We start from the raw sequence: 217,517 nt of genomic DNA, 5'->3' as shown, positions 1-217,517 counted from the left end.
GCTGAGATAAACGAGGAGTTATCTCATAAAGAGGAACAAACAGTACTCCAAGAACAGACAAAGCCCAGCAGAAACCTTGAGGAGGAGCTCCATTTGCCCCCACCCGGGAAGAGCCTCAGAAAGGAGAGACATCCATGGCATCTGAGGAAGAGCCTCAGAAAGGAGAGACATCTAAGGCAAGAAGAGGGGTCCCTATTTGCCTCCAACTCTCTCAACAACACCAACGACCAGGACAAGGGACCACGACCTTCCCCAGTCCCCCAAACCCCTGACAGGCCATCACCCTCCTCCCCCTCCCTTTCTCCCTCCTCCCCACACCTGAAATTCACTGAGGAGATGATGGAGCGGGTCAATGCTGGGCTCAGATCTACCCCCCGTCCCAATCCCTTTTTGTCCCCCATAAACCCCCCACCAGAGCGGCCAAAGGTTCGCCATCGAGCCCCACCCTCAACAGAGCAATCGAAGTCACATTGCCCAGCCTCGCCCCCCTTAGTTCCTCTTCATGCCCTGTCTCCGCAGTCTGATGCGTGATGTGTGAAGGGTCCGGGCTGTGAGGATTATGGCAGTGATGACTTTTCCCAGGAGAAGCTGGGACCCTGTTTACTAGAAGGTTTTAAAATTTCTGTACTTTTAGGTGACAGGAGACATGTGGCCTGGTCAAAACACAGAGAGCTGCACTCTAAAAGATCTTTAAACATAGTAAACATACCTTGTGTGCCACAGACTGCTCCCAAACACGAGGGGACAAGTAATACCTCTAAAACACTTAAGTTGGCTTTATTAAACATTAGATCTCTAGCTGGGAAAACATTTTTAATTAATGATTTAATCACTGAGCACAGCCTTGATTTTATGTTTTTAACTGAAACTTGGTTGGACCAAAGTAACAGTGGAGCTGTTCTCATCGAGACGACCCCTCCTAACTACAGTTTTATCAGTGAGGTCAGGGCGAGCAGGAGAGGAGGAGGGGTTGCTGTCTTATTTAATGAATCATTTCAATGTAAGCAGCTATCTCCTGGAAGTTTTCAGTCTTTTGAATATGTGGCTTTACAGCTGAAGGCCCCATCCAAAGTTGTGTTTCTTAATGTTTACAGGCCTCCCAAATACTGCACAGACTTTTTTAATGACCTCAGTGAACTGCTGTCTGTGATCTGTGTTGATTTTGACTGTGTAATTATTGCTGGGGATTTTAACATTCATGTGGACAACCCTCAGGACAAAGGGACTAAAGACCTGAGTAACACTCTGGGCAACTTTGGGCTGACTCAGCATGTAACAGAGGCCACACATAATAGAGGACACACTCTTGACCTACTGATCTCCAAAGGCCTGAGCATTTCAAAGGTTACTGTGTCTGATGTGGGCCTGTCTGATCATTACTGTGTTTTCTTTGAAAGTAAAATCTCAGCCCACACAAATATATCAACAACAGTGATCACAAAACGGTGTATAACTGAACACAGTAGTGCAATTTTTAACCAGGTCTTCCCATTAACACCTGACCTGCCCAGAGGGTCAGTCAATGAGCTCGTCAATAGCTTCAATGCTAACATGTTAAATGTAATGGACACTATTGCTCCCATTAAGGTGAAGGTTATCTCTGGAAGGAAAAAGTCTCCATGGAGAAACTCCACACTGGTGAAAAAAGAAAAAAGAGAGTGTAGGAAAGCTGAGCGCAGATGGAGAAAAACAAACCTCCAGGTTCATTATGACATTTATAAAGAGAAACTTCACAATTATAATTTACAACTGAGGAGTGCAAGGAGGTCCTACTTCTCTGACATCATCACTAAAAACAGCCATAATGCTCGGGTCTTATTTTCTACAGTTGACAGGCTAACAAACCCTCCTGTGTCAGTGGCAGCTGAACTTCATTCGACCATGGCCTGCAATGACTTTGCCAAATTCTTCACTGAAAAAATCCAAAAAATTAGACAAGCAATTGGTACATCAACAGCAGATCCAGGATATGTACTGTGTCCACCAAAAAACTGTTTAAACACCATGAAACAGTTTCAACCTATTAACAGCAAAGACCTGGAGGACATCTTAGGTAAACTGAACTCCTCCTCCTGCTGTTTAGATGTCCTGCCAACAAGTTTTTTCAAAAAGGTCTCAAAGACTTTAGAGTCAGACCTGTTACAGATCGTCAACTTTTCTTTATTATCAGGTGTGTTTCCAGAATCACTAAAAACTGCTGTAATCAAACCTATACTGAAAAAGGACAATCTTGACAAGACACAAATGAACAACTACAGGCCGATCTCAAATCTCCCGTTTTTAAGTAAGATCATTGAAAAAGCAGTTTCTCAACAGCTCAGTTACTTCTTAAAACAGAATAATTGCTACGATGCCTTCCAGTCAGGTTTTAGACAGAACCACAGCACTGAAACCGCTCTGACCAAAGTGTTTAATGACATATGTCTGAATACAGACAGTGGAAAAATGTCAGTCCTAGTTTTACTGGATCTCAGTGCAGCATTTGATACAGTTGACCACAACATATTACTCAAACGACTGGAGAACTGGACAGGTCTTTCAGGAACTGTACTAAACTGGTTCAAAACATACGTAGAAAACAGGAAATACTTTGTATCAATAGGTAACTTCACATCTGAGCAGACAAGTATCACATGTGGAGTTCCCCAAGGTTCCATCTTGGGACCCCTTCTGTTTAACATCTACATGCTCCCACTGGCACAGATTATAAACAACAACAAAATAAACTATCACAGCTATGCAGATGACACACAAATATATATCACAATGTCACCAGGAGACCGAGGCCCTGTACAGGCTTTTGGTAAATGCATTGAGGAAATCAATGACTGGTTGTGCCACAATTTTCTCCAGCTAAACAAAAACAAAACTGAGGTAATAGTCTTTGGCGCCAAAGAAAAACGATTACAGGTCACCAGAGAACTTCAATCTATACATCTAAAAACCACAAACCAGGCGAGAAATTTGGGTGTAGTGATGGATGCAGACCTAAACTTAGAAAAACACATTAAGACAATAACAAAGTCAGCTTACTATCACCTCAAGAATATATCAAGGATAAAAGATCTGATGTCTCAACAGGACCTGGAAAAACTAGTCCATGCATTCATCTTTAGTAGGCTTGATTACTGTAACAGCATCTTTACAGGTCTACCTAAAAAATCAGTCAGACAACTACAGCTCATTCAGAACTCTGCTGCTCGAGTCCTCACTAAGACCAAAAAAGTGGACCACATCAGTCCAGCTCTGAGGTCCTTACACTGGCTGCCTGTCCGTCAGAGGATAGACTTTAAAGTTCTGATGCTGGCCTATAAAGCTCTGAATGGTTTAGGACCAAAATACATCAATGACCTCCTGACCCAGTATGAACCATCCAGATCCCTCAGGTCATCTGGATCCGGTCTTTTATCAGTTCCCAGAGTCAGAACCAGACACGGAGAAGCTGCATTCAGCTTTTATGCTCCTTATATCTGGAACAAACTCCCAGAAAGCCTCAGATCAGCTGAAACACTCAGTTTATTTAAATCCAGGTTGAAGACTCACCTGTTCTCAGCTGCATTTGAATAAAGCACCAAATCCACACTTTAAGCTTAAATTTCAAAACTTACATTTAACTACTGATTTTATCTACTGTTCTGATTTTATCTGTTTTGATTTTATATACTGTTTTGTTTGTTTGTTTGTTTGTTTGTTTGTTTGTTTGTTTGTTTGTTTGTTAATTAGTTAGTTAGTTTATTTGCTTGTTTTAATCAATTTTAAATCATGCTTTTTATTTGTTCTTGTTTCTAATGTCTCTGTAAAGCACTTTGAATCACCTTGTTGTTGAATTGTGCTATACAAATAAACTTGCCTTGCCTTGCCTTGCCTTGCCTTTTTTTAAAAATGTGTTGGAACAATATCATTTGGACAAGATGATGTCTTGTCATTACAAAGTTCTTCCACCTGATCAAAACACACAGGCTCAAACCGATCAAAAACAGAGCAGGTGAATTTTGCAAAAATGTCATGTGAAGGCAGGGTTATAAGGTCATAAATTGAAGATGTTTTATCTTTTTGATAAAAAACTGCAAAAATCTTTTACAAAGTCCTGGTATCTATACAGTGTCGTGGTCTGGGTGAGTGCTGGGGTTTTTCCACTGAGTCACAGTTCCACCCCTGGGCGGAGTCACTGCTTTCCTACATGTCTCCACACCTGCTGGCAATTGAGCTGCCAGTATTTAAGACCAGCGCTCACCACTCCTCTTCGCCGTCTTCAGCTAACCACAGTTAGTGCTGGTCACCATAGTGGTTCACTGAAAGAGATTCTCTCTCTCTCTCTCTCTCTCTCTCTCCCACCCCCACCCCACCCCACAAGTGGATTCTATTCAACCTGTGTTTTTTCTAACTTCAGCTATCCTGTTGTCTGCCACATCCATCTCCTGGCAATACACGCTTTCATCCTGGAGCTGGTTTGTGCTTGGCAGCTCTTTGCGTCACAACACCTCTCAGATTCACTCACCTGCCTGCCCTCCTGTCACAGTACTCAATCAGACCATCATCTCCTGGAGACCAAAGACTGCTCACTCGGACCACTTATTGGAGGTGCCATTCCTCCACCTGCCAAAGTAAGAATGTTTCTTTATGGTTCATACTCACCAGGATTTACAGACTCGATCACTAAAACTTGTCTCCTCTCATTCTAGTGTTCAGAGCCTCCAGGTCAGGTTTCCTGTCCCGTGCCCCTGTACATATCCCCTCGTCACAATTCTCTGGTGCTTTTGTAAAATCTAGTATTTCTCATAGTTTAGCGTCACTCCTGTTGACCACCGTAATTGAAGTCCCATGTTATTCCTCATAGCTCACAGTATTTGTCAGGCCCTAGGAAATAAAGTTCTGTTTATCACACTCGTCCGTTCCTCTGTGTATGATCTGCATTTGAGTCTGGTTGTCGGGTTCAGCCACGGCCGTGACAGTAAGACTTGGCCACACATGGACTCAGCAGATCCCTCTCGGACAGCCATTTCTCAGCTAGACACCATTTTAGGAAATCATGAGCGAGTTCAACTATCGTCCACCTGTCAAAATGTTCAGCACAATATGGGTTCCGATTCTGAAACAGGCCCTAGCTCTTCCACACAGGCGTCTGCTATTTCTCAGCAAACCGCAATCATAGAGCGTCTACCCTCACCAACTTTTCGTGCCGGAGCTCCTCCAGAACCAGAGCCATATTCTGGCGATCTGGGGAGCTGCAGTGGTCTTGTCTTACAGTGCAAGATAGCATTTGGCTGCTCGCCTCACTCATTTCTTAATGACGTCACCCGCATATCGTTTTTGGTTGGGAGGCTGCGTGAGCGTGCGTTAAAGTGGGCTGAGGCATTTTTGTCCAGAAATCCCTTGCTGCATTGCCGCTTTGATCTGTTTCTGGGTGAGTTCAAGAAAACTTTCGCTCACCCAGTCTCTAAGGGCACCTCGGCTCAGAGATTACTTAACCTTCGACAGGGTCAGCGTAGTATAGCTGATTACCTTATTGATTTTCAGACCGCCGCTCTGAGGCCGGTTGGTCAGGGCGAGTACTGCAAGGAGTATTCCTGCAGTCATTAAATGACACTATGAAGGATCAGCTTGTTACCCTTGATGAGCCTGCTTCCTTTGAGGAGCTGGCCTCTCTCACTCTCCGCATTGACAACCGGTTGCGGGAAAGAGAGAGGGAGAGAAGCCGTAAATCACAGTACTCGCTTCCCCGCACCCCAGGGCGTTCGCTGGCGCCCATGCTTATGGTCTCTCAGCCTCTGGATGCCAGAGCGCCCACCTCCGTCGTGGACAGTAAGCCAGAACCCATTCAGAGTTACCACTCTCTGTTATCTCCAGAGGAAAGAGAGAGGAGATTGCGCTCTTGTGCCTATTTTTATTGTTGCTCGCAGGAGCATTTAGTCGCATCCTGCCTCAGGAAGAGAGGCAGTTTCGGGGGTACGGGTGGGCGGTTCACACTTCACCAGGAAGCCCAGACTGATGCTGACAGTCACTTTAGAAAATAATCAAGCTCCCCATTCCTTGCAGGCATTAGCAGATTCCGGTTCTGAGCAGAATTTAATCGACACAGGTCTTGCCACACAGTTAGGAATTCCACTGACTCGACTAGAGCAGGCCATTCCAGCGCGTGCATTAAATAATCAGATTTTCGCCCAGATTTCTCACATCACCAAACCCGTCACTTTAATCACCTCAGGTAATCACAGAGAGAGCGCCACCTTTTATGTTCTCCCTTCAGCAGACTCGCCCCTCACGCTAGGCTGACCTCCGCACGTGTGCCCAGGCCCAATAAGGCCACTCCCTTGAGTGAGAGGTCACCCGACCTCACAGGCGTCCCCACCATTTACCATGACTTACGTGAAGTGTTTAATAACAGTAAAGCTTAGTCACTGCCCCCTCACAGGCCATATGATTGTGCAATAGATTTGCTCCCGGCGCACCCTTGCCAACTAGCTGACTTTATAATATATCCAAGCCTGAACGCTCCGCTATGGAGAGATACAACAAGGGCTGCCTTGCTACTGGTATCATCAGACCCTCATCATCTCCAGTTGCGGCAGGCTTCTTTTTTGTGGGAAAGAAAGAACTTCTGACCGCACTTCTGCCAGTCCCTTTATTGTGGCGGGAATGAACCCTGCATAAGTTCCGGGTCAATCAGCTGCATGTTCCCTGCTCCTCTGGCTGCTGTTGTCCCTGTGGTTGGCGTACTTGTCAGATATCGACAAATTTTACACTACAGACCAGTTGACAGCGTGCAATAACCCGGCCGATTCATTCATCTTTACACCACCTCACAATCGACTCAACGGTGAGTTATTTGTTTGTTTTGTTTTGTCACAATTAATGAAAATGCGGAGCCGCGATCGCACTTCCTAAAACGCCGGTAAGCTAATGCTAGGCTAGCGACAGTAAGTGCAATTACTAGTTTTATTTATTGAATATTGTTGTTTTTGTTTATTCCATTATGGCCGAATGTTGACTTAACGTATCTAGAGTTGAACGAGTGATTTGATTTTTGTAGTTTTGTCCGTTTTGGATGTTTTTGTTACGTTTCATCACCTTTTCTGAGTTTTCGATGGCCAGCTTGTAACTTTCTTCTAGGTGGGACTTTAGTTTTTCCACATATTGTGTGTGGGATGTTGATCCTTCTTTGGCAAGGGGTAGTCCAAAGGCCAAGTCCACCGGTAAGCGAGGTTGGCAGCCAAACATAAGCTCATATGGTGAGAAACCTGTAACATCATTTCTTGTGCAATTGTATGCATGCACCAGGGGTTTTACGAAATCTTTCCAATGAGATTTCTGTTGAGCTGTGAGTGTTCCTAGCATATCCAGTAATGTTCGGTTAAACCGTTCAACAGGATTGCTTCTTGGATGGTATGGAGTGGTTCTTATTTTGTGGATCCCAGCCATTTCACAAAGCTCTCGGATGATTCTGGATTCAAAGTCAGGGCCTTGGTCATTGTGCAAGCATTCTGGGATACCATAATGCACAAGAAAGTTGTCCCATAAACATTTGGCTTTCTGGTTTGGTGTTGGCACAGCAATGGCATATTTTGTGAAATGGTCAGTTATGACAAGTATGTCTTTGACTCCACGATCTGGTTCCACAGAGAGAAAATCCATACACACCAGTTCCGTGGGATGAGAGGTTTTGATATTGACCAGAGGTGCGGCTCGTTCAGATGGAGATTTGCGCCTCACGCATCTTTCGCAGTGTCTTATTTTATTGACCACATCACTAGTCATCTTAGGCCAATAAAACCGGGAACGGACCAAGTCCAGCGTTCTGTCAATTCCCATGTGACCCATTTGATCATGTAGGTGTTGTAGTACAACTGGTCGATATTCCTCGGGTAGCACTAGCTCTTATGTGAAGTCACTTCCAATTGTCTCTTCCTGACGAGAAGGGTGTTATGGAGCTCCAGTTTATTTACTTCTCGCAGTAATAGAGGTAGATCGGGAAGTTCTTCCCTCAGGAATGGCGGTGGTGACTCTCCTCGCTCAACCTGAGCTATGACCTGCCAAATGACAGGGTCAAGGCGTTGTTTGGCTGCAAGGTCAGCTGTTGAGATTTGGGGGAGTACCATGGAGGTGAACTGGATGTCGTCCGTGAAACTGTCAGGCAGACTGTTGACATTGACAGACATGGATAACACCAGAGCAAGATCAGGATCAGTGCTTGAACTGTACACCAGATGACGGTCACAAACTGCTTTGATGGTATGCTGGTCAATAGAGACATGATCTGGTTCATTGAGATGTTGCCATGCAAATCTCTAGATTCGCTCACGTTCTTTCTGTGACAGAGGATCATCAGACAGTTCACCATGAGGTCGGCGAGACAAACCATCAGCATCCGAGTTCTGCTTTCCTGCTCTGTAGATTAATTTGAAGGTGAAAGTGGACAAAGCTGAAAGCCATCTGTTACACATGCATAGATTTCCGCGGTCTAAATGACATCACAGTAAAGAACAAATTTCCACTGCCACTCATTACCTCTGCTTTTGACATACTACAGGAAGCAACAGTTTTCACTAAATTGGACCTTCGAAACGCATATTATCTAGTTCACATTAGAGAGGGGGATGAGTGGAAGACGGCATTTAACACACATCTTGGACACTTCGAATATCTAGTTATGCCTTTTGGCCTTACAAATGCACCTGCAGTGTTTCAGGCTCTGGTAAACGACGTCCTCAGGGACTTCATAGACAGATTTGTGTTTGTTTACCTTGATGATATCCTAATCTTTTCCAAGAATCTTGAGGAGCACCATGCCCATGTTCGTGCCGTACTTCAGCGGCTTCTGGAAAACAAACTATTTGTCAAAGCTGAGAAGTGTGAATTCCATTCACAAACGGTCACATTCCTGGGATATGTGTTGGCAGGAGGGCAGGTGAAGACTGACCCCGCTAAGGTCAAAGCAGCAACAGAATGGCCAGAACCCACTACGCGCAAACAACTGCAGAGCTTCTTGGGGTTCGAACTTTTACAGACGCTTTGTTTGGAATTACAGTCAGGTTGCTTTTCCCCTAACACGGCTTACCTCCACAAAGTGCCCTTTTACGTGGTCACCTGAAGCAGACGCCGCCTTCAAAAAACTCAAACACCTTTTCGCTACAGCACCTATCCTAATCCAGATTGATCCAAACAAACAATTCATTGTTGCAGTAGATGCCTCAGATATCGGGGTAGGGGAGGTTTTGTCACAGACAGCAGGCCCCTCCTTAAAACTACAACCTTGTGCATACTTCTCGCGCCGACTTACCCCGGCCAAAAGAAATTATGATGTGGGAGACAGAGAGCTGCTAGCAGTGAAACTCGCCTTGGAGGAGTGGCGACATCTGTTGGAGGGCACTGAGCAGCCTTTTGTTGTTTGGACTGACCACAAAAATTTAACTTATCTACGTAACGCAAAGACATAGATAACGTAAATTAAAACAATAAATAGAATAAAATAAGGTCCCTCTCCCTCTCACCAGCCAGGTGAAAGGGGCTCTTCCAACACCAGCAAAAAGACCTGATGTAAAGAAATAGCAGCTCTATTCCTCACTCTGTCATAAACACACACTTACAGGTACACTGTTATGGCTTTGGCATAAATGCAGTCAGGCTTAGGTTCATATGGGACATGTTTACTAGAAGTCTTTCTGTATCAAGAGCTTAAACTCAAACTATAAATTCTCTCGAGCTGTGACCATCTTACTCCAGCATCACTGCGCAGTGCAGTGCAGTGTAACTCCAATCAGCACTCCTTATAACCAGGATATCAAGTAGTAGTGGGAATTAAAGATCTCACCTCTGCCTGTAGGTGGCTTGGCACACCATTTGGTGTGGCTTGTTGTACTTCTGTTGGAGTAGAATGCTTAACTTTGTCTTCTAATCTTTCTGGCTCTCATATTGGGCTTGTTTGTCAGGTCAGCAGCTGTCTGTGGATCTTGCAATTTGTCTGTAATATTGCCATTGATCCAAGTGGATCCAACAGTTCTTCACAACTGTTTGCAGTGCACTGCACTTAGAAGGGACCTGCCCACTGTTTAGACTCCCACGTCTTTCTTCTCAAGTCTCTTGTTACAATGTAGTCAACAGTTGCGAGATCTTTTTGCTGGTTTTGGAAGAACACTTTTCACCTCTGTGTAGATATCAGACAAAATAGAGGACAAAATTCCACAATACCAAAACATTTGATCTTCACGGGGTTTTCTGAGAATTTTTCAGAAACATTGACAAAATTGCCAAGTACATTACTTTCTCCACCACTGGGGCCTGACCCTTCCACGATAAAAATGGTGAAATCAGTCTGTGGAAGTATGAAATCTGACCATCAGTATGCTGTTTTACTACATGTGTGGGGTGGGGATAAGACGTCGCTGTTTGAAGAGTTAATGATACAGAAGTGACGCAAGGGATGGAGCCCTAAAATATTACCCAGAGTGAAGGATGATGCCAGTGGACATGGGTAGAGGATGTTGTTGGCCCTTCAGTGCTGCCCTCTGCACTGCCACCTGAGGAATGTTGTGCTTGCCAGTGTCACTTGCAGCGCATTTGATATAGATCTACAGCCTTGAAGCACAAGTAAACAATCTTTCCCTGTCTGTGTTTCAGGCCACATAGGCTGATAAATGATGGTAGACTCAAATGCAGGAGTCAAGTGGATTCAATTATAATTTTTAATAGTCTTTATTTTACACAAGGAAGAAAAGTAGCAGTTAAAGATGATTCTAAGGAGATCTGGGTTACTCTAACTAAACTAACTAGCTAGAGTATAGTTAGTTAGTCCAAACAGAAAGATAACACATGGAAAGTCCCGTTGGTGAGTGGTGATGCGATTACTTACTTAGGGGCACTAAGAGTACTTTCTGAGGGAGAAGCCACTGGCTTGCGTTTTCACAGGAGAAAAGGAAGGTGAGCAGGCAGGTGGGTAAATGAGTTGAGTGCTCCAGAGAGGACCTACAGGCAAGGTGGACCATCTTAAGTGAGACAGGTAGGTATTTCATACTTCAACTCCAAGGGTTGTGTAGCCAACTGAAATGAGTTTGACATATTCCTATACACATAAATTAAACAAAAACACTCATAGTTAAAGGATAACTTATATAATGGTCATAACTCAAAATAATTTGGCACTGTTGTTAACACATAAGAAAAAACAAAACAACATCTCAAAGTCATCACAAAAATGACAGAACAGTTGTTATCTAACTTACATTACTTTAGTGATATAAATGTAAGTTTTTCAGTACCTGTAGATAAATAGAGAGGACACCAAAGTTAGCATCTTTCCCAGGTCAGAGCTCATGTATTTCTGAGCTGTGCATGTCTCTAGTGGTTCCCCAGTAGTACAACACCACCATCCACTGACAAAATGGGTTACAACCTCGGTACATAAACATATAACTGTGTTAGTGTTCACCTCCTTGACATCTGGAGATGTTAATCTATCTCTGCTGCTCTCTCACCTCACCTGTGAGCAATCAGCTTTTCTGGCTCATTGGCTCCTGCCATTCATTTGTGATCAAACTGACTTTTTAATACTGGGACAAACATTCAGTCACTCCCCTCTATGACAGAGACACAGGAGTTGGTGCGTGGATGTTCACTGGTGGTTCACCAGCACTGATCTGGAGGCAGTTTCACTCCAGTCCAAACTCCTGGATCAACCCTCTGTACTGTGTCCAGATGCTGCAGGAAAGGGGAGCTAGAGTAGTTCTGTCAGATGCACAGCACTGAATTCTCACATAGATTGTTATTTTGCATAACATAGCAAAATTCTGTCTCTGGAATGCAGTGAAATGACAATTTTTCTTAATTTTTTAGAAAAACAAAACACTGATATATAAGATTTTTTTTTCTGTCCAAAAAATCTTATCTTGTGAAACTGAAGAGTCGCTCCCATCAGTTCTTTGAAGGAGTTTTGGTTCACATTCTCTTTCATCACTTTGTCTTTATCACACTTCAGTCTAGTGTAGCAGTCGGACTGTTTTCAGAGACAATGGTGTCTATCTTTTCTAACAAAGCTATTGTCTCTCTTCATACATCATACTAATTGTTTACGTGTGTTGTTGTTTTCAGCAAAACATTTCTTAACTTTCAAATCTGTCATTGCACTTTCACATTTTCACCTGGCTCATGAGTCACAACTGTCATTACATAAAGAAAAGATCCTTTCCCAAAAGTTTTATTTTACAGAGATTTATTTTTTATTTGTCCGTGGCATGAATCGTGAAACTCCAAGTCTCAAACTGTACAATGGCTCCATTCCCATGGATCACTCCATTCCCAAATCCTGGCAGGACAAGATGCATAGATTAGTCTGGCAAGCAACACACACACAAAGTCTAAACTCAACGATCCAGCGTTGACGGAAACTCAGAACAGCAGCAAACTGCCCGTGATGATGATCAGCTGCAGCTGGTGATGGTTGAAGAGCAGCAGGTGTGGCTGACTTCAGCGCGGGAACTCTTCCCAGCCTGATGGCACTTGGAAACCAGCCTTCTGGATACACACACATCCAAACACATAGACGAAACAGGCAAGCTGACCAGCGAGGGCTGTCAGACCATGACAGTCATTGACAGACAGATAGAAACACACTGTAAAGCTGAAAAAGTTTAAAAGCTTAATTTATATTATTAATTTATGCTATTATTATACTATTTATAATAAATAGATTTCTTGTAGCAGGCTCTGAATTGCTAAATTCTAGGTTTTATCTCACACATGTGAGAAGGTGTGCCATTAAATAAATGCAGCTTAACAATAATAACTTGGTGAAAATACTCATTTAAAACTGGAAGCCCTGTAACATGAACTCACTTTTTGTTGTTTTTTTTCATCTGTCTAACCCAAGAGCTGACGTCCTTTTTAACTCTCAGCACCAACAAATTCCTCCCATGTCTTTAATAGATCTGATGGGATGTGAAGAGTCCAATATGTGAAACTCTGCATGCATATTACATATTGCTACTTAATAAAATTCATTGTACTCAAAATGTTTATATTAATTGTAGTTTGGGAACGTGATCTGTAGCACTCATCAAACTTCATGATTTTGTTCCCGACCATCATACAGTGTGAATAAACAGGCCGAGGACTGCCAGCAACAGGATGACATGAAAATAAGAGCGTCTCTCTCACAAGAAATCATCTGCTAAGGTTTATAGGAGATAATTTAATAAAATTTAAAGTTTCATGTTCTGATTGCCTTGGGGTAGATTTAGGGTTGGGCACCCTGGGACAATTACCAGATTTCAAGTGTTAGCCATAATTTTTCAGCAACTGAGTGATGCTCTCAGTATGTACCCAAACTGGAAAAGCTATTTGCTGAATCCCTGCTATACATAACTAAGGCAGTTATGAAGGCTAAAAGCAGGTAGCTGTGAGGTAGCATAACATAAGCACCAAGGAAGGTTATAAGTAAACAGCACCAGCAGACTATTTAAGTTTCTTTTAAGTATACTTTATTTTTGGCATCGCCATTCTACCATAAAACAATCAACCTGGTAGCCAAAAATCCCACTTGCTTTATACAGGACTTTACCCACACCTGAACCTCGTTAGTCGCTACCATTGAAACAAATAGGTCAGACCAAACAATACAATTCTAAACAAAGCTAAATGGTTTGAAAAGTAAAACATTGCATACAATATAACTAAAAAGGCAACTTTAAAGAAAATAAACAATACTATACAAAATGAAAACCCTTCATTTGGTTACACCCAGTGATGCAATCAATGACCTCATGACTCTATATAAACAGGAAGTACTGGGGCGGCCCTTCCCATATACCTGTCTTAAATATAGGACCTGAATAAATGGACAAACATGGTAAGTATAACCAAAGTAACATAAAGAAACATAATTTACCAGACATTTGCCTGTGAACAGGAGAAAATTCAAATGACAGTTACACCAGCAATGTCTAAATTAAAGCATTATGGCTGAAGGTAAAATAACAAGGAAATAAATGATCAATATGGTTAAGGGACAAGTAGTAAATGAGTTCATGCCTAACCACTTTGTCACATTAGCTTACACCATCAGGTTAAAACGAATAAAGAAGTCACTGTTTCCTGTTGGCTCTCTGCCAAAACTCATGGAGGCTTAAAGCCACTCCTCTATAAGAGGAAATACGTGTCAAGACACCATTTACCATTTGTTCACTTTCAATACAATTTCACACCCATTACAAAGTCATATGCTTATTTATAAAATAAAGGACTGCAATGTTATGATGTAGTTTTTGCAGTTACTGTGGTTTTGGCAACTTGAAGTTAGTCTTTAATTTAGTTAGTTGCACCGGAGGAATACTCTAAAATAATGGAAATTTACTTTTTCCTTAATTCAAAAAATTCTGTTGGACAGTAAATTAAAATACAGTTATTGTAGCTTTAAATTTACATGAAGTCTTATTTTTGAAGATATTTATGTTAAAAAAAAAAGTATTTACATGTGTAAAACCAACAACAAACAGGGTGATTGCTGCATATTTGAGGTCTGAAAACTTTCAACTGGTGACATTTAAACATTAAATCTTAGTGTTGAACAGCCAAATAAATTAGATGTGGAAGTCTCTTTCATTTGCTGGCAGTTCAATGTCAAATTAATTTGAATGATTAAACATTCTTGGTGTGTGTTTGGTGTTCTAATAGCTGCAGTTCCAGCAGAATAAAAGAGATTTGGCAGCAGATTAGACTCAAGTATAGAACGTGTAGTCTAAGGAGCTCGGAAAGAAAAGCATCTAGACTTCTTTTAGGTCCAGACACTTTTCTTTCTGAACCTTCACAGACATATAGAAAGTGAACTTTTCTGCATGAACTTTGTGGCTTTTGAGTTTAGTTGCATTACACTTGAACTGCTGCCTACTGCCTAACAAAAATATTTTCTTTTTTCTTTATCTCATCTGCCTTTGCGTTTTGCATTTGGGCCATGTTTCTTGCTGCAAACTGTGACAGCACCTTTGTACTTGCCCTGCCCCCAGAGATAACTGGGTAACAGTTGAGATTCTTCTTGTGCAACAGATCCAGACTTGCTTGTTTTCTGCAGAGTCACCGCGCAAAGTAAGTAAACCTGATAAACTACCTAAAACTCCAAAGTAAACTGTATAAAAATTATTTTGTCATTGTCAAATAGTTCATTATTTGACAATGACAAATTTCTATGAGTGCTGTGTTAACATGTGTGCTTTGAATCAACAAACAGTGTCAAGCTGAAACTGGTTTTGGTGCGTTTGCTCTGCTGCTGTGCTACTACTCATCCTTTCATATTTGCCACTTCAGTTGGTCCTTGTGCATTTTAGTAAGTTTGTAGTCTTACTGATAGCACTGTCTTATATGCTTTATATTATGGTTATGAGTGCAGTCGGTCCTATTTGATGCTTAAATGGTGTATGAATAGTTTAGCATTAAATATTTTACTATTTTGGATTGAGTTATTTTCACAGTGGTACTTTGTGTTGGGTATACACCCTCTAAAAAACACAGAAACTACAAATAGATTTAAATTTGAAGTAAACTTGCTTTAATAGGAAGGTAAACAAACTTCCTTCTTTTCTTCATTCTTCAGCTGTAAATAAGCAGAGATGGCAGAGCTGATGGAAAATGAGGTAGTGAGGGCTTTCAGTACATATGCAGTTATTGTTGTTGTGAAGATGCTACTGATGGGGCCAATGACTGGATACTACCGCTTCACCAGAGGGGTGAGTTCAAATGCCAGCATGTTCTACATTTTGGGTATTTCTCTGTAACATTAGCTTAGTTGCTTTTTTGTCCTGGTTTTATAAAACTGCAAGTTCAAAATTTACAAGACTCATGTTGGTTTAAGAAAAATAAAGAATTACATAACTAAAGAATAAAGAAATGCATAACTGCTCCCGAACCATCCTCACTTCTCAGTGTTGATCCTTTCAACCTGATATATTATTGTGATAAGTCCTGGTAGAAACAAACACTTGTATTCTCTATTTTTTAAAGTCTTTCTCTAATGAAGAGGATGTAGCCAGAAAGTCTGCAGAGGAAAAGAAGAAGCTGCTGAAAACTCACCCAGATGTAGAACGAGTTCGAAGGTGAGATAATCTGGCCCTAAAATTCAAATACTACAGAATCCTGATGTGTCTTTAGAACACAGGTGTCGAACTCCAGGACTCGAGGGCCAGTATCCTGCAGGTTTTAGATGTGTCCTTGATCCATCACAGCTGATTTACATGGCTAAATGACCTCCTCAACATGTCTTGAAGTTCTCCAGAGGTAATGAACTAATCAGGACACCAGCCCTCGAGGCCTGGAGTTCGACGCCCCTGCTTTAGAACAACGGTTGATCTAAAGAAGTTAAGAAAATATCATGTTTGTTTGTTTGGGGTTTTTTTTTTTGGGGGGGGTTGTTTTAGGGTTTTAGGGCGTGTTTGATATTCTTTGGACAGACACTACCAAAAAACATAAATGTGTATAATAAATTGTGTAAATTAGTCGTGCCTACTGTTACTAATAATGTGGCCATCGCAGTTTCTAAACCTCTGTTTGTTTTGTCCTCTAGGTGTCACCAGAATGACCTGGAGAACATTATTCCCTTCGTGATTGTCGGCCTCCTTTATGCTCTGACTGGACCCGAGCTTTCTGTCGCTCTTCTTCACTTTCGCATTTTCGCTGGCGCTCGGATCTTCCACACCATTGCCTACATTGGCGCTCTGCCTCAGCCGAGCAGGGCTCTGTCCTGGGTCGTGGGCATGCTGGTCACCTTCTCAATGGCTTACAGAGTGCTCAACACAGTTCTTTTCCTGTAGAAAACATGCTTGCCCATAGAGCTGACTTTCTTAAAGACATATGCATGTGTTTACTTTTCTCTTGCTGCATCAATCTGTGAGCTTGACAAATAAACATTCTTTGCATAACCTTTTGTTTGTTGGAAATGAACAAAATGTGTGTGGGTTTTCTTAAGGTACTGAAGAATAGGGCTGGGTATCATCACTGATTCCTATAACTGATTTACAAGGTCCCGATTTGATTCGATTTCTGATTCAATTTAATTCACTTTTGACTCAGTCAGAAATATTATAATTATGATCATTTATCTGCACATATCCATATTTTTATATCTATGTATAAAAACAAAGCTTGACTGCGTTCGAGCTGTCTTGGGGGGGGGGGGGGGGGGTTACAGTACTTGTGTTTACATGTTTATGTGGAATCTTTTTACATACTATCATTTACTGTTTTAGCTGTTTGGCGGTTGTTGATATAGTTTTGTGTGGCAGACATGTGGTCTCCGGCCTGCTGCAGAGGCGGGGTGAACAGGTGTGCCTGGCGAGGTGATTAACTTTTGCAGTGACATTCGACGAGGCAGTGGTGTGTGCGTGATGGCTGAACGGGAGTGTCTGTGTCCCATGCCAGTGTGCTGAAACCACAGTTGGATTATTGTAACAATAAAAGCGCTGTCACCACATGGACCGTGTTGTGCGTCCTTGGGAGGGTCCGAGATCACATTGGTTCCAAAATCCAACATTCCCGCCTCCCTCCATTGTGGATGTTGCTGCATTGCAACAGCGCTTTGCTGATGTGTTCTACCCCCTACCCGGCCGTACGTCTCTCATGGAGCACCATTTTGATATGCAGCCTGGTGTGATGGTGCATTCATGGCCCTACAGGCTGCCTGAACATAAAAGACAAGTAGTTCAGTGGGAATAGAGCGAAATGCTGAAGTTGTGAGTAATAGACGAGTTGCACAGTGCGTGGTGTAGGCCCATTGTTCTGGTCGTGAAGGAGGATGGTTCTATACTGTTCTGTGTCGATTATCACAAGGTGAACGAGGTGTCACGTTTTGATGCGTACCCAATGCCCAGGGTCGATGAGCCGCTGGACGAGTTGGGCACTGCTCGCTTTTTCACGACACTAGATTTGATCAGTGGCTACTGGCAGATTCCCTTGTCTGCAGTCCAAGGAAAAAACGGCCTTCTCCACTCTTTACAGTTTGTACCAATTCGTTACACTTTCGTTCGGCTTGTTCGGGGCCCCTGCCACCTTCTAGCGTTTCATGGACCGGGTGCTGCGGCCATATGCTGCCGCCTACCTAGATGATGTAATCATCTACAGTGACATGTGGGCGGAGCATGTGTGGTGGGTGGCTGCGATCCTGGAGTCTCTGAGGCAGGCAGGGCTCACGGCCAACCTCAAGAAGTGTGCAGTTGGACGTATAGTATTTGGGGTACCACTTGGGGTGCCCAAGCTGGCCGGCTACTGTTGCCGGTTTGTGTTGAGGACCTCACCAACCCCTTAACTGATTTCACCCGGAAAGGTGCCCCGGACCTGGTCCAGTGGACGAAGCAGTGCCAATGCGGCGTTTGTGCAGGTAAAATGGACTCTCTGTGGGGAGCCGCTGCTGTTCACGCCTAACTTCTCCCTTCCTTTTCTCCTGCAGACAGTTGCCTCGAACAGAGGACCGGGGGCGGGGGGTCTCTGGCCTGCTGCTGAGGATGGGTGGCACAGTGAGCTCCCAGGGTGGCGTGGAGGCCGGGTGAACAGGTGTGCCTGGCGAGTGTTGTGCGTTCTTGGGAGGGGTCCGACGTCACATTTCGTGAGCTTTAACCTGAAATTTTGGCATTCCTGGCAATATACATTTATATTTTAAGAAACTGATTTGAATAGGGAAATCAATTTTTTAAACCCACCCCTACTGAAGAAGTGTTAAGACAGAAGTGCAACTTTTTAAGTGTGCCACACTGTCTTTGAATCATATCAAAGTGAATATGTTAAAAGTGTTGACAGGTAATTCATGTGTTTTAAAATAACACAGCTTTCTAATTCTCTGTGTGATGTATGAGCTGTACTGTGCTACAATAGCAGGGTGAAAGTAGATTACAAAACAATAGAATGCATTCCAAAGATTTGTATCAAATTGACCTTTGGACTGGCTTGTGCTGGTAAATTCAAAGAGAACTTGCTATTATGCTGCACTGAGCTATGAACTAAGTACTTTCTACTGTTTGTACTTTTAACTCTCAGTAAAGTAGAAGTAAATATACTGACCATGCTTTCGTTTTACTACAATTTTAATATAAAGAAAAATACTGTGGGAGTAAGTACAAATTACTAATGCTTCAGATACCTTTTGCATCATGAAAAACACAGAAACTAAACAAAATGACCTAGTAAGCGTCTAAAAGTTTCCTCCAGACTAAGTTGGTGGTGGTCTGAATTGATGGAGGTATCATGTGACGCAGAACGGGAATTTTTCCTTCTCCTGTCCTTAAGATGTGAGTACTCTCAGACTAAGTACTCTCTTCCTTTCAAAAAGAGTCAGTGCAAAGCTTACTATCCTCCTACTCCACTTTAGTGACTGTCAAGAGGCTGCCAGAGAACAGTGGTTAGAGTTAAACATGATGGATGAGTGGAAAGGACTGCTACACTGTCTGCTGTTCTGTGAGAAAATAGCTAAATTAAATTTAGATTAAATGAACATGTCATATGCTGGCCATGTGAAGCAGGCAAGAGAGGACCCAAACGCAGACTCAAGGAGGCAAAACATAAACTCAAAAGGCAGCTTTATTGCTGAACATCAGGAAATAGAAAACTAATTAAATTTGGAATGTACATGAAAAACAGGCAGGAAGGCAGAACACAGGGCAGGGAATGACGGGCCTGAGACATGAGCACCGAGAGGGGGAGACGCAGGATGAGAAATAGACAAACCAGCAATGAACAAGGAAGACGCAGGGCTTAAATACACAAGTAGAAAAAAAAGAGGATGGGGAACAGGTGAGAATACAGCCGGGACGAATCTGACATGACGAGACACGAGGACGCAAAACTCAATACACTGGCTGTCAAAGTAAAATAAAAAATGCGCGACAGAGACGCAGACTAAAAATAACATGGAACTGAGGAAAGGTACATTAACAATACATAAAGACTAGAAATCAGAAGGTGGTAAACAACGTAGGGAGCTGGAAATACAGACACCCCCCCCAAACTGAACAAATAAATAAAATAAAAAAAATTCATGTATTAAGCAGTTAGATTATTAAACCTCTTTACTATCATTAATAACACAAGAATAAAATTTCGTGTTGTCACTGATTGACAATTCAATAAATGTGAATGTAAAGAAAAACAATGCAATCATTTGCAGAACTACTAAACTGACAAAATGTTGCATTTTAAGAAAACGATTGGCTTTTTTTTACCTTTTATGGCAATAACATGTCTCACAAAATTTGGGAATGGGGCAACAAAGGGTTTAAAATTAATTGGTAGTCAAAATAAACATTTTGCAACGAATTAGGTTAACTGACAACAGGTCAGTAGCATGAATAAGACAAGATCATCTAAGAGAGATTCAGACTATAGGCAGACATTCACCAGTTCATCAAAATGTCAATTTTGACAAGATACATCACATAGCAGCTCTTTTCTATATTATCTATGCTTCATATCATAAAATATAAAATCATTCAAACACATAATTGTCACTTTTCTTTAAAAATAATAAATAAACTAAATTCTCCTTTATTAAAACTGTTTCCTCTTCCAGAAATCCTTTGGTAGTGATATCGTTTTAGTAACCTTGATATATTTACCTTTATTTCTCTTCTACTGTAAATTCTCAAAACGACCGTTTTTGTCTGTATAAGCATTCCTTTCAGTAAAGCAGGTTTCTGTGTATTGGTCTAATCACCTATTCACTGCCCACATTATAAATTTAAATCACTAAGATTATGTAACTGTCATTTTACACAGTTTAATTTGTAAAAATGCCGCATGAACATAGCTGCTGTGATTTTCAGCAGAGTTGGAACTGTGCTGATTTATTCATAGTGTGTACTGAACATTTCATCCAGACTTTGAATAGCATCTTCTTTAGTGTGTGTGTTCCACTCGCTGGGAATCTCACCATGTCCTGTAAATTTTAAAGCATAGTAGTCTTCAAGTTCCTCCTGAAATTGCCACACAAACCATTTCCAGTACTTCAGCTTAGACTCATCTGAGGTTATGCTCCAGTTTGCATATGGTGGTCCAGCACTCCGATACTGTTTAAAAGGAATTAGTTTTGTTGTATTTTTTCCAGCATAAAAATTTCCATCACTTGCAACCTTTGTCGTGCAGAACTCAATACACATTTCCTCACTGTTATGATACTGTGCGCCCTTAACTGCTAAAGATCGATGAAAGGGGACACTGTGGTCTTCAGGACTGTGATCTTTAACAGTGTTGGTACAAACAGCTGCACAGAACGGGCAGGTTTCCCAGCAGCAGTTACACAGCTGATCAATGAGGATTTCATCAGGTCTCAGTCTGAATTCCTTCATCTTATCCAAGGAAAGCTGATTCAGCTCCTCTTTGATGGATATAAGACCTTTCTCAATCTCTTCTTTAAGAAATTCGAAATTGTTTATGTCCATGAAGTTTTGACAAGAGATAGATTCAAGAGTCAGTTTATCTTTAAGGAAACTGGAAAATTCCTTTGCCCACATGTCGATGTCTCCTCTTTGTGTTTTGACGTTATTTGTTGCATCAAATAAAGCTTGATAGGCAAACTCATGCATGTTACCTGCATTTTTCCTGAGTATTTTGAGTGCTTTACTTTTGTGTTCTCCTGACATATGTTCATTTACTTTCTCTTCAATAAAAGCCTCGACTTGCTTCCTCGGATTTTGGATGTAGTTGATGAAAGCATCAAAGTCCTCGTTCTCTGCAAGTGACTTCAACAAATGTTTCTCTAAGTTCAGTCTGTTCCCATTGAATGCTGGGAAAGTGCACCTCATCTCTCCAGCGAGATCAATGGCAGTCTTGTTACAAACAGCCTCAACAATAGAAACCTTCAGTTTTTCACAGATCATTTCTCCAAACACAACAGCAGATGAGTTTCCTTTGCAGAAGCTGCTGAAAATGTTGTAGTATTGTGGTTTTTTACTCTCCAAGTAAGTGTGTGCATCATTGCTTGTTTTGAATTTTTTGTGAGACTGTGAAAGCCAAATGGCTGCCCTGTCAAACACATACAGTAAGAGATCAACGGTGAACTCCTTTTTGAAATCATATTTCTTGTTTGATTTGAACTCTGTCACTTTCTCCAGAACATTTTTGGCCGCTTCTTGTAAGTAAGTTGGACTGTAGCCTCTTGTTGTTACAGGTTTGCTCTTGATTATATCAAGTGATTGTTTTTCAACATTTCTTATGAGGGCTCTGATTAATTGTTTATCTTCAAATCTAAAAGATTCTTTTGTAGCACAATCTTCAAAAAATTGAAGTAGTTTTTTGACTTTCATTTTCTCTTTTGTGTCTTGCTGCTTGCTGAACAAAATATATTCAGAATAATCACCAACGTTGGATATGGTTTTGTATTTTCCGTTGCTTTTGCAGCTAATTATAAGATCCCATTCAAAACCAAGGTTATTAAGAATGTTTGCTTCATCGTCTTCCAGATTAATGTCCTCAATGGGTTGTGTATCTGCAGTTAATTTTTTAACCCAATCACTCCAAAAACTGTTAAACTGTTTTTGAAGTTCCTCTTCATCTTTTGCGTTGTGTGTTAACTGATGAGCGAGCTCTTTGCTCTTTAGCAGCAGTTTGCTCTCAAAGTCTTTTTTCTTATCATCCAGCTTTTTACACGCTTTCTTCTGCTGAATAATTTCATCCAGTTGTTTTATCGCTCCTCTCACCAGATCCTCTTGGAACTCCTTTATTTTGTTTTCAAATTGGCCTCTCCACTGAACCAGTATTTCTTTGTCTCCATCATCCTCAAAGTATGTCACCAAGTCATTTTTAATTGCTTCATATGATTTGCTCATCTCTTTAAAAAGATCACTGCGTTCAACTTTCTCAAGTTCTCCATTTTCAATTTTGTTGTGAAGCTGGTTTTCAATAGTCAGCATGTTGCTCCTCAGGGCCCAGGTCCAGTTCCCATATTCGACCTCAAGTTTTCTGTAAATTGCAATTTCTAATGTGTTTTTGAAGCTGAAAACAAAGTGTTCGTTCATCAGGGCTTTCCACAAGTCATGAATTTTGATTTTGAAATGTGAGAGAGTGATCCCAGCAGACTGTTTAGCCTTAGACAGGATGATGTTCTTCAGCTCTTGGATGCTCTCGCTGTAGCCTGGATTTGGAGGAGCCATCGGTGGACTTCCCTCCCATAACTGAGCAAAGTATTTCACATCTGTTTGCACATCAAAGGCAATGACGTCACTGAAGCACTCAGCATCACATGATTCCTCTTTAGCAGCTAGCTGAGCCATCTGGTCCAGTTTTTCTTGCAGGCGTCTTTTCCCATCCATGTTTTTCTCAGCAGCTGCGATATCTGTCACATTCTGGTGAACAAACACACAACTCGGAGAAAGTTTAACTTTCTTCATCCTCATGAAAGCCTGAACAACAATCTGCAGGACATCCTGCATGTCAGCTGGATTCTCACCAAAGATGTTGATCAGTGTCATGTTTCCCAGACCAACAGTAAATGTTGCTAATTCATTGTCGTGATGAAGAGTATCATTACTTTCCAGCTCAAGAGCTCGCAGTCCTTCAGTGTCCACCACTAGAAAATAGTCAAACTGGAAGTCTTTCTTGATTTCCTCTGACACTTTGACCAGCTGCATGAAGGCACCTTTGGTGCACCTGCCTGCACTCACTGCAAACTGCAATCCAAACATGGCATTCAGCATTGTTGACTTTCCACTGCTTTGTACGCCCAAAACTGACAACACAAAAACTCTCTGGTCGCCTAGTTTCTTGATAACTTCATCTAAAAGACTGGAGATCCATGTTAGAGGCACATGACCTGCATCACCATCCATCAGCTCCACTGGGTGTCCTGAAATCATCAGATCTGCAGCCAGTTCAGGGTATTTAGACCAGTCAGTGTGTTTACTCTCTGCTTGTACTGCTCTGTGGGCTTCATAGATCTGTCCCATTTCTCTGAAGATGTGTTCCAGGCCAAAGGTTGCAGACTGCAGTGTTTTGGAGATTTCTTCAAGCTCTGTTTGTTTGCTTGTTAACAGATCAGATTTGTCGTGTTTCTTTTTCAGAGTCAAGACCTCAGTCCACTTTTCATCATAGCTTTGAAGAATCAAAGAAAGATCATCTGTGGATAGGGCATCTGTTAAGATCTGAGTCCATTTCAGGAAGTACTCCTTCTGTTTTGATGTCTCTTTTGATGACAAGAGGCTTTCTGTGAATGACTTCATCAGTTCACTACATGAAGCTTGGCACTGATTTTGTCTTATTTGCATCAGCTGCTGCTGTTTCTGACTTTTTTCCTGCTCGGTGTTTCCTTTAAGTTTATACAGCTCTTTGTTTATTCTGCACCACTCATGCCACAGATCACCTTGACAAGGTAGAAATGTAACTTTGATCTTTGAAATTTCCATCCCTTGAAGTATATTAACTGTTTTCATTGCAGCTGATTTCCCTTTTTGACAGACTTCATCATCTTCATCCACTGTGACTCCAAAGACCTCAGCCAAGGATTCAAGCTGGAAGAATGTGTGAGGTTCATGTAAAATCTTTATGATAATTCCTTTCAGTTCTTCAGAAACATCTGACTGGCTTCTGTCTTTCAGACCCATTTTGTATCTTCTCTTTTTCACTTGAACTGCACCACAATCATTATCAGCAATGAGAATAATCAAAGGATTTGGTGACTTGAAAAGGTCTTGGATTACTGTGGTACTTTTCTGGCCTTTTTCCAGAGTTGGCACAAGAACAACAGTGACTGATGATTTTTCTGTCAGTATCTCACGCTGTTTTTGAAATGACAGAGCATCACCATGAAGATTACAAAAGGCAATGCAGTCAGTGAAGGAGTCATTGGGTTTTCCAGCAGGGCAGTACCAGGCAATCTCTGCCACACCATCCATCAGCAGGCGACATTTGGTGCTACCTGGACAATTTCTATGGAAGAAGGTGCTGTGACGGTCATTGATCAAAGTGTTCATGAGCTGAGATTTTGACACTGGAAGTGAACCCAGGCGGAAGAAAAACACCATGGGTGTCTCGGCTTTGCAGATGGGCATTGTCTTCATGGTCATGGCATGTGAATTATCCTTGATTTGAGTTTTCTTCCATGTTTTTTGTATCTGCCTGAATGTCCACAAAGGACATTCAATATCCTTTGTGACTGGGTCAGCAACAAGCAAAGGTAAGGCGTACTGACACTGGGATAGCTTTGTAACCAGGTTCTGCTTCAGAAAACTGTCTGAGCAGTGAAATACTGCCATCTGAACATCCATTGGATGCAAATGAAACTGTTTTGATTCATCAGAGTCTACACTTTCACTAAATAGTGCATCAAAGTCATCATCATCTGTGTCTTCACTGTCAGACATTTGCACAGACTGTGAATGGCCCACAGCAGGATTGTCTTGTCTTACAGGAATGTATCTGGCTCTATAGTCTAACATCAACAACCTGTGAAGAAAAGCAAGAGCTAAATCTTTCTCAGATGTGTCATGGCCCTGTTTCACAGGAGGGCCTATTTTAAGAAAGTCTGCTGTTGACATCTTCTGCTGATGTTTGTCTTGAAGGTTGAGTCTTCTGAGTAGTATTTCATCTTCTCGTTGACTGTGTTTCATTGTGTAGTTTTCTTCAGAAACATCTAATAAATCCTGTAGATAAATCAGTGTTTGTATTTACTGTTTGTAAAGAACAATAAATAGCTTCTTGAAGACTTTGTACAATGAATGTGAGTTTCTGACCTTATTCTTGTTTCCACTCTTATTCATTCTGAGGGTACCTGCAGAATAGCAACGATTTAACAGATTAGCAGAGATACACCTTTCTATTCAATTCCGTTTTATTCATACAGCACCAACAAATGACTCAAGGTTGTTTATATTGTAAGGTAAGAGCCCTACAATCATACAAAGAAAACATAGAACACCGTAACAATCATATGACCCCTATAAGCAAGCACTCTGGCAACAGTGAGAAGGACAAACTCATTTTAACAGGAAGAAACCTCCAGCAAAACCAGGCTCAGTGAGGGCAGACATCTGCAGCGACCAAGTAAGGGGAGAAAAACAGGACAAAAGACCCACTGTGGAAGACAGCCAGAGATTAATAATAAATAACAATTTAATGCAGAGAGGTGTATGAACACATAATGGGTGAAAAAGGTGACTGAAGAAAAAAAAAAGTCAGTACATCATGGGAATCCCCCAGCAGCCTAAGGGGCTAATGGAGCATTCAGGGTCACCTGATCCAGCCCTAACGGTATCTTTTATCAAAAAGGAAAGTTTTGAGTCTAGTCTGAAAAGTAGAAATAGTGTCTGTCTCACAAATCTAAACTGGAAGCTGTTCCACAGAAGGCTGTGTCTTCAGCCTGAGAGCTGAAGACACAGCCTTTTTTTTCTTTTCTTTTTTTAGTACTGCTTGGACGTTTGTATATACTGTACTGTGCAAAGATCTTGAGCCACATTAATTTCTTTCCATTTTGCTAGGAAAATGGAAAATAGTTGCAACAATTTAGTGAAACAAGGATGAAAATGCCAGAGAATTTATAAGGACACACAGCACACCATTGGAAGATAAGTTTAGACTCACTTTGTTGGTGGAAAAATATTATTATTTGCCTCTTAAACTGTGTTATCTTTGGCATTTTTTGAATGAAAATAAAACAAATATGAACAATTGATGAGTTTTTGCAAAAAGCTGCTAGTAACATTTACAAAAAATTATTTTCTATATTGTCTGTTATGTGCAGATACCGCTCTGGTTCATCCTGTGAGTTAGGTGGGTTTTTATGCTTTGAGTATTCATAGGTCAGTGTTAAATGCCTTAAAATAATCACAAAGAAAAAAAAGTTTCTTTGCAATGGTTAGGTACAAGGACAAGATTAAAAATGAGTGACGAAGCAGCCAGTGTGCACAGAAAACTTTGAAAGACCATCAGAAATCTCAGAAAAGTCTGACTCCTTGGAAGCAAAATAGAAGGAAGTGATAGTAGTTTCAATAGTGCTGTGCCTGCTCATTGAAGGTTTTGTTTTTAATATTTTACTTTAAACCATTAAATATATGGAACAAAGTATAGTACAACACAATAACTCCTAATAAGTAGGACTAAAAGTTTACTGTAATACAGAAGAGCAGTTCATTAGTTACCAGCCTTGCAAATAAACCAAAACCTCAAATGTCAGCCCAGATCAATGCTTCTCAGTTTTTTGGTACAAATGGTTTGGCCCAAACTGCCTAAAGTAGTTTGGGCCACCATTTGTTTACACATTTCAGCAGCACTCTATAATAGTCCTTAGAATAAGGCAAAAGTAGCCTGTAATTAGATGCAATTTGCAGGCAACAAGTCAGATATTTGTAGGAAACAATGAAACAATTACACTGTAAGACCTGCGACTAAGGTGTAAGTATCCTGTAATTACAGTTTGTGCGTAACAAGGCGCATGTACCCTGTATTTACATGCAGTTTGCCGATAACAAGGTGCAAGTACCTGTAATTATGTGCAATGTGCAGGCAACAAGTCAGGTTGTTGCAGGAAACAACTACACTGTAAGTACCCTGTCCTTTATGGGGTGCAGGCCATATTATGGGGTCACCTGTGACACCTGCGACAGGGTACCCTGTAATTACAATGGGGGCAACGATACACAAAATTCACAGGACGGTTCAGTTCGATACTTTGGTGTCACGGTTCAATATTTTTTGATACAAAAAATATTCATGCCTTTTTAATTTGTCATTTATTAAAATTACAAATATATATTTTAACTCAAAATGACTCTGGTAAATTTTGTAGCATGCATGCTTGTTGTTTTTTGTCTGCTTCCACTTGTCTTTTGAAGGATATAAAAAAAACAACAACAGCAATAGAATAATATTAAACACAAAGTGAACCCGTCTTCCTTCATTAAATAGGTTCTTTTAGATGTTAAGGAGGAATTGACTTAACCAGGCTGGCGGAGAATGAAGACAACCGGACACCTGCAGCAGATGGGGAATCAGTGAACTTTTATTGAGACAGAGACAATCTCTCAACACAGCTCACATCAGGAGATTCCTCATATTTGCTGTGAGGATGGGTATATATTCTCTAAAACTTACAGGAGGGGGTTGTGAGGAAAGTGCTGCATTAGCAGAAAAACAACTCCATAAAAGGAAAGCGGCCTTGGGTGTTCTAGTCTCTTCGCTTGCAGATATCTTGCACCTGCAGGATGAGGCGATCGCTTCTTATCGCTCTCAAGGCCAAAGTCGTGAGCACACATTTTTATTACACAGTTGCACAGTAACTTTAAAGCTGAACAATATTTAAAGCTGAATAATGTTTGATCAGATTATATTTTCTTCAAATCCCCCTTTTGACCCATCTTAAATGGGTCAACACACAAAAATAAGTAACATTCAAAGGAACACAGAGACGTGTCGAAGCCTGGCTCGAAAAACTCCTCGGGTCTTATCATTTGTCTTTATCTGTCATTGCAGATGAGGAGAAAAGAGTCCAGGCACCACCCTGCCCAGGGGTCGGCTGCAAGCAGTCTCGGTTCCCGATGAAAGCAGTAACAGCTGTCCTGCACAAAAGGATACAACGAGTCAGTGCAACCAGGGTAGTGACACAAAATTAACAGTTCCTGTAACTCAGCAACCAAAAAGCATAAGTAATGATAAAAATGTGGAGAGTACAGAGTATACTATAATAATGAGAGATATAAACGTGAAAATGTGAAAGAATAAATCAACCATAAAATAAACCCAGAACGGTAACTGCTAAGGACATTCAAAAGTGAATATGGTAAAACGTGAGGAAGGGGTGTGGAAAAAAAAAACAATTTATATCCAGTGGTGGGAGTACACATTCGCTCAGGCTTAAGTCCGGAGACCCTGAGAACATCGCTTAACCCTCACAACCCGACCAGACACAGTTCAACCAGATATATCCTTCAAGAGGAAGTGGGTGAGGGAAACAATTAATAACAAGCCTAATACAAAACACCACAGAGGAACAACCATTCTAGAAGCATTTAAACAAGAGAAAGACGATAATGTTCGTCACCCTCACGATCAGAGTTTTCATCATCCGTTGGCGAGGAGGTCAAGGCCAGATCCTTTAGGGTAAAAATTAAGCCTGAAAGATCCGGTTTTTTGCTATTCTGAGCATATTTTGGTTTCTCCAGTGCAAAGCCTGACCCCTAGAGTGCTTGGACCAATCGAGGTCCGTTTCTGACACTAAACTGGACCACTTCCACTGATGCCAACCTCCCAGGGTTATATACCACACTGAGGAGGAGAGATGTACTGCAAGGTTAAAAAGATCCCCCCCTTGGTCTTTGGTGACGGGAGTGACTGGGAAGCTAGCGAAATCTATTTCGACTACCCAACTTTTATTGTTGGGGACACAGAGAGTAATCATTCTAGTCGTACTTGGGGTGCAGGAGGTAACCGTGTCTCGTTTCTTTCTAAGTGGATCGGGCGTGGGCAAAACTGGAGAGGAAGTGGTGGGCAAGACCCTAGGGGCTACATTTGTCAGATTGGGACTGTCAGAAAGGGGCGAAGCTTTTGAACTTGAAGGTGTCAGAAGTGTCGGGGGCCCTTCACAGATCAGGAGTATGCCAATGGGAATGAGACCCAGGGCCAGGAAGCAAACAAAGACGCAACATCTTTGCCTGCCTGTCATTTCAGGGGGAAAGGGCCAAGACATGTTTACTTAGCTTGGATGTCGTCTAATAGAGGATGATGGGGCACAGAAAGGTGGTCCAGTTCCCCCCACCTCGCCAAGGGCGTGTTCTAGGAGTTAAAGAGCAACAAAAAGTATCAGTGACACAACTTTAAATGAGCTTTCAGCGGTTAAAACTATTGCAATGTAAAATGTAAATCTTAAAAACTCAAGCCAATATAAAAGCAAAGTCATAAAAGATGTTAAAAATAGAAAAATAAAAATGTTTAGTTCAGTATGAAGAACACCCCCTTTTGTAACCAGCCGGCTTGTAGGTTGAGTTTAGGGCTCCCTCAAGTGGTTGGTGATGCTGTTGCAGCTCCTTCTGACAGGTCCTTCTGCACCTCTCTCAAGGTTCTTCCTGGTTCGGTGGCAGCAGCGCACTGTGTGTAATGAAACCAGGTGTCACCTTTCCCTTCGAGCCTGACAGCGTGGGAGGTCCGCTCTGTTATGCGGTAAGGGCCTGTCCAGCGAGGCTCAGCCCACTTTCTCTTTGTGACTTTCAGGAGGACGTAGTCCATTCCAGGTGTAGCCGCCTCTTTCAGCTCTTGCTGGTTTCTTTCAGCGACCTGTGAGGAATACTGGGCAACAAAACTGCGGAGCATGTTATAATATGTCCTCGGATCGAGGTCTGAATCAGCTTCATCCGACATTAACAGGCGAGAGGAGGGGCCAGGAAAAGGCCTGCCATGCTCCAACTCAAATGGAGTGTAACCAGAGGTTTGATTTACTGAGCATCTTATGGACATTAATGCAAGAGGCAATGCCTTAACCCAATCTAATTTGGTCTGTGCACAGATTTTAGCCAATTTAGTTTTTAGAGTTTGATTCATCCTTTCCACTTTCCCCTGGGATTGGGGGTGGTAAACTGAGCCAAACTTATGTTTCAAACCTAATGCGGCTTCAACCCTCTGCAGATCGTGGTTCCTGAAATGTGAACCATTGTCCGACCTTATGACCTCGGGAAACCCATGCTGTGGTATATAATGATTAATCAGACACTTCACCACAGTTCTACTGTTTTCACTTGCTGTCGGCCAGGCTTCTGGCCAACCTGAAAATGCATCCACAGCCACCAGCAGGTACCTGTAACTACCCACTCTGTCCACCATGTCTGTGTAATCAATGATTATTTCTTTCCCTGGGCAAAGTGGGATGGGGAAGTACCCTGCTATTGGCTTGAAGGCGGGCTTGATTCCAAATTGGTTGCACTCCTTACAGGTTTTAACCATGTATTTTGTCATGTCTTTTAGATAAGGGTGCCACCAGGCGGCTAAGTTCCTCATCATTTGTGCAGGTCCCACATGCCCCACTCCATGTGCCTCTTCCATTGCTGTCTGTCTGACCCCTGGCGGTAGAATGGGCCTTCCATCTGGGCCACGCCAAACATCTGTGTTTGTGGCCCCTCTTGTTACCCATAATGATTTTTCCTGGGGGCTGGCTTTGTCCTGTAACTCTCTGATTGTGGCTAGGCCTAGTTGTATGGGTGGTCTTTCTGGAGGGGGTGTGGCTTCTGGGTCCATTACCATAATCAGGGAGGGTAAGTAACCAGCTGTCTGCTTAGCTACTAAGTCGGCCTGTTTGTTACCTAATGCCACTAAGTCTAGTCCGGCACTGTGTCCTTTGCATTTTACCACTGCCACCTTAACAGGTAACAACAGTGCTTCCGCTAATTCCCTCATTTCTATCTCATGTTTAATAGGCTTTCCGCTGGCTGTCAAAAAACCAGCTCTTAGCCACTGCTTGAGCTCCACATGCACTGCTCCCACAGCATAAGCTGAATCACTGTATATATTCACTTTCTGTCCCTTTCCCATCCTTAAGGCTTCAATCACCGCTCTCAGTTCAGCTCTCTGTGCAGACTGTTGTCCTGTCAACTGCTCTGCTTTCACTGTTTTCCATCTCATGTCTGTCTGTTCCACTATTGCCCATGCAGCCTTCAACATTCCACTTTCAGTTCTGAAACAACATCCATCTGTGAACCAATCTTTTTCTGCATCCATTAGAGGTTCTGCCTGCAAATCTGGCCTGATTTTCTCCTGTACCTGCACAACCTCTTCACACATATGTGGTTCCCCCGATCCCATGTGATCAGCCATGTTTATGCCTTCATGTGAGTAGGTGATGTGTGGTGCTTCCAAAATGGTACTGAGGCGTCTCTGCCTGAGTGAAGTGAGTGTGAAGGCCTGTGAGGAGACGTAGGCCACCACACTGTGTGATGTCAAAATTTTTAGTGGGTGGTTCATCACTATGTGTGCTGTTTTCTGAATGATTTTTGCAAGTCCAGAAACGTGTTGTGTGCACGGTGGGTGGCGTTTTTCAGTGTTGTCAAGCATTACGCTTACATATGTCAACACTTTTCTCTCTCCCCCTTTTTTCTGGAACAGGATACCATTGATATGGGTTCCAGTTCCAGAAACATCAAGATGAAAAGGCAAAGCATAATCTGGCACAGCAAGGTCAGAGGCGACAGAAAGCTGTTGTTTTAACTTTATAAACGCCTGTTCTGTTTCTGTAGTCCATGAGAGGGGAGCAGAGAGGTTTCTCATGCCTTGTTCATTTACCAAAGCGCGCAAAGGGGAAGTAAGGCCAACATAGTCTGGGACATAGGTCCTGCTGTAACCAGTCAGGCCCAAAAATGACAACATGTCTTTTACAGTTAGAGGTTTTGGATGGTGCAAAATGGAGTTCCTGTGTTCTGGGGACAAGGAAATACCGGACTGTGAGACCATGCGGCCTAGAAAAGAAACCTGTTTTCTTGCAATCTGTAGTTTGTTTTTGCTCACTTTAAAACCTGTGTTGGCCAGGTGGTGAAGTACCACTCTGGTGGCCTCCAAACAGATGTCAGCCGTGGGGGCAGACAGCAAAAGGTCATCCACATATTGTATTAACATACAGTCAGATGGTAGTGGGCTGGTTTGTAAAAGTTCTTTCAAACACTGATTAAACAGTCCTGGGGAGAGGGCAAATCCCTGTGGTAAGCGAGTGTAACGCCATTGTCGGCCTCTAAATGTAAATGAGAAAATGTCACGCAGTGACTCACGAAGTGGGAGGCAGAAAAAGGCATTAGCCAAGTCAATGCAGGTGAACCAGGCATGAGATGGTGGGAGGTTGGTCAAGGCAACATAAGGATTAGGCACAGGCAAAGTAGGAGTGCCAAGTAAGGCATTAATCCTTCTCAAATCATGTGCCATTCTGAACTTCCCCGTGCCTTTTTTCTCAACGGGTAGGATGGGCGTGTTCCACTTAGAGCAGGAGGGCTCCAAGACACCGGCAGTGACCAAACCAGAAATTGTTTCTGCAATCCCAGCCTCAGCCTCCGGTCTGTGTGGGTACTGAGGCTGCCACAAAGGGGTAGCAGATGACAGTTGAAAAGAGACTGGCTCCACATCAACTAAACCTACATCTGTGGGTCCATGGGACCACAAACAATCTGGAAGAGAGTCGAGTAAAGGCGCAGCATCACAGTGGTCTGTGTGTTCTCTGCCATGTGACCCGCTGACCACTCTATGTTGCAGTGTTGAGGAATTAAAGCAATCATTTAAAATTTGGTATGTGTTGGTAGATGGAGAAAACAAAACCTGTGGGAGTTTTGTAGGTGTCCAGTCAGTGGCCGCAAGGGAACGTTTAACCATTCCACCCAGCTCCCTAGCCTGGTGTCCAGGATGTAAGGCCAGTGACACATGGGGAGCTGCCTCATCAGACATCATGTACCACTGTAATTGATCTGTTGTAAAAGTAACCGCTGCTGCCACTCCCTCCGGTGCCGCAAAAATGCACGACATGTTCAGAGACCAAGCCCGCCCCTCACACTGCTCTTGGAACATGTGCTGGTACCAGGTGGTGTCATGCCTGTCATAAAACAGTGTAACATGAGGTGGGTCAGGGGGAGGGACATAAGGATGTAGGAGTGAGAGCCACGGCCGCCATTGCTGAAAAGCAGTCCAAACTCCTGGTTCAGCAGGTGTTTCAACTTCCAATAATGCCCAGTAGATGTCAGCAGAGTCCGCCAAACAGGAGGAGGGTTGCAGCAGAAACTGACCACCTCCCTCTGGCCCATCAGAACAGGGAAGCACAACCCCAGTAGGGAGAGTCACAGTTAGGCCTTGTGAAGAGCAGAGTATTGTGGCTCCTAATTTAATCAACAAGTCTCTTCCCAGTAAATTCACAGGCGCCTGTTTTGAACAAACATAGCTGTGTAACAAGGTCTGATCTCCAACCGTTGTGGGGAGGGGCACGGTGTAAGGCAGAGTTTTAGGTTCCCCAGATATGCCCACCACTGTAATCACTGTGTCAGTAAGTCTTTCACGAGCAACATCCTTAATGGTGGAGTACGTAGCTCCAGTGTCCACTAAAAAGCTGCTTCTTCTTTTATCTACAGTTATGGACAGCATAGGGTCCGCCGTTGTCCCTTCACCGTCCTGGGCAGTCTGTGGGGTGTCCTATAGCTGGGGACCACCCTCGTAGTACTCCCACCCCATCACAGGCATCTGTGGGGCCGGGGGCACTTCAACTAAAGCACCACGAGGTCCACCTCTGTGGCCAGGATGCTGATAGGGCCCACCACGGGCTCCCCTGCCTCTTCCAGCAGCCGGGTTCAAAGGGCACGCTTTAGCCCAGTGTCCAGGTTGTCCACACCGGAAACAAACATACATCTGGCCTCCCCTACCACCTCCCATCTGACCCCTTCCCCTGAAACCACCTCTGTTTCCTCCAAATGGGGAACCTCTCTGCCCATAAGGGGCCGGGGAGTGATAAGCACCATACTGGGGGGGCTGTGGATCAGTTGGCCATGGGTTCGGATACAAATCAGGGGCAACTGGACCAGGAGGGGGAGCCGCAGCGGCCACAAGCTGCTTTTTAGGCTTGTCACCTTTTCCACCCAGGTCGTTTTTAGCTTTCTGCAGCTGAACCTTCAACAGTTGCAACTGTAAATCTTCGACGCTCTCCGCTTTATCATCAGACTTAATCTGCACTTTGTTAAGATTAAAAATCAAATGTTTCTTCCAGATTGCAAAGTCACAGTCCTGCAAATCAGGATTATCCTCCATTTTCTGGCTTACTGACTCCGGAATGCCCCTCAGCACCGCCCTTCTAAACCACATGCTCTGTGAACAAGTCCTACTGGGGTGATGACCTGTATGGTTCACCCAGTCTTCAACAGCCTGATTTAGATAATGGGTGGGATTTTGCTTTCCCTCCCATTTAAATTTCTGTAAGGTGCCTTGATTTTTGGGTGGGAATTGTTTGCGCAGGGCCGGTCCGATAAACCTCAAGGCCTGCATTAGTGGCACCTCGTTCTCATGCATGGTAGTACCCGCATTTTGTTCCAGGTCCGCTGCCTGAGATCGGGATGTGCACCTAGTTATAATAGCTCTAAAATCTCCCAGTGCGAGGTCCTGTCCAGCTGTGTATTTATCCAAACCAGCCAACCAGGCATTCCCTCCCTCCATTATGTCAGGGAGTTTGTCCACTAGGGCCTGGACATCTCCGAATGAATAAGGTTGATACACTGGTGTACGTTGCGCTTTAGTCTGGACCAGGGGAAACATGCCTGGAGGCTGAGGCACAGGGCCCTTAGATCTAGTCTGATATCCTAAACTGGGAGAGGTAGAGAGGGGTGTATTGTTAAGGTCACTGAGTTCATCATCAGTATCCTCAGTTTCTCCCCCGCCTGGTGGGGTAGCAGTGTCAGCAAAAACGTGGGCTAAACTCATCTGTGTTTCCGGATCCTGACGGCCCACCAAAGACATGGTAACTGTGACATTTGGTGAAGTGCCAGGCTCAGTTTTTGCAGTAGCGGTCAGATCTCCCTTAACAGCGACAGGAGTGCTGGCAAAGGGGTTGGACCGGGAAAGGGGGGCTGACGCAACACGATTATTCACCTGGACCACTGACCTATGTTCATTTAAGCAGCTGCGTAATGCTGCTTCTAGATCAGTTAATTGTTGTTCAGTGGGTTCCTGTCTGTTCATTCGAACCGCAAATGGTGCGCTCGCAAATGGGTCAGTTAGGCCCTCAGATCCGGTTCCAAAACAATGGGACATAGAGGAGGGGGCTCTACTACTAGCTGAGGATGTCGCCGACAGAGAGGAGCTTCCTGGGCAAAAATGCTTAGTATCTATGGGAGTTGGAGCTACGGGCGGTTCTTCTCCAATAGTCATTATTCCACCAGAGATATTAAGTACCGGATATATGCCTGCTGAGGGAGGAGTTGAGGCAGAATAGGGAGGTGGCTGAGACCTATTTTTCTTCATGTGTGGTTTTGCAGTTTCCCATAAACACACCCAGTGATTAAATTTAACTTTGCGGCCTGCGTGCTTATCTGCTTCCTTTCTGTGTCTCACCCCGCTCATCACACCTGCACCTGCTGCTGCTGAGTTGGCTTCTTCCTCTTTCTCTTTTGCCTGCATAGCCTTATTCTGCCAAATTATTCCCCAATTACCACTACTCCCCTCGTCCTTTCCCTTTTCTTTCATTAACCTTTCAGCTGTTTTCCTCAATGACTCTTTCTGCTTTTTTGCTTCTTTAGGCTGGTGTGTGGAGTTGATGACTGTCTCAACACATGTTAATTGTTCTCCCAATGTGCTAAGAATAACACCGGGACCCCAACCATCATCATTAGTTTCTCGATCTAATTCTCCATCCATTTTACTGTCAATGGAGGAGTGTTCTTTTATTGATTTTAAAGGAGAATTTGGGCCAGCTGGGTTTCTGCCTCTGTTAGGCACTAACAGCTGGGGCGCTGCTTTAAAGGTGAGTCAGCACTGAAATATCCCTTCAGGTGTTACCAAGCTTCTACCAAACCGGAGTCTGGCGGGTAACCTTGCCTAGAGCTTCCTGATAGGGGTGCTAGTTGGTTGTCACCTTGTTCACACGTCTCATTCACACTTCATACATTACCTGCAGTCACTCATTACCCTCCTTATGTATGTAATAAATGTGTAAAAAAAAAAAAAATTCTATGTGTGGTGTATTATTTTAACCAAAAGAGGAACCTAGTTCCTTTAATTGTGTAATCTGTGAACAACGGAGAACCAACTGTCCTGCCCAGTGTTCCACAGCAAGCATTCAGCGTGTATTTATGTGTGTCCAATATCAAACAGAACATCAAAACATTTAAAACACTAAAATCATCGGGGTTTTAAGAAGAGATCCGTTTTCTCCTATTGATCAAAGGGACCCCTCCTTTGGACTCCAACCAGTACTTCTCCTTTTTAAGTTTTAGAGGATCTTTTCTAATAAAGTCCTCTGGGCCTTCCTAACCCTTCTGTAGTTTAGAGAATATTACTAAAAAATATTCTCAAGGCCTTTAACCTTTTAATTTGTTTAGAAAGGCGTTACTAATAAACCCTTTCAAGGTCCCAGACCTGCACTGAGGTATTTATCCGACACCGGAGAGCAACCCGTCGGCTGCAACCGTGGTCAGACCTCAGTTCACTCTTATCTTTATTCACTTATTCACTTATTTCTTATTCACTTATCTCTTATTCACTTGTCTGATTCTCAACAAGCCTTAAGTAAGCCAGACAATTTTTGGTTATGAATTACTAGGAGTTTGGACACTAAGTATTTTTATAATGTTCAATATAGCAGAAATAAAAGGTCTGCTTACCTTGTTTTTGTGTGCACACAGCTTTTGTCCAAACTCCGTTCACTCAGACCACGGCCGATGTCCTCCCATCCGTTCCAGTTGACCTGGAGCGGATCCTGTTCCGTGACGCCAATTGAAGGATATAAAAAAAACAACAACAGCAATAGAATAATATTAAACACAAAGTGAACCCGTCTTCCTTCATTAAATAGGTTCTTTTAGATGTTAAGGAGGAATTGACTTAACCAGGCTGGCGGAGAATGAAGACAACCGGACACCTGCAGCAGATGGGGAATCAGTGAACTTTTATTGAGACAGAGACAATCTCTCAACACAGCTCACATCAGGAGATTCCTCATATTTGCTGTGAGGATGGGTATATATTCTCTAAAACTTACAGGAGGGGGTTGTGAGGAAAGTGCTGCATTAGCAGAAAAACAACTCCATAAAAGGAAAGCGGCCTTGGGTGTTCTAGTCTCTTCGCTTGCAGATATCTTGCACCTGCAGGATGAGGCGATCGCTTCTTATCGCTCTCAAGGCCAAAGTCGTGAGCACACATTTTTATTACACAGTTGCACAGTAACTTTAAAGCTGAACAATATTTAAAGCTGAATAATGTTTGATCAGATTATATTTTCTTCACTTTGCACTAGGATGGTGTCGGCATAAATGTGCAGTCATAATCACTGTGTTCCCACTAGTGCTGTCAGCGTTAATCTCGTTTAAATGACATTAACGCCATAACGCTGCAAATCTCCGTTAACGAGTTACCGCGAATCGCCCCGTGCTTGGTGCTGGACGGCGTCAACACGTTAACAAGCTAACTGCGCTAACGCACTAGTTCCCATCCAATGTAATTGAGCATTGCGTGGCACATCCGACATACTGTTTTGCTTTTGTCCATGATGCGCTTACCTTCAGGGTCATACTTCACATGAAAACCAAAATAGTTCCAAACGCCAGATCTGAATGAGGGGGGGGAGGTTCAATTTGCCATGTTGCAACGAGCTTAGCTTCTGTCTCGCTAGCTTGCGCTGCGCTCAGTGGATCTGCGCTCGACAGTGCAACCTAGGCAGAGTAGTCGAACGCAGATCCACTGAGCTCTCAACACAGACAGCATCGTCAGAAGAAAAGTTGATAAAATAAATTAAAAATGTTGTATTGTTCGATACTTATGCATACCAAACCGAAAGCACTGTATCGAACGGTTCAATATCGATACGAGTATTGCTGCACCCCTAGTAATTACATATAATTTTGTGTAACAAATCCAGCCTACATTATAACTGCCTGCACTGTATTTAGGCAATTGACATTCAGTGTAGGCAATTGGCTAGAAGGAGAGCTGTAGCTGGAAAGGAATTACAGCAGTTTAGTATGATGAAAGATAGCAATGTTAAAGTGCTGACAAGTAAAGTGTGTGTTGAGAAGGTCAGAAGCAGTTGCACTATTTCTTTGTGAATGTAAACAATGGCTGCTGCAGTACATCTATGAGGACAGGGAGACAGTGGTAAAGTTTGCAGCAGGAGTGAAATTCACTGTTCACAGTGGGGATGGACAGCCTGACAGATGAGGTCAGAGCGAGGTCAGAGCTTTACTTGCAAAAGAAAAGTTACCTCGATAACCTATTAATAACTGTGTGTTAATGGCAAATACATAAGTTGTTGTACATGAATTACAATTCAAACTTAATTCTGTGAGAAGTCTGTGGCTGAGGTGTGGTCTTTGGCTCCACTGCAGGGAAGCAGCAGGCAGCAGGCTTGAGGGGAACGGTCAGGGAGGATGGCAGGGCAGGTGCAGCTCATCAGGCAACTACGCCCTTCCCTTTTCAGTCCAGCTGGTTCCAGGTAGAAGGGGTGTGGTGTGGTGACAACTGGAAAGCTGTCTGGTCATCACAGGAATAATTAAAGTTCTTTACAAGCGTACTGAGTGACTGCAAGTGACTGGGGTTTACAAGTGGTGCCAAAACCCAGCTTGCAATGTTGGATGTGCTGACCACGCAGAGATGGCCGCAGTGCACAGGGAGCATGCAGCAGCGAAAGAAGTGCAGATGCCAGGCTTTAGGACCAGGCCAAATGCCAAACCTGGGTGCTGGAGAGGCTGGTCAGGGCTACTGCTGTCAGGAGAGGCGCAGACAGCAGCTCTGAGCCTGCTGCCAGCCTTACAAGGGAGCTTGACTGACATCAGCTGAGCCATCCTAGACTGATTGGGCCTCTCCGGTTCTGGGGCAGCCGGCACAGTGATTTAGTGATCATTAAAATTGATTCAGAATTTGAAAACGTGTAATTATTCGTGTCATAAATCATGACACACTGCTCTCTTCTACATAAGCTGCCTTTATAGGTTGAAAGTAACAGTATCTGTATTGTTATCTGCAATACTGGCCCTGGCCCTCAAAGCAGCCATGCTCTGTTGGCTGCCTTGATTGACAGCTGTGGTAAAGTTTGCTGTAAAGTCAAACTTTTGAACTTTACAACATCCAAATGTTCAGATAATTAAAAACAAAAATACAACCCTTTGAACCTAAACTTTCATAAAGTGTCAAAATCAATCCGCCACATATTAAAATCTCACCTCTCTTGACCATTTCTTCTTTTTGGTCCAGCTCTTCATGTTCCTCGTGCTTGAGTCTACTGTAGCAGTGGTAATCATTTTCAGAGACCATGACATCTATTTTCTCTAAGAGATCTATTATCTCGTTGGCATCCATCATGCCTCTTGTGCACGTGTGGCATCTTTTTTCATTAAATCTACTGTTAGCTTTCAGGTCTGCCAGTGCACTTTCATATTTTTCACCCGGCCACCGAGTCACAACAGTCATTACATAAGGAAGAGATCCTTTCCCAAAAGCTTTTTCAAGCCACTGAACCCCTGAGGTGTAATGGCTGCTATGCCGACCATATGGTACCAGTAAGAGAAAGGCATGAATTCCCTGGTTTAAAGGAATTTTGTCAATATTTTGCAGACCAAGAATGTTGATGACCGAGATGTGCCGGCCACACAAATCATATAGTTTGGATGAAAATTGTTCAGCATTTCTTTCTTCATCATGGTCAAATAAAATGTTTCTCGGTCCAAAGTCAATGGCATTTCGCTCACCGGTTAGCACAAACGTGAGGTCAGGCAGCACTGAAACAAACAGAAACAAACAAAAGAATTAAAATGACACTATCAGAGAAAAACAATTGTTATATTATTACAAATATTACCTTTGTCACTAACTGCAGTTGATGCAGACATAGTTTCTCTCTGTCTTCTTGTAGTTTTATTGCTCACTGAGTAGCAAACTTCATTACTGGGATTCCAACTAAAAGAGTGGTCATACCTGAAACCACGTAAAGAGCAACCATGCACCAATACGCCATGTCAGAATACACTTGCACTACTGCAGTATTACATATAGAGCTAGATAAAACAAGCATATGGTACCAAAAGGAAGGAGGCAGAAAAAAAATATACAACAAGGCAGAAAAAAAATATACAACAAATTCTCACTTGGATGAAAAACATAAAATCTGTTTGGCAAACCTTTCATATTATGTTAAAATGCTAGACTACCTTTGTTATCTTTCACAGATGTAGTTCAATTGGTTTTGGATTATTTTCCACCTCCAGGTGCTGCATTATCTTTATTCTCTTCCATCCAGCGGCTTTATTACCATTACAGTCACAGGACAAAGTAATTTAAAAAGAAAGAAAGAAAAAAAGATGAAATCACATAGAAAGATTTTTTTGTAAAATGATTAAAATGCAAACATATTTTTGTTTGTTTGTTTTACAAATTAAGAACTTTATTAAAAGTGAACTCTTGCAAGTATAGTAGTTTGCAAACATGCCAACTTTTCTCACTTCTTAGGATGACCCAATTGTGCAACAGACATTTACTGGTAAATTTTAAAGATTCACTGTCTCTTATCGTGGCTATAAAAGATGAATAAAGGTGATAAGAATAAAGTTTTTTAATCTTTATACCATAATAACAAACTGATGGGGGAAGTATCTGTGTGTCAGTAGAAAAAATTCTCTATTCTTCCTGTTGCTATGCAATAACAAATTAAATGGACTGAACAAAGTCCATTTTTAGTGCCTCTCTCTTATGACATGTCTGCAATGAAACGCAGAGACAGTTTCTCAGCAAGCCTAACTACCAGTCAAGAAGTTCTTGAAGCCTTGATGACTTAAAAATGCACAGAGCAAAATTATTTGTTTTGATTAGTTTGTTTGTTGCACATTCTCTGATTTTCCAGCTGACTAAGTTTTCAGTCTCTCATAAAGCTTTAATAAAAATGATCATGTTCTTGTCAGCATGACACTCTTCTACGGCTACCATTACAATGACAGAAATTTGTTGCTTGATCAACTCACCATTTCTGTTTAGATACGGCTGCCCTGTCAGAAATCCTCCTAGTACCCCTGAGATATTTAGAGTAAGATCAGAGGATGATTATATGTCGCACTATATTTCTGCTTCTGACCAATCCCTCCCACAAAGGTAAAAAGAGAAAAAAATGTGGCGCTTTGAAACCTTATCACTTACGGGAAAATTTTGGGTTGGGCTTACTGGTAATGATACTGGTAATGAAACTGTTAGCACTGCCCTGTCATGGAGTGAAGTGTACCCAGATGTAGACTCAGATAAGAACTAACACAAAATAAAACACACCTTTATTTCAATTGTGTTAGCAAATATAAATTACAGTAAACGACAGAAGCTGAACAAGTCAAAATGTAGTATGGGAAACCACAAGGGCTGAGAACCAGTACAAACAGTACAACACAGAAAGAAAAACAAGGTTAGAATATGAAAATCTAAAGTACAAGAATAAAGAACAGATTATGCAAAAAATATAATAATGAGCAAAATTCAACTACTGAACTCAAAGCTTGGAGTCAAAGCAGATTAATACATGGCAACTTAAAAAAACAAAATAAATGCAGTGAGGTCATAAAATTTCTTCATTCATTTGATAAATTTTTTGGATTTTATGCCAAGTAAAAGCTTTTCTACACCCACGTACTAATAAATTTGTTTTACCCTGATCAAAGTATTATGTTGTAAAGATTACAAATAACTGTATTCTTATCAGCATGCTTTTATACAGCCAACATATTATACAGAATAAAATTACTAAATTAACTTTGACACACCATGTGTTGAGCAGTCAGATCATGTTACATGAATGATGATTTAAGATTATGATGTTATTATGATGTCCATGTAGTGCAGACAGACAGTACAAATGGTATGTTTTATTCAGATTCAGTTTATCTTGTTTAATAGGTAAATAGTGAAGGAAGGCATTTTTGTTTGTTTGTGCATTTTGGGGGGATGAGGGTGAGAATCATCTCTGCTTCCCTTCTGTAAAAGTGGCTACACTCCACTGATACAATATATATAATGAATGGGTCAAAACATAAATGAATGCTGTTACCTTGTCAGCTGTTCTCTCCCACAAGTGGACTGCAGAGTCATGTCATGTAAGAAAGGATCATATAGGATCATTTTTATTTTTGATTGAAAATTATTAGGAAGATTTTATTTTAGCAGTTGATTACCTTTGTTATTTGTCATCAGTGAAACAGACTTGGCTTTATACTTTACATCTTTTCAAGATGCTATGCTATTACTATCATTGTTCTCTTCCATTGTTCACTTTTCTGCATTTCATTCTTACAGTAATGATGAAAAATAATTCCCTAAATGAAATATGCCACAAAGAATGTAACTGTAAAATGTAACCTAAAGGCCTAGTGACATTCACCATCTCTCGTAAAACTCAAGAGGTAAAAAGATTATTTTAGACATTTTTTCTGTGTGAATTTCAGGTGCCAGAAACTTAGTGACATAATGACAAAAATAAAAAGGAAAGAAAGAAGACCTTTTTTTTTTACTCAAACTCCTTTCTTTTAAAGCAAATGTAAGTATATCATGAGTATTCAGTGAATACCCTTTATGATTGTCTTCAGTCAGAGTAGGGTTTTTAGTTTGTTTTGTTTGTTTGTTTTTAATTCAGTTCATTTTGATCCTAAGAAATCCAGTGACAAACTGAAAGGGTGTAGCATGAAACCTTAATGACACATACAAATAATACAACAGTCAACACATAAGGAAAATTTAATCATCAATATTTTTAACCTCTGATTAAAATACAAAAAGAAAAGAAAAGAAGAAAAAAAGAAAGAAGTCATAAATAGTTACAGCACTATAATTTTAGATGATCTTGGATTTTGGTTTGCTTGTGTTTAGAAATGGACTGCAGAGATCTTTATAGCTATTTGGTGCCCTCTAGTGAATGAAAACACTTGCCGATTCCTAGGATGATGATGATTAATGTTTTTAAGTGCTTTCGTGTTTTTCCTTTAACATAAAAACAAACATAAGCACTTGAAAGCTGTTTTAAGTTCGATGAGTTATATGGGGGGCGCAAAAAGGTGATATTTATCAGACGCTCATGTGTCCCACCCTGGGCAGGCCTAGGACACGCTGGAGAGATATCTCTCACCTGGCCTGGGATCGCCTTGGTGTTCCCTCAGACAAGCTTGGTGTTCCAAGCTGGAGGAGGTGGCTGGGGAGAGGGAAGTCTGGATTCCTCTGCTTAGGCTACCACCCCCATGATCCATCCCCGGACAACCGGAAGAAAATGGATGAATGCACAGGTAAATACACAGCCATTGTTCACAGCCATTGACATGTTGAAGAGGTTAACACGTGAGGAGCGGATCGAAATTGTGTTGATATCTGGTGAACGCAGTAACTGGGTCATTGCAGCAGATATCAATGCAAGACACCCTACGAGACCACCCATCTCCCATGCTACAGTTAGCAAACTGCTTGCTAAGTTTGATGAAACCAGTTCAGTGTTGGATTTGCCAAAATGTGGACGCAAGAAAACTGTCACTAATGAAGAAACATCAGTGGCTGTCCTAGCTTCATTCAGCAAGAGCCCACAGCGTAGCACTCGCCGCATGTCACTGGAGAGTGGCATTAGTCGAAGATCCCTTCGGCGGATATTAGCTACTCAGAAATGGCACCCTTACAAACTCCAGCTACTGCAGCATCTCAACGAGGATGACCCAGATCGGCGCGCAGAATTTGCAGAATGGGAAAAACAAAAATTGGAACAGGACCCTCAGTTCACGCAGAAGATTTTGTTGTTGGAACAACAAAAGTGATGGTTTGGTGTGGTATATGGGGTACAACGATAGTGGGTCTATTCTTCATCAATGGAAACCTCAAGGCCACTGGATATTTGAAATTGCTACATGATGATGTGTTTCCCTCTTTATGCACTGAAGCTGGCACGTTCCCTGAGTTTTTCCAGCAAGATGGTGGACCACCACATTATGGGTGCCAGGTCCGAGCATTCCTAGATGAACAGTTTCCTGGAAAGTGGATTGGTCGTCGTGGGCCAGTTGAATGGCGCCCAAGGTCTCCCGATCTGACCCCCTTAGACTTTTATCTTTGGGGTCATCTGAAGGCAATTGTCTATGGTGTGAAGATACGAGATGTGCAGCACCTGAAACTACAGATACTGGATGCCTGTGCTGGCATTTCTCCTGCGGTGTTTCTATCAGTGTGTGAAGAGTGGGAGAAGAGGGTTGCATTGACAATCCAACACAATGGGCAACACATTGAACACATTTTATAAGTGGTCAGAAACTTGTAAATAACTCATGAACGAATAAAGTTACGTTGAAACCAAGCACACCATTGTTTTTCTTGTGACATTACCAATACGTTTGATGTGTCACATGGCCCTCTTCCTATTGAAAAAACAAAAGTTGTATCCAAGATGGCCGACTTCTAAATGGCCACCATGGTCACCACCCATCTTGAGGAGTTTGCCCCCTCACATACATTAATGTGCCACAAACAGGACTTTAATATCACCAACCATTCCCATGTTATTACGGTGTATCCATATAAATGGGCCACCCTGTATGGGGCAAGAGGGAAGGCAGTCACAACTGCACTACCAGAAGACAATCTTGCAGACACTGAGGACAGCTAAAATTACCTGGGAATCCCACAGGGTCAGCGTTCACCCCAAATCCAGCACTTTGAGATTGCACACTAAGCAAAAGGAAGGAGGCCTGAGGACTGGTGAGAGTTAGAACCACAGGCCAGGAGGAGACAACAAACATCCATGATGTTTGTTGAAGTATTAATGAATGGTCTAAAATGATAGTTTGGAGGAAGTTACCTCAGAAAGAAGAAAAAGTGTCCAAAAAAATCAGTGGTATTGATATTTATCTTAAGATTACCCTATAAAATAAGAAGTCATCTGTAAGTTTTTAATTAAATTGACTAAACAGATAGGCTACATAAAAACACCGTTGGGAGTTCGCCTTGTAATCGGAAGGTTGCCGGTTCGAGCTTGGACAGTCTTGGTCGTTGTGTCCTTGGGCAAGACACTTCACCCGTTGCCTACTGGTGGTGGTCAGAGGGCCCGTGGCGCCAGTGTCCAGCAGCCTCGCTCTGTCAGTGCGCCCCAGGGCAGCTGTGGCTACAATGTAGCTTGCCATCACCAGTGTGTGAATGTGTATGTGAATGGGTGGATGACTGGATGTGTAAAGCGTTTTGGGGTCCTTAGGGACTAGTAAAGCGCTATACAAATACAGGCCATTTGCCATTTACCATTAATAACATGAGGTCAAATTCCACTTTTTTATTGTCATTGATTAACAATTCCACAAATAATCGAAACAACATTGTTTAAAAATATTCAATAGTTAAAATAAACTGAGATTTGAGTAAAAGGTAAAACATGCTGTGATGATTTAAATGAAGTTAAAGTTCGTATGTCAAATCAGGAACATAAAGAAACATAAACATCAGAAAGATAAAATATTCATTTGTTACACCTTACATCTAAATAAAATTAGAATAGAACACACACATAAACACATTATCGAAAGAAATGTTTCATGAAGCTACAAAAAAGAAAAATATTGTAATTTCTCATTAAAAATAAAACAATAAACTATTCGTTAATGTTCACAACAATATATTTGGTTTTAATTCTCATTATATTCTCAAAATGATTGTTTCTCTCATGTGTGAGCATTTATGTGACCAAAGCAGAAATATATATACCATTCTGTCACCCACATGTAATGTTTAAATCACTAACATTATGTTTTAAAGTTTATTTGTGAGTAATCAAGGTAAAACAGGTCTTGTGATTTTCAGCAAACTAAAAATGTGTAAAACTGAAACTGTTCAATTTGTACTGTACATTTCATCCAGACTTTGAATAGCCTCTTTTTTATCGTGCATTCACTGGGAATCTCACCACGCTGTGTGAATTTTAAACCATGGTGGTTTTCGAGTTTCTCCTGAAACTGACACACAAACCATGTCCAATACTTGAGCTTAGACTCATCAGGGGTAATGCTCCAATTTTCATATGGTGGTCCAGCAGTTCTGTATTTTTTAAAAGGAATGGTATGATTTGAGTCATGGCAAGGGTAAAAACTTCCTTCACTTGCAACTTGGGTTGTACAAAAGTCGACACACAATATCTCAGTGTTTCTGTAGTGCCAACCATTGATTGCTTGAGATCGATGAAAGGGGACACTGTGATCTTCAGGACTGTGATCTTTAATTGTGTTGGTACAAACAGCTGCACAGAACGGGCAGGTTTCCCAGCAGCAGTTACACAGCTGATCGATGAGGATTTGATCAGGTCTCAGTCTGAATTCCTTCATCTTATCCAGCGAAGTCTGGCTTATCGTCTTTGTGATGGACACAAAGCCTTTCTCAATCGTTTCTTGAAGGAAGTCAAAATTTTTTATGTCCTTGAAGTTTTGACAAGACATGGCATCAAGGGTCAGTTTATCACTGAGGAGACTAGAAAACTCCTTTGCCCACATGTCTGTGTCTCCTCTCTGGGTTTTGACTTTTTTTGTTGTGTCAAATAAAGCATGAATGACAAGTTTGTTGATGTCCTCCACATTTTTCCTGAGTATACTTAGTGCTTTATCTTTGTGCTCTCCAAGCATGTGTGCGTTTACTTTCTCTTTGATAAAAGCTTCTACTTGCTTCCTCGGATTTCGGATGTAGGTGATGAAAGCATCAAAGTCCTCTTTCTCTGCAAGTGACTTCAACAAATGTTTCTCTAAGTTCAGTCTGTTTCCATTGAATGCTGGGAAAGTGCACCTCATCTCTCCAGCGAGATCAATGGCAGTCTTGTTACAGACTGCTTCAACAATGGAAACCCTCAGTTTTTCACAGATCATTTCTCCAAACACAACAGCAGATGAGTTTCCTTTGCAGAAGCTGCTGAAAATGTTGTAGTATTGTGTTTTCTTGCTTTCCAAGTAAGTGAGTGCATCATTGCTCGTTTTGTATTGTTTGTGAGACTGTGAAAGCCAACTGCAAGCAGTGTCAAATACATACAGTAACAGGTCAACTCTGAACTCCTTCTTGAAAGCACATTTCTTATTTGATTCAAACTCTGTCACTGTGTCCTGAACTGTTTTAGCCACTTCTTGTAAGTAAGTTGAACTGTAGCCTCTTGTTGCTACAGGCTTGCTCATAATGGCATCAAGAGACTGTTTTTCAACACTGTTTATGAGGGATCTTATCATTTCCTGGTCTTCATGCTCAAAAGGTCTCTTTAAGTAATGTATTATTGTTTTAGCACCAACTTCAAAAAATGTAGCCACTTGGCTGGCAAGCCCTTTTCTTGTTGTATCTTCGTGCTTGCCAAGGACAATATAATCAGAATAATTGCCAACCTCAGATATTTTTTTGTATCTGCCATTCTTTTTGCATTCAAATATGAGATTCCATTCAAAACCAAGGTCATTAAAGATAGTTGCCTGATCGTCATCCAGCTTGATGTCCTGAATGGGTTGTGCATCTGCAGTTAACTCTTTTACCCAGTAATCCTAAACTGAGTTGAAATGTTTTTTAAGTTCCTCTTCATTTTTTGCTTTGTCTTTTAACTTATGAGCAAGCTTTTTACTCTTTTGCAGCAGCTTGTTCTCAAATTCGGTCTTCTTATCATCCAGCTTTTTACAAGCTTTCTTCTGCTGAATAACTTCATCCAGTTTTCGTTCCACTCCTGTCACCAGCTCCTCTTGGAACTCCTTTATTTTGTTTTCAAATCGGCCTCTCCACTGAACCAACATTTCTTTGTCTCTGTCATCCTCAAAGTACTTTGACATATCTTTTTCTACTTCTTTATATTTTTCACTCATCACTACGCTCAACCTTGTCAAGTTCTCCATTTTCAATTCTGGTATGAAGCTGGTTTTCAATCACCAGCATGTTGCTCCTCAGGGCCCAGGTCCAGTTTCCATACTCAACCTCAAGTTTTCTGTAAACTGCAATTTCTAATGTGTTTTTTGAATCTGAAAACAAATTGTTCATTCATCAGAGCTTTACACAGGTCTTGTATCTTTCTGTTAAAATGTGAGAGAGTGATCCCAGGAGAGCATTTAGCCTTAGACATTATGATGTTTGACATTTTGACTAGAGACCGGCCCACCAGGATAAAGATTGAAAATGTGACGTCATTCAGGGGTAAAACCGCAAAGGATTCTGGGAACTTGTGGCAAGAGGTACTAGCGCACGCAGGCTTTCAATTGAACTCAGTTACACAGCGATAAAAAGAAACCCAAAAAATGGCAAGAAGCTGTTGTATTATTAACTGCAATAGTCGGTCGCATGACAGCCACGGGAAGCCGACGGGTAAAGAGATCGTTTCTTTTTATCGGATTACGTCGTTGAAGAGAAATTTTTTAAGCCATGTTTCCGAAGTAAGAGCCGACGGATGGTCTGGATATATCAAATATAACGTCTCAGAACACTCAGCTCACATGTTAGTCTGCTCCAAGCATTCCCACAAAGGTCAGAGTTTTGTAGTAGTTAATACGTCATTTTTCTTAACATAATTGGTGATATAGGTTACAAGCAAGTCTGGCGCTGAACAGAAATTGTCGCGCTATGCTCCTTTATTTATTGTGCATAAATAGTGAATTGTCCTGACATAATATTGCGTTTCGCTTCTGTTATTACCATGGTACATTGACAAAAACATATACTTTTATTCACAGGATAAAACAGTTGTTTTGTATCACTAATTGTCCAGTGCGATTACAACATACAATATTATTGTCACTGCTACATTTCTGTAATGCTACCAGAAATTATTTCCACTACTAATTAATTACCGTTGAGCTCAAAGGTCCTATTAACTCATTCACTGCCAGCCATTGGCAGTGAATGAGTTAAACCCATTGACTCATTCACTGCAATTGACGGCTATAGACGTCAATGGCAGTGAAAGAGTTAATAAACGGTTAACGAATGTGTATTTATGACGACGATTTGTGAGACTGGTAAACTTACCTTTGTTCGTACGATGGTCTTTCACGGTGCATTTCAAGGTCCTGTACCCATCGTCGGTAAACTGTACCTGGGCTTGTTGCAGTGACCTGAAGTTACTAAACTTCATGAGTGTATGCACTCACTCCAAGAACCGTATAATTATAAATCTGAGCGTGGTGAAAGTTGGGCAGCACGCTAACGTCTTTTGTCCACTCTGTGCGCTCGTAAGGGTCTGACCCTTTCACTCCTTTGATTTTTTCCTCGTATCTTTTCTTTGTCTTTTCGTCGAGTCTGTCTTTGTACGGACCGGCATTGTTCTCCTTTTGTTTTGTACATTCCTCTTTTGTGCGGCAAAGAAAAAACAAGAAGGTATTGGAACCGGAGAATGAACGTTTTGCGGTGCTGCAAATGCTTGCATTTGATGCGGTGCTTGGATTGTTTTGCCACGAGTTCCCGGCATGCAATGCGCGAAAATCACGAGATTGCTAAACAAGGGGGAGGGTGCATCCGGCCTGTAATTGGTCCAGCCCAGAGTCGATCATGACCAATTGGCCAATCCAACACCTTTCATTATATATACCCTTCCTAAAAAAAAAAATTAAAAAAAATCCATCGGCCCATAAAAACAAAAAATCGCCAGCGGCCCACCGGCTATGTCTGTGGATAGGGCATCTATTAAGATCTGAGTCCATTTCAGGAAGTACTCCTTCTGTTTTGATGGCAAAGACAAGAGGCTTTCTGTGAATGACTTCATCAGTTCACTACATGAAGCTTTGCATTGATTTTGTCTTATTTTAGTCAGTTGCTGTTGCTTATGACTTTTTTCCTTCTCAATGTTTCCTTTAAGGTGATACAGCTCTTTATTTATTTTACACCGCTCATGCCACAGATCGCCTTGACAAGGTAGAAATGTATCTTTGTTCTTTGAAATTCCCATCCCTTGAAGCATTTTAACTGTTTTCAGTGCAGCAGACTTCCCTTTTTGACAGACTTCATCATCTTCATCCACTGTGACTCCAGGGACTTTGGCCATGAATTCAAGCTGGAAGGATCTATGAGGTTCATATAAAATCTTTCTGATAATTCCTTTCATGTCATGATCTGGCTGTGTGCCGGCAGGAATTGGAACCAAACGCAAACTCACTGGAGACAGGACTGAACTCAAAATGGCAGCTTTTATTGCTGAACACAAAAACTCTACAAAATCTAAACTGGGAAGACTCTAACAAAACACACAGGGAGCTACAGGTAGAAACACACAGCATGAGGGAGAACGCGACACAGAACTGAGGGAGACGCAGACATAAATACACAGAGGGTTAACGAGGGAAGTGGGAGCACACGGGGAACACAGGTGACACTAATAATCATAACAAGACACGGCAGGAGTGAACGCAACACTGACGGGAGACGGGCAAAGTAAAACAGGAAGTACAGAGGTTCAGACAGGAGGAGAGAGAGCACGGAGAGAACACAGGCATAACGGGCTGGGGAAAACATGGAATAAAACACAAGGAGAGACGAGGGCTCACAGATACACAGAGGGGCACACAAGGGGTAAGAGTCACAAGGGGAAAACACTTAGGGAACAGCGTAACAGGGCAGCCCAGGAAGCATGGCCTAAATAAGGAACAAAATACAAAAATACATGAAACTAAGAATACTGGGCCAACATGGCCCAGGATCATGACATAACCCCCCCCCTCAAGGGCTGGCTCCCGACAGCCCAAACCCAAGAACCAAAACACAAGAAAAACAGAAAACAACCCACCCAGGGCGGGAGGCGGGGGACCAGGATGGAGAGAACGAAACCAAACAAAAGACAAGGAGCATGAGACCAAAACGGAGTCCACAAATACACAAAAACAGGTCAAAACATGGAAGCAATGTTCAAAGAGGTCGGAAGGTTAACCTTGGGGCGACAGCACAAAAGTTCAGTCCAGCTGTTCCGGGGGCCGGCCACGCGAAAAGCGGCAGTGGCAGCAGAGCGGGTCCGGAGGCCGGCCGCGAGGAAGACGGCGGCGGCAGCAGAGCGTCGGGCGTACTGGTTGAGGCTTGGTGGGCACAGGACCAGACGAGGCAGGACTAGACGAGGCAGGACCAGACGGCGTCGTGGCAGCCACAGGCGACGGAGCTGGAACGGATGCGGGGGCCGGACCAGGCGAAGCTGAAGCGGGGGCCAGACCAGGCGAAGCTGAAGCCGAAGCGGTGGCCGGACCAGGCGAAGCTGAAGGCGAAGCTGAGGCCGAGGCCGACGCTGAACCAGGCAACGTTGAAGGCGACGTTGAAGGCAATGCAGAGGCCGGACCGGGCGTGGGTGCAGCTGATGCAGAGGCCGGACCAGGCAACGGCTGAACGGGCCCCTCGGACCCTCCAGCGGAGACGAGGAGGTGCTGGCCGGGCTGACCAGAGCCGCCAGCGGAGACGAGGAGAGGCTGGCCGGGCTGACCAGAGCCGCCAGCGGAGACGAGGAGAGGCTGGAGAGGTTCCCCTGAACCCCCAGCGGAGACGAGGAGAGGCTGGAGAGGTTCCCCTGAACCCCCAGCGGAGACGAGGAGAGGCTGGAGAGGTTCCCCTGAACCCCCAGCGAGAACAGATGCAGAGCCAGTAGGTGCAGAGACTTCTGGCTGAGGGGACGCTAACTGTAGCTGCACAGGGCACGCAGTCGGCTTGGGATGCAACGGCTGGGGCTGTGCAGGGCAAACAGTCTGTCCAAAGTTTGTCAGCACCACGCAGTCCTCAGCTGGTGGAGAAAGCTCACAAAGGCTTCCAGCTGAGGTTGGCAGTGTCTGAACGGGTTGCTGAGGTATTAACTCGGCTGGTGACTGAGCTAACTGAACTAGAGACTGAGCTGGTGACCAAACAGGGAACTGGGCTGATAACTGAGCTAATGACTGTGCTATGGACAGAAATGCAAGTTGTAGTGGTGGTTGCAGTGATGGCGGGTCAGCAGGTAGTTGAACTTGTGATTGAGCAGGTGACTGACTCTTGGCTGCTCTCCTCCTGGGAACAGGAACAGGTGCTAGGCCTGGCCGAACACCAGCCATCCCCACCCGAGAAACAGATATGGGTGTAGGGACGAGCTGGGCTCTGGCTGCCTTTACCCTGGGGGCCGGTGTAGGTGCAGGAGCTAGCGGGACCTCTGCCGCTCCCACCCGAGGAACTGAGATGGGTGCAGGAGTCGGCAGGGTCACGGCTGACCTCACCCGGGGAACCGGAACAGGTGCAGGCAATGGCTGGGTGTCCATCAACCCCACCCGAGGAGCAGGTACGGGTGCCGGGATGAACGGAGCCTCTGCCAGGCTGGGGACAGAAGCAGGGACCAGCTGGACCTCAGCCACCCTCACCCGAGGAGCTGATACGGGTGCAAGGGAAAGCTGGGCCCGTGCTGCCCTGAGTAGAGGAATTGGAGGTGGAGAGCGAAGCACAGGAACAGTAACAGTCACTGGGTGAACTAAGTTATTGGTGCCAAACTCAGTTTTAGGAGACCTAGGCTTAAAGCAAGCAGGTCCTAGGAAATCCACTGCTATTAAACTCTCCAGGTTAGCGCTAGCGGTCCTGGAGGAGGTTAGCTCAGGGACAGTCACCGAAGCAGTTTCAAAACAGACATCAGCAACTGTCTCTTGAGGAACGGTGTGCTGTCTAACACAGGTCAGAGAAGGAAGAACGCCAGAAACAGGTCTTTTCAGAATCGAGGCTGGAAGGACAATCACAGGTTGGGAAACAAAGTCAATTTTCATACAGTCCATAGGTGAACCGACTCGGCAGGCTGACTCAGATCTAACTGGATGGGGAGCCACACAGTCCAGGGACGAAGTAACACCCACAACAGTTTTCACAGCAACAGGTTCAGAGGAGTAGCGAACAGCTTTGGCTAGCTTAACAAAGGAAGCGACCATCTTGTTACCGCTCACTCGAGAAACTGAATGATTAATCACTGGTTGTGGAGCTGACTGGGCCCCACTGGACATGTCAAAAGACAGAACGGGTTGGCACATGAAACAGTCACTAGAAGGAGCATCAGTTACAGAACACTCACCCAGATGGTTTGTGCCCCTCAGCACGCACTGTTATATCTAGGGCTGATGATGGTGGTGGTGTGTGGCTGAGCTCAGACTGGAAAACCTCAGAGTGTACAAGCTGATTACAACAGTTCTGCGGGGCTGCAATTCTGGTAGCAGTATGTGGGTGAGTCTGGTGTAGGATAGCAGTCTTAGAAGGAGTGAGTTTAGGAGCAGTCACAGGTACTGGAGAACTCACACAAGCAGCGTCTGTATAACCTGGATGTGAAACAACACTACACACAGTCGTACAGGATGTAGCCCGAGACGTAGTACACACAGAGTCCATGAAACTTGGCCAAAAAGCATGGCGCACAGAGTTAAACTGACATGACCGGGGAACAGAAAAGTAAACCTGTGCAACCAGCTCTGCTGTGCTCAAACTAAAATCCTTTGCCAGTCTATGTATAGCAGATGAAACCTTGCGGCTCTTAACCTTAGCAGGCATTGAATACACAGTTTCAAAGAGTCCATGAGGAAAAACAGAAACAGTCTCCTGCTTAGCAGGCACGAGAGAAGGTGGCGCTCCATTGCCATCTACATTTACCAGCTGAGGTGCAGCACCGTCCCAGGTTTGAGTGGCAGTCCCATAGGAAACAACACAAAAAGTCGTTTCGTGAGGCGCTTCCTGAACATTCTTTGCAGAGACTGAGCTAAATGCCTGGTGCACAGAGTTCAAATGCTCAGACCGTGGAACACAACACTTAACAGAGCCCATTTGGTTACTGTCATGGATTTCTGGTGACAGAGCAGGTGAGCAGGTAAGACAGTCACTCTGAGTAGCTACATGGCTAATTGTCTCTATATTACCAGGTTTAGGCAGAACAGAAGAATCACTTGCTCGCTCATTGGCACTGGATTCACTCAGAGGAACAACAGGCACGGAAACAGATGCTACTGAGTTAACTGCCTCAAAACCCTGACACTTTAATTCTGCTGAGTCACAATCTACAGATTCAGGCTTAACAAAGTCCACGGAGGGAAGCACAGTCTTACTCAAAGAGGGTGCAATGTCCGGAAGCCTGGGAGCCGAATGCTTGAGCGGAATGTGAGAAACACGATCACTCTCACCAAAGGAAGAAAGCTACTCTGCTGCTCGGGAACGCCGGCGGCGTGCACGCCGTTTTCGCTGAGAAGGGGGAGGAGACAAGCCAGGCCGCGAATCCTCCAGCGGACCGGGCTGAACATCCTCCGACTCTTCATACTGGAGCGGCTGCTCCGGGTGGATGCGCACGGTGGAGAAAAGGAAGTCCTGGATGTGGGGGTGTAGTGCGCAGAATAGCCATGGGAGTCCGGACACCATCCTCTGTAAACGGATGGCTACGGTTTCCCGATATTCTTCCCCTGGCAGCGCTGCCCACTCCTGACAGTGATACTCCACTGTGTAGATTAAATCCTCACGGAGCTCAGCAGAGGGGTTGTGAGTTGCTGGGTCCATGTCGAGGTCGCGTTCTTCTGTCATGATCTGGCTGTGTGCCGGCAGGAATTGGACCCAAACGCAAACTCACTGGAGACAGGACTGAACTCAAAATGGCAGCTTTTATTGCTGAACATAAAAACTCTACAAAATCTAAACTGGGAAGACTCTAACAAAACACAGGGAGCTACAGGTAGAAACACACAGCATGAGGGAGAACGCGACACAGAACTGAGGGAGACGCAGACATAAATACACAGAGGGTTAACGAGGGAAGTGGGAGCACACGGGGAACACAGGTGACACTAATAATCATAACAAGACACGGCAGGAGTGAACGCAACACTGACGGGAGACGGGCAAAGTAAAACAGGAAGTACAGAGGTTCAGACAGGAGGAGAGAGAGCACGGGGAGAACACAGACATAACGGGCTGGGGAAAACATGGAATAAAACACAAGGAGAGACGAGGGCTCACAGATACACAGAGGGGCACACAAGGGGTAAGAGTCACAAGGGGAAAACACTTAGGGAACAACATAACAGGGCAGCCCAGGAAGCATGGCCTAAATAAGGAACAAAATACAAAAATACATGAAACTAAGAATACTGGGCCAACATGGCCCAGGATCATGACATTTCAGTTCTTCAGAAACATCTGACTGGCTTCTGTCTTTCAGACCCACTTTGTATTTTCCATCTTTGACTTGAACTGCACTACCATCAGTATCAGCAATGAGAATAATGAGAGGCTTTGGTGACCTGTAAAGGTCTGAGATGACTGTAGTACCTTTCTGGCCTTTTTCCAGAGTTCTCACAAGAACAACAGTGACTGAAGCTTTTTCAATCAGTATCTCACGCTGTTTTTCAAATGACAGAGCATCACCATGAAGATTACAAAAGGCAGTGCAGTCTGTGAAGGAGTCATTGGGTTTTCCAGCAGGGCAGTACCAGGCAATCTCTGCCACACCATCCATCAGCAGGCGAGATTTGGTGCTACCTGGACAATTTCTATGGAAGAAGGTGCTGTGACGGTCATTGATCACAGTGTTCATGAGCTGAGATTTTGACACTGGAAGTGAACCCAGGCGGAAGAAAAACACCATGGGTGTCTCGGCTTTGCAGATGGGCATTGTCTTCATGGTGATGGCATTTGAATCACCCTTGATTTTAGTTTTCTTCCATGTTTTTGTTATCTGCCTGAATGTCCACAGAGGACATTCAACATCCATAGTGACTGAGTCAGGGACAAGCAAAGGTAAGGCGTACTGACACTGGGATAGCTTTGTAATTATGTTCTACTTCAGAAAACTGTCTGAGCAGTGAAATACTGCCATCTGAACATCCATTGGGATACGAACAGGACGGAGTCATGTGAGCTCTATCAATATTGCACCACTTATGTCTCAGACCTGCATTTATGTATTTATGCACTGAAATCGCGCTGTAATATCCAGTTAACTGTCCACATTTGTACTCTGTTTTTCCATTTATTATATTTTTTTCATTAATTTGTCTGAAAAAAGATCCACGTAGTAACCAAAGAGAGCCTAAATCAATGGTCTCTAATAGCAGCCAAATTATAAGAGCTTTCATTAGTGATGGTGAGATGAAGCCTTGTGATGAACTGAAGCTTTCCATCCAACTGGTCGACTCATGGTTCGAAGCATTGTGACGATTCATTGGCTCTACTGCGCCATCAAGTGGACGATTAAAGTCAGATAGGCTCAATGATTATAATGATGTGATGTGTAAACCTCTAAACTTAATAAATAAATTGTTTTCATGGTTATTTATCCCGAATATTGTCTCAGTATGTCTGATACAAAAGAGAAAGTGGAAACTATCAGGACAGAGTTTTGGTATGATTGTGTAACTGTGTAATCATGCTTATGTACATCTGGACAATGACACAAACTAGTGTGTGGTGCTTCACTTTTTAATAAACTAAAATCAGATTATAAGATCTGTGGTGTTGTTGATTTATATTATGGTACTTATCATTTGTGATATTTATTACTGTGTGCATACTTTATTAGGAGAGATGAGATTAAATGTTGTCAGACAAATATTCTCTTCCTTGCTGGTTCCATCGAAGGAGAAATGTTCAAGTAAGTATGTAACTGGGACGTAATCCAATTCCACAACACAATGTGACGGGGAATCAGCTGTGTTTTGCTGCCCAATTTATTTAGAATCTGGTGCAAACCGGCGAGCCAGTTCCTGAATCAGTCACGTGGTACGGACTGCCCGCGAGGCCTCGAACATCACTGCATACGTAATCAAAGCAAGCCTCGATACGCGCTTTACAAAACTACCACGAGATTACCCGACACACGCTTCAAAGCTTCGACACACAGGAGACATCACTACTGCACACAGCCTTCACACGACAACAGGTGCACCACACTGCTAAGTGTGTTTTGTGTTTAGAGTTTTGCTAAATGGGAGACTGAGCTTTGAATAGTGTTTAAGATTTTGGCAACAGTGGGACTGATTTGATGAAAGAGTTTTCATAGTTGACAGTTTAGTTTTTACAATGGGGTTTAGTGTTTTAGCAATTCAGAAAAACTCTAATACACCTGTGCTTTTCCCAGCAACTGAGGCTTTTACCCTGCACAGTTTAAGGTATGATAAAGCACTGACCTTATAAATGGCACAAAATACACATTTTAGCTGGGAGCTGGTCATTCACAGGGGAAAGGCTCCATTGTACAACAACAACAACAGTAGTAATAGTAATAATAAATTATTATTAGTCAGGCAAGTATATCATATACCAAACATGCTTCCAAACTAATGACATTTTTTGCATTCTTCACATCAGGTCAAAATGTACTTTTTTTTAAAAAGTGACTGGCACTGCGGAAATGGATCTACAGCACCACTTAAGAAATTTTAAAGAACTTCTAACAACTTATTTACAGCTTGAAATACGTGTATGACATTTATTACACACAGATTCAGTGAACCCAATCCAAAGAGGAAGTCTGGAAGTCCGCCATTTTGAATGTAAAATGACATTTTGGCACAGTTTTAGTGTTTTCCAGGCATCGCTGGTTTACACATTCGCCTGCAAAGTGAGAGGTCACTGGTTAAATTCCATTTGGTTACTTCAGGAACTTTTTGGGGTTACTTCAGAAAGGGACATCTTCGTCAAAGCCATGTTTGTGGTGGAATTTTGATCATTTATCACTGGACATAAGATTTTCATCTCTAAAAATGTATTTTGTCCAGTCTGTCCCAAACTTCACACTTTTGATGACAGTCTGGCGACGACTACATGCCAATATCTGGTCACACATGGTGCCACAGTTCTCATATAACATTTTAATCAAGACTACCCCACTGTGATTGAAGCATTTCTTGCAAAACAATCATAACCAAACAAAACCTTTCCTGTTCTGTAAATGAACAGTAGGACAAAATGATTACTAGTCATTGCGGAAAGCACAATTAATGTTTTTGTTTACATCGTTGGAACGAGGAAAAATTCCCCCACCACAAAAACAGAAATACTCATGAAAGCAACCTGTAGTGCAAACACGAGGGCTGAATTTATTACTTCCTGCACTAGAAACCTGCCGATGTTGCTGATATGGATAGATCACCAGTCTTCCTTGTCTTTATCTTATTACCTCCTGTTGAGATGTTGCAGCAGAAAATGCAGCCTGGCCTGTTGAAACATTGTTTTTTTTTAGTGTTTCAACTGAAAAAATAGAATGCCTTTGATCCAAATGGAATGCATCTTGTGAAAAAAGGTGACATCTTGTGACATCACAAGATGATGACATAGATCCTTTGTTATGTCATCATCTTGCTGAGAGAAAAACCCTTAAGTAGGAGCTTTGCTCTGTTAAACTTTAATGCTCAACGGACCTTGACCTGACAGCAAGCAAACCCTTTTTGGAGAGTTTTGAGAGAATTTTACTTAGCAATTCACCGACCAAGCCGACACATTTCACCATGTCAGCTCACCCATCCTTCAGCTCAAATGAGCTTGGATTAGTTAAAGGGAGCATTTTGGGAAAGCACTACAAGGTAGAGGCTTTCCTCGGAGAAGGGGGCTTTGGTATTGTAGCCAAATGTCGTGATACCATGACTAACCGAGCTGTGGCTATTAAAGTGAACAAGAGCCGCCCTGATATTCTGCAACAGGCGAAATTGGAAATTTTCATCCTGGAGCAGCTGCGAAGGTTGGATTCAGATGCCGCCAACATTGTTCAATGGAACGGCTTTTTTCACGACGGAGAGCGGGTTTGCCTGAAATTTGAACTCCTTGATCAATGCCTGAGGGACTACATATGGGACCGGAAAAACCACTGTCTCCCCATAAGCGAAGTCAGGCCAATTTTAGGTCAACTGACAAATGCTCTGTCCCACCTGGGTTCTGTGGGAATGGTGCACGCTGACCTCAAACCTGGAAACATCATGGTTGTAAACCGCCACGAGTCTCCCATCAAAGTCAAACTTATAGACTTTGGCCTCGCATGTCCTGCGTCTGCAGTGATGCCTGGTGACCGTGTGGGGACGGTTGGTTATTGTGCACCTGAGGTTATGCTTGGCCTTCCTTACAATGAAGCAATTGACATGTGGTCTCTGGGGCTGGTAGCTGTGGAGCTTGCTACAGGGCTGCCACTCTACCCTGGAAATGAAGACTATGATGTTTTGAAATTCATCATAGAGACTCAGGGTCAGCCACCAGATCATGTTCTAGACTCTGGCGTCTACACTGAAGACTATTTCATTGAAGACAAAGACAAGCAACAGCGCTGGACATTTAAGACTGACCAACAATTTCAGTATGAGACAGGATATGAGTCCCTGGAGACAAGATGCATAAAACTGACGCGTCTGGATGACCTTGAACAAATAATAATGTTTAGACGAGGACCAGAAGCTGGCCAACGCTTATTTGTCAGCTTAATTAAACAGATGTTGGCCTTGGATGCACACCAACGGATAACACCCTCGGAGGTTCTCCGGCATCCCTTTTTCAGCCCTAAGAGTTCCCTGTGCATTGACATGAGTGCTGAAAGATCACAAAACCCTGTGGTCTTTCAGCACCCTTCAAACTTGGAAAGCAAGAGATCACAGAAAATCAACTGCAGTTTTCAAAACTCGGTTGAATTTTCTCAGCAAGTATTCGTCCACACATCAGCCAGTCCATCATTCAGCTCAGATGAGCTTGAATTAGTTAAAGGGAGCATTTTGGGAAAGCACTACAAGGTAGAGGCTTTCCTCGGAGAAGGGGGCTTTGGTATTGTAGCCAAATGTCGCGACACAACAACCAACCAAGCTGTTGCCATTAAAGTCAACAAGAGCGACCCTGATATTCTGCAACAGGCACATGTGGAAATTTTCATCTTGGAGCAGCTGCGAAGGTTGGATCCAGATGCCGCCAACATTGTTCAATGGAACGGCTTTTTCCACGACGGACAGCGGGTTTGCCTGAAATTTGAACTCCTTGATCAATGCCTGTGGGACTACATAGGGGACCGGAATAAACAGGGTCTCCCCATAAGCGAAGTCAGGCCAATTTTAGGTCAAATCACAAATGCTCTGTCCCACCTGAGTTCTGTGGGAATGGTGCACGCTGACCTCAAACCTGGAAACATCATGGTTGTAAACCGCCATGAGTCTCCCATCAAAGTCAAACTTATAGACTTTGGCCTCGCATGTCCTGCGTCTGCAGTGATACCTGGTGACTTTGTGGGGACGGTTGGTTACTGTGCACCTGAGGTTATGCTTGGCCTTCCTTACAATGAAGCAAGTGACATGTGGTCTCTGGGGCTGGTGGCTGTGGAGCTTGCTACAGGGGTGCCACTCTACCCTTCGGAGAATGACTATGATTATCTGAAATTCATCATAGAGACTCAGGGTCAGCCACCAGATCATGTGCTAGACTCTGGCGTGTACACTGAAAACTATTTCATTGGAGACAAATACAAGCAACAGCGCTGGACATTTAAGACGGAAGAACAATATAAAGACTCTGTTCCAGGGACAGGACATGAATCCCTGGAGACAAGATACATAATACTTACACGTCTGGATGACCTCGAACAGCTAATGATGTTTAGACGAGGACCAGAAGCTGGCCAACGCTTATTTGTCAGCCTAATTAAAGAGATGTTGGCCTTGGATGCACACCAGCGGATAACACCCTCTCAGGTTCTCCGGCATCCCTTTTTCAGCCCTGGCCTCTCTAAAAGGTTCCCATGTATCAACACTGAAAGACCATACTGAATCAGTCTCCAGCATGGCATCTTCCACCCTGGACAAAAGTGATAAAAACACAAACTGGGGTTGGAAAATGACATTAACAGCAAATTACAATGCAAAAATTAATTAAGCTGCTTCAATAATGATCACTTTGGCTTCTTTTTTTTTATTTTCACTCCCCCCACCCCAACCAGTCATGGCAGAGGGCTGTCCCTTCCTGAGCCTGGCTCTGTTGAAGGTTTCTTCCTTTTTAAAAGGGAGTTTTTCCTTCCCACTGTCGCTAAATGCTTGCTCATAGGGAAATCTTCTGATTGTTGGAGTGGCCAAAACTCTAGGGGAAGTAGCAATTCTTGTGAAAATTTAAAAAAAAAAAGCCTACCAATCTTCAAAGTGCAGCAGCGGACACCTTACCATCACATCAGTCCTTCAATCAGACCTAAAACACCACCTTTACAGAAATAAATTCCATACAAATTGGAAATAAATTGCGTAATAATTGTTGTTTTTGATTGTTTATAAATATATAGTGCTACCCTTCAGCCTCCTAGTAGACATACCTGTGTTATGAATGTGAAACTCCTCTGATTTTCAGAAAAGTTGACCTCTGACCTTGAAGTCAAGGTCATTGAGATTTAAGCTTCACAGAGATTTTCAGTAGATGCAACCATGGTATTGACTTGAAAATTCTACACTATCAAAGACTTAGGTGCCCACAGCACCTCGCCATATACAAAAGATTTTTCTATTCATTTATGTATTATTAGTTTATTTATTTCTTCATCCCGCTCTCTCTCTCTTTTTTTAATTCACCTTTCTGTTGCGATGCTCTGGACATTTCTAAACCCCACAAGTTCAGCCTCAATTTTCAAATCAATTTTCCTATACTTTCACTTGAACACGTCCAGCCTTCACCTCTCACCGGTCCTCGTCCCCTCTTCTCACAGCTTCCTGTGTGGCCTCCCAAATCAAACACAGGCCCAAATCAGCCGTTTCTTCTTCTCTGTTCATTCACTCTTCATCTTTTCAGTCTTTTCTTGGCGGTTAACTCCCAGCATGGCAAATATGAACTCAGACAGTCCAATGCAGTGCTTTCACACAGTCATGTCACTGGTACACTTTCCAGCTTGTAATTCAGAGCACATGTTCCATTAACATACATGCTGCTGGACCCTTCAGTGTTTTAGGTCAGTTGTACTGTCTTCTGCCTGCTGTTAATTCTTCAAATCTACGGTGTTGTTCTGTCTGTCTTCTGTCTTCATCAGGAGATTGACTGTCCTTTAAGCTTCTTCTCAGGATAAGGGCAGGATGAGAGGTGAAGCTGTAAAGTTTCAGCCAAAGCCTGGCCTGTTTGTCGTTCCAATTATGTTAATCTATCATTTTGCCGCTGTACTCATCTGAGGTTGAGCCAAGTCCATGGGCACCTGTATTAACACACTAAGACATTTATTTAATATCATTTTCATTACTATTTCTTAGCACTTTCATTCTCTAATTCCTCTGTTTTCCTTTTGAAAAGTCTCTCACAAGCTCACAAGCTATATTCAGACTTCCTGCCAGACACACACACACACACACACACTCTTCACTTTACTGGATTTTCATCCGTTTCTACAGCCTAATCAAGCTCTTATTTTATGTTCACACTCTATATACCCTCTGTAACTCTACTAATTCTAATATAAAAAGAATGCACCCTCAGCACAGAAAAACAGAAAAGTCAGTGATGTACTAATGTAGCAAAAATAGGAAACATTAGAACTGTAAATGTTTTCTTCCTTGTCTGCAGATTAACAGTCCACAGGTTGGGTGCTCGCACTCTGATTCGTTCCCTGGAGATGAAGGAGAGAGAGCTCAGAGGACAGCAAGATGGAGGAGTGAAGGAGAAGGTGGTGCAGCTCAGTGTCCAATCAGGAGTGAGCAGTTCTTTTGTTTTTGTTTTGTTTTTTTTTTTTTTGTTTTTTTTGGCCTGTCCCGTTTGGCTCTTTTGCCATCAGAATTGTTGTCTAAAGGCAAAGAAAGATGCCCAACGGATTTACTTTACCAAACTGACCATCCCAGCCTTGCCGTAATGGTCCATTTGATTCACCTTTTATTGTTTATTTTATTTTCACTTACTGAATACGGGACAGACTTGACTGGGGGAAAGAAGGGGAGAAAGAAAGAGGGAAAGAGAAACAGCTGAGAAGAGGGACAGGGGAGAAGGGCAAAAGACAAAAACCAACAGAACGGGCAGAGAAAAAAAAAATGCATATATCAATCACCTGGATCACCTGCTGAGAAAGAAAAAAGAAAGCAAGCAGAAGAGAACAAGAGTAATAGAATAAACAACATCACAATGATATATGGGAATATGACAGTAAATACTAAATGTTAAACATTATTGTGCAGCACATAAGATCAACAGAACACAGTGTGCTTTGAGGTAGGAGCCAAAAAGGGTGTAGTTTGTGGGTGTGATCACCCGTGTGTACACCTGTGAGCATGGACGCGCTTGTTTTTTGTTTTTTAAAAGGTTCCTTCATGTAATAATCTGCTAGAGGGTGTGGGGGGGCCACAGCCCCATCCTCCAGGGCGTGAAGCAGGTGTGGAGGAGATCAAAACTCCAGACATCCAGAGGCCCCCAGAACACAAGAGACCAAGGAAGACCAACAGAGGGGCAGCCGCGCCACTGTCCCGGAAAGAGCTGAGGACAGTCCCAGATGAGGGCTCACTCAGCAGCCGCTGAGCAGAAGCCAGGGGGAGTTGCAGTGACGCGCCCGTGAGCTCCGCCGGCAGCCAGCTGCACCTGAGTGACCGAGCCCCAGGCCGAGAGGCCGGGGGCACCCCACCTCCGAAGTGGCCCGAGCGAGCCCCAGGCTCCAGGCCCCGATAAGCGGCCGCCAAGGAGTGAGCCGGTGTGTACCTGGACGCCCATCCCCGGACACAAAGAACCACCAACGCACCGATGTCTGAGGGGGTCCGCCACTGGCAGGGGAAGTGGTGGTAGGGGGAGATAGGCCTCCAAACCTTGGAGGGCCTGAGATGTCCCCAGAGAGGTGGCGCCTGACACCCAACCTGACATATAGACACAGACATACAGGCACACACAGATACAAACATCCATTCCCACCTTCATGCTCTCATATGCACTCACTCCACACTCAACCAACGTGGAGACAGACATAAAGAGACGCTGTACACACGATCACACTCCCCAAGCGTACTCTACAAACCGGGTCTAGGTGCCCCCGCCCCTGGAGGGGGGAACTGCACCCAGACCCAGGTGGTGTTTCCCTTTTCCCTGCGGTGGGGGGAGGCAGACCGCCCCGACTCCGCAGCAGCAGGAAGGCTCCACACTCCAGACCGCAGTCGGACGGCCAACTCCTCCTCCTAGTCCTAGCCCCCCTGCTCCAGCAGGTCGCAGAGAATGGGGGTGAGAGAAGACTCCAAACCTCCCTCCACCCGCTCATTGTAATGTTGATGCATGTGTGTTCTAAGGTGCATTTAAAACCCAGGAGGGCTTGGAGCTACCTGCCAGAGAGCAGCAGGTAAGCGCATGGTCCCTCCTGCTAGCCCTCAATGTCTACGTGTATTTAAAATTGAGAGGTGGGCAACGATGCCAGGGGTGGGGTGTACACCCTGATGGTACTTTGGACTCCGTGTATCGTGCCCACCCCCAAGATCCTATATGTATGTGTAATGAGAGTGTGAGTAATGTGAATGTCTAAGTTGTGGGATAAAATTGAGGCAGAGGCAGCCAGAAGGGGACAGAGGGGGGGGTAGCCTCCTCTGCACCCTGGTGACATACCCCTACTCCAAGGCCCTGCATGTGTGGGTGGTTGTGGTGGAGCGGGAAGAGGGAGGCAGCTGGAGATGGGGAGGGAAGGAAGGGAGGGGCAAGTGACCCCTCCCTGGGGCCAGCTCCCCCGCTGACCCCAGTAGGCACCCCCATACTCCGCGACCCGCCAGGGAAAGGGGGCCCAGGCCCATCCAGACCGGGCCCAGTGCAGCAGCGCCGCCCGGCCCCACAGAGCCCGGGACAGTCCACCCAACCCCACCACAGAGAAAACTGCACCCACCCCACCATCCACTCATCTTCCAGACTACATAAGACAATAAACACCCAGGCTGAGATCTTCCTCCACCTCTCCTGTATCTCCCCCTCCTGCAGAGGGAGCTCCTGAGGAGAGGAAAGCTCCTGCAAGATGTGACAATCTCCCCCACCAGTTGAAGAGCCCCCCAGGTGGCTCGACGCACCGGCGGCACCCTGCTCCAGGGCTGGGCCCCCATGCACCCACCCGCCCACAACCCCGGCAACACACCAACCAGGACCCAAGCCCCCGAGGCCCGGTCCGGGTCCCAGCCCAGAGACGGAGCGCCCCCAGAACCTCACGCCCATCCCGGACCCACCCAGGGGCAGCCAGGCTACCAGGTCAGTAACCCACGTCCGTCAGCACAGACCCTCCCCTAGCCCCGCTGCACGCAGCCGCGAGGAAACAGTCACCTGAGAGCCAACAGAGCCCCTAACCGGACATGACCGCTACCCCGGGTTGAGCCCCCCAAGGAAGATGTCTCCGGGGAACCCCCCGACGCCCTAAGCCTGTCCCTACCCCCACACCAATCACAACAGTGAAGGCGGGACCAAACTATGACCCCCCACCCCCACTAGGTGATGGAGCTGATCAAAGGAGCCCAGAGCAATTGATCTGATGTGGTGGCAGAGGCTGTATCAAGACTAATGTAATCTAATAGATAATTTCTATATTGGTTAGGATTAAGATAATTTTTATTTTTCCAGTTCATGAGGACTGTTTTCTTGGCTATGCATAGGGCAGTGAAAACCATATGGGCGATATTCTTTTCTGTAGTGACATTATCTAAGCTGCCCAACAAACACACTAAGGGGGAAGTTGGAATGTTACATTTCAGACACTTCGATAAGTCTTCACATATCTCGCGCCAAAACTTCTGAACTGGTGGACAGAACCAAAGAGCGTGGATATAATTGTCCGGTGAATTGGTTTGGCAGTGTGAGCAGTTGTTGGTAGACGTAAAGCCCATCTTGAACATCCGATGACCTGTATAGTGCACTCTATGTAATATTTTGTATTGAATTAATTGAAGACTGGGATTTCTAATTAGATGAAAGGTTTTTAAGCAAATCTGAGACCAGAAGTTTAGGTCTAAGTTAACTGATAAATCCGCTTCCCATTTTGCAATAGGAAGTGATATTGATTCATCTGTTTTAGAAAGCATTCTGTATATTTTGGATAGTAATTTGGGGGGTTTAAGAGTAAGAAATTGAACCACACTTGGTGGTGTTTGTAGTTCAACTTGACCCGGTTTAAATTTCTTTTTTACTATGGATTTAATTTGTTGATATTCTAAAAATCTTTTCTTGTTGATCCCATATTGTGTAACTAGTCCGTCAAATGAAATAAATTCTGTTCCTTCTAGTATATGTTCTAAATATTTGATTCCTTTATCACTCCAATCTGAAAAGTTTATCATATTATTGTTTTGTAATATGTCAGGGTTGTTCCAGATAGGTGTACGTTTGCATGGGATTAATGAAGACGCCGTCAATTTTAGAAACTCCCACCATGCTGTCAGAGAAGAGCTGATGTTGATGCTTTTAAAGCATTCATGTCGTTGGATGTTTGAGCTGATAAATGGTAGGTCTGAGATCTCTAGATTATTGCAGAGTGCTTGTTCTACATCTAGCCAAGGTTCATCTAAGAGGGTGTGTTTTAGCCATCCTGAGATAAACTGAAGCCTGTTGGCTAAGAAGTAGTGCTGAAAGTTAGGCAGTTCTAGTCCTCCTTTATCCTTGGTCTTTTGTAGTGTTTTTAAGCTTATACGTGGGGGTTTATTTTTCCAAAGGAATTTGGACATACATGAATCTAGAGATCTGAACCAATCTTGTGGCGGTTTAGTTGGGATCATTGAGGATAAATAATTTATTTTTGGTAAGACCATCATTTTTATAGCGGCAACCCTTCCCATGAGTGATATGGGTAGACATTTCCATCTAGCCAGATCATCTTCTACCTTCTTTAAAAGTGGGATATGGTTTAATTTAGTTAGATCTGCAAGCTTGGGAGAAACATTAATACCTAAATATTTTATATTTCCCGATTGCAGTGGTGTAGAAGAGGAATTATGGAAGGAGCAATTAATCGGTAGGACTGTAGATTTTGACCAGTTAATTGAGTAATCTGATATTCTTGCAAAAGAGTTTATCAATTCAATCACCCCAGAGATATTGGTTTGTGAATTTTGGAGAAAGAGTAACACATCATCCGCATAAAGGCTGATTTTATGTTCCACGTTCTTGCATTTTATGCCCTTAATTACTGAATTCTGTCTAATTGCTGCTGCTAGTGGTTCAATAAAAAATGCAAATAGTGAAGGGGAGAGTGGGCATCCCTGCCTGGTGCCCCTCAAGAGACAGAAGCTGGAGGATGTCTGGTCATTTGTTCTAACACAAGCTGTTGGGGAATTATATAATATTTTTAACCAGTTTATGAAAGAGGATCCAAAACCAAATTTGTGTAAAGTTGCAAATAGAAATTTCCAGTTAACTCTGTCAAATGCTTTTTCTGCGTCTAAAGAGAATATTGTAGTTTCTAGGTTTTTACTGTATGAGTAGTCTATCAAATTAAGTAATCTACGTGTATTTGTTGATGAGTGCCTACCTTTTATGAAACCAGTTTGGTCAGGATGAATTAAGAGGGGGGTTATTTTCTCCAGTCTCTTTGAGTGAGCAGTTCTTTCACCACCTTCATTGCTGTCAACAAAGACAACAGAGAGGCGATCCAAGGACCTCTGCACCGCAGATATATTCTACCACCCTGTGAGGTTTGTTTAAAGCAAACAAAGCAATACCATGAAACTGTTAACAGCAGGATGTCAGAGTCAATAGAGAGGACTCAAAAGAGCAACTTCAAATCAAACTATTTATGTAGTAGGTGTTTCTTTGCCAATGTCTTTCCCCTGCATTAGAAAGTAATAAGCCAGATGGAAGTACAACACACATCTATGCATTTCTATAAAAACTGACCTGCCCTGAACTTATAATCTCTCTCTCTCTCTCTCTTTGTTTTTCCTTAAAGTGATGGCTGTCCATTCTTCCTGTAAAAGGTGTAAATATAAACCTGAATGAATGGGAGTAGAAACTGTGTGTGCGCATGAAGACATGCTTGTGTCGCTGAGATTTAACAGATTTATGTATGTTCACGTAGCCAAGTGATAATCATATATAATAATCACTGAATAGTAATAATGTTATTGAACAGGTTAAACATTTAGATATCACAAAAAGTTGCAAAAAAGCAATAAAAAAAAACAACACACACAGCTGTGAAGTCAGCTGCACATGAATAACATTAGTACAATGACAACTTTAATCAGAGTGAGTTCAGAAGATCCAAAAGTGGGACACTAAAAACAAGCTAGTGAAAGCAAAAAGTGACTTTGAAAAATTTATTTCATAGAATTAAAACACTGATAGGAAAAAAAACTAAACATGAGAAGAATGGCAATCCTGCAGCGACCAATCAAAGAAGACTGTAATGGCTGCATTGTAAAGAAGTGAGTGAAGAAAGCTGATTTTTTTTTAGTTTTTCTGAGATATGCAGAGTTTTAACGAACAATTTGAACACTATTATTCATTTACATTATTTGTTCTCAACAGAGATGGGCAGTAATGCGTTACAAGTAACGTGTTACTGTAATCCGATTACAGGCACTTGCCCTGGTGGCCATTCTTTCAGTGGGCATTTCTCAACAACAACTACAAACACTAGTGAAGTGAATGGGCATTTAATTAAATAATGAAACATTTAATTCAATAATTAATGGCATATTTAATTCATTCATTTTGTCACTCCTGGCCCTCCACACCTCATTGCCATGATTGTTTGTGTAGTTATTGGATTCTAAAACTACTAGAATAGAATAGAAAACACATAAGATGCAGTCTCTGTTTTTTCTTCACCTTATTAATTTGAACTGAACTGAAATAAATCCGTTCTTTTCTGTATGGTAATGACTAGGACCTGTCCCAGCTGTCTCTGGTGGATTCAGTATTGTCTCCAATGTTTCTGATAACTTCCAGTTTGGGAAGTTTCCCATGCAGGTGAGGAATGCAGTGACTGACAGACTACCCCTCCTTCATTTAGGACCCATGCCAAACACTGAGTAAAGACTTCCTTGCATTAAACCTGCATAGCTGTTTTCACATTTATAACAAATCACCTAAGTGACCGGCAGTGATCGTATAGTTAGTGCTCTGAGTTGTTGCCTAAACAAGCCCTCTTCAAATCGGAGTTACAGCAGAGAGAATATGGCACTGAAGCAATGATGACAGCTTTAATAACCTATTTTATCTTCAATTATTCTTGTATGAAATTCTCTTAAAGTAGCAACTGAATTTCAACCAACTCAGCTAGCTCTGCATATTTTATTTCCTCTGTTAAAATAAAATGTGGCGGAGCCCAGCTGTAATTGTACCTTGCATTAATATGGTGTATTATTGATGGTGACACAGCACTGCTTAGCATGTCGTCCTGAATCTCAGGTGTGCCAATGACCTGTGCAGTATATGAGGCACTAAAATCCTGGTGGATTTCTGGGATACGAACAGGACGGAGTCATGTGAGCTCTATCAATATTGCACCACTTACGTCTCAGACCTGTATTTATGTATTTATGCACAGAAATCGCGCTGTAATATCCAGTTAACTGTCCACATTTGTACTCTGTTTTTCCATTTATTATATTTTTTTTCATTAATTTGTCTGAAAAAAGATCCACGTAGTAACCAAAGAGAGACTAAATCAATGGTCTCTAATAGCAGCCAAATTATAAGAGCTTTCATTAGTGATGGTGAGATGAAGCCTTGTGATGAACTGAAGCTTTCCATCCAACTGGTCGACTCATGGTTCGAAGCATTGTGACGATTCATTGGCTCTACTGCGCCATCAAGTGGACGATTAAAGTCAGACAGGCTCAATGATTATAATGATGTGATGTGTAAACCTCTAAACTTACAGTTTTTGCCCGTTGCTTGAACACATTTGGCAAAACGTCGCTCATTGTGCCAAAACTCTAAACACAAGTAAACATGACACAACACTGGGAAATATACCATACACATCTGTGCCAAAATGAAACTCCACTCCCAAAACCTAAACTCTGCTGTCAAAACCTAACATTCCTCTGTCAAAATGTAACTCTGTTGACAAAATGACACATACTTGCATCATATGCAAACACTTACAGATCAGGGGGAACACACTAGTTTTCTTTACATAAAACACTGCAGTCCTTGATTTCCATTGTGTATTCAGAAGGCACATTTACAGGAGACACATTTCCAAACAACCAAAAACGCAAATAGACCTACTCAATAGTGTACATCGCAGTACCATGAATTCAGATAAAGCAAAAAAAAAAAAAACCACAACACAATAATACTGCAATAGAAAAAACACTATACTGTAAACACAAAAAACCATGACAATTGTGCATAAGTGGGCTCATGGATCCCGCCGTCTGTTGGGGTCTGGCCACAGGACCTCATCAACATCGCAAGCAGTGTCCTCTCCCGCTGGGCACCGGGGAAAATATCCTCTTGCATGTCGAAACCATCCATGGATTGCTGTCACCTGAATGTCGCCGCAGGCCTGTTCCATTGCCTGCAGAAGAGGCATGCGGGCATGTGGTTGGCGGTCATATACACGTCATCTCCAAGCCTAAAAAAACCCTCAATAGGGTTTAAAAATGGTGAGTAAGGGGGCAAGTATACCACTTCAAATTGATTGTGGTTGGAGAACCAGGCCTGGACCAGAGCAGCCCGATGGAAACTGACATGATCCCATATCACCACAAACCTGGGCTGATCTGCTCTGTTCTGTACAACTATATCATGGAGAGCATCTAGAAATGTGAGTATGTGTTGGCTATTGTATGGACCTAGTATTGCATGATGGTGCAGAAGCCCTCGAAGGCATATGGCGGCACATAATGTGATGTTTCCCCCGCGCTGCCCTGGGACGTGCACAATTGCCCTTTGGCCAATTACATTACGACCCCGTCGTCTTGTTTTGCTCAGGTCGAATCCAGCTTCATCAATGAAAATGTATTCATGAGGCTGTGCAGCTCCATCCATGGCCGAGATTCTCTGAAAAAAAGGGGAACATGTCACTGTACTACAGTGCTACACATACGGCACCCTCACCCCATCACACAGGTACCTGTGTAGCTCTCAGAATAGATCCATGTGGTACTGATATGGTACATATTCAGCTGCTACTGGACTTCACCAATACTCTATTGTAAATGTAAGGGACAGTTACACGTACCCGTACATATTCAGCTCGAAGTCCTTTGACCCTGTCACTGTTCCTCTCGAATGGGACTCTGTAGAGCTGCTTCATGGTGATGCTGAGTTTACCCAAGATGCGTCTGATGGTGGTGATGCTCACATGGTTTATGTTGCTGAACACTCGCCTGTCTGCAAGTATTTTCCGTCGTAGCTGGTGGAGACGGATGGCATTGTCTGCCCTCACTAGGTCCACAACGGCAAGTTCCTGCTGTTGTGTGAACAGGCGTTGCCGTCCTCCCCCAGAAGGTCTTCGGGTCATTCTGGAGGAATACAACCACATATTGTCATCGGTTTGCTTATTTTTCTTACAGTACTTTACTGTATGTACTGTGTCATCCACTGTACAACACTGTACTTCAATATAAGGAATCAGCCACTTTGGCTGCAAAAGGAGCATTAGCACCCCGTACACTTGATATGGTAATGTGATATACTGTAGAACAGTGCTATGAAACCATCTGAGTAGAGCAGAAGGTATGGAGGTGAAGACATACCTGTTTTCTAGTCGGAATGTTCGTATTATAGATGCCACTGTGAAGCGGCTTAGATGTGGGTGGACTCTCTGCCCAGCTTCCCTCATAGTCAGGCCATGGTTGATGACATGGTCCACCAAAGTTGCTCTTATTTCATCAGAAATATGGGTCCGTTCATGGCCTCTTCGGCCTTCTCCTCCTCTTCCTCCTCCTCCTCTACCTCTTCCTCTTCCTCTTGCTCTCCCTCCATCCATGCTTGCAAAGTTCTTGAAATGGCTACGCTGAGGGCTTTTTGTAGTTGGCTAATTGGTGTTCGGTTTTGCAAGTACGTGCCTTCAGGTGTGTATTTGAGTGGTTGCAATTATCCGATGTGTTTTGTATTTTGGATACATGTGTTTTCCGAATGGCACCCTGAGATTTCATTTTGTGAGCGAAGTGTCTTATGTATGAAATAGAGTGTAGCATGCAGGACCATGTGTGTTGCATAAAGGGGTAGGTGTGTTGCATAAAGGAGTAGGAGTGTTGCATAATTGGTACTGGGGTGCAAAGCAGCGCTTTTGTTTAAGGTATGGGTACATGTGTTTGAGGTATGGTAACAAAAGCTTCACGTTGTGTTACTTTAGTCTGAGCATGGGTTTATAGTGTTCAAGCAACGGGCAAAAACTGTAATAAATAAATTGTTTTCATGGTTATTTATCCCGAATATTGTCTCAGTATGTCTGATACAAAAGAGAAAGTGGAAACTATCAGGACAGAATTTGGTATGATTGTGTAACTGTGTAATCATGCTTATGTACATCTGGACAATGACACAAACTAGTGTGTGGTGCTTCACTTTTTAATAAACTAAAAGACAGAAATCAGATTATAAGATCTGTGGTGTTGTTGATTTATATTATGGTACTTATCATTTGTGATATTTATTACTGTGTGCATACTTTATTAGGAGAGATGAGATTAAATGTTGTCAGACAAATATTCTCTTCCTTGCTGGTTCCATCGAAGGAGAAATGTTCAAGTAAGTATGTAACTGGGACGTAATCCAATTCCACAACACAATGTGACGGGGAATCAGCTGTGTTTTGCTGCCCAATTTATTTAGAATCTGGTGCAAACCGGCGAGCCAGTTCCTGAATCAGTCACGTGGTACGGACTGCCCGCGAGGCCTCGAACATCACTGCATACGTAATCAAAGCAAGCCTCGATACGCGCTTTACAAAACTACCACGAGATTACCCGACACACGCTTCAAAGCTTCGACACACAGGAGACATCACTACTGCACACAGCCTTCACACGACAACAGGTGCACCACACTGCTAAGTGTGTTTTGTGTTTAGAGTTTTGCTAAATGGGAGACTGAGCTTTGAATAGTGTTTAAGATTTTGGCAACAGTGGGACTGATTTGATGAAAGAGTTTTCATAGTTGACAGTTTAGTTTTTACAATGGGGTTTAGTGTTTTAGCAATTCAGAAAAACTCTAATACACCTGTGCTTTTCCCAGCAACTGAGGCTTTTACCCTGCACAGTTTAAGGTATGATAAAGCACTGACCTTATAAATGGCACAAAATACACATTTTAGCTGGGAGCTGGTCATTCACAGGGGAAAGGCTCCATTGTACAACAACAACAACAGTAGTAATAGTAATAATAAATTATTATTAGTCAGGCAAGTATATCATATACCAAACATGCTTCCAAACTAATGACATTTTTTGCATTCTTCACATCAGGTCAAAATGTACTTTTTTTTAAAAAGTGACTGGCACTGCGGAAATGGATCTACAGCACCACTTAAGAAATTTTAAAGAACTTCTAACAACTTATTTACAGCTTGAAATACGTGTATGACATTTATTACACACAGATTCAGTGAACCCAATCCAAAGAGGAAGTCTGGAAGTCCGCCATTTTGAATGTAAAATGACATTTTGGCACAGTTTTAGTGTTTTCCAGGCATCGCTGGTTTACACATTCGCCTGCAAAGTGAGAGGTCACTGGTTAAATTCCATTTGGTTACTTCAGGAACTTTTTGGGGTTACTTCAGAAAGGGACATCTTTGTCAAAGCCATGTTTGTGGTGGAATTTTGATCATTTATCACTGGACATAAGATTTTCATCTCTAAAAATGTATTTTGTCCAGTCTGTCCCAAACTTCACACTTTTGATGACAGTCTGGCGACGACTACATGCCAATATCTGGTCACACATGGTGCCACAGTTCTCATATAACATTTTAATCAAGACTACCCCACTGTGATTGAAGCATTTCTTGCAAAACAATCATAACCAAACAAAACCTTTCCTGTTCTGTAAATGAACAGTAGGACAAAATGATTACTAGTCATTGCGGAAAGCACAATTAATGTTTTTGTTTACATCGCTGGAACGAGGAAAAATTCCCCCACCACAAAAACAGAAATACTCATGAAAGCAACCTGTAGTGCAAACACGAGGGCTGAATTTATTACTTCCTGCACTAGAAAGCTGCCGATGTTGCTGATATGGATAGATCACCAGTCTTCCTTGTCTTTATCTTATTATCTCCTGTTGAGATGTCGCAGCAGAAAATGCAGCCTGGCCTGTTGAAACATTGTTTTTTTTTAGTGTTTCAACTGAAAAAATAGAATGCCTTTGATCCAAATGGAATGCATCTTGTGAAAAAAGGTGACATCTTGTGACATCACAAGATGATGACATAGATCCTTTGTTATGTCATCATCTTGCTGAGAGAAAAACCCTTAAGTAGGAGCTTTGCTCTGTTAAACTTTAATGCTCAACGGACCTTGACCTGACAGCAAGCAAACCCTTTTTGGAGAGTTTTGAGAGAATTTTACTTAGCAATTCACCGACCAAGCCGACACATTTCACCATGTCAGCTCACCCATCCTTCAGCTCAAATGAGCTTGGATTAGTTAAAGGGAGCATTTTGGGAAAGCACTACAAGGTAGAGGCTTTCCTCGGAGAAGGGGGCTTTGGTATTGTAGCCAAATGTCGTGATACCATGACTAACCGAGCTGTGGCTATTAAAGTGAACAAGAGCCGCCCTGATATTCTGCAACAGGCGAAATTGGAAATTTTCATCCTGGAGCAGCTGCGAAGGTTGGATTCAGATGCCGCCAACATTGTTCAATGGAACGGCTTTTTTCACGACGGAGAGCGGGTTTGCCTGAAATTTGAACTCCTTGATCAATGCCTGAGGGACTACATATGGGACCGGAAAAACCACTGTCTCCCCATAAGCGAAGTCAGGCCAATTTTAGGTCAACTGACAAATGCTCTGTCCCACCTGGGTTCTGTGGGAATGGTGCACGCTGACCTCAAACCTGGAAACATCATGGTTGTAAACCGCCACGAGTCTCCCATCAAAGTCAAACTTATAGACTTTGGCCTCGCATGTCCTGCGTCTGCAGTGATGCCTGGTGACTTTGTGGGGACGGTTGGTTACTGTGCACCTGAGGTTATGCTTGGCCTTCCTTACAATGAAGCAATTGACATGTGGTCTCTGGGGCTGGTAGCTGTGGAGCTTGCTACAGGGCTGCCACTCTACCCTGGAAATGAAGACTATGATGTTTTGAAATTCATCATAGAGACTCAGGGTCAGCCACCAGATCATGTTCTAGACTCTGGCGTCTACACTGAAGACTATTTCATTGAAGACAAAGACAAGCAACAGCGCTGGACATTTAAGACTGACCAACAATTTCAGTATGAGACAGGATATGAGTCCCTGGAGACAAGATGCATAAAACTGACGCGTCTGGATGACCTTGAACAAATAATAATGTTTAGACGAGGACCAGAAGCTGGCCAACGCTTATTTGTCAGCTTAATTAAACAGATGTTGGCCTTGGATGCACACCAGCGGATAACACCCTCGGAGGTTCTCCGGCATCCCTTTTTCAGCCCTAAGAGTTCCCTGTGCATTGACATGAGTGCTGAAAGATCACAAAACCCTGTGGTCTTTCAGCACCCTTCAAACTTGGAAAGCAAGAGATCACAGAAAATCAACTGCAGTTTTCAAAACTCGGTTGAATTTTCTCAGCAAGTATTCGTCCACACATCAGCCAGTCCATCATTCAGCTCAGATGAGCTTGAATTAGTTAAAGGGAGCATTTTGGGAAAGCACTACAAGGTAGAGGCTTTCCTCGGAGAAGGGGGCTTTGGTATTGTAGCCAAATGTCGCGACACAACAACCAACCAAGCTGTTGCCATTAAAGTGAACAAGAGCGACCCTGATATTCTGCAACAGGCACATGTGGAAATTTTCATCTTGGAGCAGCTGCGAAGGTTGGATCCAGATGCCGCCAACATTGTTCAATGGAACGGCTTTTTCCACGACGGACAGCGGGTTTGCCTGAAATTTGAACTCCTTGATCAATGCCTGTGGGACTACATAGGGGACCGGAATAAACAGGGTCTCCCCATAAGCGAAGTCAGGCCAATTTTAGGTCAAATCACAAATGCTCTGTCCCACCTGAGTTCTGTGGGAATAGTGCACGCTGACCTCAAACCTGGAAACATCATGGTTGTAAACCGCCATGAGTCTCCCATCAAAGTCAAACTTATAGACTTTGGCCTCGCATGTCCTGCGTCTGCAGTGATACCTGGTGACTTTGTGGGGACGGTTGGTTACTGTGCACCTGAGGTTATGCTTGGCCTTCCTTACAATGAAGCAAGTGACATGTGGTCTCTGGGGCTGGTGGCTGTGGAGCTTGCTACAGGGGTGCCACTCTACCCTTCGGAGAATGACTATGATTATCTGAAATTCATCATAGAGACTCAGGGTCAGCCACCAGATCATGTGCTAGACTCTGGCGTCTACACTGAAAACTATTTCATTGGAGACAAATACAAGCAACAGCGCTGGACATTTAAGACGGAAGAACAATATAAAGGCTCTGTTCCAGGGACAGGACATGAATCCCTGGAGACAAGATACATAATACTTACACGTCTGGATGACCTCGAACAGCTAATGGTGTTTAGACGAGGACCAGAAGCTGGCCAACGCTTATTTGTCAGCTTAATTAAACAGATGTTGGCCTTGGATGCACACCAGCGGATAACACCCTCGGAGGTTCTCCGGCATCCCTTTTTCAGCCCTAAGAGTTCCCTGTGCATTGACATGAGTGCTGAAAGATCACAAAACCCTGTGGTCTTTCAGCACCCTTCAAACTTGGAAAGCAAGAGATCACAGAAAATCAACTGCAGTTTTCAAAACTCGGTTGAATTTTCTCAGCAAGTATTCGTCCACACATCAGCCAGTCCATCATTCAGCTCAGGTGAGCTTGAATTAGTTAAAGGGAGCATTTTGGGAAAGCACTACAAGGTAGAGGCTTTCCTCGGAGAAGGGGGCTTTGGTATTGTAGCCAAATGCCGCGACACAACAACCAACCAAGCTGTTGCCATTAAAGTGAACAAGAGCGACCCTGATATTCTGCAACAGGCACATGTGGAAATTTTCATCTTGGAGCAGCTGCGAAGGTTGGATTCAGATGCCGCCAACATTGTTCAATGGAACGGCTTTTTCCACGACGGACAGCGGGTTTGCCTGAAATTTGAACTCCTTGATCAATGCCTGTGGGACTACATAGGGGACCGGAATAAACAGGGTCTCCCCATAAGCGAAGTCAGGCCAATTTTAGGTCAAATCACAAATGCTCTGTCCCACCTGAGTTCTGTGGGAATAGTGCACGCTGACCTCAAACCTGGAAACATCATGGTTGTAAACCGCCATGAGTCTCCCATCAAAGTCAAACTTATAGACTTTGGCCTCGCATGTCCTGCGTCTGCAGTGATACCTGGTGACTTTGTGGGGACGGTTGGTTACTGTGCACCTGAGGTTATGCTTGGCCTTCCTTACAATGAAGCAAGTGACATGTGGTCTCTGGGGCTGGTGGCTGTGGAGCTTGCTACAGGGGTGCCACTCTACCCTTCGGAGAATGACTATGATTATCTGAAATTCATCATAGAGACTCAGGGTCAGCCACCAGATCATGTGCTAGACTCTGGCGTCTACACTGAAAACTATTTCATTGGAGACAAATACAAGCAACAGCGCTGGACATTTAAGACGGAAGAACAATATAAAGGCTCTGTTCCAGGGACAGGACATGAATCCCTGGAGACAAGATACATAATACTTACACGTCTGGATGACCTCGAACAGCTAATGATGTTTAGACGAGGACCAGAAGCTGGCCAACGCTTATTTGTCAGCCTAATTAAAGAGATGTTGGCCTTGGATGCACACCAGCGGATAACACCCTCTCAGGTTCTCCGGCATCCCTTTTTCAGCCCTGGCCTCTCTAAAAGGTTCCCATGTATCAACACTGAAAGACCATACTGAATCAGTCTCCAGCATGGCATCTTCCACCCTGGACAAAAGTGATAAAAACACAAACTGGGGTTGGAAAATGACATTAACAGCAAATTACAATGCAAAAATTAATTAAGCTGCTTCAATAATGATCACTTTGGCTTCTTTTTTTTTAATTTTCACTCCCCCCACCCCAACCAGTCGTGGCAGAGGGCTGTCCCTTCCTGAGCCTGGCTCTGTTGAAGGTTTCTTCCTTTTTAAAGGGAGTTTTTCCTTCCCACTGTCGCTAAATGCTTGCTCATAGGGAAATCTTCTGATTGTTGGAGTGGCCAAAACTCTAGGGGAAGTAGCAATTCTTGTGAAAATTAAAAAAAAAAAAAGCCTACCAATCTTCAAAGCGCAGCAGTGGACACCTTACCATCACATCAGTCCTTCAATCAGACCTAAAACACCACCTTTACAGAAATAAATTCCATACAAATTGGAAATAAATTGTGTTATAATTGTTGTTTTTGATTGTTTATAAATATATAGTGCTACCCTTCAGCCTCCTAGTAGACATACCTGTGTTATGAATGTGAAACTCCTCTGATTTTCAGAAAAGTTGACCTCTGACCTTGAAGTCAAGGTCATTGAGATTTAAGCTTCACAGAGATTTTCAGTAGATGCAACCATGGTATTGACTTGAAAATTCTACACTATCAAAGACTTAGGTGCCCACAGCACCTCGCCATATACAAAAGATTTTTCTATTCATTTATGTATTATTAGTTTATTTATTTCTTCATCCCGCTCTCTCTCTCTTTTTTTAATTCACCTTTCTGTTGCGATGCTCTGGACATTTCTAAACCCCACAAGTTCAGCCTCAATTTTCAACCCAATTTTCCTATACTTTCACTTGAACACGTCCAGCCTTCACCTCTCACCGGTCCTCGTCCCCTCTTCTCACAGCTTCCTGTGTGGCCTCCCAAATCAAACACAGGCCCAAATCAGCCGTTTCTTCTTCTCTGTTCATTCACTCTTCATCTTTTCAGTCTTTTCTTGGCGGTTAACTCCCAGCATGGCAAATATGAACTCAGACAGTCCAATGCAGTGCTTTCACACAGTCATGTCACTGGTACACTTTCCAGCTTGTAATTCAGAGCACATGTTCCATTAACATACATGCTGCTGGACCCTTCAGTGTTTTAGGTCAGTTGTACTGTCTTCTGCCTTCTGTTAATTCTTCAAATCTACGGTGTTGTTCTGTCTGTCTTCTGTCTTCATCAGGAGATTGACTGTCCTTTAAGCTTCTTCTCAGGATAAGGACAGGATGAGAGGTGAAGCTGTAAAATTTCAGCCAAAGCCTGGCCTGTTTGTCGTTCCAATTATGTTAATCTATCATTTTGCCGCTGTACTCATCTGAGGTTGAGCCAAGTCCATGGGCACCTGTATTAACACACTAAGACATTTATTTAATATCATTTTCATTACTATTTCTTAGCACTTTCATTCTCTAATTCCTCTGTTTTCCTTTTGAAAAGTCTCTCACAAGCTCACAAGCTATATTCAGACTTCCTGCTTCACTTCCTGCCAGACACACACACACACACACACACACACACACACACACACACACACACACACAAAAACAACAACAACAAAACGTCAGAAACTATTAAGATCCATACACTCTCTTGTTGTCTTCTTGTATTTGTCATGACTGGATGCATAACAATAATTAGTTAAAATGGTGAACAGGTTCATTTATTGCTCTCTTAACAGTAAGAGAAACAATAAGAGACACAGTGAACTCCTGAATGAACTGAAACAACCTTTAGTGATCTATTAATAAGGAATATCCACCAGAGAAACACTTGTTTTCTCTGGTTAAAATTTTATTTAGTTGGAACTTTAATTTCTATTGAATTCTTTTGGTCTACATGTTAGATTCAGGAGTTACTGTAACCCAGTGGTGTGCTGAGACTTACAGAGAGACAATTTTACTTTCAGTATCCAAAGTAAAAATACTTTTTCATTAAACCATATACATATACCTTCATACCTCAGAAAACAGAACTACACCTTGATTACAAGGATTCATGTATATAAATAATATTAAAAATCAATTTAATGAAAAGATTTGAGTAGTGTGCTACAGGGTTAACTTCAACATCTACAGAGGATTAAAATATGATTGAAAAATTAAAGTAGTGTGGCAGCAAAGGATCTTCATCATTTGAATTATCTTTGCTGGATGCCTCATAGGTTATAATAAAATTCTCTTAAAAAGGTTCATTTCTCGAGACTGGTCAAAAGTTTTACTCTCATTTCAATCATCCAACATGGCCTTAAGGATTTCTTACAACAGTGTCAGGAAGGGACGAAACATTACCAAGAACAGAAATAAAAATTTAATATTTTTGTGGTTCATTCATTCATCGACCACTATAACTGACCACTTACCAGTTTTTACTTGTGTGACTGTGATTTAAAAAAAAATAGATACCAAGATCATGATAGCAAAGCGAACAATAAATGAAGAAGCAATTCATGCCTTCAATTTCGATTTAGCACAACAAGATTGGAGTTCGGTGTATGAAGAGTCAGATGTGGACAAGGCTTATGATAATTTTCTAGATATTTTTACTATGTGGTACAATAAACATTGTCCTGTAAACGAACACATGACAAAGAAAAAAAAGATAAAAAGTCCTTGGCTCACAAAAGGAATTATTAATGCTTGCAAAAAGAAAAACAATCTGTATAAACAGTTTATCAAAGTAAAAACAAAAGAAGTGGAACAAAGATATAAAGCATATAGAAATAAATTGACTGATATTATAAGAACGAGCAAACAACTTTATTATAGAAGAAGATTATATGAAAATAAAAACAATATAAAAGGAACTTGGGATGTCTTAAACAACTTAATTAAACAAGGATCTTCTGGAACATCATATCCTGAATATTTTACTGATGCAAATGGTGAAAATCACAACATGAGTAATATTGTCGATGGGTTCAATAAATTCTTCATAAATGTTGGCCCTGAACTAGCAGCGGACATCCCGTGTCATAAAAATGAAAATATCAGTAATATAAAATTAAATCCCTTTTCACTGTTCCTCTCAGCTACAAATGAGCAAGAAGTAATAAATATCACATTAAAATGTAAAAGTAAGTCTTCAATGGATTATCATGACATAACTACATGTCTGTAGTTAAACAGGTTATTCTGAATATTGCTAGTCCCTTAACATATATCTGTAATTTATCATTTCAGTCCGGTTGTTTTCCAAAAAAAATGAAAATTGCAAAAGTAATACCACTATATAAAAGTAATGACAAACAATTTTACCAATTATAGGCCTATTTCTCTACTGCCTCAATTCTCAAAAATTCTAGAAAAACTTTTTAATTCAAGATTAGAAAAATTCCTTGAAAAACATCAAATAATAAATGTTGGTCAGTATGGTTTCAGAACGCAAAGAACCACTTCAATGGCGATAATTGAGGCAATAGAAGAAATTACTGATACACTGGATAAAAATAAATATGCAGTTGGTATTTTTGTTGATCTCAAAAAGGCCTTCGACACAATCAATCACTCAATTTTATTGGATAAATTGGAAAGATATGGTATTCGAGGGAAAGCTGGTAAATGGTTAAAAAGTTACCTAACAGGTCGGGAACAATATGTTAGCATAGGGCATTACCATTCAGAGAAACTTGGTATTACATGTGGTGTTCCCCAAGGGTCAGTGTTGGGACCAAAACTTTTCAATGTATACATAAATGATATTTTTGATGTTTCTCAAGTACTTAAACTCGTTCAAACACACGTTAAAGTCCGTTTGGCTCGACACTACCGAACAGAGGCAGTGGGACTAACATTGTGTTCTGGACCTTTCTGGAAACATATTTGAATTCTCGAGACTGAATCCATAGACCACAGAAACAAACACAGCACTACACATTGATTTTAAGATGTATTTTTAAAGCATTCTGTGAAAAGAGCTTGTTGCGGGGTGTGGTTGGTGGCTCGGCCAGAGTGGAGGAGTGGAGTGGCAGGTTCAGGGTGTGGTGTCAGGGACACTTGTTTGTCACAGCCAGCGAGCATCTTCTAATCATGCCTTCCCTATTTCAGTAGCAGCCAGGCCAGAGAGAGGAATCTGCTGCTGGAGAAGAGCACCGGAGCCAGAGCAGTGTGCATTGGAAAGTGCCACGAGTTACAAACTTTGTTTGATTGTGTCAAAATAAAAGTCACAGTCACATAACACAGTCACAGTCAGGTCCTTTTGGGATTAGAGGTCTTCTCATTATTTAGAATTTTCAGCTTGTAAACCGAGATGACTAAAGCTGCCAAACTCTGGAACAGTCTTACTGAGGTCAGAGTGTCTCCATCATTAGTGTTTCATATATCTTTTATAAGACTTTTTTTTTCATTTGTTATGGTTTTGTGTCATTGATTTGTTGTAATTTTTTGCTCTGTGAAGCACTTTGCAAGTAAGAGCTGGGTGAATTACATTATAAATAAGGAAAATTGAAGAAAATATTTGTATATTTCATATTCTAAACTTTAGCTCGTATTAAGAAAATTAAGCTAAAGAAGGCATAAATACACATTTTTTGAATTGTGTTCACCTTTATGAAAAAAGACTGAAATGTTTTTATTTTATTTTTAAAATCGTGTCTTTAATGCTATTTGAGCTAAAGGATCTGCTGATATATGCACACTGATCAAACCTGCTGTTTTTGTTTTTTCATCAGGTTGACTTTTTTGATGATAAAAAGAATATTTAATAGCTGAATGTTTTTTTTAATTTCTCTGTACAAATATTAACATTAATGCACATATTTGCCACATATTTACAGTCACTTATCAAATAATCATTTTCAATTATTCTTAAGTACATATTTGGAAAAAGTAATATCAATATTTAATTAAGGTCTTTAGATAACTTAAGGGCTTGCTGGTAATGTTCCATCAAACTGAATATTTTAACTTTTGAAGAAATCAGAAAGGAATACAAGAAAATTAAGACTGAAAATGTTCATAAAACAATTGATGCTGACTCTGATGACCTGTTAATTTCCATTCTGAATTCTGTGGCTCATCTGTTATTGAGTTCTGCATCCACTCCATTGGGTTCAGAATACAACTTGCTGGAGAGCAGCTCAAAGTCCTTAAGTCAATGTCATTTCTCAGTTGAATATTCTCTTCAAGTATGTCACAGATATGTTGACAACAGATGTTATCATAAAAACAACAAAGTACAGCGGTACATTTATATAACTTACTTTTTTTGCAGAAAACTTTCTCAATTAAATGAAATCTTTAAAATGTTTTGGTGTTCTCCTCCAGCCTGTGAGATTAAAAGGACTCAGTGAATTCATTCATGCTTGAAAGGCAGCCAGACATTCCTGAATTCTGCCCCTCTGTATTTCAGCTACTGTGAGCTCCTAGAGTGACTCTTTAGTGTCAGGAGCTACAGTCACATACAATTAATTTTGTGTGTTGAAATCCTCTTCGTGGTCAAAGCGGTGCATATTAGGCCAGTCGAATCAAATTCAGTACATTTGTTTTTTTCAAATCAGTTGAAATTTATTTATTTAGTGCCAATAAAAAACAACAGCCATCTCAAGGCATTTTATATTTTAAGGCAAAGACCCTACAATAATACAGAGAAAACAAAAAAATAATCATATGATCCTCTTTCAGCAAGCACTTTGGCAAAGGACAAACTGTTATGACCAGTTCGGGGTGAGAGGAGTAAGACAGGACAAAAGACACAATGTGGAAGAGACAGCGATTAATAACCATCATTATTAGGCTTTTGAAATTAATCAGACAGACGGAAACAGGGCAAATGTGCTTCGACACATATCTTTCTTTATGGACCTTTTTCATTCTAATGGGACCATAGTTAAAGAAAAAAGATCATAATGTTCAGTAAGAGTTAAAACTGTCATCTCACCATACATTTCTGAAAGGTTTTTATGGACAACATGTCTAAAGGGAGGGAAGGACAATTTTCTCATAGACATCTAATTTGTAGACAAGAGTATTCTAGCCTCACATATAGTACTTGTACCCAATGATCCCTAGTTGAGCAGAGATAATGTCTGTGAAGGTTCTCAGTCATCCATGTCATTGTAGTCTAAGGAGCTTGGAAAGAAAAGCGTCTGGACTTCTTTAAGTTGCTCGAAGACGTTTCACAAGGTCAAATGGTCCCAGATTTAAACCCAGTGGGAGTATCCCCCCAAAGAGGGACAAAGGGACTCTCCACCATTTGACCTTAGAACTGAAGAAGCTTCTCGGATGAGAGGTGAAACGTCTTCGAGCAACTCAAAGAAGTCCAGAGGCTTTTCTTTCCAAGCTACTTAGACGAGCAGAGATAATATTATTATTACGAGGAAATCAGTCATATATATGTGTGTGTGGTGTGTGTTTGTCATTGTTCCATTAAGAAAATAAACAATTGATTTTACAGTTTATATTTATATTTTCTATTTTATTTTTCTCTGTTGCATATTCTGTAAATATTTTATTATGTGCATATAATCTGTTTCTCATTAAAATTTAATGAAAAACAGATTTTAAGAATTCAAAACAGTTGTAACTGTTTTTAATGTTTTGAATTCTTAAAATACATCAGCGATAATCTTTCCTGCATCCTTAGAAAAAAACTTCTGTCCAAAACCAATGATCAATAACCTAAGCAAACAATAAAATATTAAAATACCAAGTCAAAAATATGAACATTAAAATGATCCATTGTGGTGAAGACAGGAAGTTGTTCACAGTAGAACAAAAACATGAATAACAGATGACAAACCTTTATGAAATTTAACACTAATGATGTCTAATTGAAGTTGGAGAACTACTTGGATTATTCAGAAATTTTAATTTTCCTTGTGTCATCAGTCAAAAATCATTTCTCACAGATCCAGGTCTTGGATACAGAAGATTGTGATCGTGTCCATTTTCCCTTAATTTCACAGCATACTGCAGAAAAACCATGAACAGGATCCTGCTGGCCTGGCGCCAAAAACCTGTTGGATAAAAAAAAATATTATATTAAACTAGACTAAAATCATGTCAATTGTCACATTTATATAACTATGACTCTCTATAAGCATTTTCCAGATTTCTGTCGCAATTGACCTGCTTTAGACTTTTCTCTGAGTATCATCATGTACATTAACAGTTTTCAAGTTTTTTATGAATATTAAATCTTCATACTCTTAAATCTTAGAATAAAACGAAGGCAGAGCTGACTCTCTGCTCTTTGAAAATATTTTCACAGCTGTTTACAGACATCAGTTTTAAATGTGGGTCATATATTTGTTTGCTGATGTAATGTATTGCCATGCTGTCTTCCAACACATGGTGGTATTAAATAATAACTTTTTGGTTTTGGTTTTAATTTAAAGGAAAATGTCTCACGCCTCTGTCAGCGGGGATCCATCCACCCATTCCCATTCATGTTCCCCAGTTTTACTTTTGTAACCGGCTGTCAGACCAATCCAGGAGTCTCCTCTCATATTCAGTTCAATAAATTCCTAATTGAAAACAGACATAAATATTTCGGCCAGTCATAATTCAGTACTTCTGTTGTTGTAATATCATGTTGTGAATTTGTCTGAAAGAAAAACTAAATGAGATGAAACATTTCAGTTCACTTCTCTTGTCCTTTATAGAATAGATAGATCAATAGACAGTAGATGGGCAGATGGTCAAAACACAGAACTTCTGGCAGTTGCATCAAACAAACACACCCACCTGTTCCTCTTTGTTGTTTATGATCACCAGATTGGCTCCTCTGGACTGACAGTCTGCCTTGCTGTCAGACCAAATTTTCCTCTCAGTGGATTTAAAGTAACAGCTCATTCAAAATTTGGCCCAATCGACAGGACACTTCACTTAAAGTCAGACACATGATACAAAAACAGAATTCACGTTTTTATCCTTCTATTGCTTGTGTGTGTTGTGACATGTGCAGGCTTGTGAACAGGAAGACTTGGTGAATCTTAATGACATCATTAAGTGAAAAAAAAACACCAGACTGTAAAAGTGCACTTGTCTCAATAGAGCTTCTATGAGGACAAAAAAGCCATAGCACTCTCTGTAGACAAAGAGAAGGTCATAGAAGCTCAGATAAATTATGAAAGCTCGTCATTCCTTTGGTCTGGAAAAAAACACATTTTGCCAACGTTTTGAGGCTGGGGTTCTGACATACTGTTGGACTTCAAACTCTGGTTGCACACATGAGTCTATTTATTCGATTCAATTCAATTCAATTCAATTTTATTTATATAGCGCCAAATCACAACAAAAGTCGCCTCAAGGCGCTTCATAGATACAGAGAAAAACCCAACAATCATATGACCCCCTATGAGCAAGCACTTTGGCAACAGTGGGAAGGAAAAACTCCCTTTTAACAGGAAGAAACCTCCGGCAGAACCAGGCTCAGGGAGGGGCGGCCATCTGCTGCGACCGGTTGGGGTGAGAGAAGGAAGACAGGATAAGAGAGACAGAGGTTAATAACAGATATGATTCAATGCAGAGAGGTCTATTAATACATATTTATCAAATTGTTGTTCCTCAGCTATTCCATCCTCAGGTCCTAAGCTTAGTAAGAGTTGACAAAAGCACAGACACTCTGTACTTAAGTAGAAATACACTACTTTTAACAAATACTCCAGTAAAAGTTGAATTACTGATTCAACTTCTTTACTCAAGTAAAAGTAAAAAAGTACAGTCTTTGAAATGTGTTCAAACTGAGAAAGTAAAAAGTAGCTCTTTAGAGGACATTTCTATTTTTGTGCAAAGCTAACTGAACCTTGTGTTATATTAACATAATGATAAAGTAATATCAATAGATAAGAATACAAACTTCAGTCTAACTTTTTAAAATTCTAATTATACTCAGCTTGAATCAGAAGAAAAAGAAAGAAAATTAAAACGATTTCCTCTAAACAGGAAAATTTGTACAATCAGGGATTAAAGTGGATTCACAAGTTTGAGGATCCCTAAAACTGGTTGTAATGGTTCAGTGTGGGGAAAAGAATCATAACTCATAATAATTTCTATTGAGAGCTCTAGTAGATTTTCTTAGTGTACAGTCTGCTCTTTATGGATGTACACAACTAAATTTAATCAGATGTCAGCAGATGTTTCATGAGTGTTCCTGGCTGATTTCCATCCTCTACAATGACAGTACACTGTTTATGCTCTTTTCTATTTAGTATAAAGTTGGTATGAAGGTGGAATTTAGTCAGTTGATCTCAGCATCATCACCTGAAATTCATATGGACTCTCTGCTACACTCGATGTAACCTGACTCTGACCATGAAACCACTGCCACTGTGCACCAGTCACACAGTGTTCTTTAAGTTAAATCCATCACAGTACAGACAACTAGCCTGTTTAAAAATGCCAGAGTGTTTCTTTAAATAACACAGTTAGTCTACCTCAGTTTGTTTTGCAGCATGTTTTACAATATGAAAAAAACACATGGTGTTAATAATGAAATCAAATGTTAAAATGATATTAAGGTGTGCAATGTGAAATTTGAATCTAGTGACCTCAGGGTTGGCACTGGCAACATTGATCAGTCACACTGATTTGTCACAGTACTGTGTCTGAAACCCAGCATATATGCTTCAGACTCTGGAATTATGTTCTTTTATTATTATCACCCTTGTCTCCAGGAGTGGCTTTTGATATTGGCGACATGGGCGGTTGCCCAGGGCAGCATCGTGGTGGGGGCAGCATCATGGCTGAGTCCAAATAAAGAAGTTGCTCGCACCCATGGTGCCCCGACATCATGCCAGTGCATTTTGGGGATTGCATGGGCACCGATCTGTTTTCAATTGCCCATTTGCGAGGAGTAAACGTGCCTTTACAAAAACAAAATAAAAACAAACCAAAAGGGCCGTCAACGTTAACGCTGTCATCACGATTAACGCAATTAAAAATTTTAATGCAATTAATCCATCTGGAGTGCAGAAGTACTTAAAATCCCTGAAAAGTCTGTCAACGCATTTGTTGTTTGTCCATTCTGTGCTCCAAATGGGTTGATTGTGTTAAGAAATATTTAGTCGGGTTAATCATGATGACGGTAATAACGCGTTAACGTTGACAGCCTACAACAAACACAAAAACTGAAGACATTATGATATAGACTTATAATAATTTTGGACCGATGTGTTTTCTAAATTCTTTCACACACATATACGAGAAAAGTGAGCGCGAGGGCCCTTGGTGTGCCTGCTTGCTGCTGTGCTGAAGTCTTACAACACAACCTGTCGAAAGGTTTCTAAATAGTGCACATTTCATTCATAATGTTGTTAATCCAAGCCCATTATATATTCATTGTTTCTCCTCGGTTGTGTAAAATCCTAGAAAAAAAAATTAATATACAAGGTGTAGGTCTATTAGTCTGTTAGTTTATGTTGTGGGGTTGAGTGTTGATACTGGAGTGCAAAATTACTGATGGAAGATGGACAAGAAAAGGTCAAAGCCATCAGGTTCTCAGTTTAGAAAAGAAGAGAAAAGTAGAGGAGAAACGGGCAAAAGATGCACGTAAGCAGATTTGGATGCCGGCAGGTGTCATGTCTCCTGAAACTAGGGTCAGGACTCTGCAATCTATTTACACCTACAGGCCAGTGGACACTCTTTCAATGATGAGGATGTACACATCATCGACAGGGAGGAACACTGGTTTGAGCGCGGAGTCAAGGAGGCCATTTAGATGCAAAGGGAAAGACCATCTCTGAATTGAGTATCTTGTTTTGTTTCTTGTTTTGTTTTTCTTTTTGGTTAAGTTTCTTATTTCGAATTCCTTGTTTTTGATTTTGTTTCCTGTATAGATGTATTATTATGTCCAGCAAAAACGCTACCATTTTCTGTTAACTTCCTGTGTTTTAGACCTGCAATTTGGTCCTACATGCTGCCTGCCACACAGCATAGCCATGGCATGATTAGTGTGCTGGCAGCTGAGTGGTTGATTTTACACAGAAAGAGTACACTATATTACAAAAATATGAAGTGATTGCACAAAAAACACAACATGCAAGTAACACAGCTCCTGTGAATAATTCAGTAATGTGAAAAGAAAATCACCGTGCAGTACTTTTGCGTTAAAAGCACCATATGTATGAATGTTTTGGTCAATACTTGAACAGGGCTGTTGTAAGCTTCAGAGACACATATAAGACTGCAGTCTGGCTTCCTTGTCCCAACGCTGTACAGTCATATTTTTTGGGGGGCGGAGGGGTGTGTGTGTTAAAAGATTTCTAGAAATGAGAGCGTGTCCATCAAATGTTGGATGGATACCATTTCACCTAATCACAGGTTTTCAACAGAAAGTTGTGCAATTATTTACAAAGCCCACATAATTTTCTGGACACTCCTCAGACTGCTTGTTGTTTAAGGAAGACTAAGAAAAAACTGTGAAGAAGGGGGGAAAAAATAACCAAAGTACTAAAGTGCTCCATAGTATAGTGGTTTACATCTTCACCTAATAAGCAAAAGATCCCCTGTTCAGTTCTCAGAAGAGACACAAATCCTTTTGGGGTTGTGTCGGGAAGGGCATTTTGTATAAAACAAAACAAATTGACAGTTGCTCCCCATCTGTTTGGGTTTTCAACTGCAACACATCATACTACAACTTTTTTTAATACACTATACTGCCAAAAGTAGTCAATTGTCTTCCTTCATATGGATATGGACTTGAATGATATCCCATTCTTAATCTACAGGGTCTAGTATGATTTTGGCCCACCCTTTGCAGCTACAAGAGTTTGAGGTTTGTTTGTTGTTTTTTTGGCTCACAGTGTCCACTCTTAATAACCCCAACGGCGTTCTTTTAGGTTGAGGTCGGGACTCTGTGCAGGCCAGTCAAATTCTTCCACACAAAAATTGCTCATCCATGTTTTTAGAGAATTTGCTCTATGTACTTTGGGTGCTGCCATCTTTTAACAAGAATGGATATCCCTAAGCTGTTCCAACAAAGTTGGTAGCATAAAATTGTCTAAAATATCTTTGGCATTGTGCTTAGTAATGTAATGCTTGGATCCAGGTTCTCGGCAATAGAAAACCATTCCATAAAGCTCTGTTCTTGAGCTAATCCAAAGGAAGCATGAAGTTTGAAAGTCTGTATTGATTAACTCTCCAGAAAGTTGGTGACCACTATGTGCCTCTAGTGTCCCTGCTCTGTGATTTTATGTGGTCTACCTCTTCAAGGCTGAATTTGTCATTCCTAATCACTTACACTTTGTTATAATCCCACTAACAGCTGACTGGAATATTAGGTAGCAAGGAAATTTCAAATGGACTTGTTGAACATGGTACCACGATGGAATTCACTGAGCTTCTGAAAGTGACCCATTCTCTGAAAACTGTTTGTAGAAGCAGTCTGCATGCCTCGGGGTTTGATTTTATACACCTGTGGCTATAAAAGCGATTGAAACACCTGAATTCAGTGAACACTTTTAGTAATAGTATATTACAACTGATATGCAGTCACTTCCATGACCTAAGAGGAAAATAGTTAATAAAACAAGTATAAAATACAATTCTGAGTACTGCTATATTTGCACATGAGGCACAACTTTCTTACCTAAAAGTTGGGTTTGCAGTTGGCTGTAATTGTTGCTCAGTTTGTTGTATTTGTTCTGCAGCTGCTCTTTTTCCAAAGTGACTGAAATATCTGCTTAGAAATAAAACAAAGCAAAAACGAAAAAAAACATCTAAATATTCAACTTTATAAATACAGCCATATTTTTATTGTAAAAATCAGCATCACACTTTTTTTCCAAACTAATTTTGTTATTCATTGTTAAGTGACTAAGAACATTGGTTAGCATATGACTAATAACAAACATGGACAGGTCTATTAACAGCAGATTAGAATATTTAACATAGAGGATTAAACTATAACTTTAGAAAATATGGACAGATTAAACAGCAGAAAAAAAACAGCTGCCACAGACAGACCATCTGTATCTCAAAAGGAAAAGTATAGTGTGTGTAGTATTAAGAAGAGATGTATGAATGATAATGGTGAGTTAGAAGATATATCAGTTTCACAGATTTGATTTTCATGAATCACAGGATGAACTGACTATAACTACAATTGCATTTCCATTTAAATAACAGTCTGATGTTGTTTGATGTTGCTAGTTCTAGCCTTATTCCTTCAGCTGCAGCTCCAATCTGAGGCTAAATGCTGTGAGAGCAAGCAAAGAGCAAACATTTAGACTATATCTAAGACCTACAGATCCTCCCATTAACAGCACACCAGTGCTTGTAGATGTTGATCAGGCATGGTCACGCTATTTCCCAGTGAACTGATTGCTCAGTAAGCAGTTGCATAGTATATAATGATCTCAAACCCCTGTAAGATCTCAAGCTTAGGACTAAACTTGAAAATAATGCTTTATGGTACAGGTCTCAGGAGTCAAATAAGGAAGATGGTTAGCTTAGCATTCTTTAGTGGGCTTACAACATTAAAATGACTGTAAAACGATGTATATGATGATATATAAGGAGAAGATATGCCTACTCTGGTTACATTGTCAATTAAAGAAAAAGAAAAAACCTCAGCAGTGGTCATATTGCAGAAGCAGTGTAACACACATGGGGAAACACTGTAGGGCGGTTGCTTTAAATGGAAATATGAAGTCAGAAGAGGAAGGAAAGAATAGCAGACTTGCAGCATCAAATAATGTTGCTTAAAAATATCTAATGTGGAAATAATACTGCCGTCGTTATTGGAATAAAATTCCTCACAGCGTGTCGTGATTCCAGCGAGAATCAGAAGATACAGCACTCCCAGGCACACTTTAAAAGCTCTGAAACAGCTTCTTTTCTTCTGTGTTTGTCCATCTATAAAGAAACCATTAAGCTTTGCTTGTTCCATATTCAGTTTTTCAGAAAAAACTGAATACTCAAACGTGTTTGAGTCCATACGAAAAGATTCATTCTTATATCTGGAGGAATAAATATATTTCAATAAATATTAACGTTAGCCCGCGACTTTGTTCTTGTTTTGAATTTTGGCCCACTGTGTATTTGAGTTTGACACCCCTGTTATAGAATCATCAAACCATTTGTTTCCACAGCATGATGCGTATCAGCAACATTCCTGTCCTAGCAGCTCTGTCTGAACATGCTGAGACCTGCTTCACTCAAACAGAAAAAAAATCTCACAGAACTTCCGAAGTCCATATGAGCCTGAGGAAAAAGAGAAATAGTGATGGACATGAAACAGAAGCTTAAATGCCTTCTAAGTTTTCTTTCTATTGAACAGCTGTAGATATTAAACATCTCATGAAAATGAAATGAAGTTGTAGTAAATATGTAAAAAAAAAAACCCATCTCTATTTAATAAATGCAAGTTTACTATTTTTCTATTTACTCCCATGCCACGAACTCTTCCAGAGTCACATCTGTGGCAGCATTATTAATTCTTGTAATTTATTTGAAGGCATGCATATACGCACACATACACAAACACACAGGATCCGTTTCTGCACCATTTGTAAGAACTGAAATACGAGACCTTTAGCTCCACCTGCTGGTGTGTTCAGCTGCCTGTAACGTTAAAGTTCTGATGTAAAGAACAATATTTTCACCAAATGGAATAAAATGAAAGAACCAACTGAGAAGTAAACAAATAAAAAACAAAAAAACAAACGGGAAAGATGCGAGAATGAGAATATTGTCTGTAATGTGATGTTTGAATGTTTTTTCTGTTTTTTATTGTTTTGTTTTTTTTTGTTTTTTTTTTATGTTGGCTGATATGTGAGAATAACTAGTGGAGATCCTAACAGAAAATTAGGAACTTGCCTTCTATCAGGCAAGTTGTTTCTGGGATCTCCTGCGAGCCACTCACCCAGTTTGGGGAGCACTACACCGAGTGCCCCAATTACCACTGGGAACACTGGTGCCTTTTCCCTCCAATTCAATTCAATTCAATTTTATTTATATAGCGCCAAATCACAACAAAAGTTGCCTCAAGGCGCTTCATAGATACAGAGAAAAACCCAACAATCATATGACCCCCTATGAGCAAGCACTTTGGCAACAGTCTTCTTGAGCTCTTCTCTAAGCCCTTGCTATTACTCCAGCTTCTCGTGTTCATTTTTTGTGATTTTGCTGTCACTCGGTATAGCAACATCTGTCACTATAGCCATCTTCCTCAGCTTGCCCTCCACTACTACTTCCACTTGGTTAGGCATCACCAGTTTTTCTGTCTGTATTTAAAAGTCCCTCATGATCTCACTTTGAATATTTGTCACACTTAAATGTTTCAGATCAAATAGATCACAAAAGTTAACACCAAATGTAGTTTCCGAATTAAGATGTTTATTAACAATTGAAAAAAAAAAGGAAGCCTACATATTCCTGTGCGAAAAAGGGATTGCTCCCCCAACAATTAACTGTGGTGTTTCTTTGTGAAGCTGAGTTCTCTTTCTTCATTACTGTCACAACTGTTCTCAAGAAATCACTCAAACAGGACCTGCTTGTCAAAGTGCAATACCAATCCTCAAAAGCCAGACGTGATGCCGTGATTAAAGGAAACTCAGAAACAAATGAGAAACAAATAAAAAAAACATAATAATGCTTTAAATTTACTTTTACTTGGTTACTTTTTGACACTTTACAGAAAACAGTTTGTACCACTTTCCACAAGTCTATGAGTTCAGCAAAGCATCTTCAGTAGAGAGTCATTATATGTAAACAACTTGGGAAGGATTTTTCTGCTTTCATCAGTGTAGTACAGAATCTTGTTAATTCTGTGTTATTACAAGGAAAAAATAGCATCAGATGATGGAGCATGATTTATTTACACAGTTTAAAAAGATGTATCATTCATTTGTTTTAAACAGCTCTTTCTCAGCAGTTGTTCTTTCAGTGTCTCTTCTCCTAAAGTCTCCCTCCTCTCCAGTCAGCTGCCAGCTACAAGTTTCTACCCTGAGAGAGCCACGATCTTCAGGAGGAAAGATGGAAGGACATCCATGAATGTGTTTAAAGGAGAGATTTTCTATAACCATAATGTGACCTTCCAGACAGATTACAGTACCCCATGCTCCGTGTGAAAACAGAAAGGGGCTACTGTATAAAAATGGTTCTTAAAGAACCATTTTTAAAAAGGTTCTTTGAAAAATAATAATAATAATAATAATAATAATAATAATAATGGATACTTTATTGATCCCCATGGGGAAATTACTTGTTTTTCTCTGCATTTGACCCATTCACTCAGTGAACCATTAAAGGTGCCCCAAAGAACCATTTCTTGATGGTTCTTTGGGGCACCTTTAAAGGTTCTTCAATGAACCACTGAAAGAAATGGTTCTTCAAAGAACCATTGTTTGAAAGGTTCTTTGTGGCACCAAAAAAGGTTCTTCTATGGCATCAGTCTAAAGAACCACTTTTGGTTCCAGTTGGAACCTTTATTTTTCTGAGTGTAGTAAGAGAAAAAGTAACATGGCTTTCTTTTTCCAAGGTTACAACTCAGAATCTAACATGTGTCTGTTTTTACTTTCTCTTTGCAATTCTTCCCTCATTTTCTGTCCTCCAGGAGACTCCCTCCTCTCCAGTCAGCTGCCACGCAACAGGTTGCTATCCTCAAAGAGCCGTGATATTCTGGAGAAAGAATGGAAGGAGCTTCAGTGCTCTGCTGGGGTTATACAGTACTGTGAGATCTTTAAGCTAAGATGGGGCATGAATATGTAGGAGAACAATTCTTACATGTTAGAGAGACTCCAAGATTTTAAGGCGTAGTGCGAGTTCACATAAGCCAGATCACATTAATAAACAGGTCATCATTGAGTAAGAGAGAAATGTGGTATAGCTGGTGCCTCAGTTAGATTTGATATGGAAATACGCACTGGAAGAGACCAGAATACTTAAATCAGCCCTCACATTTTTCATTACTTTTACTTATTTTTTCCAGCCAAATGTTAAACATGAGGTAATTTTCTAATCAGATGTTATAGATGAGGTTTCCAGTGAATGTAAAGAGTAGAAATGCAAACCAGAATTTCACTGCTGCAATTGTCTGTAACTAACTGCATGCACTTCAGTAATTATTTAATTTATTTCTTTTTATATTCATACTAGAAAAAAAGCAATATCTGACTAATATTTCATATTATCTGTTCCATTGATATCGTACAGATAAAAATATTGGTAACAGCATTGTTTGTTTCTGTGGGTATGTTCTTGGTTAGCAGTTCTTGTCATTACCGCTTGATTATAGTACACCTGAACTATCCAGTGCTGGCTCTGCACTTAGGATGTATCATGATTTAATAGTTCGTTAGTTTTTATTTTCATGTGCTATGAAACAAGTGTGTGTTTCACTTTACATGTTTGAACCTTAGGGGTGACACAGCACTTTGTATTGCTAGAAAAACTTTTTAATTGTGGACCCTTTGCTGTCAACTATTTTAATGTTTGATATTGGCAGACCTTAAAGAGATCATAGTTTTGTTTTATGTATGGTAATGTTCAAAGTCTTTGGCCCCTCCACATATCTTTATATTTTGCTGGGCAAATTTGGTTACCAGGAACAGTAATTTCTTGACAAATGTGCAATCATACAGGTGTGGTGAAAAGTTTAGATTCACTCCTTATGGGTATGAGTGTTATGGGAATTTGGGTTTTTAATGATTTAGCTGAACTGTTTTTTGTTTTGTTTTTTTACCTGAATGGTATGATTGTACAGTATTGTATCTTTAATGACTTTAAAAAGTAAGAATTGGGTGCACACGTTTTTAATTTATTGAGGAGAACAAACAGCTATATGGCAGCTGTGTCACTGACAACTGACAATCTAAATGTTCTTGCTTAACAATGACTGTAAAAAAATCAACACTGATCAGAAACTTTTATTCCTCATTTATGCAAACAGATTGAAAATTGGAATTATTTCAAATATACAGTTATGTTGTTTAAAAATGTTCAGTATAAATGAGTTTTTAGCTTCAGCCTAAACTGAAAATGTATACACAATCTGAAGACAAATAAAACAAAGCTCAAAATCAAGATCTTTTTTTAAATTTTTTGTTTTTTATTATTTGTTGGTAATAATTTCATGTGGTCTTTAGTGAACAGTTCCACAAGTTCTTGTTACTCTTCTGGGCTTTTAAATAAAGCGAGTAATCTTCTTTGTAACGCCAAGTAAACTTTAGCGTACACATGAAAACATCCTAGAGAAGATATTTGGTCTTCTCAATGGGGCCTTACTTTTGAAAATTCTGACAATCATTTTGTCAAGTCTTGGATTTCCATTATTCATAAACCCCAGGACATTGTCAGCACCTCTCCACTTTTCCCGGAGTTCATTGTATACTGTCACAGTGAGATCTTCCATGTTCTCCAAGGAGATTTCAAGATTTTGGGACACAATTTTAGCCCAGATCTTTTCGGTAAGCCTCTGTATAACTTCTTCAGCTGGACGCCATTTCTTCAACCCCTTTATGTTGCTCATTGCGTGCATAACCAGATCTCTGGCAAGGCGTTCCACAAGTTCTCTGTACTCGTCTCGGTTTTTAGATAAAGTGAGTATTCTTTTGGGTAATGCCAGCAGATGTCTGGTGAATGTTGGGACAGTAATATCATCCTCAAGCTCTTCCTTCAGACTTGAAATCAAATCTTTTTCCTTGCACTTATGCGCTCTACAAAGATTGGTGAAAATGGCTTTCGCCATACTGGGCAGCCTCTTTGGACATAGATCCAAATGTTTTCCCTCAATTTCAGGCCAGATTTTCTCAAGCAGACGATAACAGTTGGGAATCCTTGTGGAGTCTTTGTGTTTAGGGGAGACTTTGTTTAAGGCCCGTGAAACTACCAACTGAGTAAGTGCATAAACAAACATTTTTTCTGCAGACACATCATCAGATGCCAGACTGATGACAGAAGAAGAATCAACTTCTGACTCATGTACAGCTGGAATCACAGGCTTTTCCACGGGACAAGCTTCTATTTTGTCCCAGTGTTTTGTATCAGCTGTGGGCTTTTTCTCCATACAGCTTTTCTTTGGTTCTGCTGTGGCTTGGGATTGTGTGTCCACATGCTGAAGACATTTGCCGGCCTCTGTCTTCAGTTCTGCAGTATCTGTTTTTTTATTATCACTGCAGTTGTCTACAGATATTTCTTTCAGGATGCTGTCTTTTCCTCCTTTTGCCTCCGTTTCCTTGCATTTATCAACGTCTGACTCATATGCAGCTGGCATTGCAGGCTTTTCCACGGGACAAGCTTCTATTTTGTCCCAGTCTTTTGTATCAGCTGTGGACTTTTTCTTGATACAGCTCGTTCTTGGTTCTGCTGTGGCTGTGGTTTGGGATTGTGTGTTCACATGCTGAAGACTTGCACTGGCCTCTGTCTCCAGTTCCGGAGTTTCGGTTTTCTTATCATCACCACAGTTGTCTATAGATATTTCTGTAACCATGTCTTCCTTTGCTGGTGTTACCCCTGTTTTCTCATGGGAATCAGCGTCCACTGACTCAAGACACTCCTCTGTCTGTGTGGACACCGGAGCTCCCTTCTCCATGGTTGTCTCTGTTGCATCCACTAACATGGAGCAAAGTGATGTTGTGGCAGGTATGTCTGCTCTTTGTGAACTAAATGTGTTTAAATGTTGCTCGCTGTTCTGATGCATGAATGCGCTCTGAACTAAATCGCAGGTGTTTATGGAGTTCTGGAGTTCTATTTATAGGGTCGTGTCCTGTAGGCCCCGCCCACTGCCCTTTGATAATTGCCAAGCCCCGCCCACATCGAATGACTGTTGCCTAGCAATCGCTAGATGATAGTAGCACGGATGGGCACAGCCACTGTGACGTCATCCAGTGTTCTTGATCAAAGAGAAGTAAGTGTTGGCTTTCTTGCCGCGCAGCAATTGATAACAAAGAACCTTGAAATGTGTTTTTAGCTAAACTTTGACACAGCTGCAGGACATATATATATACAAAGCGGGTGATCGTGGCTCAAGAGTTGGGAGTTCGCCTTGTAATCGGAAGGTTGCCAGTTCGAGCCCCGGCTTGGACAGTCTCGGTCGTTGTGTCCTTGCCACAAGGGGCAGTACCCTCCATGGAGAAGGAGGCTAGAGGGCAAGATCAAAGTAGCACGGAGGGAGGTTAGCCAACTAACGGAGTTGCAGAAAGGTGCGACAAAGAAGGTGCATAAGAAATACAGCAAGCTGTCCATACCTGAGGCCTTGGAAACTGCCAAGCAAAGACTCACAGCCTTGGCCAGCCGCTTGAGGAGGTACACCAGAGAGATAGAAGGCAGGAGAATAAACCAGCTGTTCTCCACAGAACCAGCAAAGGTGTACTCTCAGTGGCAAGGGAACAATAATAAGAGAACAGCACCACCAAGGCTGGAGACGGAGCAATACTGGAAGAGCATATGGGAGAAGGACGCAACCCATAACGGCAATGCTCAGTGGCTAGTGGATCTGAGGGCAGACCACAGCGACCTCCCTGAACAGGGTCCAGTAACCATCACAGTGGCAGATATCCAAGAAAGGGTCTCCAGTATGAAGATTTGGACAGCACCAGGGCCCGACATGGTTCACGCCTACTGGCTAAAGAAGCTGACTGCACTCCACGAGCGTCTGGCAGCACAAATGAACCAGCTGCTAGTTAACGAGAGACACCCGGAATGGCTAACCGAAGGTCGGACGGTCCTGATCCCCAAGGACCCCAAGAAGGGACCGGTCCCCTCCAACTACCGACCAATAACCTGCCTCAGTACTACATGGAAGCTCCTGTCAGGCATCATATCGGCTAAGATGAACAGGCACATGGGTCAATACATGAGTGGGACACAGAAAGGAATTGGCAAGAATACCAGAGGCGCAAAACACCAGCTACTGGTAGACAGAGCAGTCAGCCGAGACTGCAAGACCAGACTGACCAACCTGTGCACTGCCTGGATTGATTACAAGAAGGCCTATGACTCAATGCCCCACAGCTGGATACTGGAATGCCTAGAATTGTACAAGATCAATGGGACCCTAAGAGCCTTCATCAGGAACTCAATGGGGATGTGGCGTACAACACTAGAGGCCAACTCCAAGCCCATAGCACAAGTCACCATCAAGTGCGGGATCTACCAAGGAGATGCTCTGTCCCCACTGCTGTTCTGCATAGGCCTGAACCCCCTCAGTGAGATCATTAACAAGACTGGCTACGGATACCGACTACGGAACGGAGCAGTTGTCAGCCACCTCCTGTACATGGATGACATCAAGCTGTATGCCAAGAGTGAACGAGACATCGATTCACTGATCCACACTACCAGGCTATACAGCAATGACATTGGAATGTCGTTCGGACTGGAGAAGTGTAGTCGGATGGTAACAAAGAGAGGGAAGGTAGTCAGAACTGAGGGGATTGAACTACCAGAAGGCAACATTGCAGACATAGAGGACAGTTACAAGTACCTGGGGATCCCGCAGGCAAATGGGAACCATGAAGAGGCCGCTAGAAAGGCTGCAACCACCAAGTACCTGCAGAGGGTCAGGCAAGTCCTGAGGAGTCAGCTGAATGGTAAGAACAAGATCCGGGCCATCAACACGTACGCCCTGCCCGTGATCAGGTACCCTGCTGGGGTAATAGGCTGGCCAAAGGAGGAGATAGAAGCCGCTGACATAAAGACAAGAAAGCTCCTTACCATGCATGGAGGGTTTCACCCCAAGTCCAGCACCCTGAGGCTGTACGCTAAGCGGAAGGAAGGGGGCCGGGGACTGGTGAGTGTCAGCACCACAGTCCAGGATGAGACAACGAACATCCAAGAATACATTGGGAAGATGGCCCCAACTGACCGAGTGCTCAGTGAATACCTCAGGCAGCAGAAACCCAAGAAAGAGGAGGGAGACGAGGAACCATCATGGAAGGACAGGCCCCTGCACGGTATGTACCACCGGCAGATAGAGGAGGTGGCTGATATCCAGAAATCCTACCAGTGGCTGGACAAAGCTGGACTGAAAGACAGCACAGAGGCACTAATCATGGCAGCACAAGAACAAGCTCTGAGTACAAGATCCATAGAGGCTGGGGTCTATCACACCAGGCAAGACCCCAGGTGCAGGCTGTGTAAAGATGCCCCAGAGACAATCCAGCACATAACAGCAGGGTGCAAGATGCTAGCAGGCAAGGCATACATGGAACGCCATAACCAAGTGGCCGGCATAGTGTACAGGAACATCTGTGCCGAGTATAACCTGGAAGTCCCGAGGTCAAAATGGGAGATGCCCCCAAGGGTGGTGGAGAATGACCGAGCTAAGATCCTGTGGGACTTCCAGATACAGACGGACAAAATGGTGGTGGCTAACCAACCGGACATAGTGGTGGTAGACAAACAGAAGAAGACGGCCGTAGTGATCGATGTAGCGGTTCCGAATGACAGCAATATCAGGAAGAAGGAACACGAGAAGCTGGAGAAATACCAAGGGCTCAGAGAAGAGCTCGAGAGGATGTGGAGGGTGAAGGTAACGGTGGTCCCCGTGGTAATCGGAGCACTAGGTGCGGTGACTCCCAAGCTAGGCGAGTGGCTCCAGCAGATCCCGGGAATAACATCGGAGATCTCTGTCCAGAAGAGCGCAGTCCTGGGAACAGCTAAGATACTGCGCAGGACCCTCAAGCTCCCAGGCCTCTGGTAGAGGACCCGAGCTTGAAGGATAAACCGCCCGCAGGGGCGTGCTGGGTGTTTTATGTGTGTATATATATATATATATATATATATATATATATATATATATATATATACATATATATATATATATATATATAAGTAGCTTCTCATTATTATTAATGTCCTGCAGCTGTGTCAAAGTTTAGCTAAAAACACATTTCAAGGTTCTTTGTTATCAATTGCTGAGCAGCAAGAAAGCCAACACTTACTTCTCTTTGATCAAAGAACACTGGATGACGTCACAGTGGCTGTGCCCATCCGTGCTACTATCATCTAGCGATTGCTAGGCAACAGTCATTCGATGTGGGCGGGGCTTGGCAATTATCAAAGGGCAGTGGGCGGGGCCTACAGGACACGACCCTATAAATAGAACTCCAGAACTCCATAAACACCTGCGATTTAGTTCAGAGCGCATTCATGCATCAGAACAGCGAGCAACATTTAAACACATTTAGTTCACAAAGAGCAGACATACCTGCCACAACATCACTTTGCTCCATGTTAGTGGATGCAACAGAGACAACCATGGAGAAGGGAGCTCCGGTGTCCACACAGACAGAGGAGTGTCTTGAGTCAGTGGACGCTGATTCCCATGAGAAAACAGGGGTAACACCAGCAAAGGAAGACATGGTTACAGAAATATCTGTAGACAACTGTGGTGATGATAAGAAAACCGAAACTCCGGAACTGGAGACAGGGGCCAGTGCAAGTCTTCAGCATGTGGACACCGGAGCAGACATACCTGCCACAACATCACTTTGCTCCATGTTAGTGGATGCAACAGAGACAACCATGGAGAAGGGAGCTCCGGTGTCCACACTGACAGAGGAGTGTCTTGAGTCAGTGGACGCTGATTCCCATGAGAAAACAGGGGTAACACCAGCAAAGGAAGACATGGTTACAGAAATATCTGTAGACAACTGTGGTGATGATAAGAAAACCGAAACTCCGGAACTGGAGACAGAGGCCAGTGCAAGTCTTCAGCATGTGGACACACAATCCCAAGCCACAGCAGAACCAAAGAAAAGCTGTATGGAGAAAAAGCCCACAGCTGATACAAAACACTGGGACAAAATAGAAGCTTGTCCCGTGGAAAAGCCTGTGATTCCAGCTGTACATGAGTCAGAAGTTGATTCTTCTTCTGTCATCAGTCTGGCATCTGATGATGTGTCTGCAGAAAAAATGTTTGTTTATGCACTTACTCAGTTGGTAGTTTCACGGGCCTTAGAGAAAGTCTCCTCTAAACACAAAGACTCCACAAGGATTCCCAACTGTTATCGTCTGCTTGAGAAAATCTGGCCTGAAATTGAGGGAAAACATTTGGATCTATGTCCAAAGAGGCTGCCCAGTATGGCGAAAGCCATTTTCACCAATCTTTGTAAAGTGCATAAGTGCAAGGAAAAAGATTTGATTTCAAGTCTGAAGGAAGAGCTTGAGGACGATATTACTGTCCCAACATTCACCAGACATCTGCTGGCATTACCCAAAAGAATACTCACTTTATCTAAAAACCGAGACGAGTACAGAGAACTTGTGGAACGCCTTGCCAGAGATCTGGTTATGCACGCAATGAGCAATACAAATGAAGCAGGGAAATTGCCTCTAGGGGCTGATGAAGCCATTAAACAGAGGCTTGCCCAAAAAGTCTGGGCTAAAATTGTGTCCAAAAAGCTCAAAATCTCCTTGGAGGACATTGAAGAGGTCAGCGTGGCAGTATACAATGAACTCCAGGATAAGTGGAAATATCCAAACACTGTCATGCAGTTAATGAAAATTGGCCACCGAAATGTTGACAAAGAGATTGTCAAAAGTTTCATAAGAAATGCACCATTTAAGAGACCAAATATCTTCTCTAGGATGTTTTCATGTGTACGCTAAAGTTTACCTGACACATGGTGGCGTTACAAAGAAGATTACTCACTTTATTTAAAAGCCCAGAAGAGTAACAAGAACTTGTGGAACTGTTCACTAAAGACCACATGAAATTATTACCAACAAATAATAAAAAACAAAAAATTAAAAAAAAGATCTTGATTTTGAGCTTTGTTTTATTTGTCTTCAGATTGTGTATACATTTTCAGTTTAGGCTGAAGCTTGTTCGCCTTGTAATCGGAAGGTTTCCAGTTCGAGCCCCGGCTTGGACAGTCTCGGTCGTTGTGTCCTTGGGCAAGATACTTCACCCGTTGCCTACTGGTGGTGGTCAGAGGGCCTGGTGGCGCCAGTGTCCGGCAGCCTCGCCTCTGTCAGTGCGCCCCAGGGTGGCTGTGGCTACAATGTAGCTTGCCATCACCAGTGTGTGAATGGGTGGATGACTGGATATGTAAAGCGCTTTGGGGTCCTTAGGGACTAGAAAAGCGCTATATAAATACAGGCCATTTACCATTTACATATACATATAGTAGCTTCTCATTAATATTAAGTAGCTTCTCATTGTTATTAATGTCCTGCAATAAATAGATAAATACAAAAAGGGTTTTAAAAAGTGTGTAAGAGCCAAAGTGAATGTTTCTGTTTTGTTTATTTATTGTGGTGGCACAGGTGTTTAGATTTTCCTGCACCTCAGGTGATCGCGTGTTATTTACGTGACACAGGCGTTCTCATCAGGGAGGAGGTGGCTCGGGTGTTCACCCACTATTTTCACAACAGTGATGTGTATATATGTGTGTTGTGGGTGCACAAGTATGCATATATGTCTGTAAATTGTATATCTTTTGACGTATTACTGGGGTTAAATAAATAAAAATTACATGCATTATGTAATGTAATTGTAATGAATTTCTGAGTGAAGAAAAAGTGTTGACTATTAATTACTAAATAGTGGAAAGGGGGTGGGATTAAATAAGCTTATGCTTCTTCCTCGTCCTTTTGAACATGTAAGTTACTTATAAATATTGTTGCTTTGTTTTCCTTTTGTTTGTTTGTCTCTTTTTTCCCCTGTTGTTTTTATTTAAACATGTTTAAAATAAAGATTCAATACAAATACAAATGCTCACAAATGATGTAAGTTAATACATGCGCTATTTGTTTTGATTGAAAGCAAACGTTTATTGTTTAAGTTTTAAATAAATACGTGAAACACAAGTGGGACTTAGTATGGCTTATTGGAGACGCGTCACAGTACAGAAACAAACTCAGCCGGCAGCGGCTTTATTTGTGGATAGAAGTCGCAACAATGGGTTAAGATATTTTCAAGATTTAAATTTAATTGCAGGTCGGCGTCCATGCGTCTGTGATGTCTGAGCGGGCGATGCTTGGACCGACGCGGGACAGCAGCTCCTCAAACTGGGCGAGGGACAGACGGTGGTACCGCTGAAAGTGGCCGTCAGCCAGACGCATCTCCTGGAGCAAGTGGTGAAACTCACCAAACTGCTCACACTCGTGGAGGACCTGATGGACCCAGGTACGGTCAGGATGTCCTTTACGCCGCTGCTCTGCTCTCCACAGTAAATAGAGAAGGGAGACTCTCTCTTCAAACGCTAGATCGACAGCTGCCATCTTGCAAACATACCGTCTGGCACTACTTCCTCCCACATTTCTGGTTCACGCACGTGAAAATTGCATATTTTAACACTAGGAGTCCCAGGCTTCTACCTTTCTACCTTTAAAACCCGGAGAGCAGCCAAATGGCTGGTAGGCTTTTAGCTAAGCTTTAGCTTCAGCCAAGTGGAAGCTAAATTGGCTAGTCATTCATATGTAAATTAGGTTGTTACCTGGGAATTCTGGAGGGAGGGGAGTGGGGGTGTGTGATTGAGGGGGTGGGGGAGCTGCAAAAAGCTGTGAACTTCCTTTTGTGTTTCATCTTGATGCATTCTCAATCATCCAGGGAAATAAATCTCCAAAAGTCACCAACTGAGTGTTTCAGTTTGCCATCTTAGGGAGAAATCAACACACCTTATATATATATATGTGTATATATATATATATATGTGTATATATATATATATATGTGTATATATATATATATGTGTGTATATATATATATATATATATATGTGTGTATATATATATATATATATATATATATATATATATATATATATATATAAGTAGCTTCTCATTATTATTAATGTCCTGCAGCTGTGTCAAAGTTTAGCTAAAAACACATTTCAAGGTTCTTTGTTATCAATTGCTGAGCAGCAAGAAAGCCAACACTTACTTCTCTTTGATCAAAGAACACTGGATGACGTCACAGTGGCTGTGCCCATCCGTGCTACTATCATCTAGCGATTGCTAGGCAACAGTCATTCGATGTGGGCGGGGCTTGGCAATTATCAAAGGGCAGTGGGCGGGGCCTACAGGACACGACCCTATAAATAGAACTCCAGAACTCCATAAACACCTGCGATTTAGTTCAGAGCGCATTCATGCATCAGAACAGCGAGCAACATTTAAACACATTTAGTTCACAAAGAGCAGACATACCTGCCACAACATCACTTTGCTCCATGTTAGTGGATGCAACAGAGACAACCATGGAGAAGGGAGCTCCGGTGTCCACACAGACAGAGGAGTGTCTTGAGTCAGTGGACGCTGATTCCCATGAGAAAACAGGGGTAACACCAGCAAAGGAAGACATGGTTACAGAAATATCTGTAGACAACTGTGGTGATGATAAGAAAACCGAAACTCCGGAACTGGTGACAGGGGCCAGTGCAAGTCTTCAGCATGTGGACACCGGAGCAGACATACCTGCCACAACATCACTTTGCTCCATGTTAGTGGATGCAACAGAGACAACCATGGAGAAGGGAGCTCCGGTGTCCACACTGACAGAGGAGTGTCTTGAGTCAGTGGACGCTGATTCCCATGAGAAAACAGGGGTAACACCAGCAAAGGAAGACATGGTTACAGAAATATCTGTAGACAACTGTGGTGATGATAAGAAAACCGAAACTCCGGAACTGGAGACAGAGGCCAGTGCAAGTCTTCAGCATGTGGACACACAATCCCAAGCCACAGCAGAACCAAAGAAAAGCTGTATGGAGAAAAAGCCCACAGCTGATACAAAACACTGGGACAAAATAGAAGCTTGTCCCGTGGAAAAGCCTGTGATTCCAGCTGTACATGAGTCAGAAGTTGATTCTTCTTCTGTCATCAGTCTGGCATCTGATGATGTGTCTGCAGAAAAAATGTTTGTTTATGCACTTACTCAGTTGGTAGTTTCACGGGCCTTAGAGAAAGTCTCCTCTAAACACAAAGACTCCACAAGGATTCCCAACTGTTATCGTCTGCTTGAGAAAATCTGGCCTGAAATTGAGGGAAAACATTTGGATCTATGTCCAAAGAGGCTGCCCAGTATGGCGAAAGCCATTTTCACCAATCTTTGTAAAGTGCATAAGTGCAAGGAAAAAGATTTGATTTCAAGTCTGAAGGAAGAGCTTGAGGACGATATTACTGTCCCAACATTCACCAGACATCTGCTGGCATTACCCAAAAGAATACTCACTTTATCTAAAAACCGAGACGAGTACAGAGAACTTGTGGAACGCCTTGCCAGAGATCTGGTTATGCACGCAATGAGCAATACAAATGAAGCAGGGAAATTGCCTCTAGGGGCTGATGAAGCCATTAAACAGAGGCTTGCCCAAAAAGTCTGGGCTAAAATTGTGTCCAAAAAGCTCAAAATCTCCTTGGAGGACATTGAAGAGGTCAGCGTGGCAGTATACAATGAACTCCAGGATAAGTGGAAATATCCAAACACTGTCATGCAGTTAATGAAAATTGGCCACCGAAATGTTGACAAAGAGATTGTCAAAAGTTTCATAAGAAATGCACCATTTAAGAGACCAAATATCTTCTCTAGGATGTTTTCATGTGTACGCTAAAGTTTACCTGACACATGGTGGCGTTACAAAGAAGATTACTCACTTTATTTAAAAGCCCAGAAGAGTAACAAGAACTTGTGGAACTGTTCACTAAAGACCACATGAAATTATTACCAACAAATAATAAAAAACAAAAAATTAAAAAAAAGATCTTGATTTTGAGCTTTGTTTTATTTGTCTTCAGATTGTGTATACATTTTCAGTTTAGGCTGAAGCTAAAAACTCATTTATACTGAACAGTTTTAAACAACATAACTGTATATTTGAAATAATTCCAATTTTCAATCTGTTTGCATAAATGAGGAATAAAAGTTTCTGATCAATGTTGATTTTTTTACAGTCATTGTTAAGCAAGAACATTTAGATTGTCAGTTGTCAGTGACACAGCTGCCATATAGCTGTTTGTTCTCCTCAGTAAATTAAAAACGTGTGCACCCAATTCTTACTTTTTAAAGTCATTAAAGATACAATACTGTACAATCATACCATTCAGGTAAAAAAAACAAAAAACAGTTCAGCTAAATCATTAAAAACCCAAATTCCCATAACACTCATACCCATAAGGAGTGAATCTAAACTTTTCACCACACCTGTATGATTGCACATTTGTCAAGAAATTACTGTTCCTGGTAACCAAATTTGCCCAGCAAAATATAAAGATATGTGTCAGGATGAGGGAAACGCCTGCAGCAGCCGCTGTTTTGGGCCCATCCTTTAAGGAACTGCTATCTTTTCCTGTCTACAGTTTTATTTTGTGAGACGGTTTATAATTGTTGTGCCCAAGTAGTCGGGCTTTCGTGATCCCCTGCCCGTGCGTTTTGATGGTTGTTTACAGCGATGTTTGACTTGTTTCAGTCGCCACAGAACTATTCTACATTCCTTTTTGGAGTGCGCTGGGATCAAATATCACAACAACTACATTTGGCTCAGGCAGCAGTTCACCTGTGGGGGTGCAAATTACTAGGATTGTATACTTTTTTCTGTTTAATACTTTTTTGTGTATTTTGTTTGACTGTGTGTGGTGTTAAGTGCCCTTGTAGGTTTTTGTGACTTTTAATGTTTTTTTTTATTTGTTTGTTTGTTTGTTTTGGTTTTTAATAGTAGCCCGGATAGATTTGAAAGGCGTTTTCGTGTGTGAAAACGCTCCGCGTCCACAGTAGCGTTTTCAGTCATTTTCACAGAGTTGTGCGTCCACATTGAAACAGCCGAAAACGCTGACGTTCCAGTACTGCTCATATGTGAAACCCAAGATGATTTGACCTGCCTCATTTCTGTCTGCCGCTTATTTACTTTCCGGCTTTTTGAAACGTCGCAGCAAAATGTTGAGGAAAAGCACCAAGTTTTTTAAATGGAATAACAATGAGGTACAGTTGTTGCTGCAAGTAACACAAAAGTACAAAGTTGCAAAAGCGAGTGAAAGTTAAAGAATTTGAAGAAAAGCTATTTGGAGCATGTACAGACTGATATTAATCTTTAATAGGCTGTCAAAATTGAGAGCAAACAAAACCACTGCTGTATAATGCCCTCCGCTATCTTAGGCTACGTTCACACCGCAGGTCTTAATGCTCAATTCCGATTTTTTGATCAAATCCAATTTTTTTTGTCTGCTTGTTCACACTACAAATAAAATGCGACAGCAAACGTGCTCTAGTGTGAACGCTCGATGCGGCCCGCATGCGCAAAAGAAGATGTCATACACAACGCGCTCTGTTTAGACCCAAAGCAAACAATATTGTTTGACTGATGGCCCTTAATAGAAAGACTTCAGACTTTACGTTTCCCAAATTTTGCTTTAAGTTATTTTGTTATTTACATAATAATGTAGATAACCTAATAATGATCCTTATTGCTGTTTTAGAGAGGAGCGGTGCTTCAAAGGATAGTTGCAGATTTCTGTCAGAATCTGCAGATTATGCAGTACAAATAAAATGTTCACGTTGTCTTTCCAACAGTTTCACTAACATCTACACGGGATGGCCAGGAAGCGTTCGCGATGTCTTCTCGGGCGCTTCCCCGGCGCTGATAATTGGCGTCTGTCTTGTGTCAGTGACGTAAAAGACGGATTTAATGCGACATGACCGTTCAAACAGCAGTCGCTTTCTAAAACATCAGATATGTATCGGATTCAGTACCACATACGAAAGTGACCCAAATCGGATTTGAAAATATCGGATTTGTGCCGTTCACACTGTCATACCATGATCGGATATGGGTGGCATAGGGTCAAAAAAAATCGGATTTGATGCGCTTTGCCTGCAGTGTGAACGTAGCCTTAGTTTAATTGATCACATGACTGCATCATGCGTCATCGTTTTAGAAAGTCTCCATTTTCGCTGTCCACACTGCCACGGAAAGCACCCTTTTGAAATGTATGTGTTTTCAAAACGCTGTGTTTTCCATCTGTGAAAACGCCATCTCAGTGTGGATGGGAGGCCAAAACGGAGAGAAAAGGATGCGTTTTCAAACGAAAAGCCTTAGGCTTTGTCCACACATCCACATGTACCCGGGTATTTTTGAAAACCCATATTTTTGCACCTTTAGTCCACACGTAAATGGCGTTTTAGGTCACTGAAAACTGAGATTTTTGAAACCACCTGCCAGGGTGGAGATTTTCGAAAACTCCGTTCCTCCAGACAAGCGCAGCGTCAAATGTGTGTGCCTTTTTTGACGTCACACTGTGCGCTATGTTATTGTTTCGGTGAAATGGGATGCCAATGTTCACATTTTGGACAGAGAGGACAGATGGTTTGAAAGAGGAGTGAAAGAAGCCATTTACGTTCACTGTGAGCGAACGTCTTTGAACAGAGGGTGGTTTACGACACCAACTGTCTGCCATCTATAATCCAGTTTTGAGTTCCCTCCCCCAGACGCCTTAACGCCCACTCACTTCCTGGGCCATCTGACCTCAGGAAATTGCATGATAAGGTGGTGCCAGGTTTCACAATGAGCTCACCTGAAACCCTGGCTGATTGGGACCCACACCCATTTTCACACCATGATTAGAGGATCATCGGGGGGTCCTTTTGTCCCTCTTTGGGGGGATACTCCCACTGGGTTTAAATCTGGGACTTTCCGCCATTTGACCTTAGAACTGAAGAAGCTTCTAGGATGAGAGGTGAAATGTCTTCAAGCAGCTTAAAGAAGTCCAGACGCTTTTCTTTGCAAGCTCCTTTGACTACGATGACCTGGATGACTGAGAACCTTCACAGACAAATATGGCATATACATTTTTTTTATACAAGTCCCACAATCATATACATCATCTGCATCAATGTGGAAATCTTTTTAACCCTTTGGGTTATTTTTTGGTTCTGGGATCCTCATGTTAGGACTAGAGATGGCACAATACCACTTTTTTATGTCCGATACTGATATTATAAATTTGGATATCGGCAGATACCGATATGAATCCAATATAGTGTGTTTTATAATCAATAAAACTGTTTTTTTAATATCTTGCTGCATTTTGTATGGGTCCAAACTCAAGTTTAAAAAAAACACTAATGCTATTTTGTTATACCTGTATGCAAAAAATACACTGCACCGAAAATATTTCATAGTTCAGCAAAACTGATGAATCTAATAAACTTAAACCTACTCCATCCTCCCTATTCTGGTATTTAAAAGAGTAAGCAACCTAACTAATAGGGTTGCAAACTCCCAGCAAAAAATAAATAAAAAAAGGGAACCACCCCCCACCTCATGATGCTTAATCGACGTAATCAACTTTAATTTGATGCAGTGTGAAAAAAATGCACAGAAATCAATTATTTTTCTACAATATTTAAATAGATTCAACATCTTTCTTCAACAGAATTGCAGAATGCACAGGTGGTACCTTCCCAAAGGAAAAAGTACTATAGCTTACAAGGGTATATTAGACTTAATAGTTACTATATACAGTAATGGTCTTCTATACTTTTTACATCAAATTAAAATTTTGGGTGTAAGATTCAGATAATTATTTATTAAAAGCCAGACATTTTAAAAGAGAATAAGAAAGAAAAGTATATATTTGTGCCCCCCTTTTCCCTGTTCATGCCCTATCGGCCCCCCTGGCTAAACTTTGCTAGATCCGCCCCTGCACAGTTACCAGCCGTCAGCTACATAGAAAAAGATCCTGGTTTAGAAAGTAATGTTAAATAAATTCTAACAACAGATTATCAAGCTTAAACATGCTGCTGTTGTTCAGCCGCTTGTTTCCTCTTTCTGGCACGAACAAACAAGAGAGACGGACTCGCGACAGAAAAGCCGATCAGCTGATCATTAATCAGTTTCATGATTTAAGTAGCAGCAGGAGAGGGAGGGGGAGAGAAGAGGCAGTCGCTCCATATATCGGTTGATAAGCTTAACGCTGGAATGCTTTACAAACATTCAGAGATGAACTTACACACTTGCTTTACTTCTCTCTGGGATCACTTTCTTGGAGATGAAATGCCGGTTTGGTGGCGAGGCTCCAAATGCTCAACCAGACCGTGACAGGTCCCGCACGCCACAGCCGCTCTATCACTTGATGCATAATGCTCCGACGTGCTACGGTTATGAGCCGAGTTACGCCAGGTCGCAAGTTTTGTGAGGTGCTTTTTTGATATTTAATGGATCGGATTACATTTTTTATTTCTCTCCGATATTCGATCCAGTAATTTAGGTCAGTATCGGACCATCCATCTCTAGTTAGGACCTATGAAACACATCGTGCAGACTCTTGGATGTTAGAAGACAACTGATGCTGCTCATGAATAAGACTAAAGGTAGGAAGGTGTCCTTTATAACTAAACCTTAAGTTTTATATCATAGTTTATAATATAGCACGTGTATTTCAGTAATAGCTTCTTTATTTCAGTATAGTGGTGTGCGACTCTTACCAGTTTGTCCTTGAAAAATCCACACGAGTCCAGATTTCCGAGGACATGGCACGTGGAGTCTGATACTCCTATAAGTTATCCAAGTCATCCAATTCTTTTGTAATGGAAAAACAAACATTCATGTCTCCGGTAAGTTATCTCAGGGACAACTGTTTAATTCATAGCAGCTTCTGCAGTAACCATGGTAACCACGGACACTGAGCGGATGGTCCGATGCAGGTCAGACTTTGGGAAGTTATCCTTCAAGTTTCTGAAAAAAAGGCTCCTCAGCTGTGCGGCTGTTTGTCAGAATATGTTTTATATGAGCAGCGTGTGATGCTCACTTCACTGAATGAAGAGCAAACAGTTAGTTGCATTGTTACGAGAACATGCGCGTATTAATTTCATGATTTATTAAATGTATAAATGTTAATATAGCTACATGCAAAGAAATCAAACGGTGTCCATAAATTATGTTTAATTTTTACATTTTTTGAGTTAATCTGAAATCATACAGTTAATCTGTATGATTTCAGATTAACTCAAATAGATTTTTACAATTTTGTTAGATTTCAGTTATACACTCAGACAGATTGCAGTCAGTGGAATTGAAAAGAGTTAAAATGATATTTTGTATCTGCAAAACAATACATTTATTTGATTTATTTTTAGTCTAGCACTGAAATTTAGAATTCAGCAATACACAGAGCTCAGCTTTATTTGGAAGGTTATTACATTTGCAGTGGATTTAAGAATTTGGGATCCCAGGTGGTTGATATTGTACAACAACAAAAACACGTGTAAATCACGCAAAAGGAAAGCAACACTGCCCTCTCCTGGTTAAATTAAAGTTATACACAATGACTATTTTTGGGTCAGAGAGAGAGAGGGCGCGATTGTGACGTGTACGCCACAACGTTTGATTTCTTTTTTTTTTATTATGTTTTTATTTTTGTTATATGCTATGTTTGTATTTCCAAGAAGTCTAGATCCCTAAATTCACTAAATTACATTTTCTGCCATCTGATTGGCTGATTACATATTTGTGTTAATAAGCAGTTGAACAGGTGTACCTATTAAACTGGCCAGAGAGTATAGGCCTTGAATTTGGTTATGAATCTTTCAGTCCATTTTTTTCTTTCTTTCTGCTATTCCTCTGCTGAGAGAAGCTGTAGAAGTGGAGGGTTTTATTATCATTCAAATGTCTCAGTGAATACAGAAGAAAAAAATGACCACGAAGCAAGAAAGCAAGAGACAAGGCTAATCAAAAAGGTATTGGGTGAAGCACGTGCTTATTATGCCAACCCTTTTAACAAAAGATAATTTAGCAAGCAGCTCATTTACATATACATATTTTTTTCTTAATAAATAAATAAATTTAGGTATGTATTGATATGTGCTGGCTGCACAATGATAACCTCCAATTATTAAATCAATAGTATTAATACCAACATTGGTATTGGTCAGTAATAGCGTGGTTAAATCAATTCTCAGTCAATTTTCTCTTTTACGTTCAGAAGACTGTTTCAGTTTCATCAAAGATGTGTTTGATATGTCTGTGAAAGCAGCTTAACCATAACTGCTTTGCTGTGTTTTGTTGTTGTGTCATCACGTGACTCAGCCATGCTGCACAAACACAGGGGAGGCTCAAAACACTGAATGTAATGGGAGAGAGAAAGCGGAGCATACTGTGGGTTTTTGCAGTGACCTGTGGGGGCTTTACAGAAAGGCAAGCAGAGCTGCTCCCCTCCCCCAGTGGCTATTATCAATATATATCATATATTCAGTACATTATGCATTCAGTACATAGATTTGCCTATGTAATTTATATATCTGTGTATCTGTGTCAGCACTTGATGAGACTGGCCCTGTATTTCTCAGATCAGTGTGTTGTTCATTCAAAGATGTTCTTCTGCTTGGTTGTAATGGGTGATTGTTTGAGTTATTGTTGCCTTCCTGTTAGCTCAAAGTAGTTTGGCTATCAAGAAGATTCTGTAAGTTACCGAGTGATGAATGCATCAATTAACGATAACATATATGTAAGTTGCAAGAAGTAGATTTTTTCAGAGCTTTAACATAATTACAAATGTTTAGCCTAAGTAATATTTTCCGCTTTTTTTAAAATCTAAATTAAGCCACACATTTATTTCAATAATGTGACAAAGATTAGTAACGTTTTATAAAACATTAATAAAAAACAATAATGGAGGTAACTGTGACAGCAATGGAAGGGGACCAGAACTCAAAACAGAGTGGATTAAAAACCTTATGAAGAACGATCCTCGGCACCTGGAGTGGATATCAGTTGTAAGATGTGCTGAGATCTCATCTGTCTCTTTTTTTCAGGTGTTCATATTTTGCAAAGAATGAATAGCTGTGAATGGGGTGTTGAGACTGGAGAGATAAATGGCTTCAATCTGTATGGGCATGATGTAGAAAGTCTTCTATCATTTGACCTGCAAACAGTGACGTGGATCGCCACATCACCACAGGCTGTCACCACCAAACTGCGATGGGAAGCTGAAAAAGCTCAGTTCGAATATGTCTGTGTGTTTCACTTTTCCGGTGCAAATGAGAACATCATCATCAAATTGGACAAAACACTAAACTGCAGTGGTTGTAACACTACAGTTTAGTGTTTTGAAGACAATAACTATGCACTCTAGCTTTTAGAGCAAATCCTGTCACTTTGCTTTTTAATCAATGTATTAATCAATGTACAGTAACTTTGTTATATTAGCATGGGTTAAAACTGGGATTAAGTGATTGCGTGAGCTATGAGCACTCCTCTTTCAACCCAAAATATTAGCACAAAAGAGTAAACCCTCTCTCAATACTGATTACTTAAGCACACCGGCTCACTCCTTGGCGGCCGCTTATCGGGGCCTGGATCCTGGGGCTCGCTCGGGCCACTTCGGAGGTGGGGTGCCCCCGGCCTCTCGGCCTGGGGCTCGGTCACTCAGGCACGGCTGGCTGCCGGCGGAGCTCACGGGCGCGTCACTGCAACCCCCCCTGGCTTCTGCTCCGCGGCTGCTGAGTGAGCCCTCATCTGGGACTCTCCTCAGCTCTTTCTGGGACAGTGGCGCGGCTGCCCCTCTGTTGGTCTTCCTTGGTCTCTTGTGTTCTGGGGGCCTCTGGATGTCTGGAGTTTTGATCTCCTCCATACCTGCTTCATGCCCTGGAGGACGGGGCTGTGGCCCCCCCACACCCTCTAGCAGATCATTACATGAAGGAACCTTTTAAAAAAAAACAAGCGCGTCCATGCACACAGGTACACACGGGTGATCACACCCACAAACTACACCCTTTTTGGCTCCTACCTCAAAGCACACTGTGTTCTGTTGATCTTACGTGCTGCACAATAATGTTTAATATTTAGTATTTACTGTCATATTCCCATATATCATTGTGATGTTGTTTATTCTATTACTCTTGTTCTCTTCTGCTTGCTTTCTTTTTTCTTTCTCAACAGGTGATCCAGGTGATTGATATATGCATTTTTTTTTCTTTTTCTGCCCGTTCTGTTGGTTTTTGTTTTTTGCCCTTCTCCCCTGTCCCTCTTCTCAGCTCTTTCTCTTTCTTTCTCCCGTTCTTTCCCCCAGTCAAGTCTGTCCCGTATTCAGCAAGTGAAAATAAAATAAACAATAAAAGGTGAATCAAATGGACCATTACGGCAAGGCTGGGATGGTCAATTTGGTAAAGTAAATCCGCTGGGCATCTTTCTTCGCCTTTAGACAATAATTCTGATGGCAAAAGAGCCAAACGGGACAGGCAAAAAAAAAAAAAAAAAAAAAAAAAAAGTAAACCCTCTCTCAATACTGATTACTTACTGTAAGCATTATGTGTTCTTGCACCCTCAAGTATGGCACACCATACATACTTAAGAAGTAGTTTCTCATTGTTGTAATTACTGAAACTTACTTAGCAGTTGCTATTGTTTTATTCTGTGTTTGTTGCCAATGTGTATCTGCTCTTGTGGCATATGACGACCAAGCACTTTTTGATATCAAGTCATCCCACAAAACTTGAATAAAGCATAATGTGGGTGATCAAACCTCAACCCCTCTACGATCACTGGTGTTTAAACCGGCACACTTGTTTACTTGCCTGCTGTCATCTAATCTTTCAGATGAAGAGGGAGATGTGTAGGTCTTCTGCTGAGAGCTAAATCTTACCTGAGATGTGGCTGTTGGTTTAATTCTTTCTGCTATTCAGGTGGATTTTTTTTCCCAACTCAACGATCACTGGGGCTTCAGTGGATCCATCTTGCCTTTCCTGCTCATCCGGGTTTACCTAACTTGCTGGTGGTTAAAACATGTTTAAAACCAGAGATTAGAAAAATGTATAAATCAAGAATTAGAAGAGCAATAATAATAATAAGACTAAAACTCTTGGTTGTTTTGCGTGGATTATCGTCATGAAATTTAATTTAAAGTACTTACTCATCTAAGATGGACTTTTTTTGTTTTGTTTTTATGTTTGTTTGTTTTGTTTTACTCTTTTGCTTCAAGGCCTGTAAATGAGCTGCTTCCTAAATTATCTTTTGTTAAAAGGGTTGGCATAACACACATTTGCTTCAGCCAATACCTTTTTGATTAGCTTTATCTCGCGCTTTCTTGCTTTGTGCTAGATCTATATTCTGTATTCATTAAGATATTGGAATGCTTATCAAATGTATAAATAAAAAAAAGTAAATAGAACAGACCAGGTGTTGCAATGTGAGTTATGGGAACATTTGCCCATGCTTCATTAATTCTTCAATAAGCCAGGGCCAAGCCAGCTCCGATCAGCAAGAACCCTGTTATCATGGTTCCGAATAGGTAGATATCTTCAGCAGTCAGGCTCACCCGAGCCCAGACGTCTCGTTGAGAAGGGCTGTCAATTGCATTCAGGTGATCAAATCCATAATTCCTCTTTTAGGTTTTAGAGAACAGACTGTGAGAGAGTGTTCCAGGGAAAAGTAAGTAAAAACACAAGACAAGGACATAAGAAGCTAAGCAGGGAAGATAAGGGCAGGAGAGGAGAAAAGTGCGACCGCCTTCGCTGAGAGCCAAAAGAGTTCTGCCCAACTGTTAAGCTCAACTGTGTGGACTTGATTGGTCGGGTTGCTGTTGCTGTTCAAAATGCAGCAACTTGCCTTTTGTTGGGCAAGAAAGAGTGTTAAACCTACACTGGCCTCCAGTCCATTTCAGGATCTGACCTGCAGTTTGTGCATTGTGCTAGCTCTTCCTTTTCCTTTGAAGTGTTCTCACCCAAGGATCGATGGATTATAGGGTTTCTTTAATGGTGTAAGAGTTTTACATGAAAAAAAAAATTCTGAGGTCATGTGTGATATGGTGACCATTGTCAAATTTACCGAGGCAAATCTAATCATATAATTGAAGTGATCATTCTCAGCACAGGAAATGACATTGGTTTTCTAGCTTATTTTTTTTAATCTAAACTGCCTAATGTGGTTGCAGACACTGAAAATCTGAAGCAACAGTATGAGACTATAAGACAATAGTCTGGCTCCTTTGGATGTGGATGAGTAGCAGCTCTACTCTGAGCCCCTTCCCGATGGCCGAACACATCACCCTATCTCTAAGGGTGAGGACAGCCACCCTTCGCCAATTGTTTTCGGGGTCTCATTCTTTCATGAGGGTAGGTGAGGGTAGGGACATAGATCAACTAGTAAATTGAGAGCTTTGCTTTTATGCTCAGCTCTCTCTTCATCACAACTGACTGGTACACTGTCCACATCGCTACAGTCTGTTTGTTGATGTCCCGCTCCCCTGTCCCAAGATACCTAACCATTTAAGTAGATCAATGCTTATATTGTAGTTTTTAGACTTAAAAAATATGCCCCACTTAAAAACGAAGTGCTGACTGAAGTGAGGGGGGGGGACATAAATCATGTCATTAAACATGATTTATTGCAGAAAACTACTGAAGTAAAAATGAACACAGGGAAGCGCTTATCTTCAGAGTCTTCCGGCCAAAACAACAAACAAAACACCCCCTTTAACTAAAAATCAAACCAAGAACTCTCTAGCCGAAAACAAAACACAGTGGCTGAGCTCCCTGTCGAGCCAAAAACAGGAGAACCTAGTGATGGCCCGCTTGAAGCTGACGCTCCGGAGCGTGTGTCGAAAAAAACAACACACTGGTTCAGAAGCACTGTGTCGAGGCTTGCTTCGTTTGGCAAAAGTCACGTGACCAGTGACGTCCGAAGCTTCATTACGCACGTAACTGCTTCGGTACCTGATTCAAACGGATATAAGGAAGTGAATCATCCACGGGATTCGTGGAGTGTGTTGATGGTGACAGATAGCGACGAGGTGATCATTCCACTGACAGATATGGAGCCAGCGAGGAAGAGAGGACGTTATGGCGTGTGGAAATATTTTGAGTTGATTTTGCTCAATTCATTTTATCTGCCGAAGTGAAAAACTTGAAATGTCCAAAATCATGTTTTCATAATGTAAATATCATTACAGCATATGACTTTAGGAACACTTCTATGTGAATTAAAGCTAATGAAGACTACAAAAATGTATTTGACACTATACGTACATTACATTGCTACACAGTTTAGAAAATCATTTTGTTTATTGTTTTTAGGTGATAGTCTGCAGGACCCAGGAATACCTGCATATCTACCAGCTTGCAGTGTGGTTCCTGCACTCCACAGCCTCTTCTGTTCCATGCAAGTGGATTTTCTCCAGGGCAGGAGAAACTATTTCTAAGAAAAGAAACAGACTCAGCCAGCGCACAGTAACACTAATCCTCTTTTTAAATGTAAATAACAAAAGGGCTACCTTACATAGATCATGTTTTTACTTTGCAAGTTCTTGATTAGGGATGGGTTTTGATTATCGCTTTTCTGATTACAATCCATGCTAAATTGAATAAAGTGATATTGATTCATTAAAATCCCGTGTCGATTTGTAAATTAACGTTATTATGCCTGAAACGCCAGCATCTCAGGTTAAACCTCACAACATGTCGTCAAACACCATACAGCTAAAACAGTAACTAGGAGCAGGTTTACGGATTCTGCATACAAACGTAAACACAGAGCGCGGACCCGACACGTCAGAATCAGATTTTGGTGTGTCGTCGGGTCCGCGCTGTGTTTGCCTCTCTTTTTTTCCCGCTGGCTTCTGCAGCTGCAGGTTTCATAACTCTCTGTTTACATCTCTAATTAAGTCTCACATGTGTCAGCTTTCTTTTAATAGATACGAAATTATGGATATATACTGTTAAATGATCAGAATTGTAATATTTCTGACTGAGGCAAAACTTTACAGATTCCAATCAAATTGAATCGGATCCTGTATCGAATCAAAAGGATTCTACAAATCAGTGACGATGCAGCCGTACTCAGCCCCCTAAGCATTTTCCCTTTCCAGTTCACAATCAATCCCACCCCTAGGTCAAAAATATGTATAGGAATTGGCCTAATCTAATATTTTGTATGAACCTGTCCAGCTGTCCAGTGATTAAACGACAAGTAGATGGAGGCAGGACTTCACAGCAGGGGCATACTCCATAATGTGCTGTGCATTATCATATGTATATTATATATATTGCTCACTTATTGTATTTACCAACATCAAGGAGTTATGAGCAAAGAAAGGCCACACCATAGTGCATGTTTAAATAGGGAAAGTTTATTGATCAAAATGTATTACGCAGATACGCATTACATTTTTTCAGCCCCCCAATCGAGAAAACAAAACCAATTACATGTTCAAAGCAACGGAACGGTGGCCCAATATCAGAGAGAACTCCACTCTTGAGTGAGCAGTGATAATTGAGCAGTCCGTTTTATTTTGCAGATTCAAGCTGCTCTTCAAAATTTTCACCACCAGATGTCACCGGAGAGGACTGTGTTGAAAAGCTTCGAGTAATGAACCGTTTTTCAATACAAGCTTCAGTGCTTCGGAAAGCTTCATTTGGCCATCACTAGGAGAACCCCTACCTGCTTCCACTGTGATGAACTAATTACCACTGTAAAGGCACACCTTTGCTCACAATAAAAGAAAGAAAGCCAAAGTTACACAGAGTTTAAATTCACACACACTAAAGTTTGCTGCCCAAAGCACTGTAGCTCACAGCTCTGGCAAAATGGGGGAAGTGGCAGGGGCGTGGCAGTTTAGGATGGCAGACTATATGCCGTGGCTGACAAGCTGCAACACACCTCAGCTGTGGCTCATGAGGCAGACCTGTAACACAGGAAAGGAGAAAAAAAACTCTCTCACAGAGGGAGAGCCACTAAAGGTCAGCGACCGTAACAACATAACAGAAATGCCTTTTTAATTTAAAAAAATGTAATGATTAATAATTAATAATAATTGCTCTAATATGCTGAAGTTAAACACACCTCATATACCGAGAATGTAAACTAGACTTGCACCAGGAAACAAACCTTAACAATGGATTTAGCCCAACTTTGCTGTCACATTGCTTCTGCAGGTAAGATCATGATCCACAATCATTTTACTGGAGCAAATTATTTTTTAGTAAAGTATGCTAACTTTGACATGTATATAGGGATTTGATTCTGACTTTTAGAGCTCTTCATGGACACGCACCAGCTTACGCCACTGAACTTCTACAGCACTATGTCCCTAGCAGGTCCTCGAGGTCATGTGATCAGGGCCTACTTGTCATACAGCATACAAGGCTGGGAACTAAGGGACACAGATCTTTTGCCACTGTGGCTCCCAGACTGTGGAACTCTCTCCCACTGAGGTTAAGATCTGTGGGCTCAGTAGTCTCTTTCAAGAAACAACTAAAAACACATCTTTTTAGAATTACATTTCGTTAACTTTTTGTCTTTTTTTGTTTTATATCTTGTTATCTCTTTTTGAAGCACTTTGTGATCTTTTGTCTAGAAAGATGTATATAAAAAATATGTTACTTATGTTATCCCCATGAAACAATGGCAGTCTTAAATGGCATAAGCTGTAAGGAACTTGACAGATGTATTAATATTATTAGGAGAAAATCTTGGATCATTTTCTGATGGATGCATGCATCAGAAGATGCATCTTTATTTTCCAGGAAACAGGCAGGAACAGGTAACATATAGATAAATGCTTATATTGTTTTTTGGGACACAAAAGAAATGCCTTTTCAATAATAATAATAATAATAATAATAATAATAATAATAATAATAATAATAATAATAATAATATCAATTAAACCCTTGTTCAAGTATGCTGAGTGTCAGCTGAGGTTAAGCACACCTCATATACTGATAGTGTGATCTAAACTTGCACCGGGAAACAAACCTTAACAAACCTGTAAAACCACACAACTCTTCTCTCAGGTCTTCACTTCAACTCCATCTTTCTAAATATGACGATGAAGCTAATGCTGCTGCTCCTTAGCTGTCACATTGCTTCTGCAGGTAAGATCATGAACCAAAATCCTTTTACTGGAGCAAATTATTTTTTAGTAAAGTATGCTAACTTTGACATGTATATAGGGATTTAGCACAACTTTAAAAAAAACAAACAAAAAAACTCACTTGCACTCCGACATCAGAGCTAGTCAAACAGTTGTATAAATGATATTTATTCTGCACTCCTTGAAGGTAAAAATCACAATATCTACTGATGTAGCAAACATCCCAGCTACAATACATACATGCTGGGACTCACTCTGAACTTGTTACATTCGAGTTTGCGTGTCAGGTTCTTTGTGTTACAGTCAAAGAATTTGGCACATTGTATTGGACATAGGCAGGTATTGGCAAGCAGGCAAGTGAAGCACTTCATGCTTCAGTGGGTGAAAGCAGGAACAGATGCAACAATAGATAAGCGTTTAAACTAAGTACTGCCAGCCCTGAAGATTTTTTCAAATGTTAGAACAACAATAGTTAACATTAAAGATAAAGAAAAGATACCTTATTTTTATTGCGTCTTTTCTGCCATGGCGTCTTTTCTTAGTGCAACTAAGAAATGCATTCAAACATTCAAGCTCTAACAGAAATATAATCTGACCTCGAGCAGTGGTTTTACTTTTGCTTTATTTTATTGGGAGAGCCAAAACATTTTAGCTCTGATTTTCTGAAATAATTAGGATTAAAAAATTGGATAACACAAATGCATGTTTTATCAGCCAGTGATTAACAATTGAATTTGATTTGCACTACAACTCTTCTGCACTGTCCATTAGTGATGTAGTAGAAAAGGGTTGGTATGTAGTATAAAAAACATATATTTTAAACATGGTTTATTTACACTGCTAGACTCCTACACTCCCACAAGATTTAGGCAGAATGCTTTTAATACAGGTGAAATTGTTTCCTGATACATATTTCTGTTAAACAGATGATTCTTCATCATTTGCAGTTTAGCAAATCCAAAGACTCTGTCTCAAAAGTGTTTAGCAGAAGCTTTAGTGAAAATGTTAAAGAATATAGCAACATAGTTTTTTAAATGATGTAAAGTGCACTGTAAAAGCTAAGTAGTTCTCAGAACTAAAAAGAAATATGCAAACCTGTTGCTTCTAAAAAACTAAGTAAAGCTTACTTAAGTAGTAAAGGTTGTGTTCGTTAATAGTCTGAATAGCCCAGAGGAAGAAGCTGTTTGTGAGTCTGGGGGTGTGGGACAGGTGGTGGGCAGGGTGCAAGGGGGTCACCTGTGATGGTCCTGGTTTTAATGAGACAGGAGAATCGGGCGATGGTCACCAGGGGTGGCTCTTTAAGTTAGGAAAAAGGAAGCAAAGATGAACCTGGAATTTCCCCTAAACAGCCCTGGCATCTGGTTATCATGTCCATCAGCATTAAAGGGAAAAGCAAGAAAAAATACAAAGTAACTCTTGGCTATGATAATTCCTAATCTCTGCAGCTGCCACAGAACACCAAAGTACAAATATGCACACAAATATGTAATTCATGCTAACAGGAGGATGAAAAAATATTATCATGCTGTTACATTATTAATTTTTATAAAATTGATATTAAAAGAATAGAAATAAAGAAAAAGAAATAAAGAAAAAGAAATATGCAAACTCATTGCCTCTAAAAAAACTCATTATGAGTATATAAATTTGGAACTATTGGAACTAAGGAACTATTTTTAGTAGAACTTTATTTTTAATAGAATATTTATTCTACGTTTGTCATGTTCCTGGGTATGTTGACCCAGCGTTTTAGGTTTAGTTTACAGTATTTGGATGCTGTTTATGTTTAAGTTCATTAGATTAGCGAAGTTCATTTGGTTATTAGACTCCTTGTGTTTTCTTCCCCTGTATTTAAGTTTCCCCTCACCCTTTGTGTTTTATGCTGCGTGTCTTATGTTATCAAGTTTGTTTTGTCATGTCTGCGTCTCATGTTTCCTGTTTTATTTTGAAGGAGTCGTGTGTTCTTTGCTCATTGTATTTAGTTTCACTTCCCCTGTCCTGTCATTACCCTCATGTCAGTCAGCTGTTCCCCCATGTGTTCCCACGTCCCCTAATCACCTCCTGTGTAGTCCTCTGTTTTCAGTGTGTCATTGTCAGATCGTCTGCTTGGTTTCTAGGCCAAGAGTTCATGTCAAGTTTTCTTATGTCAGGTCCATGTTCCTGTTGTCGCTTTTTATTTAATTTAGCTCACCCAGTTTAGTTTATTGTTAGCACTGCCTTTTGCCTTTTGTGTGCAGTTCATTTGCCAGCCTCAATAAACGGCTCGTGTTTAGTTATTCAAGTCACGTTTTGTTTCATCTGCATTTGGGTCCACCTTTGACTCTACACACAGTCAGCCCCACTGATTGTGACAAAGTTGAATTATTTATTTATTTATTTATTTATTTATTTATGCGTGTGTTTCTGTCTGTCAGGATTTTTTTTTCTGAAATTATTAATTACACTGCCACCATGTGGATCAGATAAAACACCCACAGTTAGGGGGAAAAAATGTGAATAGGTCCAGGATTATGAACAGCTGGTGAAATTGCATTTCATCTTTTGATCTTAAATATTTATTAGGATCTCAAAAAATTCTATCTAACAATGTTTATAACCAACGTTCTGCAGCATATAACGCATGCAGCTTACATTTAAAAAAGTTCAAGCTGAATCACAATGAATGACTCATATTTCTAATAATGTCTATATTGTTTTTCTTATTTAATGTATCACGTTATCAATGTTTGTTTCCCACAGTGAAACACTCACTGGTGTATTTTATTACTGAATCCTCTGAAGTCCGAAACATCCCAGAGTTTATGGCAGTTGCAGAGGTTAAACGCACTGAGTTTGGTTACTGTGACAGCAGCAAAAAGATATTGGAAACAAGACAAGACTGGGTCCAAAAAACATTATATAATGACAAGGCTCAGTTGGATTCGTACAATGAACTTTGCTTTGCGATACTGCCATACGTCTTCAGAAAGTGGATTTCAAAGTGGCAGCAGCTGGCCAGCCAAAGTGAAGGTGTAGTATTTTCTCTTATACTTTATGTCACATCATGTTGTTAGTCTCTAGATTTTAAATTGTAATTTTGTGCATCTTGATTGTGACCAGAAATTTTACTAATGTGAACATGCTTCAAACTGCATGACAAAAGAATATCTTGTTGCATTCACAATCATCCAGGTAAGTAAATCTCCAAAAGTTGATTCTGTTCATCTGGACCATTTATAAGAAAAGGGAAACCTGCAGCTGAGACTGAAGAAGTCACTTGGATGAGTGATGAAACGTTTCTCCCACTGAAAATGCTACGTTCAGATGAACAGAATCAACTTTTGGAGACAAAAGAATACATGTACACATTGTTCTAAATAGTTGCCTTACATTAATTGCATTAATTATTAGTGCCTTCAAACTGCCTGTAATTATTTTTCTGGTTCTTACGGATACCCTAGATGGTTGAATTGTTTTTTTTCCTCTTGTCCTTCATCTTTTTCTTTTAATCATGAATTGCGCCTGTTTTCCAATATAATGTTGTCAGATCAGTTAAATCACAGGAAGAACACAACAAAGATAGAATAGCAGTGCCTCACAGTATTAATATTATTCATTTTAATTAATTTCTAATTCACTTTTCAGTTGTCAACACTTTACAGATGATGGAAGGCTGTGAATGGGATGAAAACACTGGAGAGGTGAATGGTGTGATACAGTATGGTTATAATGCAGAGAACCTTCTTGAATTTGATCTTAAAACAATGAAATGGATTGCACTGAAACCAGAAGCTGACATTATCGAACAGGACTGGAATGCTAATGGAAACTCAGCAGAAACAATCTTCCTCACTCAGACTTGTCCTGATTGGCTGAAGAAATATTTGAAAAATGGGAACAGCACCCTGCTGAGAAAAGGTAGAATCACATGAGTGTGTAAACTACATCCTTTATCTTTCTATTAATGATCTTTAAAAAAAAAAAACGGCAACGTGTGTTAACGTGTTGTTTTATGCAGATCAAAATGAAAATTAGTGGTGAAAACTGGGAAGTAAATGACACACAAGGAAAATAAATTATCAAAATAAATCCGCCGATTCATTTTCTGCCTCTTATTCTGGTCCAGATTATGGGGGCAGCAGTCTAAACCAGGGAGTAGCAGGTCTACTCTGACCCCATACTTACTAAACTCCTCCCCCCTTAGGTACAATTTTCCACCATTTGTAGCCACTATAACACTCTTTCAGTCACTACCTTGAGTTCATGTATACCCTTAATATACACACATACCTTCATTTACATGTATGCATGTACACACATATGTGTGCAAACAAATAAAACAAAATCTAAATAACATGAAATAGTCCCTCAGTCATCAGTGTCAAGGCTAATGGACCCAGACACAGACTTGGAAAATTTCACTTTAGTGTGTTTATTTACAGTGGTCCAAACTAAATACAAAAAGTATTATTGGAATTGAGGGGATCAAGGGAGGAAGGGTTTCCAGGCATCCAATATGTACAGATCTCACACTCACAGTTAGGCAGGTACCTGTGCACAGAAAACAGAGGGACAAAAAGTGAAACTTTTGCTCAAATTGCTTGTTCCATTTTAAATTATTACTTTTTTTATTACTATTACAGTCTTTCTTGATTAACATTTTTCATCAAACAAGTGTACTACATTTACTTCTTCTTTGATGTATACTGCTTTGCTTCTTTCACCGATTCTCACACCTTCTCTTTCCCACATTCCCTCTCTCCAGTTCTTCCTTCTATTTTTCTCCTCTGGAAGACTCCCTCCTCTCCAGTCAGCTGCCACGCTACAGGTTTCTACCCTCAAAGGGCCTTGATGTTCTGGAGGAAAGATGGAGTGGAGATCCATGAAGGTGTGGATCCTGGGGAGATCCTGCCCAACAATGATGGGACCTTCCAGATGAGTGTTGGCCTGAATGTTTCATCAGTCACACCTGAGGAGTGGAAAAGATATGAGTGTGTGTTTCAGTTTTCTAACGCTGAGGACAGCATCATTACCAACCTGAATAAAACCGTCAACTGGCGAAAAAACAAAATTAGACATGATCAAAGTAAGACAAACAGATTTGAGTTATTTTGTTTGCTGTTATTGTGGATCATGTTTAATGTTACGCTTAAATGTTTTATCGGATCCCAAGAAGAGTTGCTGTTACTATGGGAATTACTGATGGAGATCCTAAAAAAAAAAAAAATTTCCAGCACTTCAACAAAACTGAAATTAATATTCTCAAGAAAACCATCAAGCTGAAATTAGTTTAGTACTTCTATGTTTCAAATTCAGCATCTGCAGTCTATGAAAGCCTTGGTTGTTTATTTGTGGCCCATTTAGGAGCATTTTGTTTGGTGAAAAACAGCTCATGTAAATGGGTTAAAAATTCAGTGACATGAATTATGGTGTGTCTGTTAAGCACTGTATATTGCTGCATTTGTGGTTACATCAGTCGAGTTGACATAGATATCATATCATATTTAAATCCAATATGTGACATATGTTATCAAAAAAGTATTCACACTAAAGAATGCATGGGATCATCATCATCATCCTGAGTGGGATTTTAAATATAGAGATTATGGGAGAAAGCTGGCTGATATAACAGAGAGAATGTAGGTACTTTGTGTAAAGTGAACAGGTGGGAGGGAAGCAGTGCCAGGTTTATTCAAACTGTTCTATCATGGTGCATTTGGGAAGAGAAACTGAGTAATCTAGAAAGAAGAGCATGTGAAGAGTGTTCTGGAGCTGAACAGTATCAGACAGGATCATGAGTTTGAAGCTGGAACTCAAAGAGGTAATGCTCAATGTTGTCAGTGTGTACGGCCCACAGATTTGGATATTAGTTAGAAGAAAAAAAAGGAATTCTAGAGAAAGTTGGTTCAAGACGGTGCAGACAGTGAAGCTGTGATGCAAGGAGCAGATGTAGTAAAACACTTGGGGTCAATGATTTCAAAGCAAAGGCCAGTGCAGCAGTGAGACCTGCTACAATGTTTGGTTTGGAGACGATAGCAGAGGAGGATGTTAGGTACAGGCTGAGAAGGAGGCAGATGATCCGCTGTGGTGACCTCGAAAGGGAACAATTTAAATTAGATTTCTTTCATCAGGTTGAGTGTGTGGCTTCATGATCAAACAAATTGTCAAAAAAAATATTTTCAATAATTGGATGCAGTTTTATTCCATCTTATTTATCAGTACATTTTATCTTGTTTGTTGTCACTGAGCAGAAATCCTCATCATTGCTGCAGCGGTTGTTCTTGTTGTCATCATTGTTGCTGTCACTGTAATTGCCATTCACAAAATGAAAGAAGGTAAGAGATTTAAAGTTTATTTACCAGTCAGTAGAGACATAAATGCTTAATTTCATTATCTCTGCAATATAATAGTCTACATGTTAAACATTGTTACTTCTGATTTTTGTAAGAGAAGGTTTGATTGTTAGGCATTTAAAACTGTCCAAAATGAATTTTATTGATTTATTTAATTTATTTTAGGCAGATGCCCTTCCTCTTGTAAGTACACTATCCCCCTCTAATCTGGTATTCTCACCCTGGATTTAAATTATTTGATTAATATTGTGCTAATTTTATTTATTGTTAACTTTATTGTTATTATTATTTGGACTTTTGGATGTAACAGCTCCTCACAACACGATAGAACTCTCCGAAAGACCACACAGACAGACAGAGGAGTCTACACAGTGTTGACACCTGCAGTTAACACTGAACAAACAAGAACTGAGAAGATTGTCTATTTCAGTTTTGTTTTATGTAAACATGACTTTTTACACAAAATCTTTTTTTCCTTTGTTATTGTTTTAAATTCAAGTTAACTTGTAATAACTCAGGTAAAATGCATTTTAATATTTTATCATATCATATTTCCTATAGCACTGCTATAGCTATTAATGATATAATGTATATATAATTTGTATGGTGTATTTATCCTGATGATCAGGTGGTGGGGGATAATGCTGGACAGACGTGTTCCTTGGTGGGGGTGTCGTTGATTGAGAAAAAACGAGTAGACACACGTTTGTTCACACCGTTTTTTAAGAATCTTTTTTTATTTTGTAGGTTATTTTGAATGTGTTAAAATAACATTCGGTAAAATAATGTAAAGAAGAATGAGATTCCTCAGCCGTGATGCAGTCAGAAATTAAGCAAAAGGCCTGAAATCCAGCCTTTGGGGGTATATGTAGAGTTATATGTAAGTGTTTTTGCTGATAGTTATTTCTGCTCTAATCACATCAGAAACGTAATCAAAATATAATCAAGAATTAATAAAGTCGAACAAGAAAATTATCACTACAATGAAATAATTCTAATAACCTTTCAACCCAGACTTTCTCTGTGTGTGTACTGCACAATGTCACATCTGCACTCTTTCTGTGCAGATGTCACCTTAAACGCTGTATGTGAGTGTAAAGAATAGAATGATGGAGGAAAACAATGTATTTTTGTTTAAAATAAGAAATCCTGTTGAAATAATGCTAAATCGAGTGAATTATGCTAAGTATGTGTCAATTGTAAGGAAATAGCTTTTACTAAAGGGGTGAGGGGGAAAGAGAACAACGAGGTCAGCTCAAATCGGATTTTTTCATGTGTTAAGTATTATAGCAAATAAGAGCTTAAGAATTTAGATGTCTACACAGTGTTTTGTTAGAAATGGTGACAGTGTAGAAGTTTCAAAGTAAAGGGACACTAAGTACTATGATAAGGTGGGTCATCGGTACCATGTGAGACATAAACATCGTCAGGTATCTCAGCCACGGTTGCTCTCATGGTCACTAAAACAACAAGTTATTGGGTGAAGGATGAAAGAATAGAGAAAAACATCTAGTACACGTGTAACAGAGTAGCAGCTGTACCTCTAAGCTTGAGTACTCACTTCTGGGAAGTTAGCTGTATCTGTGGTTTTCTGAACAGAAGAGATCCATGATACTTTTTAATTATTCAATGCTTTAATAAATAATAATCTTTAAAAAAGTGTCTCGACTGGTGATTCCTCAAAGTTGGTAAAGAAAAATTACCAGGTTGGTACGAGGGAAACTTCTTTTGCAGTTCATCTGAAAAGATGCACTTACGCTTTGGGATCTTTTAAACATCATTAGGCACGTTGCTGTCTGTCCCGTCTGTGAGCGCAGAACAACTCGCAAAGCAGCAGTTCAGGGATGATGTCACACACATGGGTCCTCTGTCGGAATATAGGAAATCACTGACATTTTTATCAATCTTGAAAATCCCCCTGGACGCCCTGGACAGAACGTGAAAAATGAAAAGAAGACAGTTGGTCACCCTAGGTAATGGCATATTAAAGATATTTTTAAACAGGCGGGAACAGAGCAATGTGACAAAGATGTGTTAAAGATGCTTGTGAAGACCTCTCTACTTCCATGGTGCAGTCTTGCTGTACTCATCCCAGTACACCATCAGGATGAGGTGCTTTCCATAAGCTGACCCTACAGAGTGTTTATTGTACTTTAGCAGTCTGCAGGACAAGTACCAGATTGTTGCTGGGTGCCCAGTCTCTAAATCCCCCACCTCATGGTGGCCAAAGAAATGGTTGTGATTTTCAGACAATTCATGATGGTGCTTTGGTTCGTGATGTGCCACATTCCTTATAGGTGCATGGCAAGGTCGCCCACTGGTTAGCCAACATAAACGAATGTAAATCAATTAGCCGCAACCAACCAACCACATGACGTCATGTTCCGTATTAACAGAAGATGCCACTAAACATGTTGGTAAAACTTGAAGCACTTAAATCCAGCTTACAGACAGAGTTACATCTATGCCAGTTTTTGAGACCAGGGCTCCACGATGTAAATCAGCCTTGTTATGTGCAGCAGTTCATGTCCTTGTAAGCTGCTTGGCTGTTAGACTCTGATGGTCTATCACAGCTGAATGAAATCGAAGCTATGCCAGAAATTAAGGCAGAATAGAGACTTAGACTTAGAGCTTTTTATTGTCATTGTGCAGTTTCTTGCACAGCGAAATTGGGTAGCTGAACCACAAAGGTGCTAAAGTAAGAAGAAGAGAAACCAATATACAACGAAGGCGGAAAATAAATAAATAATTAAATAAATAAATAGAATAAAATAAAAAACAGTGTATATGTATACATATGTGAGTGGAACTATATACATGGTGTATGTGTAGGAAACATTGAAACAGACTGGGACCAAAATAATTGCACATGAGCCAAAATTATTGCACAGAACATGGAAAGACTGAGATGTTGCACATAGATGATCAACAGCAGTGTCAGGGTGGATGTGTTGGGGAAGTCTTTACACACTCTTAGTTTGCATTAAGAGTTCTGACAGCCCTCGGGAAGAAGCTGTTCTTTAGTCTGTTGGTTTTGCACCTGATGGATCTGAGCCTTTTTCCAGAGGGCAGGATGTTGAAGAGGTGGTGGTTAGGATGGAGGTGGTCCTTTATAATTGCCCTGGCTCTGGAGAGACATCTTGAGCTGGCAATTAAGTCCAGGGAGGGGAGTGGACAGCCAGTCACCTTCTCTGCAGTTCTGATGACCCTCTGTAGTCTCTTCTTGTCAGCTGTTGTGCAACCAGCGTACCACACAGGGATGGCGTGCACCAGCACACTCTTGATAGTGGCACGGTAGAAGGACACTAGGAGTTCAGTCTGCAGCCTGTTCCATCTCAGAACCCTCAAGAAATGGAGGCGCTGCTGGGCTTTCTTTACTAGGGCTGATGTGTCTGTGGACCAGGATAGGTCCTCGGATATGTGGGTGCCGAGGAACTTAAAGGAGGACACCCTCTCCACATAGTACCTTTTATGGATAGGAGAGGGGGATCAGTTCTTGTTTTGCGGAAGTCCATGATCACTTCCTTTGTTTTCTTGGTGTATGCAAGTGAATGCAAGGGAGGATCAAAGGTAAGTAGTGTGATTTAAACTATGCTGAGTGGAGACTGATTGGCTTGAAGAAGATGGGCATGAAAATTATTTTACTACAGTGCTGATGTTGGCATTGAGTTTTACAGTGTGGTAAAGTGGAAAAGATGTAAAGAATAGAGAAGGAGTTAAACACCTGGGAAAGCAGGCAGACGACTTAAGCGCTTTGACTGCTCCGGGAGAAAAGAAAAGCGCTATATAAGAATCAGTCCATTTACAATTTATCATAGTGATTGTATGCACTCACATACTTACTAAAATTTGGCATAAGCTTCATTTAATTCTCTTTTTTATTGTTAAAGGCTATCCCCGGTGTTAGCAGGACATGTATGCAGCCCTGAAATGTCATGGTCAACCTACCACACTGCTGAAATAAAACAAAAGAATCCAGAGAGTAAAAGTTCTTTAAAATATCAGCCTTTCACTCCACCCGCAAATTGGTAGTTTGGTTTTGTTCCTGTAACAGTGCAGTGGGTGTAGAGCCTCTATTTTTGTGTCTGCAGATATGATGTTAGCTATGGCCTCTGCTGACATCTTACTGGTTTATTGCAGCTTTTGTGGCTTTATTTTTTTTTTCAGATGTTCATATTTTGCAAAGGATGAGTGGTTGTAAATGGAGTGATGAGACTAATTGATGGATACAATCAGTATGGTTATGATGAAGAAGACTTTATAGTGTTTGACCTGCAGATCACTGCATATCACTCCAAAACCACAGGCTGTCATCACCAAACTAAGATGGAATATGGAACATGCCCGATTTGAACATAATAAAAGCTCTTCAAGCCATTTATGCCCTAGGTTTTTAAAGAAGCATTTCCACTATGGGAGGAGCTTTCTGGAGACAGCAGGTATAATCACATAATCTGATGTAGTAAGTGGCGAAATTCATATGGCTTCCTTTTTCTAAGATAGAGTACAATTCAGAATCTAACATTTGTCGCTTTTTTCCTTTCTCTCTGTTGTTCTTCCCTCAGTGTCTCTCCTCCAGAAGACTTCCTCCTCTCCAGTCAGCTGCCATGCTGCAGGTTTCTATCCTTAAAGAGCCAAGGTGTTCTGGAGGAAAGATGGAGAGGAGCTTCATGAAAGCGTGGATAATGGAGAGATCCTCCCCAACAATGATGGGACCTTCCAGATGAGGCTCTACTTTAAAAACCTAAAAAATAAAAAACTTAATTCATTCCTATTTTCTTTTAATTGTATCGTGGTCTTAGATTCCTGACAATAAAGCTAGAGATGAATGTCAGGGAGCTGCTCATGTTACCGTAATTAAACTCTTTGCCACAAGTCTTGGTGCATGGTTCATCATCCAGGCAAGGCTGAGGAAGTCACTTTAATGAGTTACGAAAAGTTTCTCCCACTAAAAAAGCTACTTTCAGATTGACTGAATGAACCTTCTGGGTCTTTGCCACAAGGCGTCGCTGTTGTCCAGTCTGCTTAACAAGACTATTCAGCGATCATATATTGGCCAATAAGCCACAAACAAAAATAATATTCAACCTTCCTACTTCCTGTGGCAGCTCAACAAGTTCATCTGCAGGACCTGCTGGTTATTTGTTTTACACTGCCGTTATCCAGTCTGTACTTTGCACGTCTGTACAGGTCCAGGGTAAGGAAACAGATAGAAAACATCTCTGCAGACCCCTGCAGACATAAACTGCGCCAATTTTCAATTTAGGCAACACTGATGAAAACTTTGAAACAACGCAATGTTAAATCATTCAGTAGTTTGCATAGTTTCACAAGACTTTCTATGGTTTCTTATTATTACTGCAATTTTAAAAAAAAAAGGTTTTGTATGTAAGAACTGCAGATTTAAGTGTTTCCATGGTTACAAGCGTGCTAACTGGAGAAACTGGAGGAACAGGGGGAGGGACACGGGTTGGTCACTTACTGTCGGTGGACGACGACTTGTTGATTCACATTTCTGTAAAGAAAAGGAATAATAGTTATGACCTTAAAGATAGAGAAACGATGAAGTTGTGTTTGCTGCTTATCTTCTGTCGTAGTTTATTTGCAGGTAAGAAAAATATTTTATCTCTAACAGCAGTAACCTGACCTTGAGCAGCTTTTACTTTCATTGTACTTTAAAGCACTTTTGACATTTTTAATTGAAGTTTAGAAGACAGTTTCTGGAATAATAAGAACATGAAACAGGACAGAATTTTCTTATTAGTACTGAAAAAACAGCTCGGTGTATAAGACACACACACACACACACACACACACACACACACACACACACACACACACTCTTCACTTTACTGGATTTTCATCCGTTTCTACAGCCTAATCAAGCTCTTATTTTATGTTCACACTCTATATACCCTCTGTAACTCTACTAATTCTAATATAAAAAGAATGCACCCTCAGCACAGAAAAACAGAAAAGTCAGTGATGTACAAATGTAGCAAAAATAGGAAACATTAGAACTGTAAATGTTTTCTTCCTTGTCTGCAGATTGACAGTCCACAGGTTGGGTGCTCGCACTCTGATTCGTTCCCTGGAGATGAAGGAGAGAGAGCTCAGAGGACAGCAAGATGGAGGAGTGAAGGAGAAGGTGGTGCAGCTCAGTGTCCAATCAGGAGTGAGCAGTTCTTTCACCACCTTCATTGCTGTCAACAAAGACAACAGAGAGGCGATCCAAGGACCTCTGCACCGCAGACATATTCTACCACCCTGTGAGGTTTGTTTAAAGCAAACAAAGCAATACCATGAAACTGTTAACAGCAGGATGTCAGAGTCAATAGAGAGGACTCAAAAGAGCAACTTCAAATCAAACTATTTATGTAGTAGGTGTTTCTTTGCCAATGTCTTTCCCCTGCATTAGAAAGTAATAAGCCAGATGGAAGTACAACACACATCTATGCATTTCTATAAAAACTGACCTGCCCTGAACTTAAAATCTCTCTCTCTCTCTCTCTCTTTGTTTTTCCTTAAAGTGATGGCTGTCCATTCTTCCTGTAAAAGGTGTAAATATAAACCTGAATGAATGGGAGTAGAAACTGTGTGTGCGCATGAAGACATGCTTGTGTCGCTGAGATTGAACAGATTTATGTATGTTCACGTAGCCAAGTGATAATCATATATAATAATCACTGAATAGTAATAATGTTATTGAACAGGTTAAACATTTAGATATCACAAAAAGTTGCAAAAAAGCAAAAAAAAACCCCACACACAGCTGTGAAGTCAGCTGCACATGAATAACATTAGTACAATGACAACTTTAATCAGAGTGAGTTCAGAAGATCCAAAAGTGGGACACTAAAAACAAGCTAGTGAAAGCAAAAAGTGACTTTGAAAAATTTATTTCATAGAATTAAAACACTGATAGGAAAAAAAACTAAACATGAGAAGAATGGCAATCCTGCAGCGACCAATCAAAGAAGACTGTAATGGCTGCATTGTAAAGAAGTGAGTGAAGAAAGCTGATTTTTTTTTTAGTTTTTCTGAGATATGCAGAGTTTTAACGAACAATTTGAACACTATTATTCATTTACATTATTTGTTCTCAACAGAGATGGGCAGTAATGCGTTACAAGTAACGTGTTACTGTAATCCGATTACAGGCACTTGCCCTGGTGGCCATTCTTTCAGTGGGCATTTCTCAACAACAACTACAAACACTAGTGAAGTGAATGGGCATTTAATTAAATAATGAAACATTTAATTCAATAATTAATGGCATATTTAATTCATTCATTTTGTCACTCCTGGCCCTCCACACCTCACTGCCATGATTGTTTGTGTAGTTATTGGATTCTAAAACTACTAGAATAGAATAGAAAACACATAAGATGCAGTCTCTGTTTTTTCTTCACCTTATTAATTTGAACTGAACTGAAATAAATCCGTTCTTTTCTGTATGGTAATGACTAGGACCTGTCCCAGCTGTCTCTGGTGGATTCAGTATTGTCTCCAATGTTTCTGATAACTTCCAGTTTGGGAAGTTTCCCATGCAGGTGAGGAATGCAGTGACTGACAGACTACCCCTCCTTCATTTAGGACCCATGCCAAACACTGAGTAAAGACTTCCTTGCATTAAACCTGCATAGCTGTTTTCACATTTATAACAAATCACCTAAGTGACCGGCAGTGATCGTATAGTTAGTGCTCTGAGTTGTTGCCTAAACAAGCCCTCTTCAAATCGGAGTTACAGCAGAGAGAATATGGCACTGAAGCAATGATGACAGCTTTAATAACCTATTTTATCTGCAATTATTCTTGTATGAAATTCTCTTAAAGTAGCAACTGAATTTCAACCAACTCAGCTAGCTCTGCATATTTTATTTCCTCTGTTAAAATAAAATGTGGCGGAGCCCAGCTGTAATTGTACCTTGCATTAATATGGTGTATTATTGATGGTGACACAGCACTGCTTAGCATGTCGTCCTGAATCTCAGGTGTGCCAATGACCTGTGCAGTATATGAGGCACTAAAATCCTGGTGGATTTCTGGGATACGAACAGGACGGAGTCATGTGAGCTCTATCAATATTGCACCACTTACGTCTCAGACCTGTATGTATGTATTTATGCACTGAAATCGCGCTGTAATATCCAGTTAACTGTCCACATTTGTACTCTGTTTTTCCATTTATTATATTTTTTTCATTAATTTGTCTGAAAAAAGATCCACGTAGTAACCAAAGAGAGCCTAAATCAATGGTCTCTAATAGCAGCCAAATTATAAGAGCTTTCATTAGTGATGGTGAGATGAAGCCTTGTGATGAACTGAAGCTTTCCATCCAACTGGTCGACTCATGGTTCGAAGCATTGTGACGATTCATTGGCTCTACTGCGCCATCAAGTGGACGATTAAAGTCAGACAGGCTCAATGATTATAATGATGTGATGTGTAAACCTCTAAACTTAATAAATAAATAAATTGTTTTCATGGTTATTTATCCCGAATATTGTCTCAGTATGTCTGATACAAAAGAGAAAGTGGAAACTATCAGGACAGAGTTTGGTATGATTGTGTAACTGTGTAATCATGCTTATGTACATCTGGACAATGACACAAACTAGTGTGTGGTGCTTCACTTTTTAATAAACTAAAATCAGATTATAAGATCTGTGGTGTTGTTGATTTATATTATGGTACTTATCATTTGTGATATTTATTACTGTGTGCATACTTTATTAGGAGAGATGAGATTAAATGTTGTCAGACAAATATTCTCTTCCTTGCTGGTTCCATCGAAGGAGAAATGTTCAAGTAAGTATGTAGCTGGGACGTAATCCAATTCCACAACACAATGTGACGGGGAATCAGCTGTGTTTTGCTGCCCAATTTATTTAGAATCTGGTGCAAACCGGCGAGCCAGTTCCTGAATCAGTCACGTGGTACGGACTGCCCGCGAGGCCTCGAACATCACTGCATACGTAATCAAAGCAAGCCTCGATACGCGCTTTACAAAACTACCACGAGATTACCCGACACACGCTTCAAAGCTTCGACACACAGGAGACATCACTACTGCACACAGCCTTCACACGACAACAGGTGCACCACACTGCTAAGTGTGTTTTGTGTTTAGAGTTTTGCTAAATGGGAGACTGAGCTTTGAATAGTGTTTAAGATTTTGGCAACAGTGGGACTGATTTGATGAAAGAGTTTTCATAGTTGACAGTTTAGTTTTTACAATGGGGTTTAGTGTTTTAGCAATTCAGAAAAACTGTAATACACCTGTGCTTTTCCCAGCAACTGAGGCTTTTACCCTGCACAGTTTAAGGTATGATAAAGCACTGACCTTATAAATGGCACAAAATACACATTTTAGCTGGGAGCTGGTCATTCACAGGGGAAAGGCTCCATTGTACAACAACAACAACAGTAGTAATAGTAATAATAAATTATTATTAGTCAGGCAAGTATATCATATACCAAACATGCTTCCAAACTAATGACATTTTTTGCATTCTTCACATCAGGTCAAAATGTACTTTTTTTAAAAAAGTGACTGGCACTGCGGAAATGGATCTACAGCACCACTTAAGAAATTTTAAAGAACTTCTAACAACTTATTTACAGCTTGAAATACGTGTATGACATTTATTACACACAGATTCAGTGAACCCAATCCAAAGAGGAAGTCTGGAAGTCCGCCATTTTGAATGTAAAATGACATTTTGGCACAGTTTTAGTGTTTTCCAGGCATCGCTGGTTTACACATTCGCCTGCAAAGTGAGAGGTCACTGGTTAAATTCCATTTGGTTACTTCAGGAACTTTTTGGGGTTACTTCAGAAAGGGACATCTTCGTCAAAGCCATGTTTGTGGTGGAATTTTGATCATTTATCACTGGACATAAGATTTTCATCTCTAAAAATGTATTTTGTCCAGTCTGTCCCAAACTTCACACTTTTGATGACAGTCTGGCGACGACTACATGCCAATATCTGGTCACACATGGTGCCACAGTTCTCATATAACATTTTAATCAAGACTACCCCACTGTGATTGAAGTATTTCTTGCAAAACAATCATAACCAAACAAAACCTTTCCTGTTCTGTAAATGAACAGTAGGACAAAATGATTACTAGTCATTGCGGAAAGCACAATTAATGTTTTTGTTTACATCGTTGGAACGAGGAAAAATTCCCCCACCACAAAAACAGAAATACTCATGAAAGCAACCTGTAGTGCAAACACGAGGGCTGAATTTATTACTTCCTGCACTAGAAAGCTGCCGATGTTGCTGATATGGATAGATCACCAGTCTTCCTTGTCTTTATCTTATTATCTCCTGTTGAGATGTCGCAGCAGAAAATGCAGCCTGGCCTGTTGAAACATTGTTTTTTTTAGTGTTTCAACTGAAAAAATAGAATGCCTTTGATCCAAATGGAATGCATCTTGTGAAAAAAGGTGACATCTTGTGACATCACAAGATGATGACATAGATCCTTTGTTATGTCATCATCTTGCTGAGAGAAAAAACCCTTAAGTAGGAGCTTTGCTCTGTTAAACTTTAATGCTCAACGGACCTTGACCTGACAGCAAGCAAACCCTTTTTGGAGAGTTTTGAGAGAATTTTACTTAGCAATTCACCGACCAAGCCGACACATTTCACCATGTCAGCTCACCCATCCTTCAGCTCAAATGAGCTTGGATTAGTTAAAGGGAGCATTTTGGGAAAGCACTACAAGGTAGAGGCTTTCCTCGGAGAAGGGGGCTTTGGTATTGTAGCCAAATGTCGTGATACCATGACTAACCGAGCTGTGGCTATTAAAGTGAACAAGAGCCGCCCTGATATTCTGCAACAGGCGAAATTGGAAATTTTCATCCTGGAGCAGCTGCGAAGGTTGGATTCAGATGCCGCCAACATTGTTCAATGGAACGGCTTTTTTCACGACGGAGAGCGGGTTTGCCTGAAATTTGAACTCCTTGATCAATGCCTGAGGGACTACATATGGGACCGGAAAAACCACTGTCTCCCCATAAGCGAAGTCAGGCCAATTTTAGGTCAACTGACAAATGCTCTGTCCCACCTGGGTTCTGTGGGAATGGTGCACGCTGACCTCAAACCTGGAAACATCATGGTTGTAAACCGCCACGAGTCTCCCATCAAAGTCAAACTTATAGACTTTGGCCTCGCATGTCCTGCGTCTGCAGTGATGCCTGGTGACCGTGTGGGGACGGTTGGTTATTGTGCACCTGAGGTTATGCTTGGCCTTCCTTACAATGAAGCAATTGACATGTGGTCTCTGGGGCTGGTAGCTGTGGAGCTTGCTACAGGGCTGCCACTCTACCCTGGAAATGAAGACTATGATGTTTTGAAATTCATCATAGAGACTCAGGGTCAGCCACCAGATCATGTTCTAGACTCTGGCGTCTACACTGAAGACTATTTCATTGAAGACAAAGACAAGCAACAGCGCTGGACATTTAAGACTGACCAACAATTTCAGTATGAGACAGGATATGAGTCCCTGGAAACAAGATGCATAAAACTGACGCGTCTGGATGACCTTGAACAAATAATAATGTTTAGACGAGGACCAGAAGCTGGCCAACGCTTATTTGTCAGCTTAATTAAACAGATGTTGGCCTTGGATGCACACCAACGGATAACACCCTCGGAGGTTCTCCGGCATCCCTTTTTCAGCCCTAAGAGTTCCCTGTGCATTGACATGAGTGCTGAAAGATCACAAAACCCTGTGGTCTTTCAGCACCCTTCAAACTTGGAAAGCAAGAGATCACAGAAAATCAACTGCAGTTTTCAAAACTCGGTTGAATTTTCTCAGCAAGTATTCGTCCACACATCAGCCAGTCCATCATTCAGCTCAGATGAGCTTGAATTAGTTAAAGGGAGCATTTTGGGAAAGCACTACAAGGTAGAGGCTTTCCTCGGAGAAGGGGGCTTTGGTATTGTAGCCAAATGTCGCGACACAACAACCAACCAAGCTGTTGCCATTAAAGTCAACAAGAGCGACCCTGATATTCTGCAACAGGCACATGTGGAAATTTTCATCTTGGAGCAGCTGCGAAGGTTGGATCCAGATGCCGCCAACATTGTTCAATGGAACGGCTTTTTCCACGACGGACAGCGGGTTTGCCTGAAATTTGAACTCCTTGATCAATGCCTGTGGGACTACATAGGGGACCGGAATAAACAGGGTCTCCCCATAAGCGAAGTCAGGCCAATTTTAGGTCAAATCACAAATGCTCTGTCCCACCTGAGTTCTGTGGGAATGGTGCACGCTGACCTCAAACCTGGAAACATCATGGTTGTAAACCGCCATGAGTCTCCCATCAAAGTCAAACTTATAGACTTTGGCCTCGCATGTCCTGCGTCTGCAGTGATACCTGGTGACTTTGTGGGGACGGTTGGTTACTGTGCACCTGAGGTTATGCTTGGCCTTCCTTACAATGAAGCAAGTGACATGTGGTCTCTGGGGCTGGTGGCTGTGGAGCTTGCTACAGGGGTGCCACTCTACCCTTCGGAGAATGACTATGATTATCTGAAATTCATCATAGAGACTCAGGGTCAGCCACCAGATCATGTGCTAGACTCTGGCGTGTACACTGAAAACTATTTCATTGGAGACAAATACAAGCAACAGCGCTGGACATTTAAGACGGAAGAACAATATAAAGGCTCTGTTCCAGGGACAGGACATGAATCCCTGGAGACAAGATACATAATACTTACACGTCTGGATGACCTCGAACAGCTAATGATGTTTAGACGAGGACCAGAAGCTGGCCAACGCTTATTTGTCAGCCTAATTAAAGAGATGTTGGCCTTGGATGCACACCAGCGGATAACACCCTCTCAGGTTCTCCGGCATCCCTTTTTCAGCCCTGGCCTCTCTAAAAGGTTCCCATGTATCAACATTGAAAGACCATACTGAATCAGTCTCCAGCATGGCATCTTCCACCCTGGACAAAAGTGATAAAAACACAAACTGGGGTTGGAAAATGACATTAACAGCAAATTACAATGCAAAAATTAATTAAGCTGCTTCAATAATGATCACTTTGGCTTCTTTTTTTTAAATTTTCACTCCCCCCACCCCAACCAGTCGTGGCAGAGGGCTGTCCCTTCCTGAGCCTGGCTCTGTTGAAGGTTTCTTCCTTTTTAAAGGGAGTTTTTCCTTCCCACTGTCGCTAAATGCTTGCTCATAGGGAAATCTTCTGATTGTTGGAGTGGCCAAAACTCTAGGGGAAGTAGCAATTCTTGTGAAAATTTAAAAAAAAAAGCCTACCAATCTTCAAAGCGCAGCAGTGGACACCTTACCATCACATCAGTCCTTCAATCAGACCTAAAACACCACCTTTACAGAAATAAATTCCATACAAATTGGAAATAAATTGTGTAATAATTGTTGTTTTTGATTGTTTATAAATATATAGAGCTACCCTTCAGCCTCCTAGTAGACATACCTGTGTTATGAATGTGAAACTCCTCTGATTTTCAGAAAAGTTGACCTCTGACCTTGAAGTCAAGGTCATTGAGATTTAAGCTTCACAGAGATTTTCAGTAGATGCAACCATGGTATTGACTTGAAAATTCTACACTATCAAAGACTTAGGTGCCCACAGCACCTCGCCATATACAAAAGATTTTTCTATTCATTTATGTATTATTAGTTTATTTATTTCTTCATCCCGCTCTCTCTCTCTTTTTTTTTTTTAATTCACCTTTCTGTTGCGATGCTCTGGACATTTCTAAACCCCACAAGTTCAGCCTCAATTTTCAACCCAATTTTCCTATACTTTCACTTGAACACGTCCAGCCTTCACCTCTCACCGGTCCTCGTCCCCTCTTCTCACAGCTTCCTGTGTGGCCTCCCAAATCAAACACAGGCACAAATCAGCCGTTTCTTCTTCTCTGTTCATTCTCTCTTCATCTTTTCAGTCTTTTCTTGGCGGTTAACTCCCAGCATGGATGCACATGACACTCCTTTGATTGGGAATCTACACCGGTGCTAAATAGAGCATCTAAGTCATCACTGTCAGAAATCGTAACAGTTTGTGAATAGCTCACATCAGCATCGTCTTGTCTTACAGGAATGTATCTGACTCGATAGTCCAGCATTGATAACTTCTGAAGAAATGTACGCGCTAGATCTTTCTCAGATGTGTCATGTATCTGTTTCACAGGAGGACATATTTTAAGTAAGTCTGCTGGTGACATCTTTGTTTTTTTGTCTTGAAGGTGAAGCCTGCTGAGAAGTCCTTCAATGTTTCATGTACATTGTCCTTTTTTTACTTGAGTCACTGACTGCTGCAAGAAATAAAGCACACTTAGGAACTGACAAATTATTAAGACTGTGTGGGATAAACGTTAAAAAACAAATAAATAAATAAGTCAATAATGAATAAGTAAATAAAAAAGATTCTGACCTTATCCTCGCTTACACTCCTTGTCATATTGGAGGTACCTGCACAAGACAATTGATTTACCAGATTAGCAGAGGGACAGATTAAGGGACTATGGGGCGAAAAAGGTGCAATACACAGTTTAGCCAAAAGTCTTCATTGTTACACCCCGGCCTAGGCAACCGGCATGCAACACAGAAAAAATAAAAATAAGGGGGGGAAAAAAAAAAAACACACAACAACAACAACAACAACAACAACAACAACACACTGGCAAATTATTCAGGAATAACAACATTCAAAAATAAAAACAAAAAATACAGCACTCACGTTGTGTACATACACATACACAAAGACCAGTGTTGGGTAAGTTACTTTAAATTAGTAACTTAGTTACATTACTAGCTACTTCCATCAAAAGTAACTCAGTTACTTCAAGTTACTCATTACTTTCAAAGTAACTAGTTACTAGGGAAAGTAACTTTGGTTTTACTCAGACTTCTCTTGTTAATGTGTTGCTTCCATAACTGGATACCCAGCCAGACTGCCAGTCTTCTAGCTTGCTTACTTGCCACAAGTGCACTGTGCCACCTACCAATAGAAAGGAAAAGATAATGTGCACATTTCCACGAGAGAAATCCCACGCCTGGACCGTCGTTGACTGCCGCCATGATTCTAGCCTACGTCACAGCGTCATGTGCACTTTTTACATCCAACACAAAAACTGCAGTCGTGGTGCTTTCGATTGTACTCGGAACTCGGAAATTCTGCCTTCTGAATAGAAAGATGTAGGCAACACCAGACTGCAGATAAGCTGCATACAGAGCTGGACTGGGACAAAAAATCGGCCCGGGCATTTTGACTAGAGACCAGCCCACCATTATAGGAAAAATCATAAAGCCTTTGAATGAAAACAAACGCTGTTGTGACAGTGATGTACACTGTCTTGATGGTTTATATGTATCAATCTATCAATCGTTTGTGGTAAGACTCAGATAATTATTTTTTAAAAGCTAGACATTTTAAATGAGAATAAGAAAGAAAAGTATTTCTTTCTGCCCCCCTTTCCCTGTTAATGCCCTACATGCCCCCCTGGCAAAACTTTGCTAGACCCGCCCCTGCACAGTTACCAGCTGTCAGCTAAGTAAAAAAAGGATCCTGGTGTTATTTGTCTCTCAGAAACAGTTCATAACTTCCCTTCAACTCATTCATGTCACCTAAAAGGTAAACCTGTTTCTCCATCACCTGTTCAGCTCTGATGATTCAGTAAGGACATCTCCTGGTTTCACCTTCATGTTTCCATCTCATCACATATCCAAACCGACATCATGACCAGCAGCTTTTACAGCTGTGGCTCCAGCAAACATCAGCTGATACTAGAAAGTAATATTAAATAAATTCTAACAACAGCTGATCAAACATGCTGCTGTTGTTTAACGCGACGTCCACACGAAGTAGGCAATAAACAAACAAGAGAGAAAAGCCGATCAGTTGATCATTGATCAGTTTCATGATTGAAGTAGAAACAGGAGAGGGAGGGGGGAGAATGAGAGAAGAAGAGGCAGCTGTGCAGCAAAGACACAGAATAACTCCAGCTTTGTGTCTTTTTCATTGTAGCTGAAGTCCGAGACAAACTGTTTCTTTTCACCTCAATAAGAAACGTAATATTTTCTCTGAATATGAGACGATTCTGTTTTTTAGGGGATGGCTGGCAACTCTAATAATTAACCTTATGAACAAAATAAAGTTCAACATCAGTAACATAGCACTCACCCAGTTGTATAGAAACCCCGTCATGCTAGCTAGCACGCAGTACGAAAAAGTCAGCATAACTCCAACTAAACTTGGTTTATATCTGACCCAGATAGACTGCAGGTCATAACTTCTCTCCTCCTCCTGCCTCCCTTTTCCCTCATCCACCTGCTGCCTCCACCACTTGCTAATGTTACTGAATCTGTGGAAGCTCCGCGATTGCCACCACACGAAGTAACGAATAACGAGCCTCTCTAAATCCGCGTTCCTGGTTTTGGCATAATAACTACTTACCGTGCTCGTTATCACAATAATAACATAATTACTGTAACGCGTTACTTAATAACGCGTTAGTCCCAACACTGACAAAGACACACACACACAAACAGGCAGGCGCTAGCCATTTCAATAAGTGTACTTGTTCAACTGCTTGTTAATGTAAATATCTAATTAGCCAATCACATGGCAGCAGTTCAGTATATTTAGGATTTAAGCATGCACCGTGGTCAAGACGACTCACTGAAGTTCAAACCGAGCATCAGAATGGGGAAGAAAGGTGATTTAAGTGACTTTTAATGTGGCATAGTTGTTGGTGCTAGATTGGTTAGTCTGAGAATCTCAGAAAGTGGAACTCCCCACAGAAGTATCTCAGAAGTTTATAAAGAACGGTCTTAAAAAGAAAAAATACCCAGTGAGTGACAATTTAAGAAAATGCATTGTTTATGCCAGAGGACAATGTCCAGATGCATTTAACCTGATAGGAAGGCAAAGGTGACTCAAGTAACAACTTCTTTTAAAGCAGATAACTCGTAGGCTGGAGAAGAAATATCCTCTCACTAATTTAGAAGATCATCATTTAGCCTGGAACCAGTTTAAGCCAATTTGCTGCTTTAAAAAAAAATCCTCAGTAGTAGACATCTTACTATTCATCACTTATTGAAGGAAATAAGAACAACCCTTGGTTTCTCTTCAGCACTACAGCCAGACTGACCAAAAGTCAGAGCTCTGCTGAGCAGGGCCGTGCAGAGATGTCCGAAGAGGCAGGTGCTCAAAGTTAAAAAGGGCACATGGAACCATATTCATCATCTAATATGAAAACACATCAAACTATATCACTGTAATCGGGTGGGGACAATGCAAAGCAAACGTAGCCTATGTTTTACCTGATGGGGTACAATGTTGCTGTTGAGGGGTTACTGCTGCTCCTGATGCTGATAATGCTGGAGGACAGGGCTGTGTTGATCTGAGACTGTAGACATTAAAAAGTCCATAGGAGAGAGGGTAGCTAATTAAAGAAATGTAATGAGATAACAATTAAATGCAAAGACTGGTGACAGCTCTTGGAACCATAAGACAACAGATTTTTTTTTTAAATGTGGGAAATAAACTGAAACCGGAGTATTAGTAGGGCAAAAGAAAGGGGTTGTCATAGTAGGGTAAGAATGTAACAAAAAAAATCTATGCACATAAAACACACACGCACATACACACATGCATATACAGTTACATTTCATACCTTCTCCAGAATACTGTACATACTATGGCCACAAGTTTGTATCATGGTGCTGATCCAGAATCCTTCCCTTATTATTCATTCTTAGTGCTAAGTGATAAGAATTTAAAAAATAAATAATAAATATAAAATAATGCATTTATGATGATTCAATCTGTTTGACTATCTGTACAGGCAGAAAGCCTATTAAACATTTAAACTGTAGAGATACAATAATTTTGCTGCTGAAAAATCTGCATTTTTGTCATATTTGAAATATAAATGTAATATAATCTGTTTCTTAATGTATTTTCTTTAAATTACAGTTTGTGTTTTTTATATCGTAATTATAATAATCCATAATTATGTGGATATGCATACCAGAAAGGCAGGGGAACGCCCTGTAACTTACTTTAAAACTAAATATGTTCCCTAAAACGGTTGCCAGACTAAGACCCCTGTAACCCTTACCCAGTTAGTTAGCAGCTAATGACCACCACTAATTGAGCATTTAATAAAAGGACAGGTAATGTTTTGTCGCACTTTTGCACACACAGCACGCTCATTTGTTTCAATTCGTCAGTTGCCACAAGACAGCTTTCATCGTGCACACAATAACCTAATATTCCTGTTGTTATAGACTATAGTGTACGCTGTACACCCTACTTATTGGTTTTTGTTGCATCAGTCTGCGACTCCCAATTAATTACGGTGCTTCCCCTACAGCTCCGCATCGCCCAGGCAGCAAAAAACGAGCGTGCGCTTTGCAAGCTTGTTCCACCAGCGCGCTCTGCTGCCAAAGGTGAGCTTTGGTTCATGGTTTTCATGTGACTAATGCAAGCCGGATCATTTTATTTAGCAAAATTGTGAATAATAGCTAAATGTTATTGTTGAGGGGCACAGGCAGGACTCCACACACAAACACAGACATAAAAAAAAAAAAAGAATAAAATAAAGTTTTAAAAAATGCCTCATGAAAAGGGCACTTGGGGCACCCATCAGGAAATGGGCAGGTGCTCACGCCCCCTGCAAGTCCCTGGCCATATGCAGATTTCAGATATCATGTCACATTTGACCTCTGACCTCTCCTTCAAAGTCAATAGACCGTCAAAGTGATAAAAACTGCTATAGCTAGTTAAATCTATGTTTCTCACTGACATTTGTATTGACAACATACAGACATTTAGGGAATTATTCTAATTATATTGTTACTTTGAACCTCTGACCTCTTCTGTAGGATTAAATAAGGTGAAACATTCATAAAATGTCTTTTATCTTTTAAAAATAGGCTTAAAATTGTGCAACTTTTGTTTGTTTTGGTAACATTTATTTTATTATGACTTTGTTATGTACACAACAGTAACAGATTATAAGTGTTTAGATACATAACAGTTTGAATACATGTAGAATTCTCATGCATACTTTTAATATTTATTATTAAACATTTAAATGAATTTTATTAAAGAATGAAATAAATGTCATGCATGTATATATTCACATGAAAAAGGTTTCAAAATATCAAAGAAAACACAATGAAAATATACAAAATACAGCACTATTCCCTTAATAGTAAGTACTGCCCTGACAGTGAGTTGCCTTGGTGAAGGTTTGTGTTGTTGGAGTGCATCTTGCTGTTGTAAATTAACTCATGATTGTATAATATTAGTTGTCTGTATGCTGAGCCACTACAAATAAGTTAACAGTAAACAGTGCCCTCTACTGACTGAAATCACATATGGCGCTATTAAAATGTAGTCTCACACGGCCTTTGTTTAGAGACTGCAGAGTAAAGGAGTTAGGAAACTACAACACTCAATGACGCACATATATTGTTTTATATATTCGATTAAACCAAAATCTTTTGGTGTTTGTATATGATTTAACATTATTAACCTCTTAAGAACTGAGGGAAAAAACGCACCTCTCTGTTTATCTGTGTCAACTACAGAGGACATAATGTCTCAGGGGGAAATTTACATAATTAAAGTGATGATATTAGGAAAAAAACTTTCCAGATAAATAGGGGAGCTAGTCATCATTATCGCAGTTGTAATTTCTGCCCATTGGGTAATTTCAATGATTTCTTTTGATAAACAAATTCCCTGAGATTTAAAAAGTTAGTTTCCCGAGTGACCTGGGCAACAAGGAAGCAGACATTATGATAAATGAACATAAAAACACTATGAAAATGCACAAAAATTCAACTGGGATAGATTACTACTGGGTGGACACAATATCGCATCATATATAATACAAAATCTAGATCAAAACGGGAACAATTTAGTCTGTTTAAAGCAAATTCTGCATTTGGAAATTTGGTCTTTAAAATATAAACAAGATATTAGAGCAGTGGCATACAGTCCCAACAATGCCGCCTGACCATCCAACACCAGCGAATGAACTTCCAGCATCCGCGGATGACCTTCCAGTAGCAGCGGCTGACTGCCCAAAACCAGTGCCTGAAATTCCAAAAGCAGCGGCTGAATGCCCAGCCACAGTGGCTGACCACCCAGCAGCAGCGGGTGGCCAACCAAAGGCAGCAGTTCATCGCACGACCACAACGGCTGACTGTCCAAAAACAGCGGCCAACCGTCCAACCGCAGCGGCCAACCTTCCAACCACAGCGACCAAATGCCCAACTGCATCGGCCAACCGTCCAAAAACAGCGGCCAACTGTCCAACAAGCAGAGGCTGACTGTCCAACAGCAGATGCTGATCGTCCAACAGCAGAGGCCGACTGTCGAAGAGCAGAGGCTAGTTCTAAAAGTAATAATAATAAAGACAAAATACATTTCAATAATGGTATAATACACTATAGTAGCAGCACAATTATATATAAGAAAAATTAAAGAACATATCCGATATAATCTGTACAATGAGTAAATAAACAGTCAAACTGCTGCAAAAGTATTTCATGAACTTTTTTGAAATGCATAATGAGGTAAATTTGCTGGGGGAAGCATTGTGTAGCCAACTAGTAAAATTAGTGTAAAAAAAAGTCTGTAAGTTTACATACATGCAGATTCAGACAAACACAAACAGTTTCACTTAAAGTTCCTAACTGAGAGAAGTGACCCATGTCGACCATATCAGGAGCTAATTAAGTTCTCTAAATAATTAGGAATGGTGGTTCCATAATTAGTTAAATGAAGATACTATTTTTGTAGTTTTGCCCCTATACTCCTCCACAGTGGATTTTAAATCAAACAATCAAGATGTGATGGAAGCAAAGACTTTTAGCTTTAATTAAAGGGATTTTACAAAAAAGGTTGTGTTAATTGTTTAGGAATTACAGCCATTTTTATTCATAAGCCTCCGTTTTCAAAGACTCAAAATTAATTGGACAGAATGACATCATTTTAGATCAGGATTGTTTTATCATTTGGATGAGAATCCATTGCAGTCAATGACTGACTGAACTCTAAAAAACATGGACCAAATGCTGTTTCCTCTCTTGAGATGCTCTGCCAGGCCTTTAATGCAGCCATCTTCAGTTTCTATTTGTGGGGTTGCCTGCATTCAGTTAGATCTAACCAGTCCAGTCCAAGGCCAAGATGCAGTGAAGCCCAGACCTCCCTCTCCTGGGTCCTGGGTGCAGGTTTCCCCAATCTTCCCCAATATACTATTTATACGATTGGGGAAACCTGCAGTCAGCTGAGACTGAAGAAGTCACTTTGTTGAGTGACGAAACATTTCTCCCACTGAAAACCCTACGCCCAGATGAACAGAATCAACTTTTTGGGATCCATAGAGTTCTCTTGTTCCCCTCATTTGTGAACAACACTCCAAGAAACTTAAACACTTCCACTTGGGGCTGCAACTCATCCCTGGGCACTAACCCTTTTCCAGCTAAGAACCATGGCCTCATAAAAATGACTTACTGTTGGTAATGCAAACTAGGGTCTCACTGAGATTGTGCAGGGACCGAAAGGCTCATAAGAATGGGCCAGGTACCCAATACTCCGAAAGTACCCACCACAGAATCCTTCAACATGGTGACTTATTTTCTGCAAGTCTACAAAGCACATGTAAAGTGGTTGGAAAAACTCCCATACACACTCAAACAGCCCAGAGAGGACAAAGAGCTGGTTTAGCATTCCATGACTTGTTCTTCAATCTGAGGTTCAACTAATGGATGGACTCCCCTCTCTGGTACCCTAGCACAGGCCTTCCTGGGAAGGCTGAGTAGTGTGATCTGCCTATAGTTGTAGGGAAAAAAGAATGGAATCTTCCTCATCCACCTAATTTTCATCTCCAAGGATATGTTTGTTAATATCCTCCTCCTCATCTTTTCTGTGCCCTTCTTTAGAGTCTAGGAGGAAAATGAGCCTCCGTGTCCTTGACTATGTCCACCCTGCAAGCAGCAGCTGAGCTGGATTCACCACTAGGCTTCGCTGTCGTGTCAGAAACACAAGCAATGGCTTTTCAGGCTGCCAACACCATTCCAACAATCTGCATTATGCAGCAGTGCTCGCAGGAGTCTAGGTCTGGCAGCAACACTGTGTGTGCTTGACACCCATACAAACATTGAAAATGGGGGGTCTTCCCCTGAGATGGTCAACCTGGAAGCAGCTGGGTGGGGGCGGGGCACGACCTCCTTAGCCAGCCGCCACTGGCATTCCCCTGACAGGATCCAGTAGCCATAATTACCAATGCTCAGCTTTGACAGCTACCAATAGCCACAAATACAAAAGGCCACTTTCTCCACTAAAATATTTAATTACAGCGTAATAGATATTCCTGAAACCCAGAAAACCCATGTTCATGGACTACTGTAACAGCTGCGTCATTGAACAGTTAAATGAATTATCCTGATCCTGGACTGAGTAACTCTTATGAGCTTCTCAGGGAAGAAAGTGTTAGTGGGATTGGGAAGCTATATTTTTTTATTTCTATGTGAAGGCATGTTATTCGTGTTTTTGTTTCTATTTAAAAGCTATATGTTCTGGTAGTAACTGGTGAGGATTGTTTGGTTTATGTATTCAAAGTAATAACTATAAACCAGTGCCTCAAATGTTAAACTAAGGGATAAGAAACTGACTCCTACAATGAGGGGATCTGATATATAGTTGGGGGCATTTTGCTGACATGAGGTAAATCCTGTTAAAACGAAATGGTCACTGTAAACATTCAAGAAAACCAGTTATGGAGTTAATAACATAAAACTTCTACTACATCTACTGCTAATTTCTACAGTAATTGGGAATTGGATGTTAATAAAAATATTTTTGGAAAGCCAAGAGCAAAAATCAGGGGGAAAAACAATAAAAAGCATTAAAAGTAAAATAAAAACAACAACATTCAACATAAAAACCTGTATTTATGGGAATTAAGTTCTCTCCATCATAACATCTCACCTTTTTGTTTATGCTGATAACCTGAAGATCTGATCTCATCCTCTTTTTTGTTTGGCTGCAGATGATCCTCGTCTTTGTCTTCATCACACATCAGTCCACTGTAGCAGTGGGGATTGTTTTCAGAGACCATGATATCTATTTTCTCTAACAGAGCTATTATCTCATCTTCATCTGTCATATTTCTTGTACATGTGTGGAATCTTTTTTCGGTCAAACCACTGTTAGCTTTCAGGTCTGCCAGTGCACTTTCACATTTTTCACCTGGCTCACGAGTTACAACAGTCATTACATAAGGAAGAAATCCTTCTCCAAACGTCTTTTCTAGCCACTGAATCCCTGAGCTGTAATGGCTGCAATGCAGACCATATGGCACCAGTAAGAGAAAGACATGAAATGCCTGATCTGATGGGATTTTAGCAACATTTTGGAGACCGATCATATTAATGACAGAGATTTGCCGACCACACATATCATACAACTTGGATGAAAACTGATCCACATTGGATTTCTCTTCGTGGTCAAGTAAAATGTTGTTTGGCCCAATCTCCATGGAATTTGTGTCACCAAGTAACACAATTGTGAGCTCAGGCAGTTCTGAAACAAACCAAACAAAATCAGTAAGTTTAAAATGCAAATATAAGCTATAAAATCCAAGCTTCTGATTAAAAATATTACCTTTGTCTTTATCTGCAACTGATTCAGACGTAGTTTTAGTCTTGCCCTTTTCCTCATTCTCTTCTGGTTGTTGAGCTTCATGAGCATCATTCGCTAGAAGGCACTAAGAAAAGAGTTACAGTGTGTTTTTCCATAATTTCATTGTGCATGTACAATGACAATAAAGAGCTATTCTGTTCTTCTATTATAGGGCAAAACATTCAATCAAAACATTTTAATCTCAAATGAAAAAGAGAGGTTCAAGTATATTTAATAAATGCTCATTTGAATGAAAAATAAAATAACTTAAATATGAGATGATAAAAATCTAGAACCACTCATATCACAGTAGGATTTCAGACTAAAACAGTTAGGTGTGTTTTATTTACAGACAGCCCAACAGGTTTGGACTTCAGACAAAGACAACAAACGCCCACATCATTACACTTAATCACTTTCTAAATCCTGAGCATTACTTCCACCAGTATTTCAGTGTTCAGAGTGAAACATTAGATGTAAACTCACATTTACTCTGCATCCTGTAAAGATTATGTTTCTTTCTTTGTATAAAAAGGCCAAAACTGGTTATCCAAACACTGAACAGAGAAACCTGAACTACAACACACACCAGGTTGGTGTGACTTTGTTATTTACACAGGATGCCATTTTCTACTAAATCTTTACATAGAAAATACTACATAGTCTTGTTTAGAATCCTGTATTTATGACTCTGTTTAGTGACATTTTTGTTTGTGACAAATCTGACACCATAAACCAAATGCAGGTCACAACAGGTGTGTGGAATGTGGAGGTGAGCATCCAAATGTGGCATGCAGGCTGAACTGCTCCAACAGTAAGCGAGCCTTTAAAAACCAGTAAAAAAACCCAACATTAACAAAAACAAAGACAAAAGCCAGTGATGAATAACAAGGACCTCCTTCTGGAGAGCACACGAGGGACCGTACACAGTGTTTGTGACAATGAGGGCTGATGGGGAATGAGAGACAGAAGCTGTGAAAGTAATTTCACACAGTTGAAAGCATGCAGAACAATCACAAAGGAGAAACAAACGAACGCGAGCCACCAAAGTAACTTGTGGAAGTAGAAATAAACAAGAGCCAAGTGCACTGACACACAAAGACTAACACTAAACAAGATCCCAAATAAACAGGACCACAGGAGGACAAAGGTGCAAACACAGAACAGTGAGGGGAACAAGTCAAAAAAAAAAAGAAAGAACTGAAGCAAAATAAAATAAAAGTTAAACTAAAAATGTAAGAATGATAATAAAAGATGAATCCAAAACTCAAAGTGACAGAAAATCCTATTACCACGACGATGTAACTGTGAGATAAGGACATCGGTGAAATTCCTTTACCTTGTTGTCAGCTGCCGTCTCCTCCATCTGAGCTGCAGAGTCATACAAGAGAAAGAAACACAGATATCTTGCAGTAACAGGAATAAAAGCTATTTAAAAATGAAACGCATGACAAATGCACTTCACTATTATAAGATCCAGTGTGTAAATATGCACCGGTGTGTAAATATAAACCCTTTTTCAAAATCATTTCAATTCCGCTTCATCAGCCTCTCATTTATCTGACTGCCGTGTTTCAGAGAGAACCCTTTACTGTTTCTTTTGCTCCACCACCGTGTTTGATCCGCTGATTTGCTGTTGATTTCTTCATAGATTGTAGTTCTTTACTGAAACGAACTGACTGCATCTTTGTTAACAAATTAGCGCATTATTAGTAGAAAATACTCTGCGCTTTTCTCTCACATCAGCATTTTTCTGATTTACCCCGCTGAGTAAATTTGCCCAAACAACATCCTCACAGTGCTCCTTTTTACTGATGTGACTTCAGGCAGCTTTTTAGTATCATTTAGACCTAAAGGCAGCTTCACATTATTCAAAATGATAAAATGAAAAGATTCAGTTTGAATCATATATTTGAAAGCGTATTCTGTAAGCTCTGTAGCATGGACTCACCTTGTGTTCCTTTCCTCGGGTCTGCTTTATCTGAGATCTGAGGTACTATTTAACTCCCTACCTTAACAAATCCCTCCTACCTTCTTTTGACGGAACTGTGTGCAGTGATCCAGGAAAACTAATTGTACATAAAACCGGCCATTCAGCGATGAAAACAGGTAAAGAGAGAGAAACAAAATTCAAGTCAAGACTTGCAACTTACAGAAAACCCCGCGTTTGTTGCTGTTTGATACTGAGACCTGTAAGGCTAGTTAGACTTGATTTTAAAATACCACCAATTGGGTTTTGGTTTTATGGTGTGAACTAATGCGACAGGGACTTGATTGCAAGATTTATCTGGAAACAAAAAAACTGTAGGCTGAGTGCAGCCCAAGTGAAGCAGGTACTATTCTCCAAGAAGGAATTATAGTAAGAGATACAATATTTACTGGAAACATGGAGGTGACATAGAGCGTTAAATCCTACATTTATGCTCGCTTGGTTTTACCTTTTCAACTTGTTATTGAAGGCAAATACACACACACACCCACACACACAGATTTTATCTTTTCTCACAGGTGGCTGCTCTACTTATTGGAATAAATAGGAATCTGACAAGATATGAGGGAATACTTCCAATAGACCACAATGCACAACAGAGGAAGCTAAAGAAAACTCTCCTTCATGCAGATGACTCATAAACAAGAGACAGATAAAATCATTAGTACATAAAAATACTTAGAAAAGTATTTCTGTCTGACATGCTAAAACTTGCCAACCATGCCTGCTGTTTCTGTCCACTATCTCAAATCACCTGAAATATCCCTAATTAACCCAAATTTCCCTCGGGATTAATAAAGTATTCTGATATGATCCACAGTTAAAAACACTTGTATGTATGCATCCAAAATGCTGCACCACGAGTACTGACAGGGACTAGAAAGAGAGAGCATGTTTCTCCTATACGGCTTCCCCTCATCAGCTCCCTCTTAAATCCAGAACTGAATTTAAAATCCTGCTTCTCACATGACCTTATAGTATCATATATCCCCATTAGAGCACTTCACTCTCGCACTGCAGGCCTACTTGTTGTTCCTAGAGTATTTAAAAGTAGAATGGGAGGCAGAGCCTTCAGTTTTCAGGCCCCTCTTCTGTGGAACCAGCTTCCAGTTTGGATTTGGGAGACAGACACTAGCTCTACCTTTAAGATTAGGCTTAAAACTTTCCTTTTTGCTAAAGCGTATAGTTAGGGCTGGACCTCGTGACCCTGAATCCTCCTTTAGTTATGCTGCAATAGGTGTAGGCTGCTGGGGGACTCCCATGATGCACTGAGTATGTCTTCTTCAGTCACCTCTCTCATCTCTGGCTCTGTTCCACAGCATGTCTTTTATCCTGTCTTCCTTCTCTCACCCCAACTGGTCACGGCAGATCGCCCCTCCCTGAGCCTGGTTCTGCCGCAGGTTTCTTCCTGTTATTAAAAGGGAGTTTTTCCTTCCCACTGTCGCCAAAGTGCTTGTGCATAGGGGGTCATGTGATTGTTGGGTTTTCATCTCCATGTATTATAGTAGGGTCTACCTTACAATATAAATTTAAAGCACCTTGAGGCGACTGTTGTTCTGAGTTGGTACTGTATAAATGAAACTGAATTAAATTGAATTGAGGTCATTTGAAGAGAAGTGGAAAAAATCGAACAAGCAATGATTAAAACAAATCACACAGACCTTATAGACCTGGGTTTAAACCTGTTTTTTAAGTCTTTTACTATCGGGGGCAAATAGACATAAGAGCAGTCCAAAGGTCATTTATTGTTGAAAAATTGGAAAAACACTATGTGGGCAAAGGGGCGTGATAACAGGCTCTGCCAGCTTTCAGATGAAACAGTAATACTAAGAAACATCTGAAAAATGAACCAGATTAAGCCGTCATGCTTCAAGCATTACCAGACTCATTGAAGCATTCTGTGGAAAAGGTGGTATTTGCAGAAGGTGTGACAAACACTTCAGTGCTAGTCTGGACGCAGCGTTTTCAGTGGGAGAAACGTTTCATCACTCATCCAAGTGACTCCTTCAGTCTCAGCTGACTGCAGGTTTCCCCAATGACTGAAACCAGCCCACAGAAGGAACAATGGACTGGGAGGTCAGTGGTGTTTGATCAGTGGGCCTTGATCAGTGGTTGTTGATCAATTGTCAGGAGAATTTGCATAATTATGATAAAGAAACTGACCTCCCAGCATTAAAAATTTGATTTAATTTAATTTATACCAACAAAGTGACTCTATTTTAGGACCAAAGTAATTATCACAAGACACATGAGCCATAGACGTCCAGGGTAACTGGTGACCTAAAGAGCCTAAACCCAGTAGGCATCTCTTTGTTTGAGGTGATAATACTATTTAAAAATTCATGTATATAATTATCACTATTAAAAAAATGTTGTATTTTACTGTATATAGTAACCATCTGTAAATATTATAGGATTTTGGCTTTTTTTAATGCGCTGATATAATATATCTCCAATTCACTTTTCTAGCTGTCAGTTGTGCTGCTGTAACAAGTGAATTTCCCAGTGTGGGATTAAATAAATTTTATATTTATGTATGTTTGGTGTCCACTCTGGGCATCAAATGCATCAATAGCTTCTATACCTGACGTCGTGTTTGGTTATATCATCTGACTCTCCACTGCAATCGGCATACTATTGCATTTGAATGGCATACATCCTATTTTTAGTGAGATCTATAAAATCAACCACAAATGGTTTCAAGTTGGTACACAACACGGATTGTAGCTCCAGTTTGTCTTTAATGGTTGGAACCCTCCTGAAAAAGATTCATGTGTGTATGAGTGAGTAAATGAAGTCTCCCATGAAGAAATGCGGCTCTCAATGATGTCCCATTTTGTTCTTCATAGTATGTTTAATCTGAACTAAACGAAGGCTCGGCTATTTACTGGTTATTATGTAAGGTAGTTTTAGAAAATACATTGATCTGAGGGTTGTCATTGTTATATTTGTAGGCAAAGCAAGCACATCAGATCGACTGTAACAGCAGTTATGCTGAGTGTTGAGGTAGCACCGAGTGAAAATTTGGTCTTACTCATGCTCCTGATGCTACTGATGCTCCCAAAGCATTTCGCAAGCCAGCCAAAAGATGTAACAGTTCTAACTCAGCGGCTCCTCCTGATGGGACATATCTGAAACACCTCACCTAGGAGTGTCCAGCAGGCTTCTAGCTGGCCTAACAAACTCATTTAATCACACTGATAATCTCCATTTGGCAGCTAAATACATTTTAGCTCGCTTGCTGACAAAAAAAATTTACTTACACATACCAGTGTATTTATTCTATCACCACATGACCTGTGCAGCTGCAGAGCTTTGCTGTTTTTGAGGGATTCGTCTTAAATTCAGTTTTGCACACACATTTTCAGGTGTGCTTTTGCACGTCTTTGCAACAAGCGTGGTGAACACAGAGTTGTCGAAGACATGACTGAACCCAAAGAATCGGTCTACTACATTCACTATTAAACATTTACTTAAGTGACAAAAAATCATAAACTGTTTTCAAATAAATGAAAATTGAGAGATTAAGAGATTATGATTGTTAATTAATGCATACAATGAAGTTGCTGGACATGCAGCTCCATTACGGTTTACCAAGAGAGGCTGCAGCAGCCTCAACATTACTTCTTCCAAATAAAAACCAGACCAGAAGTCAGGCTTAGTACACAACCTTGAAGGATGTATCAGTTCCTAAAATTAATCTGGAAGATAGATAAAAGAGGAGGTTTGTGGAGGAGTTATTATCAAGGATGCACAGGTGTTTTTTTTCTTGTTTTTCTTCTTCTTCATGTCTTTAGTTTTGCCTCCTGTCTTTTTGTTAGTGCCACTGTGTCCAAACCAAGCATCACAGCAGATCTTACTCTCATCTTATAAACCTTTGCTTTCACTCTTTCTGCTATCATTCTGTCACACATCATCCCTAACACAGGTCTCCACCTGCTCCACCCTGCCTGCTCTCTCTTCTTCACCTCTCTTGTGCACTGACCATTTCTTTGGATGGTTGTATTTAAACTCCTCTGCCTTAACTATCTCTGCTCCTTGCATGTTCTGTTTCCACCTGTCTCCCTCTAATTCAGACACACTTCTTTTGTAGAAGCGTTGTCACCTTTAGTGTATATGAGGCAGGGTGCACAGCTGAAACACTTCTCAGAGTTTCTTATTTATTATCACCGATGTCTGACGTTGTGCAGCACTTTATCACATTTAAACAGGACTTGTAAATAAGCTGACTCCGGCCACTGTAGTGGTGCAGACCATCCCCTCTCAAAGTAGGTCATGAGTCAAAGTGATTTACAGTCTGACTCATGACTGTTCACAGAGCCAATCAGAGTCTATGAGGCAGGATCACAGTAGACTGAGCTGCATTGTATCAGGATCAGCCACGTTTTATGTTTGCAGTAAAACATTAAGATAAGGAAATCCAGAGGACAGACTAATAGTGGGAGTGGGATTACATCATTAATGGATAATGTAAGCAGATATTTCATGTTTTAAATCAGTCTTTTATTACACCAGCCCACACTTTATTCAACATCGAGTCTAACACTGATACATGTTTACTGAGTATTATAGTTGTTACAGGAGGTCATCATATAGACTTTGGATTAGTATTAGAATTGAACCTGTAAAAAAACAAAATAAAAACAAAACAATCCCTTCTGTTAAATTTATTTACAGGGACTGTAATGTGTTAATATTGAAACATAATGCAGCTACTTTGTTCCTTTAAATCCCAGCTTCCCTTTGACACCTCAGCCCTGCGAACTCTTTATTGTTCTTTTAATTTGCTTCAGAACATCATGACTACATAGTGTTAGTTGTCTGTATACTGAAAAGCAACAAATAAATAGACAGTTTAATATCACAACAGCAGTGTTGTCCAGGAAGAGGGGGGAAGTCTGGCATCATGACTGAGTACTGGTCAGTTATTTCCGTGTATATGCATGTGTAAAGGATGAAGGATGTTTCTGAGGAACAGAAAGTCACACGTTCCTCCCTCGTGAACCCAGGTCGCTGGACAGTTTCAGAGTTTTGACATCTATACTTTTATCTCCTCCTCTTCTTCACTTAATTCGTGAGACGCTTCGCGGCTTTGGGAAATAGATTGGTTTGTACCGCTACTGCTCCTCCTCACTCCCTTCGTGAAGGATCCTCCACCGTAGTGGCGGGACAGCACGTCAGCAGCCTTCTGGAACCTTTCTGCCTCCATGACAGGCTCCGATCTATGAGGGGACCGAGCGGACGCATCCGGTGTCCTTACAGACTTCCTGTCCTCCTCCTCTGTCAAATCAGACGTACCAGAGTACCGCCTGTTGTTTGTGTCCTGCCCGATTGACCCGCTGCACACGGAAAGGTCAGGTGAGGTGACTAGAGGGGTCTGCACGGGCGTCTCTGTTAGCGAGCTGTTGTCGTCTCCCTCCTCACCCTGCTCTTCCTCCCCTGCCTCTTGGCTGTGATTGGATATCCGAAGGCGGTTGGGGTCGTCAATCAAGCCCAAGACCTCAGCCATGAGAGAAGGGCCGAGGTCCACAGTGAAGGAAGTGAGGGAGTCCGAGCGCGTACGTGTTAGCCTGCCACTGTCTGGTGCCGAGCCTTTCTGCGCGTTTCCATCATGGAATTGTCTGTCGATGCGGGAGAGGCGCGGCAGAGTGACAAACCCAGACTGCAGACCTGCAAACAAAGACAAAAAGATGTGAATTAATTATATTACCAAATCAAACGAATCCTTTTTTTGATCTGCGAACAAGAACAAACATAGGCTGAACCTCAGCTGATCATGAAATGACCACATGTTGCTTAAGTTGCTTATATCTGCCTACAATTACTACAAGCTGCTTTATAACACATCTCCCCTCCAGCTCCTCCCTGCAGTGCCATATACTGATCAGTGTCATATCTGCTCTCTACTCTGATCAGTCTGTTGGTCTTCTGCTGCTGGTCCTGCCTCCAGCTTTCCATGTATGCACATGTGAGGTGAGGACAGATCCTCGCTGCTTTTTACACTTTTTGAGTTACTTCAAAAACAATTATCTTTGCAGTCTGAATATCACGATCAGAAAAAGAATAATGCCTGTATGTTAAAAAAAATAATAATAAGCTTTAATTCTTGTGTGAGCTGGAGGTTATGTTCTGCAGTTTAGCTCTCTGACCAGAAGGGGGCAGCATGTAACAACCCACTGGTAATGTCAGGCTCCACGGTGCCTAACCAACGATAACTCACGCTGTCGTAAACACTGTGAATTAGTGTCACCATCACTTACTGTTAACTGTCAGTCAGCAGAAATGCAAGAGCAGTGAAGGGTGTTAAATGTTTTATAATGGAAGTCCAGCAACGTTAGTGAAGTGCTGGTGATGTTTGATTGATTTAGTTTTAAATTATATGTGTAAAAATTTGAGAAATAATGTTTAAGAAAAAAATCCAGACTGCAGAGCATCAGTGAAAAAACTATATTTGCAAATGACAACAGAGGGCGAATTCAAGACTGATAAGAAAAAGCTCGTGCCTTAGCTCACTGACTCTCTCTCTGATGGCTTACATCATCAACTTTGTGTGCATTCCTTATGAGGTGGGTAATAAATCTGGAGAGCAAAAGGGGATTTCCAGTCTCCACACTGCAGACCGCTGCCTGATAAGCTCTGAACACTCAGCAGATATAATGAATGGTGTGTTTATGGCGTTCACTGAGGCACACGCACACAGAGATGACAGGAAAAGCCCTGCGAGTCTTTCTCTTTCTTCCAAACCAGCTGTGTGTATGTGTAAGTGTGTGTGTTTATGGGCCTAATTGTGTACAGGGGTTGCCTTGGTGATTCCAAATGATTCAGAAGATGCCAGCGTGTTTACCGGTTGTCCTGGAGGAATGTGGGAATGGTGCTGAAAGAAGGGCAACCTCACCCTCTGTATTTATAGTCAAAGTCTGCTGGAGAGTGAGCTCAGACGACAATGAGAAATTGTATCATAGTAACAGTTTGAATTTGAAGAACATAGTTCATCTTGAATATGACAGCATGGCTTAGATACTGGCTCGCTGCCTGGTTATTTTGGAGCATCACATTTAATTTTCTATATAAATACCTTTTGCAGGAACTTCTATCTCAACAACAAAATAGCACAAATTGGCTGTGATGTTAATGTGGCATTGGAAAGCTTCTAAAAGACTAGAAGATCATGACGTCAAACTCATATAATCACCTTGGTTTGTGCCCCTCCTGCCAATACTAATCATTCTTATGCTACAATAGAAAACTTTGTCCCATGTGAGGTGAGGCGAAACCACGAGTTCCACATTTATCAAGGCTGTCAAATGTCAAATGTCAGACCAAGTACAAAAAAAAACCAGACGATGCTGATGTGTCGTAAAAAATAATAACTACAATTTCAGCAACAGGATGCAGTTTTTCGACATTCAGTCCGTCTGACTGGACAAATGTGGTATTCTCTATCCACACAGCTAACAGCACTGCTACTCTAAAACATGCTCTGGTTACATATTGTATTGTTTTTTGTAGTTCTATCCTCTCTGGCTGACCACACAAACTTCTCTACAGAGTTCAAAGGATTAAAAATATGCATCTGCTGGTGTCAATACAAAAACATCGTTCATAGAACTAATTATTCCAGTCCTTTAACAGCTTCACCGACTTCCTGTAAAATACCACACTCAGTCTAAGATTCTGCTTCTTACTTTAAAGTCTCACCATAGCATCGCACCTCCATTCCTATTTTCTCTCTGATGTTCTGCACACTTCCCCTCCTTTATATACTCATGGGATCCCTCTGTTGATCTCTTTAAACCACCTGCTCCTCTGACCACCACAAACTTTTGTGGAGCTTTTTTCTTTGGAATTCTCTCTTTTAAAGCTTCCCTGCTCTGTTTGATCTTTAATTCTATGATGTATTAACTTTTAATTTTGTTTCCACCTGTTATTTTATGAATACTGTGCCTTTTGGCATTTAATCGCTCAAAACCTTCAAATGTCAAGGCAATGTTCGTAGGCATGTTTTGACACATGTAGTCTAGCCTCTGTAGCCTCTGTTGGATAATAAAAACTAAAAAGATCAAGAATGTGTGTGAGATAAAGGAGGGGCTGAAGACTAAAGTATATTCATTATTATAAGAGGTAACAATTCTGGTTATCTTGCTGGGTTTATTTGTGAGGTTTCAGAAATAAGTTTCAAAATAAGCTTCTGTCACAACCTCACAGGTTTATCTGACGTAACAGGAACAAGCAATTTGTAAATGGATAGTGCTTCTAATGGCTTATATTGTGACCTTTGACCTTTTCAGCCAACTGTGCAGTCCCACTGTCAACACGAGCGCACGCAGTCTGTGCTCGAAGTCGATTAATCTGTGCCGCCGTAGCTCGTGTGACACTCTTTCAGATAACACGCTGCTGCCTTCTTAATAAACCGTTATATTTGCGTATGATCGCCGCCTCTACATTTTCTCTGCTCACTTTTAATGAAGATAATCTCACCGCTAAGATGCTTTACATAAGTCCAGTCCCATGCTGGAAGTGTTTATCTGTATTATCTCACCATATGTGCAGAAGGAATCATCTGTTGAGCTGATGGAGCTGGGGAACAGCACCCTCTGCAGGCACCCATTAGATGAGTCTATGTTCAGCTGGGGCAAGGAGATCGCATTCTTGATGATAGGTGAGATATCTGGCGGCGGGGAAGACAAATCGCGAGAACCCCCTCGTGGCCGCGGACCAGAAGTCTTGCGCACATGCCGAAAGGTGCGTGTGAAGAATCCTGTTGTTTTGGAGCTGCTCGCTGAGTCTGGACTTCCTGGCTCCCTGATGCCTCCGTAGTTGCTGAGGAAGGAAGTGTCGCCAAACACATCCCCGCCACGACCGACGTGCATGGTGTGGCGGAAATCTCCCAGCGGTGGGCTGATCATGTCCACAGAGAGGTCGCTCTTGAAGCGACGTTTCCCTTGAGAGCCAGACACAAGGCCTTTAATCCCTGGCAGCTTTCCAAGACTCATAGTGGCAAAGAAAAGTTGCGTAATTTCCCTTTAAAATTTGAATGGAAACGCCTGGACTCTGATTACACGTCAGTCAAGTCTGAAATCCAGTTTGGGGTCCACTGGAAAAAAAAAAAAAAGAAGGAAAAATTGAAAAGCCTGGACAGCGAGGAGAGAGAACAGAAATATGTGGTCGTTCAGTCAGCAGAGAATGTGTGTATAATCAATTCTCAATACAGTCACAGCCAGCTATTCATCCACTGCCTGCCCCCGGCGTCCTTTTACATCTCCACTCTAAGATGCCAAAATGAATGTAGAGCCATCCCCGTCTATTTCACCCTCTCTGTCTCCACTCATTCACCGCTGCTTTTGTCCAAAATGACCAAACGTACTTCTACTGCGCAACTGTAGATTTCGGTGATGACAAAATAACAAAGATAAACGTCAAACCACGCTTCCTCTGGTTACCTCAGCCTGAGAGCATAAGGCTGACTGAGTAGTTATTCAGCAAATTAAGAAAAGAAAATCACTTCACAGCTGAAAGGACACTCAGCTGTCAGACAGCTGTTTGAAAACAATAAACCAGGCTGGTTTTTATAGTGCTTTCACTTAATTTAATCCTTTGTTTACTCTTGAAGAACTTAAATTTTGCTTGCACACATTAAGAGAATTGTGTCACCAGGAAGTCTTATGAAGGTGTGCTTAATTTCCCTTTTATGAGGCTTTTACACAGAAACAAACAGCAGACATTAAAGGGTATAACAGAAATATTACTACATCCCTTCACTTGACGTACTTTCTCTTCTCACTATTGCTGATAGCCTAAATTAGCCTAAATTTGAGACAAACACTTGAGTGTGTGCCTGAGGTGTTACTCAGGTCTCTGTGGTTTCTAACCGCACTTTAGCAACCCATGAACATTGCATGCACACGGGGCAAGCAGTGATGAAATGCATGCATCCTGAATCACTGAATGGAAATTGTCAGTCTTTTGCTTTTATTGGTCAGTGAGCTTTATCTTGCTTGAGGTTCACAAGCTTTCAGGTACTTTCTGTAAAGACTCAAAAAATACAGCTGAAATTTAACACTGCTGCATTTCCGATATTGCTTACTGGCATTAAGTGTTTGTTCTGAGAGGGTCTTAAGTGTCTTATCCACTGCGCTGTTCTCCACTTGTCTTCCTTAGTGTCCGAGCAAACAAAAAACAGAGCGTCCGCTGCCATGCACAGTCTACCGCTGAAAAGATTTATCCATGTGTGGCACCACACTGTCCACAGGACATCCTGTCCCCAGGCCTTGTCGCCCGGCTTCTTTGTCCTCTGTTCCCTGTTCCCTGTGCACCCAAGAGGTAAAACCTTTTGAGAGCCAACGAAAGCAATCAGAGCAAAAGAAGAAGGCTGATGCGCTCTTGGAAAGGGCAATAAAGTAAAGCGGTGTAATCCAGTAACTGTTTCGTCTGCATCGTTCTGGGAGAACGATAAAGCTCCTTCAGGATTGTCCGTGCACTGGATTAGCTGCTAATCCCTTCTGTCTTCCCTCCCTCTCGGACTCCCTTACTAGCCTTCTTCAATCCACTTAGGACTTCAGTGTTTGCCAGGTAGGTTTTCATTCAGTTCACATGGGGCAAGCTAAAGATTAGGGAGAAAAAAGGAGAGAGATGAGAGTTACACGCAAGACCAAACCCTAAACAATGAGTTTTCAGGCAGACATAAATGCATCAGAGCTCTAATATGTTGCACTGCTGGGATTATTTGCTGGGAAGTCTGTGACCGAACTTGACAAATAAAACCTGACGGGGAGCTTACAGAGGTCTTCTGTGTGTACTTAGACTCACCTCCTTACCCTTTACACACTTTTGTAGTTTAGAATCTGATTTAGTTTAATGTTGAAGCAGTGACTCGACAGGTGGGGAAATAATCAGCTCTTTGAATAAACGACTCTCCAAAAACATCCGAAGGTCCCCAGGTTCTGTTTTTCCTGGACACACTTAGAGGACTGTCTTCCTTCCTGCTGAACGAATGAATCCAAGGCAAAAGGAGCACTAGTAATCTCCAAACACGAGACCTTTCAACAACACAGCCAGCGATGGATTAACAGCACAGGCTGCAGGAGTTACTAGCCGAGGCTGCTGCCAGGCCAATCTGGAAGTGTGATCTAAGAACTTAAGTAAGATGATGGCACCACGCTTGCTGGGCATAGGTATGAACTAAGATCGCTTTCTATTCATTTTTGGTTACTGATAGAGTTCCAGCACAAAGATTTTGAAACAGATAACATTTACTGACCTGAAGAAGGGAAAGAAATCAGAGGAAAAAGTGGACATATTTGCAGAAAGAGCCAATATCCATTCATACAAGAAGAGGGAAAGTCTGGGGATTTGACCACTTCTGATCTCTCAGCTCAGCTTAATAATACTTAGCTTTAGTGATTTGGGCCTGTGCAGCACAAGAAGGTGAGTGACAGATAACCATTAACCTCAGAGGCAAACATGCAGTGTAGATGACAACACCAGCCTTGGAAAGAGTTGGATTGGAAACTGCTTTGTGCTGTTGGGAGTTTTAGATTAAATCCCCAACTTTTGAATTCCTTCAATTAAAATAAAAAATATGACTAGCTTTTTGTTTTTATTCCTATTTCCTAACACATTAGTATTACATATGAACGAGTGGAGCACCCTTTCAGGCAGAGTGCAACTTGTGTTTTTGGAGCTAAAATTTACAGATGTCCCATAAACACATCACGTGCAGGCACTCATGACCTCAGAGTTTTGAAAACAGGGACGTTAGGAAGATTCAGTCGCTGCAGTAAATGCTTGTGTCTGTGTGATTGTGGCTTCAACATGTTGCTGTGTAGAACAGGCAGAATGGTTTGCAGCTTTCTAAAAACTGCTGATCCAAACATGTCCAGCTTTCTTTGTGGGGAGCAGAGTAATGACATTTAAAAAAAGACAACTTTATGGCCTGTCCTCACTTTCTACACCCATTGAAAAAGACTTTTTGAGAATTCGGACTAAGTTTTAGGTTTGGGTTTAGAACTAGGCCGGGGTTAAGTTAACAATTTTGTCAATTTGTTCTGATGGTTAAATTTAGAAGTAAGAAGCTTGGCAATTATTTAATGTCAATGATCGCAAAGATAACTAAACAAATGTGCACCTGTGTTTCTATGTGCCCCTCCCACTACACACAGAGTGGAGCAGCTAGCAGTCACTCTAGGGCAGGGTTGGAGTGTTAACTTTTCCAAGTTAACCACATTAGAAACTGGGACTGTTGTGGAGGGCTGCATCAATGAACTCAATTCAATTCAATTCAATTTTATTTACATAGCCCCAATTCACAGTCATAGCTGCCTCAATATTCTGCTTATTATGAATTTTATCTCTATGTAAGCATTTTTGGTGCAGCCATCCACAACAGTCCCAGTTCCACATGAGGCCCGTTTGGCAAAATTAATTGCACACCCCTGCTCTAGAGTAAACGCTGCATAAACACTGGCATCATGGAACAACTTTTCGCGTACATATAAGAAGCACTGGTAGAACTGGCCTCAAACTCGGTGCTGCACTCACTCAGGTTCCTAGCGATGTTTGACAAGGACCATATGAATCGCTATCGATGCAAATGAAAAGCAAACACAGGGACAAAGTCTCCTTGAATTATTACTACTAAGTGTGTTAATCAGTCACAGCTTCTCATGGTGCAGCTATTATGTTTCTCCAGCTCTTCTAGCTGCCAAATTCTTCTAGGTACATAACAGACTTTTATATAATCTTCTTCCCCCTCCCCTCTTGTGACTTTGTGAGCAGTAATTCAGCTCAGCTCTCCATGTAAAATTAAGTGTAATTCCGGCACATAAACTCAGTTTGGAAACTTCAGTCCTACAATTGGCCTTGTTAGGAACACACAGAAAGACGTTTAGATGTGCTAAACATGCTAATTATCCCTAAATTGAACCTGCGGGCATCCGTAAACAAACCTGTTTCACATGAGCGGCCGGGCTGATTGCAGACACAGTGGCAAACATGCAGGTCTGAAAAGTGTAATGGGAACAGCGTGCAGCTGGGAGAGCAGACCGGACACCATCAATTATGTGCATCAAATAAAGGATCTGGGGACGCTGATGAGAAGCACATTTATACCTCCGTCTTTAAGTGTGTGTCCCCCTCGGCTTCTATTTTAGGCTTTCACTTTAATTAATCTCACTGTCCTTTGTCTCTGTCTTTCCCTATGTCACAAAAACACACACACTGTCAAACATGCTTCCTGTCTCTGTCAGTCACCCAGCTGCAAGTGGAATTACCGCGTTAGTTAAACATCTGGTACCACAGACCCACAAACTGCAAAAATGGGCTCTGGAGACATCTGAGAGGCTGGCAGCGAAACATGGTCGCATGTAGACTTATATGGAGATGCAAGGCTGAGTCAGAGTGGATCAGCTCTGAAGTTGCTTCCTCCCCTGGACCGGAGGGCCGTCGTCCTCTTAGAGCACTGCACCAGCAAACTGCGGTTGAGGTCAGAGCACCCTGACCATTACACACAGCTCAAAAATACAGCATGCGCTCACTTTACAAGGATCGACTGCTGCAACGTGGCAATGCACTTCACGGCCTGCCATGAGGGTGTCTGTGCTGCACACGTTCAAGAGCACTATACATGATTTGACTCTGTCAGTGATGACTGAGAGGTGTGACATCTGGGTTTACGCTGATTCAACTGATATCACAGTGCGTACATGGAAGCGCTCACTTGTATATGACCTTTCTTTTCCTTCCTCTGTCGCGTACCTTGATGTTCTCTTGAGTCAACAAAACTTGTGCAGAAACACTGAAGATAACAACACTAACACTCCCCGACGGGTTCACTAACTTATTTTTTAGTGCACAAATACTGTGAGGAAAGCACTGCAAAACAACTGCAGGGTAAGCAAACACATCAGTCACTGTGGCCTTGTTTAACACTCGCCATCTGTCACTAGTTTCATGAATTCCTTTTTTTATGTTTGGGACTTGGGTCAACAAAACTCTGGGGAAACAAGGCCCGGCAACAGTTACGTGCAAACACGTCTGATTCTCTTTGAGAGCATCGCCTGACAAAGGCTATAATGAAATCTGCCAAACTTCCATCAAGCAAACACAATGAGAAGGTGCAGTTGATGAAATATTAAACTGGCGGTTTAAAGGAGTAATTATTAAGCACATAAAGCATGTTTAGTTCATTGTCCTCGTTCACTCACCATCCTCAAGAGAGGTCAGCGATTAACACAGGCCCAAGCCTCTGAAAGGACTCCAGTTGTTTAGATGGTTGAAGGGCAGCCTCTCTAACAGTGACGCCAGCTCCCTGACAGGCTGCCAGCCCAGTGATCTGAGACCTGGCACAAATCTGGGACAGTTGTTCTGTGGCTCAGCTGGAGGAGAACACCAACCAATTGATTTAAAACGCTCAAACCAAACAAAATCTCACCACCTCAGTGCACGTTAAGGGCTTTACAGTCACTTCTGTTTTAATTTGATTAAAAACACAAACCACCTCTGAGTTTGTGGGAAGTGACGCTGTTAAAGAGGATGTACAGAAAAAGTTACGCAAAAAGTCACTTCAAATGAAGTGACTGACAAGCTCGGGGATACAGAGAGACGTTTACTGAACAATGATGCTGCATTTGGATTGATACACCTGCAATATATGAACGGTGTGAAGCTTGGATAGCGCTTTTTGTTTGTTTCTTTGTTACTTTGCAGAGACAAACGGACTCTGTCATTGGAACAAAGGCGTGTAACAGGTTATTACAACTGAATAAGACGCAAAAGTGAAACAGCTCCATGCTGTTCTTCTCATACACTGAATGCATGCCTAAAAACGCACACACTGGAGCGTAAATTCATAGGAACACTTTATTCAGACCGCGTAACTGCACCTCGGCTATAACTTTTGCTGTTCTTATCGCAGGCTCATTAGCAGTTCTCGGTAAATTTCAAGCCACATGCACAAAGCCATTAACAAACTCCCTCGATTAATCTTACCTTAGAGAAAAGAAGGGAAAAAACGCAGAGAGCGGATTCTAAAAAAATTCGAGGTTACCATCTATTTTCGTTTTCATCCTGCTCGGTTTGCGGCGTGCACCGTAAGTTTCTGCTGGGACATCAGTGCACCGCAGCAGCGTAGCGGATCCGTGCTGGTGCTGCTGCTGCTGCTGCTGGCAAGTGAACTGGAAGGGGATGGGGAGGAAGAGGAGAGAGAGAGAAAGAAGGGTGTGGGTGGAGGTGGTAGGAGGACCTCGGAAGTGTGAAACCCTGCCTTATGCATGTATGTTATAGGTGAAGCAATGCAAAGCTAAAACCTGACCGAGAAGGATCAACATTAACTCAACATAAGAGGAATGAAAAGAAGAAAGAGTGTGAACAACGTGCAGATCTGTTCATCAGGCTTGTGATAAAGCAGAACGACTCAAACAGCAGAAATAGCTGACACAGTCACAGGCAGGTGTGAGCCTCATGGAGGGCTGGAGGCTTTAATAAGAAACTATAGTGGCCGTACCCACACTGTCCAGCCACTGTGAGGTTATACTTATAAATATGAGCACATGTCTAGAAGTTTTGCTCTTGTTTATTTTATTTTTTTTAATGTGCATTTACTTCCTGTCTGAACTCATCTGCATCTTTGGCCCTGCCTTTGGGCAGGAAGCAGTAACTCTTTATCAAAAACATGACCTGATATGTGCAGCAAATACACAGACACATGCACACGCCCTGACCTTTATTCAGATTTCCTCATATCTGCATAGATGTCATAGATGAAAGAATACACTCGTGGCCAAGCTTATGTGGGCATGCAACTATCTGTTTGCAGGTAGGTGTGTGATTGTGTGGGATATCTGTGTGAACAGCTCTTTAACAAAGCACATATCTCACACATATATCCACAGCAGACACAGAATAATTCTTTACTTTAAATCTGTTAAACCTTTGCTTCAGTTGACATCCATCAAACTCTTTAATATGACTTTTTAGAAGAGTTTTGGTGCTTCTTATTCTCACTAGTTTTGCTCTTTTAAACTGAGATTCAGAGGTTAAATTATCCCCGTAGGTCCACTAATGCCTACTTATCACTCACACCAGCTGTTGTAGTCCCAGAAATGAAAAAAAAAGAAAAGTCTAAAGATTTGACTGGATAAACAGAAGCCCAGATGTCTGATCTGATTACCTTATGATGTATATATGACAATGAAAAATCATTTTGAAACCTGCAAAATACGATCTCATTGCAAATGTTAAAGAGCAAGATAAAAAAGGGGGGATTGTGGGAGAGAAGCTGATAGCTCAGATGAAGTTGGTAAAGGGGAGGCGCTTGAAGAGAAGCAGATGTGATGAAGGGAGACGGTACTGCGGACGGATACGAGACAAGGTTTCATCACTGCTGTGTTAATCTGAGTGGTTGAGCAGCTCCCACTGACAAGTATCACAGGCTCTCTGATGAGCAGTGGAAAAAAAAAAAGAAACAGAAGACAGAGGGAGTGAGCAATAACAGGAAGTCAGGCACCATAAACTATTGTGCTGAAAATATTGTCTCTGCTCAGGAGTGTTTGAGATCACGTTTTGAATTCTTGCACAAGCAAGTTATGGCAGAAATGGGCTCAAGCATGGATTAAAGAGGACAAACTGACCAAAAAAACCCCACAAAAAACACACACAAAGCTTGTGGGAAAAAGAGGAGGAAAGAGAAGGGGGTGAAGAGGAAGGAATGCTAGTCAAACAGGATGAGAAGTCTCAGACAGACGAAGGCTTTCTGCACAGGAAATGGCTTTCTCGCAAATCAGAGAGGACGCCAAGAAGTTAAAACTCCTTTCAGATGCTGAAATTCATTTAGCAGTTAACGTCTCACTATCGCCATCGGCCTGTCAGTGTAATGAGCTCATCCAGTATAAACACATTTAAACAAATTAGCTATGGTTAAATATAAGGGTGATTTCACTTTGCTCCTGATTTAGAGACCAGATACAGGGTAGACTCCTGATCTCCACAAACCCAGATGTGCGTTTGTAGAAGACTCTGAAGGTGATATATGGAAGGTTTAAAAGGGACAAAAAAGAAGCTGATCTCTCTGTCTTTGCTGGATCTACGCTCCTGTTTTGGATGGATTCAGGCCTGCCAGGAAGCTGAGTGTTGGCTCGGAGACAATAGAGTATTGTAAAGCAAATCCTCAGTGCTTTCTAGGCTGCAATAAAACAACAGGCATGAACACAAAGACGCATGCTGAAACACTTTGTTTTTAGATACCGGGGTTTAAATTTAGGAGAGCCGTGTTTTTTAAGACAATAACGTCTGACGCAGATTATCTGTTTATTCTATTCTATAATTATACTGAGATCATTCCCTGGAAACTTTGCAACAAAAAGTTTCTCACCTTTTGCATCACATCAGCATTTTTGCATCAGAACTTTGTTAAACTCTTCCTGCAAAGTAATCTACCTCTTAGCTGTTGATCCACTAAGTCTCCAAGAGAAGCCCAGAGAGGCAAGCCAGATGTTTTTTTATGATGATGCAGATCTTTTGCAGGTTCTTTTTAGAGGTCAAGGAAATTATATATAAATAAAAATATTTAAAACTACCAAAACACGCAAAGGCTTAAGGTTGTGAGGGTTAATTACAGGACTTTTTCTGTGACCTCCTGCTAGAAAGCCATCTCTGTTAGTAGTCTCACACAAAGCAATGCGCCCCAGAGATGCTCTAACATGGGTTTGTGATGCTAAAGAAAAAATATGAGAATAATGAGGAGTAATTGGTAAGCCTTGACATTTGGCTTGAGCTAAAGTTGAACCCCAGTGTCCAGGGCAAAATTCCAGTATTTGACCCACACATCTACCCCTCCCACGTTCAGGGACGTTGCTCTTTAGTTCTTCAGCAAAAGCCATGGGGTTGTGCAATTCATAGTTTTGTGGTTAAGTTTTACAAACAAACACTTTAAAAAAGAAGAACCACAAAGAAGGAAAGAAAGCAGCTTTTTCACCAGTTCCTGAGAAAACATTTTTCCTCAACCAGTTTCTACCAGTTAAAAACAAAGAAGTCAACAAATTATCCCGGCTGAGCCCTTTTCGAACCTTAATTTATGTCTTAAAGGAAATAAATAAATTTAGATCAGACTGAAAATGTGCCTAATAACAATGGTGATTTAAAATGTGGGGAGCTTTTATATGAGTGGGGTATCACACAATTATTGGTGCGTTTCTGCAGTGTGCTTTAGAAAAACAAGAATCTGGAGTACTGAGATCTCTTAAGACATTTCAATGCATTGCATCACATAGTGTCCAAAAATTCAATTTGCATGTGTGTGCTGCATGTCTCTGTCAATTTTCTAAAAAGTGTGCATGCATGTATGAAGCTTTACTTTGCTCTGTAGGAAGCCACACTCCAGCTCAGTGATTCTCACCTTCTGCAGTGACAGAAAACAGCATAAGTAAGTGAGGGCACAGTTTTGTGCAGGGATATTGCATGACCTTTTTAAAAGCCAGGAGGAATCATTAGAGATACAAAGACTCAGCAAGAGTTAATCTCTTGTCCCTTTATGTCTGCCTGTGGAGACAGATGACGGTGCCTAGGAGCACCGGTGAGAAACCAGCCACTGTTCTCACAGAAATAGTTGCTCCTGCTCAGCGCGTACACCCAGATGCTGAGCTGGATATGAAAACAAAGGATATGTCAAAGATTATGAGCAACAACTAGATGGCTTCTTGAAATCTTACTGAATAACTTAACCCAACTAATACTCTCTCCAGGAGGGTTGATTGTCCTGTTGGTGAGTTTCATTGATGCCAGTTAACATGAAAAAGCCAGTGGTATGTGACCCAGCAGCAGGTGTGGCATCTGTCAAACCTTTGACCTTGGACAGAAAACAATGACACCCATATGCTATTTCTGCTTTTGTCCTCTTCAACTTTACATAAAGCACAGAAGCAGGAGCTGCCACAGAAAATAACACCGGGCATGTTGACATGTGAGCTTAAATACTCAGAAAAACGAGTGGAATCCAAAAAGACCAGAAAAATATATATAATGTGTATTGTGACGGTTTTATTACTATATAACCCTGATTCTGTTTTAAGGCAACTTTTAGCATGCGGTTATAGCAAAAGATGCCTTTTTAACACTGCGTATCTGAAAATTGATGTGCAGCGGTTTGTAAAGTTGTCTGTGTCTGCATTTCAAATGTGTGGTGAAGCTCAGATTTAGACAGCCCTGTTACACCCTGTAATTCTACTCAAACCTCACTGCCCTGGAAGGAGAGTGACAGGAAGAGGAGCAGGCCGGGGCGCCAGTTTTCACTGGCACCACAAAGATGTTTGTGTGTGCGTGTGCGAATATTTGTCTGTGTTGGTTTATCTAAATGTGAAAACAGACTCTAAGCAGCATAATGGGTCAATTAAGGATGATTGATGCCGTGTTTTAGTGTGGGGGAAAGGTTACATTTAGTGGTTGACGTTACTTTTGGACTAAACTACCTTTTTTTACTACTAGAGCGTACATTAAGAGTTTATATTTGCCTTTCACACAGCTCTAGATGTGTGCGTCCGTTTGTGTTGTATAATCCCAACTACAAACCAAAGACATTTTCCTCTTCTTTCATTCCAGCAGCTGCAAAACAGCCTGACCAAGACCAATAATGCATGATTTGTATAAAGAAGGAGACACCAAATTGATTATGCACTGTGTTGTGACTACAATACTGGCAAAAGAGCCAACCGCCATTTATATTTTGCCAGGAAAAATATATGGAAATACATATGCCCCTACCAACCACAACCTGGGACTACCTCAAGTAGACTAGTATACTATTTTCCAGGGAACACTGTTGGAACACTTTTTTTTTTTTTTTGTCTATCCTGTTACCTATTTAATATTACCTTATTGTTAGGGCTGTTTTTGTTGTGCATCTGCACTTTATTGTTGTCAATGTCTACGCATGGGACAGTGTGAAACGTAATTTCAATTCCTTTGTGTCAGAGATTTACAGTTAACAAACAGTCAGGTGAATAAACAACAATGAGACACTTGTGTAGGTTAACGTGCTGCACGGGTGAAAAGCTCAGAGCAAATCACACCGAACTGAAGTATTCGTTTATTTTTCGTTTATAGCAAGTACATTTGAAGAAATTGACAAATAAAGTTTTCTATTCTATTCTATTCTATTCTATTCTATTCTATTCTATACGCAAACATAGAGTTTGTACAATTCTAACGAGCTTGAAAGTGAATATTTGATCTATTTGGCACCTCTGTTCTTTAAGTAGTCTTCAGGAATAGTTCTCCAGGTTTCTTGAAGGACATCAAAGCTCTTCTTTAGATGCTGGCTGCCTTTTGTTTTGTTGCTTTAATAATGTTGAGGTCCGGCCTCTGGGGAGGCCAATCCATGACTGATGTCAGTGTTTATTGTGTGTTTTTCTATCCCGGTAGTGTGTTTGGTATCACTGTCATGCTGACAAACGAATGAGACACGTTCTAAATTGTATTGCATACTGGATAAAAGTCTGACGGTACTTTTCTGTGTCCAACATTTTTGATGAGAATTGAAATATTTCAATTTCTATTATCTTTAGCACTTTTCATAAATTCAACTAAAGAAATGGGAACAAATTATTTTTAACAGGCTGCTAATTACAAAGTGTCTAAAAGTTATATTTTTGATAAGTTGACACAACACTGGTACAAACCTCGATGTGCCACGTCAGGTACAAGGACTGGACTAAAAAAATGAGTGAAAAGCAGCAAATGTCTAAAGAAAACTGTCACAGACTTTCAGGAAACCCAGAGAACTATTGCTCAAGACGCCTTTAATAAAGTATAACAAAGTCTGGCTCCTTGGAAGCTAAATATAAATGATGTGTGGCACAAGACCTTTGAGCAGCACTGTGTATAATAATATTTTACAAAAGCAGGTCAGTTTAAGGCAATTAAAAATACCACCATAACAAGAAGGTTATCAGATGTCATCCCACACATTGTTTTTCTAGGCATGATGTTTGCTTTGCTAAGAATTTCTTCCTTCACTCTGATGTTCTGGTGATTATCGATGTTGATTCCATGCTAAACAGGAAATTGCATATAACTGTGGGATATTTACAAGATCTCATTAAGCTATGCTGGAGTTCCCACATTAGAGGAAAAGCAAGTGTATTTCTTGGTCGTGGGAATCTAATCAGGCTTTTTTTTTACAAATCTATCTTCCTCTTTACCAGTAGGGAATAGTTGCTACACATCATTTAATATTAACCTAATATTAATTTCTCACTTATAAACTTTATCTTAAAGTATCCCTTATCAGCAGCCTGATCAGTCAGGGGATCTTCTGTCACAATCTTCTGCCTCCAAAGGAAGCATAAATCACATGTCATCAGATTTAAATCTGTCTCCGTTACTCATGCCCCCGCGGCTCGCTTTCTCTGCCTCTGTTTTCTAAAAAAGCCAGAAAAGATGCATTCTTTGTGGACACAAAGGGGTGATTCTGTGCAGCCGCCAGCCTTGAGTCATCGGTGGGGTCAGCTGCCGGGTGAAGAGCCAGGCCTGTTGTGTTCTGAGCAGGAGCGGAGAAGAACAACACAGATGAACCCAACAGAAATCAGCATTTTTGAGATGTTTTCATTCTGTTCTGGGTTCTTATTGCTTTAGCTGAAGTTGTTGGATCAGTACCGCATTCTTGTGGTCACGATAGTGCATTTTGCTTTTCAGATGTTGAAGCATGCACTTTTTTTTTATTCATAAAAGAAAAAGTCAAAGAGAAGAAAAATTAAATATGTGTAGTGAACGTAGGAACTCTACGCAGACTATTTCTGTCTGACTGAACTTCCACAATATCACACATTCCGGCATGAACAAACTGTGGGGTCCGGTGCCGTCATCAATGGCTCCTCTGTGCTGCTGTCACCTCAGAAACAACAGGAATGCTCATTCACTGCAGCCCTCCCTCACGCCGCAGGCCAAGGCCTGAACCGAGAGTTAGGGATTGGGCTGTCTGAAGAAGAAAGCTGATGACAGACAGGAAGGCGAAGTGAAAGAGAAAAGGGAAGAATAGAGAAGATAAAAGAGTGGGCAAGAGGGAGCACAAAAGAGGGGGTCAGGAAGGCAGACAGGCAGAGGCAAGATATGACTTTTTGACGGGTGAAACTGAAAGTCAAAGAAAAGATACACCAGAAGATAGAAAATAGAGGGAGGAAGCTGATTCCCCCACCTAGCTTCCTGTAATGTATGGGTGTATGAATACATATTTTGGTATCTCATTTACAATCCCCTGTCTGCATTAACCCACGCTGTCTCTCAGCAGGACCACAGAGACCCCAAGCCCAGAACTGGGGACGGAAAATAACCTTCTTCTGCCGGCCCCCTGCATTTCCTCTCTGAATTATACTGTAACTGAAGGACTCATTTCACATGACAATCCCTGAGTGAGCCCACTTTAAGTGTTAGCTGCCCTGAAAAAGAAAAGAGTCTATGGGTGGCTTTATAACCATATGTTTTGTTTATGTCATACATGTTAAAGATGTACTTAAATTTAGTTTAAAGGGAAAAATGAACACAGATGTCATAAAGTCTTTTACTGCTCCTCTACTTCCTTATATATGACTGGTAATTGCCACCTATCTACACACTGATTTTCCACACCTCCACACCTTCCACAGGCTTGTTACCTCTTTTCTTCCTGTATGGATGAGTCAGGGTTCCCACTTATTTGAAACCCTGATTCATTAGACTATATTTACTAAGAGATTTGGAAGATACCGAGGACAAGCCCAAACAAAAGTTTGAAAAAAGTCTGAGAATGAAACTGTGCGTCACTGTATTTTGGGCAAAATGCTCTCTCAGGTGTCCCTTGTCTTGGTGACTAACCTGCTGAGCTCCAGGGCAGGGCTTCCTGCAATAACAACCGTCTCCCCTGTAGTTTTAAAAGGTAGCAGGTTTTTTTTCCTTTTACTCTTGTAGCACCTGGCGGTTAATGACTAGTGTTTTCTTTATGACAATTGTGTGGCAACTAACAATTTGACGCAGCAGTGAGAACCTAAGGTAGACTGTCTAATTTTTCCATCTGACAGCCGTGGAAAGTGTGAAATGCGGAGTTTATACGTGACAGCTGTGTGTGTGTGTGTGTGTGTGTGTGTGTGTGTGTGTGTGTGTGTGTGTGTGTGTGTGTGTGTGTGTGTGTGTGTGTGTGTGGACAAGCATTGGTTGAAAGCGCCATCTAGTGCCTCCGGCCTCTGCTACACTGACATCATAAGTCCCGATAAGGAAATCCGCCGTGATTTGGAGAGGAGTGGGACTTTTCCCTCCTTCCTCTTGCCTGACAATTGGATGTTGTGGTTGAGGGTGGAGGAACTGGAGCAGAGTGCGCAAAGGTGTGCGAGCGTGTATCGTGCGCTCCTCGGCTGTGTTTGTGGACCTGACTGGGATGTAAAGACTGGATCGCAGTGCGGTTTACTGGGACTCAGATTCACAGGAGAAAATTATGAGTGGTAAGTCAACATTTAAGATTAAAGTAACAGATTTTTAGTCGCTGTTTAGCGTAATTTTTAGCTTGATTAGCTTGAACGGTGTTACTAGTAACAGGTTACCAGACTTTTCTAGCAATCATTAACCGAATAAACAGGTGTTACCGGGCAGCAGGAGTGTGCTCCTGTTACTGGGTTATTATCAGTGGTACGCTTTTATGTCTGATTTCTGTAAACAAGCATAACAACTGCTGAAGTAGTAACAGCTGCAGTGACAGTCTCTGCAAGTTTATTATTCTCATTATTTATTTATTTTTGATTTTTTTTTTAAGGCCAGTTTCTTGCAACAAAATAATTTCAGACCATGGTGATTTATGAACACTTCTAGTATATTTTTACTCATTTCAAATACAAACTAAGGATTTCCCCAAAGTCCGACAGAGTCACTCCTTATTGCTTTATGTTTTAATCGGAAAACTGAAAATGGTTACAGCAGTTTAAAAAATATGCAAACATAAATGGAAATACACTATAAGGCAAAAACGGAGTCTGTATAATTATAACATACTTGAAAGTCAATATTTGTTATGACCACCTTTAATCTTTTAGTCAGATTTCTTGACATTTCTTTAAGTTCTTCAAGAATAATTCTCCAGACTAATCCAGACTCAACAGTGTGTTTTTCTATCCATTTACACTTTTACTGTATTGGCAGTCTGTTTGGCATCATTTATTGTTGCCAAAAAATGAAATTGTTTCTAATCAAATGCTTCCAGATAGTACTCCACTATTCTGCATTCATAATTCTATCAATTCAGGGAGGATCACCACTGACTGACAGAGTCTCCACCGTGTTTTACTGATAGATTTATAAACTCACTTTTGTACCTCTTTCCTGATCTTCTCCAAACTTACAGACGATTAGCCAAAAATTTCTAACTTGGATACATCACTTCATAAGACCTGCTTTCATTGCAGTTCTTCTGTAATTTGGCTACCTCGGCCTTTATTCCCCTTCATTAAGAATGACTTTGTTACAGTAAGCCTTCTACTGAGATCATTTTTGGTTAGGCTTCAGCGGTCTGTTACAGTCCATGGAGCAACGGAAGGGCCAGTTGCATCTTTCAGGTCCTGTGTCGGGACTTTTAACAACAGGACTTCCAGGTACTGTTTATCTGCTTTAAATGGTTTTGTAGGCCCGCCAGTTTTTCTTTTTTTATCTACTTCTGAAGTTTTTTATGGACACACTGCACACCACACACAGCACATACTGCCGAGATATCCCAAGTTTCCTAATGGCTCTTTAGCTCTTTAGAGTACTACTACTTGGCTGTCAGACTGTGTTGTCTTTTTGTCTTAGACATTTTCCATAGATTCAAAAAACAAATGGGAACAAATGATGTGGGACATGCTTCTAGTAAAAAGTGCCTTAAGATACAACTTTAAATTGGCTCTTTGCCAAATTTTCTTTTATCTGTAGACACAACAAACACTGTTTCATCCCTCGAGTTAGCCTGAATGCTTCGAAGGTCAGTGCTAAGCAGCTTAACAAACAAAAAAAATATTCCCCTGAAAATTGTCAGGTACAAACACTGGACTGAAAACAAGTGGGAAAAGCAGCCAAAGAAAGAAAGAAAAACTTTGAAAAAGCTTCAGAAAGCTTCAAGAAATATTGATCAAGACTGCTTTTTATATTTACAGGAAAGTCTGACTCCTTGCAAAATATAAAAAATCAGGGTTGACTCAAGACTTTTGCACTTTACAGAAGGTGTGGGGGTGTATCGCATTTCCAAAACAAACAATAAGTGAAATTTACTGAAAGATATGGAGATGAACCCTGTGATAAACAGGTTTCAAGCATAATCTTCTCATTGAACCAAACGATACTTAATTTTATCTTATCGGTGTTACTGTGTGCCGCTGTTTTTATTTACTCTGAATATAAAACAGGTCTTTGGTTAGCAGTGCAGATGAACTACTTCCTACAGCTAATGACTATCCAGTATTTGTTTTCCTTGAGTGTAAGGAGTTGCTTCGTAATCCCATGAAAACAGATCAGCCAAGCCTGCCTCAACCTGCCTGTTACCTCAGACTGCTTTGATCACCTGCACAGAGTGGCAGGAACTCCCATTATCACTCAGGCATCAATATGGGAAAAATAATCTCTTTTTTGTAATGGATCAGTTTGTTTGCCTTCCTGGAAATATAAACCCCACTATATTTGCCCCCCAACAAAAATGACATATGTCTGCGATCCATGCAGCTTTTGGGGGCCTTACGGTATATTTTCGTACTTTATAGTTCACTGATAACTGAATCACCGCCCTTTATGTTGTCTCTTCTTTAATATGGAGGAATTCTGTGTGACAGTTTCTATTCACTTTCTCCCCTTGTCTCGTGAAGTGAATCAGGCTGAGAAAGCTTTTGTCTGTGGTCCCCTGGAGTGTTTGTTGATGTGCAATATGAGTCACACCTATCTTTGCATTCCTGTCCTCTGAGCCCATGATTCGGAGTCCTCCCTGCTACTTCAACAGCAGACCCTTTGCTCTACAACAATTTAACTACTTCTGATTTGTTATATTGAAGTTCCTGTTCACTTACTTCATCAAATCAGTTTCTCTTTGTCTCTTTAGTCTTTTTTTGGAGACTCAGTTCCACAACAGACCTGTCAGGCTGTTTTGTAGTGAGTAGACTCCTCTAAGTAAAGGAGCCCCATTTCATTTCCTCGCTATGCAGCAGATTAATCCAGTAATCCTACCAGGATTTATAGCCTTTCAGTGTTAGGCACAGCGAATTATGGCATGAAATTATATTAAACTTGCTCTCAAAAGGTTTTTGTTATTATTATTTGTTAAAAAACAGATAGTTACTGTTTAGAAAGCGCATAAATGACACAATGTTTGACCTACTTTGATGTTTAAAGGAATTCAGATAAGAGGGGTCAGACAAAAACAAATTCACAAAGGAATTCTGCTTGGGAAAATATTTAGTCTGGGAGTGGACATAGGGCATGTCTGGAAATCTGGCTCGTAAAGTTGAAGTGGGACATGAGCAAGGCCCGAGGCAACAAGCATATTTTCGGTAAATGGAAAAAAACATGAACTAAGGGACATTGTTTTATCTTTCCAGACCAGGCTCTTTGCTGAACTGATACGTTTTTTGGTCGTGCGCAGGTGTCACCGTCTGGATGGAGGAGGAGGACGACATCGCTCAGGAGGAATCACAAGCTTCTCCCTCGTGGTCAGAGGAGCGCTGCGAGGAGCTGTGGGACCGCGTGGAGGGAGTACGACACAAGCTCACGCGGATCCTCAACCCGGCAAAACTCACGCCGTACCTGCGCCAGTGCAAGGTCATCGACGAGCAGGATGAAGATGAGGTGCTCAACTCCACGCAGTACCCCCTGCGCATCAGCAAAGCTGGTGAGAGGAAGAAGAGCTCGGCTGAAAAGTCAAATCAGTGATCAGCACCTACAGATTTATAGAGACATGAGGAAAAGATGGTGCTTCAGAACGATACGAACATGCCATACCACAGGGGTTCAGAAGTGCTGTAGCTTTCAACAGTGCACTCACCCACCAAAACCATCAGCGTACATCCTCCGCAGTCAGTGCGACGCCCAATAACAAGATATGGGTCACATCCCACACTTCCTAGTTTTCTTTCTTAATCCGCTTGTACAGACTTGTACTGCCACAGCTGAAAGTGCAGTAATCCAAGCTTTAGTCACAACCAGCAATGGTCTACTACAGTTCATGGGAGTGTAACATAACACTGGGCCTTTCTCCGTTGCTCAGAGAATTTGGCCTGCTCATTTGGCCCGTTAAATGATTGTAACTGAAATATAAATAAACACATTTAAAGTCTCAGTGCGAGCGACGCCTTGAGGAAATGATTCATAAATTGTCATTTTCAGGTTTTCTTTAGAGTCAAAGTGACATCTGTGCTTCAGCATCGTTTCAATGGTGTCAGAGCACTGAAATTTAAGCAAACACGTGATTACTCATTTGACGCTGAGCTGCAGTCTTAAAAGACTACAAGAAGTGGGTTCTTTGGTGAAACTTCAAGAGGATAAACATTAGATGTGAATGTTTGTCTAACAGTTCATCAGTCAGAAACAGGAAAACTGAATAAATGCTCCAGTGAGAGAAAAGAGCAGGAACTTCATTGCTAAGTCGAGGCAGGCAGAGAGAAGGATGAGGATAAAGATGAAAGGTATGTTGTAAATGAAGAGACACTGAAGGCAAACACCTGGTCCAACCCCCGGAGAATTTTGTTGTTTCAGTCTTTTATCATTGTCGTGTTTGAAATACCAACAGCATGTAACTACAGAGGTAATGACACATACATCAAAGAGGTAGCATTCTTGTGCTGAGACTCTTTAATCTGTTAGTTAAACGTGCTGCTTTACCCTAACCTGACCTTTTGTCATTGCACCTATCTTTCAGCATTGTCACTGTATAATGTCATGCAACGGAAAGTAAATTATTCCACACTTGCAGTGTTACTCACCTTATGTTTTCTGTTCCCTATTTGTCACAAAAAGGCCGTTTGCTGGACATCCTGCGCGGTCAGGGCCAGCGAGGTCTTCAGGCCTTCATGGAGTCACTGGAGTTTTACCATCCAGAGCAGTACACACAGCTGACCGGGCAACAGCCAACACACCGATGCTCCCTCATACTAGGCAAGCAGAGATTTTTTTGTGGATAGAAAGAAGAATGGCATAGTAGGGGGACTTAACCATCAATTAACCTTAAATTAAAACTTTAAAGTTAAAGTAACTCAGGCTTAAGAAAAATCCCCCAAAGCATTTACGTGACATGGAAAATGTTCCATGTATGGGGATATTCTAGATTTCATGATGAACTTATACACTCAAATTACTGTGGGTGTGTTTTTCTTAATGCATTTTAGCTTAATTCACTATAAATTTTAAAAACAACTGAGTGTTTGTGAAGACTACTAAAGTATTTTGATGATTACATTTAAGGATTTAAGGTTTATACTTAGGCAGTACAATGGTTAGTCTGTCACGTCACAGTCATTCAGTCCCAAGTGTTAACCCACTTATGTTCTACCCGTGATGCATGGGTACTCTGAGTTTCTCCCACAGTCCAAAAACATGCACATTGGGCTGAATGATGATTCTAAACTGTGACTTTGAACTTTAATGGTTGTCTATCTCTCTCTGTTAGCCCTGTGACAGACAGATGTACCTGACATCTAACCCCTATGGCAGCCAGGAACCTATCCCAGCTGTCATAGGGGTTCTCACAGTGGTGCTATGACAGGATAATAACATCGATGGTTGAATACACTCATTTTCACATAATTCAGCTCTGGACTGCAAAAACTAGCCTAGCCCAAAGTGATGAGTTCGATGAGTTCTTCTTTACTGACAACCAAATTAAAGCCAAGACATTTAAACTTAAAAGGGACCGTATGTGAATCTTAACCGCAAACACATCTAATTTACTTTCATTGCTGACGAACAGAAATGGTTAACAAATAACTGGAACATAAGCGCTTTCTTTGAAAGTGAGCATATGATTATTTTACAAAGCTATTATGTTGCCCAAGAGCAGAGAAAAGAGTGAACACATTTGCACATTTGGCATTAATGTTCTCTTGCGTGCCATTTACTGACAGCCACAACATATAAACATGTATTTGTCCTTTCTCCCCACACATTAAAGCCAGTTTCTCTGGCTCACAATTCAGTTTACAATTTCCATTGATTCACAATACCCTCCTTCCATGATAATGACCTCCACGTGTGATTCTCTTTCTACGCAGATGAGGAAGGTCCAGAGGGTTTGACTCAGTTTCTGCTGCTGGAGGTGCGTAAACTGAGGGAGCAGCTTCGAAACAGCCGCATGTGCGAACGGCGCCTGTCTCAGCGCTGCCGGATGGCGGAGGAGGAGCGAAGCCGCGCTGAGCGTAAAGCTCAGGAGTTACGCCATGACAAACTACAGCTGGAAAGGTTTGGGCTTTTCTAGTTTCCAGTTTCTTCCTTTAAAGCTTTTCTGTCAAAGAATCAAATATGTCATAGAAACCTGTAAATTCACATGGGGTGAATTTACAAGGTGACATTAATAATCCACAAAGGCTGTCAGAGCTACAGGGGTCAGGGCACCATTGTTCCCGCCTACTTTCCCTCTACTTTATATCCCAGTGGGAAGAAACCTGATGTGCTGCTACAGCGTTGGCTCCAGAATGTGTTTCTCTGTCATTAAACAACTTTTGAACAATAAAAAAACACTTTTAAGAACATTTCATGTTACTTTCTTCAAACTGTTTTACTCTCATTCTGCAGAAATCATTTTAAACACTGAGAAAAACAAAAAAAATAAACATGTTGGTTGTGGTGGCATCTTCCTCTGAAACACCATCTCTCCACGAGTCTTCCTCCACTACATCTATGAGCTTCCTCTGTGGACTTCCTCTTGTCCTCCAGCCTGGCACCTCCAGCCTGTGACTTTGTCTTTGCACCACTTAATCTGGTCTGTCCACCTGATGTTCATTTCTAATCTTGTCCATCCTGCTCACTCCAAATTCAAATCTCAACATCTTCACCTCTGCCAATTCCAGAGTTATCTAAAATTGTTGAGCCACGAAAATTCATCTTTACATTTGTAGAAAAACAAGTTGGTAACAAAAAGTGAAAATGTTTGATCTGGATGGTTTTTGATCTCAAGGCTGCGTCAAGACTGGGAGTTAGCCAGTCGAGAGCTGGGAAAGCTGAAAGACCGACACCTGGAGCAGGCTGTGAAGTACTCCAGAGCCTTGGAGGATCAAGGCAAAGCCTCAACCAGAGAGAGAGAACTGCTGAGTCAGGTCAGTTGGTTTGGGTGAAAGAAAAATATATTTTTATATTAATGTTAGTTCTCTTGCATTTTGCATCTGTTTGATTTCACTTTTAAGCTGCTGTTTTAGGTGCTCCATGTCAGCCAGAAAGAGCTTTGTTTGCTTTGATACGACTTCGATACCTCTTGCTGCCATGCATATAACAGAAACAAGCGCTGTTCTCGGAAGTTATGTGGTGTCTGAAGGCATAAAAAAGGGAACAAATAAAAGCACCTGAGGCAACGAAACTTCTTTGGATGGCACGCAGCAAAAGAGATAAATGAAGCGGCTCGAGCCAGCAGGGGCAGATGTTATCAGCCACCCCAGGATTTGTTACAACATGTTGACAGAACCACTGAGGAATGAGCCAGCTGGCTGTAAAAATAAGGCGATATTAATAGCTGCAAGTCAGTGTATGATCTACAGTCTATCTATGATCTTTAAAATCCTATATTTTTATTAGAATAGTTTGAAATCATCATTATTTAGCCCTGGGTTTTTTCTTATTATTTTAAGTCCAAAATGGCAAAACCAAGAGAGGTCCACCCACCCTATAGCCCTTCCTGTCATCTTCTGAAGAGCCATAGTGGACCAGTTGACACCTTATCACGAGTCCCAGCCTCTGAATTCAGATTACTGAAAGATTTTCACAGAAACGTAAACTCTGAAAGAAGCAACTTGTGGAATTCTCTTTGGTTTTTGCATTTAAATGTTCCACCTTAAAGCTTTAAGCTCATTTCCAGCTGTTTACTGAAAGTCATTCTTATCTCAAAGTGGGATCTTTTTGCCAGCGGCTGCTGTCTACTGTCTAAAATGAGCCATTTAAGGTTTCTCTCCTTTGAAGGCCACACACCATTTAAGCCACTTTACTTCTGTTTGCTGTCCCTCGTAAACACAGAGTTTGTTTAGCGGTGGGTGGGGCTTCAGTGCTCCCAGCCTGATCTGTGTGACCATATTAGGGATGCCCGCTTTGACCGACATCATGCTGACCTAAAAGCAGCAACGACTATTTTAAGAACTAAGTGGTTAAAACATTTCAGTGACATCATTCCCTTTTTAATTTTTTTAATTCTCAGTTAGGTCACATCGTTATCTATTTCCCTTCCTGTTTTCCATCCTTCGTGGCTAGATGCCCCACATTATCGTTCTTGATACCCGTTTTTAAATAGCCAATCACCCTGCCTCATATACACACCTCCACCTTTGCACTGCCAATATCATCTTGCATTATATTCATTTTGTCTTCTTTGTGACTTTCCTTGGGTCTCACCTTTTGAACTGGTTGTGGATTACGAGTGTAACAAGTCCCCTTAATGGATAATATTTGTAGACTTAGAGATACTGCTATCAGTGGGACCTTTGTGTTATTGTTCACATATTTGCCTGAAAAACAAAAGATCCCTGGTTCAATATCAGGGGAAAAAACATTTGTCGTGGTAACCCACTGTCAATAAAGGAGCAGCTGATATTAGCTCCTGATATTAAAATATAAAAGAGTCCCACACTAGCAGGTTATTGATATGCTTATTATTTGCTTGTTCTCCATACATGCAGGTAGAGGAGCTTAAGTCCAGGCTGGCAGCAGCAGAGAAAAAAACAAGTGGTGCCCCTGATGCCTCTAAAGCTGTAACTGGTTCTACACCTGCTCTACCAGAAAACCTGCCTAAGAAAACTGAGACTACAGGAAGTCAGATGAAGAACTCGATCCCACCCACTGGAGTCGTTGTATGTTTTTGATTGCATATTGTGTATCATCTGAAATCATGTTTTTTAAGCTGTTATCATTCTTTGTTGTATTTTTTTTTTTATCTGTGTTCATTTTGTTTTGGTTCACCTCAGGCTCTGATGGATATCCTGAAGCAGGACCGCAGGGAGGCTGCCGAGCAGAGACAGGAGTTCTGCGATATCATCACCAAACTACAGAGCGAGCTCCAAAACACTGAAGAGCAAAGGGACAAGGTGAGAGGTTGTCTGCCATCATATTATATAATACATTATAACATTATAATGACCTTTTCCTTCATGATACTTTCTTTTCTGGACTGTACTTGCAGTTGGAGTCTCAGTGCGAACAGCTACAGCTGAAGGTGAGGACTCTCCAGCTGGACTGGGAGACAGAGCAGAAGAGGAGTGTGTCCTATTTCAACCAAATCATGGAGCTGGAAAAGGAGAGAGACCAGGTTAGTGAGAGCACACTGTCTAACCACAAAGAGTTCATCAGTCACTTTAGCTGCTCTGGCTTATTCTCGCACATCACCAACCTATTCACTTTCTGCACTTCTGTCCTCTCATCTCAAGGCCCTGCGCAGTCGAGACAGCCTGCAGCTTGAGTACACCGACTGTCTGCTGGATAAGAACCGTCTGCGTAAACGCATTGCTGAGCTGCAGGCCAACCTGGAGCAGCAGCAGAGAGAGCTGGACAAAGAGAGGGAGAGGAGCCAGGAGAAAATGGAGCCAAACAGCTCCTGCCTGCACTGTGTGAGTTCAAACACTAAGTCATGAGGGCAGCGCTCACCTTCCCCTGCCTTCTACAGAAACTTTTTAATGCAAATGTTGTCCTCCATCTCTGCCCCCCAGTCCCACCTGTCTCTGTGTAGTGAGGAACAGTGCTTTGGCCCCTGCTGTTCCCCCGGCCTGGATCTGAGCCCGCAGCCGAGAAGAACCAATCTGTTACTAAGAAAGGTCAGTGCTGCGGTTAATACCAGTAGTTTAGTTATTATGATGAGAATGACAATAACAACAGAATCACAACTGCCCTGTTTGATTAAATTAAGATCAGAAGGAATCGAAACAGGCCTTACTGACCTAACTGCTGTGTAATCACCACTTCATTTTATATCATAGGAATTCCCACAGGATAAAAACTTGTTTTTTCATGCTGTTTGTGTGCTATGCAGAGAATGTATCTTTCTGACTGAAACATTTCACTGCAGCTAGACAAGGCAAGGGGTCCTATTATGAGCAGGAAATGTTGCAATGCATTCTTGTGCAACTCTTTGCATGTTCGTGCCTGTACCTTACATCTCATTATCTGCGAGCTCATACTCTGTTGAGCATCTTTTCTGTGTCACAGGTGCCCTCTAGTGGCCCAGCCAATGAAAACTCAGAGGGTAAGTCAACCACACTGGCAGCTGGATGATGCTTATCTAGTGTTTCTTTGTGCAATCCTTTTGCTTTTGTACTTTTCATTTACACAAAGTAGGAAGGTCGGTGGGGGATTTCATCACAAGTGTTTTAGGTTAAAGTAAACGGTGTTTTTCTGCTGATTCACAGATTCTGGTTCAAACTCAGAGGAGAACCTCTTGCTGTCAGTGAGTATCAAAGCCCTGCTTATAATAAAAATAATAAAAATAAGATTCTAAAGATCTGCATCTTTATGTTTACCTCCTCACCCTCAGACAGAAACCAATGAAAAGGAAATAAACCGCCTTTCCACATTCCCCTTTCCTCCTTGCATGAACTCCATCAACCGTCGAGTCAACACAGAGTGAGTTCATATATTTTTCACCCTGCAATTTTCCCCGTTATTCTCACGTTGATTACCATTTTCCTCGTTTTGCTTCCACAAAGGTTTGACTTGGACTCATGGGGCAGTGATGAGAATGACAACATTCCAGGTACATTTGACTCTTTGCATTTACAACCATTTTTTTTTTTAATCAATGTGTTGGTGATTAATCATGTTCAATCTAATAATAACAAAAATGTAAGTGTACATTAAAAGGCTCTCTGGTGTTTTCAGGTGAGCAGAGTGAGCCTTCTTTGTCAGATTCGTGGAGCTCCTTGCAGTCTCATTTTTTCCCCCCTGACCTGGTCAACCTGCCCATAGTCTCTGCACAGCAGCCCAGTCCCAAAGTGCCCAGGTACAAACTTACAGCTTTGATGCCTGTCACTGAAACCAGTAAAAGCTCTGTTAAACTGTCATTTTTCCTCCTTAATTACAAGTAATATTAATTTCTGCAGGGCAATCTCTTAATCTTCGTAGGTGAGAATGATGGTCCTAAAAGGTCCTAACATTAACATTAGTATAGAAGAGCATTAACATTTCTTTTGTCAGAGGTACGTTGTGGGTATTAGGCCACAGACCATTACACAACTCAAAAATAACTTTATTTATTGTAAACAAACAGGCGAGAACAAACCAACAGAGCTAAGAAAAAAAAAGGAAGAGCAGATGTCAATCTACAGCTTCAAAGGAAAAAATCTTTCCAGCACATGAAGTAAAATTTTCAAATTTAAACAATTAAAGAAAAAAACGTCATGGTTTAAATGTTTAGATGTCTTTAAAATGTATCTGGTTTGTCCTTCATTTTATTTTCTCCTGGTGGATTATTATTATTATTATTGTTATTATTATCATTGTTATTATTATTATTATTATTATTGTTATTATTGTTGTTATTGTTATTATTATTATATATTATTATTATTATTATTATCTTTTTGGTATTAAAAAATGGAGTTCATTACATAATTACTGTATGATAAAAATTTAAACAGTTTTGAATGTGATTAATATTATATAAGTGCAATTTTCTGTCATAGTGTACAACATAATGTAAAGAGCACAAAAGTGGCACCAAAGCAAAGTGAATGCTGTCACAGACTAGTGTTATGTAATTTCATCCTTACTGCTTCTGACGGTCTTCTGCCATCTCTCAGGAACCTACACTGCTCACCATCTCCAAGTCCCCCAACCTCTCCAAAGCACAGGAGACCAAGTCTTGCCGATGACATCACCATCATTGGAGGAAGCCAAACGGGGATATTTGTCAGCCATGTGAGAGCAGGTTCCCCAGCTGAACAATGTGGACTGAAGGAGGGCAGCGAGCTGCTGGAGGTTGGCGTCTGCATATGCGATTAAATCATATATGAGCACTTTTAATGTGTGCATGTGGAAATACGTGTACCACAAGGACAAGTGTGTGCCTTTGCTTCTATGAAAATGAGGCTGTAGAATGACATGCAGTTTTTGTCCTGTTGTTTTTAGCTGGAGCAAGTCCTGTTTGGTGGGGGAAGTGTGCTGCTGAGTCAGTGCACTGCTGAGGTGGCCCACTTTTCTCTGCAGTGGTGGACCGAGCCGTCAACACTTAAATTCCAGAGCAACCCAGAGGGTGAGTCTGTTACTTCAGAGGTTTGAAAAATTCATATGAGGCCGGTCAGTCTGCTCTTGAAATCTCCCCTCGTGGTGCAGAAAGGTGACGCTAAGGTACCCCCTCTCATGCTTTCTCATCCTCAGGGTACTCAAACCTGTCCTCGCAGGTTTCATCGCCAACTTTTTTGGGTCCCGACTCTTTCTATGTGCGTGTTAATCTCAGCATGGAGCCTCATGGTGACCCGCCATCTTTGGGTGTTTCTTGTGATGACATTATACATGTCACAGATACAAGGTACAATGGAAAATACCAATGGCGCTGCTCCCTGGTGGACCCGAGCACAGCCAAGCATTTGCAGACAGGATCCATGCCCAACTACAACCGGTATGTCAGTCAGACTTTGACGTGACTTTGCTTTATTATTATTTTAAAGGCACAATTCAGTCCTGAAAGTTCCACAAGGCCAGTGTTATTTAGTTCAAGTACATATAAGAGAAGGTAGATATATTTACAAAACTGGCGAATAAATTTAGATTGATAACAAAATAGCTGTGTGACTAGTGTAAATAACTAAGAATATATCGACTTCTCTTTCAGGGCTCAACAGTTGTTACTCATAAGGTTACGAAAAATGTCAGTGGAGCAAAAGGACTCTAAGAAGAAGATGGTAAGTTGATGCATATTTAAATTACATGATCAGCATGCACAACGGCTGTGGTGCCTCATATTACAGTTTTTGCCCGTTTCCTCATTGGAAGATGTCTATTTTTCTTTGCGTAGTTCTTAAAGAAAACATCAGGCCGTGTACGATTGGTCAAAGCGGTGGATCCAAACTGCCGTGGGATTGGTTCCACACAACAGGTCCTTTACACGCTCAGCAAACGTAAGTTGAAGCCCTGTCGCTCCCTCAATGAAATAGCATGTTTGTGTCATAAATGAATTGTTTGTGTATGTGCACACTTTGTGTTGATGTATTTGTACTTGTTTTTGCCATGTCAGGCCATGAGGACCACTTAATCCCTTACAGTTTAGTACAGTCAGTGCAGGTTCAGACCAAGCGGCCAGTCATCTTCTCACCGTCTCTGCTGTCCCGTGGTCTGATAGAGAAGCTCCTGCAACCAGCACAGTCTGGATTAAAGTTTAACACCTGCCAGCCAGGTATCTGTGCAACACACAGACCTATCCACGCACAGTGACCCAACAGTGCACAAAGTTTGGTGCTGATTTGTTGATCATACATTAAATATTTTCAGAGCCCATTCCAGCTTCAGAGAGACAAGACAAGAGAATATTCTTGTTGGATTCTTGCAGTCCAGAGAAGGCCCTTGGCATAAGGCTGCAGTCAATACAGGATGTCATCAGCCAGGTAAGGTCAGCGGTGTTTTCTGGGGGTGTGGTTTTCAAAAAGAAGCTTTTGCTTTGCCTGACGAAAATGCAAAAATGTCACCACATTTTGCTTTACAACCATCCTACTAAATGTCTTCCTCAAGGACAATGAAGAATGCTGTTTTTAGGACGATTAAGTAACCAATAAAAGTCAATTACCGACAATCGCGGGGAGAAATTTCCACAGGACTCTGAAATCCTTTAAAAAACTAGGCTCAGTTAGCATGTTAAATGTTAAAGTTCATGAGAGCATGATTTAAAAAAGACTAAACAAGGATGGCTTGTTGTATGACAGCATACATACGGAGATGTTTGGTCATAATGGAAGGCACCACGTTTGTAGAAAACCAAACACAGCGAGTTTTGCAATGGCCCAGGCAAAGTCCTGACCCAACCTGATGGAAATGGTGTGTTGGGACCTTAAACGAGCTGTAGATAAACAGATGCCATCTCTTTGTCTCAGGATAAACACTGCCTGCTCGAGCTGGGCTTGTCCAGTGTTGAAGGCTTATTGAGACTTGGGATTTACCCCATCGTCATCCATATTCGCCCCAAGAACAAAAAACACAAGAAGCTGAGGTAAGTGCACACACAGGCAGTTTTCAGTTCAGTGCTACAGTAAGTTCTGGTCTCACCATAGCAGCACTACTGTACTTTATCCAAGCTTTGTATGTATTTAATGGCAATCCACTTTGTGGAGTAAGGAGCGTTTAACTTCTCTAGAGTGATTATTTCTTACCTTGAAATTAGAGCTGGGCGATAGAACGATAACGATATGTATCGCGATATAACTTTTACTCGATAGAGAAATTAAGCTATCGCGATAGACCTCGCCGCTCTTGTCCTCTTAAAAAAAAAAAAAAAAAAAAAAAAAAAAAGGTCAGCCGATCCAAATTCAGTAGCGCAGAGCTGAACCAATCACAGCCGCAGCGTCACGTCGCGTGACTTGTTACGTACAGCACAAGTGCCAAGCCGCACGTGTGTTTGTTTGGGAAGCAGCCAGCAGGTAATGGAGCCAGTGCATAATGGAGGAAATGAGTGTGCCGACTAGAAAAATCAACCGAGCGTGACCGAAGAGAAAACAGACGATGGTTCCAATGCCGGAGAGATAGTCGAACGGAAGAGCCAAAGAAGTTCCGTAGTGTGAAGGTATTTCGGCTATTTCAAGTCTGACAAAAAACAGAGTAGCGTGCACTGTAAATTGTGCCGAAAGCAAGTCTGGAAATACAATAAACTGGTGCATGCGTCACACTGTGCGCCGCGTTATTGTTTCGGTGAAATGAATTTCTACAATACTGTTACTGTTAATTCTACTCTCTGCAGTGTTTAAATGCTTACATATACACACAGTTACTGTCCCTCCACACATACGACTCGGTTCTGCTTCTATGCCGCAGCTTTGTTTACTTTTTCCCACCGAGGCTTCTAGACTTCTGATTGGCCAACATTTCTGCACGGTTAGGAATCTAGCGCCACCTGCTGCTTTGGCATGTTCATAGCAGCGTTTTCCTTCATTTCTGCCTTTATGTGTGGACGGGATTATTTTTTAAAACGAAAACGGAAAATCTCAGTTTTCAGAAATACCCGTGTACGTGTGGACGTAGCCTCAGTCTCTGACTGGAAGCGCTAATTCGTCATTCGGCTTTTGTCAGACTAAAGTAACTGTTAAAACTGTTTGAAAAGCTAAGCTATACAACAAGGAGAGATTGAGAATTTCCTTTTAGTTCTCAGTTTATTTGATATTGACAAAAGTTAGTCAGTTTTGTCTGTTCTTCTGTAAAACAAACTAAGATTTATTTTTAGAATTAATATTTTGTTTCTAAGTGGAATTGACAATTTAGTCTGTTTCATTTGTTCTATTTTGAAACTTAAACGCTTTAGCGGCTGCCTTTTGTGTAGTTTGCAATATTTGCCTTTATTTATCTGAAAAAGTCTCATGTTCCTTAAGTACATCTACCCTGTTGAACTTATTATGGGAAATAAATATTTAAAAACAAGCTGCTGATTATTTCACATTTTACTTGTGAGCAACGGCACATTTAAATCTTACAAATATAGTTATTTGGCTTATATCGTGATAGATATCGTTATCGCCTGAAATGAAAAAAACATATCGTGATATGAAAAAATCTCATATCGCCCAGCTCTACTTGAAATACATATATTTGGAAAAGTCATGTCTTAGATACTCGGTGATTATTTATCCATCACTTGAAACAGAAAGTTTTTTCCACGTTGTGGGGAGGACAGTGTGATGGAGGAGCTGTGCCACGCCGAGGAGCTGCAGCTGGAGACACTGCCCATGCTTCACTACACCCTGGAGCCCAACACCTGGAGCTGCACTGATGAGCTGCTGGCTGCTTTACGTACCAACATCCACAGCCAGCAGAGGGCGATGGTCTGGGTTGAACTGGATAGGCTGCAGTAGAAGAGAGAGAGAGAATGTGTGTGGTACCATGTATGACTAGTGCATGTGCCAGTATCTACTAAGAATTTCAAAGGAGCCCACACTAGGCTTGTGTACATACATTTTAACATAATTTTGAAATTCTCATAATTATAGGTCTCTATAATAGCCAAGCTGGACTGGCTAGAATAAATAAAAAAAACTGCAACTTATTTGAGCCGCACAAGGAAGGTACATGTAAGTACAAATGTACTTACCTCATTAAAACTGCAATCTTCCCTTCAACTTACCACACCTAAGGTTTTATTATTATACTTCTGTACTTCAAAACTATATTCAATAACACAAGGAGCCTACTTTTTGGTATTTAGGCCATGGGTCATTTAATTATGTTTTAAGTGAAAAGCTGAAGCTGTGAGAATATTAAGTGTGACAGATGTTGTAGGTTAAGGGAACTGAAGCTTTTTTCCATACAATATTATCTGTGCATTATAGATCTAGGCCAGTGTTTGTTTGGACAGTTACATTTTATGTCAGCCTGTTTTCTTCAGCTTTTTTCATTTGAAGTGAAATAATGAACGCTCCATTAAGGTGTCGAGTTTAGACGGAGTGGATTCATTATTGTATTTCAATCTGAATGTACTGCAAACTGAACTGAATGCAAAGCAAAGAGCCTGAAACAATAGGTTTAGCTGCTCAAATGTCTTCTTTTTTTTTTGTGTCCCGTTTGGATCTTTAGCTGTCAGAATTGTTGTCTTGAGGCCAAGAAAGATGCCAAGCGGATTTATTTTACCAAGTGGATCATCATGGCCTTGCCATATTGGTCCATTTGATTGACCTTTATTATAATTATGAATTTATTTTATTTTCAGTTGCTACAAACGGGACAGACATGACTGGGGGATAGGACAGGGAGAAAGAATGAAAGAAAGAGAGGGAGAGAAAGAAAACCAAAGGGGAGAAGAGACGGTGAGAAGGGGGGGAAAGAAAAAAAAAAAGAGAAAGAAAAACAAACAAAACACCTGGATCACCTGTATGGAGAAAAAAAAACAGAAGAGAAAGCAAACAACAAAGAGCAACATAATAAAAAAACCAGCACCATCACAATAAACTAGCTAGCAGTAGATACTAAATAATAAACGATATTGTGCAGCACGCAAGATAGACAGCGCACAATGTGCTTTGAGGCAGCAGCCAAGAAAGGTGTAGTCCGCGTCTGTGAACACCCGTGTGTACACCTGTGTGCACACCTGTGTGGATCAGCATGCTTGTATTCCAAAGGTTTCTCCATGTAATGATCTGCTAGGGAGTGTGGGGAGCCATAGCCCCGTCCACCAGGGTATGAAGTAGGTATGGAGGAGATCCAGGCCCCAGATATCCAGAGGCCCCAGAGTACAAGGACCCGAGGAGGACCACCAAAGGGGGGGGAACCGTGCCACCCTCCTGGGAAGAGCTGAGTAGAGCCCCAAAGGAGAGGTCACCCCGCAGCTACGGAGCAGAGGCCAGAGGGGGTTGCAGTGGCGTGCCCGCGGGCTCTGCCGGCAGCCAGCTGTGCCAGAGAGGACCGAGCTTCAGGCCCAGAGGTCTGAGGGCATCCCACCCCCCGGAAGGAGCCCAGCCGGGCCACAGGCGCCCGGCCCCGCCGGTACATACATGAGCGCACAGCCCCAGACGACAAGGACCACCAACACACCAACGTCTGAGGGCATCAGCCACCGGCAGGGAGTGTGGTGAGGGGAGATAGGCCTCCGTACTTTAGAGGACCTGAGATGTACCCAGAGAGGTTGAGTCTAAGACCCAACCTGACATATAGACACAGCCGAACAGGCACACGCGGACACAGACGTGCATTCCCACCCCATATGCACAACCAAATACTGTTGGTTGGCAGCTGAGGATGGGGAGGGAAGAAAGGGAGGGGCAAGCGGCCCCTCCCTGGGGCCAGCTCCCCTGCTGACCCCAGTAGGCACCCCCACACTCTGGAACCCACCAGGGCAAGGGGGCCCAGGCCCATCCGGACCGGGGCCCGCAGCAGCAGCACCGCCCAGCCCCACAGAGTCCGGGGCAGCCCACCCGACTCCACCCCAGAGAAAACTGCACCCACCCCATCATCCAATCATCTCCCAAACTACACAAGACAATAGACACCCAGGTTGAGTTCATTCTCCACCTCTCCTATATCTCTCCCCCCACCTGCAGAGTGAGCTCCTGTAGTGAGGAGACCACCTGCAAAGATATAACAACCTCCCCACCAGTTAGAGAGCCCCCTAGTAGGGCCGATGCACCGGAGGTCCCCTGCACTGGGGCTGAGCCCCCCTGCACCCACCCGCCCACTGCTCCGGCGACACAACAGCCAGGACCCAAGCCCCCAAGGCCCGGCCAGCACCCCAGACCGGGGGGCGGAGCACCCCCAGACCTCAAATGTCTTCTAGCATGGACACTAAACAACTATACATATCATATTTCGGTGTTAAACAATGTGACTTTATGTGAACACATTTTAAAACACAAACTGTGCGTTTTTTGATCATTTTAAGTGGATTGTTTTTGACTAGTCAGGGAGTACTGCATTTCTCTGCTATAGTGTACTCCTTTTAACTGCTTTTTGTATCCATTTAAAAAAATAAATGAATTAAATTTCACTCATGTCTAAAGTGATTTGTTTTCTCTTTAATTATTGAAATATATATATATATATATATATATATATATATATATATATATATATATATATATATATATATATATATATATATATATATATATATATATATATATATATATATATATATATATATATATATATATATATATATATATATATGAGGCACAGGCGGCCAGAGGGGGAGTGCCTCCCCTGCATGGTCGGTGTACAGTGTGAAACAAAGTAATAGAAAGTAAAGGCAGATAATTTACATTTTAATTTCTACTGCAATACATATATATACAATGCCATAAAATGTGACATAATACAGTGTGCAAAATGGTTATAGCGTGGTCAGCACTGTGGGCTCACAGCAAGAGGATCCTGGGTTTTAACCCTGCTGGGGGATCTTTCTGTGTTGAGTTTGTTGACCGTAGGTGTAAATCTGAGCAGTAATGGTTACCTAGAGCTTGTCACATGTGCTATAGAACAGATGTGATTTAAGCTCCGGGCCTCATCCTGAATTCGATGAGTGTAAGAAAATGGATGGGTGGGTTGATGGATAAATGTAGTGTGTCACAGTGTTAACCATTTTAATGTATAGCTCACAGGAATAAGAAAATTCAGTACAAGCTCCAAATAGTACCATATCTTGTACAATATCCTATTACAGTATTAATTAAGTCATTATTAAATATTTACATCTGAGCACATTTATTATTTTATCTAAACTAATTAAATGTCAAACATGGAAAAGGGGGGGTGGGGTGGGAGGCGCTTGCTGTGTTGTTGTTTTTTCAGCACATTTGTTTACTTATTTATGCATGACGTCATGTTCCAGAGTTATCATGTTCCAGAGTTAAAGCGCCCTCTGGTGGACAGTTTAGGCGCGAGCTCTGCTCCTCCTCCCCTCTCTGATCAACAACGAGCCTGGTGATATAATACGCTGCCTAAAAACCTCCACACAGAAGCAAAATGGCCGATAGTAAACTAACCGATCACAGACCGTCTGACAGTAATCAAGGGGTTATGCATGTTTTGTTTACAGCTTGAGAGCTACAGTCGCGCAAAAAAGGATACTCGCCTTTCTTCAGTTTTTCTACGATTAACATTTCGCCTTTCGGTGATGTCATTTCTTATTCAATTTAGCCTTGAAAGCCTCGAAGAACTAGCTCGCTAGGGTAGCTACCTTGCTAACCTGCTAGCGGTAGGTTTGCAAGAATTTTTGCACAGAAGCACTTTATGTCCTGCGTGATTCCCGAGGTGAGTACTAAAACACGGACGTTTGGCCTTCACACAACAGAAGTACCGAGTAGAAACGCGAAGTATTTATTCACTCACACGGCGAGCATTCGAGGTTTCTCGGTTTTTGGAATAGGCTCGCTTGTTAGGCGTTGAAAAGCTGGGGAAACGTCACAGGTTCGTCGTGTGTTTTGGCCCTGTCGACCCCTTGCTACGGACTGGTTTTCGGTGTATTCGCTGACATGTTAGTCCTGGGTTTTGCGCCCGCCGTGACGTTACGAATTACAAGAATAAACCGTGTAAAAGGAGGGGGCAGCGTGTGGAAATAATGGGCCTGACGTGCCTCAGCAGTCAACTTCGCTCAGGTTACGATCGCGCGGAGCCACAGAGGCACCTTCCTCTGTGACAGCTCACCGCCGCGAGCCCGGGCTCTCGGGTCAAAGCGCGAGAGCTCACCTGCCTAGCTGCTTTAAAACCCGCTACCATTAGCCAGTTGCTCTCCCGGTGCCCCTTCGTGACTGCAGGTCTGTTCCCTACCGACCGATATTTACATGAGGTGCAGGTTGTTTGCTCCCAGTACTGCGCAGATGTCCGGCTGTGCTTCTCATCATTACCTGTAATGTCAGCGAGCGACATTAAACAGTGAAGGGTCACGGCTGTAACTTGTCGGGTTAGCATGGCTAACAGAATTACTTGGCCTAGTCACATTTACAGCTCTGTAGAAGCTGGGATCCCTTTATGTTTCCCTCTGTGGCCGTTTTTGCTATTTTAATGTCATCTGTTTTGTTGTTAGATGCGAGCTGTGCGTTTGCATATGTCATTTGTTTACTTCTGGCATGGTGAGGAGGTCATAAACAAGTGTCTCCTTCATAACAGTGGACAGGTCGCTATTTCTTTTTCTTTTGTACCCCTTGGGTCATTGCAGCCATTTTACTTCCTACTTTACTGCCTGAAAAAAATCCCAGTTTTTTTTTTTCCCTTTTTTCCCAGAAATGCCGTAGACTATAAAGTCATGTTTGTTTGGCTGCTGCTCTGTTTGTCCACTGGTTGAATTGCAGTTGCTTGCTGGTTAATGAATTATGCAGTGAGAAACAAGACTACCAAGGGCTGTTGTCAAGCTGTCTGCTTCTGGTTAACGTTACAGTTCTTACAACACTGACTGTGTAGGAGTACATTTGGCGGTGATCTCGTGATGGCATGTTATAAATTTCGAGCCAGAATTTATGTGTGTGAAACAATGGTATGCTCTCTTTTTAAGCAACAAGCCAAATTCATTGAGGCTTTAGTTAGATAAATAATTGAACATGTATATTTCTCTTTTCAGACAGGAGAATCAAGAAGGGGAACAGTAGTTCATGGAAGACAAGAAAAAGAAGAAAGAAGATAAAAAGAAAAGGGAAACCTCTCAGAAGGTAAGCTGTGCTCTGTCTAGTTTGCAGAAAGTCTGTTTCTGTATCACTAACTGTTTGTGTTGAACAGGAGTTGATAAAATTTACAGTTTATTTGCCAGATTTTTGAGCCCTAATAACATCATTTGAAATTTTCAGAGCTGAAATTGCTTTAACATGCTGTAACTTGACAAGCTGCCTATCCCACACATTGGTATGACTCTTGAAAGTTTAGCCGAAATGCCCTGTTTAGATAAAAAAGATTTAAAAAAAAAACACACACACACAAAGAAATAAACCCCCTCCCAAAAACCAAGCATGCCAAACGATTGTTTTTCTTCCTTTGTGTCATAGACATTGAATTGGTAAATATTTGCTAGTGAAGCTATTATATCCCATTATATATTTTGTTAATGCTGGTCATAGAAAAATGTTGAGTCGACCAGAAATAAGATTTTGGCTTTAGATTGTGACACTTGAAGCAGATATAAAATTGCAGTTTGCTTTATTGTGCACACATGGCCAGCTTCCTGTATTGTAGAGGACTAAAAAAGGCTGGAAAATAACACTCTAAAATCAAAATCAAAAGTTATTTATTTCAAGGGCCTTTACCTCATAAAAGTTTGAGAGTATTGTGGCAGAATCTCCCATATCTTCCATAAATAAACTTAAGGTACTGAACAAAAATCTGAGCTTCTCAGATGGGTATTTTATATGGAATGTCCCCTGTGGACATAGGTAGTCACATGAATGCAAACCTTTTTTTGCATTAAAAAAAATCTAATTATCTCCTGCTTTACATCTCAGTTTCTTTTCTTTCTTTCTTCTTTTTTAGGTGCCAGAACAAAAAATCAAAGGTATGTGTTTTTCATGTCACTCTTCCTTCCTCCATCACTGAGTATTCCACATGTCAGTTTAATGACTTTGTTTCTTCTTCTTAAATATGCTGTAATGAACTTCAGTATGAGGTAACGACGTAGGGAATTTGTTGGATGTGGTTATGCACATGCATACATATATGTTAGACCCATAGTGAATGTTATTAAACTAATCATAAATTGAGTAACGCACCTACAGAGTGATGGTTTCTCTCATTTGTGTCTCTGCCAGTGCCAGAATCAGCCAAGCCCTCCTGTTCCCAGCCACCTGTCACCCCAGGCTCAGTGTCCCCCAGCCCTGGCCCTGTTGCCCCCTCATCCCCCAGTCCTGGTGCAGCTGGGGGTTCTGCCCAAGTTCCTCCTGGTGGTGGGAACAATGCAAAGCAGCGGACTGCTGTGGCCAACGGACAGCCCTCCACCTCACCCTCTGGAAGTCAGACCACCCAGCAGCAGCGATACATGTCTCGCGAGGTTCCACCAAGATTTCGCTGCCAGCAGGACCACAAAGTGCTACTGAAGAGGGGCCAGCCACCGCTGTCCTCCATGCTGCTGGGTGGAGGTGAGGGGGGCTCTGGAGGGGCTGAAGGAGGCAGCGGCTGGGGGGCCGCCCCACCTCTTCCCTCACAGGGAGCAGATAACCCCAATGCAAACACAGCTGGAGGCACAGGTGGGTTAATGTTTCAGAACATACGATCAAGTTTAATAGGTAGTCCAGTAACCCAGTAGTAGTCTTGTCCTACATTAGAACAGAAACTTTGTTTTAAGGTGAATTTTTACAGATAACGCAATGAAGAGAATCAATCAGTGGCCTTTACAATTAATTTATTCATTATAAAGTTGTTCATGACAGTAGTGATATACGTTCACTGTTCTTATTAGTCAGGTAGTGTTAGCAACATGTAGTAAACTCTGAAAGTTTTGAGTGTTGTTCATGATTTTTTTCCGTAGATTCCAACCTGGGTTCATCCTCCCCTTCACCCCCAAACTCCTCCTCATCCTCATTATGTGTCGCTGCTCCGTCGTCTTCTACTACTACTACTTCAACTTATGCAAATTCCACATGGGGGGCAGGCTCTGGCAGCCAGTCCTCTTCTCAGGGCTGCGGGAAGGTGTTTGTGGATGGGACTGACCTGGAGGACTGGCCTACCATTATAGGGGGGGCCAAAGTGAGTTCCGATGGGGCTGGAGGAGGGGTGCAGGACTGCCCCGGAAACAACAACAGTAGTGCCTCATGGAGTGAGATAAGCATCCAGCAGAAGGGAGGAGCAGGGAACATGGACAATCCTTCCCCCCCTCGTTCTTCTCCTCTATCCTCCACTTCCTCACTAAACGAATGTGTTCAGTCAAGTGGTGGTGGTGGTGGCGGCAGTGGTGTATGGGTCTCTCCCACCTCATCTCAGGTGGATGCGGGGCTAGGATTAGCAGCATTTTACAATTCCAAAGTCTCCCATCTTCTTCCTAGCCCTCAGGAGAGCCCTGTAGGTGGCAGCAGCAGCAGTGTCCCTGGTGCCAATTTCAACCCTGACATGAACCCCTCCGCTTGGCCCGCCCTGGTGCAGAGTGGGACATCAACTTCGGCTGGGGACAGTGCTCCACTACACTCATCCGTTACTTCATCTTCCTCATGTTCCGCCAACACCACCCTCATCACCACTCACACTTTTTCATCTGTGAATCAAACTGATCTTTATCAGCAGCACACTGAAACAGCTGCAGGTGCCAGGAGTGGAGAACAGCAGCAGCAGCACTTAGGAAACCCAGGACAGGAGCTGGGTTCAGGCGGGGCGGCACGAGAAGCAGGACCAAATCAAGAAGGTGGCAGTGAGGGGGATTGTGGGGCTGCTAGTGAAGGAGAAGGGAGCAGTAATCTTTCTGGCTCTACGTCTTCCTCCTCTGCCAGCTCTTCTTGGAGATCCATACCCCCAGTGTCCACTGACCTCAGTGCAGGGGCCTCACAGGCAGATGGGTGGGGTGGAGGAGGGACTGGAGCTCAGGGGCAGGAAGGGAATGTTTGGGGCTCTGGTACCCCAGGTAACAAGACGGGGTGGGGCAGGAGAAATGGTGGTGGTTCAACTACCCCAGTGGTATCTCAGGGACCGTGGGAAGGAAGCAGTTCAGATGCAGAGTGGGGTGAAACTGCAGGAAGTGCAAGTTCAAGTAATTTAGCAATAGCCAGTGGAAGAGGAGAAGAGGGGAGCAGCATCAGCAGTAGTGCAGGCAGCCTTGGTGTTGTTGGCAGCAGTTTGGAGGATTCTTCCTCACCAAAGTTTGCAACTATGACAAAAGCTTGGGACAATCAGAAAGGGATTGATACTGGGGACGGGGCAGTTATGGAATGGGGTGGAGGTGAAGGACCATCCTCTAGTGGAGGAGGATCCATAGCTGGAAGTGGTGGAGGAGGGAGTGGTAGCGAACAGAAACAAGAGCATTCCTCATCTGGGCACCACCACTCCCATCAGACCTCCAATGCTGAAGTGGCCTTACTTAGCTTGCTCAATCGGCCTGACCTGGACCCCAAGGTTCTGTCAAACACGGGCTGGGGGCAGACCCAGATTCGACAGAATGTGGCCTGGGACCTGGACACCTCATCAGGAGTCGGAAACAGAAATGAAAGAAACACATCATCTTCCTCTGCGTTTTCATCAGCAACCATGAACACTACCACTACTCGCAGTCCTAGGTACCCATCTAACACTGGTTCAGTAACTAATGATACATCTGGTGGCAGCCATGAAACCAGCCTGAACTCTACAGTAAGGGATGGCTGGGATGGTGGCGCTGCACAGTCCACCTGTGGTCCTCATATGCCAAGTAGCACTATAAGGAAGCTGGGATCACCAGAAGAAGATCTAGAGGGCAGCCAGGGGAAGGCAGCTGGAGGCTGGGGTGATCTCCCACCTGAAAGCCAGGGCAAAACATGGGGGGCTGAAGAACAACAATGGGGGGATCAAAGAGGAGGTAACTGGAGAGACATAGGAGAACAGGGTAGTGGGTGGAAAGATGGTCCAGAAAATAAAGGAAAAGGGGGGTGGAAAGGAGGTGGAAGAGGGGAGACAAGTGGTTGGGGGGGAGGAGACTGGAGACAGAGAGATTCTACACCTGGAGGTGGGTGGGGAGATGGGAGGAGTAGAGGTGGGAGCAACTCTGATGAGGGATCTTCCTGGGGTGCATCGGATGAAGGAGGGTCTCAGCGAGGAGGATGGGGAGATGGGGGTGGCGTCAAATCCCACCCGGACTGGGGGAGTACAAAGCCCCATACAGCAGCAGCACAGATACCAAACAGCCAAGCGACACCAATGAAAGCCCCAAATCAGCAGCAGCACCAATCACAGGGTCAGCAACCACCAGGAGGTCCCATACAAGGAGGGTGGAACAGCCGGCCAAATGTTGGAGGTGGAGGTCCACCTTCCAAGAATCAGAACCAAAGTTCAGGCTGGACCTCTGGCCCGATTCCCCAAATCTCCGGAGGTGGCAGTAGTGACACCCTAGAACCCAGCGGCTGGGAAGAGCCCTCCCCTCAGTCCATCAGCCGCAAAATGGAAATCGACGATGGCACATCAGCCTGGGGAGACCCAAACCGCTACAACACCAAGAACGTGAACTTGTGGGACAAGAACAGTGCAATTCCAGGCCAGAGCCACAGTCAGCAGGCCCCACCACCATCCATGCAGCAGCAACAACCACCTAGAAGACAACAGGGGATGCAGTCCAGCAGCACAACTCCTGGCAATGGCGCCATGGGTAAGAAAAAGCTTTTATTTCACAGTGTCAGCCTTGTTAACAACCTTATGGACATTTGCTATTAAAATCATAAACGATTAAGCTTCTTTTACGTAGTACTTTCTTCTAAACAACAATGTCTAATTTTATCAAGGTGCAGGCATGTGGGGAGGAGGTGTACAAACTGTGGATAATGGTACGGCAGCTTGGGGTCAGGCTTCAGATGCAACATCAGGTTGGGTTGATCCAGATGAACCTGGTAAAGCTTCTGGCTGGGGGAATCCTTCACCCAACCCTGGTAAACCTGGTAAGGATTTAAAACAAAAAAAAAAACAACAAAAAAAACCCCAGCATTTTGTTTTTCATGTGTTGATGATGCCTCAACCACATATCAGACATTTAGCAACATTGCACTTCTTAGTATGACTAGGCTTCATGAATGTTAACTCCACAATCCCCAAATAGAGAAACAGCTGACTTTATCATAACCATCTGTTTTGTTTTCACTGCAGGTGCCAAGTCTATTGAAAACTGGATTGGAAAAGGAGACTCTATTTCAGCTTCCCGTCATCCAAGCTGGGATGAGGAAGAAGATGGTGGTGGCGGAGCCTGGAACAGCACAGGCTCACAGGGAAGCAGTTCTTCCTTCAACTCTGGAGGCTGGGGTCAGACACATGGGGGGAAAAGAGGAAACATGAAGGTGGGGAAGAAAGATTCAAGGACACACAAACGGCTATAAACTACAAATTGAAGTTCATTGTACTGCAACAAAACACTTTGATTTTTGTTTAGCACTTAAAGGGTAATGTTTGGATTTTTTTTCCTTAAAGGCCGGAGGAGGGGACAGTTGGATGAACCCAGTGTCACGCCAGTTTTCAAATATGGGCATTCTGGTAAGATACGAATAAGATAATTATTTAAGAAAAAACATTTTTTTAGCTCTCCTCTCACAGTCTAAAGACATGCAATTAGTGGAGTTCAGTTAATTGGTAATTCTAAATTGCCCATAGGTGTGAATGTGATTGCGAATGGTTGTCTGTGTGTTAGTCCTGCGACAGACTGGTGACCTGTCCAGGGTGTAACTCGCCTCTTGCCCTAAGACAGCTGGGACAGGCTCCACCCACCCTGACTCTGAATTAGATAAGGGAAGAGAGTGGATGGATTTATAGCTTTCATGTATTTAGTGCCATTGCTGCTGTATGATTTGATATGATTTTGTTTCCCCCTCTATCACTAATGTTGTTATAATGGTTACATTATCAGTGAGGGTGCTATCACTGTACTACTAAAGAGTGAGGTCATTTTCTTTTCTTTTTTCTACCTCTCTCTAGGATGATCCAGGTGTCGACAAAAAAATGGAAGGAGACAAGAGAGGAATAACTGACTATAATGGAGAAATGCGGAGGGGAGGAAGAGGTGGAGGTGGTTACCGCATGCCTAGTTCCAAAGATATGGGCCCTGTTGACATGGGGCCCTATGGTGAAAAGGTGTGTTGGGAGTGTTAAGTAGTCTTTAATTATTATAAGAACAAAGGTAGCTGTCAGTTTGAATAATTTGAACTTTAGTACTCACAGTATCGACTGAGTGTTATAAAATATTACCACAAATAAAGTAAGGGTTTTAATGACCAATTAACCCTTTAGAGCCGATCGGAGCGGGCACGCTCTGTTTTGCGTAACTATTTTTAAATCCCGGTAGCACTGCAACCACGTAAGCTAGCGCAAAAATTTTTTTTGCATATGAAACCGGAGGAGTTGTACTTACATCTCATGCCATCAGCTTGTCCTAGGTCACGGTTTCCTTCCACATAAAGCTTTGCAAAAACTGCATAAAAAGCACTTGCAGGAACAAAAACATAATATTCCAGAAACACGCTTTGCCGATCCGATCAGCTGTTCATAACACTTCCTACGTTGGAATAGACGTCAGCGCGAACTTTTGCATTTCCGCCATTACCTGCCCGAAACCGGAAGTGACGTCATTTTCGCGGAAATGTAGTCTTTTTTTACCATCAGGGCCTCAGGGCCTATACTGGTCTTTTTAAAAGTTATCTTTGACTTTATGACTTTCTGTGTCGTTTCTGGGATGCTTAGGACTCATATTGCACTGCTGGAAATAGTTTATTTTGATGCATATGCTGCTTTTTTGCAAATTTGCAGTATAATATTTATTTTCGTTTTTCCTGCATAAATTGGTGTATTTCAAAAATAAAACTATGAAGACACTTAAAATAAATTTCCTGTGGTGGGAAACTATTTTGTGCAACTTTTTTGTATTTACAGTTTTGAGGGATAAGCCTCTTAAATTTCTCTAACTACAAATATATGTTAAAAAAGCAAAAACGATTTTCAATTTTTTTGTAGTTTATTGCACTTTTTTGCAATTTATGTAATTACTATGCACTTAATGAATACATATTATTAAAATCTGGGCTATAATGGTTGTATTGATGTATATCAACTTGAAATGCTCCCAAAAATGGCTCCACAGCATGTAAAAATATAATATAAGCTCTGGCGGACTTGGTTCTATGGTAGGTCTTAAAGGGTTAAGGAAGCTGGGAAGTTTTTAGATGTAAAGTGGCACTTCTACACTTTGGCAAGCTTTATCAGTGCTATGTAGATTTAATCAATTATGGCAGGTAGAACCATGGAGCTGAAATTGAAGAGAAATGCTCCTTTCCTTTTAAAGATAGGATGATATGAATTGTGGATGCTTCGTTTTCTCTTGCTGTGCTCAGGGACTGCACAGAATGTTACCAAGGGCCTCCACTGGCCACACTTCGAGAGCCCTGGCTTTAGTTGTAAATTGTTTCTATTCTGTTCCAGATGGGTGGCCACGGAGTGTTTGTCAGTGGTGGTGGAGGGATGTCTCAGCCTCGAGGGATGCACCAGCCTGGCATGCATTCGATGAACCCCTCCCAGGGGTTACGTGCACAAGTGCCTCATCCGTTCCTGTCTGCTCAGGTTTGTTTCCTGTTGTTATTAATTATGATGAAGCTGTTTGTACAAGGTTTGGTTTGGTTTTTTTGGTATATTGGATATCTTATACAAATGCAGAGCAATGGGTCATCAAGGTCAGCTAACCTCACACATCTGGTGGTCTCACAAGTTTTTTGAGAAGAGTTTATACATAATTATTAAATATATATAATAACATAGTCCATTAAACTTTGTGCCAATTTTATGAAGGTAACTGAAACCTGTACGTGACATTAAGTAAAGAAAACAATTGATTTTCACTATACATGACATAAACAAATTATAGCATTACAGTTGGTTAGTTAATATTAAATTATATATAATATAATTATATTATTTTTAACAACTAATTAAACTTTAGCTTAGTTATTTTACTGACTACTCCCACCACTTATTAAAGTAATTATAATGGCGTCGCCATTAGGGCTGGGCCATATTATACCGTTCACGGTAATACCGGTATGCAACGATAGGAAAATGAAATATCGCGATAGAATGGGAGTAAAACGCGCATGCGCAGTGCCTTTGTTTTCATACGCACATGGCCGATTGTTGAGTGAAACAGATGAACCAGAATTGGTTTGTACAAATGGTGCAACTTCAGTGATGTGGAACTGGTTTGGTGTTTGTCCGTCAGATACACAACAAAGCACATTTTTTTGCAGAACATGCAAGCGGCCGTTGTTATTGTCATATTTGTCGGACTAAGATGCTCTTAAATCTGGGAGTAATCTGGGTCCTAAACTCCGTAATTCTTCAGGTCAAACAACACTGCAGCATCACTTAGAGTTAAAAACTGTCTAAATTCTTTCATCTTTAATAAAACGATCAGCATTGCTGCTTTACCAGGTGTAACTATAAAGTTTAACTTCCAGGCATCCATGAAAACAAAAGTTATTACATTTAACGGAGTTAGAAGTTAGCAGGAAGCTAGCGGAAGTTAGCTCGCTAGTTTCGCTAGTTACCTAAGCATGATATAGCATGTTCTGACGGAGAGATTTCTGAAAAAAATCAAACGTACAGCTCTGCTATCACTTCCAACATAAATGAAGACAGGAAACTAAACAGCAGTGACGTTTGTAGGGTTACTGAAGTTGGGCTAGCTGGTATATAATGATGTGCTACGTGATCGCTAGCGACACAGCTATGTTAGCATAACATAAACAGTGAAGCTGGAGGACGAACACTAACACTTTTCCACTTATAAAAGTTAACGTGAAGGTTCTTCATGGTTAGAGACAAATGCAATCGCATGGCAGGATACTGTAAACGGACCAAACTTCAGTCAGGAGAACAACTGAGATAATCCATCCACAATACGAGGTTAGTCATTAATATACTGCAACAACATGGGAATAGAGCAGCTGCCAGAGAATTCAACATTAATGAATCAATGGTACAGAAGTGGAGGAAGCAAGAAGAATGAGTTTAATAAAGTTTGATTTATCTGACTGCTTTGTTTCGCTTAATGTGCCTTATAATCCCGTGCACCTTATGGTCCGAAAAATACGTACTGCACACTGCAGTTTAATGTTGCAAAGCACCTCTTTTTAACTTCAGTGGATATTATACATGGTTATGCTCAGGATATGTCAGCCCATTTCTACTGGAAATGCCTTTTGGTTAAACTTTCAGCAAGGAATTTGCATTTGCACTGTTACATTTTTATAAAGCTTTAATGTACATAAAAACCAGCTTCTTGTTTAAGTGAAAATAAATGGAAGGTTGTCTTTTTGCGCTAGTAATGTTGTGGAGTTGTATTTTGTCTCGCATCAATTATATCGTCGGTTATATCGTTATCGCAAATTTTCAAATATATATCGTGATAAATATTTTTGGCCATATCGCCCTGCTCTAGTCGCCAACTAATATTTAGTCATATTCTGCAATCACAGACTATAAAAATTTCAGTTTTATCGAACTAGAAGCTGCCTGCCTACAGCGTGCAGAGTCACTGCAGTATGCACTAGCACATGTGATACAGGCACATAATCTGCCTCATGTAAATGTGACACCAATTTGAAATGTTTTTAAACTGAATATCAGTTTTTGACAGGGCTTTCATACATTTCTTGCGTTTGGTTTCGATGCTCCAGCTTATCCTGCACTGCTGGAAACCTGACAGGGCTTATTGATAGAGTGTCCCTGTTTCTCATAACGTGCTTTGCCTGGAGTGTCTTTCAGCACCCATATACTTGTGAATTCTTGTGGCTTGCAGGTGCCGGGTCCTATGCTGAAGCAGATGCCCTCTCCTGGTGGAAGTGTGGGTGGTGTAGTTGGAGGAGTAGGAGGTGTCGGTGGTGTTGGAAGTGTCGGAGGGGTTGGCGGAGGCGTGTTCCCTCCCCAGATTTCCCCACAGCAGCTAGCAATGCTCAGCAACATTTACCCCCCAATGCAGCAGTTCCATCTGGTAAGTGCCTGAATGATACGTCATCGATTGATTGTCAGTAGTTTTTCTTATTAGTTTATAGTGGAAAACATTGATGTCGAAGCAGAAGATGTAGACTAAATAATGTCACTTTGTAATGGATTAAAATGTTTGTGAAAACAGCTGTGTTTTGTTTTGTTTGTCCGCCAACACACAGGCTTGTCAGTTCCTGCTACAACAGCAGCAGCAGCAACAGCAGCAGCAGCAGTTTCTGCAGAACCAGAGGAAGTTCCCTCAGCCTCAGCCTCTCAGGCAGCAGCCAGACCCACAGCAGGTGAGCGTGCATGCCAATAAAATGCCATCAGAGCAGTAACAACACTATAAATAGTACTCTGTAAAATGTGGTCAGAAATACTCAGAAGTTCTGTTAGGCTAATTAGCTGAGGTGTAGTTCAGAACCATCACTTTATTTTTAACCTTTGGTGACAGATGTGACACTAGTGTTTGCTTCAGTCACGTCAGACTAGAATATGTGAAACTATGTAATATAAATATAGATTAGTGGTGACTATTCAACTGTACTTTTTTAAATTTCATCTTGTCAGCTGGCGAGGATTATGGCTATTCTGCAGCAACAGAGACAGCATCAGCAGGGTGGAGTTGGAGGAGCAGCACCAGGAGGGAGTTCCAAACTGTCCCCCTCTCACCTGGGAGGAGGCCTATCCAAACAGGCCATGGTAGACCCTGTTCCACATCCTGGAATTGGGGGAACCTTATCAGACCTTCACACCAAAACACCAGGGATGTACTCTGGTGAGTGCTTGTGGTTAGGTGTAAATTCAGCTCCCCGGATTTGCATAATATTCAGTTTTATTTAATTTTTTTATAGCACCAAATATCACAACAGTCACCTAAAGGCGCTTTATATTGTAAGGTGAAGACCCTACAATAATAGACAGAAAATCCCAACAATTGCCTTGGAAAGGCAAATCCATCTGCTGTGACCAGTAGTGGGTGAGGAGAGGGAGACGGGATAAAAGGCACACTGTGGAAGAGAGCCAGAGATTAATAATAACAATGGTTAAATGCAGAGTGGTGTGTAAATATTGAGTGAAGAAGAAATGCTGAAAGCTCAAGGCTCTGACTATCAAAATATTATGTGCGCATTAAAGCTGACACTTTTTTTTTTTCCATCTTGCCAGGGCTTACTCCTGGAAGTAACCTGTCAGGACTGGAGCTCGGTCCCATGATGGGAGGGATGAAGGATCTAGGAGGACAGCAGTCCCGCTTTAAATGGATGATGGAGGGACACTCGCCAGCTCCCTCTCCCCCCGACTCAACCATTCACAAGAACGGTAGGTAAACAGATGGTCAGCAACTGGTCTGGTAATCATCTTTGTTCACAGTGTATCTGAATGAGCCACTGTGAACCAAAATGTTGCGAAACATATTCATGTCAGTCTGTCTGACCTCCTTTCTCTGTCATGTCCCATTTTTAAAGGCCCTTTACCCAGTGCTGTAAAGGTTAGAGGAGGGTCTCCTTACTCCCAGTATGAAATGCTGGGAAGTGATGGTTTGGGGATTCCCCCTCAGGGCTCTGCAGACAGCTGGCACCGGACCCCTGGTAGTAAAATGGGGAACAAATCTGCCACATCAAGCTGGCCTCCAGGTGAGTGGTTTTTTTTCTGTTTTTTTTTTTTTGTTTTTTTTTTGTCTGCTACTTACCAAAACAGCTGTTTTTCATCTTAATAACTAAAATAAATAATTTGCTTCTAATGCTGGGGACATCCAGTATGTGTAGTACTTAAGTTGAAGACTTGGAGCCAGCATAGTTAACAAACCCTGCAGGCACACGGTTATTAAGTTGGACTGTTTTGCACGGCATATTTGTTAATCGGGGTTTTGTTTTTTGTTGTATTTCCTCCGTAATTACAGAATTCCAGCCCGGTGTGCCCTGGAAGGGCATACAGAACAGTGGAGACCCAGAGTCTGATCCCTATATGACCCCTGGTAGTGTCCTTGGCTCCCCAGGATCCCCAAGCCTCAACGACTCTGACCACCAGTTACTGCGAGACAACATAGGTATTTGAAGTTTTGACGAGCATAGGTGTTGGTTTTGACTCTGGTATTATGATTTGTATTACAAGAACTCTGCTTCTGTCCCAAATAAAGCCCAGAATAGATTACAGGGACTCACTGTGCTAATGATTAGTCATTTTGAGAATGAACATGAATCTGAAATTCTGCCGTCTAATCTGCTATATCACTAAAGGTGCAGTTGTTAATAGACTGCATTACAATCTAAGTTCCCCTTTGAAGGCTGCAGCTCATCCCTACGAGGATTAAGGCTAAGTACTAAATCTTTTCACCACTTACTGTTATAGCTGTCAGCTGGTGATTATTTTATATGGCAGGCATTTCTTTTGTGTTAGTTCTTACTACAGAGCTGTTAGTTTGGCTCTCTTTCACAGATTTCTACCAACTAAAAACAAAAAATCCCAGAAAACAGGGACTCGGATCTGAAAATGACATTTTTATTTTGTCTGTTTCTCTTGTAGCCTACAGTTGTCTGCTATGCCAAGCTCAGGACCGGATAAAGCAATTTTAAGCATATTGCTGCTTTTTCTTAATCAGTATAAGTTATAGTGGCTGCATCCCCTAAGGTTCCTAGTTCTGCATTTGTCATATACAACAAAAAAAGCTGCACTAGTGCTTTAAACAGTGTCTCACCCTGTATAGTATAAAATAGGAAAAACTACTAATAGTAGAAGAGATGAGAGGAAAAAAATGGAGAAAATAAGCAAATAAAAATTCTCTCACACAAAGGTGGTAATTTGAGGTGGTAGACTATGCTTTAAATATAAAATGAAAGACAATGATTTGGCAATGACAAAGTCACAGCATTCAGGGTGGCGATGGCCTTTGTGTATAAACTTTTCAGAAGTGTAGTGGTGTTTAGATAATATTGTAATGTTTTGTAGGGCCAAATCCTTCTCTCAACACCTCGCTGCCTTCACCTGGTGCCTGGCCCTACAGTGCCTCAGACAGCCCCCTCAGCAATGCACACAGCACAGGTGGGTTTTTGATTGGTGGATATTGTTAAACTGTATTTACATTTTGACTTATTAGCTTCATTATATTGTTTCTGTCATGTGTTAGCACTGTGTTTTACAAGTTAAGAGTTCTTTTTTTTTTTTTTTTTTTTTAATGCCTCTTTCTTCCACTCACCTTTTCCTTCTTAGGAAAGTACTCTGATTACAAGCCCAGCTGGCCTCCAGAGCCCATTGGACAGAACAAGTTGTGGAAGACCAGTCGCAACAGCTCCCAGCTGCCACGCCCCCCTCCTGGCCTAACCAATCAGAAGCAAGCCTCACCCTCGCCATGGGGTACTGGTGGCCCTCGGTTAGCCCGGAGCTGGGGAGGGGGTGGGATTAATCAAGAGTCAAGATTTGGGCAAGGTACCTCTACAGGGACCTTACTTCATAGTTTACAGCTTAACTGTTTATGATGTAGAGGATGAAGTCAGTGTAAATAAAGAAATCTTACATTTGTCATTTTATCCCTAATTTATAGGCTCAGCTTGGAGTGATGGTGCAGCCTCCAGAGGCAGCTGTTGGTTGCTGTTGAGCAACCTGACCCCTCAGGTAAGGAGGAGGAGAAGCAAACACTGAGAAACGACTAAACAAGGCAGTTATTGCCATCTTCAGAAACTGAACTTGTGCGAAAGGGTGATGTAAAATCGTAACAGGACCGTGTTGTATGAGCAGTGTGTCTCACACTTCATGCATTTGTTTGATCAAGCCCCCCGATCAAGCTACAGCTGGAAAACCTTAAAAATCAGTGAAGCAGTCACATGGAAAATTTATTATGATGATTCAGTAATAATCACACTCTAATATAAAAAAATTTGTGTAATTTATATATTTGTGGTTTTTATTACATATTCCAAAAGGAGAGTAACTGTGCCATTACTTTGTTCGCCCCTTATTCTTCTTCTGGCTTTGCAATAAAGGCGTTAACAGGCAGAGAGCTGCTGCTGCTGCTGCTGCTGCTGGTGGTCAGACCAGGACGAGCTTTCCCTGCCATCAGTAGCAGAACTATATCATCCGGTTTAATAAAATGAATGTGATCTTTGCACAACCTTTAAAGGTGCACAGTGAAGCAGACAACAAAGAAGAGAAACGAGTGCAACAGTAAGTGGCACAACAAAGGGTCCTGTTAATTTGAGACTTGTTTTGAGAGTTGATGAAGGAATAGGTTGTTTAAAAAAAAACAACAAAAAAAACGAAGTGTATAGACTTGTTTGGTAAGAAAAGAAACCTGGAAGCTATACAGTACTATACCCAAAGCCAGTGTAGCTACTTTCAGCTCTTCCCTTATTTAAAAGCAGGTGTCTGTTTGATTTGGCAAGGGTTGTTGTTTTTTTTTTTTTGTTTTTTTTTTTTTTTAAAAACACTGAATAACACTCTTGACAATGATCCCAGTGGGATTTGTCTCCTGGGTTCAAACCAGGGATCTTTGTCTCATTAGGCAGGTATCTAAACCATAGCTGTTTACATATGCAACATGAAAATGTGCACAATTGACTTTGTGTAGTATAAAATAGTCATGAGGAATAATGTACGCTATGATAAAATTATAGATGCGATTCAAATTATTTAAAGTGTTTTTTGTTTTTACCTCGAATGGTTCATTGAAGGCCTCAGTTTTAAAAATCGATTTTCTTAAGTACTTCATGTGTTCACGGGTTAAACCTCTTTGACACAACAGAATTGATCATGGCCATAAATACTTAGACCATATTAACAGCTACATGTACAGATCGGTCAGGGTTTAGGCACTTTAAACTGCTTTTCTCATTCATTTGCATTCCCCTTCACTCTGTCCTATGCAAATTACACGGACCCATGAATGACCCAGCTGTAATTTGATTGCCAAGTTGGATGAGCCATTTAAGCAATTAGAGCTTGTATAAATGACACTTCCACGACTTCCTCTGTGAAAATCATAGAAATTAAAGTGTTTTCCAGAGTAAGACCAAGTTTGTTCTTGTTAGAATCTCCCGTGCAGGCTTGCACAACTTGAAGATCTTACTGTAAATGTAACTTTATTACATGTCATAAAGCCACACCTTACCACTCACATTATTTATTAGTGCACAGTTTTTCATGTACATAATCATTGTTGTGTGGCCTCCTTACCTGACCTTTCTCTGGCCCGATAAGTGATCACTCAAGATAGTGGATAATTGCCCTATGAACGTTACATCACACATCCACGCGTTCTGCTGAGGACATTGGTCGATGTAATATAACTCCTCGCTCCTTACTTTTACCTCTACCATTGCAACAAAGTGACTATCAGTAATCTTTTCTAATCAAAAGTCTTGCGTTATGTTTGGGTTCCTCAGAAATCAAGAGTCTCTTCACAGTAACAGATTTTTCACCAAAATTGGTCCTTCTAAATATGACAAACACCCTCCAGAGTCTAATCCTATACGGTATCTATACAATTATTCCCTCTTCCCTGTAGATTGATGGCTCCACGCTGAGGACTATCTGTATGCAGCATGGCCCCCTGCTGACCTTCCACCTTGGCCTGACCCAGGGCAGTGCTCTGATTCGTTACAGCACCCGGCAGGAAGCAGCCAAGGCCCAGGGTGCACTGCACATGTAAGTTTACCTATACCCTCACTGCTCCGCGTGAAGCAAACGGTAATTCTGCACATACTGACCTGAAGAACCTTGTCTTATAATTTTCTTAAACAGGTGTGTCCTGGGCAACACCACGATCCTGGCGGAGTTTGTGAGCGAAGAAGAGGTTGCTCGCTATGTTGCACATTCCCAGGCCGGAGGGGCAGAGGGAGCCAGCTCAGGAGGGGCAGCGACCGGTGGGGCACAGGGTTCATCCGGAACAGGCACAACTGTGGTGGCCAGCAGTGGAGGAAGTTCTCCGGGGAGCGAGCGGGCAGCTGTGGGGGCAACTTCAGGTGGAAACGGAAATGGCAGTGGAGGAGAGAGTGGAGCAGCAGTTCTAGCTGGAGTTAGGTCCTCTGGCTCTGGCTGGCAGAGTCTTGATGGTACAGGTAGTTCTTCAGAGAGCTCCTCAGCCCAAGGACCCGGGCTGGGGATATTTTCCCAGTGGAGCACCAACGGGGCTGGGGAGGGAGGAGGCGTCGGGGGAGTAGAGTCTGGGAGGTCTGGGCTTTGGGGAGGCATGACTGCAGGATACCCCAGCAGCAGCCTGTGGGGGGCACCGCAGATGGAGGAAAGGCACCAAATGGACAGCCCTGCTGGATTGTTGCCTGGCGACCTACTGGGGGGAGGAACCGATTCCATCTGAGGATTCCCCCCCGCTTCCATTTGTACGTGTAGGTTTGGACACACTGATACAGCATACACTGGGATTCATATGTACTTACTATGGCACACGCGCGCACACACACATATACACATACACACACACGCATTACATATAAATGTACTACACATATACACACGTGTGCATACGTATACGTAGTATGCAAATTTATGTGCACACACAAAGCAGAAATGTGAGACATGCTTACACACATTCTCGTGGCCAGACTTAAGCTATTATATAAAACAAATGCAGGGACTGTTAGATGTGTATACAGCCTTTTTTCCACAGATGAAGATTTCAACTGCTTAGACTTGAATCCTGAAAAAAAAAAAAAAAAAGAATGAAAAGTCAGTTGGTCTGAAAGACTTGACTGGATTGCAATGTGCTTAGTAAATAGGTGACTTTTCAGCAGATTTACATACACATGCACACACCAAATACAGAGAAGCCTTCAGACAGATAGGCACTGTAAACAGCATTACTTTCATCGTAAAAGAGAACTTAAAACTACTACATGATGTGAGGTTTAAAGTGCAGTTTGTATTCACATCCCCTTAAAGATGGAGATCGAATCCAAACCCATGCAAACAGCTCTGATTGACAGCAGAACTGTATCTTACTGTGTATGTTAAGTTTGTTTTCTGTTTTGTTTTTGTTTGTATGGTTTTAATTTTTAAACAGTGAAAATACTGAAATGTCATTGTTCTGTTTTCAAAATGCTGACCTCCTACTGTTGTATCTCACGCACCCTTTTTTCTGTTATTCTCTCTTGAACATGGTTGTTACTGTTGCAGTGATAAATGTTAAATTGCAGGCAGTTTGAGGCTATGATGCATTTCTCCATGTGTTGATACTGTGTGCACGCGTAGTGTCGTACACACTGAGCGTGAGTGAGACTGAGACCAAGTAAGTGGATTAAACCACCGCAGTTGTCATGTGTGAGTGCGCGTGTGCGTGAATGTGAGGATGATGTGTGTGCATGTTAATGCCTGTCATAATGTGGGCAAGGCTGCTTACTTATACAGAAGGTCTATACAAAAATGTTTTTGAGTGCATTCAGTATACTGCTGACTGTGTGTTAAGAAATATTCGCACTAATGCTTTTCTCTCTCATTTGAAGTTGTTTTTTCTTTTTTTTAAAAGCAGACTTGTCTTTTTTTATTGTCCGACCTGCAATAATAAAAAAAGAACATTTTGATGACACAAAGAGCTGAAGGCATACGCGTCGAGAAAAAAAGATGGACATGCCAAAATCTTATCAAACTGTGTAGAGCGGGAGGGAGGGGTGGGATGGGTTGTTTACAGATGCAGAGTAAGCGTTACCGTATGTTTTTAATGTTCTGTTGTTGTGTATTCGTTTTAAATTAAGACAGGCTTTAACACTCCTGTTCAGTGTTTTCGTTTTGAGATTTTACAAATAAAAAATAAAAAAAATTTATTTAAACAAAATGAGAACAAGATTAATAAAGATGAAAGTATTGGCTTCTAAACTTGTTCTTCTTTGTTATGTCATTTGTGTGTGTGAATTCAGGTGTCTGTCTGCTGTAATCCACACTTGGCTCAGCAGGTGATCATGACTAAAGAAAAAAGGTGTATGGACTGGACCACATGTCAGTCACCCTCTCATCACTATTGACAAACCAATCCTATTTAACACTTGCGTCAGTCTCTGGTAAGCCAGTGCTTACTGAATGAAATTATTTACCCACACTGATAACCTTTATGGGTTCATCCTGTGTTAAACCTGTATGAGGTTGTCCATGTAACCTTTATTATACACCTTAAATTTTATGGCTTGATATAATTTTCAAGTGCCCTTGCATATAGTCCCGATCAAAATTTAAGACCACTTGGAAAAATGGCCAAAAAAAAATCATGTTTTGCATGGTTGGATCTTAACAAGGTTCCAAGTAGAGCTTCAACATGCAACAAGAAGAATTGGGAGTGAGACAAAACATTGTTTTGAGCATGCAATTTATTGAAAACAACACGGAAACAAACAGGCTGATTACAGCTGATCAAAAGTTTAAGACCACATGCCTTTAAAGAGACAAATCTGTGCAAACATGTGGCTTCATTGTAATTTTCTGTCAGGTAGGCACACTGTCATGACAATCTGACAGAAAAGGCAAAATATTTCCCTTTTTAAACGTGGTTGGGTTGTTGAACCTCATAAACGGGGTCTCTCGCAGCACACCATCGCTGGTGAGGTGGGACGCAGTAAGACAGTCATTGGAATTTCTTAAATGATCTTGAGGGTTATGGAACAAAAAACTCAAGTGGAAGACCCCAAAAAATTTCACCAGCACTGAGCTGGAGAATCCAATTGGCTGTCCGTGAAGACATAGGCCGATCTTCTACCCAAATTAAGGCCGTTACTGGTGCCGACTGCAGCACCTTAACCATCGGATGGCATTTGACACTGAAGGGCTTTAAAAACAAAAAACGTCTTCAATGGCCTTGTCTCCTTGAACGCCACAGAACTTACTGTTTGGACTTTCCAAGAGAGCACCAAACATGGGACATTGAAACGTGGAAGAAAGCTTTATTCTCTGATGAGAAAAAATGTAACCTTGATGGCCCTGATTGTTTCCAACGTTACTGGCATGACAAGTAGATCCCACTACTCAAAACGGCCTACTACGTCAAACAGCCACTGGCTGTGTCCAGATGTTGCAGAGAGCATCCCTCATGACTAAGGGCCCTCGTCTGTGTGGTAATGACTGGGTTTTTCAACAGGACAATGCTACAGTAGACAATGCCTGCAGGACGAGGGACTTCTTCCAGGAGAATAACATCACTCTTTTGGACCATCCTGCGTGATCGCCTGATCTAAATCCAATTGAGAACCTTTTCAGATCAATGGCAAGGGAAGTTTACAAAAGTGTACAACAGTTCCAGACCATCTTCCTGTGACCATCTTCACCACTTGCAGAAATGTTCCCACTCACTTCATGGAAATGCTTGCATCAAGCATGCTGCAACAAATTTTTGAAGTGATCAACAATAACAGTGGAGCTACTCATTACTGAGTTCATGTAGGGAACTTGATTTCTGTTTTGGGAGGGTTTACAGGTTTTTTTGGTGGTGTGGTCCTAAAGATCAGCTGTAAAGCAGCCTGTTTCCATTTAAGGGTTGTTTTCAATAAATTGCATGCTCAAATTTTTTTTTTTGTCTCATCTCCAATTCTTCTTGTTGCATGTTGAAGCTCTACTTGGAACCTTGTTAAGATCCCACCATGCAAAATAGGATTTTTTTTTTTTGCCATTTTTCAAGTGGTCTTAAACTTTTGATTAGGACTGTATGTAGGATGAGCTCACTCTCTCTCTCTTTCCCAACTGGTCCTAGCTGACCCCTCCCTGAGCCTGGTTCTGCTGGAGCCTGGAGGTTTCTTCCTGTTAAAATTGTCACCAAGCGCTTGCGCTAAAGTCTGACTGTTGAGTTTTCTCTGTATTATTTTAGGTTCTTTACCTTACAATACAAGGTTCCTTGAGGCAACTGGTGTTTTGGTGCTATATA

At 41.6% G+C, this 217,517-nt stretch overlaps 9 protein-coding genes and 1 pseudogene across 11 annotated transcripts; 4 read left to right on the top strand and 6 right to left on the bottom strand.

Moving 5' to 3' along the window:
* The first annotated feature begins 15,006 nt into the window (after nucleotides 1–15,006).
* mgst1.2 (microsomal glutathione S-transferase 1.2) lies at nucleotides 15,007–16,910 on the top strand. 2 transcript variants are annotated; one of them, XM_085352144.1, is made up of 5 exons: nucleotides 15,007–15,069; nucleotides 15,212–15,307; nucleotides 15,575–15,707; nucleotides 15,982–16,073; nucleotides 16,541–16,910. In XM_085352144.1, the coding sequence occupies exons 3-5, from the start codon at nucleotides 15,591–15,593 to the stop codon at nucleotides 16,785–16,787; spliced, it is 456 nt and encodes a 151-aa protein (XP_085208270.1). In that variant the 5' UTR covers nucleotides 15,007–15,069; nucleotides 15,212–15,307; nucleotides 15,575–15,590; the 3' UTR covers nucleotides 16,788–16,910. The 2 variants fall into 2 exon arrangements, with proteins under 2 accessions (XP_085208270.1, XP_085208271.1); XM_085352145.1 differs by lacking the exon at nucleotides 15,212–15,307 and having other exon boundaries at nucleotides 16,541–16,909.
* A 3,894-nt stretch (nucleotides 16,911–20,804) lies between these two features.
* Nucleotides 20,805–25,232, bottom strand: LOC146633311 (interferon-induced very large GTPase 1-like). Its single transcript, XM_085352923.1, has one exon. It carries the CDS (start codon nucleotides 25,215–25,217, stop codon nucleotides 20,805–20,807), a length of 4,413 nt encoding a protein of 1,470 aa, XP_085209049.1. The 5' UTR covers nucleotides 25,218–25,232.
* An 8,521-nt stretch (nucleotides 25,233–33,753) lies between these two features.
* On the bottom strand, nucleotides 33,754–36,590 carry LOC146633310 (uncharacterized). Its single transcript, XM_085351437.1, has one exon. The coding sequence runs from the start codon at nucleotides 36,292–36,294 to the stop codon at nucleotides 34,087–34,089; it is 2,208 nt and encodes a 735-aa protein (XP_085207563.1). The 5' UTR covers nucleotides 36,295–36,590; the 3' UTR covers nucleotides 33,754–34,086.
* Nucleotides 36,591–38,926: 2,336 nt separating this feature from the next.
* On the bottom strand, nucleotides 38,927–40,603 carry LOC146633309 (uncharacterized). Its single transcript, XM_085352921.1, has 4 exons — nucleotides 40,564–40,603; nucleotides 39,813–40,367; nucleotides 39,323–39,460; nucleotides 38,927–39,123 (listed from the first exon to the last, which is right to left on the bottom strand). The coding sequence occupies exons 1-4, from the start codon at nucleotides 40,601–40,603 to the stop codon at nucleotides 38,927–38,929; spliced, it is 930 nt and encodes a 309-aa protein (XP_085209047.1).
* Nucleotides 40,604–46,461: 5,858 nt separating this feature from the next.
* LOC146633307 (interferon-induced very large GTPase 1-like) lies at nucleotides 46,462–147,165 on the bottom strand (annotated as a pseudogene).
* LOC146633308 (major histocompatibility complex class I-related protein 1-like) lies at nucleotides 121,164–127,924 on the top strand. The gene is made up of 7 exons (XM_085352141.1): nucleotides 121,164–121,215; nucleotides 123,954–124,223; nucleotides 124,839–125,111; nucleotides 125,959–126,279; nucleotides 127,445–127,528; nucleotides 127,712–127,729; nucleotides 127,857–127,924. The coding sequence occupies exons 1-7, from the start codon at nucleotides 121,164–121,166 to the stop codon at nucleotides 127,922–127,924; spliced, it is 1,086 nt and encodes a 361-aa protein (XP_085208267.1).
* Nucleotides 147,166–147,551: 386 nt separating the features above from the next.
* LOC146633306 (uncharacterized) lies at nucleotides 147,552–152,626 on the bottom strand. Its single transcript, XM_085352143.1, has 4 exons — nucleotides 152,600–152,626; nucleotides 151,243–151,345; nucleotides 150,568–151,161; nucleotides 147,552–147,970 (listed from the first exon to the last, which is right to left on the bottom strand). Exons 1-4 carry the CDS (start codon nucleotides 152,624–152,626, stop codon nucleotides 147,552–147,554), a joined length of 1,143 nt encoding a protein of 380 aa, XP_085208269.1.
* Nucleotides 152,627–158,154: 5,528 nt separating this feature from the next.
* On the bottom strand, nucleotides 158,155–162,337 carry cdc42ep1b (CDC42 effector protein (Rho GTPase binding) 1b). Its single transcript, XM_085352142.1, has 2 exons — nucleotides 161,790–162,337; nucleotides 158,155–158,920 (listed from the first exon to the last, which is right to left on the bottom strand). Exons 1-2 carry the CDS (start codon nucleotides 162,241–162,243, stop codon nucleotides 158,289–158,291), a joined length of 1,086 nt encoding a protein of 361 aa, XP_085208268.1. The 5' UTR covers nucleotides 162,244–162,337; the 3' UTR covers nucleotides 158,155–158,288.
* Nucleotides 162,338–176,590: 14,253 nt separating this feature from the next.
* On the top strand, nucleotides 176,591–192,506 carry LOC146633304 (caspase recruitment domain-containing protein 10). The gene is made up of 24 exons (XM_085352140.1): nucleotides 176,591–176,706; nucleotides 179,856–180,101; nucleotides 181,226–181,363; nucleotides 182,476–182,662; nucleotides 183,378–183,516; nucleotides 185,080–185,250; nucleotides 185,365–185,484; nucleotides 185,580–185,705; nucleotides 185,824–186,003; nucleotides 186,103–186,207; nucleotides 186,599–186,635; nucleotides 186,799–186,836; nucleotides 186,924–187,012; nucleotides 187,096–187,142; nucleotides 187,268–187,388; nucleotides 188,188–188,365; nucleotides 188,516–188,639; nucleotides 188,765–189,005; nucleotides 189,219–189,288; nucleotides 189,402–189,504; nucleotides 189,621–189,779; nucleotides 189,875–189,987; nucleotides 190,471–190,586; nucleotides 192,228–192,506. The coding sequence occupies exons 1-24, from the start codon at nucleotides 176,700–176,702 to the stop codon at nucleotides 192,433–192,435; spliced, it is 3,063 nt and encodes a 1,020-aa protein (XP_085208266.1). The 5' UTR covers nucleotides 176,591–176,699; the 3' UTR covers nucleotides 192,436–192,506.
* A 3,529-nt stretch (nucleotides 192,507–196,035) lies between these two features.
* Nucleotides 196,036–214,339, top strand: LOC146633303 (trinucleotide repeat-containing gene 6B protein-like). Of its 2 annotated transcripts, none has more exons than XM_085351436.1 (21): nucleotides 196,036–196,321; nucleotides 197,625–197,712; nucleotides 198,524–198,545; nucleotides 198,799–199,233; nucleotides 199,515–202,307; nucleotides 202,447–202,593; nucleotides 202,799–202,986; nucleotides 203,117–203,179; nucleotides 203,618–203,773; nucleotides 205,115–205,252; nucleotides 207,486–207,677; nucleotides 207,853–207,969; nucleotides 208,241–208,448; nucleotides 208,838–208,990; nucleotides 209,137–209,304; nucleotides 209,571–209,717; nucleotides 210,617–210,709; nucleotides 210,878–211,093; nucleotides 211,209–211,279; nucleotides 213,168–213,307; nucleotides 213,404–214,339. In XM_085351436.1, the coding sequence occupies exons 2-21, from the start codon at nucleotides 197,656–197,658 to the stop codon at nucleotides 213,975–213,977; spliced, it is 6,078 nt and encodes a 2,025-aa protein (XP_085207562.1). In that variant the 5' UTR covers nucleotides 196,036–196,321; nucleotides 197,625–197,655; the 3' UTR covers nucleotides 213,978–214,339. The 2 variants fall into 2 exon arrangements, with proteins under 2 accessions (XP_085207562.1, XP_085207561.1); XM_085351435.1 differs by having other exon boundaries at nucleotides 202,441–202,593.
* The last annotated feature ends 3,178 nt before the right edge of the window (nucleotides 214,340–217,517 follow it).

Source organism: Diplotaxodon limnothrissa, linkage group LG4 (genome assembly GCF_057381915.1).
Source record: "Diplotaxodon limnothrissa isolate DT_005_m linkage group LG4, D_limnothrissa_male_GT1.1, whole genome shotgun sequence".
Taxonomy (NCBI): domain Eukaryota; kingdom Metazoa; phylum Chordata; class Actinopteri; order Cichliformes; family Cichlidae; genus Diplotaxodon; species Diplotaxodon limnothrissa.
Note: the sequence above shows the minus strand (reverse complement) of the source record. Positions and strands in the feature narration are given on the sequence as shown.

Bases quoted from the DNA above. Each gene is read 5' to 3' on its own strand.
- mgst1.2 (XM_085352144.1), top strand. From the start codon at position 15,591: ATGGCAGAGCTGATGGAAAATGAGGTAGTGAGGGCTTTCAGTACATAT. The intron at 15,708-15,981 runs GTGAGTTCAAAT...TATTTTTTAAAG, and splicing joins ACTACCGCTTCACCAGAGGG to TCTTTCTCTAATGAAGAGGA. The intron at 16,074-16,540 runs GTGAGATAATCT...TTTGTCCTCTAG, and splicing joins GATGTAGAACGAGTTCGAAG to GTGTCACCAGAATGACCTGG.
- LOC146633311 (XM_085352923.1), bottom strand. From the start codon at position 25,217: ATGGATGTTCAGATGGCAGTATTTCACTGCTCAGACAGTTTTCTGAAG.
- LOC146633310 (XM_085351437.1), bottom strand. From the start codon at position 36,294: ATGGATGGAGAATTAGATCGAGAAACTAATGATGATGGTTGGGGTCCC.
- LOC146633309 (XM_085352921.1), bottom strand. From the start codon at position 40,603: ATGGCGTATTGGTGCATGGTTGCTCTTTACGTGGTTTCAG. The intron at 40,368-40,563 runs GTATGACCACTC...TGTTTGTTTCAG, and splicing joins TGCTCTTTACGTGGTTTCAG to TGCTGCCTGACCTCACGTTT. The intron at 39,461-39,812 runs GTGAGATTTTAA...CGGCTGCCCCAG, and splicing joins AGAAGAAATGGTCAAGAGAG to AACCGGAGAGGCCCAATCAG.
- LOC146633308 (XM_085352141.1), top strand. From the start codon at position 121,164: ATGACGATGAAGCTAATGCTGCTGCTCCTTAGCTGTCACATTGCTTCT. The intron at 125,112-125,958 runs GTAGAATCACAT...CCCTCTCTCCAG, and splicing joins CAGCACCCTGCTGAGAAAAG to TTCTTCCTTCTATTTTTCTC. The intron at 126,280-127,444 runs GTAAGACAAACA...GTCACTGAGCAG, and splicing joins CAAAATTAGACATGATCAAA to AAATCCTCATCATTGCTGCA.
- LOC146633306 (XM_085352143.1), bottom strand. From the start codon at position 152,626: ATGGAGGAGACGGCAGCTGACAACAAG. The intron at 151,162-151,242 runs GTAATATTTTTA...GGTTTGTTTCAG, and splicing joins AGTTGCAGATAAAGACAAAG to AACTGCCTGAGCTCACAATT. The intron at 147,971-150,567 runs GTGAGATGTTAT...TATTACTTTTAG, and splicing joins TTATCAGCATAAACAAAAAG to AACTAGCCTCTGCTCTTCGA.
- cdc42ep1b (XM_085352142.1), bottom strand. From the start codon at position 162,243: ATGAGTCTTGGAAAGCTGCCAGGGATTAAAGGCCTTGTGTCTGGCTCT. The intron at 158,921-161,789 runs GTGAGATAATAC...CTTTGTTTGCAG, and splicing joins TGATTCCTTCTGCACATATG to GTCTGCAGTCTGGGTTTGTC.
- LOC146633304 (XM_085352140.1), top strand. The intron at 189,006-189,218 runs GTATGTCAGTCA...CTTCTCTTTCAG, and splicing joins TCCATGCCCAACTACAACCG to GGCTCAACAGTTGTTACTCA. The intron at 189,289-189,401 runs GTAAGTTGATGC...TTCTTTGCGTAG, and splicing joins AGGACTCTAAGAAGAAGATG to TTCTTAAAGAAAACATCAGG.
- LOC146633303 (XM_085351435.1), top strand. From the start codon at position 197,656: ATGGAAGACAAGAAAAAGAAGAAAGAAGATAAAAAGAAAAGGGAAACC. The intron at 203,180-203,617 runs GTAAGATACGAA...ACCTCTCTCTAG, and splicing joins TTTCAAATATGGGCATTCTG to GATGATCCAGGTGTCGACAA. The intron at 213,308-213,403 runs GTAAGTTTACCT...TTTCTTAAACAG, and splicing joins GCCCAGGGTGCACTGCACAT to GTGTGTCCTGGGCAACACCA.